This window comes from Callorhinchus milii, unplaced genomic scaffold (genome assembly GCF_018977255.1).
Source record: "Callorhinchus milii isolate IMCB2004 unplaced genomic scaffold, IMCB_Cmil_1.0 Scaffold13, whole genome shotgun sequence".
NCBI lineage: Eukaryota > Metazoa > Chordata > Chondrichthyes > Chimaeriformes > Callorhinchidae > Callorhinchus > Callorhinchus milii.
This window is the reverse complement of record NW_024704754.1, coordinates 4,937,637-5,169,487: the sequence shown is the minus strand read 5'-3', so window position 1 is coordinate 5,169,487 and position 231,851 is coordinate 4,937,637. Positions and strand designations below refer to the sequence as shown.

The 231,851-nt window shown below is 43.8% G+C and overlaps 2 protein-coding genes across 2 annotated transcripts; one reads left to right on the top strand and one right to left on the bottom strand.

Moving 5' to 3' along the window:
- Positions 1-1,535: 1,535 nt before the first annotated feature.
- On the top strand, positions 1,536-44,087 carry pdlim7 (PDZ and LIM domain 7). The gene is given in 10 exon segments (NM_001292216.1): positions 1,536-1,884; positions 16,111-16,262; positions 23,414-23,447; positions 25,440-25,741; positions 35,819-35,886; positions 36,844-37,087; positions 39,142-39,322; positions 39,754-39,874; positions 41,385-41,500; positions 43,875-44,087. Coding segments are annotated over 10 exon segments (1,401 nt in total). The 5' UTR covers positions 1,536-1,788; the 3' UTR covers positions 43,962-44,087.
- Positions 44,088-48,594: 4,507 nt separating this feature from the next.
- Positions 48,595-117,558, bottom strand: unc5a (unc-5 netrin receptor A). Its single transcript, XM_007906267.2, has 17 exons — positions 117,468-117,558; positions 78,619-78,840; positions 77,252-77,395; positions 77,014-77,117; positions 76,064-76,244; positions 75,363-75,530; positions 72,521-72,685; positions 67,686-67,874; positions 65,545-65,829; positions 64,748-64,835; positions 63,875-64,043; positions 61,335-61,568; positions 60,555-60,704; positions 59,960-60,124; positions 53,975-54,153; positions 50,897-51,063; positions 48,595-49,372 (listed from the first exon to the last, which is right to left on the bottom strand). Exons 1-16 carry the CDS (start codon positions 117,556-117,558, stop codon positions 50,898-50,900), a joined length of 2,700 nt encoding a protein of 899 aa, XP_007904458.1. The 3' UTR covers positions 48,595-49,372; position 50,897.
- Positions 117,559-231,851: the final 114,293 nt, after the last annotated feature.

Here is a 231,851-nt window from a genome sequence, read left to right as displayed (position 1 = left end):
AGCGCTTTGGGACGTCCTCCCGACGTGAAAAGCGCTATATCAAATGCAAGGATTATTATTATTATTATTTACAGTATATTCTGTGAAGTGCCTTGAGACGCCTCAACGACGTGATAAGGCGCTATATCAAATGTAAGGATTTTTATTATTATTATTATGATAAAGTATCCAGTCTCCGTGTGTTCTGTGTGTGTGTTTGTGTGTGTGTCCTGGCCAATAAATCCCTAAATAAAATCGGTCGTTCACTCCACACAGCTGTTTGTGGGATGCTGCTGTGCGCAAACTGGCTGCCATGTTTCACCCACAAAATAATAATAATAGTCCTTGGGTTTGATATAGCGCCTTATCACATTGTTGAGGCGTCTAAAAGTGCTTCACAGAACATACTATAAAGTGTGGTGACTGTGTATTTTGTGGGCAAAACGCAGCAACCAATTGTCAACAGTCAATCAATCCATTTTACAGTACAGCATATCCTGCTTTGAGATATCTCAACGACATGCTGTGTCAAACACAATGATTGTTATTATTATTATTACTGTGCATTCACGCACGTGTTGGTGAAATAGTGCTGGGCCTGACCGGGACTGTGCTGGGCTGAGCTGCTCTCAAGACTATCGTGCGCAGTTGCTGTTGTAATTGCTGTAATCGCTCAACAATAAGGAAGTTTGCTGGCTTTTACATCCCCAACCATCATCGGTCGTTTGGCAGAAAATGACCTTCAGCGGTGTCCTCTGCTGCTTTTTTTTCTTGGGATGGATGCAGTTCTGACCAGTGAGAAGGGTGGCAAAACATCAACACACCCACAGGAGTTGGTTACAACCCCATAGATCAACTGGAAGTGGGGGGAGCGGGGTTAATGCTATGTGTGAACTTTTATTTAACGCAACCCGGGGAGTGAGAATATTATGTTATGTCAAGTTTCTTTGCAACCTGGAGATTTTTTTTCGGTGGGGGTGGGGGGGAGTGCAAAAAAAACTTTTTAAAAACTTTTAAAAGCCTTTTAAAAAAAGTTTTTTTTAAAAGAAAAGTTTTAAAGGGTTTAAAAACATTTTTTAAGAAAAAGTTTTTTCTCTTAAAAAGGGCATAAGAACTTTGGAAACTTTTGCGCCCCCACCACAACTTTTACGAAGACCTTTTTTTTTGTTGTTTTTGAGCATGTTAACTTGGAAGATCCCAACCAACTAACTTAACTAACTAACTAACTAACTAACTAGTCAATCAGCTTCAGTCAGTGCTGACAAAGACCCAATGCAAAATATCCCAGTTCCTGGGAAAAAAAATACCCACATCAGTTTGCAAAGGTGCAAATGAGTAGGTGAGGGGGAGAGAAAGAGAAAAAGGGAGAGAAAGAGGGAAGGAAGGAAGGAAGAAATAAAGGTAATATATCAGGCTGCTTCAGTTGAGTTGTGGGTTCAGTTTCTTTGGCTCTGGCAGGGAAATGGCTGTGACGTGAGTGCGTTGTAGCGTTTGAATTCCCTGGTGTGAGTCATAAAAAAAGTTGCTGAAATAGTTTGGTGTAGTTTTGCACGCCTTATATAGCCTGGAAGTGCAGAGCTCTCATTGCCTCCAGAATAAACTGGCTGGAGAGAAAAACTTTCCTCCCTCTCTCCTTCTCCTTCTCCCTCTCTCTCTCTCTCTCTGTGTGTCTTATTTGCTAAAGATCTGGGAAGACAATCCCAACTCTTTTCTCTTTGCCCTCCACCCACTCCCCTCCAAAGAGCAAAGTTGGTTTCTCTTTTGTTCCTTGTTTTTAGGTGCAAACTCTCTCAAGTCAGGGGAACAGCGATGGACTTTTACAAGGTGACTTTAGAAGGATCAGCACCTTGGGGCTTTCGTCTGCAAGGAGGCAAAGATTTCAACATGCCTCTGACTATTTCCAGGGTGAGTGAGTGAGCAAACAAACAGGGGCTTTAATGAGTGTTTGTGTCTGTCTCCTGTTAGTGGGGGAGAACAGCAACTTCCAATGTTCAGTTGCTTAAAGATAAAATCTCTTTACAGCTCTTTAAAGACGATGGGTGTCATTGGGAGTGTTCCTGCAACTCTTTAGAGAAAAAAGTTATTGCAAACTTGTCCCAAACTTTTTTTTTGTTGTTGTTGCAGTTTAATGTGTGTGTGTGTGTGTGCATGTGTTTAACCCTGTAAGCTGTAATTAACACATGTTGCCCATTTCACCACTAGTAGCTCTTTTAAAGCTGGCTGCGTTTTGGAAGGGACAGAATATTATGCTTTTAAAGTGTTTTTTTTAACATAATTGCATAAAAAAAAGACTTTCGCAAGTGTGAAAGCAATCCTGTGTTTTTCAGAGGGTTCATGTGTTGGGGATGGTGGGAAGGAGAGAGGGTAAAATGATTGGGGTTAATAAAGAAAAAAAGGGGGAGCCTTTACTAGTTATTAAACCCCAAATTTGCCAAGTTCTTAAACTCCAAACAGCACCTTGGGACGTCGTCCCGACGTGAAAGCTGATATACAAATGTGATTTGTTGTTCGATATATTTTTACCCAGAGAGCTGTTACAATCTGGAATGCGCTTCCTGAAAGGGCGGTGGAAACAGATTCAATAACAGCTTTCAAAAGGAAATTGAATAGGTACTTGAAAAGGAAAAGTTTGCAGGTAGGAGTTGGGGGAGTGAGACTAGTTGGTAGCTGTTTCAAAGAGCTGGCACAGGGATGATGGGGCAAATGGTCTCCTTCTGTGCTGTAAGATTCTATGATTCGCCCACAAATAATTTTGCAGTATATTCTGTGAAGCGCTTTGAGACGTTCTCAAAGACCTGATATGCGCTTTATCAAATGCAAGTATTATTATCATTATTTATGATTCTATGACTGTTTCCCCCCCCCAAGACCAAGGAAGCCTTCTGTCTGCCACGCACACGTGGACTGTGAGCAGGTAACTAAAGGCTGATGGCAACGTTTTGTGGCAAGATGGTATCGTGAAACAGCGAGTGTGTGTGTGTGTGTGTGGAAGACATTCCAGGGTACAATCTTGCATATCAGGAATGTGAAGGGATTAGGCAAAGGCCAAACTTCTCACTAGACCAGCAAAGTGTAAGGTGATCCCAACTCGCCCCAGGGAGAGGCGTAAGCAAAGCCTTTTGTCACTGCCCCACTCCCCCACCCAGCACTGATGATGGATCAGGTCATGGCCAGTTAGTTAATTGTGTGAAACATCTGGGGTTGAGCAGCCAGTACAGAGAGCTGAAATGTCTCGTTGCAGTGTCAGAATGGGTGCTGTGGTGCTACCTCCTGCTTAAAGTTCATCTCCACAGTTCCCTGTGACGTGATCCCATATTATAATAATCATAAAAATAATTCCATTTGATACAGCGCCTCATCAAGTCGTCAAGACGTCTCAAAGCCCTTCACAGAATGCACTGCAAAGTGGATTGACAGTGTATTTTGTGGGCAAAACGCGACAACCAATTGCACACAGCAGCGTCCCACAAACAGTCATGGATTGAGTGATCTAGATATTCTGTGAAGCGCTTTGAGATGTTTATACCACGTGATAAGGTGCTATATCAAACGCAAGGTTTATTATTATATCTTGACACTTTAGAATAATCTTTGCATTTGAGATAGCGCCTTATCACGTTGTTGAGATGTATCAAAGCACTTCACAGAATATAGTGTGAAGTGAATCGACTGTGTATTTTGTGGGTGAGACGCGGCAGCCAGTTGCACACAGCAACGTCCCACAAACAGCCACAGATTGAGCGACCAAATGATTATTTTTTTTTGGAGGGACGTTTCCCCCCCCCCAGAAGCTTTGTTTTCCCTCAAAATATTCATCTCCGATTAAATGATTTGAATATGAAAAAAGACCTTGTAAATATTGTTTTTGAGGGAAGTCTGAGGAGCTCTTTAGGCAAGTTATTTTGCTGTGAAACCCATTGTCCTCAAAAGGCAAACGGCCCTGGGATTGACCAGATATGGGCAATTGTTTAGGCTTTAGTGATGTTGAGCGAACCACCTCCATTATAGGTATTGGGAAGGATTCAGACACTTGTCTAGAATGCACTCAGATGTAATACAGTACTGAATCCATATTTGTACCTGTTTGTTTTAGTTTGGTTTTTCTCTGAGCTGCATTTGTCAGCTCTCTCTCTTTCTTCTGTCTCTCTCTCTCTCCTCTCTCTACCTCTAGCTCGCTCTGTCTAGCTCTGCATCTGTCGCTCTCACTCACACTTGTACTCTCTATCTCACACTCTCACACACACACTCTCTCTATCTCATACAGTCTCTCTCGCTCTCTCTTTGCCTTTGTTTGGGAGAGCGGCTGCTCAGCTGCTAGTACAATGACCGCATTTAGGGTTTTGTTTTTAAATTAAACGCTATAAATTTTCCGTTTGAGAAAAGGTCTCTGTCAGATCTGTTTAGCTGAACCAGAGTGGGGGCTGGTGATATTGTGAGAAGTGGTGTTGAGGAATTACTGTGTGTTTAAAAGGTGACTCCTGAGCCTCTGTTTATGTAGACCACCCGTTCTCAAACTCTGTTGTTTAATGTGTGTTTAGCTTGAGTCAATTACACAAATATCTTGTGTCTTTCTCCTCCCCCACCCCCAATACATTTTCCATCTCTCCTTTTTATTCTCTCTCCTCTTTCTCTCTCTCTCTTTTGTACCTGTTGGTTTAGGTCCAGTATTTGTCACAGATGCCATTCTTTGGATGAGACATTAAAACCAGCTGTTCAGGTGGACGCTAAAAGGAGATGGAGTTTCCAGTTCCAAAATCCTACAGATAAAATTGGTCACTTGTTTCATGGCTGTTTGTGGGATGGCTCTGTGCGCAAACCATGTTTGCCTATAAAAACACACGGTCACTGCGCTTCTCAGTAAATCCTGTGAAGCGCTTTGAGGCATTCTCACGAAAATGTTTCCTCTCTTTCCAAAAAGCCTCTTGTAGATATGAGTGAGTGGTGGAATGTGAGTGGTTGGGCTTGAATATTATGGGCTGTAAAGCTGGATGTGGGGTGGGGTGGGGGGATTTGCTTGATAACCTTCAGGAGTTGGGGAGACGGTTCTGTCTTGTAACTGCTTTGTTCACTCTCTCAGGAAACTGAGTGGAATGGGCAGAGTTTACGATTTAATTATTTATTATTTTTAATTATTATTTATATAATTATTTTTAAAATGTAAATTGTACTTTATGCAAATCCCAGACACTATAAATATGTCTGCATTATTAGTTATACCCAGAGGTGCCCTCTCTCACTCTCTCCCTCCACCCCGCTCCCCCTCCCTCCCCTTCTCTCCCACTAATATTGGGCAGTTTTTATTTCTTCTTGTGTTTTTGCTTTTTGCGGACTTGCGATGAGCCGTGACGGTGGTTTCAGGGAATCGGTACAGATTTGGTGGACAGTGTCGGTGTATAAGAATAGAGTGTGTTGTCACCGGCAGACCAGTGTACAAGAGGCTGTGTGTTTCCGTCTGCTCATAGACTGAAATGTCCTGTAATAAGGATCATTTCAAACATTGAAGGCGAGCGACCGTGTGCTGATGCTCTCAAAGCCCTTTCACAGGATTTAATGTGAAGCGAAGTGATCGTGTGTTTTGTGGCTAAACGTACATACCAAGGACAGAGGTTATCAATGCGATTTGTTTGCAGAATGGTCCCAGAATGTAATGCATAATATAATAATAATCTAACAATAAACAATTCATTTGATGCAGCGCCTTTCATGTCAGGAGGACATCTCAATGCGCTTCACAGGAGATACGTAAGGAGTAGTGACTGGTGTGTTTTGTGGGCGAAACATCCCAATTAAAGTTGTGGTGTCTAGTTTAAAAACCCAGGTTTGGGCAGGTTAAATGTCTATACTGGTTAAGTCAGTTGGATCCTGGTGTAGATTAGATGGTGACTTCAGCTGTTGGATATTTTGGCGTTACTCCAATGAACACAGCAGTGCTTCTGGGCAAACTCAAATGAAATCAGACGAGGCATTTCACAACCACAGAGGAGGGTTTGCAGTTTGTGCAAAGACACTGAGCCCCCTTCATGTGATTGATGTGAGAGTTTGGTTGGTTTGAAACCCATTAGTGCAGGTGAAGCCATGATATGTCCCAACGTGAAATCAAATCACAGATCAAATCTTTAGCAGTCATGCCCACGTTAATCAATATTCTAAGTCCGTGGAATCCTTCACGGTGGTAGTGAAAGAATGAACCTTTCACCCCAGTTATTTTCTTCGTTAACTTTCTCAAAACAAAATCCTGTGAAATATCCTGCAATCAGTCGCTGCATTTTGTTATAAATCTTGTGAAGGGCTTTGAGACAAATCGGCGGTGTGATTAGGTGCTGTATCCAAACAAAATCATTGTAACAGTGCTTTGCTTGGAAGAATATAGGATTATAAGTGGGTCTCTGCAATGGGAGGCCTTATTGGAGATGCGCATCCAATACAGTACGTCTGCAGCAGGGAGGGATAAATGGTGGTGGACAGGATAGGATGGAGAGCAAAGTGAGGGGGATGATTGATGATTCAGTTGCTGATTACAAATTGCTTTGTGATTGTGTCATCGGGAGTGTTGCCAATTGTCAGTGTGGGCGGGTGATTGTTTGGGTTCCTTTGGTGTCTCTCTGGCAAGATGCAGCCTGGAGGGTTCAGTCAGTCGACAGCTGTGTGAACTGTGATGTTCTCCATTCTTCTGCTGAGCCTAGCGAAGACTCCAAAGCTCTGTGGCCCCACCCTTGGGTGAGATCCATCATCATCATCACATTTACAGATTCGATTTGCAAACCATTCCCCCCACTCCCTCCCTCCCTGCCCAATAACTCCTGTTCACCACAACCATACCGTCACCACAGGTGTTGCCAAAGGGAGCGTGTCCGATCTTGTTGAAGGGAATTTTCAGCAAATTTGCTGTGTGACTCTTTAAGGCTCGAGGCTCCACTTGTCTTAAAATGGAGCATCGAGGAGAATTGTGAGGGATTGCGAAATTCAGTCTGGCTGTTCAAATGCCCCTGTGTGAAGGGCACTGTTTTGCTTCGGCTGCCTGAGTTCACGTCTTTGTTTATTTTGATGACCATGATGATAATACTATCAATTAATAATAATTGTTGTTCGGTTATAGAGCCTCATCACGTCCAAACAACTCGCGGCGTCTTACAGTTTTATTTCTGGAAAGTGTAGTGACTGTGTGCATTGTGTAGACTTACGCTGGCAGCTAATTTGCACGCAGCAACGTGCTGTACACAGCCGTGACCGATTTTAATCTGGAAGATTGTCGGAAACGCGTGCTGTTTGATGCTTTGCTTACCATTGGGATTTATAGCTGAAATTCAAATGCCAATGTCATCAGTTTTGTTGCTGACTGGACTGGAGAGGCTCCTGGCATTATTTCCATGTATTTTATCTGTCTCGTGTTCTCCTTTTACACATTGGGCTCAGGTTCATTGTGTAGAAATCGCATTTGTTTTGCCTTTTTCTTGCTGAAAATGGACCAAACGTAGATTCCTAGAGAGAGAGCAGAGAAAATAGGCATAAGCCTACATGAAGGAAAATAATTACATAACAGAAACATTATCTCTGACAAAATTTCTCTCGTTTCACAGCTGCCCTGGGAAGAGCAGTTTACACATACAATGATGATGATTATTATGGATTTTATACAGAGTCTTTCTCACTGATTTTACCGCGTGATTTTACTGGAAGGTGTAGTGACTGTATTTTTAAGGCGAACGCAGCAGCCAATTTTGCACAAAGCAATATCCCGCAAACAGCCGTGAAGTGAACGGCCAATTTTATTTGGGGGATAAGGGGAGAGAGAGAAAGAGAAGCTCCTGTTGCATTTGAGGAGTGCCATGGGATCTTTAATAGGCATTTAGTTTAATGTTTTATCCAAAGGACAGCACCTCCGAAAATGCAGCAGCGCTCCCACTGCCCCACCCAGCCACTCCGAACACTGCACTGGAGAGTCAGCCTCGACTGTGAGCTCAAAGTCCCGACTTGGGGGGCTTGAACCCACAATCTCCTGGCTCGGAGGTGAGAATGCTACCAGACTGACCTAAGCCGAATGCCCATTTATGCTGCTAAAACGCTTGTGAATTCTCTTAATTTTTGAACGCGTTGAAATATGTTCGGGCAAGGTTTTAAGAAACAAATCTTGGCAGAACTGCCTGCAGGTTTCTGCGAGCACGTGGAGAAGAATAGAACATGAAATGATGAAGGGTCTTGAGGAAGGCTGCAGATATCATTAGTACGAGATCTCGTTAGCACCCCCCTCCCCCTCCCATTAACAGAAGTTTAACACATGTGGGCTTTAAATAAACCCTTGTATGCAGGACACCATACTTTCCCTTGAAGAATATTTACGGGCAATTTTTTTTGCAGTAGGTAGGGATTGCAAATTTCTTTCCAGAAATAAACAGGATGGAATTACAGTGCGCAGTGTAAAGTGACCCCCCACAACAACGTGTCTCTGTAAACAGCTGCGCGTTTCTCTGCCAAATAAGCCTCCACTTAGTTTTCAGAGAGAGAGAGAGAGAGAGGGAGATGCACAGCATAAAGGCATTTGCGTCATCACGGATTGCACTCGGTTGCCTGAGGCTTGTGGGTTTTGTGAACTGCACTGTTTTTCTACATTAATATGATCATTTGACTGGATTCGTATGGGAGAGCTATTCTGAGATGCACCATCTCCCCAGGATTTGTGATGAAGACAGCATTGTTTCATCCAAAGTTGAAAGGGGGAAAAAGTTTTAGTGGCTGTTTTGCGAGTGTGTGTGTGTGTGTATGAGGGGCACTATATGAATGCAATTGCACTTTCAGCCACTGCGCCCCAAAGCTTTGGCCCTATCTTCCCCAATCCCTCAAACTTGCCCCTTCTTTCCCCTCTTTTAGATCATGCCTGAAGACCTTCCTCTTCGTGCTTACGATCACCTCCTCCCCCCCCCCCCCCCCCCCCTCCCCGGGCTCACCACTATTAAGCGCTGCGATACACTGCCCTGCGACAAAAGCACTACATAAATACAAGTTATTATTGTTGGTGTGCGTGAGCCAAAACTGGAATCTGAATTTGTACGTGTCAAGTTGGCTCAGTCGGTTGCACTCTCACCTGAGGCAGAAGGTTGCGGGTTCAAGCCCCACGTCAGGGACTTTGAGCTCACAGTCTCGGCTGACATTCCAGTGTAATAATAATAATAATCCTTGTATTTGATATAGTGCTTTTCACGTCGGGAGGATGTCCCAAAGCGCTTCACAGAACACACTGTAAAGTGAATTGACTGTATATTTGTGGGCGAACGCGGCAGCCAATTGCACACAGCAATGTCCCACAAACAGCCGTGGATTGAAAATGACCAATTTATTATTGTTTTGGTTTTGGAGGGATTATTATTAGGCTCTGTGTGGAGTAAGGAAACTTGCCCAAGGTTTTGCCCTCTGCCTGGAATTGAACTCAGGTCTCTCACTTGCAAAGCGAGTGCTCTAACCACTGAGCTACAGGACTCCACATAATAACAATACTACTAATAATTACAAATAATCAGCTGCGGCCGAAGGCGACTTAAAATCGTTCGTTTAAAAAATCAAATTAAAATTCTTGCGCCAAGTTTAGGATTTGAACGAAATGGACTTAAGTCTCAACCCAAGTGGAATTTCAGCGATAGGATAGGAAAATGTGGGCTTTTCCCCTGTTTCCTCCCCCCTCTTCCCCCCTCCCCCGTGCTCTGAGATGGGTGGGGATTGGTTGGGGTGTGTGTGTGGGGGGGGGGTGTGGTAAGAGTGATTGAGAGAGAGAAAGGAGGCAAAAAGTTTTCATGTCTTTGGATTGGGGGGTGTGGGTTGGGGGGGATGGGGATGAGGCTGGGAGACAACAACCCTTGGATGACACATTATGCTGAGCTCCCTGTCTGTTCCGGTGGGAGTGGCTGTTAAAGATCCCGATGTATAGGTCATTCACTTCCCGGCTGTTTGTAGGATGTCACTTTGCGCAAATCGGCTGCTGTGTTTGCCTACAAAATTCACAGTTCGTGGGGGCGCTGCTGTGCGCAATTGACTCCCGTCTTTTGCCCACAAAATATACAGTCAATTCACTTAACAGTGTATTCTGTGAAGCCCTTTGAGACATCTCGAAGACATGAGAAGGCGCTTTATAAAAACGAAAGGATTATTATTGTTACATTCTGTAAAACGCTTTGAGGCATCCTCCTGAATGTACTACTGTTTAAGGCTGTTGCTTTCAACTGTCTGAGGATCTTTCTGATGTTTTCCCTGTGTTTAATGATGACGTCTGCAATGTAATCACACAATCCATAGCGATGTGCAAAGCACGTGCCTCTTCAAAGACGCCGCTCTTACTTGCTTTAAGAATGTAATCAGCCAGTTGCTATGGCGTCCACTTTACTACTTTCTTTTAATTTTAACTTCCAAATTTTCCAATGGCTTGTTCGTTTGAATTTTAATATTAATATCCAGAGTGGCTGATAAGCGGTTCTGTAGGGAGGTGAATAATAGAAGGGTAATTAACTATCGGGGAGATGGAGACGGATTTAACAGATAAATCAAAAAGCGTCTGATGGATTCCTGTGTAGAAGGATGTGCTTGAATCCAAAGTCTTTGTGTCCTGCAGCGGAGGTAGTGATGGATTTAGGTGGCATTAATTGATCACCAGCCAGCTCGAGGAGAGGCTGTCAGAAAAGCTAATCAGAAACCGGGTTCGTAAATAGCTGCCAACAGTTTAATTACTTTTCTGATATTGTACAAAGCTAATGAGTTCTCTTGATTGTCACCTCCTGCTCTGCCATCAGTTTTGCTGCATTTATTGTTGTGAGTGGCCTGGGAGCGTGAAATAATTAATATTAATCCTTGCATTTGATATACAACGACAACTTGCTGAAAACCTTCCACTTTGGCTGTGCTTATATACTTATATACCACCACCCCCACCCCCACCCCCCTCCCTCCCCACACCCCGACTTGCAGTGAGGCTCTGGCAATGTTAAGCGCTCTGCGACGCTACCCTGCTTGGAGGGAGCTATCATAAGTGCCGATTGTTGTTGTTATATAGCACCCTCCATGCAGGGTAGCGTCTCAGAACGCTTAATAGTGACAGAGTCTGACTATGAACCGGTGGGGGTATGGGGTGACTGAAACCACGGTCAAAAAGGAAGGTTTTCAGGCGGGACTTGAAATAAGGCAGAGAGAGGGGGTAAGGCGGAGGGATTGAGGGAGAGAGTTCCAGAGTTTCAGGGCGTAGTGGCTGAAAGAGTGATCTCCAGTGGGGGAGTGGAGGGGTATGAGGGACGAGCCGGAGGCTGATGCCAGTTGAGCGGAGGGGCCGGGTGGTGGAGTGAGGAGGTCGGAGTGGTAGAGAGGTACCAGGAAGTGAAGGGATTTGAACACGAGTGTGAAGATTCTTGAAGTCATCCATTCGGTGATGGGGAGCCAGTGGAGCCTGGGCCAGAACTGGTGAGGTGGGGATACGGAGTTTGGTCTGGGTAAGTATTCGCTCTGAGACACTACCCTGTGTGGAGGGTGCTATATAAGTGCAAGTTGTTGTAAGCGGCCGGCAGGGTTCTGAATGAGCTGGATTTTTTGAATAGTGGAATATAACGCTTTATCACGTCGTTGAGACATCTCAAAGTGCTTCACAGAATATACTATAAAGTGAATTGACTGTATTTTGTGGGCTCTTAATTGGATAGAAGCTTCCTTCACTTGAACCCACTCACTTCACATCCATTCCACAACTGAACTAAACCTGGGCTCCAGACACCAAACGGTTTAAGCTGGTTAGACTCCAGCAGTTACCCCAATGCACACTCTGGCTCCTCCCCCGCTCCCCCATCCCCCCCCAAGCCTTAGCTCCTGCCAACCTGCACCTAATACTTTCCGGAATTAGGTAAGCAGGAGGCGTCCCTCCAGGGGGAGAGAGCGCATTCCATTCCAACAATCTATCTCTGGGATTTCCATGTGTAGGTGGGATGTATGGAATTCTCAGCTTGGTTTGGATACGCTTAATCATGGTGATAAGTTTCCACATGTGTCAGACACCCAGCTGGCCCTGACAAAAAACACTCCAAACCCACCTTGACTAGAGCCAAGGCTTAGAGGAGAACCACGGGGTGTGCGTTGGGGTCACAGCTGGAGGTTAAACAGCTAAAAGGTTCCAGAGCATTGATAAACTTCCCACTGCTTTCCCATCTGGGACAACCCTATTTCTTAGGGCTTTGTGTTACAGGTTCTGCAATAAGTGAAACACAATGTATCTGCATTTATACACTCTTCACCTCTCTGACCTGCTTACTCCTCATTATCCACTGCCTCCGGGGCGCTATGTAAATGCACGTTTATGTTGTAGATGGGAGCAGGAGGTTACAAAGCTACTTAGGTATATTAAATGAGTGGGCAAAACTGCGACAGATGGAATTCAATGTGGGGAAGTGTGAGGTCATTCACGATGGATCCAAAAATAGCAAAACAGAATATTTTCTAAATGGTGAGAAACCAAGCACTGTGGAGGAGCAAAGAGATTTGAGTATCCTTGTATTACGGATCACTAAAAACACACTCACAGGTACAAAAAGTTATCAAAGAGGGTCATTTGACCTTATCTCAAGGGGACTGGAATACAAAGGAGAGGAAATGTTGCTTCAACTTGGTCAGACGCCATCTGGAGTACTGCGTTCAGTTTTGGGCACCACACCTCAGGAAGAATAAATTGGCTCTGGAGGGGGTGCAGCACAGATTCACCAGGACGATACAATACAAAATTACATTTATACATCGCCTTTCATGTTGGGAGGAAATCCCAAGGTGCTAGTTTTAAAAGGTTAATTTATGAGGACAGGTTGAATAAACTTGGTCTCTATTCCCTTGAGGTTAGTTTGTTGAGGGGTGATCTGATTGAGGTTTTTAAAACAATAAAGGGATTCGATCGAGTAGCTACAGAGAAACTATTTCCTCTGATCTTATAGAACGGCGGAACAGGCTAGAGGGGCTGAATGGCCTACTCCTGCTTCCACGTTCTGTCACATGGACATTTTTCTACCCCAAAAATTGCGTTTGACCTTTTGTGGGTTCGATTAGATTAATCCACGACAGTTTGCTTCAAATCGGAAATCTTTAAAAGGGGTTTTTAAGAGGGAAATGGTGATTCGATAGGTAGCGAGCTCTGTGCCACGTTCTGAGTTTCCTGACTATTCTTGACGTTTTGGCTTCAACTTTTTAAAAACCTTTCCTTTTACAAGGAACAACCATCCCCGTCGGTTTATAACATCCAAATCTTGTTGGTTTATATGCAAATATAAATCTGTTGGAATCTTGAGTCATCGTAACAATTGAACCACCCCCACCCTCAATTATATCCATATGTGTTTATGATATCAATCCTTGGTTGACATCCAAATGGCACACAACTAAAACCGTGACGTCTGTCTCCCCAAACTCTGCCGGTGGCCCTTGGTTCGGAGGGTGAAGGAATGGTTTTTAAACTGAGGCAACGGGTCAGATTTTGGAAGGAGATGGTTTGACCGTCCAGCGTGTTTGCAGCCCGAACCGTGTGTCTCGCGAGAGGCCATTAGGCAGAGGAGTGTTGTGCTCATTGTTTAGCCTGGTCTCTCGGTCACTGGAGTGAGATAAATTACTTGTACTGTAATCTGCTAGAAACGAGTTACAGGCTGGTGAGCTTCGTATTCAATGACTCAAACCCATTGTCACAAAAGGAATGAGTCTCCCCACGTTGGATTGAATGCTCCTCACATTACACTGTGGTAGCAACGATGCCCTTGTAGCAGGGCCAGAGAGCATCTCACTCGCCCATCTTTTATTATTAATAATAATGATCATCCTTGCGTTGGATACAGCACCTTATCACAGCGAGACGTCTCAAAGTGTTTCACAGGATATGCTGTAAAGTGGAGTGACTGTGTATTTTATGGGCAGAAAGCGGCAGTCAATTGCATGCAGCAGTGTCTCTCAAACAGTCATGGATTGAGTGACCAAATTATTGGTCAGTAACAACAGCTTACATTTACACAGCGCCCCACCTGCAAGGTAACGTCTGAGAGTGCTTGACAGTGACCGAGCACGACGTCGAGCTGGAGAGGGGGGAACGGGGGAGATGACCATAGGCACAGTTGAAGAGGGAGGTCTTTAGGCGTGATCTGATGATGGGGAAAGAGGGAGCAACGTGGAGGGATCCAGAAAGAGTGTCCCAGAGTTTCGGGGCTGAACGTACGTCCAAATTATACGGAAGGCTATTGAGGTTTGCATTGGACTACTTTTTCATCAGTTTTCTATTTATTTATTTTTTAAAAAAGTTGGCGTGTTTTTTTTAGATAGTTTCCACATGTGCGCAGTGCTCCACACGAGTCAAAATTCTGAGTCCTGGAACAAATTGCACGCAGATGATTGATGGCATAATCGCACAGTGTGTACGGACATTTCCTGAAGTGCGAGTCTGTGGAGCCCAGAGAGCAGGAATGAATTGATTCCTGACGGCAGCTCAGTGACAACTGCCTCTGAGTATCTACCTCTTGGGTTCCAGATATGCCAATGGGCCGGTGGTAGCCAAGATTTCAATTAGAGTTCAATTTCTTGACCCCCAAATCGTCAGGGACCATGGTCGGGGCTTTCTCAGGATTGCTGTGGTATCTCCAGAGTCCTGGCCTGTTGGCAGATGATATGCAGACTTATTTTTTTTCCCCAAATAAATTTGTGCTTTGCCACGTTTCAATCCCACAGATTACTGGTTTCCAGTTTTTTTAAAAAAAATTAAAGAAAAAAATCAGATGCTTGTGGTTCATAGGAACAGGAGTACTGTTCTACCATTCTATTAGATCATGGTTGATCTGTACCTCAACTTCATTCATCCCGGTTGCCCCATATCCCTTGATACCCCGACCTACCAAAAATCCACTTCAGTCTTGAAAATATGAACGGATCCAGCCATAATCCACAGCCTTTTGGGGGAGAGAGTTCCAGATTTCCACTACCCTTTGTGTGAAAAAATGCTTCCTGATTTCACTACCACAAAATGGCTTAGCTCTAATTTTAAGCTCTTTGCCTGGACACTTACAAAGTTAAAGAATGCTGTTTGGAGGTGTGAACGTAGGTAGCCTTGTGATTGCCATCTGTTTTAGTGACCAGGATCCTAGAAGTGGGAATTGTGTTTTAATCCGCTGTTTGCCCGGATCTTTGCTTCCAAAATGGTTGACAACAACAAATTGCATTTGCACAGCGCCTTTCACGTCGGGAGAACAACCCAAAGCACTGGACAGTCAAGAATTTGTACATGGACTGGGGGTTGGGATCAGGAGGGAAGGAGGGCAGGAGCGGTGACCTAGGCAGAAGGTTCGATCCCTGGCTGTGCTTCTAACCCTAGTTCTGGTCCCAGACGAGGACCGCTTTCCTCCACCTTTGTTACATTATCTGCCCTGTGGCTGTGTATGTGGTGCTGAGCGCTGTGAGTAAGCCTGTAATGGGGACACTCAGCTCTTTGGTGTCGGGGTGAGATCTGGGACTGATCCACAGTGACTTGACAGATGCAATCCAGAGAGACGTTGATGGCATTTCCTCATAAACCAGACATGAGTGCTCGCACATTCAGACTGTTACACAAGGATGTGTGTGTGGGGAACCGTCAATGCTTTCTGGTGCGAAAGACTAATTCTGTGTTGTTTCTAACTCCCCAAGAATGAGACGTGACCTGGCCCAGGTTAGAAAATAACAATAATCTTTGCATTTGATATAGCGCCTTATCACGTCTTTCCGACGTCTCAAAGCGCTTCACAGAATATACTGTAAAGTGAATTGCCTGTGTATTTTGTGGGTGAAACACAGCAACCAATTGCACACAGCAGTGTCCCACAAATAGTCGTGGATTGAGTGACCAATTTTATTATTATTATTTTTTTGAAGGAATTATTACGACCAGAAAGGTGATCCAACAATCAATTAACAACCGGATTCCTACTTGCTACTAGGTAAACAGAGGCGTATGGAGGAAGGAAACTTGTCCAATGTTTCGCCCTGCCGAGAATTGAACCCAGGTCTCTCGTTTGCAAAGCGAGTGCTCTAACCCCTGAGCTACAAGTTGCCTCATCACTGTGCACAACCTGACCAGAAGGCAGAGTTGAAAGGTCACTGGTCTCTGTTTGGTTGCAGGTTACTCCAGGAGGAAAAGCAGCTCAGGCCGGTGTCGGGATGGGGGACATGGTCCTGGCCATCGATGGGGAGGATACTGAGGGGATGACTCACTTGGAAGCTCAGAACAAGATCAAGGCTTGTGTTGGATCCTTGACCCTTTCTCTCGCCAAGTAAGTGTATAATATATCACGTCGTTGAGATGTCCCAAAACTCTTCACAGAAAGTACTGTAAAGTGAATTGACTGTATCTTTTGTGGGCAAAATGCAGCAGCCAATTGCGCATAGCAGTGTCCCACAAACAGTTATTGTTTGAGTACCAAATTATTATGTATTTTTTTATTTGAAGGGATCACCCCCAGAAAGCGACATGACAATCGACTTAACAGCCAGGTTCCTACTTACTGCTAGGTAAACAGAGGCGTGTGGACTAAGGAAACTTGCCCAAGGTTTCACCTGGCCCCGGAATCGAACCCGGGTCCTCTCGCTTGTGAGGCGAGTGCGCTAACCACTGCCCTATGGGATTCCATAAGTGTTTAAAAAGGCAAGAATAAAACAGGGGAGTGGAGGAGAGAGGGGAGGGAGTGGGGGGTGAGGAAATAGTTGACCTGTAACCTTCTCGCATACAATTGGGCTGATGTAAGATTGTCTGATGCCTAGCGCAATCCGGTGGCCTGTCTGCAAACTCAGATAAAAGGATAAAATTGATGTGAAATAGCCCACGTAGCGCGGTGTGGAGTGAATCAGTACTTGAGGTATTTATAATCATCTTGGGAACAAAGCTGTTTTTTCTCTCTCTCTCTCTACCTCCCTCATTTCACCCCCACTCCTCTCTTCCACTATCCTTCAGGACGCAGGGGAGTTGTAAAATAGTATGACTGAGTCTTGGCTTTTGCATTAAATTGTTAGTGTGGGAGGGGAGGGGGATGTGTTGGGATTACTGGCAAACCCTCATCATTCACTGCTCCGGTGAAACCTTCTCAAATGCCCTGGTTTCTCCTGAGGTTCTTGAGTTTCGTGTCTGCCTGTTAATGAAGCCAACAACAACAAGGTTACATTCGTATACTGCCTTTGTATAAGCCGTGCTCTCTACTCCTGGTAAACTGGAGGACTTTGAGCTCACCCTCTAAGCTGGCACTCCAGTGCATTGTTGGGGGTGGGGGTGCAAGAGCGGGCTGCAATATTGTCGGAGGCGCCATCCTTCAGGTGAGACGTTAAACCCCGGTCCCGGTTAGACACTTGACTTTCCTCACCGGCTGGATTAATAATAAAATAAACGACATCAACAACTTGCCCCCTCACAACACCGTAGCGTGTCCCTTTTGACAGTGGCGGAGTTCAAGCCGAGCCGGCGGGCGGGTGGGGAGGGGGTGGGGGGAAGGTTTCCGTAGGCACGGTTGAAGAGGCACAACCTGAAGATGGGTAAGGCGGGGGTAAAGGGAGGGTGGGGGGATAGAGGAAGAGTTTTCTTGCGTTTCAGGGCATAGTGGCTGAAAGTGCGGCCAACGATGGAACGGAGGGCTGGAAGGACATGCAGATAAACTAAAATAAAACAAATGACCCCCCTCTCTCCCCCCCCCCCTCCCCCCCCCCCCCCTCTACAGGCTAAATGCCATATTAACAAAGCGAATCTTAAAAAATGTTTGTGAAAATAGTGTTTCTAATTGGAAGCAGGCGCTGATGTACATGTCTGTGTACTGCTGCCCGTCATCTCTGCACTTTAACCCCTGTTCAAGGCTCCCTCTCTCGGCAGGTGTTGAGGGAGGGAGGTAAAAGAGGGAGGGAGGGGGGGAAAGGAAGAGGTGGGGGGAAGAGCAGCAGCAAGGGGGGGAAGAGAGCCAGAAAGGGGGAGGAAAGAGGGAACAGGAAGAGAGAGAGAGACTTTTTTAAGAGCAAGCACTGGTAGTGGCTTCAGACTAGGTGGAATTTGGGGCAAGTAGTGCTTCGCTGTAGTCTAACTTGTTCTGAGAGTGTGCAAGCGAGCAAACTTGTGAGTGTGTGAGGGTGCGTTAGATGCCCACTCGGAGGTTGAATGGTTCAGCGCTGTGGCTAAGTGAGATTGCTTGCTGTCCACACCCCTTGCTGAGGGACTGTAACATATTTCTGGGCTGAGGTCACTGCAGTTATTGTGCGTTAACGAAAAGACTTGCAATTGCTCGGGGTGAATTTCATTAAAAAAGAAACCACCAAACTAGTAACAGAAGAGAGACGCAGATGTAAGTCTCCAAGCAAAGACAAGGCTGTTGGTCCTTTAGGCTGTTAATAGTGTGTCAGCTCTAAGGTTGGGAATGATGGATGGTTTGTGTATAATAGAGCTCAGTTTAAAGAGGAGAGGCAAATGACATAGAAACAGCCTATCAGTCCATGGTGGTGTTTCTGCCCCACAACTGGGACTCCTATTCCTCCTATCTTACACCCACATGCCTTTTCCTTATCCCCTCATCCAGGATCCAGTTTTCTCTCAAATATGCTGATGCTTTTTTTAAAATTTGCTTAAACCATGGGTTCCGTCAGCGGTGTTTTAGGAAAAAATGTCAATTTACAGCAATGCAGATATCTGCCCAGAATTTCAGCACGTGGAATCCCGTACAAGTTTGTGTGCGTGTGCGGGCGTGTGCGCGCATGTGTGTCTGTAAGAAATATGTCTAAGCTTCCTAAGATTTCATGAAGTGGATGATTTATTGTAACTGACCTGAACAAACTCATCAGCCATGTGAAATGGATGTTGAAACCTGAAGCTTGCGCCTCCTTGTACTGCCGTTCTGTCAGAAGATTTGAGAATGCGACGCTTTGCCAAGTTTCTGCAGAAGTTGTCTATCCCGAGTTAAATGAAATATTTACAGTGTCCAAGTCAGTCCCTGAGAGACAACGACAGCAGCTCAGTGTTGCGAGCTGTGGATCATTTTCTGAATCCGACAATCCACTTTACAGTGTATCCCGTGAAGCGCTTTGAGACGTCTCAATGACATAAGGCACTATATCAAATGCTATTGTTATTATTATTATCGTCATCATCATCATCATCATCACCAATCCTGCCTCTGAAGCGTTGGCTTTCTACAAAGAGTCAAAGTGAGGGAGCGCAAATGGTTGTGGAAATGCTCTCTCCAAATAGAGTGGATTCAATAAATCACTTTGATGGCAGGTTTACCTCGTTGAAGCAAAGTGCGAATGAGTCACTTGAGCACTTTATCTAGACTGGCACTGACCGGCATAGGTGTGAGGCACAAAGTACTTCCTGTGCGTTATAGAAGCCGAGTGCTTTCTCTTAGAGACGGTGTAAAGGTTTTTTTTTTTTTTGCTGGCTCGAGCCCAGAGATGCTCCTGCCAAACCCAAGTTGCTGAGCTGCTGGAAGTCAGATTGTAAAACCTTGTAAGGTTAAAATATTACCAGGGGAAGGATTGTGTTAGCAAAGCTACAACCAACCATGGATCCATGCCACATGTGGCTGCTGTAAAAGTATCAACGTAACTGAAGGATTTCATGCTTGTTACCCTCGCTTCCAAATAAAGCAAAGTTCACACAAAGCTTCCTTTTCTTCCTTCCCCACCCTCCCATTCCCCCCACCCCTTTTTTTTCTGTTTTTATCCTGTCCTGGCTGACAATCGCTCATCTAAACAAAATTGTGTCATTCACTTCATCGCTTTTTGCGCGAATGTCGCAGTGTGCAAATTGGTTGCCGTGTTCGCCCACAAAATACACAGTCACTACACTTCTAAGTGACTCTCGCAAAGCGTTTTAATAATAAACAATCCTTGCATTTAATTTAGCGCCTTATCACGTCCATGAGACGTCTCACAGAATACACTGTGACGTGAATTGACTGTGTATTTTGTGGACATAACACGGCAGCCAATTGCGCATGACAAATTATTCTTTTTTTAAGGATTATTAAGCCCGGAAAGAAATCCGCCAATCAACTAACTGCTTACTGCTAGGGAAACCGAGGTGTGTGGAGTAAGGAAACTTGCCTAAAGTTTGGCCCCCTAAAACCTACGGTTTCATTACGGGACGTTTTGATGACTTGAAAAGGGGGTTGTGACCAAATGACCTGCTGATGTGCCGTGAATTCCTCTCGTTAAAGTGAAGAGAAGGTGGTCATTCGGCCCATCGTGTCTACTGCTCGCTGTTTTGAGAGTGAGATCCATCCAGTCCAGCCTTGTTTTGCGCTGGCTCTCTGAGTGTGTAAACAGAGAGCTCCAGGCTGGGTCTGGAGACAGGAAACGTACAGACCAGTCACGTCCTGCTGAACTCCAGCTCTGGGCGGCCTGGCTCCAGCCATGAGATCGGCAGCTCCGCGGGGAATGTTCCCAGAGGCAGGGGAGGTGGTTATGTCACAGGAAGTACAGTAACATGTGGCAGCGATTGATATCCTGCCTGGCTTAGTCCGTTGACTCCCCACTGGTTTATATTGTCCCAGAATTATTGTTCTGTGTGCCGTTTGCTAACGCATTGTTTTTTTTTTGCCATGGTGACGTTAACGCTGTGACTCTGACATGCTCTTGTCCTTCATGGCCCACTCAAGACTTTCCTCTTTGGCCGTGCTTTCACCCCCCCACACCCTCCCACTTCCCCTTTTACATCCACCTGTAGGACCTCGGTTTTTACCTCTCATCCGAAGGACGGCAACTCCGACAATCCAACCCCATTGGGGCGTCAGCTTAGACTATGTGCTTCCAAAGTCCCGAGGTGGGGGCTTCAACCCCCAACCTTCTGACTCAGAAGCGAGAGAGCTACCAACTGTGCCACACTGACATACAAATGACGAAACAGTAAAAGTGCTGAGCGTAAACGGAACACTGGCTTCGAGCCTCATCCGAGTGTTAATCCCTCTCGCTCTTTGGTTTGACCGCTGTGCACCTCAGCACTGTGTTCGTAGTTGTTTATGTGACAGGTTAAAGGCAGTGAGGTTATTTTTAGAGCGGTAAAGGACCGTGTGTTTTCCTCCCTCAACCCCTGGACTTGATTTTGCGCACCACCTGCTACGCTCCCTGACAAGTTAACGTGTGGCTCGCACAGTGACACAAGATCTGCTCCAACCTGTCACGGGTTTTCGTAATCCGAAACCACCGCAGGGCAACTCGATAGTCCAGCAAGTTCTTAGTGCTTAATTAAAAAAAGGTAGGGGGTGGGGGAGTCAGTCCGTGCGCATCCAGAGTACTCCCCCTGCGTTTCATAGATTCCTGTGGCACAGGAGGAGGCCATTCGGCCCATCGTACCTGTGCTGGGTCTTTGAAAGAGATACCAAGTAGACCCACTCCCCTGCTCTTTTCCCCCACCCATAGCCCTGCAAATTCTTCCTGTTTAAGTACCTATCCAATTCCCTTTTGAAAGTTACTATGGAATCTGCTTCCACCACCCTTTCAGGCAGTGTATTCCAGATTGTAACAACCCTCTAGGTTTAAAAAAAAAAAGAAATTCTACTCGTCTCGCCTCTGGTTCTTTTGTAAATTATCTGAAGTCTGTGTCTTCTGGTTACCGACCCACCCACCAGAGAAAACAGTTTATCCCTAGCTGGTGTCTCATCCATGGACTGTTTGTGAGATGCTGCTGTGCCTCAAAATATACAGTCAGTTCACTTTACAATATATTCTGTGAAGCACTTTGGGACGTCTCGAAGACGTGATAAGGCGCTATATCAAATGTTATTATCTACTCCTATCAAAACCTCTCATAATGTTGAATCCCTCTATTAAATCTATAGCGCCTTATCATGTCGTTGAGATGTCTCAAAGCGCTTTCACAGGATATATTGTAAAATGGAGTGTATTTTGAGGAAGACTGCAAGACGTGTGATTGCAACATAGACAGGAACTAAAAGCCTTTAAAACTTTATCCTGTTCCTCATACACAGCGCTGCTCACATCAAACCGCACACCGATATCATATCGCTGTTGTTATGGACGGCAGGAGGCGTAAACTGTCACCACTTCCTGGCAGGGATGATTTTCTCAAAATAATAACATAAAAATAAACATTTGATATAGCAACTTATCATGTTGTTGAGACATCTCAAAGCGCTTCATCGTATATATTGCAAAGCGAGAGGACCCGGGTTTGATTCCCGGGCCCCGGCAAAACCTGAGGCAGGTTTCCTCACTCCGCACGCCTCTGTTTACCTAGCATAAGTAGGAACCTGGTTGTGAGTCGATTGGTGGATCACTTTCCGTGGGTAATAGTCCCTCCAAAGAGAAAACAAAATGGTCACTCAATCCATGACTGTTTGTGGCATTCTACTGTGCTCAATTGGCTGCCCACGTTTCGCCCACAAAAAATACAGTCAATTCACTTTACAATATATTCTGTGAAGCGCTTTGAGACATCTCAACATCTTAATAATAAAAATAACACTCCTTGCATTTGATATAGTGCCTTATCAGAGAGGTGACATTTTTAAACCTTACATTTGGTAAGGAATCTGCTTGATAAGCAAACCGGAGTCTGATTTCTAGGGAAGAGTGATTGATTTGAATGAATTGGTGAATGAGTGAAATGTGAGAGGTCCTCTGACTGCCAAATTATTGGATGGATGTTGTCGACTGCCTAGAAATTAGATACAAGAGCATTCGCATCAAGTACAAATGGGTATCTTCTCTCCGGATCTCCAGGCTGGTGGAGCAACAGAAGGAGAAGCCATTTGGGTTAAAAAGGCCCGTGTTTTCGCTGCTGATACCCTGTATTTTGTCACTGAAGTCCCATCAGCTTGGGCTGAGGTTGGGATTCTGCCAGGGCAGGGAGCAGGTGGCCTGATTTGGCCATTTAATGGGACATGTTGACTCATGTTTTTGTGATTATTTGAGGCATCTGTCCTCCCGCCTCAGTCAGTCCGTCCCTCCTGCTGTACTTTCTGAGCTAACCTCACCGTGGAGGATGCTATTAATATCCAGTCAAATCCCTTCTAACCTTTGCAAAATGTGTTGGCTCAGCTGAGTGTCATCTCACCCAGGCAGCAGGTTACACTCTACATATGTCCAGCCCTATAATCTAAACTTTTTAACTGAGGCCTTGTCGACTGGAGGAGGGTTAAGGCTACCTGTGCGAGGGTGGTTGGGGGGATGGGATGGCACTGATAATTAACGAAAATTACCGACCAGCCTGTCCGTTGGACCCCCGTGTTATAAGAAAGCTCACACTCCGGCGACACTTCTTATAAGCAAGGGATTCCCTGCACTAATGTCTGTTTTGCCCCTTCCACTTGATATTTAGTGGGAGGTAGGAGATGTAGTGATGTACAACGTCGTGGAACTGCAGACAAACACACACACCACACACACGCACTGTGACCAGAACCTAACGCTTTTCTCTGTGTGTTCTCTTGCCTAGGGCTTTCCGTCTGTCAGGAGGAGGTGTGGAGAAGGTAAAGTGGACTTCGGGCTCTATATTTTAACACAAGCCAAACTGAGCGCGGGGAAAGCGGTTGCTGATTTGACTTGCAAAATATTCAAATTAAGACGCCGGGTGTTGATTTTTATTTAAATTCGGCTTTCAACACAATCGATGCTTATCCTCGCACGGTAACCGTGCGTGCAACTCGGAAGATCGAGTGAAGGTTGTCTGTTTCAGAAGATTGAATTGTGTCTGCGGGACTGTTAATTGCCAGTGAGCGTTTAACGCTGACAGGATTGCCATTTTGTGACCAGCACTAAATACTAGCGGAACATTTAGTAAATTTAATGAGCGAGTTGCAAACATATGGAACAAACTCCCTAGGGAGACAGTGGAAGCAGAAAGTGTCTATTCATCCAAGAGCAAATTAGATAGATTTCTGTTAAGAAATAATATCTCGGGATATAATATATAATTCGGGACACGACATGACAATCGATTGCCAGGATGGTGGAAGGCGAACTGGATGGACCTTGGTCTTCTTCCACTAGCAATTCTTATGTTAGTAACATCACACTCCCAAAATACTCATAGCTTTCTAGATTTTGTTTTTCATCAAAGAAATAACAGCCAATGTTATTTATTTCTACGTAATATATATATTTATTTATTGGCAAGTTTGAAGTAATATTTGAAGTTTGTATGCAATGTTGTTAAAACTCTTTCCCCGTGATAGAATCATTGAATCTTACAGCGCAGAAGGAGGCCATTCGGCCCTTCATACTTGTGCCAACTCTTTGAAGGAACTACCAACTCATCCCACTCCCCCGCTCAAAGCCCAGCAAATTTTTTCCTTTTCAAGTATCAACCCTTTCGAAAGCTACTATTGGGCTGAAATAAGCCGAGGTCTTAATCAGACTTGATGACTTCCCAGCACTGACCTGGTCACAGTAACGGGAAGACAGTTTGGTTTAAAGAATTTTGATGAGTTTTTTTATATAACGGTACAGGAAAATCACTAACTCATCTCTCGTAATTTTAATTTCCAATGATCTTTCCCCATGTGAGCTACAATCCTGTGGTTTTTTTTCTTTCTCTATTTTTCGTCTCCCCTGCAGCCTCTCTGAGAACAGGCTGGTGCTAAATTTCCACTCGTGTCAATAGTCCTCACTGACCAGAGCAGACAGTGGGATATTCGATCGGGGAGGGGGTGGGGGGGAATGGACGGAGGAGAGAGAGGGAGAGAAGAGATATCGTTCCATCTAAACCCTTGCCTCCATATGCCCCACCCAGGTGTTAGAACATTACAAGATCAGTTCAGATGAAGAAGACCCTTTGGCCCATTAGATCTCATCATCCCTCCAGAATATCAGAAATTTCTCCACATTCCAACTTTTCTCCACCCTCACTTTTTTCCAGCCCGGGTAAAGAGCCAGACAGTAGCATTTCTGGGTTGCAGACCCAGCCATTAACACACGTCAAGACTGTTTTTTNCAGCGAGTATTGGAACACCCAGAGTGGAACCAACCAACTGGAAAAATAATACTATCTCAGGGTTTGGGAACATAGGAACAGGAGTAGGTCTTTCAGGACTTGAAGCCTGTTCCGCCATTCTATTAGATCACAGCTTATCTGTACCTCAACTTACTTGGCTTTGCCTCTTATCCCTTGATACCCAGACCTAATAAATCCACCTCAGTCTTGAACATTTGGGGAGGAAGAGAGGGAAACACAGAGCAAATCATAATATGTTTGAGACCTCCACTTGCGTTCTTTCAAAGTGGGTCCCTTGTTCACCAATTGGCAATCCAGTGTTCAATGCTGCACAGAACCCTGATAGTTGTTTTATGTCATTAACAGTTAACACTGTTCGAGGTGTGTGCTGTCGGCGATTGTACAGTAACAGTAGTTGATATTTTACCATTGGTTTGTTGTGTGTTGTGATGTGTGTGTGTCTGTGCGTCTGTCTGTGCGTGTGTGTGGTGTGTCTGTGCATGTGTGTGTGTGTGTTTTTCTGTCCCAGGATTACACACCTGCCTCGTCCCTCCCGAAGTACACGTTTGACTCAAGCGTGCCTCTGAATAAGACTGCGAGACCGTTTGGTGCGGGGGCCTCCTCGAAAGGCTCAAACCCAGGGACCCCGACAAAGTCAGTGGGTTATAAACCCGTGTCTCCCTACACGCCGACGCCGGCTGCCTTGGCTAGCACCACGCCCGTGTCCCAGGCACCGCTAAAACACGCCTTGGTCACAGAACACCACGGCTCGGGCACGGAACGTCACAGCTCACCCACTGCTTCCTCCACCCGGCCACCGCATGCCAACGGGTATGTGAGCACATAGCTTTCCTCCACACCACGCTAACAACACACCACACGCCCCCATCCCCACACCCATCCCCACCCCCCCAACCCCCATCCCCATTCCCACGAGGCCAATCCACTCACCATAGAGAATAAAGCTCGTCCCTGTACAAAGACTCACCGAAACCCACTCTTCTCTCAGTACAAAAGCCAGGTTCGAGGAATTTGGGGGGAGGGATTCTTAGAGAGGGGGTGGGACAACATAGGCTCCTCAGGCTTTGCCCGGCTCCGTGCTGGTTTCTAATCACCTGCATTGGGTTCTGACCCATCCCTGCACCCCGCTAGGGCGCAGGATTCTGGCTCTGTGACTGCACGCTACAGGTGGCTACAGATCAGCTGCGGTGATGTGAATCGAGTCGTTTTTAGGGAACCAGAAAACAACATTTGCTTAACTCATCAGTTCCTCTCGTTAGTCACTTTCCAACAGATATCGTGTCTATGTGGGACCTCTTGAATGCTTGTCCATCTCTGCATTTAGACATGGCCCAATCTGCGTATGTTTTGGGGGATGGGGGGGGACTGGCACCCCATGAGATGCTTTGTGCTTCTGAATAGGTTCGGCATTCATGGACTGGACCTTCCCGCTTTCCCACCCAACCTGCAGTCTGGAAGCCAAGACTTTGAACGGAAAAAACATCTCTCACAGCGACTTATCCCAATCCATTGCCGCTGTCCTGCTGTATTCAGGCCTCCAGGAATTTACGACCACGTTTGAGGGCTATATTTTAGGCTCAGAATCCTAGGGGTCTCGGTAACGGCAATGCCACTACGATGACAGTGAAGAGAGATAGCTTGGAGGCACTCACACACTCACAGCGGTGTGTAGATCCTGTCTGCTGTGGCCTGGGTTGACCAGGTTGGCTATGAGCTGTGGTCTGCCTCACCCCGAGTATTCGTTACATCACAGGCCACTCCTCGGGTGTATATATTGTCGTTCCCTCTCTCTGCTGAGGGCGTGTTCATATCGGCAGCAATTCAGAGATCTGACCCCATCGTCGTGCTTCTTAATCTGAGGCAATCTGTTCTCCTGTCTTTGTTACTTGTCTTTTCTTTCTAACACTGTCTCGTCTCGCGATGTCTGACTGACCGTGTTCTCTGCTCCTGTGAACAATAATAATAATAATCCTTGCATTTGATATAACACCTTATCATGTCATTGAGACGCCTCAAAGCGCTTCACAGAATATACTGTAAAGTGAATTGACTGTATATTTTGTGAGCCAAACAGGGAAACCAATTGGGCACAGCAGTTTTTTCTGCCTCAGGTTTTGCCCCGACCGGGAATCGAACCCAGGTCCTCTCGCTCGCGAGACGAGCATGCTAACCGCTATGTCACAGGACTTCACTATTGGAGTTGCCTCACGTTCTAACTTTCAACTTTTCTCAACCTATCTCTCTCTTTCTCTCTTTCAGGGGGATGATCTCAGCAAGTTAGTAGCAGTTGGTTTAACTTGTTGGCTTGTATGTTTGTTGACTTGGCAGCTATGTGAGTCTGGCGGGGTCTGCGTTGTGGTTCTCTCTAGTACGAGGACAGTGCAGTGATTGGAACGGTTTCTGATTCTTTATATTGAGCAAATAAACCCAGACTCCGCAGTGTCCTTGTGTTGGCAGCTAACTCGGGTTCCTCACTTGGCCTCTGAAACCGGCCGTGATAAATTGGCGGGAGCCACATGGCCTGGTTTACACAAAGTACCTCCTAAACTCTCTGCCAGAGCCCATTTTTATTCCCCAGTAATGAGGGAGAAGAGAGAATGCCTCAAATCGTTTAATAATTCAATTATTGTTATTAATAATTATAAACTCGGCTTTGCGACCCTGCGTAAAGGATGAGATGGTAGCTTTCCCATACAAATTGTTGCTTTTTCATTCCTTTCTCTCTTGAGTACTGAATTAGGGAGTTAACAGTTTGTTGTTTCGAACAACGTTAAAAAAAAAATAACATCAAGAACCGTAAAACTTACTCCATCGTCGAAACGCCTCAAAGCAAGCGCTTCCTGGAATTTTACCTTCAAGTGTAGTGACTGTGTACATCGTAGGCATACAGCAAACTCAATGGGCGCAGTTAGTTCTGTGACTTCCGGTGCAATACAGGATGACGGGTAAAAAAGTGCAATAAGGGAAATTCAGTACCCGCAGGGTTAATGTGTGTGTGTCTACATTTTCTAATTTGGGTTAGTGGCGTAAATGTTTTCTACGCTCCTAAGGTGTGTGAAGGGTGCTGTTATAAGTGCACGTTGTTGTTGTGTGACTGATCTGAAGAATTGAATCGTGTTGGGGTGTCAGTTTTGGTTACGTCAAGCTGTTGTTGATTATTCTTCCGCTATTGATCTTCAACCCCACTCCCCTGCCCCCACCCCCACCTCTCTCCTCCTTCCCCCTTGTTGTGTTGTGCTCTTTATTTCTTGTGTTTGCGCCGTGTCCCAAACCTTGACGTGCCGGGCAAACACTCGCAGGAAAACCACAGTGGAGAACACAGCAGAGCCTCGCAAACAGCCTCCTATGTGCTACGTGGTGAGAGATGAGGAGATGCTCTATGATCTCGCTGACTATGGGTAAGCAGAGCAGACAAAACCATTGCTTTGGTTGTTTTGTTGATAGGAACATGGGAGCATAGGAACAGGAGGAGGCCATTCAGCCCCTCGAGCCTCTTCCGCCATTCTATTAGATCATGGCTGATCTGCACCTCCACTCACAATTTGTTTTTTTACTCGCTCTGCGCTGAACGCCGACGGAGGGACGGTATTGATCACACGCGTCGTGACCGTTTATCCGGGCTGGATCCTGGGTCTCTGCTTTGTGTGGTTTGAGGAATGGTGCCCCCTGTTGTTGGGCTCTGATGATGCGGAAATCGAGAGAGTTCGGGTGTCGTTGATCTTGATCTGTCGTTGCTCTCCCAGTGAAACTGCGGAGATGACTTGTAGGTGACCTTTTTGCCGCGTTCCATTATCTGTACCTATTCATGCGTGTTCATTTTAACACGGGGTGTCGTGTCTAGACACTACAGACCCTTTGCATCTAACCCTTGCGAGTTTCCGTCCGTCCTCCAGTCATTTAACACCCCCCCCCCCACATGATTCAGGCACGGTGTCCGGGGCGAGCATCGCGGGTTCGTGCCCAACGACGCCAGTAAGAAACGTCTGATGGAGGACACGCAGGACTGGCAGCCGAGGACAGGAACCACACAGTCTCGCTCCTTCCGCATCCTCGCCCAACTGACGGGCACCGAGTTCAGTAAGTCCGGGAATGCCAGGCTGGCATGTCAGGCGGACAGACAGCGATCCGCTCGCTCTGGGCAATCAACTCTCACAATACTAACCCCTTATCTCTCGGTGTCGTGCCGGCCCCTGTACCTGATCGCCTGCCCATTGGGTTCGATGTGATCTGTTTGTCAGTGATTTTTTAACGGTTTGCTATAATCTCCTGCATTAACTGTTTGAACTGAACCGTTTGAAGGAAGTGCTGAGTGGTGTATAATCGTGTGGTGTGTTTGACGTTAGCTTTGTGTTGAATCGAGGTGCAGATGATTGGTTCGGAGGAGAGGGGGGGCTTGGTTTCAACGCTTCGGGACACCCTCTTCCCACCCCCTCCCCCCGCTCCCGTCAAAGGCGCTATAGAAATGTAAATTTGTTGCCGTCAATTCTTGTGACTTGTACTGTGGATTGTGGTTGTTGTTGTCGTCGTTGTAGTCCTGTGCATTTTGTGTTTTTTGATGGGTGCTGGAGGTGAAAGGTTTGGGAGAGAGGAGGCAGTATTATTTCTAATGCAAGTTGCTGCGTGTGTGTGTGTTTGTGCATGTTTGCGTGCTGAGAGATTAAACTCCAAGCAACATGACAACATCTTGAATACAGAATGTAACTTTGGAATGGACAGTCACGTTGTAACTGAAACAAATTGTCACTGAAGTTGAGCAACTCAGCCAAAGTTATGGAGAACTGTTTGTATCTCTTGGCTTTTCAAAACTGAGTGTTTCTAAGTGAGCCCTCTGTCTGTCTGTCTGTCTGGATGTCTTGTCTATCTGGATGTCTGTCTATCTGTCTCTGTCTTTTTCAAACTTATTGATCTATTTATGTATTTAATTTCCTGTCAATTTCAGTGCGGGATCCCGATGATGAAATTGTTAAGCGAGCGAGGTAAGGGAGTGGCGTGCGTGTGGGGAGAAGAGTTGAGGGAGAGCAGTGGTGTAGCACTGACTGACTGGCTTGGATGGGGCGGGGGGAATGGAGATGTAATCTGGACTTCTGGATTCTGTGTCCCCACTAAACACGCGTGTCAGCTTCAGGTGCTAATTTTAGTTACTCTCAGTTCTCCGATTTAATCTGAATCCAGTTGATTCAATAAATCCAAATGCCCCGTCTAGTTCAGAGATTTTAGTCGGTGACTGTTTTATAACAGGAATCCCACTAGAGACAGTGCTGGAGTCGTGCTCTGCCTCTGTCAAGCGCTCTGGGACACTACCCTGTGTGAGGGGCGCTATATAAATGCAAGCTGCTGTTGTTGTAAGAGTTAATTCACTTTCCTTTAACATTAGAGAGTCTCACTGTAATCCCCTGTAAAGCACTGTTTTGGGCAGCCCCCCGTTTTGTTTTTATTTTTGAGGCTACATTGCTTTTCATGATCTGAATGGTGACGTTTCTTAGATCAATTCCAAAATATAACCCCAAACTCTGGAACTTCTTACCTCGATCCCCCCGCCTCGTTCCCGCTCCACAGGTCTTCAGATTGCATTCTGAAGGCATTCCTCTTTGACCATGCCGGTGGTCACCTCCCCCTTCTCTCCCGAGCTCAGTGTCAAACTCCGCCACTGTTAAGTGCTCCGAGACACTACCCCTCCTGATTCCAACCATCAGATCGGGTCCCAATCCATGATTGTCCAGCGCCTTGGGACATCCTCCCGACATGAAAGGCGCTGTAAATAACTTAGGTTAAGAAAAATAGTACTACAGGATGCTGGAAATCTGGTACAAACACAGAAGTCGCTGGGAACATGCAGCAGATCAGGCAGCATCCATGGAGAGAGGAAAATGAGTTAACGTTTCAGGTCAATGACCTTTTGTCAGAACTGTACAAATGTAATTTATGCAAATGTAATTTGTTGTTGATGGTGTGAGGGGCCCCGTGTAAATACAAATTGCTGTTAGCTCAGGCGTGACATATTAATGAGACGACTGTTTTCTTAAAAAAAATTAAAAATCTGTCTCTGTTTTTTCACTCTCTCTTTCTCCCGTTTTCCTTTCTCCTCTTCCGCAGAGAAAGGTTTATCACCGAGATGCAAAGCCCTCGCTACACCAGGTTACGTGACTGGCATCACGGCAGATCAGCCCAAACTCTCAATATAAAGAACTGATCTCAAATCGCTCTCTCTCTCTCTCTCTGTCTCTCTCCTTCGCTGCTGTCTCTCAAAAACACTGTCACATCTGGAAATGTTTTATTTTCTGTACTGAACGCTCTTTGACTCTGAGTTTCCCTTTACTCTCTCTGTAACTTGCGGATAAATATATATATATATATATACTATGTGTGTGCTTCTGTGCCCTGTAATAATAGGATCTAATTGAAGCCGCTTTAAATGCTTCAAATAATACAGAAATTTACGATCATTATTCCTGACTGAACTCTCTATTTTTATACCTGGTTGGTTGGATAAGTTTCCTTACTCCACACACACGCCTCTGTTTACCTAGCAGTAAGTAGGAACCCGGTTGTTAGTCGATTGGGGGATCGCTTTCCGGGGGTAAAAATAATTTGGTCACTCAATCCACGACTGTTTGTGGGACACTGCTGTGCGCAATTGGCTGCCGCATTTCGTCCACCAAAACACACAGTCAATACACTTTATAGTATATTCTGTGAAACGCTTTGAGACGTCGCAACGACGTGATGAGGCTCTATGTCAAATGCAAGGATTATTATTATTATTATCTGTGTCATTTTCTGTTAATCAGTGTGGGTTTTCTTTTTGCTAAGACTTGCTTTGAGGTAGCGCAAGGCATGTCAGCTGGAATCTTGATGGAATAAATGGGCATGGGTTTGAGTTGAGTTTGAAATTTTTTGAGCTACCGGTTGAATTTAATGCATCGTTCGCTTCTGGGTGTAACTGTGAGATGTGGACTTATGTGCAGTAACTGTTCCTGGTTGAATCTTTAGCATGAAGCCTTTCACTCGAACGGAATCATGTGTGTGTTTCATCCCATGTTGTGGGATGACATCCTTCTGCCTCTGAAATGAGACGGTTTTGTGGTTGTAGCTTCACACACCGAGCAAGCTCGATGGGTGTGGAGAACTGGGAGGTGTTTGTATTTGTAACATAGCGTTGATGTACTGTATACAATTTATATATACTGGCTGGACTTGAGAAAATATTTTAATAAAAGTACTTGAATTTAAGCACGAGAGATCTGCACCGGTTTCCTAGTTAGTAAAGCGGGGACTTTGAGATCAAGGGTGAAGTGTCATCCTTCGTTTGAGTCGTTAAACCTTGTCTGTGCCCTGTTCAGGTGGACGATAAAGATCACTGTTGGAAAAGGGAAGAGAGTTTTTCACTCTGTCTCTTTCTCTCTCCTCTCTCTCCTTCTCTCTCTCTCTGTCACTGTCCTGCTTGTCAATCCCCCAAATAAAAATGGGTCCTTCTCTTTGTGGGGACGTTGAGGTGCGCAAAATTGGCTGCTGCTACAGAACACACAGTCACTGCAGTTTGCGGTGGATCCTGTGAAGCACTTTGAGGCGTTTCGATAACACGGTGAGGCGCTACATCAAATGCAAGGATTATTTAATTCTTTTTTACCTCCAAATTGCATCACTTCTACCATTGCTTCACAGCTGGACATGTTAACAAGATTAAATTCTTAAACCCAGTTTGTAGTCGATTCAGCATTCCCCGAACCCACAAATATTTCAAAATCTCCTTCCTGACCTCCCTCGACCATAACCAGAATCTTGTACGTCGCCTCTGACATTCATTTGAAATATGGCCAACATCTGGCAACAGCTGCTGGAGGCAAAATAGTTTAGACGTTTACCTGGGCTTTTCCACATTGCACATGTGTTCCTCATTTCACAGCCACTAGAATGGGGCCTGTCTACACGGAACAGATGTTACAGTGGGATTCGTTCTGGGACTTTGCAGTCGAAATTCCCAATGATTCCAAGTTTAGTTGCATGTAGTTCCTGGAATGAGCTCCTGTGTATTTGAGCTCACATCACTGAGCTCCAACGGTTGTAACCTTTTGAAATATGTTTATTTTTGCTTGCTAACCTGAGCTCCATCCCTGATCTGTCGGTGTATGTACAACTCGGAATACTTTCCACCTTTATACCATTTCCCCTCTGGAGAGCACTAAGTGGCAGCTTTCCCACTGTCACTCCTGTTACTGGAAATAAATGTACTTTTGAGTTAAGATGATGAAAGACCCAGGAGATGTGAGTTCTCATTTGAGTTTAACTGGGGCGACTCGCAGATTATCAGGTTCCGTTTGGCATTTACTTGACTCAATCCATCAATACTAACCCAATCCACGCTCTTCTCTCCCTTCCTCTGAGTCTCCCTCCCTGAGTTCCTCCGACTCGCTCCCTCCATCACCTCTTTCAAGGCACGTCTCAAAGCATACCTCTTTGACCACGTTTTCGGTCATCTTTCCCCTGCCACCTTATAGGTGCCCAGCCAACAATGTGAAGTCCTTTGAGACGTCCTCCTGAAGTAAAAGATACTGCATAAATGTAAATTGTATTTGAATATATCCCTTCCTCCACACATGCGCAGCTTAAGTCCCTTTCAAATGCCCCTTTGAGGGAGAACTAAGGTTTGCAGATGATCAAATCAGGAATTACAATTAAAAGTGTATTAATGAGAGTATATTCTGTGAAGCCCTTTGAGACATTTCAACAACTTGATAAGGCACTATATCAAATGCAAGGATTATTATTATCCCTGTGTTACTTTTTATCCCCAGTCTCATACATAACAAATTACACAGGACTGAGCAAGTTGAAGGGTTTTCAAGCGAAGCTGTTGATTTCTCCAGTGACCAGCAGATGTTGCTGTTTTCCTAGAATTGGAATAAATGTCATAGTACACAAACCCAGTTTGGTGTATGTTGGCACTGATGTTGCTGTTGCCAGGGGAAGTAAAAATTCTCACCTTTGAGCCACGTGCTGCATGCTAAACTCTTCCCTTCATAGAAATGGTTCAATGTGAATAAGGCCCTTCAGCCCATCCGATCTCATCCGCCCATCACAGCATCAAATTAATTCCCAGTGTCCTGGCCTCAACCATCCCTCCTGACAACCCTATTCCATTCATCCACTGTTTATCTATTGGTTCGATTCCCGGGCGGGGCAAAACCTGAGGCAAGTTTCCTTACTCCACACATCTCTGTTTACCTAGCAGTAAGTCGGAACCTGGTTGTTAGTCGATTGGTGGATCGCGTTCTGGGGGTAATACTCCCTTCAAATAAATAAATAAATGCATAATGATTTGATCACTCAATCAACGACTGTTTGTGGGACGTTCCTGTGCGCAATTGGCTGCCGTGTTTTGCCCGCAAACTATACACTGGATTCACTTTACAGTATATTCTCTGAAGTGCTTTGAGACGTCTCAACCAAGTGATAAGCGCTATATCAAATGCAAGAATTATTATTAATATTATCTATGGGGGGGTTGGTAGCCTCGGTCAAAGCTCCCTCATCAAACTGAATGCCTTTCCTCGACCTCACCCCTTCCCTGAAGAGAGCTGTTTAGTTGTTAGAATCCAAATCACACAGCGCCTTTCACGTCAGCAGGGTGTCTCAGAGTGCTTGATGTTTCTGGCTGGTGCCGAATAAAATCCCTGTGAAGTGATGAGATGTTTTGACAACGTGATCGGCTGCTCTGTCAAAACACGAGACTTATTTCTTTATTATTCTTCTGTTGCTGGATGGTTTGTGGGTACTGTCTCAGGTCCATTACATTTGCTTCGTGATGGCTGCATTCTCACTGCCAGATCTCAGTGAATTGATGCAAACTGATGGTTAGAGCACTCGCTCGCAAGCGAGAGGACCTGGATTCGCCCCCGAATATACAGTCAATTCACTTTATGGTACATCCTGTGAAGCATCTCGAAGATGTGATAAGGCGTTATATCAAATACAAGAATTATTGTTATAACCTGAGCTCAGAGCAGTCAACTGCGAACTGTTCATCTGAAAGGTCCACTTGTGGGACCAGCATTTGATGAGAGACCATGAGATCAGAGATGGGTGTCCATCAGAGAGGAGATGATCTGGCTTGAAAAGACCCCAAACTGTAATCCCAGAGAAAATGTCAAACCAGCGACCGATATCAGACAACTGTGACGTGGCTTTCTTGACTGTTCCTATCGATCTGGATCCAGGAGATTACAGTGTGAATCACCTAGTCAGCATTACGCCATGTGTGACTAGCAGGAAATTCCATTAGCGCCCACCAAGGCTAAAGGTGTTGAACAGAATCATTACCCCTGGGGTTTGTGACGTCCGTGTGTGGCCACTAGGAAGTGAAGCGCTTTGAGACGTCTCAATGACGTGGTAAGGCGTTACATCAAATGCAAGGATTTATTATTATTATTAAGAGGCTTCTTCCCAGGGTTTGTCTGATCCACTTAGATTTTAACGAAATCCTCTGGGGTATTAATTGCCGTACCAATCTCTTGTGTTTTGACTCGCTTCACATCCTCTGCCCGTTCCGATCCACCGTGGGCGGGCGAGCTTTCAGCCGTCTTGACCTGCGCTGGGGGAGGGTGGGAGTGGGAATGGCCTGTAGTCATAGAGTCAGTGTCCTATGCCAGCGATGTGTTTAGCGATGAACACAGTTACACAAAGAAACCCCCTCTCCCCCTCCTGCCAGGGAAAGCCACCAGCACTGCTTAACTCATGCTTTGCCCCAGCACCAGTATCTGTCTTATTCCACACACCCCCAACCACCACCCACCCTCCTCACCCGCCATCTGTGTCCGTCCACGCATTGGTTTGAAGTAATGCCGGGATGTGCCGTGCTCAGTGTGAGTGTGTTCCCGCTTGTCTTTCCAGCCCGGAGACCGGAGCTGGAGCCGAGACGTCCCATCCAATCTCAGCTTCAAGGTTCAGTGACAATCCAGGTGACCTTATAGTATATTCCTGGCTCGGCCATTGATAACCAGTTGTGCAAACTAGCTTGGGGCATTGTTTATTCTGCTCGTTAGTCATCTCCCAAGTTAAACATCATTTACTTTTTTGTTGACTAGCCGGGTGTCTGACACATGCGGAAACCCATCACCGTTGCTTAAGAGTATCCAAACCAAACTGAGAATTCCAAGCATCCCACCTACACATGGAAATCCCAGAGATAGATTGTTGGAATAGAATTCGCACACTCTCTAATTCCAGAAAGTATTAGGTGGAGGTTGGCGAGAGCCAAGGCTTGGGAACCCCAAGTTGGTTGGGGGTAACTGCTGGAACCTAACCAACTAAAACCGCAACCATTGAGAGCACTGCCTGGCGAGCTTTCCCGCTGCTTGTCCAACTCGGACTACCCTACCCGTTTATTAAAATGAATAGCGACTCAAAAAAGGTTTATCTCGAGTCAAATGTTAAGTAAATGAATCAATTAATAAGTCCATAGAAATTTACAGCACATTCGGCTCATCTTGTCTGTGTCAGCTCTTTTAAGTCTAGTCTTTTTCTCTCCGTGACTCTCGAAAACACAAACCTCTCTGCGTGCCTGTTTAATCGATTGAAAGGGAGACAGTGGTAGTAGAAAGCGTCATTCGATTCAATCGAACGCAAATTAAGATACATTTCTTTTTAGAAAATAATATTTGGAGATACAGTACATGAGTAATTTGAGACGACACGTGACATAAGTGTAGTTTGCTCGGAAGAACCGGGTAACTTTGGATAATCCGTACAGAATTAATTGCTTTTGGTACAGAAATCCCTATGTCAAACCCATTGACTCTTGTGAAGGACGCTATATAAATGCAAGTTGTTGTTGTAAAGACCGGTGCCTATTTACTCATTGGAAAAGCTATGGTGTTGCTGGGTGCTGTGATCTGATCGATTTGGTTTTGCTCCAGGTTCGACACCCCCGAGAACGGCGCCCGTCCCAGCCCCCCCGACCTGCAGACCCCCCTGGGTGGTGGACTCCTCCTTCGCTGACAAGTACGCCCCGGACAAGACCACCACGCGGATGACCAAGTTCACCCAGGCCGCCGAGCCCACCCCACAGCAAAACCGCAGCTCCATCGTCCAGGCCGCACAGCAAGCCCCCGAAGGGGTCAACAGGACCCCGGTGTGTGCCCACTGCAACAAGGTCATCAAGTGAGTAATGCTCACCGCTCACATCACTTCTCTTCCTTTCCTTGGCTTTCCCTCAAGAACATATGGATTGCTAGGTGGGATAGAAGCTGGCTAAGTAACTGTGAGATTATTGATCATGTTCGCTTATGACTTACACAGTCACTACGCCTTACAGTGTATCCTGTGAAGCACTTTGAGACGTCCTCCCGACATGAAAGGCACCATATCATAAGAACATAAGGATTTGCTAGATGAGAAAAGACCAAGGTCCATTTGGATTGCCTTCCACCATCCTGGCAATCGTTTGACATGTCGTGTCCCAGACTATATGCTGTAGCCCGAGATATTATTTGCTATCTAATTTATGCTTGAAAGACACAACACTTTCTGCTTCCATCGGCTGTCTCCCTGTGGAGCCTGTTCCATACGTTTACTACTCTCTCGCTGTAGTCGTGTTTCCGCTGATCTGTTCCGAATCTGCGGAAACGCTACCCTTATCGATCACATCACAGAGCGGTTTAGAAACTGGGTAAAGTCATCGAGTGGAAAAGTTGAATTAAAAAGTTTGAAGGATTTAATTTAAAACCAGGGTGAAATATAGGACATCTCTGTTCACAACTAGAGAGACAGAAAAAGTATCTTCCAGTTAGAAAGGATGTGTTTTTGATGTTTTCTGGGACTCTGCGACTTTGATGCTTAATTAAGTGGGTTTCGCGGCCTGACAAACGGCGTTTTGAGGCGTTTCTGAAATCTCAGAGCGACTTCAGTCCCGTGGTGCAGAATTCTAAAGCGGCTGCGAAAGCAAAGCAGAAATCCCATCAAAGACACAACTCATAGGGAGCTATCAAAGTGCTTATTACTTGCGCTTCACACTGAAATTCGCCAACAACAAGAGAGGCGTGCGAAAGCTTTTGGTTGGAACCTTTTTATTCCCCGAGTCGTCAGTGAAATGTTCTGTAACGATTCCTTCAAAGTCATTGCGCTGGTGGCTGTGTCTGCTTAAAGTCGTCAGCGTGTTAAAATTATCAAAGCGGGCGTGGGGGGGTGGCTGGGGGGGAGAGCGAGAGAGAGGGAGAGAAGGTGTGGTGGGGGGACAGCTGTCAAAAGTATACTGCTCAACAGGATTTTGACCTGAATGGGTAGAGCGGGGAGTGATGCGAATATGAGTGTGATGAGAGCGTGCAAAGGCACGAGTGTGTGTCAGGGTGTGAGTGTGACAGAGCGTGTAAGGGCTGGGGTATCTGCAGCCTGAGAAATGACTGTGGACGATTGTGCACTCTGCTCCTGAAGCCCACTCGCAGCGCGCTGGAAGCTGGTAGTGCACTTTGATGTATTTAGTGACTCATTATATAACACTTTAAACCGTCGGCAGTCTCAGTCAGTGCATTTTAATAACGCTCCGGCATCATTTTGGAGGGCATTAGAGTCAGTACTTACCCTGGGGTAGCAATTACCAGCCCGAGCGTCGGCCTGTTTTATGTGCCCAATACACAGAAATTGTACGGTGATTTGCTACCAGCGTGCGGTGCCAATCTGTCCTTCACCAAGTGCCGATCCGTCTTTTTAAAATGTTTAAATCTGTTCTTTCTCGGCTTCATTGCTCTTTGTCCGTAATTGCAGAAGGTTAACCCACTCCCTGTTGCTGCCCCTCTTCGTCTCGGTAAACATTGATGGAGACAGCGGGAATGGGAGAGGAGTGTGTACGGCTGTGTGTGTGGCTGTGTGTGTGACTATGTGTGTGTGTGTGGCTGTGTGTGTGTGTGGCTGTGTGTGTGTGTGGCTGTGTGTGTGTGTGTCGCTGTGTGTGACTGTGTGTGTCTGTGTGTTTCTCTGGAATTTCCACGTGTAGATCAGATGCATGGAATTCTCAGTTTGGTTTGGAGATTCACAAGCATGGTGATGGGTTTCCGCACGTGTAAAGACACTAGGCTGACCCCATCCTCCCCCACCCTCTTAAAGATGATCTTCAACAAATCCTTCTGTGAATGGCCTCCTTTCTGTGCTGTAAGATTCTATGATTTCTGTAAGTTAACACAGGAGGAAACTCGCAAACTCCAATCATCTGTGTGTTCTAGGGGCCGTTACCTGGTGGCTCTGGGTCGGTCCTGGCACCCGGAGGAGTTTACCTGCCATCAGTGCAAAGCCACGCTGACCGAGGGAGGATTCTTCGAGGAAATGGGCTCCGTGTTCTGCGGAAACTGCTACGAGAGCAAGCACGCCCCCAACTGTGCCAAGTGCAAGCAAAAGATAGTGGGCGTGAGTCATACGGGGGTTTGGGCTCGGCCCGGGTCCCTGCCTCCAACACTCGGTGAAAGGAAACCCATCACCGCACTTAACTCACCCGCCGCGCTCCACCAGAAAACGCACGTGGTCACTGCGGGTCACACTGCTTGTCCCTCCACCATTGGCAGCCGCGCTTTCAGTCACTGCTCCCCGCGTCTTTGGAACTCTCTCCCTGGATTCCTCCACCTTGCGACCTCCTTCCCCATTTTCAGATCACGCCCGAAGACCTTCCTCTTCCACGACGGGTCACGGTCACCTCCTCGTACCCCCGTGGCTCGGCACCGGGCTCTTGCCTGCTGTTGAGCGCTCCGAGGCGCTACCCTGGGTGAAGGGCGCCGTGTAACTACAGGTTGTTGTTGTTAGATCAAAGGTAACTTGTGATGTTTTTCTTTCTCTCTCTGAAGGAAATAATGCACGCCCTGAAGATGACATGGCATGTTAAGTGCTTTAACTGTGCAGCGTGTAAAACCCCGATCCGCAATAAGGCCTTTTACATGGAGGAGGGTCAGCCTTACTGTGAGAAAGGTAATCGGGATTCCTGGTTTGAGAATTGCTGATGGTTTAATAATAATCCTCGCATCTGATACAGCGCCTCATCACCTCATTGAGTCGTTCTCAAAGCGCTTCGCAGAATATACTGTAAAGCGGAGTGACTGTGTATTTTGTAGACGAAATGCGGCAGCCAATTGCGCACAGTAGCGTTCTCGCAAACAGTCGTGGATTGAGTGACCAAATTATTGCTGTTTATTGATTTTGAGGAGGGATGATTATCGGAAAGCTATCCACCAATTGACTAACAGCCGAGTTCCTACTTACTGCCAGGTAAACAGCGGTGTGTGTAGTAAGGAAACTTGTCTAAGGTTTCGCTCCGCCTAGGAATCGAACCAGGGTTCTCCCGCTTGCTGAGTTGTCAGGGTTTAAATGAATGACAAGTCTGAGGCTCCCTACTTCATTCTGAGAGGGACGTCATTTCAACACCAAGTAAAATTTATCCTGGTGCTTATGTTTTACCCGTTGATTGTTCGAAATGAACGTCTAATCCATTGGCCAGGGCTCAAAATTGTTAAAGTAATCACATTTGATGATGTTATTTGGCTGAAAGGTGTAGTCTCCACATTAGTAATCCTGGCCCACATATTCCCCCCACCACTCCCGGCGATAAAAAAAATCAGTTCAACTTCACAGCTGTTTGCGGGACATCGCTGTGCACAAATTAGCTGCTCTGTTCGCCCACTAATCACACAGTCACTCCATTTCAGTTTGAATCCTGTGAAGTGCTTTGAGACATGTTAAAGGCGCTGTATCAAATGCAAGGGTTATTATTATACAACTTGAATAGGTGGCAGAATGTTTATCAAATGTTTTACTTGTAAGGTTGGGTTGCTGATGTTAATGAGTGAATAATTTGCTTGCTCTTACAAGACCGTTAAAGTGCTGATTAGAGGAATAGCAAATCCATGTAGATTCAGGGGAAGAATGTTGATGAGGGTCTCATCGCTGTATAAGCCAGAGAGGTTTTGGAAGAAGTTATTTTGATGGTAATTTGGCCCCCAAAGAACTGGCAAAATATACAGTCAATTCACATTATAGTATATTCTGTGAAGCGCTTTGAAATGTCTTGAAAACGTGATAAGGCGCTATTCCAAATCCAAGGATTATTATTAAGACGAATCCTTGCATTTGATAAACCATCGTTGATTATCATGTCGTTGAGACGTCGTAAAGCGCTTCACAGAACCTACTGTAAAGTGGATTCACAGTGTAATTTGTGGGTAAAATGGGGCAGCTAATTGACTACATTTTTCTTAAATGTAACCTTTATCTGTTATTGTCGACATCTCTTGATGCATTTGGAATTGGGAAGTAATTTTGAAGGGGTTGGGGGGGTGTGAGGGGAAAGACTATGTGAAATAACTGATAAAACTATTGTGAAAACGTTTTGGTCACTTGCCAGTAATTCAGTGATGCTCTGCACTGTGGAAGTAAATAGAAACTTTACGCTTGCCTTTCCTCTTTTTTTTCTCTCCGTGGACAGACTATGAGAAAATGTTTGGCACCAAGTGCCAAGGCTGCGACTTCAAGATAGACGCAGGTGATCGATTCCTCGAAGCTCTAGGCTACAGTTGGCATGACACCTGCTTTATCTGCGCGGTAAGTACAAACTCTCTCTCTTCCTCTCTCTCTCTCACTTTCTTCCCCTCTCTCTCTCTCTCACACTGTATCAGAGATCAGAGACAGCCCTGGCTGTTACAGGTAATAAATGCCAAGTGCACGGCTGGTTATAGCAGTTTGGAAACAATTTCAAGCTGACTTGATTGAAGAGCATCACCCCTTCGCCTAGCTCAGAAAGTGTATTAAAGATATTATCTTTAGGATTAACAGCACCAGAATGCTGGTCTTTAGCTGAATGGGTTCCAGTGTGTTTAAAACCCACAGCATACAAGAATGGAACATCATTTCCTCACAAGTCCAATTAAAATCACTTGGCAATGTTGGCACAGAACTATATGCTTGCCTACAAATACACAGTCACTACACTGTCATCTGCAGTTCCCTGTGAAGGCGTTTTGATGTTATAGTTTCCAATGTGAGGAGTATTATTTACAGACGGATTATGACTTTGAAGCAATAACTGCTATATTAATAATAATAATAATCCTTGCATTGGATATAGCGCCTTATCACATTGTTGAGAAGTCTCAAAGCGCTTCACAGAAAATACTCTAAAGTGAATTGACTGTATATTTTGTGGGTGAAACTATAGATAATATATATGTGTGTATAGGAAACTATATATATATATAAGAAACTGGATGTGTATACTCATTGAGTTTTACCCGAGTTAATGATGTTACAGTTGTGTTGGGTGAGTTTTTATTGTTTGATTTCTGATACAAACCCAGTCCATCTTTATTCCCTGCTTGTGGCATAGCCTCTGCGGTGGTTAACTCCTTGCCAAATCATGGAATAAATGATACTAGTTTCTCTTCTGAACATGTTGGGATCACTCTGTCATTAAGTGAGATGAGCGGCTCCCCATTACATTTGGAAATGTTCGTGTACCCGGTGTTGAGCGCTCCGAGACACCACCCTGCGTGAAAGGGCGCTATATAAATGCAAGTTGTTGTTGTTGTGCTGCTGCCTTATTGACCTCTCAATGCAGTATCTTCACTTCACCTCTCTCTCTCCTTTCTCTCTCTCTCTCTCTCATTGAGTTTCCTTCTTTGCTCCCTCTTCTTTCACTGCTTCACTTTCTCCCTCCCCTTCATTACTTCATGTTGCAACCTCCCCATCACCTCTGTTGTCCGGGAAGGCTTGGGAGTGAGAGAGAGAGAGAGAGAGAGAGTCAGAGAGATACATACAGCAGTGTCCACTTATAGGTGATTGCAAGTTGCCGAAATCCCATCCCCGGTGTCGAAATCAGTTTGTGGAACAATGTTTTCTCACTGTTTACTGTGTGGCTGTGAAGAACACTCAAGGGTATACAATGTCTCACTTCTAGATTAAATCCGCGCCTGGCACACTGATTGTAGATCAATAGAACATCATAAAACGTGGTAAAAGTCAGCAATGTTGACGTATCAGACCCCTGGGAGAAGTACCATTTTATTGAGGGGTGGGTGGTGACATGTGTTAGAGATGTAAAAAAAAACTCCTGCAATATTTAAAGGGACGACAAAATGCCTTTTGGGAATTTTCAGGTGGTCGAGGCAGAGTACGCGAGCTTATAGCGGGAAGTAGAAGGGTCCAAATCCCTGACTGTCCAGCGCCTTGGGACGTTCTCCTCACGTGAAAGGTGCTATCCAAATGTAATTTTGTATTGTGTAGAGGCATGAAGGGGCGAGGGAGTTAAGGCGAGGTCTTTCAAAAGCAAATTGGATTTCTTTTAAGAAATAATCTTTCGGGATGTAGTATATACTTGGGGCATGACATGAGCTTGTGACTGCCAGGATGGTGGAAGGCAAACTTCTTTCGTCCAGCAATTCTTATGTTTTATTCTTATATGCAGTGCGATTGAGTGGACAGCTTGCTTTTGAGAGTCAGTGTGGACTCGATGGGCCGAATGGCCTCCTTCTGCTCTGTAGATTTCTATCATTCCATAAATGTGGAAACTGACATGGGATCTTACAAAATTGGTTGCAATCAGAGGATTCCTGGCCTGCTCCACGTCTTACCCCCCCCCCCACCCCCACCAGTGATCGGGCCTTCAGCCTTTCTGCCCCCGCCCTTTGGAACTTCATCCCAGTCTCTTCACCTTGCCCCCTCTCTAGCCTCATTCAACACCCGTCTCAAGACCCTCGTGTTCGACCACGCCATCAGTCAACCTCCTAACCCCGCCCTCCCTACCCTTCACCCCTCCTGATCTCAACCTCCACCTCGGATGCAAACACTTGACTGCATAGTGCCTTGGGACGTCCTCCGGACGTGAAAAACTCCATACAAATGCCACTTGTTGTTGAAAACTGGTAACAGATCAGAATAAGCTAACGGGCTTGTTGTGTTTTAATCTCTTCCCGCTCCTCAGGTATGTCACATAAACCTGGAAGGCAAGACGTTTTATTCCAAGAAAGAGAAGCCATTATGCAAGACCCATGCATTTTCACCCGTCTAGTCCTTTTGTCTGCCGCGAGGGTAAACCGGAGAGCGTCCGAGCGAAGGGGAAAAACTCCCTCACCGTAAGGAAGCAGGGAATTTCACAGCAGCCCTGGAGGGATTGAAACTCTCCGTGTAAACAAGCAAAAGAAAAAAAAAAGAAAAAACGACACAAAATGGTGTGAAATGCTTCAAAGACTCGGCCATCGAAGTTTAGAAGAGGCCATTTCTTAAAGGAAAGCGCCCATCACGCTGCATATATTGGTGCCTTTTCGTCTGAACGTGTAACTGACCATGAATGAAAGCAAAATTATTCAGTTCTTTTATACTTTCTCCCTCTCGCTCTCTCTCTCTCCCTTCCCCTTTGGTTCCCTGGCCTTTCTTATCACAAACAAATAGGAAATGAGGGTGGCGATAAAAGTATCTCCGATGACTCCACAGCGTTAGCAGGATTCAAGACGAATATGAGAATTGCCACCATCTTATTCACAACGACCGCAGTTTATTTCAGCTCTGATTTCCTCCAGCATTTTCATTTCAAGTCAGTAACCCAGTATTCTTTCCTGTTGCCTCAGATGATGTAGCTGTTTGCAAGGAAATCGCAGGAGCGATATTTTTTTTATATATATAAGTGTATATATATTAAAAAAGTGGACATTGGCATTTACTTCCTTTCGTGCCCACAGAAATGTTTGTTACTTTATTGGTCCGTGATCATAAAATCCATCCACTCTAACGTGAGCTTCATGTTAAAAGCCCCTTGACTGTTGGCAGCAGCAGATCAAGGGGTGAAAATGATCACGTCGTCAGAACAAGTGTCTTGAAGCGTTTCGCAGGATTTACTGTAAAGTGTAGCGAATCCGGTTAACCCTGTGGAGTCGTCTTGAGTTATTACTATCGTCACCCTCGCCACTTTGTACAGCTCTAGCACATGTCCCCCACCCCCATCCACCCCCCGCCAGCTTTTGAGTGGGTGTGTTAAATGGTAGCGAAACGTGTTGAGCATGGAGTCCTGTAGCGTAGATGTTAAGAGCATGAGCCTAACGACTATGATTCCCAGGGCGGGGCGAAACCTTACGCAAGTTTCCTTACTCCACACGCTTCTGCTTACCCAGCAGTAAGTAAGACCCTGGTTGTTAGTTGATTGGCAGATCGCTTTCCAGGGCTAACAATCCCTCCCAAAAAAATAGGGTCACTTCATCAACAACGGTTTGTGGGACACTGCTGTGAGCAATTGGCTTCCGCGTTTCGTCCATAAAATACACAAGTCATTCCACGTCACAATATATTCTGCGAAGTGCTTTGAGATGTCTCAACGACGAGATAAGACGCTATATCAAATGCAAGGATTATTATATTATTATTAGATGTTTCCGATGAACAATTGCTTTCATGTGCAAGTGGAATGGAAGAGGAAAATGTGTGCAGTAAAGAAAGAAATTTGGCACTGCATGATCTCACTTCTGTCATTGTAAACCGTTCTTTATTTATTGCATTTCTCACCGGTATGAATTTTCGAGTCTCCTTGCTGTTACCATGGTTGCTTTATTTACTTGTTTTGTTACTTGAATTTACGCTAACAAAAAAAAGCTTTGAGTCACTTTCTATATTCTTTTTTTAAGATAACTTTTGTACGATGCCAAAACAGAGAGCATTTGATATCACAGCAAGCGGAGATTTCCGCTGTGAACTGCTCTCAGCCTGTTTTTGATGTTTTGTACACGTGTTCTGTTTCCAGAAGACACCTTCTTAAAATTAAACCATTTAAAGTTTCACCTTCTCTTGTCTTTTATTCCGAAGCCTCTTCTGTTTCGGAAAGTCTGAACTTCCAGACTCGTTCCTCCTGTTCGTTTTTTAAACGTTTGAGATTCACCTTCAACGGCAATCATTGCCTTCGACAAGTCGGGAGCACGTCTCAAAGTGCATCGCATCGGGATTTCGCTGCGAAGTTCAGTGACTTGTTTATTCTGTAGGGGAGTGTGGCGTCCATTTTGCACAATAGTGATGTCCCGAAATCAGCCTTGAAGTGAATGAGTGATTAAATTTGTGGTGGTTGTCAGCCAGGACAGCGATAGAATTTCCAACCAACACTGCTGTAATTATAATAAAATAAATACTAATGATCCTTGCATTTGATATAGTGCTTTTTCACGCCTTCCAGACATCTCAAAGAGCTTCACAGAATATATTGTCAAGAGATTCAGATCGCGTGTTTTTTTTGAGAAATGTATACATGAGTTTTCACTGTTCAATAATTTCTTTGATATTAAAAGGGCGAAACCTTAGGCAAGTTTCCTTACTCCACACTCCTCTGTTTACCGAGCAGTTAGCAGGAAACTGGCTGTTAGTAGATCGGTGGATCACTTTCTGGGGGTAATAATCCCTCCGCCCACTCAAAAACAAAATTTGGTCACTTAACCCACCACTGTTTGCAGGACACTGCTGTGCACAACTGGCTGCCATGTTTTTTCCCACAAAATATACAGTCACTACACTTTAGTGTGTGAAGCGCTTTGAAGTGCCTCAACAACGTAATAAGGCGCTGTATCAAATGCAACGATTATTATTAAATGAGGTTCTCGAGACTAATTACGCCCATTTTTAATATTGAATATTTTAGTCTGAATCTGCTTTGATGAGCGCCTTTGGTTGCAATATGCAAGGATGCATTTTTGGGTCTGGGTGACCACAGACAAACCACTTTAAGACAAACAGCACTTGTGATGTACAGTGCTGAAGCAGTTTGTGGGTGCATTAGGGAAGGAGCGAGGAGGGATGGGGGGTGAGGGGGTCAGACCCTGGCACAATGATACACACACAACCACAGCGATTGGGGGTTTATCCTGACTCGGATTCCAATCTTCCAAGCATATGGTCTGGGTAAGCTTTTACTTCTCTTACATTTGTTTGAAGCTTTGAGAAGCATTGAGTTGCAGAACAAGCATGTGTTTTGATGAGCTGCTGTTCGTATGAATCAGCTTTCACATTTTCACTCTGATTTCCCTCCCGTTAGTTAAGTCTTGAGATGGACTTTAATAATAATAATAATCCTTGCATTTGATATAGCGCTTTTCAGGTCGGGGGGACTTTGAATAAGGTGGGGGGTAGTTAGTGGGGAGGGGGGCGAGGTGGAGCTCTCGAAAGTAGGTGTGGGTGCAGTTGAACTTATCAAGTTAGCAACCGTTCACAGTACTTTCCAAAGAGATTTGTCCTCTTGTCAGTAATTATTCTGAGAAAGAATAACCAAGGCTTTCGCTGCGATATTTAATCAATATACAAAATGCAGAAAAGAGCAAATGAACAAGTTTAACAATATATATATATACTTCATTTTACTTGCATTTTAGGTTAAATTACATAAAGTTAATGTATAATATATATATACATAAGGCCAATATAATTTCAAAAGCACTTCAGAATTACTTTTCAAAATACATCTATTAAACTGCTGTATTCCAAATTAATTCAAAGTACCTTAATTAGTTAGTGTCAGATTCGAAAATGCAAGATAAGTTTCACAATAACAATTACGCCTGTTATACTTTTGATAACTTGTTGATGGCAAGTGGATTGTTTGTGTTAGCGGTGGAACATCTTAAATAACATTGTGCCCTTTAAAAAAGAATCTGTACCAGAATATGCTATGCACAGGATAGACCTATGGAATTATAAGCCAACTCTTGACGGCTAGCACAAAGTAAGCAAGAATACTGATTATGTTTGATGGGGGGGAGGGATTTTCGATAGCAACTTTAGCGCTTGGAATTAATTATCTATCGGAGGAGGAGGTGGGGTGGGGGCTGTTACACTTTGATTGTACAATCAACACACTGCCAACAACCCAAAAGGTTGTGGATGCTGCATCCTTTCAAGTTTTGAAGACTGATGTTTGTTAGGTCAGGGTGATAAGGGGCAAAGGCGGGTAAATAGATTTGAGGCACAGATCAGCCATGATCTAATAGAATAGCGGGACAGGCTCGAAGCTGAATGACCTACTCCTGTTCCTATGTATGGTTCATCTCGGTTAACCCGCTACTCATTTTATGTGCATCCAAACCTTCTCACCTCCGCTCCGTGCTCTGCCATAACACGCTTGCGCACACACGCTGAAATCAAACGGTTTTGCAATGGACCACACTCAACAGGTGCAGACATCCCACTGTTGTTTACTGTACTTTCAGCTGTTTGCAGCAATCAATCACTGAAAATATTTCTAAGCTTCCTTTTCAGTTTACAAATGGGTTTTGAAAGTTTTTCATCTGACCTGTGTTAAATTCGCCGCGACTTCACAAATCTGATACAGTAAACCCCCACATAAGTCATATCAGTTGGGACCATACACATTTAATGTGGCTTCTTGCAAAGTATGAATTACGTCAAACTTGCATAGAACGTAAACTCTTGAACGGAACTCGGACAGATGTACGATTTGGGCGATTATACAATTTTTGAACAGATCAGACTTGTGCGAGTTTTTACTGTAGTCGAACTACAGGAGTGAGTGTGTTGTTTGTCAGGTGGGTGGTCTGACGGGGCAAACGGTGAGCAAAAGGTGGCGATAAATGGAGAGAAACGCCATTCAACGGGGTGGGGCGGGGGGTGGTCAGGGGAGAAGATAACGGCGGTAAATTTTGGCGTGTATACACATCTCGACGTGGTGAGGAAATGTTCGGCTGTTTTTGCTTTTGAAAATAAAATTGGAGGACAGAAATTTGCGCTGTCTTGCTTTTCTTTTGATCGTGCGTGGCTGAGATGTCAATTCAGTCATGGGAGGGTTAAATTAAAGAGGCATCTCTAGGAGGTGATGAAGGGCACTACTGATACAATGTCAACATATCTCACAAACATCTTTGAACACAAGAGTCAGTCCTCAAAGGCAAAGTGCTGCGAATAAGGAGTTACGCTAAATAAATGCCATGTCACCTCTTCATAGCAATAGTTTTTTTTACAGCATTATACAGCACATGACAGGAAGAAGCAAGGAGATTGGAAAAGAATTGCACACCATTTGACAGAATCTCTTTAAAACACTTTGTAAGGTTAAACTACCAGAACACGCTACAAAACATGGATTCCCAACGTCTCTTTCGAGCGAAAATATGCAAGTGACGGACGTCATACATGAAGCGTTGCTGTTGGCGTGAGCTGCCGTGTGTATATTAATTCCTGTTGTAGCAAGTGGGAAGTGTTTAAACGTCTTTTTTCAACAAGTGGAGCAAAAAAAAAAGTCCAATGTTCGGATGTTAACTTGTCAAGGTCCTGCTTTGGAGACTTTTTTTTGGGTGGTGGGTGTTTGTGTTGGCTCGCTGATGTGAACGGGTCAGACCACCTTCTGCATCCAATTCCCTTCTCACTTCACCAGTCGGTCACTTACCTACCACTCTTTTGCCTCTTCAAGAATTGCATTTTGTTTATTATTTTTGCTTAAGACTGCAATTGGAAGAAAAAAGTGTGAAATACTGAGCGAAAGTAATCATAATAATAGCAAATTATAAATTATTCCTTGCAAAATGGACGAGGAATCCACTTTAAAGTATATTCTGTGAAGCGCTTTGAGAACGACTCAATGAGGTGATAAGGTTTGCAAGGTTTATTATTAATAGTAATTAAATAATAGCAATAGTAATCCTCACATTTTGGCACAGCGACGTATCACAAAGACATCTCAAAATGTTTCCCAGGATTTGCTTGCAAAGCGTAGTGACTGGGCATCACGTAACACACGCTCTGGTTGTGTTGAAAACACTCAAGGTCTCGTTCGCTTTCTGAACAATATGATTCAGCTTACTGAAAAAAATTACTATAAGAGCTCTTGCCTATTGTCTCTCCTATTTGATCTCAAATTGTATTTCATCTGGTCCATGTGCTTTGTGTGTTTTGACACAAAACGAAGGACAAATTCCACATGGAAATGCTTAACAACACATGGATTTTGTGGCCTTGAAATTGCAGCCAATTCGACTGGATCTGGATTTTGTCTACGATAATCACTTGTGAATGATTGTGTGGGAAAGCTCCAACATCATGCCAATGCCACTATTTTGCCAACAATAGGATAAAGAGAAACAATGAACCCTGTGCCTAGAAATCGATTAAAACAAACAGAGAGAGTGAGAGAGAGAGAGAGATCCAATTATCCTAACTTTCAACAGCAAGTCGCAGAGAAATAACTTGCTCCTGGTGAGTGCCTGATTGAGAGTCCCCTGGAATTTTAACAAGTTGTCCAAATCCCAAAGCCGTCCAGATCCCAGTCAGCCCCGTGAAGCGCTTTGAGACGTCCTCCTGATGTGAACGACGCTGCGTAAATGCAGGCTGTTGTTGTTCACTTGCTGTCATTCATTGGCAGTCACTACACTTCACAGTGAATCCCGTGAAGCACTCTGAGACGTTCTCCCGACCTGATTATCGCGAGATAAATGGAAATGCTTGTGCGTTGGATTGCTTCAACAAACTTGCTTCGCAAACACATTCTGTCTTTGTGAAAAGCGATCCTGACAGCGATCCGCCAATCGACTAACAACCGGGTTCCTACTTACCGCTCGGTAAACAGAGGCATGTGGGGTAAGGAAACTTGTCAAAGGTTTCGCCCTGCCCGGGAACTGAACCTGGGTCCTTTCACTTGCGAGGCGAGCGCGCTAACCACTACAGGACTTCCCTTCACATTGACTATTCAGCATTGCCGGGCTTTCAGCCTCTCTGCTCCCACACTCTGGAACTCCATCCCACAGTCCCTTCGCCTCGCTTCCTCCCTTGCCTCCTTCAAGGCCGGTCTCAAGACCCTTCTTTTCGATCGTGCCTTCAGTCGCCCTCCCACCTCTCTGCCTTCCCTCACCCCCACCCCTCCCCTCCCTCATGCTCGGGTCCTGACCCCTGACTGTCCAGTGCCTTGGGACGTGAAAGGCGCTCTATAAATGTAATTTTGTTGTTGTTGTTTTTGGTTACGTAAATATCTACCTCAGCACTCTGCCTCCGACACCATGAAGATCATTGGCTCTTGCTTGCCCATTTCGGCCATGATGGTGGCTAGATGGTTCAAGTTGCCATGGTGAAAATGCTGAGCTTCCCACAAGTCGAGAATGACCGAGGTAGGACTGGCTTTAGACGCAAAATAATTCAGATACCTGTGAAATTGTAAACAAGGAGCAAGTTAGGTCTCTTATAGCAAGGCAGGTTTCTGAAGTATAGTTTTGATCTGAAATGGAACCAATAAGCCTGCTTCATCTTCCTCTGATTTTTCTGATTGCCTAAATGTATCTTAATTATCTTCCACCATCCAATAGATTAACACCAACCACTTATAGTGTTGGAGAAAGTCTTAAGGAGCTTTACGCAGCACATAGCAGTGCCCCAAGAACAGTCGTGAAGCGAGTGACCAAATTCTTCTTCTTATTATATTTTAAGAGATTATCATCCCCGAAAAGTGAGTTGAGGTGGAGCGTGTAAGTAAATTACATCTGCCTTGATGTGATGTGGGAGGATATAGTGTGCCAGAGATATACAACAGCAGCAACAAAGTACATTTATACAGTGCCTTTCATGTCAGGAGGACGTTCCAAGGTGCTGGAAAGTCAGCGATTTGGACTCGAGCGTGGGGTTGGGATCAGGAAGGGTGGAGCACAGGGTGGGTAAGAGTAGGGTGACCGAAGGTTCGGTCGAAGACGATGGCCTTGAATGAGGCAAGGGAGGTCTTTGACTGTAATGTTGTGACTGGTTATGTCAAAGCTCAATTTCTTAAGGTTTTTTACATTTCTTGTTGTGAAAAGATGTTGTTTTGGAAGCTGTTATGTCGTGTGGGCCCAAACAATTGGTAACAGTGAGAGTGAAATGCTTCGGACGATTCCCGAGTCACGCATCAAAAAGCAACAACAATGAAAATCTAACCGCAGTCTTGTTGCATTGTATTTTTTTTTCAGATTGAACATCATATCATATCGCTGGGTTTCAAAGCAACAGAACAACCTCTAACACAGGCAATGGGTTCCCTGACAACCCCACATTATCCCCAACCTTGATCTGAGCGTCACAGACAAGTAAGTAAGATTGATGCACCTCCAGTTTTCTGGAGAAAGTCTTTGACACAGTGCCCGTTCCTCACAAGCCTCAATTAACACAACTCGCATGTTAGCCCCACGCAAGTCACACAGGGAAGCCTGATGAGAAATTAGCCTCTGGAGATGGGGGAGGGTGGGGGGTGGTGGAAAGAATCAAGAAATGATGCTGAGGGATTTAAATATGCATAAAATTATAGCCATGAGTTATTGTAACAGTAAGTCAAAATTACAACTTAACGCGGTGCGTTTGGTACTCAATGATAGGCTCAATGATGAGCTGTGCAGAACCCGTGGACAAGTCAGAGCTTTATCATTAATAATAATAATCATTGTATTTGATAAAGCACCTTATCACACCATTGAGACGTCTCAAAGCGCTTCACAGAATAAACTGTAAAGTAAATTGACTGTATATTTTGTGGGCGAAACGCGGCAGCCAATTGCGCACAGCAGTGTCCCAATCGGGGATTGAGAGACCAAATATTTTTTTTTGGATGGGATTATTACTCCCAGAAACCAATCTGCCAATCGACTAACAACCAGATTCCCATTTACTGCTGGGTAAACGGAGGCGTGTGGAGTAAGGAAAGTTGTCTAAGATTTTGCCCCGCCTGGAAGTCGAAACTGGGTCCTCTCACTTGTGAGGTGAGCGCACTAACCACTACACTACAGGACCCCACAGAGCAGGCAGGACAAGTTCAAAGTTGTGAAGGAGCTTGGAAGGGCAACAGAAAGGATTGGTTTATATAGAGGGCAATCAGGAGCTGAAATAGAGCCTACCCCAGAAGGGTGATTGACAATAGGGCCCTGGAATAAATTGAGGAACAGCTTGACGCTGTAATGGGAAAGCACGAGGGTTTGTACTGGGGGAAGTTTGAAATTGAATGAGCCAATTGGCTGACTACGTCCTAGCCTCTCTTGTGATCTGGTACAAGGCAGTGGTAATTGCTTTTTATCGCTCCTGTCAGACACAAAATATGTTAGCGTTGGCCAGGGCTATTCCCTCCGAGGGAAGTGTAATGTGAATCGTCGGTGCACGCTCTGTGGAATTTGCTGAGTTTTAAAGCAGAGCGGATGTCCAAATGGCAACACCAACAACAACAACAACAACAACCTGCCTTTGTGTCCTTCACACAGGGTAGCGCTTGATGATGGTGGCCAGTGCTGATTTGAAGGGTCTCGGTAATTGTTTCACATCGTGCGGTGTGTAACAAAAAAATACATTGGATCACTCAATCCACGACTGTTTGTGGGACACTGCTGTGCACAATTGGCTGCCACGTTTCGCCCACAAAATACAGTCAATCCACATTACAATATATCCTATGAAGGACTTTGAGACGTCTCAACAACATGAGAAGGCGGTATATCAAATGTAAGTATTATTATTATTATAAAAAAGAACTGCGATGTTGTTTGGTAAGATATTATAACTACTGTAGTAACAAGTGTGACAGACAATATCTTTGTTAATAACTGCACTCACACTGTGACGTTTGCTGTCGCATTCTCCTGTAAATACACCATCATCTTTGGAAATTCATCCCACAATCCCATCACCTCGCCCTCTCCGTTGCCTCCTTGAAAGTTCCGGCTCAAATCCCTCCTCTTCGACCAGGTCTTCGATCACCCTCTTACCGATAACCTCCCTGCCCTCCACCCCTCCTGATCCCTACCCCCAGCTCAGGTCCAAATTCCAAACTGTCCAGCACCTTGGGACGTCCTCCCGACGTGAAAGGCGCCGTGTAAATGTAACTTGCTGTTGATGTTCCTGTCACTACGCTTTACAGTGTGGAGCTCTTCGAGACGTCTCGACGACGCAACAAGGCACTGTATCGGACGCGAGGATCACATCTCGCGAATTCAAGCGCTCTGGGACGTTACCCCAACTCGAAGGGCGCTACATAAATGCAAGTTGTTGTTGCTGATCTACTCCCACGGGGGTTCAAGCGCAGCTCTGCAGAAATGGCCCATCACTCACCGCTCCAGTTTGAGTTTGTACGCCAGCATCCTCCAGTCACTGCCCCTGGAATTGGGGACGTCTAGACTGCTGCAGATTTTCTGCCTGATCAGGTAAGGGATCCTGAACGCACACTGCCCCGCTAATGACGTGACACAGTTGGTCGGCTCCATGAACTGAAAATCGCTCTGCCTGGCATCCTGAAAGGAATGAAAATAATCGTGGTTTAGCCTTTCTCTCTCTCTCTCTCTTTTCTAAAAAAAATAAAAAAATAAGCGTTTGTATCTTCAACTGCGCGGGGGGAATATACAACAACTTGAAATTCCTCAGAGTAAGATGCTTTGCATTCCACTGAATGCTCTCTCAGTCATGTATATTTATACATTAAACAAAATATACCCAGCGGAGGACTTGATTCCATGCCAAAGGGGAGTTTTGTAACGCTCAGACACAGGAGGTTATTTTTTCAGCAGTGAATCATTTAACAAATATTGGTCCCCAAAATCTAAGGTCAATATGTGTATCATTAAGAGTGAGGAGGAAAGTACTCTTCCAAATGGGAAACATTCTTCCTCTGTTTCGCTCGTTCACTTGCTGCTTTTTCTACCTCAACGGGCAGTAATCGCTGGTTTATTGCTTACTAACAGCAATCACTGAAGACATCACTCACTCAAAGGCATTCAGAGTTCTCACCAATACTCCAAACCATTCAGTTTGGTGCAATGCATGTTTTTTTTGGAGGGTGTGATATTTATCTTTATTGTGAATTGCGTATTATCTCCCACCTCCAAACTGAACTGAAAGCGAATATAACGCTCCAATAATACCTCTGCAATAATTCATACATGTTCCAATCTGAATGCAAAAGCCAAGGATGCACCGAAGACGTTATATTTTGGGGAGAAATTCCTCCTGGGATTCGCCCACAAAAATACACAGTCAATCCACTTTATAGGATATTCGCAAGCGAGAGGACCCGGGCTCGATTCCTGAGCAGGGCAAACCGTTGGGCAATTTTCCTTACTCCACACGCCTCTGTTTACCCAGCAGTAGATAGGAACCGGGTTGTTAGTCGATTGGCGGATCGCTTTTCCGGGGATAATAATCCCTTATATAAAAAAATTTGGTCACTCAATCCACGACTGTCTGTGGGACACTGCTGTGCACAATTGGCCACCAGGTTTTACCCAAAAAATATCCAATCAGTTCACTTTACAGTATATTTATTCTGTGAAGCACTTTAGACTTCTCAAAGACATGATCAGGTGCTACATCAAATGCAAGGATTATTATTATTATTATTAATTTATTAATTCAGAAAGTCCAGAATTTGGCAAATCAAATTGAATTTTGAGCCTTCCATATGGCTTTTCGTCACCAGAGACACTGATTCTCTCTAGCATTGCATTCCGCAGACTCTCCCGTCTGTAATTTATTCGTTCCTCTTAACGGCGTAAATCAATAGAGAGGAAAGGGCAAGCGCCTGACAGCATAATCCCAGCAGTGAAAAGGCAGCAGATTAAAGGGCATCTCTTGGGGATGCGTAGCGAGAGAGTGGCTGGTTAGAAACACATGTAACAATGATTACACTACAACAGACAGTAATGAGTAACACAAAATGGACTGGACTGCACGCACAGTGTGAACTGAAAGATTTTCATCAAGCGCAAGCTTTCCGTGTGAACACACCGCGCACACAGTGCCACTGTGGAAATTTTAACCGATTTATTGGCGTCAGGGCCAATTAGTTGGAGAAGTGAAAGGGTTGAAGTGAAAACACAGAACACAGAAACGGACTGAATTCTACCTCGCGGTTTTGGGGCAGGGTAAGGAGAGGGCACGTGGAAACCATACTCTGGGGAAAAGGTGTTAGTGGCGGGGAAGAAATAATATAATAAATAATAATCCTTGCATTTGATGTAGTGCCATATCACGTCAACGAGAGGTCTCAAAGCGCTTCACAGTATATATTGCAAAGTGAATTCGCTGTATATTCTGTCGGTGAAATGCGGCAGCCAATTGCGCACAGCAGCGTCCCACAAACAGTTGTGAATTGAGTGACCAAATTTTAATTTTTTTTTGGAGGGATTATTACCCCTTTTTTTGTAATTGTCCTTATTCTAAAAGAAATATTTTTGATTGTAAAGAAAACTGGAATTAATGGTGTCATATCTGGAGATAGGTTGGGTGGGATGGAGATACATAAGGAGCTACACATTTGGTCTTACCAGCACGCAGTTAATTTTACCATTGCAAATGTCAAGCTGCACACGCAGATGGAAGAGATTTAAATGCAAGATTCCGGATCGAGTTGTGAGTTGAGAATAAATTTAAATTTTAAGGGAATGTTCTTCTGGGAGGGGGTGGAAAGATTTTTTTGAAGTGCATTCCAGGATATGGGCCAATGCAACTGAGCCTCAACGCTCAAAGCTTGAGATTAAAGAAGAAGCCCTTAATAGTAACAATAATAAATTAATAATAATAATCATAAGTCTCCTGGAGATTTCTCGCACGCTTCGCTGATATGTAATGACCATCTCCAAATATGATTAATCATAACAATAATAATCCTTACATTACATTTGGTTCAGCGCCTCTCACATCAGGAAGATGTCTCAAAGCGCTTCACAGGGGTACTGCAAAGTGTAGGAACCGCGTGTATTTTGTAGGTGAATATGGCAGCCAATTTGCACACAACGACATACCCACAAACAGCTAATAAGTGAATTTCCAATTTTATTTGGGGGGATTGTCAGCCAGGACACGGGAGAAAGAGAGAATCTCTCCTCTCTTTTTTGAGGAAGCTATGAAGCTAATAAAATACACATCTCCCTACCCCACCCCCCGCACCCCAACGGGGGAGGAACATTACTGCAATGCCTAGGAAGAGTTTGCGATATAATGCCTTATCACGTCTTCGAGATGTCTCAAAGGACATCACAGAATATACTGTAAAGGGAACTGACTATATTTTGTGGGCGAAACGCAGCAGCCAATTGCGCACAGCAGTGTCCCACAAACAGTCGTGGCCTGAGTGACAAATTTATCAACCCACAGTAGGAACTGGGTTCCTACTTCCTACTCTGAGATAAGTCTCAAAATTGAACACTACATGCACAGTCACTCCACTTTACAGTACATCCTGTGATGTCGCGACGACGTGATAAGGCGCTATATCAAATGCAAGGATTATTATCTTTATCCCTGCATTCGCCCAGTTTCATAATTTCATCCACATTTCACTTTGCAAATTAAAATTATTTGGTTAAAATCATGGGCAATGAATTCTGTGACCTACACTGTATAGAGTATAGAAATAGCGGGAGAATTTGCCCATCCACCGTGGCAGCCTGGCTCAGTTAGTAGCACTCTCGCTTCAGAAAGTGGATTCAAGCCCCACATCACAGCCTCTGAACTCACACAGTCTATTGAGGCTGAGGCTCCAGTTGAGTGCCTGCAATGTGCTTTGGATGAGACATTAAACCAAGGACCCACCTATGTATTGAAGCTGAACCCATGACCTTCTGACTCATACTATTAAATAAAATGATGCTGACGATTTGCTGAGTCTCTCTATATTGAGTGCTCCACACATTATAATGTGCGCTGAAGCAAAATGTCACAAATGTATATATCTAACTGCACTGCTGAGTTTTAAAGGGCACATTACAGACAAGAAAAATAGCAAGGATATTAGAACATTGCTAATTAAAAAAACTTTGACGTTTCTGTACCCATATTGCCTGTATCAGTGCTTCATTGGGGTCAGGAGTATTAAAGATTTCCATATTTTACTCACAGACACTTTTAATGAAGTGATTTAGGGCTGGCTATATTAATTTAATAGTGATAAGTCGATTGTAAAACATTTTTTTTACTTGGGATACACATTAAAAATTATTACTGGGCTGAAATAAAAATATCAATATGCGTAATTAAGGCTGGCATTTATCGTTACTTTCAGAGTTTTATCTGATTACTTGGGTTATTGCTTTGTTGGTCAGCATTAAAAGCTTTTCTGTCCAAAGGAATCAATGGAAACAGCAGTCTCCAGACCTCGGTCGCCTTACATTTCGGTCTGGGAGGGGAAAGGAGGCCTTTGATTTAAAATCAGTGTCACAACGCTGGCAGTAATAGGGGGGAGGGAGAGGGGAGGGGGTGCGGTGAGAGGCAATTGTACAGGGTTTCTCTCCACACACACACACACACACACACCCACATAGGTAGTATCTCTCACTCGCTGCACAGCTGTTGTGAGACGCTTGCCGGGGGCAAACTGGCTTCTGCATTCGCCTACCAAATACAGTCACTTCACAGCAAAATGTATGGAGCTCCCTGAGACGTCTTGACGACAGCATAATGGCGCCCTGTCAAATGCGAAGTTTGTTAATTATTAATCATTAACAATCAGTACTGTCAATCCACTTTGCAATATGTTCCGTGGAGCGCTTTGAGATGACTCAATGACAAGATACAGCGCGATATCAAATGCAAGGATTATTATTATTATTAAGCATTATTATCCAGTAACTCCCAAAGTGAAAGGCACTGTGTAAATGTCAATTTGCCTAGCGCTATGGTCAAAAAATGTGCAAAACACATTCTCATTTCCATTTAATAGTGTTAAGCTTTCAGGGGCGGGGGGGCTGGGGGGTGGGAATATCTATCAAACAATGCAATGGTGCTCCATAGGGTGGTCCCGTGGGGGGGTGGAGGTAGGGAAGGGAAAAGAGCTCAAATCAGCTGCCGGCAAAGTCAGTTCCTGTCCCTGTTTCACGAATGAGTCTTTGTCTCTAAGGAGCTGTGAGTGAGGATGACTCAGGGTCACATCGAAGGCTTGTTAGTTTAACGTGAATGCAGTGAGCAGACTGATGTACCCGCCCAACCATCTGCTAATCTACCTGCTCCAAATGCCTGGTTTCACTGGTCTCACTACGCTTTGACCACATGGCTCTCAGTGCCCAGACTGCCCACTGGAACTGTCATTGAGCGGGCAACGCCACTAGGCACAATCCCTTCTTGCAGAGCATCCAGGATGGTCATTTGGGGGGGAAATGGTCAAGGACATCAGCAGCTGCCTCGCATGGCTTACTTATTCTTTAGCGGAGACTAAAGGATGAGTCAGGTGGAAGCTCATTCCCCTCCTCTCCACCATCAACGGCCGCACTTTCAGCCAATGCGTACGCCCCAAAGTTTTGGAACTCTCTCCCTCAAGCCATCCCTCTCACCCCCTCCTTCCCCTCTTTCAGATCATGCCTGAAGACCTTCCGCTTCTACCTCACTTACTTACAGTGCTTATGGTTATCTTCTCCCCCCCGCCCTCCAACTCAGCGTGAGGCTCCGCCACTGTTAAAGGCACGGAGACTCTGCCCTGTGTGAAGGGCGTGTGTAAATGTAAGTTGTTGCCGCAGATCTTCCTGTTTGTTTGAGATGATTCAGAGCACGCTGAGTGGAGGATCTAGCAAGGTGGTTCATTAGGGTCTAAATTCAGTCCATCTCCCCTGTCTCCCACCTCTGCTGTAGCTCAGCCACACATTCCCGCCGTCACTTTTCCACCGTCACTAAATTTGAACCGAGACTTTCTGAAATTCCTACGGGTTTGACCAACCGTCTTCACATCGGGTGTTTTTTCCCCGTCTTGTTGCATTTCCCTGCGAGAACATTCATGAGTTCTGGGAAGAGTCATGACGTCAAACTAATCAGCTCTTCCCGATCCAGGTACTTATTCCTCCTGTGAACCAACGACTGTTAATGGTGAACAGTTAGTTACTCCCCCCCAGTCTGTGAGTCAACACAGAGTCTGTGTTGCTGAGTGAAAAACTGCAGCTATAATAACTTACCAGGAAACAGAAACCAACATACGCACCTACCATGAAATCCAGGGTTTTGCTATGTTGTTTACAATGAACATAAAATATTCCATCGATTAATTTGCAGCTCACATTAGCAGAGGCCGCCTGTGTCTTGTTAACATTATTACTATTAATAATAATAACCGTTTCCTACCTTTATGATGTTAAAGTGGACTTGGAAGCTTTGCCCTTCTCCTTCCACCTGCCAGACCCAGATTTTACAGACCAGCTCGGTGGTGGCTAGACTTGAGCGTTCCAGGGTGAAGGTGCAGTGCAGGTTCCTCTGGAAACCACTCCAAATGTGATAGAATGGAATTTCCTACACATCAAAGCAGCAAGTTATTGCAGACCTGCTACCCCGGTCCCCAACCCACTATCTGTTGCCTCCGCTCGACTGGCTCCGGCCTCCTGTTGTCCCTTGTGCCCTCATCAGTGGCCGCACATTTAGCCACAATGACACTTTCCCTCTATGCCTCTGCCTCGCCCCCTTCTTCCACATCTTCAGGTCGTGCCTGAAGACCTTCCTCTTCGACTGTGCCTGCCCCCTCCCCCTGTTCGGCAACTGTTAAGCGCTCTGGGACGTTACCCTGCATGAGGGGCTCTGTTGTTGTTGCCCCAGTTCAGCTTATTATTAGTATTATTATTAGTAGTATTATTATTAGTAGTGTTATTATTATTAAATTTTATAACGTTGCAGTAAAATGCTCTAAAGGACGTCAGGTTTGGAGTCTGTGAGCAGCGTGCATTACCTGATAGCTGTCCAGCAGCTTACTTGTCCAGAGAGCTGGTTGTATGTCGTGGAGGGAAAGGCGCAGGTTGTGGTAACTGTCTTTAAAGTGCAAGATCTTTGGCTCTTCAATGAGTTGTCCCCCTAGCTGCTTCTCCAACTGCATCACTTCCTGCACAGGAAAGCACTGAGCTGGTAACCTTACACAACAACAACAACGTGCATTTATACAGCGCCCTTCACACGGCTTAACGTAAATAATAATCAATAGTAATCCTTGCATCTGATGTAGGGCCTCGTCACGTCATTGAGATGTCTCAAAGGGCTTCACAGAATATACTGTAAAGTGAATTGACTGTATATTTTGTGGGCAAAAACGTGGCAGCCAATTGCCCCATAAACAGCAGTGGATTGAGTGATGGGATTATTACCCCCGGAAAGCTTTCCGCCAATCGACTAACAACTGCGTTCCCACTTACTGCTGGGTAAACAGAGGGGTGCAGAGTAAGGAAACTTGCCTAAGATTTTGCCCTGCCTGGGAATCAAACCCGAACCCGGTTCCTCTCCTCTCACTAGCGAGGCAAGTGTTCTATCCGACATGATACAGGACTACACTTAGTCAATGATCTTCACACATGAACACGCCCTCCTCTCTGTCTCTCCCTCCTTTCAAAACCAATTTTAAAAAAATTCCCTGACTGTGTTCAAACCATCTCCCCCCTCCCTCTCCCCCTCCCTTCTCGCCCCTCCCCCTCCCTCCGCGCCCCCTCCCTCCTCTCCCCGCCCACTCCCAGATGGATACCTTCAAAGCATCCTGAGTGTCCTCCAGACAGTAGACCCGAACGTTATACTCTAGTGAAGTGCAGGTTCCCGGTGCAAACAGGACGAGTCTCAGACGTTTCTCTGCGGTCACGTTCAGTGATTCCCCCACCAGTGTGTACTTGCCTAGCGCTTCGGTAAATATGTGCGACATCTGACCGTCCAGCTGGCAATAGTAAGGGCTGGCTGGAGTCTCCTTCCCGAGATGTAACACCTCCTACTCGAGAGGAAACAGCAAGGAAGTTAAAACAGCCTGATTAGTAACAGAAATAAGCAATAGAGTGCAATAGAGTCCTGTAGCACAGTGGTTAGCGCACTCGTCTTGCAAGCAAGGGTTCGATTCCTGAGCGGAATCTCAGGCAAGTTTCCTTACTCCACACGCCTCTGTTAATCCAGCAGTCAGTAGGAACCCAGTTGTTAATCGATTGGCAGTTAGTTCACTTTTCAGGGATAATAATCTCTTCCCCCCCCCACCCCCCTCCAAAAAAAAAGGGGTTCACTCCATCCACGACTGTTTGTGGGACACACATCTGCATGCAATTGGCTGCCGCATTTCGCCCACAAAATATACAGTCAATCCATTTTACAGTATATTCTGTGAAACGCTTTGAGACGTTTCTCAAAGCGTGGAACTCTCTTCCACTTCTCTACCACATCCCGACTCCTCCGTCCCCCCCGCCACCCCACGCAGGTCATCTCCTCCAACCTTCACTGCGAGGAGATGCTGGATTTCCTTGAATCCAAGATCAAGGGAATCCGCTCGGCGGTCACTTCCCCTCCAACATCCACCCACCACCCACCCCTTCCCTCCCACACTCCGACTCCTACCCATCCTCCCCTACACACCTTCGTACCCGTTTCCCCACCCTCTGTCACCAAACTCATCCTCTCCCTGAAACCACCACCTGCTCCCTTGACCCCATCCCCACTCCACTCCTTATCTCCCAGCTCCACCTCCTTGCCCCACATATCACAGACATCGTCAACCTGTCCCTCTCCTCTGGCTCTATTCCCATTCCCTTAAAAACTGCCACCATCACTCCCACCTTAAAAAAACCCTCCCTTGATGCGTCGCAGCTATCAAGCTACCGGCCCATCTCCAACCTCCCCTTCCTATCCAAGGTCCTGGAAAGAGTTGTCGCCTCCCAGCTGCGCTCTTTCCTCTCCAACCATTCACTATTCGAACCCCTTCAGTCGGGTTTCCGTGCTGCCCATAGCACAGAAACTGCCCTGGTCAAGGTCACCAATGACATCCTGACCATCTGTGACTAGGGCTCCCTCTGCCTCCTCGTCCTCCTCGACGATACGGTCGACCATGCTATCCTCCTCCACCGCTTGTCCTCCCACCTAAACCTTCAAGGCCCTGTCCTTGAGTGGTTTAGGTCGTACCTCTCCCACCGTCTTCACTTTGTCTCCTCAAATGTTTTTTCCTCCAGCCCCCGCACTGTCTCGTGCGGTGTCCCTCAAGGCTCTGTCCTCGGTCCCCTCCTCTTCACCCTCTATATGCTCCCCCTGTGGTGACATCATCCGCAGACATGGGGTTAACTTCCACATGTATGCGGATGACACCCAACTCTACCTTTCCTCCTCTACCCTCAACTCCACGACCCCCGATGTCCTGACAGCTCCCTGTCCGACATCGAGTCCTGGACGAGAGATAACTTTCTTCAGCTCAACGTACGCAAAACTGAGGCCCTCCTGATTGGCTCACGTCAGCGCTTCCGCACCTCAGGCGCTGACAGCATCAGCATCCAAGGCTTGCTATACTGTCCCGCACCAGACACCGCGACCACATCACTCCCACCCTCGCTCACCTCCACTGGCTCCCCATCCCCCAGAGGATCGAATTCAAGATCCTCATCCTCATCTACAAGGCCATTCACGGCCTCGCTCCCTCCTACCTCTCCGACCTACTATCCCCTACCTACCTGCCCGTACCCTCCGTTCCTCTGGCTCCGGTCTGCTCCACATCCCCCGCCCCAACCGCCCTACTATCGGTGGCCGGGCCTTCAGCCTCTCAGCCCCGAGGCTCTGGAACTCCATCCCCCAGTGCCTTCGCCGCCTCCTCCCTTTCCTCCTTCAAGGCCGGTCTCAAGACCTTTCTCTTTGACCTTCAGCCTTCAGCTCCCCTCTCGACTCTCTACCCCCTCCTCGCTCCCTCCCTTCCCTCCCCTCACCCTGACCATTTCCCCCCTGCTCGGGTCCTGACCCAACTGTACAGCGCCTTGGGACGTCCTCCCGACGTGAAAGGCGCTCAATAAGTGGAATCTTGTTGTTGTTGTTGTTGTTCCCCAAAAGAGATCCATTCACATTTTCAAGATGGAGGTCGATAAATATTTGTTAGCTCAGGCTATTAAGGGATAGGGGGATATGGGGCAAGAGTGGGTAACTGGTAAAGATCAGCCGTGATCTTATAAAATGTCTCGAGGGGCTGAATAGCCTACTCCTATTTCTATGTATCTATGTCTTGACGCCGCGATAAGGCGCTATATCAAATGCAAGGGTTGTTATGATGAACGTTACCTCCCAGTTGCCTTGCGGTGACTGCTTCTTCAGTGTGACGGCCCAGTTTTCTGCGCTGGCCTCAGCGCAGTGCTGCATGCTGAGAATAGCGGGGCCGGTGAGCAAAACACCAGGGGGGCCACAGCTGACAATGGGGCTGAGCAGGGTCTGACATCCTGCTAGAGGTAACCTCAATCATCAAAATGGTAAAAATGTAATCAGCACAATATCAACCACGCTCACACGCACACATATACACACACACACACACATCGCCTGACTCAACCTCACACTAATATTGCTGCCCCGCCCGCCTCTGTTCTGTTTCACTTTTCTTTATATGCTGTAGTAGCTATTTTTATAGCACGCCTTGTGGGTGTGTGGTGTGTGTCTTGTGTATGTGCATGCGTGCGTGTGTAAATGGGTTGCTCTGTGTGCATGTGTGCAAAAGGATATGCGTGTATATGTGTAGGTGTGTATGTCAGAGGGTGGCTGTGTATTTTGTGTGTTTATGTATGTCAGTGGCTGTGTGTGCATGTGTAAAAGAGGGTGGCTATGTGTGTGTGTATGAGCAAGCCTAGGTCTGTGTGAACTCCCATGTTATATAATAGACTATCAATAAAGAACGGCAGGATTGCCACCAGCAATAATTCCCGAGTCCACACAAGTAGCTGCCAGTGCTGGTGAATGAGGAAAAACACGAAACATTCCCAGGGAATCCTGACAAACTACAGGCAATATTCTGAGCAAAAAGCTGTAAGAGCAGTAAATAAAGTGAAGGAAACACAACCGGTATTTGATAAAGACATTTCCCAAAATATGTGCGCATCGAGTCGATAAACACCCGGAATTGGTAAGAGCGATGTACGGTTTCAGGCTACAGTAACTATGTACCTCACGTTCTCTTTCTGATGCACGGTAAGATATAGCTCGTACATCTTTCCCCGAGGGATGGCTTCTGGGGGGACGAGTAAACTTACCCCTAAAAAAACAATCCAGCAGGAAAAATACAGCGTTAGTCTCTTGCCTCTAAACAGAATCATAGAATTATAAAGCACAGAAGGAGGCCATTCGGCCCATCGTGTCTGTGCCAGCTCTTTTAGAAGAGCTATCCAAATCAATCCCACTCACCCGCGCTCTCCCCATAGCCCTGCACACTTGTCCTCTCCAATTTGGCAAATTTCTCGATTTCAGGCTTGACTTTCAAGACTGCTTACGGTAGCTCGTAAAAAAAAAAAGGGCTTCAAAATTACGGCTATATTTGAGAACTTGCCAAATTCTGGACACATTAAAATGATTGGAAAATGGAGTTAATCTAGAAAAGGGGTGGAACTTCTCTCTCCCCACCACACCCCCCGATCCCACCCTCCCATGTAATATCTCCTCCCCAGTGGGACAGTGCTGTGCGCAACTGGTTGCCACAGTCACTCCACTTTACAACATATTCTGCGAAGCGCTTAGAGACCTCTCAACGATGTGATAAGGTGTTACAGTCAAATCTGGCTGGGCAAACGGCATCGGAATGCATGAGAAGTTCCTGGTGACGTCCTCCTGAGACGAGAGGAGGGATATTGCAACTGTCCGTCCCCCTGTCCATCCCCCCACCCACCCCCACCCGCTGCTCGCCAACCAATTAACGTTAACAAGTGGGTGTAAATCGCCGCCGGTTTAAAGCGTGTCGTGTAACTCACCCGTGTTGGGAATGGTGAGACGGCCACCTAGGAAGTTAAAGGTGCCAAAGGAGGTATTGGAAGTGTCCCTCATCAGAGACTTGGTGTTCATCTGCATGGAGAGTCTGCTCATGATGTCCGCTGTGGCTGAGCGAGACGTGCCGTTGCGCAGAGAGTGCTGGTGGTTGACGAGGGGCCCCAGCAGAGCGGAATTATTCACCGGGATCTTGTCAGAGATTTCCTGCCGCGAGTGGTACATGGAGGCGGCTGTGAGGTCAGGCTGGATTGTAAGCAAATGGGAATTATCTATCAGAACAAAACAGACAAGCCACCGTCAACAAAACTCTGTACTTCCAAGCATTGCTTAATCCTAGTGCTTTCCACACGGATATGACACGTTCGCTGTGTGTGCAAGTTACCACGGGCGTGAGCAAGACTCGTGAAAGGATCAATTATAATATTTATTGATCATAATTAATAATCCTTACATTTGATGCAACGCCTTTCACGTCAGCAGGACGTCACAAAACGCTTCACGGGAATTACTGTAAAGTGTAGCGATTGTATTGTGTATATAGTAGACGATCGCAGCAGCAGTGAAGTACATAATAATAAGAATCTTGCATTTGATATAACACCTTATCACGTCGTTGAGACATCTCAAAGCGCTTCACTGGATATAAGTTGATTGACTGTGTACTTCATGGGCTAAACGCGGCAGTCAATTGCACACAGCAATGTCCCACAGAGACAGTCGTGGATTGAGCGAGTGACCAAATTATTATTTTTAAGAAAATTTTTTTGGGAAGGGATTAATACCCTCGGTAAAACGATCTGCCAATCGATTAACAAGCGGGTTCCTTATTACTGCTAGGTAAACGGAGGCGTGTGGAGTAAGGAAACTAAGGTTTCGCCCTGCACAGGAATCAAACCCAGGTCCTCTCGCTTATGAGGCAAGTGCACTAACCACTACGCTACAGGACTCCACATTCAGTTAAGACTGAATGCAACTATTTCCCAAATCCTGGGAAATAGTTTCAAATAGCTCCAAAATGCTCCGAATAAATAATCAATCTCAACCCAGGTGGGTTTGCTCGTTCGCTCGCTGCCTCAAGATCCTTCGCACCAGTGGCGAGATCGAGAGAAGTGACTAAGTGGTAAGGAATGAGTAGCGTTATTTACTACACTGTTTAACGCACCTGAGAAACATAGAAAACTAGCACACGGCAGGGACCCATTGAGCCCATCACATGAGTGTTGGTGTGCACTCGACCAATGAGCCAGTCTATCCTATTCTCAATTCCCTGCTCTTTCTCCGTGGAGAATGTGCAGACTAATCCCCTTTTAAATATTCCCAATCGTCTCTGCTCCAACCACAGGCCCCTGGCAATTCATTCCCCGCTCTCAACACCACCCACTGGGACAAACTGAGAGGCGCAATCGTTTATTTTAGTTTGTTTTTAGTTCAAATTGCTTCACTCCCTGGCAACTTCCTACCTCTCCGACCTCCTCACTCCCAAATCCACCACCCGGCACCTCCGCTCGATTGGCACCGGCCTCCTGTTCGTCCCTCAGACCCTCCGCTCCTCCATTGGAGATTGGGCTTTCAGTCACTGCGCCCCGACACTCTCCCTCAATCTCTCCACCTTGCCCCCTCTCTCCCCGCTTTCAAGTCCCGCCTGAAAACTTTCCTGTTCAACCCATGCTAACAGCCACCCCACTGGCTCAGAGTCAGGCTCAGCCACTGTTAAGCGCTCTAAGACGCTATCCTGCATGGGATTGGGTGGGGGGGGGGGGGGCACTATATAAGTGCAAGATGTTGTTGTTGTTTCCACTGCTGCAGTTTCTCATTCCATTTTTCTCTATTCTCAATCCATGCCTGTTTGTGGGACACTGCTGTATGCAATTGACTGCCGCGTTTCACCCACAAAATGCACAGTCACTACACTTTACAATACATCCTGTGAAGCGCTTTGCGATCTATGTAGTTGGGTGTGATTGAGGGGAATAGAGAGGTGGAGGAGAGGGGAATAGAGGGGTGGAGGAGAGGGTAATAGAAGGGTGGAGGAGAGGGGAGTAGAAGGATGGAGGAGAGGGGAATAGAGGGGTGTAAGAGAGGGGAATAGGAGGCTCTTTGTCACTGTGTGTACTAAATGACTAACCTTGTTTAGGAGTTTTGACGTTGACCGGTTGGAATCCTGTTGTTAATATTGAAGAATCAGTGACATCCGAGTCAAAGTCCTGCTGTTTCCTCCGATAGACGAGGACAACGACGACGAGCAACAGTGTGAGACACACAGTGACCGTCGCGACCCCAGAGTACAATGCGATGTCATCAGTCGCCACCGAGGCTGAAAACCAACGCCGCATTATATTCAATCAGAGTAACAATCAATTACAAAGTTAATAATCTTTGCGTTTGACACAGCGCCTTATCACGTTACCGCTAACGTCTCAGAGTGCTTCACGGGATCTTACCGTAAAGCGCAGTGACTGTAAAGAGCTCCGAGATGCTACCCGACGTGAAGGATGCTACGTAAATGCAAGTTGCTGTGTGTGTTTGCAATACTTAAAATGGTGACGACTACACACCACCTACCAGATAAAACTGGGTCACTCCCTTCACAGCTGTTTGTGGGATGTCGCCGTGCGCAAAGTGGCCTGCAGAATGCACAGTCACTACACTTTACAGTAGGAACGGGTTTTACTGTGAGGGAGGGAGGGAAGGAGGGAGGGAGGGAGGGAGAAACGGGGTGTGGCAAAGGTTATTCCCTTCAATCATTTTATCCATCTCTGAAAATATCTCCGCTACAATATCTTTTTGAGGGAGTGTTAAAAGAGCCCCATCTTATCCAATCATTTCTCACAGCTCCACCCTTTATCAATTAGGGAGCTCATTTCTTTCTCTCTCTCTCTATCTCTCTCTCGCTTTCTCTCTGGGTGGTCCTTTTATAATAATAACGATACTTGGATTTGATGTAGCGACTGAGCATCCCATCCGAAGGACAGTGCCTCCAGCCTAACCTGCATCCCCCCACCTCACCTCACCTCCCAGCACTGCACTGGGGCTTCAGCCTAGACCGCGTGAGCCAAAAATCCCAGATGTGGGGGCTCGAACCCCTGTCTCGGAGATAATGTGTGTTACCAAACGGAGCCAGGCTGACCCCCTATGCCTCAGGGCTGTGCACAAACATGGTTTACACATTTCCTTTGCCAACGTGCTGAATATGCATCCGTTATCCCTTTAATAAACTGTAGAATTTTCAGCCCAGAGGTACTTGACTTTCATCTGCACTAGTCAATCACCAGGAGCTCGGACCACCATCACTCTCCCTCCAGATGTAATTAAACTGATTTCATTTCCACCAGCTGAGATATTCACCCACGCTGAACACTTGCCAATTGTTCTAACAAGTGTGTGAGTGCGCATGTTAATGAAATGTGTCATTTGTCAATACAATTTAGACTTGCTCATCAAATACTTTCATCTGGTGTTTTTCTTTCAAACTGCCAGGTGTAAATTGAATATTTTTGTCTAATTGCCTTATTAGCAGGGCTTTTTGAACCCTCTTTTAATAAGGACTCCAGAGCAAACACACAACTCCGCCACTTTCACATGAATATTGCTCTGCGCAGAAACTGCTTTCGGGACAAAATTCTGTACGTTTCCATCTTCAGACAAGCGTCCCTGGCGCTCTCTGTGAGCTGAGCGTTGCGAGTCAGGAATTTTAGCTTTAATTAATCATCTCGTCCTGGCTTGATTCCATTACCGAAAATAATAATTTAATTTAAAACTGGCAGCTGGCTAAGGAACTGTGAGATTATTGATCACGTTTGCCTATGAATTACACAGTCACTACACGTCACAGCGTATCCTGTGAAGCGCTTTGGGACATCCTACCGACATGAAAGGCACCATATCGTAAGAAAGGTAAGAATTGCTAGATGAAAGAAGACCAAGGTCCCATTAAGTTCATCTTCCACCATCCTGTCAATCACTTGCACATGTCATGTCCCAAACTATACACTGTATCCCAAGATATTATTTCCTAAGAGAAATCTATCTAATTTGCTCTTGAAAGAATCAACACTTTCTGCTTCTACCGTCTGTCTCCCTGGGGAGCCCGTTCCATACATTTATTAATCACTCACTGAAATAGTGTTTCTGCAGATTTGTTTCGAATTTACCCCACTTTCGGTCAATCTTTCGATCTTTTTCCTCCTAAAACACTCTGAAGGCATTAACCAGTTGTGTCAATCAGGGCAACAGTTACCTCACTAGGTGGCAGTCTCTTCCCTAAGTCACGACTCAACATAAAGGAATGATTGCTCAGGTTCACTGGTGGCTAATATATGCAACAATAATAATAACAAATTTGCATTTGATACAGCGCCTTATCACATCGTCGAGACGTCTCAAAACGCTTCACGGAATATACTATAAAGTGAATCGACTGTATATTTTATGTCCCACAGTCAGTCATGGATTGAGTGGCAACATTTTTTTTTCGAAGGCATTATTACCCCCCGAAAGCGATCCGCCAATTGACTAACAATTACACAGAATATACAGCACCCACCCATACAATCTAGACCCTTCACCCAAGCTAGTCCGTGTGGTTTTTAGACTCCACGGGAGCCTCCACCACTCCTAAACCGCCTCTCCCTTTCCTCCCCCTTCCTCCACCCATACCCCTCGATTCCCTTCTCCCTTTCCTCCTCTCCCCCCACTTTTATCTCTAATGCCTGAACTTGAAACAACCCCAATTTCTAAATCCATCGATAGGGTACCTCTCCGCCCCAGCATTGTCGGGCAGATTTCAGCCCTTCTGCCCCTGTCTGGAGCTACGCCTGTCCTACTTCCAGATCCCATCTCGTCAACTCCCCTCCTATTCTCCCTCATCCTTGGCTGACTCAGACGCCCAGCGAGCAAAGTGAAGCGTTTTGAGACGTCTTCCCGAAGTAAACCGCGCTGTCTGTATAAACCGTGTGATCCGTGGGTTTCTTGCTTTCATTTTACACAAAGCAGCTCACGATTCCGTCCATTGTTTCTTTTCTTCCTTCACGAATTTATTCCACTGAGAACACATGTCCGGTGGCCGGCACATCTCACCGGCTCTCTGAGCAGTAATCCTGAACCACGCTTACTGCCCTTTCCACTCTCTACTCTGTCCCACTGCTGAGCTGCCTTTTTCAAATGCACAGTGACCTGCATTACACACAGCTCTCTGCATGTAGCCTCAGCAATGCTTTGTAGATCGTTCCCATCACTCCCTCGGATGTGCTTCATCAGATACATCAAACAATTCGCTTGCCTTTTGAAGTAGAATGCATTCAGAGCCGAGCTTGGCTCCTATATCCAAACCAGTCCTTCAGTTCAGTTATTTTATCACACCCTTCCCTGTGTAAACACAAAAGGTATCATATCTGCCTACGAATACACAGTCACTACACTTTGCTTTGTATTCTGTGAGGCGTTTTGAGACATCCTCTGGACGTGAAAAAAAAGGATTATTATTATTGTTATCGTTATTAGAGCGCTAAAGCACATTACCTTACATTTCTCAATGTTAAATAATATTAGAGTCTTCTGCCCAGGGGCTATGTGTTATAATATTCCCTTCATTTGATTTTGCGCCTTATCACATCATTGAGACGTCTCAAAGCGCTTCACAGAATATTTGGTAAAGTGAATTGAAGCAAAGCGAATTGCCTAAGGTTTCGCCCCATCCGGGAATCGAACCCAGGTCCTCTCGCTTGCGAGGCGAGCGAGCTAACCACTATGTTACAGGACTCCACATCGGCGGTCTCGTAGTGTGATTTGTTGAAAACTCCTCCGAATAATTTGCAAACGCTGAGCTCCCTGTGAGGGCCATGTCGTCACTGAGAAAGATTCCCCATTTATCACTTTATGCCATTTGCTTTCTATTACTTAGGCAATTTATTATTCCATCTCAGCCACAAATCACTCCTGAGGCTTGTTGGCTTCTGAAAGTCAAAGCAATAACAGCCACCAGATAACCATCGCTTGCCAAGCCTGTAATCCCCTGACAGAAGGCTAATAAAGTTGTTAGGCGTGATATTCCTTTTATAAGCCAACTCGCCTTGAAATTAGTGCCTTTAGTACAAAATACCCTTGATTCGCTTTCTTTATAACTAATCTCCATCTCCTTACTAAACACTGTGACCTCCAGGTTATTTATTTCTCTCATTAATTCCAGCTCCGTTTACTATTTTCCAGGTTCGATGCTACTCTGATATTTTTTTTTCAAAAATATATATGTCCATATTCAGTTTGTCTCAACTGCATGCTATTCTTTCAATAAATCCCCTCAACCTTCTCCTCTTGACCACACATCTCCTGATACTGATCCTTGCGCTTGATACAGCGCCTTATCACCAGGTCAAAACATCACTAAGTGCTTCACAGGATTGATTGTCAAATGCAGTGACTGTGTTTATAGGTGAAAACAAAAGCCGATGTCCCACGAACAGCCATGAAGTGAGTGACCAATTTCATCTGGGGGATTATTGACCAGGTCAATGGGAGAGAGAAACTCTCTTCCCTTTTCGAATAGCCTCGTGGAATCATTAACGTCCGCCTGAACAACTAGGCAGACGAGACCTCAGTTTAATATCTCATTCGAAGGATGGCGCCTCTAACAAAGCTGCGTAACCCCCAGCACTGAGCTGGAGTGTTAGCCTAGACTGTGAGCTCCAAGTCCCCAACATGGTGGGGCTTGAACCCACAACCTTTTGTCCTGGAGAGCACTACCGACTGGGCCAAGCTGACACCTCTTGCGAAAGGAAGAAATAGTTGCGATGGAGGGTGTAAGTAAATCGCATATCTGCCTTGACGCGACGTGGGAGGACATGGTGTGCTAAAGACTGGCCTTGAAGGAAACGAGGGAGGGAGCGAGGCGAAGGGACTGTGGGATGGAGTTTTCCAAAGGGTGGGGGTCAGAGAGGCTGAAGGCTCGAATGAAGATATACATACTATGTGGGCATAGGCTGCTCGTGCAATTCTGGAGCTCTGAGCTGAGGCCGACACATTCCTTGCCTCCATTCCTCGGGGCAGGCTCTCCACACTCTCTGCTTCTCCTCTGTGCACATTCCGGCCCACAGGCAGTCCAGCCGCTCCACTCAGCCCAGCCCCCGTCCACTGAAAGCGAAGACACAGATGTCACACACTGGGGGGGGGTGTGGGGGGAGGGAGAGAGGGATTGAACCCAACTCACACCACAACCTTCTAACTCAGAGACACGACTGCTAGCAAACCCAGCCGGGATGACACTCTCGATTTTTTAGGTAGAAAAGTGACACCTGCCCAGCTTTTCTGACAGTAATACCATGAGGTTTAAGTGACTCAAAATGATTTATATTGGGGGTAGAGCAATGGAGAGAGGGAGAAGAGAGACACAGGGTTACAGGAATAAAAGAGAATAAACCAATGTAACGTACACCTTTCTCACAACTCTCTCTCTCTTCTCCTCTCCCTCCCTCCGTCCCTACCACCAAAATAAATTGTTTCGAGTTACTTTAACCTCATGGTATTACTGTCAGGTAAAAACAACTCCCACCACTGTCTGTTTGCTATATCTCAGCTGGATGTTTGTGCTTCCGTCCTCATTGACCTGAAAGCTGTATCAGAGGAGTTGTAAGTGGTTTTCATTTGACGGGAAGTAAATCTCCAGAGTTTCCTCGGCTCAGTCACTCGGACCAATAAATGTCTTGTTGGCTTTCTATGATTTTACAAGCGACTGCACAAATGGGTGTTGATAGGCAGCGACAAGGGCTTTGTGATAGCTAATTTTGCAACGTAAAGGATTTCAATTTCCATCAACAGCCAACTAAAGGTTTCCCGGACATCTCTCTCACTGTTCAGGTGCTGCTCTCTCTCTCTCTCTCTCTCTCTCACATTGTATCAGAGACAGCCCTGGCTGTTACAGGTAATAAATGCCAAGTGCACGACTGGTTATAGCAGTTTAACAATTAATTCAGGGCAAAAGAGGGCCATCGAAGATGCTTTTATCTCTAGTGTGGACTTTTCCTTGTGTTGTTGTTGTTGCTCAGTGACAGGAGAGGCTTTTTTTGTTGGCAAGTCAAAGCCCTAACGGGTAGGGTGGTCCTAATGGACCAGCAGCAGGAAAGCTTGCCAGACAGTGATATCAGTGGCAAACTCTGCTTCTTATTGAGAACCGTTGTTGTCTCGTTTGGGGTCAATTTCATCTTTGCTGCTAACAAGCACCAAGTTCTGAGCAGTATTGAGTGGATCCGAGTGTTACTTCACTCAGTTTTTTTTGGTGTGTATGTGTTTATGTTTGTGTATGTTCAGCCACTTACTCTCCAAAACTCTGGAACACTCTTCCTCTAAACCTCCGCCCTGCCCCTTCCTTCTCCATCTTCAGGTCGCGCCTGAAGACCTTCCTATTTCCCCCTCCCCTCTCCTCACCCCCCACCCCACCGGCTCAGCATCGTGCTCCACCATTGTCAAGTGCTCTGGGACGCTACCCTGCGTGAGGGGCGCTGTATAAATGCAAGTTGTTGTTGTTGTTGTTGTGTGTGTGAGCCCAGCTAAGCTTTCCTCTGATGTACATCAAGTGAACACAATGGCAAGGAGAGCTGTGCTCCTGACACCAGGCTCCACATTTCAATTTCTAGTCAGAGGAGTGATCACATTGCATTGCAGGAAACAGTGCGCCTGCAACCAACACCGCGCTGCATTTGTTTGACAGCACTCCTCGTTCAGATGTCTATCTTTCTGTTTTTTTGAAAAGAAAGATCAAGTCATTCACAGTCTTGGTTCAGAGGGGAGAGAGATAAAACGTACGTTCGCCGTTTCATTTTCATTAAACTCTCAAAGGACACTAAATATACCCGTGAAAGGAAACTCTGTGAAGTGGGAGAGCCATGCAGGCTTCTCATTAGTGAAGGTTCAAGACTTATTCGGTGCTGAAGAGAACACCATCTAGACACAGCGAATGTTTAGAAGAAGCTGCCTGAAAGGGCGGTGGAAGCGGACTCGATAATAGCTTTCAAAAGGGAATTGGACAAGTACTTAAGCAGGAAAAATGTGCAGGGCTATTGGGTAAGAGCGGGGGATTGGGACTATTCGGTAGCTCTTTCAAAGAGCCACACAGGCACGATGGGCCGAATGGCCTCCTTCTGTGCTGCAAGTTTCTACGGTTTTATGATAAGCTCGAATACTGTTAACACTGTGTGTGCTTCACTCTGAGTAGACCCTAACATTGCTACACCTCAGTGGTGTCGCGTTGAACGAGCATAAAAGAGATTTTCTTTGAGAAGAGATCGCTAACTCTTGGTGGGATGGATGTTTTGATGTCTCTTTATCAGTGAGGTGCACTGAGCCAACTCTGACGGTTGGAGAGGGTCGCTCACACACTGAAGGAGTGAACTGAAGGCGTTTGGAAATAACTAGATGTCTGCGCTTGGGGGCGGAATTAGGTACAGGTGAAGAGCGATGGAGAAAAAAATGAAAAATGGACCATGTAATCCACTGAACCAATTCAAGCAATTCTGACATCGCCTTACATAACACTGTGTCACATTGGGTCACTTTAAGCCACTCTCGTTGGGGCTCCAGAAGCCTCTCAGGGGTCTAGATGCTGTGATTTGCTAAATGGTTCCGATATTAATCGTTTCCTTTACTAATTTCTTCAAGTGGAATTGACGCTTCATGCAAGACGGGGTTTGAGGTGGAAGTCTTAGCCTGTCAACCCTCGCTTCAGAGGTTACAAAAAATTTAAGACAATAACATTGATACAGGATTCTGTTTGTGACCGAGATAGAAGCAGGGCTGTGTGCGGGGAGGGAGATACCTGGGCACAGGATGGTGCAGATCGTCGTCTGTGTGTTTTGCCCGTCGCAGACAGAGCCGCCGTTCTGAGGGCTCGGGCGGCTACACGTACGTGTGCGTTTCTGCCAGCCCCGGCCACAGGGGCTGCTGCAGGCTGACCAGCCTGTCCATGGGGACCAGGCTCCGTTCACTGAGAGAGAGAGAGAGAGAGAGAGAGAGAACATCACCAAATCCTTTGTCTACAACCAATTACTAGCATAAGAGTCGGTGACAAATTTGCCTGTGTTCATGTGTGTGTGTGTGTGTACATGTGTGTCTTATGTGTGTAGGTGTGTGCGCGTATATGTGTCTATGTGTGTCTATATGTCTGTATGTGTGGTTGATATGTGCGTGCGTGCACGTGTATGTATGTGTCTATGTGTGTCCTTGTGTGGATGGTGTGTGTCTGTGTGCGCTTGTATGAGCGAATGTGCATCTATGTGTGTCTATGTGTGTGTTATGTGTGTGTCTCTATGTCTGTGTGTCTTTGTGTATGTGCGCATGTGTGGATGGTATGTGTGTGTGTGTGTGTACGTGTGTGGACGGTATGTGTGTGTGTGTGCATGTGTGTTTGATGATAAACATGGTAATCAATAACTCATATTTTTTATATTCTTCCCCTGTCCAGCACATACGACACTGGTGCAGAAGATGACTGATCACTAAATGGACAGGCTTTGTTACCGTAGACGGTAATATTTGCCGTGGTGCTCCTGCGCCGGGCTACGATATTCTTGGCCACACACGTGTAATTGGCGGTGTCCGAAAGTTGAGCTTCTCTGATGATCAAGTTATGGTCCACAGTCACGTAGACATTAGAGTCTTCAACCAGGTCAATCAGCTCCTCGTTCTTCAACCATTCCACCTGGAAACATAACCAATGTTTGAGAGTCAATCACTAATATAATAATAATAATAGTCTGTACAATCATTACACTGCCTTTCACGTCTCAAAGCCTTTCACAGGATTTACTCTGAAGTGCGTTGACTGTGTACAGTTCTGTGATCTTTCTCACTCAAGATTCCCAATCGTGCGTTAATTGGCGCCAGTGTTTTGAGTTATTCTGTTCTGTGCTGTCCTGTGCGCTCCCTGAATTGGCCCCAGCTCTGAACTCCGTGTCGGTGCAGACAGCACAGAGGTAGGAGCTCCACTCAACCAGTGTCAGGGGTCACTTCAAACCCATGTGTCACCGGTGAAATCTATATCTGGATCCAGAGTGGTTGGTAACTCAGCACGAGTCAGCACTGAGCCTGACAAACCAGCTCACTCAGCAAGCTCACACAGATCACCTCACATATAAGTTAGCAGCAGGCTACCAGAGCATAAGAATTTGCCAGGCGAAAAAAAGACAAAGGTGTTTCCAGTTCACCTTCCACCAGCCTGGCGGTCGCTTGACATGTCAGGACCCTACTGGGGGGGGCTTTGCTTTGCGACTGGCTTCAGACAGACCTGCAAGCATTTGTCACTGAAACTGGGCCTGCCAGATTAGACTCAGGTTGTTAAATTGCGGGTGAAACTTTTGACACAACTTGTGTTCCTGCTGCCTCCAGTTGCTGGAGCTGAAATTGAGCTGTTGCTACTATGAACAAGCGCGTGAAGGACTCCACATAAATGCAAGCTGTTGTTCCCTCACCTCGGCTGAGGGAATGCCCTCCGGAGGACGGCAGTGCAGTAAAACCTCTTGATCTAACGCCACCTCTTTCCCAATGGGCTCCAGTTCAAAGTTCTTCCGAAGATCTGGAAAGCACGAGGCAGAACATTGATTGGATTTTTAAGGCATCCATTGTTTTATCACGAAACCCCATGGGTCTAAAGTGAAATATAATTATTATTATTATTATTATAAAGTGTTATTAGGTTTGAGGACTCACACGCGATCCGGATGAAAGCCTTCTGGCTCTTTGTGGTCCCTGACGTGCTCCAGGCCACACACTGGCACCAATATTCCTCCAATCCAAACATCTTCTCCACCTGTTGTCGGGAGATATCGGTTCTCACCTCCAGCACCATGAGCCCTGCAGGGAGCGAGTGACGGGCGACAAGTTATCAAATCTGCTGCAATGAATCAAGATCTTGAGATCTGAAGATCTCAAGATCTTTCAAGGTCTCAAGGACCCAGGCTCCCAAGATCACAAGATTGGTTCGGTTGATGAAGACCCTTCGGCCCATCTGATCTCACCTTTGTAGAACACCCACCCACGCCCTACCTACCGTCCATCCATTACACAATCAGATTACGCACAGTTTCAGGCTAGGGCTAGTTTATGTACTGTCCCAAAGACAATTCTCTGATATGGTAGGGCAGAGGGGAATAGAAGAGGTGAAGGCCTGTGTGGTGTATAAACATCGTCAAGGACTAGTTTGGCCAAACAGCCTGTTTCTGTGCCGTAACGTTCTGTTTAATTCTGAACTAGAGCAGTTTGGTTGTGCTCATTGTAAACAACACTGATGGCGTGTGGATGTGTGCGAGCACAAATGCAATCAATCAGATTCAGTGAGAAGTCGGTGAACATCAATTATCTTCAGAAGTTTGTGCGTTTCATGTAATGAGTCAATTCTTGATGAATTAGTCCTGTAATAATTTCATAATAACCAGATGAACCGTACACAACACTGCCAGTGACACAATAAGACCTTCAGCCATGTGTGAACAAGATGTTTAAACAACTCCATGTTCCTCACAGCAATCTTAATTTAGCTCACCACAATGCAACATTCATGTCAAATATTAATATGCAATAAAAAATGAGTCTTACATGTTCCTGTGTTCCCGAACCTTAACCTGAACTGCTTGAAACTTGGAACAGAACACAATAATAATCCTTACATTTGAAACAGCACATTTCATGTGGGGAGGACGTCTCAAAGAGCTTCACTAGATTCACTGTAAAGTGGAGTGATTGTGTATTTTGTAGGTAAACGCGGCAGCCAATTTGCACACTGACCAGAGCCACTTACAGAGAGAGACTGAGTCTTTGTAAAGCGCTCCGAGACATCATCCTCCTGTAAATGCAAGGTGTTATTGTTGTCATCTAGTGCATTAAGTATTGACTCACACACTGCATCCACAAAATACACAGTCAATTCACTTTACAGTGTAAGCGCTTTGAGACATCTCGACAGTGTGATAAAGCGCTAAATCAAATGCAAGGATTATTATTATTATTATTATTAAGTGTTGTAGTGAAATGAAAAACCCTTGTAAACCTCTCGGCCCTACATTGGAATCCAAGCCTACCTGTGGCTTTATCTACAGTCTCTTTCGTGACATGGTTCATTTGGTGAACCCATTCCCCATTGCACTTGAAGTAGATCTGTGTGGCCGGGATGGCTTTGCACACCAAGGTCACAGGCTTGTTTTTTACAATGTACACGTCCTCCGGCTCAACCAAAAAGTGAGGCAAGGATTCTGCGGAAGCCACCGGCACGATTCCAGACTGCGTCTCACCATATTCACCATCTGCAGGAAAGAAGACAAGGTTTTCCGAGTTAGGCACTGAATTGCTTGGCACTCTTTCTCTCTCTCTCTCAGTCTGGTTGCTATGTTTCGTCCACAAAATACAAAGTCAATCCTGTTTACAGGATATCCTGTGAAGCGCTTTGAGTCATCTCAACAACGTGATAAGGCGCTATTTCAAATGGAAGGATTATTATTATCATTATTGTATTCTCGTGTAGGTGACCATTGTAAAAACATCTTGCTACAAATCTGTGACACACTGATCGGATTAATTCAGCAATATAAAACATCAGCCGGCAAAAGGCAGCAATTGAACGCTTCCGAGTATGTTTCATGTATGTGTGCGTTTAACTGTTAATGAAAAATAAATGTTCTGTGGCTGATAGGAGGCATACATCACTGGCCCTGCCATTGAAACTCCTGGTGGGGGTGTATTTGACATGCAGTCGGATGGAAAATAAATGAAGGCTATTTCACAGAACATAACGTTTCATATGCTTTTTCTTTTTGCCGCATGCATGTGTGCCTGTGTGTGTGTGTGTGACTGGAATGTTTATGTTGCAAGAAAGCATTACAGTAGTATCGCTAATTGAAAATTTAATTGAAACCTCTTTTTTTTGTTGTTTCGAAAAATATTCTTGTTAACACAAAAGCAGACGAGAACTGTAACCTGTGCGTGGACCTGTGTGTAATGAGAGCAGTTTACATCAGGGTGGGAAAGGTTAGCCCAAGAAAAAATGAATTGCCTTTCATTAAACAATCAGGGTTACACAATGTTTTGGGGATTGCATTTAATTTAAGCAGATATTAATAATAATAATGATAATAATAATCCTTGCATTTGATACAGTGACTTATATTGGTGGAACATTTCAAAGCGCTGTACAAAACAACAACAAATTACATTTGTATAGCGCCTTTCACGTCGGAAGGATACGTCAAGGCGCTGAGTGTGGTGACTATGCAGTTTGTAAATGAACGCAGCAACCAATTTGCACACAGCGATGTCCCACAAACAGCAATAAAGGGAATAATTGATTTTTCAGGGGGATTGTTGACCAGCACACCGGAAAAAGAGAAAAACTCAGAGGATCTTTAACATCCACCTGAACAGGGCACGTTAAAGATTTCATGTCTCACTCGAAGGACAGCAACTCCAACGATGCAGTGCTTCCCCCAGCAATGCACTGGAGTGTCAGTCTATTTGAAACTCATTCCCTGGTTTCCGCCTTGTTTTGTCCAAAGCCGAATCAGCGAGGTTAAACTCCGAGCCTCATTAATACAATCGCATGTATTAATATTTTTGAAATAAAATTCAACAAAGCAATTTTTAACGCAAGGATAAGCTTCAAAAGCATCCGCAGTCGTAACGTCATTGTGATCCTCTTTTTAATATGTACGTAGATCAGACAGCAAACTTTGAGCTGGTGTTTTTTTGCCACTAGAGCTGGAGGTAAAGTGATGACTCAGCTTAATTTTTATAATGGTAATTTCCACTCACTTACTGAACCTCTCACCATAGATACACACACACTCACACATAAGAGAGAAGACAGAGAGCGACATACACAAACACACACACACTACACAAAGAGAGACACAACACTCTGGGACAGAGAGAGACGCATACGCACACTGGACAAAGAGGCACATACACACATACTACTACTACTAATAATAATCCTTGCATTTAATATAGCGCTTTTCACATCTTCTAGACGTCTCAAAGCGCTTCACAGAATAGACTGTAAAGTGAATTGACTGTATATTTGTGGGCGAAATGAGGCAGCCAATTGCGCACAGCAGTGTCCCACAAACAGTCGTGGATTGAATTTACCAATTTATTATTATTGTTTTTTTTTCTTGAGGGATTATTATCAGGCGTGTGGAGTAAGGAAACTTGCCCAAGGTTTCACCCTGCTGGGAATCAAACCCAGGTTTCTCGCTTGCAAAGCGAGTGCTCTAACCACTGAGTGACAGGATTCCACTACACCAGGGAGACACACACACACACACTCAACACAAGAGAGAGACACACACACACCACACTAGAGAGACACACAAACACACTAGACACAGAGACACATGCAAGCTAGACAGAGAGAGACACACACACAACGCTCTAGATAGAAAGAGACATACACAAGACAGATAGACACACAGACACGCACCCACACACACACAGCTTAGACTGTGAATTCAACATCCCCACATGGGGCTTGAACCCCCCAACCTTCTGACTTGAAGGCGAGAGTGTCCTGGATATTCCTGTGCAGCTGTTTCCGTTATGACCGCTGATTGAAGACCCATTTCTGAGATGATAAATACTTTTCTTTTGTCAGGGGGGAATTCATGCTGCTATTAAATACTAGTTCACACTGGGCTCAATGCTGCTAGTGATTAACGTTCTGGATTTATGATAGAAAAATAGCTGGTCAGAGTTCCGCAATGATCAGCTATTAGATTTATTAGGCTGTAACTCTAGCTATAATTATTACTGACAGGAATGAAACTGAATGTAAATGGTAAGTAAATTTACTGCCTAAAAACATTTTTTCTGGTACATGCTAAACTTTTCATTCGGCTGTCCTTCGAGTGAGAGATTAAACCAAGGTCCTGAGTTGGCCCTGTTCAGGTGGATGTTAAAGATCTCCTGCGAAGCTATTCCAAAAGAGAAGGGAGTTTCTCTCTTTGTCTGTTTCTTTCTCCATGTCCTGGCCGACAATCCCCCAGATAAAATCGCTCGCTCCCTTCATGGCTGTTTTCGGGACTGGTGCAAATTAGCGGCCACATTTGCTTACGAAACACACAGTCATTACACTTGGCAGCAATTATTTGTAAAGGGTTCTGAGATGTTTCGGTGTCATAAGACGCAATAAAAATGCAAGTTCCACTGATAAAAATTGATCGTTCATTTGTAAAAGAAGCAAAAAAGGAATACTAGAAAATTATTCCTCTGTTATTAGTATGTACGCAATTGATTAAATACAATTCATTCAAATGATTTCAGAAATGTATTTTGTTTACATTAATTATTGAGGCAGCTGAATGTAATTGTTTTAGGATGAAAAGCAACCCGAGAAACCGGTGGATATATTCACGTGTAGACAGCATGCGTTACAAATCCTTGTTTCATTAAAAATATTTTGCATAAAAAAAAGCATTAAATAAACGGAGCTGTGGAGAGATGTTTCTTTTTCATTGCACGTTCTTTTATCTCTTTGCAGTCAACACAGAGCCTCACATATCATTTTAAACAATGATGAGAGAGGTTAGATAAATTGATTATATTGTGGGGATGTTGCTGTATGCAAATTGACTGTCGAGTTTGTCTACAGCGTTTGGAGCGCTTTGAAACAACCTGAAAGGCTCTGTATAAATGCAGGGATATTATTATTCCACCCACAAAGTGCCCAGTCAATTCGCTTTACAGTATGTTCTGTGAAGCGCTTTGAGCCGTCTCGAAGACGTGATAAGGCACTATATCAAATGCAAGGATTATTATTATTTGTATTATAGACCGCAGTCTTCTTGGGTAGATAAAGATGAAAGTTTGTGACAAACCATTGGAAAGAAAAGAGTGATTGTAATTGTATTGTATTGTAATTGTAATTATTATTGTAATAATAATTACTATTGTAATTGCCTAGTCCAGAGAGAGGGACACATTTATTGCACAGTGGGCCGTGCAATAGTTAGCAATCCCAAATCCTTACATTTGACACAACGCCTTCCACACCGGGAGAACGTCTCAAAGCGTGTCTCAGACAAGCTCCTTGCCAGCCCCTCTGTGGATTGGCAGTGTGAATTCACACAGAAGGTTGAGGGTGATTTACTTGCGAAGCAGATCCGAATTATGCCCATAAGCGCTTCAAACACCCAGCAACCGAGATTCTAATGTGCAAGTCGTCTCATCAGCTACAGCTGGAGCAGGCAAGCCAGAGATTCACTCAGGGGCAGTATAAATGGTTGATCCTAATCTCTTTCAGGTTGCAGTTATGAATCAAAAATAAATCTACGTGTCAGGCAGGTAATTAAATATCTCCAGGCTACGGCCAAACTCTCTGTACAAACCTTATAAAGACTTTTTTGAGGGTCAGGCAGGATGTCTGTTGAATGCAGAAACCGACCACTGAGTATCCAAATAAAACTAAGAGTTCCATGCGTCTCACCTACATGTGGAAAATCCAATGAATTAGGATGCAATGTGCATCCTCTTTCTCTCTCCCTGGAGGGACACACCCTGCTTACCTAATTCTGGAGAGTATTTCTATTATCGAAAACATCTTCCACCCCGAACGAGGAGTTAGGAGTTGAAGTGGGTTGGAGACAAACCTGTATTAAGCTACCATTTTGCTTCAAGGCTGTTTGTGGGACGTTGCTGTGTGAGAAATTGGCTGTCACATTTGCCTACAGTGGCTACAGTTGACAACGATTACGTGTGAAGCGCTTCAAGACATTTTGATGTTAAAGCAAAGGTTATTATTATTTATCGTTGGACAAAAGAGTCGGATGGAATAAAATTGCCTTCAGACCACACAACTCAGTGATTTGTCACCCTTGAAAACTACAAAGGGGCACAAAATAAGAAGAGATTACTCCGGGGGAAACCTCAATCCGTTTAATCTATAACGCTTCCACTCGTGTGTGAGCGAGTCTAAGACTGCCAAGACACGAAGGGTGCAGCATAAACCCGAGTTTGGATTTTTTTGATGGGTTCATATAAACGTAAGATAAAGCCTAGGAACCTTTTGAGCTTTTTAACCTGCTGAAACAATAATATACAAACCTTTATTTCACACCCTATTCCCTTCCACACTTGGCATATTAACGTTCAGTTATTCTAAACGATACAGACACTTGAACTGACGTAATCTTGAATAGGGCGCTATTTCTTGATCGATACAAACCAAACGCAATGCACATAGCTTGGCAGCTTGGTCCTCGTGTCAAAAGGTTGTGTTAAACATGACTATTTCCTTTGTATTATTCGGTATCATTCAAGATATAGCGCAATGAGATGCTACCCTGTGTGAAGGGCGCTGTATAAATGCAAGTTGTTGTTTTGTATGCAGATGTGACAATCATCACCAGTGGTAGTCATCACATGGCCCGTTTTCAACTCCCACACAAATTGCTTAATTTAATTTACCGGGAGATATTTTCACTGTGTCAAATTACTTGCGGGGCTTGGCGGTGACATATATTACACATCAGAGAAAATATAAATCATATTTATGGGATGTTTTTTGTAATAACATCACAATCATACTTGTGCAACATCTTCTAATTCATTGAGGAATTAATGCCGATCTGTCCACCAATGGAAAGCCACTGTGGTTCCTGCGAGCGTGTATTTCAGATTGCAGATTGAAACATTAAAAGTTTTACACTTGATTGTATTTAACAGCGACACATTAAATGTTTAAGTTCTAAAGGAATATTCACATGATATTTTCGACGTGGTTTAACTCGCATTTGAATAAAATATTCATAGATCACATCAATCTGAGAAGGGGTGGGAATTGTAACTGTCTGATATCCTTGCTGATATCCTTAATGATCATTCTTACTGTTTCATACAGCACCTTTCATGTCTCGAAACGCTTCACAGGACTTCCTGTGAAGTGCAGTGACAGTTTTTTTTTGTCAAACGCAGTTTCCTGCCGATTTAAATGGATTTGGGAATGTTGAGCGTGTAGTCACCTTTGATCTGGTGACTTTTAAAAAGAGCTAAATTCGCCCAAATTATCTTTTTTGGTAATATTCACCGCTAAGTTGGCAAGGCTGTCCGATAATCAGCCAACACATTTTTATGGTAATGGCAGCAATTTAGCAGGGGAGAAGAGTTGGGGGGAAGGAACATGCAGTCAAAGAGGTAGATTTTGAGTCTGGGTTTGAACACAAATACAGAAGGTTGGATGGGGGGAAACAGAAGGTTTGAGGGAGGGGGTCCTAGATATTGGGGGTCGTGGAATCTGAACGATCACGTGTGGAGTGTGTGATGTCAGCCTGCCACACAAAGCTCATTGCCCCATCCTGATTCATTAATCACAGTACATACATTAAACAGGAAACAGTGAAAATCACGCACAGTAATCCGCAGGTTTGACACAACGAGAGTTCTGGCAAGAGGCGCAGTATTGAAGGCGAATGGTTGCTGTAGAAATTCTATTGATTATTCAATATTTTATGGATAATTCACATAAGCCTTCACAACCCTTTGACTCACACCATTCCTACGTGCATTGCTTTGATATATGGATAAGCCTTGATCTTAAAATACCTCCTCATATGTAACCTCTTCACTGATTAGATCCATTCATTATGTGAGAGCATTGGAGTTGGGCTGCTGTCATAATGATCACTGTTCACACATCTGTCAAGACAGATTCATATTCAGTGTGTGAGCCAGGATATAACTTATGGGACTCACTACTTTGCTCCTAAATCTCTTAGCGTAGTGGTTAGAGCACTTGCCTAGCAAGTGAGAGGGCCCGGGTTTGATTCCCGGGTACGGCAAAACTTCACGCAAGTTTCCTTACTCCACATGCCTCTGTTTAACTAGCAGTAACTAGGAACCCAGTTGTCAGTCGATTGGTGGATCGCTTTCTGGGGGTAATATTCCCTTAAAATTAATAATAATAATTTCTTCACTCAATCAAAGGCTCTTTGAGGGATATTTCTGCATGCAAATGGCTGCCATATTTCACCCACAATATACACAGTCACTGCAGTTTACAGTACATCTGGACGTGACACCCGGTGATGTTCCTCTGCCCCCATCATGTTTATCTAACAGCGTTACAGGTCCCCTCTCCCACCACTCAAACAGAGAAGGGAGTTTCTCTCTCTGTCTCTCTTCTCCCTGTGTCCTGGACAACAATCCCCAATAAAACCACTCATTCACTTCATGGCGCCCGTTGGCCCTTCGAAACACAGAGTCACCGCACTTCACAGTGTGCCCAGGGCACCCTCCCGACAAGAAAGGCGCTATACTAAACATAAGGATTATTTACTTGTCAGCCAGCCGCATAGCTACGAGTCTGCAGCTAACATTTGATAGTCTTACAGGAATGTAATCTCCGCCTGATTCCTTGCAAACAGAGAGCAATCCCGAAGAAACCACTTTAATCGCTGAGCCCAGGTGGAGCTTTCCCTCTCATCAGCACCTTGTCAGGGGCCAAGCCAATTCCCAATCCAGCAAACAAATTTCCCGTCAATTCTATTAGCTTTCACCTCCTTTGAAAATTTTAAATGTGGAAACTTTTATTTGCGGTTTGTTTTACTCCCACCCCCCTCCCCCCTCACCTACACCCCACCCCACCCAAACCCAGTTAGGTGGGATGTATGGAAGTTTCAGTTTGGTTTGGATACTCTTAAGCGCGGTGATGGGTTTCCGCACATGTCAGACATCCGGCTGACCAAAAAAATATGTTGAGGCAGGACTTGTTCCCTGTAAATCAAAAGCCGAAACTCTGATAGTCCACAGAAGATCAATCAGCCTCGGAGAGAGAGACTGCGGTTGACTGCTGTAGATTATCTGCAGGTCAGGAGCTTGGCTCACATTTGCCTCATTCAGTTTCTTTTGGGTTCTGCTTCTAAAATCGATTTCCAACTAACAGACTGCAAAAACGTCCCACTTTCCCTGCTCGGTCACTGCCTACAATCCACTTTGTTTTACCACCCTCTCTCACTTTCTCATCTCCTTGCAATTGTTGACTGGAACAGGTAGATATTAAAGGGAGTTTCTCTTTCCTGGTGTCCTGGCCAACAACCCCCCCAGATAATATCAGTCATTCACTTTGTGGTTATTTGCCTTGAATCTATGGACCTGTCTCCCCTTCACTGGCATCAGAATCTGGAGCAGTCTGAGTAAAAAGGTGCAGGATTCCTGGCTTTATTAATTCTCCAGAGGAACTGAGGCCTGAAACAGTGACTCGATGTCTTTGTAATTAGATGTGTAGATCCACTAAAAAATTAAATATAGCCCGAGTCAATCTAATCAATCAATCAGCTGAACTTCCAGTGCAGTGAGGAACTAGCACACACTGAGAGACAGTAGATCATTCGCATAACATGTAGTGAAAGTGCAGTTATGGATTGCTATCAATTACATGTGTAGTACTCGCTGCAAATGACAACCATATGTACACTGCTATAAATATTCCACGCTCATATTGTGGATGTTGCTTTCTATTCTGTTGCTGTTGATCGCTCAATTTTTTAAGGACACTAAGACTTGTGTGACTCTCGGTCAGTCTCAGTCCCTCAATCAATCGGCCAGGCAAACATGAACACTTTGAGTCATTCAGCTTCGAACCTCTCAAAGTTACAGTCACTGATTCTAAACGCAAGGGTTTTAATAATAATTCTTCTTATTAGTGACGTAAATCAAAGTTAAGCGGTGCAGCAAATTAACGTTGCATCTTATTTTTCGGGGTCAGCCGGGTGTCTGACACACGTGGAAACCCATCACCAGGCTTAAGAGTATCCAAACCAAGCTAAGAATTCAATGCATCCCACCTACACATGGAAATCCCAGAGATAGATTGTTGGAATGGAATGCGCTCTCTCCCTGGAGGGTTGCATCCTCCTTACCTAACTCCGGAAAGTATTAGGCGCAGGTTGGCAAGAGCTAAGGTTCGAGGGGAGCCCAGAATGTGCTTTGGGGTAACTGCTGGAGTTTAACCAGCTAAAACCACATAGCTTATCATTGGTATCTAAATAATAGCTGGAGCTATTAGACAGAGTTACACAGAGCAATATAACACCAAAAGCGCCCATTCAGTCCAACTAGTCCATGCCGATGTTTAGACACCACACTAATGGGATTCACTCCACATTAATGTCCATGTCCCAATTCAGTAACACTCTACAACACATACCTGAGCTGGGGATTTATTAAGTCTTTTTAGAGCATTGTTGACACTGACTGTTTACCTAAACAAGGTTATTCAGCAACATTTGTGCAATTTATGGTGTAAAAGAGAAAATTCTACAATCGGGTCCAATTCTACACCAACCTTGGCTTTTAACATCTAAAATGTCCTGTGGGCTGAAACTGGGTGGAATTTCTTTGTTTATTTCCAAAGACAAATCTGCTTTGTACAGCACAATGGCAGTTTTACATTTATACAACAACAAATTACATTTGTACGTCGGGAGGACATCCCAAGGCACTGAATAATAATCCTTGCATTTGATATAATACCTTATCATGTCATTGAGACATCTCAAAGGGCTTCACTGTAAAGTGATTTGACGGCATATTTTGTGGTGAAATTTGGCGGCCAATTGCGCACCGCAGTATCCCACAATATAGCACCTTTCACATCAGGAGGCTGTCCCAAGGTGCATCTTAACAGTGGCTTGGCTTGGCACCTGAGCTGAGGGTGGGAGCCTCAGTTGGGGAAAGGGAAAATATGATTGAAGATGATTTGATATTTGGTGAGCGTTGGAAACCGATCAGAAAATCTTGGGGAACCGATTAGAAAATGTGCATCTTAAAACCTGCTGTGGAGAAAAGAAGTGAAGAAATAGGTTTTCTCAGGTCAATAATGGTCTGATGTAAGAAATCTTTCTAAGTCAGAGCTGCAGGAACGAATCAGATATAACTGATAGCTCGAGAGGTTCATCACCCCAGGCCTTTTTGCGCCAGTTGCGATGATTAAATTCAGGGAGGGCAGTTTATATTTCAATTACAGGACACTTATTTATCATTCTGATGACATAAAGCTGTTATTTCACTGGCAAATTGTTTGCCTGAAAAGAGAACAAATTAAAAAGTCATTGTGGCCTGACTGCCCAGGGGAAAAATAATGATCTTATTCGCAAGCCGTACATTCTCTCACTACCACTCCCCTCTCTCCCCTAAGCTGACGGCAATGGAGACACATGAAAAATTGTGGGAAAAACAATGTAGTCTAATAGAGGCACAGTCCAAAAACTAACATTGTGTGAAAGATACTGAAAATGAAAGAATAATAGTAATAATCATGGCATTTGATATAGGACCTTATCACATTGTTGAGACATCTCAAAGTGCTTTGCAGGATATACTGTAAAGTAAATTGACTGTGTATTTTGTAGGTGAAACGTGGCAGCCAATTGCGCACAGCAGTGTTCGACAAACAGTCGTGAATTGAGTGACCACATTGTAATTCTTTAGATCATGAAATAGATATTTTGTTAACACGACTAAAAGACGGTCACCTTCTGTAATTTGTGAATAAAGGAATAAGTTTCCGCATTGTATGTTTCCTCTGTATTGATTTGAATTAAACACTGGCTGGCTGTGAGAGACAGAATACTTTCTCCTCCTTATACCCTGACAGATAGTCTATTTGGACTCCTAATTTCCCTCAGTGAGTTCTGCACTGCACCCGACTGTAATTCCCATCTAATCTGCATCCTTTCCTTTTCATTAATTGTGATGATGAGACTGATGTAACACTCACACATTACATAAATTGTCTGCTTGTTTTTGCATTTGCCACAAATGACCTGCCAATCTGCTTGTCAAGACAGGAAAGATAATGCCCTTGAATGAATGTCGCAGGTAACTGAACACCTGTCGAACTCAGTCTTCTCAGGAACAATTCACCAGTCAAGTCAGTGTACGTTGGGGGTAACTGCTGGAGTTTAACCAGCGAAAACCACATACATTGCCCATTGAGACCACTGCTTGTCCAGCTAGGATCACTCTACCGGTTAGGACAGAGGCTTGCAGAATAAACAGGAAGAAACCCTATCCCCAGTAACTGGTCTGTCCCTCCAAGTCCTTCTGATGAGCAAGGCTGGGCTGATCTGTCATCAGAAGTGCCTTGGGGTACTGTGGACACGCCTGGCTCAGGAATCGCAAGTTACACTCACAAATTGATCAATAAATTGTAAGACTCCATCAATACATACAGATGTCACGTTAGGAGTAGGAAAAGCTGGAGTGGATGGAGATTTAACGAGCATTTTGCAGTGAGGGTAATACAAGAAGATGTTGTGACAAACGGAATCATAATGGCTGAGAGAGACAAGGCAGTAATGAAATGGTAAAGTCCTAATGATAGGAAATCTACTCTCCTGCTTCAGTCTCACAGGTTCATCCATTAGAAGTGAATTCAATTATTTGTCTTCTAGGTCACTACTAGTCATCTATTGTACTCCATGTTGCACAATCTAACCCAGGTTAGACCCCAGGTTTTATTAAAGAGGCCAGTCTGAATGAGCCTGACTCCATTTATTTTTAAACTCAAAATCTGGGAATGGGTGTTCTTTGATGAAAATCACTGATTCCTTCCTCTTTATTTAAGTTTCAAATCAACACAAGTCGCATTAAGCAGTTCACCCCATTCCCTATTTACTGTGTATTTTGTGGGTAACTGCACATAGCAATGTCTCACAAACAGTCGTGGATTGAGTGACCAAATTTTTTTTTGGTGGGGGTTTGCGGGGAGGGATTAATATCCCCTGGAAAGCGATCCGCCAATCGACTAACAACTGGGTACCTATTACTGCTAGGCAAACAGGTGTGTGGAGTAAGGAAACTTGCATAAGGTTTCGCCCCGTCCAGGAATCAGACTTAGGTCCTCTCGCTTGCGAGGAGAGTGGCTAACCCTAGGCTACAGGATCCCAAATCTTGGGAAGGAAACGTTCATCTACCACTTGAACACTTGATATTCTTGAATGAATGAACAAATTTTTTAAAAACATTTTGACTTGTGTTGAGTGTATAATACAATCAAATGATAACAATATTTGCCTCTCAAACCCAGCCCAGTCTTAACACGGTTACAATCTGGGGCAGATGTTAATTTAGTGTTGGACAGCGGGAGGTTAGAGGATGCAGATTGAATTGTTGCTCACAATTCAATTATGTCTGCAGAACATTCTCTTTGCAGGTGTCTGCGGAGAACTTTAATGGCGCACTTGTCATTCGCTGTAGCACAATAACTAAGATTCACAGGTTTCCAGTTGTGCTTCAGAACTTTTGTTAGGAATTACTTTTAGAACACATTAAATGTTGGCTACAAAACCTCGCCAGCAACCTTGCTCATACCCTTGCTGTTCTCATTGCCTTTCCCTCTTACAATGACATCAGTCCACAGAACACAGGCAGAGAGGGGTTCATTCAGCCTCTAATCCAATGAGATGAAATGCCAACATCAAGACCTGGACAGCAATGGGAAAAGGTTTTGTTAATTTTTTGCTGTTATGATCGTTTAAACCCATACGTGGAGCTACGTGGAGCTACGTGGAGTCCTGTAGCTCAGTGGTTAGAGCACTCGCTTTGCAAGTGAGAGACCTGAGTTCAATTCCAGGCAGAGGGCGAAACCTTGGGCAAGTTTCCTTACTCCACACAGAGCCTAATAATAATCCCTCCAAAAAAACAAAACAATAATAAATTGGTCATTTTCAATCTACGACTGTTCGTGGGACATTGCTGTGCGCAATTGGCTGCCGCGTTCACCCACAAATATACAGTCAATTCACTTTACAGTGTGTTCTGTGAAGCGCTTTGGGACATCCTCCTGACGTGAAAAGCGCTATATCAAATGCAAGGATTATTATTATCATTATTATTATATACAGTACAAGAGTGAGAATCTTCACAATACAATACAATAAAAATGACATTTGTACAGTGCCTTTCACATTGGGAGGACGTCCCAAGGCGCTGGACAGTTAGGGATTTGGACACGAGCAGAGGAGGGGAGGATTGGGGTAAGGGAGGTTGGAGGGCAGGGAGGGTAGGAGGGTGGCCAAAGTCAGGGTCGAAGAGAAGGTTCTTGAAGGAGGCAAGGGAGGGCCTCCTTTCCCTGAGGCTTTCTTCTGAGAGCAACAGAACATGGGGTCCCTAGTGGTCCCCTCAATGATAATATCAGCAGATACAATTGAACAGGTTTGTGTCTAGGATCAGCCCTTTAACCGCGACATGTTTCCATTGTACATTGGTCCCACTCTCCTATCCTCCTGATTCCAACCTCCAGTCTTAACTGTCCAATGCCTTGTAACGTCATTCCAACGTGAAAGGCGCAGTGTAAATGTAATTTTGTTGTTGTTATTGTTGAAGCTAAGTGAGGAGCCCAATGATTTGTGGAGGTGCTGCAGTGGTTAATCTTGATTAAGTGGCTAAAACATTGACAATTTAACTACCATTGGGCGTTCGTGGAGGGAGGGAGCGAGAGGGAGGGAGGGAGCGAGAGGGAGGGAGGGAGCGAGAGGGAGGGAGGGAGCGAGAGGGAGGGAGGGAGCGAGAGGGAGGGAGGAATGGGTCTCCAGCTAGGCTCTCGGTTTGTCACCTTGAGATTAGCAAGAGGAAGAGTAAGTATGCTGCAATCGCTTTCAATAAATATGATTATTTGGAGTCCTGCAGCGTAGTGGTTAGTGAGCTCGCCTCGCAAGCGAGATCACTCGGATTCGATTCCCGGGCAGAGTGAAACCTTAGGCAAATTTCCTTACTCCACACGCCTCTGTTTGCCTAGCAGTAAGTACGTCCAAGTTTGTGAAGATTTGAATGATCTGCTGGAAAACGGTGTGAATCAAAAACACCATTTGTTTCAAGAGGAAAAATAAACCAAAGCTGATGGGCTCAGCGGCCTTGTTTTGCTCAGTCATTTCTCTGGTTCTCTGCATATAAACAAAAGATAAGAGCTTTAACACCAGCAATTTCACAGCCAAACTCATTTGGTCGAATTGATAACTTGCAATAAAGAGAATTAGTCACCACCAAGTAAAAGGCATGAATGAAGGCCTGTCAACGGCATTGTTGCTTACCAGCAACATGGCAGCTTGTCATCCACAGAAATATGTGACTATTTAGCTGGTTTATCACTGCTGCTCAGATAATAATAATCCTTGCATTTGATATAGCACATTATACAAAAAATACAAAATTGCCTTGGTATGGATTGTGCCTTTCACCTCAGGAGGACATCCTAAGGCCTTATCACATCATTAAGATGCCTCAAAGTGCTTCACGGAATATATTGTGAAGTGGATTGACTTTACAATATATTATAATGTAATATACAGGATTACTCGCACCCTCCGCCCCACCATCAGAGGTCGCGCTTTCAGTCACTACGTCCCAAAACTCTGGAACGCTCTCCCTCAATCACTCCGCCTTGCCTCCCCTTTTTAAGTCCCACCTGAAGACCTTTTTCTTTGGCCGTGCTTACGGTCATCTTCCACCCTCCCCACTCCGCCGGCTCAGAGTCAGGCTCCGCCACTGTTAAACTCTCTGAGATGCAACCCTGCGTGGAGGGCACTATCGAAGTGCAAGTTGTTGTTGTTGACTCCTTCAATTCCCAATTCATTACAAAGGAAAAGTTCCAAACAGCAAATTAGCCTTATTGAGTTAAATCCCTCCTAAAAGGATAAAAGACACGGGTTTGTTTATTCTCCCCATTCCCCCACCCACTGTGATGGGTGCTAACCCGATGAAAGGTAACCGTATAACATCCCTGATTTATATATTAATTAGAATTCCTAACCAGCTGCGTTCCAAACTAATTATCTGTCCCAGAGAGAGAGAGAGAGAGACAGAGAGAGAGAGAGAGTCCGGGATGGAGAGGGTTCTCAGACAGAACTCGTCTCCACCTGCAGCAATGAACCCGATTCTCTCATTAACGTCATCACAGAACTTTGCACAGAAGGTCACGGCAGCTAATTACCAACTTGCTCTGAAGATATTTTGCTTGATACGTGCACCAGCTGTTTATCATCAATCAGAGGTCGGGAATGTTCGACCACCTACACAAGTTACTCGCAACTTATTAAAGTCCATTGTCCCTCCGCGGATCCACGCTCACAATGCCATTTTCATCAACATCAACAACAACTTGCAGTTACACAAAGTATACGCTGAATTTACAATATATTCCATGAAGCGTTTTGAGATGTTTCTACGACATGATAAGGCGCTATGTCAAATCCAAGGATTATTATTGTTATTATTGTTATTATTATTATCTATTGCCGTTAGCTGCATCGACATTCAATAGAGCTGCTTCTTGATGGCAACATCGCCTCATCGGTCACTAAAGCCGGCTACACTTTGTAAACCAAGCAACGTGTAAAACCAAGCTAGAATCCTCAGCGATTTGATTGATAGCCAGGTTAATCCTGTTACTGAGTGAGATGGGAGAGATTTCTGTGTTCAGTGCAGCCTGTTAATTTTTATATAAAAATATATATACGTGTGCTTAATCTGTTCTGCAACTCAGTCCCAGCTGCTGCTTCCTTTTCCCCTTGAGATTAGCATTGGGAAGGGTAAGCATGCTGCAATTGCATTCAATACAAATGTGTAGACCTGCAACGTAGTGGTTAACATGCTCCCTCGCAATCGAGATCATCCGGATTCGATTTCCAGGCAGGGCAAAACCTCAGGCAAGTTTCCTTACTCCACACGCCTGTTTACCTAGCAATAAGTAGGAACCCAGTTGTTAGTCAATTGGCAGATCGCTTTCTGGGGTTAATAAACCCTTTAAAAAAAATTGTTCACTCAATCCACGACTCTTTGGTGCACAATTGGCTGCCACATTCGCCCACAAAATATACATTCAATTCACTTTACAGTATATTCTGTGAAGCACTTTGAGATATCGCAATAACATGATACAGTACTATATCAAATGCAAGGATTATTATTATTATCATTTATCCACCATATCTAATATCCAGAGTCAGTGTGAGAAATTAGATATTAATATCTTAACGATGGAATCAATGGCGTGGATAAAGAATATTGTTAGACAAAACTATTCTGGAGTGCAAGTAATGAAATGCAGAACTGAAAAATATCTGATCTGTGCAGTATGTAATTAACCATAAATCAAAGGACCCCGAACTCCTGTTAGGATAAAAATATAATTGCTTTAGCAAGTCTGGTTGATAACAATCTATCCCAATTAGAACCTCTCAGAGCAGACACACCAGAGCAGTAAGAAGCAAGCCGGAGAGATTGAACAAAGGGTAGCTACAGAACCCATTTAATGACGGAGTCCCATAGAGCAGTGGTTAGAATACCCGAGGTGAAACCTTAGGCAAGTTTCCTTACTCCGCATGCTTCAGTTTATCTAGCAGTAAGTAGGAACCTGATTGTTAGTCGATTGGTGGACTAATAATAATCCCTCAAAAAAAATTGGGTCATTCCGTTCACAACTGTTTGTGGGATACTGCTGTGCCGATTGGCTGCCCACAAAATACACAGTCACTCCACTTTACAGTAAACTCTGCGAAGCGCTTTGAGAGGTGTCAACGACGTGATAAGGCGCTATATCAAATGTTACTGTTATCAGTCACCACACGCTGCGGTGAATCCCATGTAACGCTTTGAATCATCCTGTCGAATGAATGACATTTGATCCAGGATCTTTTCACGTGGGGAAGGCTTCTCAAAGCATCTAATAGGGTATAGCGTAAAGTCTGGTGACACTGTGTTTTATAGGCGAACACGGTAATCAATTTCCGCACTGCATCGTCTCACAAACAGCCATGGAAGTGAGTGACATATTTCGTGGGAGATCGTCGACCAATCCTTCTCTTTTTTGAACAGCGCCATGCAGTCCTTAACATCCACCTGAACAGGCACAGACGAGGAGCTCGGTTTAGCGTCTCATCCAACAGACGGTGCCTCCGACAATGCAGAGCTCCCACCAGTATTTTGAGTGCCGTAGTTTAGGAAAACACTCCCTTGACGCCAAATAAAAAAGTGATCTGACCTATTTTAATGTTCTATCTGAACATCAACAGTGAACAGTGCTAACTAAACCCTTTGCCGTTCATGGGATAAGATAAGGCCTTCAGTGGTAAGCTAAAGCAACATTAGGTATTGATTTTGTAATTACAAAATGCTCTCAACAAAAAGTATGATAATTCCACTTTCTCTATCTAGGCTTTTTTTTAAACAGGCGAAATACAGTCTTGACGGCTGTTCTTCTAATGTAATGACTGATCCTGTAATTATTTTTTCTCCCCAGCCCAGAAAGTGAAAGACGAGCAAAATATCGATAGCTTTCCTCGATGTCTTACAATATTCTTCATCCACGCCTTTGATGGAAAAATAATTCCGCCTTGAAAACGCTTAATAAGTCTCGGTCCCAGAGCGTCTACCCCATTGTATAATTTCTTAGTCAAGGAAATATTGCAAATATTTTGCCACAAAATATAGTCAATCCACTTTACAGTATATTCTCTGAAGTGCTTTGAGATGATAAGGTGCTATATCAATTGCAAGGATTATTATTAAATATAATATGACATGGTTTGATGTCATAAGTCAAGTTGTTTTAGTTAATAAACGGAGAGATAGAGCGAAGGAGAAAGAAACATAAAAAGCAATTCCGATCTATGAGACACCGTTAAGATAAGAAAGCCAGACAATTTGCTGTTTCCTATATAATTTGGGCCAACTCCCGTTTACAGAGATCAGAAGACTGACTAAATGCCTGACTGACAGCAGCTAAAACAGGGGAAGCAGTAACTAGTGCTTTTATTTGTGAAATACAGTGGTCCCATCATCCCTGAGTTTTCATTTCCATTCGTCACCTGTCCCCTGTGTGTAATTAACAGGCCTGCACAGACCTCAGCGTGTCTACAAACACTTGTAAGCAATCGTGGCCACACAAACTAAAGGAAGAATAAATACAAGGCAGCTTCCCGCCTGACAGAACTCAGTTCAATACAAACATTTCTCTCGCTTGGGTCCCTTGGGGATTAGTTTTTTGTGGAAAAGTTCCTACTTTTCAGAAGGAATGTTCAATGAAGGCATTCTGAGCCCTGTCCTCCCCCAATTCCTCGAGGTGGGGGGGGGTACAACACGAGCTGTAATACCTTCACAGCGTTGCTGGGCACCTGGGCTGGGGAGGGTGTGCAAGCCGAAGGGTTTGGGGAAGGGGAAAGAAGACCGAAAGTGCAGTCAAAGAGGTACTTGTGTGGTATTGGGCCAGGAAATGCAATAGGAACATAGGAACAAGAGGAGATGGTTCAGGACCCTAGAGCCTGTTCTGCCATTCTATTTGGTCATGCTTGATCTGTACCTCAACTCCATTTACCCACCTTTACTCTATATTTCTTCTTCCACCTCCCCCACATTGCCCACCTCCGACCGTACCTTACCCCAAAAGCAATCGAAACCCTCATGCATGCATTTGTCACCTGCCGCTTGGATTACTCAAACACACTCCTCACTATTCAAAAGATCAGCTCATTCAGAACTCTGCCGCCCGCATACTGACCTCGACCAAACTACGTACCCACATCTCACCAGTTCTGGCCCAGGCTCCACTGGCTCCCCATCAATGAACGGATCGACTTCAAGATCCTCACACTCGTATTCAAATCCCTTCACTCTCTGGCACCTCCCGACCTCTCCGACCTCCTCACTCCCCAATCCTCCACCCAGCACCTCTGCTCGACTGGCACCGGCCTCCTGCTCGTCCCTCGCACCCTCCACCCCACAATCGGAGGTCGCGTTTTCAGCCACTACACCCCGAAACTCTGGAACACTCTCCCTCAATCCCTCCGCCTTGCCCCCTCTCTCCCCTTTTTCAAATCCCGCCTGAAGACCTTCCTCTTCGACCGTGTTTACGGCCACTACCCCCCACCACCCACCCGGCTCGAGTCAGGGCTCCACTACTGTTTCTGAGGCGCTACCATGCCTGGAGGGCACTAAATAGGTGTAAGGTGTTATTGTTGGTGTATCCTTTACCTACCAGTCCCTAGCTTTTATCATACGAAATACAATGCAATTTATACTTACATTTATACAGCGCCTTACGTGTCAGGAGGACGTCTTGATGTGCAGAATGATTGGAAAATGGAGGATTGGGTTCATACTCTGCATGGAATGCATGAAGCGGGAATCATGGGAACGATCACTGAGCCGAAGGCATTTAGTCAGGGAGGTTTCAATTCCCCAATCTGACTCAGGTGTTTAAAATGATAAAGGGATTTGACAAGGTAGATGAGGTAGATAGGGAGAGCGTTTGGCAAAATGATTTCTTTACTCTTTCAGAAATCTTCACAGTCGATTTTATGGCTTTAAATAACCCATTAACAGATTGCAATCGCCCCTTTACCAGATTGTAATCTCGTTAAAAGATTGCAAGTGTAACCATGTCCCATTAACAGGTTGTAAACGTGCTCTAGTTTTAACAGATTGCAAATCGAAACAGCCTCAGCCTCATCCTTGTGTGCAGATCAAACTCAGTCAACTGGTTTGCTCCATGATTGAAAAAAAGATAAACATTGAAGTACCAAACGCACAGGATTGTCTTCTTTAGGTTCTGTAAAATCGGTCACTCGCCCCGTGGCTGTTTGCAAGATCATCACTGGACCCACTAAACACACGGTCATTGAAGTGTTTAGAGACGTCCTCCTGATGTGAAAGACGCAGTATAAATATATAATCCTTGCATTTGGTATAGCGCCTTATCATGTCGTTGAGGCGTCTCAAAGGGCTTCAAGAAATATACTGTAAAGTGGATTGACTGTACATTTTGTGGGCGATACATTGCAGCCAATTCCACACAGTAGTGTGGAATAATCATCTTTGTATTTTCAAAAACCTCTAATAATAATCTTTCCATTATCTATCATGTCGTCAGGACGTCTCAAAGTGCTTCACAGGATTTTACTGTGAAAATGTAGTGACTGTGTATTTGTAGGCAAACACGGCAGTCCAATTGCACACAGCAATGTGCTACAATCAGCCAAGGAGTGAGTGAGCAATTTTACGTGGGGGGATTTTATCTGGCAGAATAGCGCCACGGGATCTTTAACGTCAGACAGAACCTCAAATTAACATCTCATACGAAGGATGAGATGTTCTGACCTGAGTCTTTGGGAATCCAGTCTTTATTCAGAAAACCCTTATTCAGATTTTCGGAAAAAAATGAAACCGGCTTTCAAAATTACTTCCAAATTTAAGAATTTTCCACAATTCTAAGCAGTCTCAAATGTTAAGAATAAAAAAGCTTTCTTTGGCTAAGATTGGGTGGAATTTTGAGCTTTCAAAAAAAACTTTCACTGAAGTATAATTTCAAGAAAATGACAACAATTTGCCATCAAAGTTTTGACACGCCCCACACTTTCCATTTCCATAGTTAGTCTCATTTAACTATCTGAAACCTCTGAGGATGTTCTATGAATAATAATTTGGTCACCCAATCCATGACTTGTTGTGGGGCACTACTGTGTGGAATTGGCTGCAATGTATCGCCCACAAAATATACAGTCAATCCACTTTACAGTATATTCCTTGAAGCGCTTTGAGACGCCTCAACGAAGTGATAAGGCGCTATACCAAATGCAAGGATTATTATTTATTATTATAACACATTTACTAGACAGAAGATTCTAATATTTTTTAACATTGAGAAATGTAAGTCAATGTGCCTTAGAGCTGTAATAACGATAACAATAATATTATTAATAATCATTATATTTGATATGGTGCCTTTCACATTATTAATTATTATTATTGTAAGGTGATTCAGATAGCCAGTCAATATTAGGTTCACTTTGAACACAAAGTTTTGAGAAAGTTAATAATAATAATCCTTGCATTTGATATAGCGCTTTTTACATCTTCTCGACGTCTCAAAGCGCTTCACAGAATAGACTGTAAAGTGAACTGACCGTATATTTGTGGGCGAAACTCAGCAGCCAATTGCGCACAGCAGTGTCCCACAAACAGTCGTGGATTGAAAGTGACCAATTTATTATTGTTTTGTTTTGGAGGGATTATTATTAGGCGTGGAAACTTGCCCAAGCTTTCGCCCTCTGCCTGGAATTGAACCCTGGTATCTTGCTTGCAAAGCGAGTGATCTAACCACTCAGCTACAGGACTCCACAATAGGGTTTGAACCCAGGTTTGGTCAAAGAAACAAAAACTAAACCAGTTCCACAATGAGAATCCTCTTTTCCATTTCCCGAATTAGTCTCACCTAACATCAGTGACCTGATTTTTTCCCATTAATAAAAGATAAACCAGCGATACCCAAAGATGATGTAAACTGGCATCAACACATTGAAAAACAACTTGATCAAACCTTGACTGCCTAGGACTCCAAATCATGAATTTGAATATACTACCAAGGCAAGATAGCCCGTAGTTAGATTCCCGGGTGGGGCAAAACTTTAGGCAAGTTTTTTTCACTCAACATGCCTCTGTTTACCTAACCCTAACCCTAATCCAGCAGTAACTAGGAACTCAGTTGCTAGTCGAGTGGCAGATCACTTTCTGGGGATAATAATCCCTTCAAAATAAATAAAAAATAATAATAATTTGGTCACTGAATCCACGACAGTCTGTGGGACACTGCTGTGTGCAATTGGCTGCCGCATTTCATCCACAAAGTACCCAGTCAATTAATTTTACGGTATATTCTGTGAAGGGCTGTGAGATGTCTCGAAGACATGGTAAGGCGCTGTATCAAATACAAATGCAAAAAAAGGCAAAGATTATAAAAAGCTTTAGAGGGGGGTAAAATAGAAAAGTTATTCAGAAGCGATTTCAGCAGTTGCGAGAGAAAAAAAAACATGATCATTATTGAAGTGATCCATTATTCATCGGCTTTTTAAGTTATTGATCTGTCCGTCTGCTGTTGCCTCAACTAAGCTCCAAGTGAAGTGAATGAATGGGTCATGGGTCGTTCCCATTGAAATCATCTCTGCTGCAACCAAAAAAAATCACTGCACCTGCCTTCTGCCAGATAAAATTGCCTCCCGAGACCGTATTGTTAAAAATAATCTGCCCCAAAGTGTTCAATTTTAATTTAAAGGGATCTTTTCCAGTGCTCTTAAAGTTATTGAAGACAAGGGTGACCTTGGAGTAAAAAAAAGGCAATTTTATTGGAGTTTAGTCGTTAACCCTAACTCTGTGATTTCACTCCTCTCTCTCTTGCCGTTCCTGCCACTTTAACATGTGGCAGGATCTAGTGTTTTGTAGGCCAATTTTTGCCTTTTCTTGGCAAAACAAAGCCAATTTCGCCCATCAAATACACAGTCACTACACCTTACAATGTATCCTGTGATGCGCTTTGAGATATCTCGACGACATAATAAGGCGCTATGTCAAATGCAAGGGGTTTGCTATATTAATATTCTAAACGTTTACTTTGCTTAAAATGTTTTCATTACTCCAGGCAAGAGAGCGATAAAATGTTTCTTAATTATGTATAACTTGGTCAATGTATTCTCCTGGTTTGCAACAATCATGAGACGTTATGTGGGAAATATTATTCTGATCACTGACAACCTCTTCTATAATTTATAGCAATATACATACTGTATATTGTATATTATTATTGGACTATTAACATAATAAATATGCTTCCCAATTACACCTGAAGGCTTTCCTCTTCAACCGTGCCTATGGTCACCTCCCCTCTCTCTCTCCAAGGCTCGGTGTCATGCTCCACCACTGATAAGTGCTCTGAGTCACTACCCCGCATGAGGGGCGCTGTGTAAATGCGAGATGGTGTTGTTATTGCTTCACGTATTGTAATTTTACACAGCGCTGACGATTTCAGCATCGCTGGTTGAAAGGATGATTCACATTAACACTTGGTGGATTTGTTTTTCGGGGGTGGGGGGGTGTTGGGAGAGGGGGGAAATTGGTTGAACACGCCAGAGAGAAGCTGGTTTATCCCAGTCAAGTGCAGGAAACGCTTTGAGATGTCCTGATGGAAAGTAATGGACGTTGTGTAAATGCAATTATAGCCACTGTATTATTTTTGGCCGCACTTATGAAACCCCCTTGTGAATTGGACGGAAAACAAAAATTTCTGCAATACTTTTAAAAAAATCTGCTGACTGTCACAATATAACTGCACCATATAGTTGGAAATCATACGTTTCAATATACCAACCAATATGTGGGAGAAAAATGTCCTGTAGTTAATTTCTACAAAGGAAGGGAGTTTCTCTCTCTTGCTGTCCTTGTCAACAATCCCCCAAATAAAATTAGTGACTCACTCCGTGGCTGTTTGTGGCACATTGCTGTGCGCAATTGTGTTGCCGCGTTTGCCTACAAATATACACAAGCACTCCATTTCACAATAAATCCTATGAAGCTCTTTGAGACGTGCTTTCGACATGATAAGGCGCTGTACAAAATGCAAGGATTATTTTTATCATTATGACTATTATTCTTTCACCGAAGTCCCGCTAGCCGCTTTATAATGGGCGCACCTGCGATTTGCAGCGTTTCGGTGTTAACTGACCCTTAGTAAATTTGCATCGCATTTTGACTACCGCTCCCACTTTAATTAACTTCTATTTATTACCCACAAAACAGGACCGTAAAGGTCACAGAATCTCTCGGCTTTTAATGAGCAAGCAAAAGAGTAAGAATCTGTCGTTGTGTTTTTTACACACTAGAAGGTTTGCAAAGTGTCCAGGTGTGGAGATGTGACACGCTTGACATGACCTAGAACTCTCTCTCTCAAACTATCCTTACCGATTGCTGAGAGCATGGGATCTATCATTGGGTGGAGTATTGGAAGGGTGAGAGTGGTTTGATGCCCTCTCCACCCACCCGTCTCCCCGAGTTCTGTTTCATTCTAACAAGCTTTGGAGTTTCTCTATGGAGTTTGCAGCATTTTCCTCTTTGGAGTTTGCAGCATTTTGCATTTTGGAGTTTTTCTCATGACCCACTTCTGTCTCCTCTTGGGGGCAGCCCTCATTCTCGTCAGCTCTGATCATCTCTCTTATGCTCTTCCACTCGGATATGCCCATTACCTGTTCAATGACTGCAGTGTCTCATGCGACCTCACAGAGCACTTTTACACACGAAGGGTGACACGTGGAGTCTTGTAGCTCCATGGTTAGAGCGCTCGCCTCGCAAGCGAGAAACCTGGGTTCGATTCCTGGCAAAGCAAAGCATTGGGTGAAAAGTTTCTTTACTCCACACGCCTCTGTTTACCTAGCTGTAAGTAGGAACCTGGTTATTAATCGATTGTCGGATTGCTTTTCCAGGGGTAATAATTACTTCAAAAAAAGAATAATAATTTGGTCACTCAATCCACGACTGTTTGTGGGACACTGTTGTGCGCAATTGGCTGCTGTGTTTTGCCCACAAAATATTCAGTCAATTCACTTTACAGTATATTCTGTGAAGCGTTTTGAGACGTCTTGAAGACGTGATAAGGCACTATATCAAATGTAAGGATTATTATTATTACTAAAGGGTAGCAGAAATCTGGAACGCTCCCTCCCCCAAAAGGCCGTGGATGCTGGATCCATTCACGTTGTCCAGACTGAGGTGGATACATTTTTGTTAGGTCAAGGGATATGGGGCAAAGGCAGGTAATTGGAGTTGAGGTACAGATCAGCCATGATCTAATAGAATGGCAGAACAGGCTCAAGGGGCTGAATGGCCTCCTCCTGTTCCTATGACCCCAAATGCGACATGCTGTGCAACAGCAGCTAACAGCTCCACTTCTGAGTAGCTGTTGGTGTGGACCCCCAGCGAGACTGACAACTTGGAACCAATTTGGTCCAAATTATGGGGCAATTTTTGTGTGCCTGACTCACATTGAGCTAGAAGCAGAGTAAAACTGCTCTCAAATGCACAGCTGTCAGAAAGCTTAGAAACAGCATCCTTTTATCAGTCTGACTGAATTCGCACCCAGGAGATATGGTGCTCTTATCACAGAAATCTATGGGACAGCAGGAGGCCAATCGACCCACTATATTACTGTTGGTGTTTGCTCCTCTTTAAGAGAGACATCCATCTGTTTCTTCCTGGACCTTCTAATGCCTTTCCTCAGCATTTGTGCTTGCTTAATTCCCCTTCAAATATCCCCTGAATTGAATCCGCTCCATTACCCACTCCTGGAAGGCTCTGTCCTTCGGATCAGATGTTAAAACAAAGTCCTGTCCCATCACATGCGATGTTCACGCAGACAGATCCACGACGCTATTTGTTTTCTCTCTCCCAGTGCCCTGGTCCACAATCCCTCACATAGAATTGGTCATTCACTTCGCGGCTGTTTGTGGGATGTCACTGTGCGCAAATTGGCGGCCACATTCATCTACAGCATATACAGTCGCTGCACTTCGAAAACGATGTGAGGCGTTTTCACACGATAAATGATAAATCAAATGCAACGTTTGTACTATTATTATTATTTTTAATCAAGTAATGTTAACATTTGACAAATTCCAATAGCGTCCTTTAATAAGTAACTGAGATGAGAGGCCTTCTGGTTAGAAATAATACTGCTAGGTAAACAGAGGTGTGTGGAGTACGGAAACTTGCCTAAGGTTTCACCACGCAAGGGAATCAAACCTGAGTCCCCTCACTTGCGAGGCGAGTGCTTTAACTACTACGCTATTATTACTACACTAGTATTATTATTACGCAACAAAATGCAATGAAACAAGAAGGCAGCAAAGACAACGCACAAAGCGAATGGGATTAGCAGAGAGCTTGAGGCCCCAGTAAATGTAAACAGTTTAATTGAGGCGGTTCCATTACATGTGCATTTACATTTCCTGCACTCAGCCTTTGATTTACTGTGGTGAGGTCGGAGTAGCATATAATCACTATGCCTGATAACATTAATTATTTAATTAGCGGTTCAGGGATAATATATGTCATTGAACTTCCTTTTGATCAATGAGGCAAGGCAGGTCTGTTACCACTTTTGAGAGCAGAACTTTTCATTTCTCCCTTGGCTGTGTCCCTCGCAGGGACAGAACTTCCATAAATCGTTAGTTAGACTGCAGTTAAGTTTTGATCACCTCGTCCATTTTAGGAAGGACATCAAGGCAACAAATTGCTGAGGAGATGGAGTCCTGTAGCTTAGTGGTTAGAGCCTCACAAACTCACTTTTCTGGGGGGAATAATCTCTTTAAAAAAATGTTTTCTAAATAATAATCCATGGCCGTTTGTGGGACACTGCTGCACGCAATTAGTTGTGGCATTTCGCGCACAAAATATACAGTCAATCACTTTGCAGTATGTTCTGTGAAGCGCTTTGAGGGTCTCAAAGACTTGAAAAGGTACTGTATCAAATGTAAGGATGATTATTATTATTATGATACTGGTGATGAGTGGTTTGGCCTACGAGTTTTTTTGGGTGTCAGTTGGGTGTCTGACACGTGGAAATCCATCACTGTGCTTAAGAGTATCCAAATCAAACTAGGATTTCCATGTCGCCCACCTACACATGGAAATCCCAGAGATAGACTGTTGGAATGGAATGCGCTCTCTCTCTCTCTCTCTCTCTCAATGGGATTGAATGAATCACTCTTTCAAAGAACCAGCACGGACATGATGGGCCAAATGGACTTCTTCTTTGCTGTAACCTTCTATGGTCCCAACAAAGATCGACACTGAGGAAATATGAAAGTGAAGTGTCTCCATTTTAAAGTTGGGCAAGAGTTTCAGCAATTTGCCTGAAGAATCAGAACGCGTTAGAATTATGATTTAGTGAAATTAATAACAAATGTTCTCACAATATAAATTGGAGGCATTTGGAGACGAATGTACTATTCTCTCAATAAGAGGCGGCAATATATCGTACAAATGTAATTTAAGCAGCGCGTTCCCATACCCCAGTTGATTGATATTAAACAGGTTCTGGCTCAGTTAATCACAGCAATCAATCACCAGACTGAGAGCTCACCCCTATTACCCCTCCCCCAATCACACAGTCACTTCACAGTACATCCTGCAAGGAAATATTTCAATGAGCGATAATCAAATGTGATTATTAAAATTTCGCCCACAAAATACACATTCAGTCCACTTTACAATATGTTCTGTGATGAGCTTTGAGACGTCTCAATGACGTGATAAGGCACTATATCAAATGCAAGGATTGTTTGCATTATCAAGACTGATAATTATTATTATTATTATTATTATTTCTGAGGCCTTTTTCCTTTTCTACTCTGCTGATGTGAACAATGACGGGTTAATGTGAACTCACATTGTAAATGAGAACGGTCAGGCATAAAAACACAATGCATCTGTACTTGAAAATATACTTAGAGAGAGTAAGCAAACCTTATTACTTTGGGTTTGAGATTACAGCAGGCAGGTAATTGGTTATTTTGTCAGTAAATTGCAGATAATACAGATGAAAAATCAGTGGAATACTAATACTGTGTTCTTGGGAAACGAAAGATAGTAAAAGGTTACATGGACTAAGCAGGACTGAGCGATGGAAGTGTGCAAATTAATCACCTTAAGAGCCAGGAATGAGCCACCTAAAGCCGTCAACGACTCTTAATATTCCTTCCATTGACAGGAATGTCATGACAATAGCAGTGAGCCCTCTGTCAAGAGATAATTGACAGTGAAGCGCAAACATAGACAGACCCACTGCAGAAACATCCAATAATCCACAGAATTGAAACACTCCCCCCCCCCCCAATTCAGCCCCTCTCCCCCCCAAAATCAAACTTCCCTCTGAAATCAGCCCATCCCCCAAGACAGCCCCACCCCCACAGTCAGCCACTCCGCCCAAATAAGCCCCTCCCCAAATTCAGCCCCACCCTCAATATCAGCTCCTCCCCCAAATCGGTGCCTCAGCCAAAATAAGCCCTGCCCCCAAAATAAGTCCCTTCCTAAAAAGAATCACATGCTGGTGGACTCCCAAGTCCGCTGATTTCCGGAAGGTTGGCTTCACTTTGTGGAGTGGTTTTATTGGCACCGGTTCTATCCAGGGCTTTTGATGTGCCTCTGACAAAATGCTATAATATCACCACAAATTTGCAAGCTCAGTACTTCCTGGGCAAGGGTTTGGGAGAATGTCACTTTGAGAACGTTACTCAAACAGGGGAGGATAGGTCGTTGCATACCGTACACGAAGGTTAAAAAACAATTAAACGATTCAAAGCCAATTTATTCGTCTAAAAACTAAAGTCGAGGATTTTTCAATTCTGCCGAGAGGAAATAATAATACTAATCCTTAGATCTGACATTTGATACAGAGTCTTTCACGTCGCATCTCAAAAGCGCTTCACAGGATTTACTGTACAGTGTAGTGACTGTGTGAAAATCCCTCTCTATTATTGCTTTCTCTGGTCAAGTAATCCCCTGGGATAACCTTGTTACAATTAAGATTACACTTTCCATAACCGCCTGGCTCCATTTTTTTTCATAAAAGCATGTAGTTAACTCTGGCTCAGTGGGGAGCACTCTTGCCTGTGAGTCAGAAGGTTGTGGGTTCAAGCCCTATCTCAGGGATTTTGAGCTCACAGTCTGGGCTGACGTTTCAACGAGTGCTGGTGGGGGGGAGGGGGCAGGAGCGCTGCATTCTCAGAGGTGCAGTTCTTTGGATGAGACGTTAAACCGAGCTCCCCATCTGTGCCTTAGTGGACGTTAAAGATAGACGTTAAAAATGCCATAGCATTATTCATAAGAATGTAAGAAATACTAGACGAAAAAAGACAAAGGTCCATCTAGTTCATCTTCCACCTTCCTGGCGGTCACATGCGCATGTCCCGAACTCCCTATGTACTATATCCATAATGTTATTTCCTAAAAGAAAACTATTTAATCTGTGTTTGAAGCAATCAACATTTCCTGCTTCAACCTTCTCCCTAGGGAGCCTGTTCCAGCGTATTCAAAAAGAGAAAGGAAGTTCTCTTCCCGGTGTCCTGGCTGGTAATCCCCAGATAAAACTGATGGCGGTTTGTGAGAAGTTACTGTTCTCAAATCGGCTGCCGGGTTCGTCCTCAAAACGCACAGTTACAGCACTTTATAGTAAATCCTGTGACGCTCTTTGAGACTTTCTCCTGATGTCAAATGCAAGCAATGTTTTATCATGATGATAATAATCCTAATTATTATAACTTACGTGCTCGTTATAAAAAAGGAATCCTACATGATATTGGTAAGCTACATTTAATATCCGTCACAGTTAATCACCCAGAACACTTTTGGACAAATTTAATTTACTGACAATTAAAGAAAAGCTGGCTTAATCATTGTATTATTTGACATTTTCTTAAACCAGGATAGAAGATGTTATTAGAAGATAATGTCCAGGCGAATAAGACTTACAATCTCTTTCCAGTATTGCAATTTTCTTGCAATAAAAAGGTATCAGATAAAATTATTGCTTGTAGCCATAAAATGTCAGCGTACGGAGGGAACATATGCTTGACATATATAATAATAATCTTTATATTTGATATAGCGCCTTACCATATCTTTGAGATGTCTCAAAGCGCTTCACACAATATACTGTGAAATTAATTAATTGTATATTTTTATGGGCGAAATGCGGCAGCCAATTGTGCACGGCAGTGTCCCACAAAAAGTCGTGGATTGAGTGACCAATTTATTATTTTTTTGAAGGAATTATTACCACCGGAAAAGCGATACGCCAATCGACTAACAACCAGGTTTCTACTTATTGTTAGATAAACAGAGGTGTGTGGAGTAAGGAAACTTGCCCAACATTTCGCCCTGCCCGGGAATCAAATCCACGTCTCTCGAACAGGACGTATGAGTTACTTGTCAGTCCTAACATGTTAAAAAGTAACATTCCGTCAATTCCCATAGGTTTCCTTCTGCCAATGCTTCATGGCTTTACAAGTGGAAAAAGCTGTGAAGGAAAATTAATTGCTTCAGATATTCCAGCTCAGATTACTTCCCACCATTTCACTTCAGCAGAAGGACATTTAATCACGTTCTTTCCGAAAGGGAAGGGGGTGGAGGGGGAAGGGGGAGGGGAGAGGGGTGTGGGAGCAGACATTTTAATCTGTTTGACATCTCAGGGTGATGTTGCTGTCAATATTCATTTAATGTTCGAACGACATTTCAATCTGCGATGTTTTCAAACTGTAGAGTCATCAAATTCTGCCGCTTACCTGATTTATTTTGTCAAAAAAAAACTAGAACAACCCCCGCCCCGCACTCCGCTGCCTTCCCACCTTTCGAACACCCGTTTAGGTCCATTATAATAATAATAATAGTAATAGTTATAATCCTAGCATTTGATAAAGCATCTGTCATGTCAGTTGTTTCGTGTCAGGAGGACAGCGCAAAGCACTTGACAGGGTTTACATTAAAGTGTAGTGACTGTTTTGTATATGTGTGGAGAGCGGGTGGAATCTCATCACAGGAGTGCAGAGAGACAGATAACTGAACCCACAAGCTATTCAGGGCTAAACCAGTGTAATATATCTGTAATACAATAATAATACGTCCTTGAAATATAAAAACACAAATTGGGGGATGTTGAGGTGAAGTCGATTTCCTAATGAACTGAATCGAAATATGTAAATTAGATATAATTACCATAATTTGTTAATCTGTTATCCCCAATTGGGAAATATTCAAACTCTCCATCAGTCTGACAAAATAGAGTTGCCAGCAACATTCGATTTGTCAGAAAAACCTGCTTCCTAATTAAAAATTTCCATTCTTAACGTCATTAATCTATTTCATATCTACAACTGCTAGGATCTTCAAAGCATTTATTTCAAATGTGTTTTTATTTTAACTGTTGGGAAACTCCGTTGAATGGTATACTTTATTTATCCATGAAAAAATTTGCAAAAAATTAGCAAACATTTATAATAGCAACTCAAAAAGTTAGTATTATTGTTGTATTGTCATATTTTTGTAATTCACGGACCGCCACAGTCACATAAATCCACTTTAAACCTGCAGATATGGGCTAGTTAAAGAGCATATTAAAATTAGATTATATTGCCGTCTGCGTTTAAAATCCCATCCTTTAGATGAGACATTAAACCAAGCTCCCTGTCTGTGCCTGTTCAGGTGGACGTTAAAGATCCCGTGGCGGTAAGACGTTGTATCAAATGCAAAGTCTTATTAAAAATATGAGTGGTTCAGAGTGGGAACAGTGAGGGTTTGTGTACATTCACCTCAAGGCACGACCTGGGACACAGGCCAGCTAGTCTGTTGGGATGAAAGTTTCTTTCTCCCTTTCTCTCTCTCTCCCTCTCTCTGTGTCTCTGACTCTCCCGGCTATAAAACCTTGGGTGAAATTACTTTCAGTGATTTGAACCCAGTTCCCATTGATCATGCATACAACGCCACAAAAAAATGCCCATCATTCAGAACAAATTGGTAATCTCCTTCAGAGAGGCTATAAAAGGCACTGGTCCAGGAAATGGAAGTATTTACAATGTTGCCTGCCTGTCTGACTTTAGTCAGGGGGTGAAAGCTGCTATATAAATGTAATTTGTTGTTGTTGTTGTTGGTAGTGGTGGTGGTGTGTTTGTGAGTCTGGGGATTAGCCAAGGTCGGACACAGAGGAGGCCAGAGATGGGTGGGGAGACCTTGGGCACACCAGCCACACTTGACGCAGACATTGGCTAACAAAACCAAAGTGGTTCTTCCCAACCTCCTTGCCTCAAAGTGCACAAAACACATTAAAAAAAGGCCATTTTTTGCCATGGCCTTTTTAAACTGCTCCATAATTAGTGTTGTCTACTTTATACTCCCGAATATCACGAGTGTAATTGAAGGCATGGAGCCCTTTATTCATGCTATAACTCTCCTCGTCCATAGAGAAACTTTACAGCTCCTCATTCATTGCCTATTACACATGGGAAAAAAAATGACTGTCTGATCATTATCTTCCAATGCACGTGTGCGGGCCAGGAAGATTAGCGTTTAGTCAGCAATCAGTCAAACAGTCACTGACACAATTACTGTTATTAAGCAATGTCTGCAGCCAGGTTTCCATGGAAACCAACAAATCCTCAATTTGTGCGTAGGAATGCTTGAATATTTTTTTCATAACTTTGCTGCCTAACGAGCTTGGGCAAAAGGTATCATCTTACACTGCGGTGTCCAATCCATGACCATATACTATTATTATAATCTTTACATTTAAGAACTTAGGAACAGGAGTAGGCCATTCAGCCCTGAAGCCTGTTCCGCCACTTTCATAGAATCATAGAATTATACAGCACAGAAGGAGGCCATTCGGCCCATCGTGTCTGTGCCGGCTCTTTGAAAAGAGCTATCCAATTCAATCCCACTCCCCCACGCTCTCCCCAAAGCCCTGAAAACTTGTCCTCCCCATAGAATCATAGAAACCTGAGGTACAGATCAGCCATTCTATAAGATCATGGCTGATCTGTACTCAACTCCAATTATCTACTGCCTTTGTCCCATATACCCTGACCTGACAAACATCTATTCACCACAGTCTTGAACATTTGAATGGATCCAGCATCCACAGCCTTTTGGGGGAGAGAGAGTTTTAGATTTCCACAACCCTTTGGGTGAAAAAATGCTTCTAGCTTTCACTCCATAATTTGACGCAGTGCCTTTCACAGTCAAGAGGATGTCCCAAAGCGCATCTCAGGATTTATTGTAAAGTGACTGTGTGTTTTGTGGGCAAACCCGGCCACAAGCCAATTTGCTCACAGCGACGTCCCGCAAATAGCAGTGAAACTCGTGACCTGTTTTATTTGTGTTCCTGAATCCCGTTACTTTTTTTTCGACAGAAAGTTTTTATCCCTTTGTTTTTTGGTTTGTTTTGGTCACACTCTATTTGGTTTAGAATAGTGGGCGCTCACTCTGTCAGCCTATCTATTTCCACCGTGACCAGTTTAATCTGGGTGGGGGCAGAGGGAGAGAGAGAGAGAAACTTCCCTTCCCTTTTCCAATAATCCATGAGATCTTTAGCCTACTCCTGAGCAAGGGACAGCTTTAATGTCTCATCCAAAGGACAATGCACAGCTCCCCCTCAGCACTGCAGTGAAGTGTCAGTCTGTGTAAACTGTGAGCTCCAGTCCCCAACATGGATACCTGAAAGGGTGGTGGAGGCAGATTCGATAACAACTTTTAAAAATGCGGTGGATGGGTATTTGAGGAGGACGGGTTTGCAGGGTTATAGGGAAAGGGCTGGGGAGTGCGATTGACATTGCATCGCACTTTTCAAGAGCCGGCACAGACTCGATGGGCCGAATGGCCTCTTTTTGCGCTGTACGATTCTATGATTCTTTGAACCCACAAACTTCTGACTCAGGAATTAATCAACTCAGTCCTCAGTTGACGTCCTTCACTGTCAGCCTGGTGTCCAATCACACTGTCCTGTAGGGTGGACAGTCTTCCAGTGTCATGATTACCTGTGACCTCCATGTCTACTGTCACATTGACTATCTCCTATTAACTCCACCACCAGGTTATATGGTTGCTTCGGGTTCATTAGCGTTGGAGGCAACGAGACTGTAGTCAATGACAAATGAAAGAAGTAACAGCCATGTGTTATTGGTGCTGGAGGATTGGTCAATGGCAAGGATGTGATATAATAACTGAGTTTTGCTGTGATGGTGGCATATCTTGGTACTGGATTAAACTATTATGAACTGTGAGTAAACAGTAATAGATAAAACAACAACAACTTAGCGCCCTCCATGCCGGACGGCGTCTCAGAGCGCTTCACAGTAACGGATCCCGGATCTAGTAACAGATCTAGCGAAACTTCAGGTTTAAATAAACCAGAATCCTCCCCAATAAGATCTGTGAGGAGATGAGGCATTGGAAACCCTAGAGGAGAGACGTCATGCAAACTTTCTGTGATTTTATCTCAAGTCATTTGTGATTAATGAGGAAAATCTTTCGTCTCCTCCCACCACACACAGGCCACGACAGGCCAACAGCTTGTAAGCCAAGCAGTCAAACCTTTGCTCCTTGCAAAACACAGTATTTAATCTCTCTTTCCGAGCTCTAAGCACTGTCATATTAGGGATTACCCAATGAGGCTTTTGGTGGTAGCTCACTAACTGTGCCACTGAAAGCCACCAGCCTGATTTCCTTTCGTTCAGAACAATTACAGAGTTCATTGTGACAGTAAAATAACACGAGAGTGTCTTTCACTTATCATTGTTTCCCTGTAAACTGGCCACTTCATCCCCAGTTTATACAGTCTTTAATTGCTTTTGAAATGTGTTTAGTGCTCTGTGCTAAGTTAATATACTCACCGGTTTTATTTTGATACTGTGAGACACCGCTGTGCGTGACTAGCTGCCACAAAATACACAGTGGCTACACTTTACAATATACAGTACATCCTGTGAAGCGCTTTGAGACGTCTCAATGACGTGATAAGGCGCTATATCAAATAATAATATTGATTATTAATAATTACATCATTATGGAATATAGTACATAAGCAGGAGGGACATATGTGCATGCAATCACTAGGAAGGTGGAGGGCAAACTAGATGGACCTTGGTCTTTTCTCGTCGAGCATTTCTTATGTTCTTATGTTCTTATAACTATTATAACCCTGCAAGCCAAAGCCCTGACTGATTGGGTGGCCCAACCAGTGTTCACAATTTTCAGCTGATTAAACTCCAGCAAAGTGTGCTTTAACTCTCTGGATGAGGTAAGCAGGGTGCATCACCCTGGGGGGGGAGGGTGGTGGGGGAAGGGAGAGTTGTGTGCTCCATACCAGACCGACCAAAATTCCCCTATGGCTGTGGAATTCTCCGCAGTTTGGTTTGGAGGCTCTTAATCACGGTGATGGGTTTCCGCGTGCGTCAGACACCTTGTTGGCCAGACTCAAAATGCCTTGGTGGCAATTTTATAATAGCAAATTATTGAGTAAACCTTTTGTATTTTACAAGGGTTTTCCAATTACTGTTACAATTGGGCTGCTCACAGCCGTCTCCAGGGGTGTTTGGAAATTGGTTTGACATCTTCTTAAAAAAAAGATAAAAGATCTCTGCACACAAAGTGTTCAGTAAAGATCTTTCTTATTACTTGGAGTAGCAACAATGAATGCAATTAACTTTGCACCTGGCACCACATTCTCTTCAACTTTATGAAACACACGACCACAGTATTTAAAACGAGAACGTCAGTCAATTCTGCATTCGATGCAGCCCCTTTCACGTCAGGAGGACGCCTAACTGCGCATCGCAGGATTACGCTGTAAGCTGTAGTGACTGCATGTTTTCTAGGCGAAAGCATGAGAAACGCTTTAAGGAATTCCCGCAAGATTTCATTTCAACATTTTCCGGTGACTGGCACTTTGGGGCCCACATGGGGTCATTTGCAAATCACACTGGATTCTAGAAGCGAGGAATGTGCTTCAGAAATAATAATAATAATAATCCTTGCATTTGCTATAGTGCCTTATCACGCCAGAAGGATTTACGGCAGAATGAAGCGACTGTGTATTTGTCGGCAAATGCGGCAGCACAATTACACACAGTAATGTCCCACAAACAGCTGTGAGACGAGTGATCAGGTTTATTAGGGGGATTGTCGGTCAGGACTCTGGGATAGAGAAAACTCTCTTCCCTTTTCAAATAGCGCCTTGGGATCTTTAACATCCACCTGAACAGTTAGATGGGGCCTCGGTTTAACATCTCATCCGAACGACGGCACCTCCGACAGTGCCACACATCCCCAGCACTGCATTGCAGTGTCATCTTAAGATTATGTGAGCTCAAATTCTGATGTGAGATTTGAACCCACAACGTTCTGGCTCAGAGGCGAGAGTGCTACTACTGAGCCAAAAGGAACCCAATGGAAAGCTCATTCAATGAGTATGTGCTCAATATGCGGCTGGAAGCACATTTCACTGCAAACAAACTTGGGGTTGTGCCAGATGTCAGCGAGGCCAAGCGAGGTGATGTGATCGGCAATGATATTGTAAGGCAGAAATTGACCAAAGCAATAAACAAACAGGTTCTGTGACTCACTTTCCACTCACAAGTTACACGTTTCTCTCCCCAACCTGACACCACTGTGTCAGCTGAATTATTTAGTGTGACTGAGATCACAGGTGCTTCGAGAATTTAACAGAAGTCACGACAGAAATGTACCTTAAGACATTTTAATCTAAATTTCCCTGCTTTATAATGCGAATAACTTGGAATTTATAAAGCGCATCTCGCATTATATTGAGAAAAACATAGGCAATCATCTTGCATTTCTTTACGAAATATGATTGATTGGAACTGAAGTGAATGATGTTATACTTGGAAACATAGCAGCTAATCAGTGCCAATGAGGTTCTACGAACAGCAATGAAATGAGCGCTGGACTGATTTCGATTTGGGTGTGGAGAAAAGGGGAGTGGGGGGGAATATAGAATCCAGAATAAATCAAGAGAAAGACTCCACGGTTCTTTGAAAGACCAATGGTCCCTTTACGTCCGAATTGCTTTCTCGACCACAAAATACACAGTCAATCCACTTTACAGTATATTCTGTGAAACGCTTTGAGACTTCTCAAATGCAAGGACTATTATTATTATGAATTTCCTGTTACAGTTCGGAACGTAACCACAGAATCTGCACAATTAAAGTAGCAATAAAGAGAGTTTTTTTTAGTTAATGCTGGTTAAAAAGAAATAGGTTTAACAGACAAAAATCAGCAGAGTGCTGTGATGAGTCTTGAGATGAGATCTCTACCTTTGGAGTATTAGTCATTCTTAGTAACTGGACACACATCATTCATTTAACATTAAGATGGGATCTGATTGCAGTGCTCTTTTGAGGATGAGCAAGATGCAGGTGAATTTCAGCTTACCGCAAAAAAATAAGTCACACACACACACCGAAAAATAAAAGCACTGGCAGACAAAGACAGGCAAGGAGCAGAGAAAGTGAGAAGAGAATTTACGATTGAACGCAAAATAGAAATAAAGGAAACGACAGGAAAATAAAAGGAGAAATGAATGTCTAATTTGCTGACACACGCAGAGTGCATCATCCACTGATAAAATCAGGTTACTTCAGTCAGTGTAGTAACCTGACGCACTCACACCTTATAGTCTGGTCATTTGCAAACCACTCACTTGGTTGCCCTCCTGTATGATGCTCACTGAAAGCTTTGCTGTTTTTAATGCCGCAGTTTTTGGAGCTGGAGGGGTTGGGTGAGGTGGGGGGGGCGGTTGCAAGTTACAAAGAATAAAGAAACGAGTGGGGGGCGGGGGGGGTGAGAGGGCGTGTTTTGTTCCAAGGCAAAGTGACACGTCTTGTACATTGAAATGACATTTCCAGAGAGAGAGAGAAAGAGAGAGAGAGAAAGCTGAGAGCTTGCTTTGCTCTGGCAGTTTATTCTGACAGCTAAATCCTTGCTCTCTAACAAACACACGCCCCAAGTCATTGAAGTGGGGGGTGGGGGGGCTGCTGTAATAAAACACCATGAAGATAAATAAATGATTTTCAGGCGGGGAGAAGGGAGAGGGTTTAAAGGGGGAAGGTTGCAGGCAAATCTTCTTTTCATTCTAGTCGGAAAATGGCACTGGGCGATATCGAATGCTGCTGTACAACACAGAGGGCTGAGGGGAGTGAAGATTCTTAAGCATATTGTAAATACATGGGTTTCCGCATGTGTCAGACTCCCGGCTGACAAAAAATAAACAGTGAGTTTTGCCATGTTATAACACAGTTTGGCTCAGCATTGATGGTTTGGGGTTACGTTTCTCTAGACAGTTTTGCAGGGTAGATAGTCACTGAGACAGCCCCTGGACAGGGCGAGGATGGAGGGTAGATGTCTGTCTGTCTATCTGTATGTCTCCATACCAGCTAACAGAACAAGGTCTGGTTGACTGGCTGCCCATCAGCTAACAGTGAGAGAGAGACAGACAAAGAGACAAGACGGACAGACAGACAGACAGAGAGTAAATTCACTCAGCTGCTAACCCTCATCCCTTGTCACTAACCTCTGCTGAATTCAATTGTAAAAAGAGCCTGCAGGACAGAGTGAGTGAGTGAGTGAGCACACAGTATGTGTGTAAAATGTTTCCACATAACCTAATGTCAAAAGTTGACATCTGTCTCTCTCTCTCTCTGTCTCACTCTTTGTCTCTCTCAGGAACCTGGTATAGGTTTCGTCCACAAGTCTACAGTCAATTCACTTGACAGTAGATTCTGTAAAGCACTTTGAGACGTCTCGAAGACGTGGAAAGCGCTATACTAAATGCATTATAAACAATGCCCAGTAAACAGCTTTTAAAAAAGTTGCAGCAAAGCCTGAATATTCAAACATTTCACATAAGATCTGAGGTTTTTTACTCAGTGATTTTATCTTGATTTAATTTTTTTTAAAATTTTTTTAAATTTTCATTTCATTTTTTAGAAAAACTAACAAGGTGACACCCGTTTGGGGCGAGGGGACGGTTTGATTTAAGGCAATCTCTTAAAGTGAAACGCTAAAAAAAAACTCTCTCTGCCTCCGTTTCTCTCTGAATCTCAGGTGACACCAAAATGTGGCCAAAGCAGAGTGAGTGAAGCAGATTTTAACGCTAAAGCATTAATAAAAAACCTCACAAACAAACAAAAAAACACCACTTTAAGCCTCCGCTGCCCGTCTGTAGGGCGTGTGAGAGCGGCTGAAATTACAGCAAACACTTAAAGGAGAAGTTTGCTTCAAACCGTTTCACCCGCTCAAAATACACAGTCAATCCACTTTGCCGTGTATTCTGTGAAACGCGTTGAGGCGTCTCGGAGACGTGATAAGGCTCTGTATCAAATGCAAGGATTATTATCATTAAATCCAGCTTCTCACAGGTACCACACACCTTTTTTTTCTCCGCTCTCAGCATCAGTGGGGTTAAGAGGGAGAGACGGGTGTGTGGACAGCTTCTTGTACCTGTAACCTTACAGCCTCTCTCTCTCTCTCCATCCTCTCCTCAGCTCAGCTCTGTGCTTACCTTGACAGCAGACTTGCGGAGACAGCAGGCTGATCCACAGCAGAAAGTTTAGCATCCCAGTGGTGATGAGGGAAAGCCGAGAGGATAGCATTCCGTGCGAGAGAGACAGACCGACTCACGGCTATGCTCAAGCAAGGCTCGGCTGTCTTGAGACAAGTGTCTCCTCTGCTCTGGTCCTCTCTCTATCTCTCTCTCTACGCTCTGGGAAAGCGATGCGATGTGATGTGAGTTGTGGGGAGATCAGATTGTCCTGCCCATCTCAGCAGGAACCCAGGCTGCACAAGTCATCCCCTCTGCCTCTTTCCGAGCCTCTCAGAGAAGCACAGATATGAATGCATAGCCTCCTTTCCCCCGCCCACCCCTCTCCTCTCCCTGTGTCTTGCAGCAAGGAGAGGATGATAAGCCCAGTTATAAGCAGCCTTGAGTCAGTCGCTGATGTTTCTTTCGATGCTCCCAGCAGGAGAGAGCATGCTGTCAAAGATGCTCCTCACATACACACACACACCACACAGGGGCTGTTTCTATTCATCACCAGGCTTTAACTGAGGAGGGGGTGGAGTGGGGGACGGGGGAAGGTGCCGGCAAAAACACGACACAGATCTGCAGGATTGCCTTGTGCGCTCTCTCTCTCTCTCTCTCTCTCTCCGTCTCTCTGGCATTGACAGCAATGTGCAGACAGTACAGTTACAGTACAGCACCTCACCCTCCTCTCTGCTGTCACTGTGATCATCATCCTAATAATCAGCCTTACATTTGATATAGAGCCTTATCACCCGGTTGAGACGTCTCAAAGCGCTTCACAGGAAGTACTGTAAAGGGCATTGACTGTGTTATTTTATGGGCGAAACGCAGCAGCCAATCTCGCACAGCAGTGTCCCACAAACAGTCGTGGATTATTTGAGAGATTATTATTATCCCCGGTAAGCAATCTGCCATTCAACTAACAAGCAGGTTCCTTACTTACTGCTGGGTAAACAGGGGAGTGTGGAGTAAGGTAATGTGCCTAAGGTTTTGCCCCGCCTCGAAATCGAACCAAGATCTTCTTGCTTGCGAGGCAAAGTGCTAACCACTACTCTACAGGACTTTGAATAAATTATAGAGTTATATAATGTTATACAGTTTGTCCCCCTGCCCTGCTTTAACTAACTAACTAACTAACTAACTAACTAACTAACTAACTAACTAACTAACTAACTGTTGAAATTACAATTAGCATCTTGCAAGTTATCCTTAGTATTATTATTGCATTATTACAGTTTGAAAAATTCTGCGTTCAATTGGAGATCAATATATTTCCTGATTTTCTTTAATTCCTTATTTACTTATGCTGTAATCACTTGGGAACGTGATATCAATAATCCTGCGTGTACAATCTATAATGTAGCATATTATTAATATTCATAAATTTACCAAGTGAATATGTTTAGCTTATTACTATCAGGATGTAAGCACGGGAAGGGCTTTGAGACGTCTCAAACGCAAGGATAATGATTATTATTATGAGCAGTTTGCCAATAAGATTATTTACCTTTCTTTTTCTTTCCACCCCTCGCACCACCCGCCCTCCCACCGCGCCCCCCCCCCCCCCCCACCTCATGCTGTTATGGAACACACAACGACAGACGGGGGGTGGGGTGGGGTTGGGGGAGGGGGGACGGGCACGGGAGGGCAATTAAGATCACTATCAATGATTCTTCTTCTCCGGGAAGTTCAAAAGGAATGGGTGATGCGATGTGGACGGAGTGAGAGGATTTGATTTGTGCTGAAATTTGCCTAATTCCCGCACTGCAGAGGGCGATTTGCTTCACTGGGTAGAACACACGTGTAAGGCACTGTACCAAAGGATTATTATTATTACTATTATTGTTATTATTATTATAATCCTCACATGGTTAGAGATTCCCCCTTTGCTCCATTACTGGAGTCGTTGTAACCCGTGACCATGATATTAACAGAGGGAACAAATCGTGAGTTGGGTCCTTAAAAATAGTAATAATAATAATAATAAATAATAATAATAATAATACTTGCATTTTATACAGCGCCTTATCACGTCGTTGACAAAGAGCTTCATAGAATATATTGTAAATAATATAATAATAAACCTTGCATTTGCTATGGCACCTTCTCACGTGTCTTCGAGACGTCTCAAAGCGCTCCACAGAATACTGTAAAGAGCAGTGACTGTATATTTTGTGGAGAAACCCGGCTGTCAATTGCACACAGCAGCGTCCCACAAACAGTGGTGGATTGAGTGACTTAAGTAAATTTTTTTAAGGTAACATTACCCCCGGAAAGCGATCCACCAATCGGCTAACAACTGAGTTCCTACTTACTATCTGTTTAGCCCACAAGATATATAGTCAATTCACTTCACCCTCTACCATCCTACTCGCTCCCTCCTCTCAGCGGGCTCCTGCTGCTTCACGTCCCCCACCTCGCTCGCCCCACTATTGGCGGGTGGGCCTTCTGCCACTCTGCCCACCCTCCGGAACTCCATCTTGCAGCCGCTCCGCCTCGCCCCCTCCCTCGCCTCCTTCAAGACCCATCTCAAGACCCTCCTTTTCGACCGTGCATTCGATCTCCCTACTGCCCTCCACCCTCCCCGAACCCAACCCCCAGTTTGGGTCCGAAACTCTGTCTGTCCAGCGCCTTGGGACATCCTCCCGACATGAAAGGCGCTATATAAACGCAATTTTGTTGTTTTTATTGTTTACAGTATATTCTGTGAAGTGCTTTGAGACGTCTCGAAGACGTAATAAGGCACTATATCAAATACAAGGATTATTATTGTTATTACTGCTAGGTAAACAGAGGCGTGTGGAGTAAGGAAACTTGCCCACGGTTTCGCCCTACCCGGGAATTGAACCCGGGTCCTCTTGCTTGCGAGGCGAGCGCGCTAACCACTACGCTACGAGACTCCCCGTTTGCCAACTCTTTACACATATTCTTTACAGAAAATGCGGCTGTAATAAATGCACACGGTGTTAGGGAGCAAAAGGAAATTGATCCCAATTGAATATACATCTTAGTCAATTTATTTTGCCAATTACAGCTATTTAAAAGGCTTTAAATTTTTCATTGCAAGGGACGTCACTGTTATAATTTTCCAAGACACAAATAGTCTTTATCACATATAGATCTTCATACTGTGAAAGTTAGCCCAATTATTCGGGAGTTATGGTGAGTAAACCCAGATGGAGTTTTTCTCTCAGTCCCTATCTCTCTCTGCAAACGTTATTCCCCATCCCCCAATCTACCACGAAAGAGTGCTTGTTGACACAGTCACAAGAACTGAGGCATTCAGTCATTTAAATGCTTTTCAAATGCTTCTAATTTGATTACATTTTGTGCGTGTCTGCAGATAATTAAACAGGTAATTCCTTGTGAATGCGGTGCGTTTAATATAAGTCGGTGCTGATGTGCATAGCAAAGAGGCAGTAAATTATTCATATGAAATGACACAATAAAACAGAAAGTGTCCCGGGGCAAACACCTGATAAATTGCGATCCTCAATTAATGGGCTAAAAATTAGGATTAGAATCACAGTATGTGTGAAAATGGAACCCACCGGCATTTGAGAACGTACTGAATACAATTAGAGAGACTGTTTCTGGATCATATTACACAAACGATTAAGCCATAAGCAATCCACAAACTGACATGTACGTGTTGTGGGAAATAAACAAAAGCTCACTGACTGATTCGCTTGCAAGGAGTGGTTTCAGTTTTATCTTGGCTGCCAGTTATCTTCCTTTCCATTAGTTTAGTTTGTCCAAAATCTTTCATTTCTTTCAGACCAATTAGCCTCGCCGCTGCGTTTGCAAAACTAATGGAATCTTTTAAGAACTCCAGAAAGCCGTCTACAGATAAAACTCTTCCTCAATCCCTCCGCCTTGCCTACTCCTTCCCCATTTTCAGGTTGTGTCTGAAGACCTTCCTCTTCAACCGTGCCTACAGTGCCGACAAGCGAGACACCTGGGTTCAGTTCCAGGCAGAGGGCGAAACCTTGGGCAAGTTTCCTTACTCCACACAGAGCCTAATAATAATCTCTCCAAAACAAAACAATAATAAATTGGTCATTTTCAATCCATGACTGTTTGTGGGACACTGCTGTGCGCAATTGGCTGCCGCGTTTCGCCCACAAATACACAGTCAATTCACTTTACAGTCTATTCTGTGAAGCGCTTTGAGAGGTTGAGAAGATGTGAAAAGCGCAATATCAAATGCAAGGATTATTATTATATATTATTATATTTTTATATATTATTATATTATTATTATATTATTATTACAGTCACCTCCCCTCTCCCCCCAGCTCGGAATCGGGCTCTGCCACTGTCGAGCGCTCTGGGACTCTACCTTGCGTGAGGGACGCTATACAAATGCAAGTTGTTGTTGTCTTCAAAGTTAAGACTGAATTCAACAATCTGCCAAAGGCTGGGGTGCCGTGATATATTACGTTAGAATAAATCTAGCCCCAGGTGGAATCTATATATACAGTACAGTACTTTCACCCCCAAAACACTCACAGTCACACACCCCGCTTTACAGTGGATCCTGTGAAGCGCTTTGGGACACCTGCTGACGTGAAATCCAAATGGATTATTATTGTTATTACTTTAAGCACTGCTGTCAGCCCAATGTGGGGAGCTTGAACCTCACAAACCTTCTGACCCAGAGGAGAGAGTGCGACCAACTGAGCTGGGCTGTGACCTTGCCTCCTTCAAGGCACCTCTCAAGAGCCCCCTCTTCGATTCCCGGGTAGGGCCACCTCCCCCCCCGCTCAGAGTCGGGCTCAGCCACTGTTAAGCGTTCTGAGACGCTACCCGGCATGGAGAGCGCTATATAAGTGCAAGTTGTTGTTGTTGTACCATCCCTGCCCTCCACCCCTCCTGATCCCAACCTCCTGCTCAGGTCCAAATCCCTGACTTGGAACGTCCTCCCAATGTGAAGGACGCTATACAAATATATTTTGTTGTTGTTGTGATGCCATCACTTCCCACTGTATCACATCCCCCCACCCACGTCACAAATCTTTACGCATCTCACCCACAAAGCCGTGTGTATTCACATTAAAAGGGTTTCACCTTACTTATGGCAGCCTTCTTCTGTTGTGGAATTCTCGTTCAGCACAAGTAGGTCAACAGAGTAGACCATGAAAAGCGCGCTACAGAGAGAGATGGGGGGGCGGTGGGCTGTTGTGGAGGGAGAGCTGACAAAGTGACAAGGCAGCCTAGGAGGATTGTTAATGAGAATTGTTAGTGAGGGACCAGACCATCAGGGAAGATGATGAAAAGCAAAGTACAGTAAGCCCTCCCCTCACCAACAAGCGTGGAGAGACAGACACGCTGTGAGTGGCAGCAGGAGCATGGACAATTAACTTGTTCAGTAACAGTGGGGATAGATGTGACAAACCGACCACAGAGGCTAAATCCCTTCATGCCCTATCACTCCCCTACCTCTCCGACCTGGTTTTCTTCCCAATCCACTACCCGATGCCTCCTTTCGACTGGCTCCAGCCTCCCCCATGTCCCTCATGCCCTCCATTCCATTATCAGTGGCAATGGTTTTAGTTGTGTGGCAGACCCTCAGGTTGACTAAAACAAACACTGCTGTCTATTACTTTTGATTACATATAAGTGATGGGGAGATAGCAAATTTCTCAACACCCACCACCACTACCACCACCCACCAGTTTCCCAGCTGTCAATCACCCCTCAGATAAAATTGGGGCTGTTTGTAGACATTTTTGGTGTGCAAATTGGGCTGCCTCGTTCCTCTACAAGATACACAGTATTACACTTTAGATTAATTTTGATGAAGTGTTTGGAGGCAACGCCAACAACAACAAATTGTGTTTATATAGCGCCTTTCCCTGAGGGAGGATGTCCCAGGGCACTGGGCAACAAGGGGTTTGCATCCAAGTTTGAAAGTTATAACTTACTTACTCTGCATCAGAAGCAAACATTATTAAGCATAAGGATTATTATGATGCAAAATGACTTGTACAGAACAAACTAACTTGCGACTCGAGTGTATAACTCGTGCTCCTGTGGTGCTCGTAAGCCATTAAACATGATACCAGTCCATCATCTAATTCCCGACAGATTGCCCCCTGCTGAGCATTCTATACATTATGAATAAGAGCCTCTCATTACAACGCGATTATATTTTTGCCCCATTTCCAACAGAACATTATAATGAGGAATTACTGCACTGTGGTAATTAACCCCTTGGCATTCGGTCACCACAATGGTATGATTGCCGAGGTGGGGGAAGACAGTGAATTTGACCATCACTTCCCCCTCCCACCCTTACCCCATGATAAAACAGAATCCTGTAAAGGTCTGGAAAGAAAAGATTGTTTCTGGGTTGCCAGAGAAACAAAACAAGTTTAAATCCTATTTTCTGCAGCGTGTTCTCTACTTTTATGTGATAAAATATATTGCCAGGATTTTTCTCTCCCTACCCCTCTCTCTCTCTCTCTCTCTGTCTCAGTGCAATTGTATTTTCTGCTTGGCAGTAATGAGAAAAATGCATTATTGCAAGCTTTACAATTTCCCTACTGACGTCAGGAAGCAAGCAATGTTGGGGGGGGGGGGGGTGGGGAGGGCGTGAGTGAGTGAGAGAGCAACACTGTTAGTGAGACGTGCAGTGTGCAGCAAGACTTGCCTACATTTGCAGTATTATTACTGCTTCCGGGAGCACATCCTGCGTGATGGGCGCTATATAAATGTGAATTGTTGTTGTTGTTGTTCCTGGCACTTACGGGCAGACAAGCCTTCTCACAAGATCACACGAGTAATTTGGATGAATGTGATCTTCTCCTTCCATAACACCTGCCTTACCATCCTCGCATAGCGTAATGAGATTTTCCTAAATGAGTCTCAGTGTCCTGGCCTCAAGCAACCCTTCCTGGCCTGTTTTCATGGCATAACATTCTGTGTAACTCCCTGATACCAGGGATGAGGGACTCCAGTTATGTGGAGAGACTAGAGAAGCTGGGATTGTTCTCCTCAGAGCAGAGAAGGTTAAGTAGAGATTTAATAAAGGTGTTGAAAATTATGAAGGCTTTTGTAGTGTAAATAAGGAGAAGCTGTTTCCACTGGTGTGTGTCTCAGTAACCAGAGGACACAGACTCAAGATAATTAGCAAAAGAACAAGAGGGGAGACAAGGAGAATTTTTTTTATGCAGCGAGTTGTTATGATCTGGAATGCACTGCCTGAAAGGGTGGTGGAAGTAGATTTGATACTAGCTTTCAAAGGGAATTGGATAGGTACTTACAAAGGAAAAATTTGCAAGGCTTTAGGGTGAGGGCGAGGGAGTGGGACTACTTGGTAGCTCTTCAATTACTGCACATGCACGATGGGCCAGATGGCCTCCTGCTGTGCTGTAGGATTCTGTGATTCTATTCTATGAAAGACTTGGATCAGAAAAGGACATCAAAGGCCCAGTTGTGTGCACAGACCATAGATAGTGATCAGCCGAGTGTGAAAACCACAGTCTAACATTCGGTGATCTTTCAGATCTTTTCCAGTGTCCTGTTCCCAAATAGCTTATTTCAGGAAGAAAGGTGACAGCTCGTCAAAGCGCTAGCACATGCGGACAACCAATTTATGACAATGGCACAAATCATCAGGGTTCAGTAATGCAACTGGAAGTGGTGAAGCTCGTTAATTTCACTTGGCCAGTTCGTCCATCCAGGGTCCTCCTGTCTCGTTACCAAACCGAAGACGTGCACTTGTCTCCTCTTCATTTCCTGCCAGCGAGTGGCAGGGACGCTGGGCGCAATCACACTCTGTGCCGTTGTCAACGAGACAGCTGTTTTTTTTAAGGGATTATTACCTTCGAAAAAACGATGTGCCAATCGACTAACAACCGGGCTTCTTCTTACTGCTGGGTTAACAGAGGCATGTGGAGTAAGGAAACTTGCCTAAGGTTTTGCCCTGTCCGGGAATCGAACCCTCTCGCTTGCAAGACGAGTGCGCTAACCACTACCCTACAGAACTCCACAGTTAACATTCTCCTGATATTACTTCAGTAATAATTCTGCAAAAGACATTAATATCTTTGTCCTGTGCATTGCAGCACCTAACACAGACGTGACAAAACTTTCCGCAATTAAAAGTAAACGGAGGTGGTGGCAAATACACACAATAATTGATGACGGAGCATAAACCTCTCCTACACACTATTGTGATGATGTTTACAACCTGCTTAGTTTTTTTCCGAATATGGCAATTTGATTACCATCTTGTAACTCATCCCCAGGTATCCATTATTCCATATTCTTCAGTAAGATAATTACCACCTTGAACATTAATGCTCTAACAGAACTCAGAACTAGTCTTCTTCAATTATTCTTCAATTAGCAAATGCTCTGAAAGGTAATTGGCCTCAATTTCCCAGTAGACACATTGCCTCCACATACGCTCCAGTATCCAAATGTATGGTTACTAAGGACATTAAATCACATTTCTTTACCTGTCTTTACCCCAACCCACGACTGTTTGTGGGACACTGCTGTGCGCAATTGGCTGCTGTTTTTTGCCCACAAAATGTACAGTTAATTCATTCTTCAGTATATTCTGTGAAGCGATTTGAGACGTCTCAATGATGTGATAAGGCACCATATCAAATGCAAGGATTATGATTATTATTATATGCTGGGCTGATTCGGTAAGGGGGCTGTTTGGGGGGGATAATTATATGATCAGGCGCAAGATAAGTTGACACTTATGTAGTGTTGGGAGGATGTCCAAAAGCACTTTGGGAGTGTTACAAATTAAACTTTAAGCTGGCTCCATCTTCAGGAGTGAAGAGGGGGGAATGAATCAGATCAATTTAAATGGAGTATTTCACAGACATTTACACTCCTCAAACATGACCTAAAGAGTTTCTTGACCGATTGCTTTTGGGAACAATAATTCTGTTCGTATTGGTTGAAATACATTTCTCGCAATGGAGATGTGATTTTATTGAAACGTTTACAAGATCACTTTCTCTTATGGGATCTTTTCGCGGCCTTTCAGTGAATTCTACTTCCACATTCTCCTCTGAGTGATCATTCTTGTTTTATTGGTGGATCGCTTCCCGGGGGTAATAATCCCTTCAAAAAAAAAATAATGATAATTTGGTGACTCAGACCAACTGTGCTCGAATGGCTGCTGCGTTTCGCCCACAAAATATGCAATCAATTCACTTTACATTATATTCTGTGAAGCGCTTTGAGTATTCAAACACATCTACTCGGTCTGGATCTTCTTGTCCATGAGTCAATCATTAGCCAAACACAGTTAGATGTGGAGTTTGACAGAGATGAAAATTGGCTATTTGTAAAGATCCCAGTTTTTATTTGAGACAGTCAATCGAGTGGTTTCGCTGTAACCCTGATCTATGTGATACTTTAACCAGAACAATTGAATGACACTTCTATAATAAGCAAAGTAACTTAAAAAAAAATGCACTGTCATCTTCAGGGAGAATGGAGGAGTCATCAAGGCGGCTGCCAGACTCGCATCAGAGCAGCCAAGACTGAAGTCCTGTAGCATAGTGGTTAGCACACTCACTCGCAAATGAGAGGACCCGGGTTCGATTCCCAGGCAGGGCGAAAGCTTAGACAAGTTTCCTTACTCTGCACGCCTCTGTTTACCAAGCAGTGAGCAGGAACCTGGTTATTTTCTGCAATTGGCTGCCGCGTTTCGCCCCCAAATCTACATTCAATTCACTTTACAGTATATTCTGTGAAGCGCTTTGAGACGTCTCGAAGACGTGATAAAGCACTATATCAAATGCGAGGATTATTCTTACTATTATTATTATTATTCAATTGGTGGATCGCTTTCCGGGGCTAATAATAATCCCTCCCACCAAAAAAAATTGGTCATTCAATTGCCAACTGTTTGTGGAGCACTGCTGTGTGCAATTGGCTGCCATGTTTCGCCCACAAAATACACAGTCGATCCACGTTACAATATATCCTGTGAAGCACTTTGAGACGTCTCAATGACATGATGAGGTCTTAAATCAAATGGAAGGTTTATTATTATTGTTATTATTATCAGTGCACAGAGCTTCTCGGCAGACATGTGGATGTTTTACTGTACTTTTTGTTTGGCAGAGATATTTCTGCTTGTGTAGCTGTCACTCAGCACTCTCTGGGGAAATCCTCCTACATAGCATTATCAGGGGGTTGGAACCATACAGTCATCAGTGGAAGGGGAAATTTTAACACTGATTGCTAACACGATCACTGACATCGCTTTTCAACAGATGTCAGTTTAAGAAGGCAGTGGGGAAATCTCCCAATCGACAAGGAAACGTGTAGCATTTATTCAAATAATATTACAGCACAGCGGGCGATTTTCATCATAGATAGAGGACATCCAAAGCCAACAAACGGATAGCACTTTCATGTGTGAGGTAGACGTGCCAATGCCTCAACCACCCTTCCCACAGTTCCAGTTGTCAATTACCCTCTGGGCAAAGGCAAAAACTTCATGGTGTCGGTCTTGATATCGTCCCTTTTGCAACTCTAAACTGTGTGCTTTTATTCTCCTGTCTTCGGGGTGAACCCTCAAGTTTGCTTAGTTTGCTTAATTCACATACCTCTGTTTACCCAGCAGTAAGTAGGAATCAATTGTTCGTCGATTAGCGGATTGCTTTCCGGGGATAATAATCCCTTCAAAAAATAAGAATAATAATTTGGTCACTCAATCCACCAATGCCATATTTTGCCCACAAAATATACAGTCAATTCACTTTACAGTATATTTGGTGAAGTGCTTTGAGATGTCTCAATGACGTGATGAGGTGCTATATCAAATGCAAGGATTATTATTATAATTAATAGGATGCAGTGTTGTCCATCACACAGCCGGACCTCCAGGTGGTTGTGTTTTTTTACCTGAGTCATCGCCAGGACTTGGAAGGCCAGACCAGTCACTGGGGGCAGGGAATCATCCCACTCAGCTCCTGTTAACCCTGCAAGCCAAAGCCCTAACAGGTCCTCACTGGACAAGCAGGGGGAAAATTTGTCAGACAGCAATATTTTAGCTGGTTAGACTCCAGCAGTTACCCCAACGCACACTCTGGAGTCCCCAAGCCTTGGCTCTTGCCAACCTGCACCTGATACTTTCCGGAATTAGGTAAGGAGGAGGCGTCCCTCCAGGGAGAGAGAGCGCATTCCATTCCAACAATCTATCTCTGGGATTTCTACGTATAGGTGGGATGCATGGAATTGTCAGTTTGGTTTGGATACTTTTAAGCAACAGTGATGGGTTTCCGCACTTGTCAAACAACGGGCTGAGCAAAAATGTTTTTACCCAATTGGAGTTGAGGTGAACAAACGCACCATGAAACGAAAATAATGGGCAGGCAGTGATGACGGTACAAAACAGCTTAATGTCCAGCAAACACCTTCAGCCGCTACAAAAAAAATAATAGGGGCCTTTTAGTTTTGGCACCAAAGTAATGCAATAGCAATAAGAGTTTTCATGGGTATTGTGTGGTTCAAATTAAATACTTGCTAAAAGATTGATGATAAACACCTGCGGTCTAATCTATCAGAACCTCTGTTTATCTTCCACATAACAAGGCTGGTGAGCACACATTCATTACTGTTCAGTTGCTACACATTCAAATCCTAATAAATGTAAGACTATTTACTGTTTCTAAGAACCTCTTATATGTATATGCAGATATATATATAAATGAGCGATTCGCAAATAGCTGCACTGAAGCTATCTCAGCCATCGATCTGCAACAAACCTAAATGAATTGAACAGAACAGAATGATTTTCTTCGCTCTAAACTCGATCTGCATGAATTATATTTTGCACGTTGTTGACAATACACTGAGCAGCTGTTGGGCTTCTTTACTGCAGAGCGTGTACTGTTCGAGTCCTGCAGCATATTGGTTAGCGCACTCACCCCGCAAGCGAGATGACCTGGGGGTCGATTCCCAGGCATGGCGAAACCTTAGACAAGTTTCCTTACTCCACACACCTCTGCTTACCTATCAGTAAGTAGGAACCCGGTTATTAGTCGATTGGCGGATCACTTTCTGGGGATAATAATCCCTCCCAAAAAACTCAATCCACATCTGTTTGTGAGACACTGCTGTGCGCAGTTGGCTGCTTCGTTTTGCCCACAAAAATACAGTCAATTAACTTTGCGGTATATTCTGTGAAGTGCTTTGAAACGTCTCGACGATGTGATAAGGCGCTATATCAAATGCAAGGATTATGAGGGTGATGCTGAGTATTATTATTATTCTCTTCCTCTCAGTTACATTAGGTGGGTTTTTTTTCTCACTCCGCTCCTCCGTGCATTTATAAACTACTGCAATGCAATTTTAACTTGCAAGCGTCACTACGTCATTGTGTTTCTGTTTGTGTGTGTGCGTGTGAAAAAAAATTAAATTAAATGATACCGTTTGAATTACACGGCTGCAAATCCCGGAAAAATCCGATTATAAAGCGAGGTCAATAAAAAAAACTTAGGGACAAGCGGAAAATAGCACCCTGGGAATGTACATAACTCACGCAATTTTCCAGAGCACTCAATGTTCTGAATAATTGGAGAACGAGAAGCAGAAATAAAATGCTTTGGTTGCATCTGCAAGTTACTAAAGAGAACATAGAGAGAGGATCCCAAGGGAAAGGATTCTGAGTCTGTGACTGGGTTAAGCAGGAAGTAGCAAAGGTTTTTTTTGATAGATATTAAATGATTTCTTCTGACCAGTGCTCACAGGAGAACCGAGGTAGAGATAAGCAAAGTATTAGCCGAGCGGCTACGATAACTGATAATGGAAACTAAGTCTGCTTGTTCATACAGATGTTACGGCAAGGCGAGGAGGGGATTGCAGGAAGTTTAAGGCAGGTTTCTGTCGTTAGTTCAAGGTGAGAGGCAATAACTGGAGCCCGGAAATGAAGCATTGCAGTTTCCGTTGTCAAAGCCTGCGACACGCACACACACAGCCATTACGCTTCACAGTGAATCCTGCGCAGCACTTTGCGACGTCTGTCCGATGTCAAAGTGGGAGACGCAGGGATCAGGTTTTGAGATACCGATACCTTTCACGCCAGCGTTAGTTAAGGAACACGCTACATATTACCTTCATGCTTGTTTTAGACTCTCCCCAACTCCCACATGCAACACTTCAAAATGATTTTGACTCCATAGTCAGAGGTTCCTGAGATTCAGCGAAGCATCCAACTTCATCTTATGTTCCCAAGGCAACCACGCCTTACACACTGAACGGAAGGTAATCAAGACAATAATGAAAGGCCCATTCACACAGCCGCCTCTGCTCTTTGACCATAGACTGACTCCGAACTCACCACTCCTGATAACTCATCACTGATCTTGGCTTCTTTTCACTTGGAATGATGCGTTATCAGGAATTTACTGTAGTATAGCGTGGCTGATACAAGGGGTGTTATTCCACTTCTCACTACACCTCGCCCCTCACTCTTCACTCGCCTCTAATCTTTGTCAGCGGAATTTGCGAACATATTAAAGCCCAGAATGTGGTCGTGATTCTCGACTTGAGCCCATTGTCGTAATTCAGGTAAAGGTGAGCTGTTTGCACCAGTCGCTATTTCTGTGTAATCAGGGTGGAGTCCTGTGGGGTATTGGTTAGAGCACTCGCCTCGCAAACAACAACAACTTGCATTTATATAGCGAGGGGGGGAGAGAGAGGTTGATGAATTTGACAGGACCGAAGCAGAAAACAAAATGTATTACCTTCACAAAATGTGTGTCAAGTCTTTACAACTCCAATCCCCAGTTTAGAGAAAAAATCTGTGTCAATAAGTTCATTAATAAGACCGTTTGTAGGCCAAACGTCATTTTTTAAATTCGAACGAGAAGCAACCTAGACATCCCACGTCCTGGCTCTGTATTCCTGACATTGTCGGGCAAGTTTCCTAACTCCACACGCCTCTGTTAGTTGATTGGCGGGTTGCTTTTCTGGCGGTAATAGTCCCTCAAAAAAAAATGTGGTCACTCAATCCCCGACTGTTTGTGGGACGCTGTTGTGCACAGTTGGCTGCTGTGTTTCGCCCTCAAAATATGTGGTCAATTCACTTTACAGTATAATCTGTGAAGCGCTTTGAGACGTCTTGAAGACGTGAAAGGCGCTACATCAAATGCAAGGATTATTATTATTACTATTATTATTGTATTGTTTGCCTCTTTCTGTAGTTACTTTTCCTACAATCTTTGATTTTTTTTTGAAAAAAGAAATAAGAAAAAAATCGTGGCAACTATTTTTCAGACCGAAACGTTAATTAACACATCCACAGATGGCAGCTTCCAAACTCCCAGCTGCACCTTGGTGATTGATGTATTATTTTTTCCGGTACGCTCGTTCGCTCGCTCGCTCACTCACTCGGTGAGTGAAGGGCAGCTTTATCACTCGCTTCAAAATGGCTCATTCAAAGGGGAGAGTTTGGGAATAGTTTGCCTCGACGTAAGAAACACACAGTGACTACACTTTACGGTAAACGCTTTGAGATGTCCTCCTGATGTGAGGCGCCGTGTCAAATGTAATTGTCGCTGCGTGTGCAAATTGGTTCCCACGTTCGCTCACAAAACACGCACAGACACACTTTACAGTATACTCTGTGAAGCGCTTTGAGACGTCTCGACGATTTGATAAGGCGCTGTATCAAATGCAAGGATCATTATTGTTATTTATTATTATTTATTATTGAAGATAATAATCATTATTATTGTTATTTATGATGAAAGATAATCATCATTATTTTTATTGTTATTATGAACAGCTCCGACAGTGAGGAAAATAAGAGTACAAAGCAAGTTATTCATCGCTAAAATTAGGCTTTTTAGACACACCACAGGGTTTGTTCTTACAGCTAACCCTGTGACGAAACCAAGAGAGAAAAAGAATCATCGAACACTCACTTATAATAATAATAATCCTTCCATTTGATATAGCGCCTTATCACAACTTCGAGATGTCTCAAATCTCTTCACAGAATATAATGTAAAGTGAATTCACTGCATATTTTGGGGGCGAAACCCGGCTCTTCACAATTGTTTGCAGGACATCTTTGTGCACAAATTGGTTGTCACGTTCACCTACAAAATATAATAATAATAATTACAAATGATTACAAAATATACAGTCACCAATATTTTAAAGGGGGCTCTGTGAAGCACTTTGACCATTCCAGTGTGATAAGACGCTGTAATCAAATGCAAGGTTTATTATTATTATTGTTGTTATTATTATGATGTTACAAAAGCATTTTAACATGTTTTGCCTAAGTCACAACGGCCTCAACCTCCCTCCCCCCCCCTCACTAGCACTGAGATGTATTGGAACGAGCGCGACACAGCCGGGGGAATGAGCGTGATTGCTGCTGTTACTGTGAACAGGAAACAGATGGGTGTCTGTATTGGACCAGCAATCAATGTCAGTGTCTCAGCTGATTTACGGAACGACGGCCCACTGCAGGAGGAATATTGCCAATCATTTCATTACTGTGCCACCGGTGTCAGTTCCTCCCGCATGCAAATCACACTGAGAAGCAGCAGGGAGCCTGGGCTCAGCCCTGCCTGTGACTAGCCAGCATTAGCCCAGCTCTTCAGGAACACACGCATTGTTTGTATTAACATCGCTCAGAGCAAATGAGTCTCGGAGTCAGCGACTGGTACCTTTGCAATTTGAAGACTGGTGATCAGACTGTACAGTGCTCAGGCAAATTGGTGTTATCATTACAGCGCTCAGGGAGAATCGGCTTTCAGACACTACGCCCCGAAGCTTTGGAGCTCTCTCCCCCAATCCCTCCGCCTTGCCCCCTTCTTCCCCTCTTTTAGATCACGCCTGAAGACCTTCTTCTTCGACCGTGCTTACGGTCACCTCTTCCCTCCCACCCCCAGCTCGGCATCAGGCTCCACCACTGTTAAGCGCTCCAATAACAACAACAACAAGATTACATTTGTATAGCGCCTTTCACGTCAGGAGAATGTCCCAAGGCGCTGGACAGTGTACAGCATATCAGACCCGAGCTGGGCTCAGGGGGGAGAAGGGAGGGGAGGGGAAGGGGGATGATCGATGGCATAGTCGAAAAGGAGGGTCTTGAGGCGGCACTTGAAGGAGGCTAAGGAGGGGGTGAGGCGGAGTGATTGGGGGATGGAGTTCCAGAGGTTGGGGGCAGAGTGGCTGAATGCTCTCCCGCCAATGGTGGGGCGGGTGGCTCGGGGGACGTGGAGCAGGCCAGAGCCGGCTGAGCGGAGGGAACAGACGGGTTGGTAGGGGCTTAGGAGGTTGCAGAGGTTGGGTGGGGAGAGGCCATGGACGGCTTTGTATGTGAGGACCATGATCTTGAACTGAAGGATAGGGAGCCAATGGAGTCGGGCAAGAGTGGGGGAGATGGGGTCACGGAGTTTGGTGCGGGAGAGGACACGGGCTGCAGAGTTCTGGATTATCTGCAGCCTGTGGAGGGAGGAGTTGGGAAGGCCGACAAACAGAGCATTTGCACAGTGGAGCCTGGAAGTGATGATGGCACGAACAAGAGTTTCAGGGGCCTGAGGTGTGAGGTAGAGGCGGAGTCGGGCGATGTTACGGAGGTGAGGGAAGGCAGAACGGGTCATCGCTTGAATGTGGGGGAGAAAAGACAGTTAAGGGTTGAACAAGACACCCAGGTTCCTGACTGGCTGGTGAGTTGTAGTGTGCAACTATGGAGATTGATGCTGCCAGAGCCTGAGGTGCAGAGGCGCGGGCGTGAGCCAATTAGGAGGGCTTCAGTCTTGTTCACATTCAACTGTAGGAAATTTACCCTCATCCAGGACTTGATGTCCGACATTGCATCGCGTGAAGGTCTCTGTATAGATGCAAGTTGTTGTTGTTGTTATTTACAGAGCATCTCTCTCAGCCGCCTGCATGACCATCAACAGGAAAGGAATTATAACATTGCCCGCTTACAAGCTTAGTAACAGGGAGACCCTAACAGAGAGCAGAAAATGTGCGGGATGAAAGGATCGGATCAGGGTGAATGTTATTACAATAGCATTTTTAATTTGGGGTGGGGTCTGGGCAGGGGAGGGGAGGGAAATTTTCCCAACCGATGGGACAGGTGACAGCGCAACAAGCCGTGATGTTCCATCGTAAATTGGTTGCTGTGTTGGTCCACAAAACATACAGTCACTCCACTTTACAATATATCCTGTGAAGCACTTTGGCCGTTGTTCGGTCATGAAAGGTACTGTACCAAATGCAAGAATTATTAGGATTTTGTGTTAGGGGTAAGAGCAGGGGAGCAAAGATATGGGCTATGTGGTAGGAGCGGGGGAGTGGGACTAATTCAATAGCTCAGAGTCAGCACAGGCACGATGGGCCGAATGGCCTCCTTCTGTGCTGTCAGATTCTATGATTCTCATTATTATTATTATTATTATTATCATTATTATTATTACACATTAACACTTCTGTTGACTTTGGGGGAACTCATGAAATCAACAGAGTGTTGATATGAGTGGACAGTGTGTCAACTCCCTCCCAAAACTCTTCCCATCATATCAAAATATTAATTGGAACAATTATTCTCCGTAGGCTCCATAGGCTGCAGATCATCCAGAATTCTGCAGCCGTGTCTTCTCCCACACCAGGTTCCATGACCCTATCACCCCATCCTCGCCCGACTCCACTGGCTTCCTATCACACAGAGGATACAGTTCAAGACTGTGATCCTCATCTTCAAAGCTCTCATGGCCTCGCTCCCCCCTACCTCTATGACAACCTAACCCCCTATCAACATGCCCGCTTCTCCGCTCAGAGGGCTCCAGCCTGCTTCACATCCCCCGCCTCGCCTGCCTCACCATTGGCGGGTGGGCCTTCAGCCACTTTGCCCCCACCCTCTGGAACCATCCAGCAGTACCTCCATCTTGCCCCCTTCCTTGTTTCCTTCAAGACCCATTTCGAGACCCTCCTCTTCGACCCTGCTTTTGCTCACCCTCCTTCCCCCACTACTCTTCACCCTCTCCAATCCCAACCCCCAGCTCGGGTCCGAAACAATGATTGTCCAGCGCCTTGGGACGTCCTCGCAACGTGAAAGGCAATATACAAATGTAATATTGTTGTTGTTAAAATCAGCCCGAGCCCATACACAGCGCAACACACAATGAAACCGTTGGGGTGAAAATCAGAGCATTTGGACTCCTGGCTGTGATTTGGAAGGAAGAACACCGTGAAGGGAGCACTTAGGGCTGAGGGAGACTTTGCAATGGAAATGTTCGCAGAGAGCTTCGCTCATCTCTCTCGCGCTGTGCCACAGCTTGTAAATTATGCATTAACAGAGGTGAAAATACAGCCTAATGCAAATGTGTCACATCTTGCAGCACAGAACTCTTTACAAATGCATTCTCTCTCTGTTACAGGTTTCGTAAATCTGCCTCACAATAGCCTTTATTCCACCCCCAAAGAGGCAATTTTCAGAGATACTCATTGAGAGCAAATCTTTTCATTAGAAAAAAAGAACAGCCTGTGTCATTTTCTCAGCGATGATCAGTTTGTGCTCCTTAGATTAGAATAATGGCTTCCATTCAGTGGTTTTTATAGAGTGATTTGGTTAACTGGGATATTGTGGGTTATATTCAGGGGAGGTCACAGGATGGCAAACCAGTTCTATTGTGCAATGCTAAGGAAATAGAGTGATCTAGTGTCAGTCTCAACACTCAACCAGCTCTCTCTGTCACCCAACATCAAGCTTACATTTAGACCGAGCCTTTCAATGCGCAAGGACAACAACAACATTACATTTGTAGAGCGCTTTTCACGTCAGGATGATGTCCCAAGGCACTGGACAGTCAGAGATCTGCACCCGAGCTGGTGGTTGGGATCAGGAGGGGTGGAGGGCAGGGAGGGTAGGAGTAGGACATCTCAAAGCGCTTCACAGGGATGAATGGGGAGCCTGATCTGGGGAAGAGGGAAGTTAAGAAAGATGGTGGGTAGGGGGGGTTGGGTGAGAGAAGAGTGACTGAAAGCACAGTCAGAAGGAAAGCTCATAAAGTGGGCTTCCAAGATGGAAGGCGGGGAGGGAGCAGGCGAGGCAGAGGATGGAGTTCAAAGAGCCAAGTCAGAATGGTTGGCTCAGTCATTTGGGGGTACATTCTATTATCTAGACCAGCTCTACACTCTCTCTCTCTCTCTATTCCATAGCGGGAGCAGAAATTCCACCCAGGTCTACATTTACTCTGTTAACTTAGCACCGTTAACCGTACGACAAACTGGGATGCCATTAGACACAATTCCCAGGAAAGAATTGTCCATCTTAGAATATTAAACCCGACATTATTCACAAACACACGGAGGCAGATCGAAGGCCTCAATCTAAACTGTCTCGGTTACCCGGTTGCTGGGTTTGTGTAGTAATAGTAACTAATAACCAAAAGAAAGATGACTGTCTTGACTAATTGCTACCAGATGTTTTCCCTGTTTACTTTTTTTCTGTCTGGAAGTTCACATATCTCGCACAAACTGCTATTTCTGTGACTGAGCGCACTAAATTGTTTGCATCTTATTGATGCGACACTTCTGTGTGACTTGCTGCCAAACTCGGCATTTTGTTTTGTCACAGCCTCCAATACTGTTAGATCACTAGCAACCGCCAACATCTGTCGGCAAGAGAGAGAGACAGAGAGAAAGAGAGAAGAGAGAGAGAGAGAGAGAGAAGAAGACAATGGAAAAGAGAAAGAAATATACCATCACTTATTTTATCTCTTTCTTGGTTTGGATTCACACCTGAAACCACAATGTGCAATCCTCAGATTCAATCATCTATTACCTGCGTAACACTCAACAACAGCACTTGCTTTTATATAGCGCCCCTCACACAGGGTATCGTTGACATGGCGGAGCACCACACCAAGCCAAGGGGGAGGGAGGAGATGATCGTAGGCACGGTCGAAGAGGAAGGTCTTCAGACGTGACCTGATGACTGGGAAGGAGAAGGCAAGATGATATAATACATATATAGGAGAGATACGCATGTTCCAGAGATTCGGAGAACTCAACAACAACAACAAATTAAATTTGTAATAGCGCCTTTCAGGTCAGGAGGACGTCCCAAAGGCGCTGAACATCAGTCAACATCAGTCATTGATAAAAGCTCCACTTTTTTTTGATAGCAATTGAGGAACTTTGAATCCAGAGGATTATTCGAGGAGTGAAGGAGACAGAACCGCCTGTCAGGAAGACTGCAGTCTATTATCAGAGAAATCTGTGCCCTGCCTTATAGTGTAGATGATGCAGTGAGGCACATTGAGACACACTGCCTGCTGTGTGACTGGTACAAGTCAGACACGCATGGATGCGTTCACTCTGGGTAGGTCAAGCAATGCAACTGTGTGCGGAGACCGGCTCCCACCTTAACGCTTGATAAAATAAGTCATCACTGCTGCTATTCAATCCCCTGTCAGCGTCCACCCTGCAGGCAGTGTGCCCTAACTGTGGGGAAGTGACCCGTCAGGTAAATGCACCCAGACTGGGTTTTTCACTCTGTGTGTTAGTACAGGCTGGGGGAGGCACAGGCTGATTCTTCTCGGTGAAATCCTGTGTTAACCCTCCTGTTATTATAACAAAATCCTTGATTTGATTCAGCATCTTTCACGTCAGCGGTGGGGAGGGTGGGCGGTGCGGGTTGTCTCAAAGCGCTTCAGAAGATTCACTGTAACAAGCAGGTACTGTGTATTTTGTACACAAACAGATGTGAAGTGAAGCCACTGCAAACATTTAAACATTTAAGTTGCTAAAGTGGCAGGGTTTATCATCTCGATTCCCAGGAGAAGATACAATACATCTGTCAGGCAGTTGGCACACCAGGACAACTTACACCAAGGATCTCAATGATCTCAATATCCTCAATGATCTCAACAATCCGAATGATCACAATCGAACCCGGGTCCACCTGCGTGGGAGGCGCTAACCACTGCGCCACAGGCCTCTTGTCACATCGCAGAGTGAGATATCAACTCAGCGTAAATTAATGACAAATTCAAGACAGTTTTGCATTTCGAGTTCACATCCAGAAACACCCAAACCTCTGGCATCAATTCTATCTGTTCTTTTCTTGAACCCAATCAAATCTCCATATGATTAGGTGCAGGAGTATCAACCACAATGAAGCTGGACGCAGATAAGAACAGGCTTATAATAAGGTTGGAGAGTCAGTTACACGAGCGACTGACTGAGAGTAACATTACATTATTATTTAAATTGATTATAAATTGTTGAAAATTCGAAAGCCATTATGGCTGGCAGGAACGAACAGTGGAGAGAATGTGCTTTTAAGCATTTAGGAGCTCTGAAATATATATGGTTCTAATCTGTGGCTGGCCCTGATTCTGATTCAATCTCACTAGTTTAACACTTCACGAACAGTTCATGAAAAATGCAAGAGGAGAGAAATTGAATGATTTAATGAAACAAGTTCAATTTTCAAATCACTCAGTAGATAAATCAAAGATTTTTTTCTGCACCAAGTCAAACACAGAAAGAACATACCTTATGAAGGGATATTATTAAACTTTTTTTTAAAAAAGCATATTGTTAGTAATACATCAATAATAATCCTTGCATTTGATATAGCGCCTTATCAAGCTGTTGTGATGTCTCAAAGCGCTTCACATGATATACTGTAAAGTGAATTGACTATATTTTTTGGGCGAAACACAGCAGCCAATTGCACATAGCAATGCCCCGCAAATAGTCGTGGATTGAATGAACTTTTTTTTTATATGACAGGATTATTATTACCCCCAGAAAGTAATCCGTCAGTCGACTAACAACCGGCTTTCTATTTCCTGTGAGACAAACAGAGACGAGTGGAATAAGAAAACTTACCTAAGGTTTTGCCTGCCCAGAATCGAACCTGGGTCCTCTCGCTTGCGAGGCAAGTGCTCTTAATCACTACACTGCAGGACACATCACCTGCTCTAAAACCTGTCTCTTTTCCCACTGCTTGTTGCTTCCCTGAATGCATCCTCAGCCCAGAATCCCCCAGCGATGAGCAGAAAAGTAGTCATTCACCTTGTGTTTAGTGCAGAAAAACGTCTCTCACTACCAAAGTGGAGCAATATATAGAGTGATTAGTTTTGTTGTTGTGTGAAATATACTTCTCACAAAATGCTGAATAGTTCTCAAATTAGGAGCTGGCTTTACTTAAGAAGTTACTTAGTTTTCGAGCGTGTGCTTGCAAAGTGGTCTTCAATCTTTGAGACTTGGGTTAAAATCTCTCAGAAGTGGTTGGGATGAAAGATTTCTCTTCCCTTGTAACAAGCTTCACAATTAAATAAGGTCAGGCTTGTGTGCTCAGTGCCAAACTGCTTTGCTCTGAGAGGTTGCAGTGATCCTTTGGTGTGGATGATTGAAGCTGTTCACATTGGTCCAGTGGGGGAGGTGGGTGCCTTTCCTCTTTCCCTGTTATCATCATCATATTAGTGATAATCCTATCACCTTATCGCATTGAAACGTCTTAAAGACTTTCCATACAGTGCAGCGACAGTGCATTTTGTAGGTGAACGCAGCAGCCAATTTGCGCACTGCAACAACACCCCACAAAAAAGCCGTGAAGTGAGAAGTGAGCAACCGATTTTATCCAGAGTTTTGTCGGCCTTCTCTTGTTGCATGTTGGTGTCAATGGGATCTTTAACGTCCACCAGAACAGGCCCAGACCAGATCTCAGATTCTTTATTAAAATGTACCAGAAATATCACAAGTTCAACCTGGGCATTTGTCTGCAGTCTACGCTGATGAGATGTGCGATGGCATAGACAGTGAGCTACAGAATACTATAGTCTAGAGCAGGGGTGGCCAACCTGTGGCCTGCGGGCCGGATGTGGCCCTTTTGGTCATCAAGAAGTGGCCTCTCTGAACATTCGTACTAGTCTAGGTGAGTCTGTGTTAATTAATGTTTTGCTTCCAGTAGCTGCTGAGCAATGATGGTTCGGCCATGAATCAAGAAATATTCAATCAAGAAAAATGTATTTTTAGCCAATTAAAAAGGTTGGCCAGGACTGGTCTTGAGTATTAAAGGACTGTGACGTGGCGAAAATCTGTGAACACACATTTAGCCGTGTTTATTTATTTAGTCCACAGGCGTGTATCAATTTAGTAAGTATGAAAGGCTGGCGCTGAGGTGGGATTGTATCAGAAATTGTTTAGAAACTAATATTGAATAATAATAATCATTGTATTTGATAATACAATGGGTGTGTGGGGGAGATGGAGAAGAGCGTGATGAATTTAACAGAACCAAAGCAGAAAAAAAATGTATTACATTCACAAAATGCGTGTAAAGTCTTTGCAACTCCAATTCCCAATTTAGAGCAAAAATCTGTGTCAATAAGTTAATTAATAACACCTTTTGTAGGCCAAATGTCTTTTTGAAATTCGAATGAGAAGCAACCTGACATCCCACATCCTGGCTGTGTATTCATGATATTGTTGGGCAAGTTTCCTGACTCCACACGTCTCTGTTAGTCGATTGACGTGTTGCTTTTCCAGCAGTAATAACCCCTCAAAAAAAATTGTGGTCACTCGATCCACGACTGTTTGTGGGACACGACCATGCACAATTGGCTGCCACGTCTCGCCCACAAAATACACAGTCAATCTGCTTTACAGTATATTCTGTGAAGCGCTTTGAGACATCTTGAAGACGTGATAAGGCACTGTAGCAAATGCAAGAATTATTATTATTAATTAAATAATAATAATCCTTGCAGCCAATTCCACATAGCAGTGTCCTACAAACGGCCGTGAATTGACTGAACAATTTTTTTTTGAACCAATTTATTATCCCGGGCAAAGCAATCCACCAATCGGCTAACAACCGGGGTTCCTACTTACTGCTAAGTAAACAGAGGCGTGTGGAGTAAGGAAACTTGGCCAATGTTTCACCCTGCTGGGAATCAAACCCAGGTCTCTCACTTGCAACGAGAGTGCTCTAACCACTGAGCTACAGGACAATTATTATTGTCATCCAGCTCCTGAAATCCCAACGAGGCACGACAAGGAGATGGAAGATTAGTGGAGAAGCAGTGAGAGCCTTTAACAGCCTTGACTGTGAAATTGTTGGGTCTGAACTGCCAGATGTAAAGTGAAGGTCATCTTATGTTTATTTAGAGCTTTGTAAATCTGGTGAGACGGAACTCTGCGATTCTTCGCTACGCTTTGAGAATTTCTCTGTCAGTAAAGTATAGCACCGAGGATAAAGGCCATTAAGTGGTTCGTTGAGCAGGGTTTTCTTAAAGAGTCAAAGAAAACAGCAACAAAACAACAACACTACATTTGTGTAGTGCCTTTCACGTCTTTAAAGGGACCTTTAAAGAACCTTTAAGAAAGAGGGCGTAGAGCAGCTGGTGAGGAATGGAAAGGAGCGTCACCAAAGAAGGTGGTCAAAAAAATCATAGAAATGTCCAGCACAGGAGGAAGCCATTCAGCCCATCGAATCTGCACCAGTTCTCGGAGTGAGCTGCACTTTCAGTCCTACAGCCTCCGTCTGTCACCGCACCCCCCTCCCCACCCTCCAAACCTCTATCCATCATACCCTGTGCAGTCTTTGCGAAACAGAGCTCAATAGGTAGTACACAGTCGTACTTGTGTCATTGGATGTTTGGGACAACAACAGCAACAACTTGCATTTATATTGCACCCCACACACATGGTAGCATCCCAGGGCACTTGACCGTAGCAGAGCACAACTACGAGCCCGGGCAGAGAATGTGTCCATCGCTATATCAAATGCAAGGATTATTATTATTATTATTATTATTATCGACACGGTCGAATAGGAAGGTCTTCAGGCGTGACCTGAAGATGGGGAAGGAAGGGGCAAGGGGCAAGGCAGAGGGACCTGCTCTCAGGGACTAATGAGAGGACTACAACATGCAAAAGTGAAATGTTAGAGAATTTTTTTTACATAACCTCATTGCATATATATATATATATACATATATATAAATGGAGAGAGAGAGAGAGAGAGAGACATCCCTAAAGAATAACACTGCTGTTGCTGGCTTATTATAGATATTATTTGACCTCGTTTTGCTACATGAAATACCTTTGTTCATCGACGGGAATGTTGGCAGCTCTCAACTTGGGACTGATTTGATATGACTGAGGCAATAAGGATACAGACACCTACAGCGCATGAGATGCAGTGCTTGCTGTGTGCTCGTTCCCAATGTAGCAGTCAATGCCCAGACAGCCAGAAGAGAGAAGTCAAGGGCTTCTTGTGTCTATACCAGCTCTAACACAAGTGGATACACAGCTCAATGCAAAATGCTGTTGATAGTTCGCCAGGCAGTCATGATTCAACCAGGAGAGTGTGTGTTAACAGCAGAGAAAGGAACCTAACAGATAATAATAATAATAATTATCCTTGCATTTGATATAGCGCCTTATCACGTCTTCGAAACGTCTCAAAGCGCTTCACAGAATTTACTGTAAAGTTAATTGACTGTATATTTTGTGGGCGAAACGCGGCAGCCAATTGCGCACTGCAGCGTCCGAACAAACAAACAAAGATTTCACTTTCAGAGAGGCAGGACCGGACTGCCAGAGCGTGTGCCTTCTGGTCTCTCTGAGACACGTCCACAGGTCCCCAGCCAGACAAACACAAGGCCGTGTGGTTAATCTTAGCCATTCTTCTCAAGGAGCACGTTGTTTTAATAAATAATTTTGACTTAACGATGCATTTATCAAATCGTTCTAATGCACATTGAGCTGCAGCCGGAGAAGTTTGTAAAATGTTTACTTTGTCGATTAAAAAAAATTCTCTCTCGCTCTCTCTCTCTCTCTCTTATTTTTCTGCAATCATTGGTGTGATGGATTGAGTGACAAACTTTATTGCTTATGACACCTAGGTCTCTGTTGAAGCTAGTCAGACTACGAGAGTATAATGAGGCAGAAAGAGCCATTATTTTTTCCCCCTACAGTGAGACATTGCACCTGAAGGAAAGGTGAATATAACTGAGGAAAGTAATTGCACAGTGGCATACAGATCACAATGACAGCAGCCAACAAGAATAAAAGCAACTTTACATTGTGTTAAACCGTGTAAAGCATCTCCACCTGTTCCCAAACCTGGTTTGGTAGGAAGTATCGGGGAGAAGATTATAAATCTTGCCTTTTACGGTAACAATCAAAACGCATCATCAGAGAAATTGGCACACTGTCACAAAGTGAATGAATAGTAATAATAATAAACCTTGCAATTGATATACAAAAGTCAGGAAGTTATAATGAACCTTTATAAAACACTGGTTAGGCCTCAGCTAGAATATTGTGTTCAGTTCTGGGCACTACACTTTAGGAAGGCTGTCAAGGCATTGGAGAGGGTACAAACAAGGTTTACCAGGATGGTACCAGGAATGAGGGACTTCAGTTATCAGGAGACGCGAGAGAACCTAAGTTTATTCTCCTTGGAGCAGAGAAAGTTAAGAGGAGACTTAATAGAAGTTTTCAAAATTCGGAGGGGATTCGATAGGGTGAACAAGGAGACACTATTTCCACTGGTGGGTGGGTCGGTAACCCAAGGGCACTGATTTAAAATAGATGTTAAAAGAAACAGAGGGGAGGGGAGGAAAATGTTTTGTTCGGATCTGGAATGTGTACCTGAAAGGGTGGTGGAAGCCGATTCGATAACAACTTTTAGAAGTAGATAATTATTTGGGGAGGACACGTTTGCAAGGCTACGGGGAGAGAGCGAGGGATTGGGATTGAATTGGATAGCTCTTTTAAAAGAGCCTGCACAGACACAATGGGTTGAATGGCCTCTTTCTGTGCTGTATATTTCTATGATTCTATGATTCTATATATACCTTATCAGATCTTTGAGAAATATCAAAATGCTTCACAGGATATAACAACAACAACAAATTACATGTGTACAGCGCCTTTCACGTCAGGAGGACATCCCAAGACGCTGGACAGTCAGGGATCCACACCCGAGCTGGTGGTTGGGATCAGGAGGATGGAGGGCAGGGAGGGTAGAAGTAGGAGAGTGGCTGAAGGCACGATCGAAGAGGCGGGTTATGAGACTTGAAGGAGGCAAGGGAGGAGGCGAGGCAGAGGGACTGTGGGATGGAGATCCAGAGGGTGAGAGGAGAGAGGCTGAAGGCCCGCCTGCCAATGGTGGGGCGGGCAAGATAGGGACGTGAAGCAGGCCGGTGCCCGCTGAGCAGAGGGAGTGGACGAGTCGGTCCAGGGTTTAGGAGGTCACAGAGGTAGGGAGGAGCAAGATCGTGAAGGGCTTTGAAGGTGAGGACCAGGATTTTGAACTGAATGCTCTGAGTACTATATACTGTAAAGTGAATTGACTGTATATTTTGTGGGTGAAATGCGGTAGCGAATTGCGCTCAGCAGTGCCCCACAAACAGTTGTGGATTGAGTGACCAAATTATTATTATTATTATTTTTGAAGGGATTATTACCCCCGGAATAGCAATCCGCTAATCAACTAACAACTGGGTTCCTACTTACTGCTAGGTAAACAGAGGTGTGTGGAGTAAGGAAACTTACCTTACGTTTCGCCCTGCCAGGAATCGAACCCAGGTCCTCTCACTTTAGAGGGGAACGCTCTAACCAATATGCTACAGGTCTCTGAGTGAATGAATATCTCTATTTATATGATCTTCTATTCAGGTCCCATTACATGGAAATCGAGTGAAAGAGGTCATTACTGATGCTGGATGCAATTACCTCTCAAAATACTTGGACGCAATAAATCAGCCTGATGATGTATAGAATTTACGCCATCTAGCTCAAGTGAGATAATAACAATCATAATTCTTGCATTTGACACAACGACTTTCATGTCGCGAGCACATCTCAAAGCCTTTCACTAGATACCCTTTAAAATGTTGAGACTGTATTTTCCAAGTGAATTTTCAAACCAATTTACACACAGCAATATCCCACAAACAGCCTTGGAGCGAAGGAGCAACTTTATGCGGGATATTTTTGGCCGGGATACCAGGAAGGGAAACTCCCTTCTCTTTTCAGATGGTGCCACGAGATCTTTAACGTCCACCTGAACAAGAACCGGAGGGACCTTTGCTTAATGTCTCATCCGAAAATCATCACCTCCAACAACGCAGCTTTCCCCCCAGCACTGCACTGGAACGTCAACCTGGAGTCGTGGTGATGCAACGATTAACACGGGTAAATGGAATCCTTTACTATTTGTGGTTTCAGGCAGGTATTCCGGGAGGATGAGATCAAACTCTCTTAAGATCGTGAGTAAAATTGGAAAACTAATATCACAAAGCATTCATTCACACCGGTTTGTAAAGATCAAATTGATGCCAGTGTTGGGGAAAAAAAATTCGTCCATCGTCTTTGGCGACTTTATCTTTTAATGAAATTTCCCCATCATTGTCATTCAATAAAAACAAGAAATTACATTTACACCACGTCTTTCACATCGGGAGGACGTCCCAAGGCGCTGGACAGTCAGAGATTTGGACCTGAGCTGGGAGTTGGGATCAGGGAGGGGTGGAGGGCAGGGAGGGTAGGCGTAGGAGGGAGATCGAAGGAGCGGTCGAAGAGGAGGGTCTTGACATGTGCCTTGAAGGAGGAAAGGGAGGGGAGCAAGCCGAAGGGACTGTGAAATGGAGTTCCTAAGGGTGGGGGCAGAGAGGTTGAAGGCCCGACTGCCGATGATGGGGTGGGCCAGGCGGGGCAGAGCCCGCTGAGTGGAGGGAGCGGACAGATCGATATGGTACAGGTCGTTACATTCATTGCCTGAACGGAAGTTTTACCCGTATGAATATAACAGAGAACGATAATGAAAGGAGAGGGCAGTCTTTTACTGTAAGCTCTGTGATTGCAACAGCACTTATTAATCCATAGTCAGCGATGCATACATATTTCATCTTGTTTTAAAAAGGAATTAAACGGCAACCTAATTTGCTTTAAATATTCAACGTGTGATCGATAAACCTGCAGATGGAAGCCAGCCCTTGCAGTTACAAAGCCGAGTGAGAGCAGTTGAACTACCCACTGGGTAAACCCAACCTTTCAGTGCAATGATTTAGCAGAGAACAATTTCAAATACCAGACTAATGGCCGATATTTAATAAATAATACACTGCCAAATTCATCTGAATTTTCACCCATTGAATGTCACAATTCCACGACTAAATGAAACAAGTATATGACTCTTATTAATATTGAAAATCTTGTTTTTTTTCTCACCCACTCTTCCTAAGAATTTTTTTTCTCTCCCCCACCCTTCTGCGGGGGTAACGTCTTTCAAATAACTTCTGTGCAGTCCTGGAATCTATTGGTTAGAGCACTCGCTCTGTAAGCGAAAGGACCTACTGTTTACTTCGCAGCAAATAGGAATGCGGTTGTTAGTCGATTGGCAAGTTGCTTTCCGGAGGGTAATGATCCCTCCCCTTGTCAGCACTGCAACAGTTAACCACAGTTTTCTGTAGAAAATAAGTTTAGGATAGTTTGAAGAGATCTTACCAGCAATTGCTGTGAGATGTAAGAGCTGAAGGAAGCTGAGAGCAAGCTGAGGGGAGCAGAACAGTCCGAGAATGTAGGAGCTGTTGGGAGAATATAGGAGAACGTAGGAGCCGAAAGAAAGAGCTGAGGGTAGCAGAATGGTCAAGAGGGAAGTCAGAAGGGAGCAGAACACTTAGGGAATCCTGACTTGACCCTTACAATTTGTATAGCTGGATCATCCCAAACCATTTGTAACAAAACCTTGATTCTGATACTCTATGTTTCGAGTGCATCTGTTGTTCAGCATCAAACGTGAAAGCCCTTCGGAAGGAAGCGGACAGGTTGACACACCCCCCAAATAATAATAATTTGATCACTCAATCCACAACTGTTTGTGGGACATTACTGTATACAATTGGCTGCTGCATTTCACCCACCGAATATACAGTCAAATCACTCTACAGTATATTCTGTGAAGTGCTTTCAGATGTCTCAAAGACGTGATAAGGCGCTATATCAAATGTAAAGATTATTATTATTATATTGAAATTTTATATACAACCACGAGATCATGAGATCAGTTCGGATGAAAAAGGCCCATCAATACATCTAAGCTCATCCTTCCTTCCCTGTTCTATTCGCTAATTACCTTCTGGGTAAAGAAAAAGTTCCTGGTGTCTGTCCTGAAACAGTGCCTTTACTAACTCCAAACCTGTGGCCTCTTATTCCTCTGTCTCGTTGCATCCTAAAGTATTGTTCTGGGTTTACTTTTTGTGTTAATTATCTGAGCGCAGCATTTGCTGTAGTAGAAAATACACGGATACTTTCACGGGGTAAAAAAAAATCTTGGGTTTTAATGTTTTAAATGCTTCGCATATTTATTCAATGGGGTATAACAAGTCAGCAATTATGCAATTTAATTTTTCATGTCAGAGCTATCATTTACATAAGAGGATTAAAAAAAAATGCAATCATGTTGCTGTTAGCAACCGAGCAGAAACATATTGCAATTACGGTAGATTACATTTTATCTGCGCTTAAGAAATTCGGATACATTCCTGACGTTTATTTTTGCACAAAGCAGCACAATACCATTTGCAACATATTTAAGAATTCATTTGATAAATGATCCATAATACGAAAATGAATAGCAGATGTGATAAGTTATTACCGGGATAATGGGTGTAATAACTTTCCATTAAAAATAAAACCTTGAGATGTACTTTCTTTTTTTATATTGCGATTGTTTTTTTTTGAAAAGAAATACATTTTGCTTCTCCCCCAAAATCTTCTTTTGTTTTCAGATCAACCATCAGGTTGGAAAGATAACTGCAGCTTACTCAGTAGAGAAAGAGTACGTAAACAGGAATTTGTTCATCCAAGTAGAGGCCAAGGAATGCTAGACTTGGAACTATCTTATAAAGAAACCTTAGGCAAGTTTCCTTACTCCACACGCCTCTATTTACCCAGCAGTAAGTAGTAACCTGGTTGTTAGTCGATTGGCAGACCAATTTCCGGGGATAATAATCTTTCCAGACAGAAAATGGTCCCTCGATCCACAACTGTTTGTGGGACACTGCTGTGTAAAATTGGCTGCCGCGTTTCGCCCACAATATACACAGTCAATCCACTTGACAGTATATTCTTTGAGACATCTCAACAATGTGATAAGGCACTACATCAAATGCAAAGTATTATTATTGTTATTATGCTCGGAAGAAAAAAAATCCAAGAATAAATTGACCTATTTTAAATCACAATCGTTTCTTACATATCAGAATAGCAATAAACCGCATCAGCCATTGAGGGAATAAGTGGCCTCTTTATTGATTCCGAGAGGTGAATTTCATATTTCTTGGTTCCTTTCTTGGTTGCGCTTTATTGAACGCCAGCATCAAGCCCAGTGAATCAACTTGTAACAGTAAACAGGCTGCGTTATGTAACGCTGACATTTAAATTGCTTCTATGCCCTTATTATTTGTTTCCATCTGGGTGTTCGCTTCCTCTGCAAATATAACTCAGGGAAAACCTAAGTAATAAGAAAGCCAAAGTTAGGAGCAAGCCTGAGAGAAGACAAGTTGATTTGTGCGTGCACTAATATGCTGCAGAAATATATTTCATGTTTCGTTATTGATTGATTGATCATTAATTATTTGAATAAGAAGCTCAAATCTCCGTTCCTACGACATCTCTGCTAAACAGCATCAGTGAGGTGCACAGCCACTCAGTCGTATTTACGTGTTCTGTTCCAATACTCCACATGGGGTTGAAAGGGCCAATATTTTGACCGCGTTAGTTTGCGGGTTTAGCCGTGCTATCGGAAGCTGAAATTTCACTGATTCTTAGCTTCTTAAATAACAAGAATAATAATGTAGTCACTCAATCCACGACTGGTTGTGGGACGCTGCTGTTTGTGGCTGCCACGTTTCACCCACAAATATACAGTCAATTCACTTTACAATATATCCTGTGAAGCGCTTTGAGACGTCTCAAAGAGGTGATATCAAATGCAAGGATTATTATTACTATTATTCTTGCAAGGCCATTTTCAGGTAATAAAACTGAAAATAGCTCACGGAGCATTATAATAATAAGTCAGGGAGGAACTTGTATTTCTTGTATTTCTGCGTGCAAGTTGGCAAGAGCCAAGTCTTGGGGGAACCATATACTTGGTGCTGGGGGCAACTGCTAAAGTTTAACCAGCTAAAACGGGACAGTTTGACATTGCGAACACAAACTAGAAAGCTTTTTAGAGCGCTCACACAAATCTCTGAGATAAGGCTGGTTTCTCTTTATCAGCCATGGTGTGACGTAGAGCTGGGAGTATAAATCAGGCCTCACACTCTGCGTCCCTGTACCATAAACGCTGCATTAATTGTCTCACAGAACGATTCACAGAAGCCTATTGTATTAAAGTGCAGAGCATTCTCCAACTCACTCAGGTAAGAGATGTGAAACAAATGGCTCTCAGCGGAAGTAAAAGTCTACTTAAATGTTACCATCTGTGCACAAGGTATTATAATGATTTTAGCATTATCTCCATTCGTATTCCAACAAATGAAAGTGACTCCAGATAAAACTTTACTCGGAACGGCACAAAGCGGCAATAATTTCTCTTCTGAGAAAGACTTGAGTGATTTTATTGCCCCACTCGGCATACCTGACCTGTCAATCCCTTTACACACTCGTGGAAAACATCAACTCAAACTCGTCGGTAGAAATCACACAATCAAACAGATTTTGCCCATCAATAATGCTGAAGCTGCTGGTGATTTTCAGGCAGGTTTCCGCAACAAGCTTTTCCGTATTATTTCTTTCAAGTGAACAACAACAACGACAAATTACATTTGTATATCGCCCTTCATGTCGGAAAGACATCCCAGGGCGTCTGTGCCAGAATATCACGTTTGCGAACCATTTCGCCTGAACGCTGTGAGACACAGAGCATCGTAAGCAATGGGAAAAGTCATTAAACCTGCCCTCGGAAACTTGGAGATGTTGCATTAATGACCAACCGATCAGGTGGACGTGAAAGATTTGCTGATGTTAAACACTTCACGGCTGTTAGCGGGGACATTGTTCGGCGCATATTGGTTGCTGTGTCTGTCCACAAAACACACGCAGAGACAACTTGCATTTATATAGCTCCCTTCACGTGGAGTAGCGTCCTGGAGCGCACAGTTGCTGCACTTTTCAGAATATCGTGTAAACCTCATTTTAGTGATGTCTCGACAATGTGATAAGGAGTTGTACCAAATACAAGGATTATTATATCATCATTAATATTATTATTATTATACAAACCTTTGTAAATTTCGCAGCATGTTTGACCACTCTTGTAGGGAGCACAATTCACTGGGACTAACTGACATAATAAAGGCTTTTGCCCATTTGAGTTATAGAGGGAATTGTATTTTATAATCTAATCTGTGTGCAACCGAGATCCAATTAGCATACTGAATTAATACGCTCTTGAAATGTCAAAAAGACAGGATTTATGTTATTTTAGTCATGGAAGAAACTGCTAGTTTGTAACAGCCTAATTTACATATGTAAATAAAATTGGCTCAATCACTTCATGTGTTCTGACTTCTGATAAAATGAATTTTAACTCCAAGTTTGATATCTGATGATGATGTAGTCCCTTCCTAATTAAGAGTTTTTGTTTCTAAATGGAAAGATGTATAATTCGCACATGTTGATGACTCTCTACTTAACTGCAATCCTTGTTATACAAAAGATGTTATTAATTTCAGGTCCCGTGAATTACACCGATGTAAAGCTAGTGCAAAGAGAGATGTGAAGTCTTTCTCTTCATTGCTGTTTGTGGGGACGTCAAATGTGTACAAATCAGCTGCTGCATTTGCCTACAAAACACACGATCACTACACTTTACAGTAAATCCTGCGAAGCACTTTGAGATGTCCTCCCAATGTGAAAGGCGCTGTATCAAATACAAGAATTATTATAAATCCTCCACACACGCACACACACACAATATAATATAACGCACAGACACAAACATACACGTGGATTTGCCTGTGTACCACTCACTGCCATTTCTTATCAATTTTATTTTGCAGACTGCTACAAGCCATTTCCATTATCTACCTCCGTTTCATTTGGCACTTGTTGGTGAGTTGAATAGATCTCTGTTAAGCTCAGAGATATGCTTTCAAAGTTACTCAGTAACTGCAAGAGGGTTTTTGCAGTCAGTTTCGATACCTCTTTCTCCCTCTCATTCTCATACTTTTACTCTAAAACAATCAAACATCGATATTGTATTAGTTGATTGGCAGATTGCTTTCCGGGGTCAATAATCCCTTCAAAAATAAAATTTAATAAATAATCATTTGATCACTCAATCCACGACTGTTTGTGGGACGCTGCTGTACACAATTGGCTGCCACTTTTCTCCCACAAAGTATACAGTCAATTCACGTTACAGTATATTCTGTGAAGCGCTTTGAAACATCGCAAAGACATGATAAGGCGCTATATGAAATACAAGAATTATTATTATTATTATTATTACTACATCTGACTGTGACTAAATTTTGACCAAATAACACACAGCGTTTGAATTCGCTTAAAATATAAACAAAAAACACGGAAATTGCAATTATTATTGACCTATACTGTTTCAAGTTTGGTGACTAATCAAGGAGATCAGAAACTGACACTGATGTTCACAGATAGAGCTTTATAACGTGATCAAAAACACAATAATGTGGGATTTAGCCCGCAGCAGATTGCCTGCTGTGTGTTACTATGTGAATAGTATACGCTGTGTGGAGGACTTTATTAAACTTTTTGGAGAGGTGAGTGTGTTCTAGAGTTTGGGATTTTCTGTCATCTCTCTGCAGTGCCAAAAGATGAAGGTTATTGAATTCCTCGTGAGGCAATTCCAGGGGCTTTATTTAAAAAAGAATTTGGAGCGATATGAAGATAGATATAAATATACACACATGCACACACACACTCGCAGACACACACATTTGCAGAGACGCACACTCAGTCACACCACAAAGTTGCACATAGTCACACACACATATGCAGAGAGACACACGCACACACACACACACACACACACTCACTCAAAACACATCTATGATTCCAGACCTTCAACAGCTAAGAACTTCAGATGTTACGGGTCAGTGCTGGGCGGAACTGATGTTGGAGCTGATGTCCTTCAAATGAGACGAAGATCTCCCGTCTTGAACATGATCTTGGGAGCCCGTAGAGAGATCAGCAAGAGGGGGGGTGGAGGAGGCGGGGGGATGGGGGGACTTGGGGGCGGAGGGCGGAGCAGGGGTAACAGGGCAAGACTGGTCAGCAGAAATTTCTCCAAAACATAAAATGGTGTGTGAGGAGGATAGGAAATGTCACGCTTGAATTCTTTTTTATGCACTTAAAGGCAAAATGAGAAATAACGCATAGGATAGCTTCACACTCGCTGTGTGTTCAGGTTTCGAATCCTGCCAAGAGCAGAGATAATTGGGTCCAGGATGTCAGGGAATCACTGTGTCTGTCTGCTTTATTGCAAATGAGGGTGTAAAGCCCTCAGACACACATGAGCAGGGCTATTAGATTTAGGATCCATCAGCTGTGTGAATTTTAAAATCCCTTTTCTTTCAGGTTTATTGATTGCGGGATATTGATTGATAATGTACAACAGGTTCTGAACCCTGGATTATATATATACCAGCTGTGCCCATTGCAGCTTCGCTCGCAAACAAAGGATCCAATGTGGAATGTAGATTGATGCACAGACAGGCATTTCATCTTTATCTATATTCATCTGGGAGGACTTCTGTGGGAGGATTTCTTTTGGGAGCGCTCAGTGGGAGGACTCAGCGCTTTCAAAATGTAATTTTGTTGTTGTTGTGGCTTAGCTTCGTCAGTGTTCTTTATTTTGTTCCCGCCGCTTGTGCTCTGTGACACAGGATGCCACATGGCCGCGGTCAGCCTGCGTGGCCACCAGGTGTAACTGCAGTACATGGGAACATACGTAGGTGCTCTGTGATGCACAATGCCACAGCACTATTTTGACTCGGCGGTAACTGTAGCAAAAAACACAAAAAACTGAAAATAACTCAGGAACGATAGGAGATACCCAAAACCAAATATGCCCACGTTACTCCCAGATGCAAGACCTTTCTGATGAGGTATAAATCATCTCTCTACGTCAATCGGTTATTGAGATCCTTCTTAAAGCGCAGACAGACATTATTGTTTTATTAGTATAGATAAATATATATATAAGAAGATTAATAAAACACCAGGATTCTTGATTTCACTGAGTCCACGATTTTAAACGGGGAATTTTTTATCACAATCCCTTAACCCCGAGATCAAGGTTGTGAGGTGACAGCACTGGGTTGAGTCTGAATAGCGAGAGACAGAGAAAGAGAGAGAGCGCGAGAGAGATAGAGACAGACCGAGAGAGACAGAGAGAGAGGTGGGTGGGTGGGTCGGGCGAGAGAGTGGGGGAGAGAGAGGGATAGAGAGAGAGTTGATGCTACGTGAACTCCATCACTTTCAGGTTGCTGTGAATTTGCATTGCCCATTTCGCTGCATTGAGATTGTTGTTTTCAAAGAAAAAGGTTCCATTTATAATAATAATAATCCTTGCATTTGATACAGCGCCTTATCATGTCTTTGAGACGTCTCAAAGTGCTTCACAGAATATATTGTAAAGCGAATTGACTGTGCATTTTGTGCTTGAAACGCGGCAGCCAGTTGCGCACAGCAGTGTCCCACAAACAGTCGTGGATTGAGTGGCCGCATTTTTTTTGAGGGATAATTACCCCGGAAAGTGATCCGCTAATCGATCAACAACTGGGTAAACAGAGCCGTGTGGAGTAAGGAAGCTTGACTAAGTTTTCTCCCCGCCCAGGAATCGAACCCATGTCCATTCCTGCTTGCGAGGCGAGCGTGCTAACTAATACACTACAGGGAACCCCTTTAACCATTTCAGGGGACGTCTGATGCACATGGAAACCCATCCAAGCCAGACTGATGGTTGCATGCGATCTAGCGATGGAAATTCAGCATGTGTTTTGATGGAACACCCACTCTCTCTCTAACGATAAACACCGGAGTAAACACAAATGGCTTTATGTGCTGGAGTCCAATCAGGGTAGAAAGGCACCTCAGTCGGGAGGTAAGATTTGCTGTCGCATTTTTGCAGCTGCTGCATAATTGTGCCTGTCGTTCTGACTTCTTCATTATTTATTCTGTAAACACGCTGGCCCTTCTCTCTTACTGGCTTTTCTACTCAACGTTCGCTGCTTACAGTTTCCAGCAATCACGGCCATTGCAATCCTCGAGACACCAAGCTGAGCGTTCTTGTGAGAGCTCCTGAGACTGAGCTCTCCCCCTTCTTGTAAGGACTTGTTGACTCGTGCCGTTCCAGTGATCATAATCCTTGTGTTTGATATAGAACCTTATCACATCGTGGAGACGCCTCAAAGCGCTTCACAGGACATACTGTAAAGTGTTTTTNGTTCGTGGGTCACTCCTTCATGCAATTGGCTGCCGCGTATCGCCCACAAAATACGCAGTCAATCCACTTTACAATATATCCTGTGAAGCACTTTGAGACAATGTGATAAGATGACGACGTGATAAGACACTATATCAAATGCAAGGATTGCTATTATTATCCTATTCCATCCAATTTTATCCATATTTTCCAGGGATCAAACAATGCCTATAATCTCCCAGCTCTCTCATCCAGCCATCGGACACACTGATGGATTCCAAACCTATTTCAAATGTTAACCTGATTGCTCACAGGCTCAAAGCATTGAGCACAGCGATGCAAAATCATTTTATCCACTTTATATTAATCTCTCGCACACCTCCATTACCGGCTTAATTGGTGATTTTCTCCTTGGGTGGTAATGCTTTAATCCCTCCGTCTAATTCACAGGAAAAAAAAACACTGAACCGTGATAATCGGCCAAAGACGGTTTGTTGCCAAAAAAAAACACATTGTTTTTCGCTGAAAACTAACAGCCTGGTGTCAGCCTGGCTCGGTCAATAACGCTCTCTCTCACCTCCGAGTCAGAAGGTTGTGGGTTCAAATCCCGCTTTAAACCCTTGAGCTCATAGTCCAGGCTGATGCTCTAATCCTGCACCGGGGGCGCGAGGGTTAGCTGCATGTGGGATATGCCGTCCTTCAGATAAGACGCTAAACTGTTAAAGCTCCGAGTGAAGGTTACAAATCGCACGTGGCATGAGGAGGAAGCTTCCCGTAACCATGGCATGAGATCACTGACAAATTTGGATCCGATTCCCCCCTGCCCCCGCCAGTATTCCATCGCCTGCATCCCATATTCCGTGAAGCGCTTTGAGACGTCTCGAAAACCTGATAAAGCTCTATGTTACATGAGAGGATTATTGCTATTATTATTATCCCGCATTCTCCGCAGTCCCTGGATCTGCCAATGTGAGGGGCAGCTGACAAGATTCCCGGACGTCAATCTCCAACCATCAGACTCGTGGATAAGATCAGGCAAACACTGGCATTAGCAGAGCCAGGCTCAGTCACTGAGTGAGGGATATAAAGTGCTCTCAGCTCCAGGGCTTTGCACTGACAGAGAAAGTCATCAAAATTATTCAATTCCAGAGAGTAGAGATGACACCAGCAGTGCTCCTCCTGACACAGACGCAGATACCCCTGGCAATTGGGAAATAAGTGAATCGTATTAAATAGCCAACGGCAGTCACCAGTTTCGGAGCCATTACAGGGAGGAAGCTCGCAGCCCTGGTTACCATGGGGAGCCAAAGGAAACGCCATTGCCAACTGGTTCATCAGCTGTAAGGTCAGAGGAGAGTCGATATGACATTCACTGGCATTACAATTCAACTCCTGAGATAATAATAATAATCATCATCCTTGCATTGCATATAGGGTCTTATCATGTCTTCGAGACATTTCAAAGCACTTCACAGAGTATACTGTAAAGTGCATTGACTATATATTTTTGTGGGCGAAACGCAGCAGCCAATTACGCACAGCAGTGTCCCACAAACGGTCATGGATTGTGTGATCAAATTATTACTTTGTTTCTTTTCGAGCGATTATTATCCCCGAAAAATGCTCCGCTAACCGACTAACAACTGGATTCCTACTTACTGTCAGGTAAACAGGAACATGGAGTAAGGAAACTTGCCTGATGTTTCGCCCCGCCTGTAATCAAACCCAGGTCCTCTCGCTTGTGAGGTGAGTAGTCTAACTACTAGGCTACAGCACTCCACCTTAAGATATCCTCTAAATGCATGCAAAAAAAATCCCAATTAAATTCATAATGCAAATAGCTCTAAATCGGGCAATTTGGTATGAATTTATGAATATTGTAACAGCAACAAATTTGGGTCATTCCATGTTTTTGGGATTCGAGTTTCGACCTCGTTCCCTGCAGAGTAAATACAGTGGGATGGATGCAGAAGGTGTTCAATAATCTTCACTGTCTTTGATACATCCTGTTTAACCCATTGTAGCATCCCTCTGTGGAAAAGTGCTGGAGACGCCTTAGTGCATATCTGGGATCTCTGTGGTGATGGGAGGCCCTGTTGCTAATTAAAGCTCAGATCAGTTCAGTTAGAAGCAAGGGTGACAGGTGTCTGATTTATCCAGGGGCTCGTGAAGAGAGCGTCCGATCTGAGGTCAAACCTCGCCTCCATTCCATTTGCTTCAACCATGCTTTGGGCCACCTTTCCCCCACTTACCCTCCCCCAACACACCTTCCCCCAAATTAAAAAAAAATCAGTCCCTCACTTCAAACATGGTTGTTTGCCTAGAAAATACACACTCGCTGCACTTTACAGAAACCTCCGTGAAGCGATTTAACATGATGAGACGCAAGGAATACTCTTATAGCTGCATGGAAGAGACAACTTGCATTAGTTGCAATTTATGCAGTGAAATAAATGGCAGTCTGAGTGCTTTAGGTGTGACAAGATGACCCGTGCAGTCTATGAATCTCACTGAAAAGATGGGATCGTTCTAGGCAAATACCACAGTAAGAACATTCCTCCTTCGGAGCATCAAACATGGAGACGTCACGTATGTCAGTGTTCGGACATTTGGACGCTGATCTTCCAAAGAAGGGAGAAAAAAGGAGTAAATAATGAAGAAAGAGTCAGAAAACTATCAATTTGCTGAAGAAAGCAATATTGTGGTGGTGAGTCGACAGGTTGATTTGTGTTCGTTTACTGCTGGATTTACACTCCTGTGACCGTCTCTCTTTCTCTCTCTCACTCCCTTTTTCACTCTCTATCTCACTCTCTTTCTCTATCAGGTCCTCTTTCTCTTGCGCACTCGCCTTCCCTCTCATTCTCTCTCTTGTGTTTTCTCTAGCTCTCTCTCTCGGGCTCGCTCTCTCTCTTACTCTCATCCTCTCTCTCGCTCTCTCTCGCGTTCTAACTGACAATCATGATGACAACTTTTAGCAGTGAAAGTGAACGTGAAGCAGTTGTAGACGGCTGAAGCAACACTAAGTACAGGAAGAAAAATATCAGGGAATAAAATAACAATTTAAAATAATAGAGATTTTAGTCAGTTAGTGGCAGTTGGGATGGACCAGGATTTGGTGTGTGTGTATGCGTGTGTGTGTGTGTGTGTGTGTAGTGGTGACCAGTCGCTCCTGTTAACCTGCCACTACGCCAATCAATCACCCCTTTCACTGCAAAATGATGGTGCTGCCATGTTCGGTAGCACAATTACCATTTTATTACCCACTTTAGCATTTAATTTTCATGCTATGATTATCACTGCTTCCCGTCGGCATAAATCACGGAAACAGAGGAGCAAACAACGCGAGCGACGGCAGCGAATCAGCTCCCAAAATGTCTGGAGGCTGAGGTCGGATTGTGTAACAATAATAATAATAATAATCCTTGCATTTGATATAGTGTCTTATCATGTTGTTGAGACGTCTCAAAGCGCTTCACACTGTAAAGTGAATTGACAGTGTATTTTGTGGGCGAAACACGGCAGCCAATTGCGCACAGCAGTGTCCCACAAACAGTCGTGGATAGAGCGACCCAGTTGTTTTAAGGGATCATTACTCCTGGAAAGCGATCCGCCAATTGACTAACAGTAAGGTTGCTACTTACTGCTAGGTAAACAGAGTCGTGTGGAGTAAGGAAACTTGCCTAAGGTTTCGCCCCAACGCGGAAATTACTACGCTACTGAACTCTACTGGAATCCTAAGTCGTGTCTAAATCTAACTCTCTAAACTTAGAATATCTAGAGAAGATGTTCAAAGCGACATGCTGAGTTTCAGAATCACAACACCACTGTAAGAGAATAAGACTATTTGCTTGTAGCGGATGTGTTTGAGTTTAACGTCGCTGCCTACAATCTCATTCCTCTTCAATAAAAGCATTTGTGTTTCCAAAGAGCGTACTGTCTGCTAGGATGCAGGAAAAGCTGATAAAAGCCGAACACCTGGAAAGAAAGCTAGGAAGAGAATTTAAAATCAATACCGTGCATTCGTTATTGACTTGTTAAGACACGCGCTCGAGTAAAATGAAACTGGATTGAACCAGGAAATCAAACCCAAAAGGGCATCATCAAAAACAACATGTACCAGATCTGTCTCATTTCATTCAACAACTAAATCTTCGCGAAACGGCAATGGACTGTGGACCAGAAAATTATGTTGTTCGATTTACAAGAGGGCTGCTCTAATGCGTGAATTTTTGGTCAATAATTTTGACCAGGTAATTTTTCAAGCCCACACCTGGAGTCCTGTAGTGTATTGGTTAGAGCACTCGCCTCTCAAGCAAGAGGCCCCAAGTACAATTCCTGGGCGAGATGAAACCTTAGGAAAGTTTTCTTACTTCACATGACTCTGTTTACCCAGGTTGTGAGTCGATTGGCGGATTGATTTTACGGGGGTAATAATCCCTTCAGTAAAATCAATAAATGATTTCTTCACCCAATCCACGACTGTTTGGGGGAAAGGCAATTGGCTGTCGTGTTTCGCCTACAAAATATGCAATCAATTCACTTTACAGAATATTCTGCAAAGCGCTTTGATACAGAATATGATATCTGAACGACATGATGAGGTACTATATCAAATGCAAGGATTATTATTATTATTTTTCTTATTATTGTACTGTCTGTCTCATTGAGGCTGATTGGGGTACCGATTGTTGGTAAATTTCTGACGATTGTCGTTATTATTCCATCTTACATTCCATCTTCACTTGCTCTGAGCCGCTAGCCCAAGTGAAGCATACTATATATAGGGCACTGTACTAGGGCAAGTTGTTGTTGTTACATAGGAACACAAGAGGGAAATGAATGAAGAATAAGATCTTGTTGTTCTATGTCACTAAATCCTACACCATGTCAAACCCAACTTAAAGTTAGCCACACGTTTCTCTGGGTCTCTGAGGGAGAGACTCACACGTCACTTCACTCCAGTACTGCGAGCTCACTGTTTGAACATTAAACACATACTCTCTACCCGAATCACTGGTTAAACGCCCGCCAGAACCCCCCAACACACAGGTTCCCCTAATCCTTGGTTCTTTTGGAAATCGAAACAACACAACACCTTCACTGAGTCTTGAAGGAATTTACTGACGGCAACTTATAATAATAAATACAATAAACATAATGCTTGCATTGATATAGTGCCTTATCGCGACGTTGAGACATCTCAGTAACTAATTGGGGATAGCAAAACACTTTTTAAATTCACATCAAAATATTGGGCGGTCTAAAATGAGTTACAAAACACACAGTCATTTTACATTACATATCGTGCGAAGTGCTGCGAGACGTCCTCCTGATGTGACCGGCTCTGTACCGATTGTAAAGGAAGCCTGAATTATTTATATGTTTATATATCATTTATATTTATATCTTTGAAGTTTACAGTGGTTTTTGAAGGAAGTTGCTTTTATCCTGCAGGACTTGCAATTTACATTGATTTTTCTTTCTTTCTCTGACCCTCTGTGTTTTTTTGTTTTGTGCAAGAGCCAAAAGCGTAAGAGTAGGAAGGTGCTTACTCCACGATATGATAATTAAAAAAAACTGTGCAGACGTCTGCAATGGAGAGCAACAACAAGCCATGATCTTGACTGAATTTTAATAACTAATAACTGTAAACTCCTGATAACTCGTCCCTCCTGATAATTCGTCGCTGAGCCCTTTTCACTCGACGCAACGATTTAAAGGCACTGTACGAATGTAACTTTGTATTATATTGTATTGTTTTCAGGATTTCACTTTATGTATACATATACGTAAGGCACATGTACATGAATCATAGAATCTTACAGCACAGAAGGAGGTCATTTGGCCCATTGTACCTGTGCCAGCTCTTTGAATGAGCTACCAACTCCCCCCACTTGTACCCCATAGCCCTGCAAATTTTTCCTTTTTAAGCACTATCTTAATTCCCAATATAAATACATAAATAAATGCAGCCGGGATATTGACCACATGATGATTTAAGTAGTAATGACAAGTTTCGCCCACAAAATATACAGTCACTACACTTTACAGTATATTCTGTGAAGCACCTTGAGACGTCTTGAAGATGTGATAAGGCGCTATATCAACTGCAAGAATTATTATTATAAGGCAGAGTCGAGTTATCAGGAGTTTTCTTGTAATAAATAATCCTTATATTTGATATTTCACGTCAGCAGAACATCTCAAAGTGTTTCACAGGGTAAGCTGTAAAGTGTAGTGACTGTGTATTTTGTGGGTGGCTAAATCTGTAAGGAGAGCAAAGGAGCGCGGCATTTGACAGGTTAACAAGTCCTGACGCAGTCGAACCGATAAACGCTTGTATTTCCTTGTAGATATGAAAGTGCATTTCACTGTCAGCTTCTCAATATTTTCTGAGCCATGATCTTGACTGAACTCTTATCTTGGGGTCTGGAGATTTTACTGCACACAAACAGCTCAAAGGAAATCCCTGGCGCATTGAATAAGGAAACAATTTCCATTTCACAAACTATTTAGAGACAATCTTCTTCTCGCCCGTTAGGTTACAAAGTACAAAGAAGCCCAGTTCGCAAAGGGAGGTTAATAATATTCCAAGGCAGTTCAAAATCATCATAGAATGCTTGCATAGTTATCTCCCGGGGCAGGAGGAAGGAGGGGAGTGGAGGGGTTAAGGGGAGAGGAATGAAATTCACCTGCAAGGAAGTCTATCGCCTCCCCCAACCCACAGCCGCCTGTTGGAAATTCTTGCTGCAAAGCATCAATCAATCAATCTGATTGCAGCAGAATGTAAGGGAATGGGAATGTGCAGGGAATTGACGGGGAATTGTACTCGATAATAAAACATTGCGCCAAATAAATAGCAACATCTCTCGCAATCTTAGATTGGTGTTAGGTTAGATTTGTTTAACGGTTAGCGAAATGGCACAGTGCATTATAATACCCAAACTGCAGCGAGCTGTGCCACACCAGCACCGTGCCTATAATCTGGGAATCTGTCGGAGACTCTGTCCTTCGGATGAGACGTTAAGCCAAGGTGGCGGCCGTGCCTGTTCGGGTGGGTGTTAAAGATCCCGGTGGGCTATTCAAAAAAGAGAAGGGAGTTTCTCTCTCCCGGTGACCTGGCCGACAATTCCCCCAGATAAAACCAGTCATTCCATCACCCCTTGGCTGTTTGCGAGACGTTGCTGTGCGCAAATTTGCTACCTATTATTGTTGCTACACAGTCCCCGCACTTTACAGTAAAATTCCGTGAAGCGCTTGGAGACGTCTCGGGGAGTTGAGGATGTGATGAGGCACTGTATGAAATACCAGGATTATATTGAGGATTTGCTTTGAGTTCCTGCCAATATTAATTGCAGTAACGGGAGCGAATTTAACATAGAATTAGTGAATGCGTTCACTTGCTTTGCCCAGGGTATCACCAGAGCCCTGACAGTGTGGAACCGTTACCATAGTCTCCAGTGTTACTTGCTGCTAACGCGCAGTTGAGGTAGCAGCTCATGGGTAATAACAGCGACAGCCGTGAATGCCATTTTCTTACACCAAACGGCTGTGCAGCTAATTACAACTCAATATAAATTCCAATATAAAATAAATAAAAGACCGGGGTACTTAAATCAGCAGAGTAATAAGACAAGTTTTTTTTTACCCAGTATTTGAGATCCGAGCGTGAGCTTAATTGCTTCTGAATGCAGAATGACATATTAATTCAATGTTTGTGTGTCGCCGGTGGCAAAAAAATTGCTGAGTCCCTTAGTTAAAAAAGAAACATCATTGTTGAAATAATCAGGGAAGGGATGCAAATAAAATAAATGCATTTACTTGTTGTTTCTCCGGCTTATCAGCAGACAGGGGTTTCGATACTGCACTAATACTGCACCAATTCTGACAGTTCAGTACTCCAAAGCATGGTATAACATTGTGATAATAATACCAGCAATAATAATAATCAATGCATTTGGTTGCTTCGGATGAGATGTTAAACTGATGTCCCGTCTGCCTGTTCAGTGGATGTTAGCGATCCCACGGCGCTATTTGAAAAGAGAAGTGAGTTTCTCTCTCTTTCCCGGTGTCCTGATCAACAATCACCCAAGTAATAATATTAATAATAATAATCCTTTCATTTGATATAGAGTCTTATCATGTCTTCGAGACGTCTCAAAGAGCTTCACAGAATACACTGTAAAGCGAATTGACTCAAATCGGTCACCCACTCCACTGCTGTTTGCGAGGAAGTCGCTGTGCGCAACTGGCTGCTGCGATCGCCCACAAAATACACAGTCACTCCACTTTAGTTCCAGCGCCTTGGGACATCCTCCCAACGTGAAAGGCGCTTTACAAATGTAATTTGGTTGTTGTTGTACGGTATATCCTGTGAAGCTCTTTGAGATTTCTCGATGACGAGATTCAGGCACGATATCAAATGCAAGCATTATTATTATTATTATTATTACTATTATTATTATGATTATTATTATTATTATTATTATTATTATTATCTAGCAATGTGAAACTCAGTCCACATGCAAAGTATGCCCTGCCTTGGACTCAGTCCAGGAGCGGTTGAGACAGGCTGGTGTAACTGCGATGTGCGAGCACTCAATCTCACAACAAGCAGCCTGCAAATACCTGTAGCATCACTGGGACCACAGATTGATGAGACTGTCATATTTATGGAAATAAAGCGAGATAAATAGTCTACAGGAATACCCTTCAATCTACAAAGTCTTTTGAGCCCTCACAATATGAAACTTGTGTTTTACCAAAAAGCACAATTACTGTAAAAGGTTCCATTGCTAAGCAGCTGTTTTTTTTTGCTCAAGCTCAGAGCTGCATTGCCCAGATATGTCTGTAATGATAAGAGGTCGTGGAAGTAATGAATAAATGCACGTTGGCCATTATGCCAAAATTAGGCTTTTTGCTTGGTTTCATTTTCTGCGGGAGAAAATTGCATTTTGATTATCATATTTCTATGTCATTTTTGGTAGATAGCTCCCTTCATTATCATTCTCCACAATTCATATTTCAATTGCGACAATGTTCCACTGATGTGCTGCAATAAAACTAATTCACTGCTGAGCTCTGCTGAAGTCTAAGGTCCCCTTATACTTAAGAGATCTCTGGGTGACATTGTGGCAATGCCAAGTTCTCCTAACGGTGACACTTAAACTTGGCGATTCACTACAAATCGCCTCCTCCAAGTTGCAGAGGGTATTTTTGTACGAGCAATTAAGCAAAAAGAAAAATTAGAAGTGAAAGAAAAAAAAGAGATTAAGACGCCGAGCAGAGAGAGGGGTGTGCTAGACAATAATTAACTAGACCCCCACATCTCGCTCACAAAAATACACTCAATTCACTTTACGGTACATTCTGTGAAGCGCTTTGAGACGTCTCGAAGACTTGATAAGGCTCTGTATCAAATGCAAGTATTATTATTATTATTAATATTTCTGATAATAAACAGTAGGACTCCCCCACAGTTCCCCCACTCTTCCCCACCCACTCTTCCCTCCCCCCTTCCCCCACATCACCATCCTCCCCCCCCCCCCCCCCCCCCGGACATAACAAATGTTTGTTTATCACGTGATGGGGGCGTGGGGGCGTGGAGCCCAACATTTACTTACCAAATAATTGACCCCTTTCATATTTTAAAAAATGGCCGACTCCTGGGTCACTCAGCGCATGCAGGAGGTGACTTCAGTGGCAACGTGCTGACCCAGAAGTTAACCTTTTTTTTAAACCTTCTGCGTGCTTGAGCAGTGAAAGCGGTCTGGTATTTTATGTTATACTACTGTTATAACAGGAATCAGGGTTCTAATGGAGAATGAACAGACAGAGAATGCTCACCTCTGATTCAGAACTCATTGGGCTGAAATCCCGCATCAGGACTTTGAGCTCAAATTGTAGGTTGACCCAGCAGTGCAGTGCTGGGGGATGGGGAGGGATGCATTCTCAGGGGTGCCGTCCTTCAGATGAGACATTAAGACCAAACTCCTGTCTGCCTCTTCAATGATTCCATTGCACTAATGGAAAAGAGAAAGGAGTTTCTTCTGGTGTTCGTGGTGGCTGACAAATCGTCAAAACGGTCATTCACGTCATGGCTGATGGTGGGACGTTGCTGTAATCAAATTAGTCGACAGAAATCAATTGACAGAAAAAAATGGAAACTGTTTTGAGATGTTCTGATGAGATAAGGCATTTTATTAAATTCAAGGAATATTATTATTAAAATTGGCAAGTGAAAATGATATGTATATATATATCGGGACGTTAGAAGGGACTTCTTACAAGTGGCATTTTTTTATTGAGAAATATTATTTACCACGTCTTGTTACATTAGCACCACTTGATCAAAGATTACTGATGGTTTAATGAAATGTAGAAAGCAGTAAATTGAAGTTTAGTTTTTTGCCGACTGGTTGAAATTGCTGCATTAAATATTGATTCAAAGAGCAATTCAACGAGTCTCTAATGTACGGAAATGTGCTCACTTCTCCTCTCGTCAGACTGGCAGCCTGACCCGAAATTAGCTGTATAATTTGCAAATAAAGATTTCAGGCTCCGGGAATACATTGCTGCAAAAACATGTGCTTATACACCTGCAATTCCTCATTAGACAAGTTCCCAAACTCAGGACGTGGAGAGCGAGGCAGTGTAATGAGCAGTTGATTGATGCCTGGAATAAAGTTTCAATCCACTGAATTCCCAATCTCGGCTGCGCTTCTAAAATAATCCTTGCTTTTTTTGTAGCACCTTATCACGTCTTCGAGACGTTTCAAAGGGCTTCACAGAATATGCTATAAAGTGAATGGACTGTACAATTGGAGTAATTAGTAATTGAATTTACTTGACTGGATAATTAGTAAGTAAGGTAATTGGAGTTGAGGTACAGAGCAGCCATGATCTTATAGAATGGCAGAATAGGCAGAATTCCTGTTCCTATATTCCTATATTTTGTGGGCGAAACGCGGCAGCCAATTGTGCACAGCAGTGTCACACAAGCAGTTGTGGATTAAGTAACTAAATTATTATTTTTTTGAAGGGATTATTACTCCTGGAAAGTGATCTGCCTATCGAGTAAAAAACAGGTTCCTACTCACGCTAGGTAAACAGAGCTTCTGCTAGCCAGTGGCCAACGTACGTTAATGCTCCTCTGGAAAGGGGGAAAAGGATTGTATCATTGAATTCTTCAGATGAAGGGATGGAGCTAGGGTAAGGCTAGGCTTGGTTTCAACTTGACTTAAGGGTGAGAAGGTTGTGGATTCAATAATAATAATGATCCTTGTATTTGATATAGCGCCTTATCAAATCGTTGAGAGGTCTCAAAGTGCTTCACAGAATATACTGTAAAATGGATTGACGGTGTATTTTGTGGGCAAAAGCCCCACATCAGGACTTTGAACTCACTTCACAGTCTCGGCTGATGCTCCAGAGTAATGCTGGGGGAATGCTGTATCGTCAGATGAGGTGTTAAACTAAGGTCTTGTTGAACTGTTGAAATAGACATTAAACATCCCGTGGCCATTCAAATAGAGAAGCGAGTTTCTCTCTCCTGTTCACTGGCCAACAATCACCCAGAGAAAATTGATCATACACTTCAGATCTGAGTGATGGGACCTTGGTTTCTAAATCTGTGGGATAATCCAACTGCTTCCCATATTGCCTACAAATACACAGTCACTCCACTTTACAGTAAATCCAGTGAAGCACTTTGAGACATCCTGCTGATGTGATAAGGTGTTATACCAAATGCAAGGATTATTATTATTAGTATATTCCAATGTGCGCGTAAAGAACTGCAAATCATTCTTTGCTAAGTTTTGATCAACCTTTGATCAAGTTCTCTTTGAACATGTGAAAAATAAGCTTCCTGTATCCAAGACTTAATTAGATCTTAGGTGGTAATAATAATTCCCAAGTCATACCTCCAGCTGTGATCAGCAAGCATTGGAAACAGACAAAAACCTGCCTACAGTCTAAATCGCACAGACCCCCTTTGTTAGCAAACCTCTGTGCTTATCAACACGCTCTTCTAGCTGTTACGTGCTTCAATCACAATCTATTAAACAGTTCACACGGACTCGCTCCCCCTCCCTTTCGTTTCTACGCCACCTTCGATCTGATTCACCAACAATAACAAATTACATTCGTATAGTGCCTTTCATGTCGGGAGGACGATTCATTTATCTCTCAGTATTATAACAATAATAATCCTTACATTTGATACAGTCAGTGCCTTACCATGTGGTCGAGACATCTCAAAGCGCTTCACAGGATTTTACTATAAAGTATAATGAACGTGTATTTGCACGTGAACACGGGAGCCAATTTACACACTGCAATGTCCCACAAACAACCACAGAGTGAGTGACTAATTTTATTTGGGGAATTGTATGCCAGGACACCGGGAGAGAGAAATTCTCTTCTTGCTTTATATCGTGCCATGGGATCTTTAACGTCCACCTGAACAGACGCAGATGGGATCTCGGTATGACATTAAATCTGAAGGACGGCCACCTCTGACACTGCAGCACTCCCCCACAGCACTGCACTGGAACGTCAGCTTAGGCTGTGAATTCGAAGTCCCGACGTGGGGCTTGAGATCACTCAGAGGTGAGAATCCTACCAACTGAGCCAGACTGACACCTGATTTTTTTTTCTATTTATACAACATTTCAGATTGCCCAGAACTTAGCAAATTGTTGGCTTGAGTCTTAATGTAAATCCGGAAATCTTAGAAGAAACGTAAAAGAAAATATGGCTTCAAAATTAAGGTTGTGGTTAAGAATTTGTCAAGTTCTGAACTTCTGGACTTAGATTTTTGTTAGATCAGGGTATCAAAGAATATGGGGCAAAGGCAGGTAATTGGAGTTGAGGTACAGATTAGCCATGAACTAATAGAATGGCAGAACAGGCTCGAGGGGCTGAATGGCATATTCCTGTCCCTATAACTCCTGAAAGGCTACATGAACAGAGTATCTCTAGTCCTCTGGGACGCTACCCCATGTGAAGGGCCCTAATATAAATGCGAGTTGTTGTTGTTGTTGATGTTGTACATCTAGACCCCGGTGAAGTTTCCCCATTGTGTAGCTAACCAGGGACATTGATCTCCAACACAAATCCTGACTTTCACAGCAATCGCTAGCCTGGCGATGGGATCTGCTGTCTCGTACCTGCGATCGAGTGTCCAAAGTGATCATTTTTAGCACGTTTGTTTCGGTGCATGTGCCGCAAGCTCAAACGCGCGCAGAAAAGCAAATATTAGTCGAGTGTTGACGGCTCTGGAAATTACATGTTAATGAGGTTATTGTAACACGATGAGCGCTTGCATTTTTCATAACGATGTTAAAAATTGATAAATCAAAAACCAATTGCTGGCGGGCATCATTTGTGGATAGAGAATTACACCATCTCGCTTTTCCTGCTATTTATAGTTCTTCTGCGCTTTGCTTATCATAGAATCAGAATTATACAGCACAGAAGGAGGCCATTCGGCCCATTGTGTCTGTGCCGACTCTTTGAAAAGAGCTTCCAAATCAATCCCACTCTCTCCCCATAGCCCTGCAAATTTGTTCTCCACAAATAATTATCTTATCCTGAATTGTTTCAGTAGGTGTGAAAATGAGGAGTTCAAATTTTTATTTCATAAAGTATTTGAAAACCGAGTAACACCAGGCGGCTGATTCGAGCAGAAATGCTAGAAAACAATTCAAGAGGGGGTTTGGGAAATTATCACCCCAGAAAGCGATCGCCAATCGACTAACAATCGGGTTCCTACTTACCGCTAGATAAACAGAGTCGTGTGGAGTAAGGAAACTTGCCTAAGGTTTCGCGTTGCCCGGGAATCGAACCCGGGTCCTCTCGCTTGAGATGCTGTATAATTCTATGATGCTATTTGGTGCACGCTGCCTGTAAAAGCAATTCGACACTGTTGAGAGCAGCAAAAAAAAAGTGCTCAGCCAAGAATAACATGGAGACCTTTGTGCCTGTGTAAAGGTTTGAGACCTCAAAGGGCTTTGTGTCAGTTTGAAGGTGTTATAATGAGGCAAGGCAAATTGGCATAAAAGGCTCCGTTATTTATTCGCTGCCCACCAGCTAAGGCAGAACAGGGCGCACCTGCACTACCACTAATTAAGACACTGCTTGATGGCGTGTTGGACGTCCTCCTGAGATGTTTCCTCGGAGGAGGTCAAAAGAAATGTAGATAGTTAGAGACATCGCACGGTCAGATCTAGAACAAGGGGGCACAATCGTAAAATTAGAACTAGGCCATTTAGGAAGCATTATTTCACACAAAAGGAAGTGGAAATCTGGAACTCTCTCGCTCTCTATCAAAAGGCTGTGGATCCTGGATCAATTCAAATCTTCAAGCCTGAGGTGGATGATGTTTGTTAGGTCAGGGTATCAGGGGATATGGAGCATAGGTGGGACACCGGGAGAGAGAAAATTGATTGGAGTTGAGGTACAGATCAGCCATGTTCTGATGAATAGAATGGTGGAACAGGCTCGAGGGGGCTGAATGGCCTCCTCCTGTTCCTATGTTCCTAAGGTGTTGAACTTGGAGCTATTTCCCAGCATATTGCCAGCTACTTCCAATGCCCCCCCACCCCCACCCCCCCTTCCATCTCCCTACTTTCAAAATCTTACCTCCTTGACTGCGCTTTCAGCCTCTACAGGGTGTTTACAAAATCCTGTTACCCCCTGTTTTCTCTCTTACAATAAACTATTACATTCTGTTACAGATGAGTCGAGTGTAACAATTTCTGATACAGTCATTTTCTCATCAAGGAACGTGTTGTGGTCAGTACCTGGGTCCATGAATGTCCGAGGACCGGAAAGACAAAGAAAAACATAATTTTAAGGAATGGTTCCATAAAGTGGCTCCTCCCAAAAAATGTTAATCATTGGTAGTGAATACAATGAAGTACTTCTGAATACAAATATCATCATTCTTCCATATGTTTTGGTTGTTGGTTTGTGCACACTGGGGAGGGGAAAAAATATGGGGGCAACGTGATTTTGTGGACATCTTTCCCCCCACTGACCCCCACCTCCCTCCTCAGCACTTGGCTCAGGTGGGATAACCTAGTGAGCAGTGTAAAATACATTGAGACATTCTCCCAATGTGAAAGCATTGGCGCGCATTCGGTGACACAATATTTTTTTGTAAAAACAAAAATAAGAGTTAGAGCTCTGCTGAACCACTCCTCAGGTGCGACAATCTAAGCACCTTTAAGTGATGTAATGAACAGAGAAATCAGTAGAGTGTGGCTGTGGGCATGCAGCATTTACCAAAGCTTTTTCAAGAGACTTTACATTAGAACGGCAAGTGGTCTGGTCCAGTCTGGCTGTACTGTGTAATGGCCTCAATTAACTGGGCTGAAAAGACACTTATTTTTCGATCCATTAGGACTCTGCAAAGCAGTGTGCATTAATTAGCAGAGAGAACATGTCACTTCAGGTCTCAGTAAGAACAGTTAAAGGCTTCAGTTCTCAGGACTATATATTTTTTCACTGTGTTTTAAGGCAACCAAGACATTTGCACAATAACGTCCCACTCCCAACGTGTCCTGTTATCGTACTCTCCTTCTGATAATGTTCTTTGCGCAAATTAAGCTTCGAGCTATTGTCCAGTCCAGTCAAATCGTCTGCTTCTAATCTTTTTTCTGCTACAAAGAGAGAAATTGACTTACTTTCTGTGCCTCCAATGAACATTCACAAGAGGTTTGGATGAAGAAGAAAGACGGAGGGGATGAAGGAGAGTGTTCCAGAGTTTCAGGGCGTAGTGGCTGAAAGTGCGGCCACAGATAGTGGGACAGAGGGCACGAGGGACAAGCAGGAGGGCAGAGCCAGTCGAGTGGAGGCAGCGGATAGTGGGTTGGGGAGTGAGCAGGTCAGAGAGGTAGGCAGATGCTAGGGTGTGAGAGGATTTGAAGATGAGCGTAAGGATCTTGAAATCAATCCATTCAGTGACAGGGAGCCAGTGGAGCCTGGCTAGAACTAATGTTACTGGGGTACAGAGTGTGGATAAATATGCGTTCATTAGCAAGATGTCCCTGGCTAGGCTGGGCTGACTGGCTGGCTTGAGGACACTATTCCTCCAACATTAGAACAAATTGCTAACAAGTATCTCACAGCAATTTCCACTACTTCAAATGCAGCGCTTGACCATTCCAAATCTAAATGAGAGGGTCTTGGCTCAACTTTCAAGCCTCGTCTCAGACTGTGAATTCCGCTTTCTCTGCTATTCCCTCATTAATTCTACGTCTCAGCTCCCACTTCCTAAACTTCGTCCTCCGACATTTCACGGCAGAGACGTAAGATGTTTTCTTAAGTGCACTATTCATAATAATAATAATAATAATCCTTGCATTTGATATAGCGCTTTTCACGTCGGGAGGACGTCCCAAAGCGCTTCACAGAACACACTGCAAAGTGAATTGACTGTATATTTGTGGGCAAACGCGGCAGCCAATTGCGCACAGCAATGTCCCAAAAACAGTCGTAGATTGAAAATGACCAATTTATTATTGTTTTTGGTTTTGGAGGGATTATTATTAGGCTCTGTGTGGAGTAAGGAAACTTGCCGAAGGTTTCGCCCTCTGCCTGGAATTGAACTCAAGTCTCTCGGTTGCAAAGCGAGTGCTCTAACCACTGAGCTACAGGACTCCACATCTCCTGAAACCGCTTGCATGCTCTAACGGCACCCTCATATACAGTAGCATCTTTCTGGGAAATATCTATACACGCGTACACACACAAACACACACACATCTTCGTTATTCATTGAGCCTGGCAAGGTTTGCTCAACCTGCATACATCACGCTAGCTTTTTTATAAAGAGAGCCATAAATTGGAAAATGTATCTCACTAATGCTAAGATCTATTCAGACATTATTTTCCCACCAATGTTACTAATAATGACAATAACTCTTGCATTTGGTACGAAGTCTAGAATGTTGAGACGAACTCAAAGTACCTGGTCGTAGCTTGGTCATAGCCGGACATCCATCTCGCTTCACCTGAACAGATAGAGTGAAGCAGCGAGGGAGCAAAGGAAAATAATAATAATAATCCTTGCATTTGATGTAGCGCCTCGCCATGTCGTTGAGACGTCTCAAAGTGCTTCACGCTTCACAGAATTATTGCAAAGTGTAATGACTGTTATTTTGTGGGCGAAAAGCGGCAGCCAATTTACCCACAGCGACGTCCCGCAAACAGCCAGGAATGTTGCTGTGAACAGAATGGCCCAGTTTTATTTTGGGTGAAATCCAGTTACGAGTAAAATTACAGACGGGGAAATAATTGCTTAAGAGACATTTCACCGATCAGTGTTGTTTATGACATTGAAGATAGAAAGGGGGGAGGGGTGCGAGCGAGTGAGTGGTGGTGGTGCTGGTGTGGAGTGGGGGAAAACACTCAAAGCTGATTCTCTCTCGTTCTGGAAGTATTACACTTTCCATCAAACTGATGAGGCAGAAATGTAATCATAGTCTTCGGAATCGAAGATGATAACAGTGCGAAGAGCTCCTTCATTTCTCTAATTTTATTTGACGAAGTGGAGGCAGCTGGCTGATTTTACTAGGGAGTTGCACGTTTATAAGGTCAAGTAGAACAGCGGTGAGGAATTAGACAATTCAGGGATCGGAAGAGGAAAATTTTTAACAATGAGAAAAAAAAACACAACAAGACAAGGCAGCTGTGGCTGCTACCATCATCTCATGTGTGCTTTTCTACGCTAATCTTCAATCAAAACACAATTAGTTTTTATGCACGGAGAATAGGAAAATTGGGTCAACACTGGAGAGGTCAAGGCTGCAATTTATCCTGTGTTAACGGTATTGATTTGAGCAAGAACGATGAAGGGTAATGGCTGGGGAACCATTGGCGTTCCTACCTTTGCAATACAGTTGCAAAACATGATTTATTGTCGTTCTCATCAAGGCAAAAATAAGGAGCTTTTTTTTCCCCATTTATTGTGACAAAAGGAAATCTTATTTTCGTACATATCTGTTGCATTTATAATTCTTGCGAGGAAACTGTGAGCTGTCAATGCAGATTTCTCGCACACACACACAGAAAAGTCAGGGTAGTTAATTGTGAGTTAATTCGTATTACAATGAGACCATAATAATAATAAACAATAATAATAATAAATACATAGCTGAGGTGCCTTCCCCTCCTTCCAATCTAATTCCCATAATGTGACCAAATGCCTTAAAATTCCATCAAATAAGACTTTCATTTGCATTTTTTGTGCATGAGTGTGTGTGTATGTGTATGTGCATGTGTTGTTGGAGCAGGGGGGAAGGAGCTAGGTCAGACAGTCACTACACTTTACAGTAAATCCTGGGAAATGCATTGAAGCATGCTCCTGGCATGAAAGGCACTATATCAAATGCAATCATTGTTATTATAATAATATTATTATTGCATTGGATAAGAATAATACCACCAAATTACATTTACACAGCGCCTTTCACGTCCGGAGGACGTCCCAAGGCGCTGGACAGTCAAGGGTTTGCACCAAAGCTGGGGGTTGGGATCAGGAGGGTTGGAGAGTAGGAAGGTAGGAGGATGACTGAAGGCAAGGTCGAAGAGTAAGGTCTTGAGACGGGCCTTGAAGGAGGCAATGGAGGGGATGAGGTGAAAGGAATATGGGTGATGGGGAGCCAGTGGAGCTGGGCGAGGATGGGGGTGAGGGGTTTAGGGAGTCTGGTGAGGGAGAGGACAGGAGCTGCAGAGTTCTGAATCATCTGCAGTTCGTGGAGGGAAGAGTTGGGAAGAAACGTGACGAGAAGTTGAATTTCCCAGCTGTTGATTTTGTCCTTCCCACTCAGGTCCGTTACCAGCACAATCACCACTGGGATTTGTATCTTTATCGCCTTCTAGGCTTTGATTTTTAATTTAATTTAGTATTGGAAAGAGGAGGCTTTTTTCCCTCTCTCTTGTGAAGTAAAATTAAAATTAATTCAATTGTCACACTTTCAGGCACAGAGCGATAACATTCTTAAAATTTCAATTTTCAGCCCCTTCACCCTGAGACATTAGCGGATTCAGCGTAAGGAGTGGACGAGAAGGTTGGTGCCTGTCGTGGGTTTATTCCTCGTGGTTGCTCCATTGCAGTGCTGGGGGTTGGTGTTGCATGGTCACAGGTGCCATCCTTCCGATGAGATTTTAAACCAAGTCCTGTCTGCCTCTTCAGGTGGACTTTAAGGATCCCATGACATTATTTGAAAAGAGAAGGAAGTTTCTCTCTCCCTGTTTCCTGGCCGACAAGACCCCAAATAAAATTGGTCGCTCAAACGACTGTTTGTGAGGCATTGCTGTATACAAAATTGGCTACACCAGCACATTTGCCCACTTTACAATATACCCTGTGAAGAGCTTTGGGATGTCTTCCTGACATGAAAGGCTCTGTACACAATGTAAAATATTATATATACATATATCGCAGTCTGTAAAATATTGCATAACAACTTTTGATAGATTCATTCATGGATAAAATGTTTAACTGATCCTAGTCAGGTTCTGAGAAGGCATTACATTACTTGTAACGTCCGACTAGACACAGCTCTGTCTTAGTTAACGTCTGTAAAGCATATAATTGGTTACCCTCTTGTAACTAATGGCTTGTCTGGTGTATAAATCTAAAGAGTAGTAATAACAAGCATTCATGTCACTGGCTAACTTGCTGAGAAGAAATAGTTTATTGATCTGGAGACTGTCCTCATATAACACATTTCTTGTAGAGTTGTGTGTTTTTTTGCTCTTTATACAAAGTTCAATTTCCTGTCTGTTCTATATTTTCCTAGCAATTCAAGAATTCAATACAGTAATATTGGGATCAGCATAGCACTGTGGGAAGATGTATTGGTTTTGCACTGTGTCTGTGTGTGTGTGTGGTCAATGTTTACAAGGGAAGGGACCTGATGGATTCTCTTTGGATTTATGCGATCACTTTCTGTGTGAGAAATAACAATAATAATCCTTGCATTTGATATAGCGCCTTATCACGTCATTGAGACGTCTCAAAGTGCTTCACAGAATATACTGTAAAGTGAATACACTGTGTATTTGTGGGCAAGCCGCGGCAGCCAATTGCACACAACAGCGTCCCACAAACCGTCGTGGAATGAGTGACCAAATTATAATTTTTTAAAAAAACATTTAAGACTGATTATTGCCCCCGGAAAGCGATCCGCTCATCGACTAACAACCGGGTTCCTATTTACTGCAGGAGAATAGAGGCGTGTGGAATAAGGAAACTTGCCTGAGGTTTCACCCCGCCTGGGAATCAAACCCGGGTCCTCATTGGACTGAATAGGCAAAGCACTTTTCAGCTCCTAGTGACTTTCAGCTGGCGTCCTGAGTCAGAAACAGCAAACTAATCGGCCCCCTGGTCGGTCTTAAACAAACACTTGGCTCTCTTGAGCAATTCAGCCGAGTGTGCTCGGTAATAGAGATTGTGCTTGTCGGCCCATATTTTGTGTCTGATTGTCAAAGTGCCAGATTCAATCAGGGAATCAATAAGGGAAAAAGGGGTTTGCGGTGGTGGTGGTTGTTTGGGGGGAGGGGGCGGGGGAATCTGTCAACTCTGTAAATCTGTTTACAGAAAACAGATTGTGGTTTACAATGCTGATTAGAGGGTTATCAAAGTTATTGCCAATGTGACACGTGACTTGCCCTCACTGCCAGATTATTCCTTTATGACCGTACAGCTCTGTCTTGGACACCAGATTACGATTAACAGCACTTTGTGCCACTGAGAAGGCAGTAATTGAGGGGTTTTCTTTTAACTCTAATGTTCGTTTCAAACAAACGGCAATGAAAATCCAGCGGCTTTTGCGTGCATACGTGAGTGGGGATGAGTAGTGGAGTGGGGAGAATGCGGTCAGAAAGTTAGGGAGGTGCCAGGGCTTGAAGGGATTTGTAGACGAGTGTGAGGGTCAATTACACTGGGAACCTCCGAGAGCGGGTGCAGTTTATCTTTGAGATTGTGGAAGATCAGAAGATCGTCTGACGAAGAGAGAGAAGGATAATCCTCCTGGCTAATCCATTCGGAGCTCCGTTACACATCACCAAATACCAAGTACCACCTGTGTGTCTGTCTTTATCGTGTACCAGCAATTAACCACTGAAACAAGGCTGCCAGGAAGGGAGCTTTGAAAGCAAAACAATGGAGGTTCTGTTCTCGTGGAGTTCATCAAATTCAATATAGACTGAAAAACAAAACAAATTCTCAAACTTTTGTGAGCAACTTGTCTGTTTACATCAAAAACCAGCAAAACATGAAGGTGTCACACGTCGTTAGTGTAAATCTGATTTGCAGGCACGATTTGACTTTTGAAATCTGCTGATCTCTAGCTTCTTAAAGCCCCTGGACCAGAATCATACAAGAGAAAAACAACCAGCTGAAAATCTCAATCTTTGGCTTCAATTCACCCCAGCGATGGCAGTCTCCACCATTAAGGGTCAACACATCACTCCCCCTCTCCCTCAGCTTGTTCAAGGTCTGTCTCGAGTCCTCCCTCTTTGATCACATTTTCAGTTAACCTTTCCCTTCCACCCCAGCACCCCGACTCTCAGCTCCCTCCCCCCAGCTCAAGTGACCAGCCAGGATTGTTAAAGTGCCTTGGGACATCCTCCCAACATGAAGGATGCTTTCCCCCCCACCCCCCCTTCTCTTTCTCACTCTCTCTCCGCCTCCCCCCACCCCCGGCCAGTTTGTCCTCTCATCGTTCTGTCACAAATAAAAAGGTCTTGTCTTTTAAAAATTGCACTTTGGTAAAAACAACTCCGATCATGTTGTGCCGTCTCCATAGACAGTGCATTAAGACAAAGCATTTTATTAATGTGCCAATTAAAATGCAGATTCCCATTTAGCCGCATCGAAACATGCTAAAATTTAATTAGCGGAATATTTAAGTGCTTCATCTCATTTCAATGGCCCGATGCAGACTATACGCAGCAAGTTGAGTCCTGCTGCTCAGATTATTTGACTTGTTTAGTCATTTAGCATCTTGCCAGCAGACCACATTATTGCTAATGTCTCATTAGAGCCACTACATTAAAAACTGATGCACATTAGCTAAGCTAAGTTGACTCATAAAAATGCGCAATGGCGCTCTGGTTTTCTTGTGGTTCTGGTTATAAAATGATCAATAATGGCAAGCCATGGCTCAGACAAGGTCAACCACATAAGACAACTCTTCTCAGAGGCTTCTTTACACCAAATTGAGAAAGGAAGCAGTTATTTCAATACTGCTCTCTCTGTGCTCAAAGACGAGCATTAAGAGTATGTACGTGATCGCTCACTGTTCAACGCTATCCTGCATATATACAGTAAACCCCTGCTAACATAGCTCCGAGGGTAAAGGACGTAGTGCCGAGTTATCAGGAGCGTCAAATTAGGCATATGGATAAATACATCAATAAATGCGGTTGAGATATTGATAGCATGATGATTTATGTGGTTAGTGACAAGTTAAGCTGGGGTCGAGTTATCAGGAATTTATTATAAATGCAATTTGCTGTTCTCATTAGCTGTTCTCTCATCTCTGCAGACAACACAACACAATTCAAAGTTACGTTTATATCGCGAGGACATCCCAAAGCTCTTCAATAGATGATGCAGTAAGTCGGTTCTAAGGAGGGTATCTTTAATATAAGCACATACACACACACACACACACACACACACACAAACACACAGACACAAACACACAGACACAAACACACAAGACATTTCACAAAACCTCACAATTACTATAAGGCCGTGACACTAGCCACTAGTCTGTAAAAGCTACCAAACCTTCAGCTCCTTGTGCTCACCAATCATAAGGAAAATATAACTTCCCCAAATCAGTAAATTTCTCGAGAAAGCTCAGTGCCCACTTGTCATTGTTGAGTTCTTGAGACACCCTACAAAGTCCATTTGCCGAGTGATGTGATTTGATGCTGGTAAGTGCACTGTTTTGATTTATGATATTCCCCTTTGATTTAGATGTACGCACTGTTATTTGCTAAAAGTCACACTATTATTTGCTGAGTTGTAATTTAAAAGTCAGCTTGAATACCATTATGTTCTACATTATTTTCCTCTCCCCTTAAAAATAACCTGTTTCCATTTGGCCGATTAGCGCCGTAATATTATTTCTGGGCCTGACTCTGAGATATATCTCCTCTCCGCTGGAAAGGTGCTCCAAGGAGAGTCTAACTTTGCCAGTTTTAATTAAAACAAATGAAGCTTAGAAACTGACATTGTCATTTAATGACTTGTGGCACAGGGAGCTGAATTTCCCTCCCGTTAATGTGTGTGCGTGATCAGAACAGTGATTTCAGAGTCGCACAAGTGGGCAACACATTCAATCCGAGCTCAGTGTCCCTCCTAAAACGCCTTCGAAATCCAAATAAAAAATTACAATGGAACAAAATGTCCGTTTGAGTCTTTTACGACCAAAAAGAACCAATGTAACTTGCATTCACACGGAGCCCTTTACGAGGTATAGCGTCTCAGGCTGGACCTAAAGTCGAGCTAGGGAGGTGGAGGAGGAAGGTGACTTAAGCTCAGTCGAAGAGAATGGTCTTCAAGCGAGATCTGAAGCCGGGGAAGGAGGGGACGAGTTTGAAGGAGAGAGTTCCAGAGCGAAGTGGCTGAAACCATAAAGGAGAAATATGCACAGACGTACACAGCTCAGAAGGTCATCAACCGTCGTGCAAGCCACCCGGGTCAATGAGGGTAACCCGATGCAATTGAAATATGAGACTTGGAGACGGAGAAGAGTATCAGGCGGTGGTGGTGGTGGATGGAGTCTTGATTCAAAGGGAATTATTGGGAGTGGGACTTGCCTTGTTATTGGATCTGTACTGTGTGACTGATTAACCATCACATTGGATTGAGTGACCAATAATAATAATAATTTGGTCACTCAATCCACAGCTGCTTGTGGGACACTGCTGTGCGCAATTGGCCGCTGAGATTCGCCCACAAAAGATACAGTCAATTCACTCTACGTTAAAGCGCTTCGAGACTTCTCAATGATGTGATAAGGCGCTATATCAAAGGCAAGGATTATTATTATTATTACCATTGGGAATCTGCTGCCAGAATTGTGAAGAATTAATCTTCTCTTAAAAAAAAGTTTACCTCACGGTGGGCAAGTCAGATATCCATCCCTAGGGTGTTATTTCATACTTCCCTACATGGCCCACGGGATTAAATCTCACTTTGCCTACCATTAAATCCCAACTTTTTGTTTGACAATGCTATTTTGTCTAACTGGCGAATTGCTGTTAGTTGGCTTTCCAGAAATAGCCCAGCAAAGTCCATAAACACTTGCACCATCACAAGCAGTGCGCAATGAGCTATTTTTACTGTTTAAGAGTTGAAGCTTTATTGTTTTAAGTGTGCCGGATTTACACTCGCAAGTGGTTTCAGTGTTTACAGAGCCTCTCAGGGATAAGGAATGAAGGATGGATGCTATCATCTCACTCTGCCTCTGGGACTTGAGGCTTTGCTGATATATTGATGTCGGTGACTTTCTGAATAATGGGAGCTCTTCAATTAAAACACAAAGTAATTTTAGGGGAAGTGGTAACAGGTGGCACGTCCTTACCCTGACATGTGACTTGTGTTTCCATTGCTTGCTTTGTACTATTCAACACTAAACACAGATTTCAAAACTCTTCTAAAAAACCCACATGAAAAGCAGCCGTTGTATTTTCAGATCTTTTTACAAAGGGTTTTAATCAGAATCCAGTCTCTATCGATTTCAGCCTCTACGCCCGAAACTCTGGAACACTCTCCCTCAATCCCTCTGCCTTGTCTCCTCCTGAGGTTGCGCCTGAAGACCTTCCTCTTCGACCCGTGCTTATGGTCAATTCTCCCCAACCCATCTCAGCATCGTGCTCCGCCACTGTCAAACGCTCTGAGACGCCACCCTGCATGGGGGGCACTATATAAAGGCAAGTTGTTAATAGAAGTTTACTCAACTTTTCATGCTATTTGTCTTCATGAAAATTAGATGTCAAATTGACACTAAGCTTGCTAAACCAACCAGCTTTGCCAAAAATATATCTGACCCAACTGAGTGAACCCAGAACAAATCTTTAGGATCGACCGAGACAACAAGAGGACATGGGTTTAGAGTTGCAAAGGGCAATTTCAGGATGGACACCAGGAAGTTTTTTTTACCCAGAGTGGAAGCAACGACTGGAACAGGGTTACCAGGAAGGGTGGTTGTGAGGCCAGGACACTGGGACTCATTCAAAAAACAGCTGGATGCTGTGATGGGAGGATGGTAAGGTGAGTGATCTGGAAGGATGAGATCAGTTGGGCCGAAAAGTCTTCTTCATCCAAACCAAACTTGTGATCATGTGCGTTGTCATGGATATCACTTCACAGCTGTGTGCTTGTGGGATGTGACCAAATTGGCTGTCAAGTTTGCCTACAAATACACACTTATTCCATATTTCATAGTAAAACGTGAAGCATTCCAGGACGCTACCCTGCGTGAAGGGCGCTGTATAAGTGCAAGTTGTTGTTCTTGTAAAATCTTGTGATGCACTTTGAGATGTGGCGACATTAATGGCACTGTGTCAAATGCAAGGATTATTATTATGTCATTGTCTAACAGACTGTTTGTTTAATCCGCTAAACTCTGACTTGTCACCTCAACAAGTGAAATCATTTATTTAAGCAGCAATGGGTAAGTGAATGTTTCCTGGGGGGTTTGTCAATATAATCACAGGGTGATAATTACAGAATTAATATACATCACACCATTAATAAACAACACAGTTCAAGCCTGCCCTCAGCCAAAACAACGATAAGTACTTCAATGTGACTATCAGCTGGCAATAACGTCTCTGTTAATGTCTGGGTCGTTTAAGGTGCTATGATGCAGCAGATTAACAAGCACTTTCTCCCAATACTCACCCATATCGGTGAAAACATCTCACCTGCCTCCAGATTTACTCAATTTCAGAAGGTCCATCGCCTCCACTCTACTGGCTCTGCCTGTGTCCCTTGTCCCCTCTGTCCCATCATCGGTGGCAGTGCTTTCAGCCACTATGCCCCGAAGCTCTGGAAAACTCCACCTCAATCCCTCCACCTTGCCCCCTTCTTCTCCTTTATCAGAGAGTGCCTGAAGACCTTCCCCTTCGACCGTGCTTACAATCACCTCCCCCCCTCCTCCCCTCCCCCCCCCACCCACCCCACTCGGCATCAGGCTCCATCACTGTTAAGCGCTCCAAGACACTACCCCACCACAGGGCCAGTTCCTGCTTCTCAAATGTACTTTCATGCATTTCTGTGATCTCCCACAGCGTTGACAAGTCAAATAAAGAATAATAATAGTGGCTCTATCTCATTAGCTTTTTAAAAAGGGTCCCATTGAATCTCAGCACAGTTCACGGCAATTAAGAAATCAGGTCGTGCCAAAAGCACTTACAGTGCTATTAGGAGCAGGAAATATCAATGGGAGGCAGTGAGCAAGCGAGCGAGAAAAGTGTGTGTGTGTGGTGGTGGGGGGTGGGGGAGTGCGGGAGAGAGAGAGAGAGTGAGAACACTCTATCTCAATCCCTCCGCCTTGCCCCCTCTCACTGTTTACGAGAGTCTGAATTCTGAAGGGTCCAGAGGGAGTATTGCGCAGAAAGCTCACAAAGGCACAGGGTTTTTCACTCATGAATTGATCCGTGTCCTTTTATACCAGTGAGTGTACACGATAAACTCTCTGCACATGATAAATCGTTCCTTCTCCACCACGGGAGATGGAGAAAGTTCTCCAAACGTGGGTGATGTGTTGTGTGCAAATGGACTCTCTTTACTCTCCTGAGGTCTAAGTCATGGTTAAGGCTTTCATTCCCTGAACACCTCTGGTTTTATTCAACTTAATGGCTTCTCATCTCTACCATCCTGGCAGAAGTGGCCACGTCCATCATTCTGAATATTTTTATATTTAATAATAATACTGACATTTGGAACAGGGTCTTTTACATAAGGAAGATGTCTCAAACAACAACAAACTCCATGTGTGTAAGGCCTTTCATGTCGGGAGGGCAGAGAGGGTGGGGGAAGGTGCTGTCAAAGTGGAGGATCTTGAGACGGGCCTTGAAGGAGGCAAGGGAGGGAGGAAGGCGAAGGGCGGAAGTGAACAAAACCCTTCACAGGATGTACTGCAAATCAATCTTGCAGTCAGGTTAATGAATGGCACAGGTTTTAGCTGAAATATACATTTATAATACATATATGTAAATTGCCAAGGCAGGAGTTAAAGTAGCATTCCGCAGTCCATTATCCGGATAAGATTTCAGCACTAATCAGGTCATTGACATCTTAAAGTCAATATTCTCTGCGGCTAAAAGATAATCTCGCAGGCCGTAATCTCTCCATTGTTCGTCATCCTGCTGAAAGACCGAGCTGTTAAACTTTAACTAGCGTTACGTCTGCCCCTCTCAGTGAGACTTAAGATTGTGGAGTCTTGTAGCGCAGTGGTTTGAAAACAGCTATGCTTCAGGACTCCACAATATTGTAAAATTCACAGTCAATTCCCTTTAAGATATAACCTGTGAAGCGCTTTGAGACGTCTCAATGACGTGATAAGGCGCTGTATGAAATGAAGGGATTATTATTATAAGGATAAAGGTTGGAAGTTGACAGGATTTGAAAGCCTCAGCCACAGATTTAAAGATGTTTAAAATTAAATATCATGAATTTATACATTTTCCATTTCCATGGGTTTTATTTTCTCTCTCTCTCTCTCTCTCTTGTCTGTTTGGTGCATGGAAGGAAGCTCGCATTCCCGAAGGAGTGCTTAACAGCTGAAATTGACTCGCTTTTTTTAAGACTCAAGTGGAGTGTGCAGCGAGTTCAAATCTGTCTCTTTCACCCCCCTGTAAATCAGAGGCAGTCATTTGGCTAAAAGTATTTCTCTGCTCCTGTATTCCCATCATATCAAATATATGTTTTATATATAATATATATTAAATATAAAGCGATAACTTTTATATAATACTTTATAACATTTTATATAAGTATAATATTAATATATATATCAAATCGACTGTTTGTGGGACACAGCTGTGTGCAATTAGCTGCCGCGTTTCGCTTAGAGAATATACAGCCAATTCACTTTACAGTATACTCTGACGTGCTATGAGATGTCTCGAAGATATGATAAAGGGGCTGTATCAAATGCAAGGATTATTATTATTATTATTATCCTCTGCAAAGCAAAGTAGTAAAAAATGCGATGCTAAAATGGCAATTAGTCTTTTCAATGAAATATGAAAAGATTGAAATGACTTTATCAATTGAGAGCAGGAAAACCAAATGGCCAAATAAAGGCAAGCTGATTACACAGTGCTCCCTCTCTCTTATTCCACAGCACAGCGGGAAGCTAAGTGCAAATGAGCACTGAAATTAAAGTAAATGGCTTCAAATCTTTGTGGCTTATTTAGGCTGTAGGGCTGATATATGGACGGCGTTCTGGAGTGAATTTAGCAGAATATAAATGCTGCCAAATTGCATAGTCCAACCTCGTATTAGAGTGCAAATGCAGCCTTTGAGAGGCAGTTTCCTGCTGACTCGAGTTGGCTCTGACTGACTGCAGAATTGAGCCCAATACCCAATTTAGATCTGCACCCAAGTATTACCTTCCATTAGCTGCCATGCAACCAAAATGTTGTACTTTTACTGTTTGAGCAGAACTGTTCCAATTATAACACAAGCGGTTAATGGATGAGCAAACTGGATTCATTATGTGATATTAAATTCCACTTAGCTATTTATTAGCACCTTGCGATAGTGGGTCACTGTACTGAGGCGAGCGGTGGGAATTTTTGTTTGGTCGCTCACTCCGCGGCTGTTTGTAGAACATCGCTAAGCACAAATTGGCTGTCACTTTCGCCCACAAAACACACACAGTCACTACACTTGACAGTATATACCATGAAGCCCTGGGAGACATTCTCAGCGATGTGATAAGTAACTGAAAGGAATACATCCCTCCAGGGAGAGAGAGCGCATCCCATTCCAACGATCTATCTCTGGGATTTCCATGTGTTGGTGGGATGCTTGGAATTCTCAGTTTGGTTTGGATACTCTTAAGCAACGGTGATGGGTTTCTGCACGTGTCAGACTGCCGGCTGGCCCCCCCCCCCTCAAAAAAAAGAGGAATAAGTTTCGAGAAATAAAGCGAATGTGTTCATTGGTATCAAATTTACAGGCTGATTTCCTCAAAGTTATCGCTCATAAACGTGCTCCCTCAGCCAAGCAATAACACGATCGCCTGATTTCTATCCATCTTAATGATTACACCGTTTCCCACAAAGCCTATATTTTTTTCCCCTGCTTTGATTTGAGGCAGACTGAGCTGAAACTCACTGCGCAAATGGAGTATTAATAATTGTAATATCAGAGAACAGGTTTGCCAGTCATAAACCTGCTGAACCTGCAGCACTCGAAACATTCGAACAATTATTTTTATTGCCTGTAATTGTGTCCGAGCACGGCTTGTGTTATTTCACAATGTGGGTGTGACAGGCTGCCGTGCTCGTCAGTTTAGCACTAAATTCTAAATTCATTTCAGCCCTCAACAGACGTCTTAGAAGCGTAAAGTTTTCGGTGTTAATTTAACTCCTTTGCAGTTACCTGTTCATTAGGTGAATTGGAACCGGTTATTGAGCTTTAACACATAACGACCACTTATTGCTTTGCTCAGTGGACTCTGGCCTGCTCCATGGACCCCTGCCCAGCCTGCACCACCATCGCCGGTCAGGTCTTCAGCCTCTCTGCCCCCACCCTTTGGAACTCCATCCCACAGTCCCTTCGCCTCGCTCCCTCCCTTGCCTCCTTCAAGGCCGTCTCAAGCCCTTCCTCTTCTACCGCATCTTCGGCCACCCGCCTACTCCTACCCTCCCTGCCCCTCCACCTCACCCAGCTCAGGTCCAAAACCCTGACTGTCTAGAATACATTTCGGACTCAGATCTCTCGGGACGTCCTCCCAATGTCCAGGGCGTTGCATAAATGTAATTTGTTGTTGTTATTTCTGAAGCTTTGTATTATTCGCTTCTCGTTTCTAAAACAATGTATTATTTATGAATTGTTTCTGAATCTGTGCGTTATTTGAGTCCAGGTAGACGTTAAAGATCCCCCTGGCACTGTTTGAAAACAGGATCGCCATGTTTAAATGTTACCGAGAGTTTAGAAATTCAAACGTGTTCTTTCTTATTGGTATTGACTGGAATGTGTTAGAAAGTCCACCTTAATTACGATCTTTCTTCCAGTCTCCAACATTTGCATCTTATAATGAGGTGCATAGGTTAGTTACCGTCCGTGTCACAGTATGTGAAATGTAACATGAAAAACTAAGCTACAGTTAGAAGCTTTATAGGTTATTATTATTAGCTCACAGGTTAGACTCGAGATAAATGGGTATTGGAAATACTGTATTAATTTTATTATTTAATGCGCAAATGTCACATATTGATTAAATATTATCACCCGTGACTATATTGGCAATTTGTAACAAATACACACATTTGTATATATTTGGAAAGAACGGGGGAGTGGGACTAGTTGGACAGCTCTTTCAAAGAGCTGACACAGGAACAATGGGCCAAAAGACCTCCTTCTGTGCTTTAGGATTCTATGATTTTTTTTCCAAAGATATTTCATTAAGCTTTCAACTTCATTTGGAGGGTCTATCTTTGAACAAATCCACATTCTATTGTATACAATAACAGACCGTTAAAACCAAGACTATTCAGCAGAGGAGCGGTGTGTAGATGTGTTTGTACACCGACACTTCAGCTGAATTATTGGAGTCATTTGTTTCAGTCCAGTACCACTTGGAAAGGCGAAGAGAGATAGCGTCGCACAGACAATCACAGGGAGGGTTGGTGAAACCTTAAGTAGGTAGAGATCACCATCGATACCTCTGAGCGATACGAAAAAGGGCAGCGAGGTTCATTTGTGAGCACAGGAGCGACAGTGTCAGTGGCAGTTTGTGGATCTGAATTTTATCAGTGTCCATCCATGACACATAACTAGGCATAGAGCCACTATCTGCGGTTGCAATTTGGGAGGTATTCCACCTTAGATCCTATGAAATAAAGCATCGATACACACAATGTCAACCTTGATAAATTGTCTTTCCCCTCGCTTTCCATTGCATTGTAGATTTGATTTAGGAGTGGGCCATTTGAAGGAGGTTGGAAATAATGCCAGGAATTATGCTCTTTCTTTGTATTCGGGGTTTTCTTTTTCTCATTTGGTCATAGTGAAACGGGAGTAATATTGGAATCTGTGTCTGCTCCGAGACTGCAATCTAATTGCTATTTGTGGTGACAAGGCCTTTTTTCTTATTTCAGTGCAGCTTTAACAAATTCTATTCCATTACCTGCAACAGAAGTACATCACATCTGTCTGACAATTTAAGTGTAATTGAAAACAACAAGTCGTTTTGTAAGCCTCACATCCATCTTGTGTACACATCAAAATATGAAACTAGTAAGAAGCTGCATACTCGTTTGTTATAGGTGTCCGGTTAACATGATTGGCTTCCACACAGCAAGAGCAATAGATGCTCAGGATGTTAATGGAAAGAGGAAACAAGGGTGAATCATGCAAAGTTTAAAGCATAGGAGTAGGTAATTTGCCCATTGTATCTGTGCTGGTGCTCGCTCACCTACCTCTCTGTTCTAATCCCATTCCCCTGCTTTTTTCCGCCGCTGGGTCTGTGCTGATGCTCACTCACCTACTAAAGCTCCCTACTCTAATCCCATTTCCCTGCTCGCTCCCCATCGTGTCTGTGCTGGTGCTCGTTCACCCACTTGAGCTCTCTACTCTAATCCCATTCCCTGCTCTCTCCCCATCATGTCTGTGCTGGTGCTCGCTCACCCACTGCAGCTCTCTACTCTAATCCCATTCCCTGCTCTCTCCCCACAGTGTCTGTGCAGAGATACATTCATGTGATCATCTGCAATCACGTGAATCTTTTCCCATATGAACAGATAAAGTTCTCGTTATTTTAACATCAGGTGAGTCCATCACGGACAAAAACCTTACACCCGCTGTTCAACAATTTGTTAGAACAAGGAGTCAGTGGGAGATTTCATTTCGTTGACAACAATGGAAGTAGCGGGGAAAATAATGTAATAGATTTGAGAGACTGTAAGGTGTCTTTGCCCAAAAGCCTGTCTCAATCATTGCCACTGCAGAAATTAAATGGGAAATTGATTTTGATCAAAGTGACCCGGGTAAATCTACGTGGATCATTGTGAGGGGGTGCATTTGTTGTTGCAGAGTATATTGCTGTGTTGCTCTGAGTGAAACCCAATGAAAAGCCAATCACAAACTAAACCGAATTTGGCTAATTCGGTTAGACCGAGATATAGAAACAGCTTTGTTCACTTGGTGAACACTCCCAACAGAGAGTTTGGTTATAAAAGGCTCTTTGGCCCATTTGATCTCATCCTTCCTTCCAATATACCCACCTTATTGTTCTCCCATCACAGCATTGAGCTGGATATCTAAATGCAGTCAACAACAACAACAACAAAATTACACTTGTACTGAATATAATCAAGTTACTTCTAAATACAATTATCATTTTTCCACATGTTTCAGGCGTTGGTCATGCACTGTGTAAAAACACACACACACAGGGATAACAGGACTTTGTGTACACAGACAAAAGATTGAGAGCACCCACACAACCTGGTGCAGAGACTGAAACCTGGCGAGAGAGCCCGTCAGTTGAATTGATGTACAGGCAGATGGAATGCTTTTACAATGGAGACAAACAGACAGCACCCCTGCTCTCAAGACAAAAGCATCGATCACAGAAACCCTCCCCTCCTCCCCAAGCACGGTCACTCTGAATGTCTCGGAGCGATATGTCACAGGTGACAGACAGCTCTGTGTTTGTGACAGACCATGTGATTTAGGAATCCTTCCTCGGGTGTTTCCAAAACAACGGTTCTTTTCTAGTCAGAGATGTAGTGGGGCTGGGAGTCGACTTTAACATGGAAGGAATCAGACCAGGGAAGTGCACATTCTTCAATTAGGGCATTGTAACTAAAGCGTCCACTGTGAATGATTCGGTCTGTACGGTCTGTAGGGAATGAACGTTTTTCTTTCTGTCTATAACAGGACTTTAAGTGGCAACTCCTTTAAATCTGGCCTGTTCCTGACAACAACGGAGACCCCCGGTGTGGCTCAGTCAGGACACCAGCCCTTCATCCCGTCCACAACTGTCACGTTGTTTCTTAACGTAGGCCAAACACTGGATCATCAATATATCCAGAGGGCTCAGATGCTTAAGGGTCCACCGTTCAATCAGTGAGAGAGAGAGAGAGAGAGCTAGGGAGAGGAGAACAAGAGAGAGGGGGCAAACTGAAGGCTGACCTATCAGGGAATGTGGAAGTATCTAAATTAAGGAAGACGGCTAGCCTTCAAGTAACAGTTTGGAAGGCACATGTTAAGGGAGAACAAACCATTAGCCGTTGTGGGTGCTTTGCTTTGCAGCTCATTGAATTACTATGTGAGGACTAATGCCTAACTTTACTGCTGAAGGCATATTGGATGCAAGATATATTGATCTGTAAACTGCGATCACTTATTTATATGTAAACGTTATCGACGCTGACACGGGTGCTTTAGCATTATTTATGCAGAGGATAATAACCTCTAACCTTACACAACAATGGATTGGTGGGGTAAAATAACATGTTATAAAGTAAAAAAATCAATGCACTGAATGAGCATAGCATTCTCAATTTCCTATTGAATTGTATGCTTTAATGGTACAAACAGCACAGAGTCACTAAGTGCAGAAAGGCTTTAACATTGCAAGATGCCTTGTAATGGTTCTTTCTGTTAAACGCGATGCTGTAGAACCCGTCTTTGTCAAGAGTTCTATTTTCTGGAGCTTAAAAACCACATTGAATGCCTTTGAGGATTGAAAAGGCATTTTTTTTCCCTTTTTAAAAAAAGAAGTTAAGTCCATTGTGACGGCTATTAAATTAGCCGTCAGCAGATTTTACCAGCCGAGAGACCCGTTGATCAGGCCAGACGGTGTGTAGGATGAGAAGCTTTCATCAGCTTCAGTATATAAAGTATAACTACTCTATAAAGATGACTTGCTGGGAGCAAAGAAGAGATTGAAAATCAAGGTCAGGGGAAGAATTGGCAGGGATCCAGGCTACACCTGGTAATTCACATCAGTTACTGCCAAAGGTAATGGGCAAAATGGGTAGTGGTCCTTGTCTAAATTAGCATAAGGAATGTACTGAGGAACACCATACATTTCGCCTCATTGATAGAACCGAGCACTGTTATTCGGTTTAAATCATTCCCCCAACCCCAAAACCCCCAAATCAAACAGGTGGACTTTAAGAGCAAATCATCCTTCAGATGAGACGTTAAACTGAGGTCCGGTCTGTCTGTTCAGGTCGACGTGACACTATTCGAAAAGAGAAGGGAGTTTCTCTCTCCCGATGTCTTGGTCGACAATCACCCCCAAATAAAATAAAATCAGCCACTCACACCACGGCCATTTGTGGGACACTGCTGTGCGCAAAGTGGCTGCGAAGTTCACCCTCAAAATATACAGTCACTCCACTTTATTTATATCCTGAAAAGCGCTTTGAGACGTCTTGACAATGTGATAAGGCACTATACTAAATTCAAGACATTATTATTATTATTATTATAATAAATCATTGTGCGTATAAACTGCAGGATTTGAAGCCCCCCCCACCACCCCCTTTGAACCCACAACGTTATGAATCAGAGGCGAGACCATTACCGACTGAGCCGGGCTGACACCAGCATTGATTCGGGCCTTTTTTTAATTAAAATGAAGAGCTTTTTGTAAAGAGAATAATGGAAAATAAAGTAAAAAAAAAAGTGGGATTGGTTTAAAAAAAAGCTGCATTTCATCAGGGTTAAGTTCATTTTGATAAACAGAAAAGCAGACAATCATTTTCAGGAACATTGTTGGACGATTTTTTAAACGTACGCCATTATGCCTTTCAATTGAATGTTATCAATTTTTTGCATTTGTCCCTGAAAAGGACAGGCTGCAAGGGAAACAAGCTGAGCCATTGTGCGGTTTCAAAATAACGCCTTTGGATATTAAATAATAAAATTGCTTTGGAATCAAAAAGAGACAGTGAACGCAATTATGTAATTTTAGTCTGAAAGCTCTAAAATGTTTCACTCGTTTAAAAAGACTCCACGTGCCTGCTTTAAATACTAATGCCTGCCTTCATAGCTACAGAACTGAAAAGACTTGATAAGACAAGCAAATGCAGACAGAAAGAATAATAATCCTTACATTTGATATCACATCAATGGATTCACTGTAAAGAGCAGCGACTGTATGTTTTGTGGGTGACCAATCCACAAGCACCAATATGTCCCACAAACAGCCTTGACGTGAAAGATCAATTAACCTTTGAACGTCCACCTGAACTGGCACAGACGGGCAGCTCGGTTTAGTGTCTCAACCGAATGACGACACGTCTGACAATGCGACACTCCCCACCACCACCACCAACAACAACAAATTACATTTATAGAGCGCCTTTCACGTCGGGAGGACGTCCCAAAGCGTGTCGGGGCCTGAGCATGGGGAAGGGGTGGTGTAGGGGTGAGGGAAGGCAGAGAGGTGGGAGGGAGACCAAAGGCACGGTCGAAGAGAAGGGTCTTGTGACCGGCCTTGAAGGAGGCGAGGGAGGAAGTGAGGCAAAGGGACAGTGGGATGGAGTTCCAGAATGTGGGGCCAGAAAGGCTGAAAGCCCGGACACTGATGGTAGAGCGGGAGACATGGAGCAGGCCGGAACCTGATGATCACCACTGCACTGTGAGCTCAAAGTCCCTGATGTAGGTGACATGAACCCACAACTGTACAAAATTACAGTACGAAATTACATTTACGCAGGCCTTTCACTTCCCGAGGGCATATCAAGGCACTGGATAGTCAGGGATTTGGACCCGAGCAGGAAGGTTTGGGAGCAAGGAGGGTGGAGGGGAGTAGGGTAGCCGAAAGTGCGATCAAAGAGGAGGCTCTTGAGACGTACCTTGAAGGAGGCAGGGGAGGGAGCGAGGCGAAGGGAGTGTGGGATGGAGTTCCAAAGTGTGGGTTCAGAGAGATATTATTTTCTTACAGAAATCTATCTGATTTGTTCTTGAACAAATTTGTGAGACGTTCAGAGAAAAGTGAGACAAATACATTGGTGGATCCTTCCAATAGGCAAAGTCATCATGTTAAAGTCTGGCTTACAAACCATTGGAAGGATCCTGGGTTAACAAGAGAGCAGAAAATAACAAAGAAAGATTCAGGGAAGAAACTAGTTTGTCCTTGAAGACTGGTGCTTGCCTCTGGCTAATTCAAACTTGTCTGAGATAAACAAAGTAATTAAATACTTTATCTTTTCCAATATCTCGCCAGGAACATCAGAACGACGATCAATAACATGGCACAATGAGCCTCTCTTTCTCTCCGCACATGTGTGAAATCCTTTCCTCAGTTACCTTCAGTGTGTCGACATTGAGGTTTATCCCATGCAGATCATTGAACCTATTCACATTAATGTCTGCTTAATGATTTCATCAGGTGACCAAAGACAAATTAAACAGAGCAGGTCAGAGACCAAGGGGACAAAGGTTTTTGAACATCCTTAATAATGGCTTATCTCATCACAGGAACAGGATGAGACCATTCAGCCCCTCAAGCCTGTTCACCATTCTATCAGATCATGGCTGATCTGTACTTCAACTCCAATTACCCGCCTTTGCTCCATATCCCTTGATACCCTGACCTCACAAACATCTAACCACCTCAGTCTTGAAAACTTGATTATTTATGGTCTTCGTTGAATTACCTATCTGGGCTTTGTTCAATTATTCCTCAGCCATAGGCTTTTTGGGGGATTGCTTGTTCCAGTGCAGTGTTGGGGAGGAGGTGAAAAGATTGCTCCATGATCAGAGGAGAAATTAAACTGAGCAGCGCTTAGAAAACAACAACCACAACAACTTGCACTTACATAGTGCCCCTCATGCAGGGTAGCGTCCCAGATCACTTGGCAAAGACACGGTCAGCCGCCAAACAAGAGAGGAGAGGGCAAGAGAGGTAAACGTTGACACCAAGGAGTGGGTTGTCAAAACCAGTTGGAGCTGCCGTGCTTGATGCGCAAGGAGAGGATCAAAGGCAGAGTCAGATTCTGACAGAATTGAAGCCGTGTCTGTCCTCTTTAATTGGGCCTGACAAATCTTTCCGTGCACAACTGAGTTGGCAAGTTTCAATGCCCTGGCCTTTCACCACGGACGCCTGAGAGAAGCGGTGAGAACAGGACTTGACATTCACGACCTGATTCAGTCACACCTTTGAAAACAAAGGTTTCTTTCATGGTTACAGAGTTACAGAGGGAGAGCCAAAGATCTCTCTCCCCCCCACCACCTCTCTCTCTCTCTCTCTTCCCTCTCTCTCTCTCTCTCTCTCGTTCCACATGAATTAGCCATTTGCCATCAGTTTGAGTTGAGCACAGCTCACGCCACAGTATTTTGATCTCACGCAAGTCTTCACAAGTGATTAGTGTGTCTGCTGTACATTTACTGGTGCAGAATATACACAAGTGATTTCACTGCTCTGAGTGCCCAGGAATGGGCATTGCTGATCCCCTCTCAGCTTAAATCCCGCCCCCCACCTCCCCACTTTGAACGTTAGCATCACCAGGTAACTGTAAACCCCCCTCCCCCCTCTGCCTCACCCCTGTCGTTTCAGAGGAGCATTCCCCTCACGCTGCGCCAAGTTCATTAATCACTCTTTACAGTAACGCTATCCAATTGTTAGGAGTAGCCTGCCGCAGATTTACATTGGCGAGGTAATGACACGGCTTTAATAACCCTGCCAACATAATAGATAGCACCAGAGTGAGCAGCGTTTTGTCAACTGTAGAATATCTATTAGAATAAAAGCCAACAGAGCCAAGGACCCGGAGCATCTGTCAGAGGAGTAAAGAACCGTAGATTGTCCACAAAGAGAAGTCAGCGACATCAGGCTTGGGAGCCTGGGTTATCTGAATAAGGTCTGCCCAGGAGGCTTTGTCAATGTTGTACCTGATCCAAGGGGTGTGCGTGCTTTCAGACAACAATCTGCTGCTATGAATGTTCTTCGGTAGAAAAGACTCTTGACACAGCCAATGCAGCAAATGACAATGATGGCAGCATTTTGTGCCCGTTGTATGTGAGAGGACAATTGAGTTTCAATTATTTACCCTCCTCCTCCCCATGTGGAGTACATTAGTGTAGTGGTTACAGCCCTCGCCTCGCAAGCAAGATGACCTGGGTTCGATTCCCGGGCAGGGTGAAACCTTAGTCAAGTGTCTTTACTTCACACACTTCTGTTTTCCTAACAGTAAGCAGGAATCCGGTTGTTAGTCGATTGGCGGATTGCTTTCTGGGCGTAATAATCCCTCCAAAAAACTAATAATAATAATAATAATTTGGTCACTCAATCCGTGACTGTTTGTGGGATACTGCTGTGCACAATTAGCTGCTGCCTTTCGCTCTAAAATATACAGTCAATTCGCTTTACAGTATATTCTGTGAAGCACTTTGAGACATCTCAACAACGTGATAAGTTGCTGTATCAAATGCAAGGATTATTATTATTACTCTATGGGAAAATACAAGAACCAAACACATTGTGAGCCTGTTAGAGACGAGACAAAAGCTGCAAGAGAGGAACTGTGTCAAGGTCAAATTTCCTCCCATATGGATAGTTAAGATTGTAGTTTATGCGATGGCTCTTTCTGTCATAAAAAGTAGAAAAGCAGAAAGCAGCACAAAGAGAACACGCAAACATCTGCATTTGAATGAAAATGACTTTGCGGGGCAAGAAAAGCAGAATCAAATTGACAGAAATTCAACACCGCATTATCTCATGACAAAGACTCTGTCACCAATTTGAAGTTATGCAGGGGTATAATTTGTGGGTGTTCATTATATTGTTCCTCAAATTAGTGTTGGTGTTATTGAACACCAATATCAAGTATAGTAATGCCGGGTGCAAATGGGCTGCCACGTTTGCCAACAAATACAGTCACTACACTTCACAATAAAATCCTGTGAAGCACTTTGAGACATCTCCGCAATGCGATAAAGCGCTGTATCAAAGTATTATTATTATTATTAATTATTATTAACACTGCGATTTATTTTCTTTCGCTTGGTGTGTAGAGGGTTTGCGGAGTTGGAGGTTGCGTCTTTTTTTTTAAATTAGTAGCTCGATTTTGACACATAAAATCCTTGACACAAAATGTCTGTCACGGAGAATATTCCGCAGCGAGCCAGTATCAAAGGGTAGCGAGAGAGCTGGAATCACAGAACACAGTTCTGTTCAACAAAAGGAGTTTAAGTGCCTGTGTTTCTTGTGTTTTTGATTTACATAATCCCTGAGATCAATGTGATCTTCAGACACACACCTTCCCCTGGGAATCACAGCATGTCTGTCTCAATAAAAGGCAGCATGTCCTTATTGATCCAACCCACAGAATGTTTCACTGAAAGGGAAAGAAATCAATGCTTTGATGTGTTTCCACAGGAGATCGCGTCGAGGACGACAACAACAACAGCAACTCGAATTTATACAGCGCCCTTCACGTGTATGGGGTCGTGCCTCGGGGATGCAAAAGTCAGAAATAACACGGGCAGAAGAAACAATAGAACAACAGAACCGCTGGTTCTATTTCGAGACAACGAGATAAGCACCGTTTTTCAGCTGCGCGCTCTCACCTCTCGTCTGTTGATGTATAACAAGTAAAATCGGTCACTCACTTCATGGCTGCTTGTGAGACAGTGCTATGCGCAAACTGAGTACCGTGCTTCACCCATGAAACGCACAGTCTAAACCACTTCACAGTATATCCTGTGAAGGCTTTGAGACGTCTCAGCGACATGATAAGGTGCTATATCAAATGCAAGGATTATCATTATTATTATGATAACAATATATATGTATACACCTTGCATTTTGATGTAGCGCCTTATCACGTCTTCGAGACGTCTCAAAGCATTTCACAGGATATACTGTGAGGTGAATTGACTGTGTATCTTTTGGGTGAAATGCAGCAGCCATTTGCGCACAGCAGCGTCCCCACAAACTGTCGTGGATTGAGTGACCAATAACAAGGAGTCGACATGTAGTGTCAAATCACTGTGCTGATTTCTGCTCTGCTAACACCCGGAGGCATCGCGAGCACTCGATTCAATTTCATTTATTAAGATCACAAGAACATACAAAACCCCTTAAGACCCATTAAAGCTCACTCCTCCCATTACACATCTTCGCAATGAAGTTCCCACCATCGCTGCTCTGCTGTCAGTGAGGTGGGAACAGCTCATAGTTCCTCAATGGTAAGCCAGCAGGAACTCCAACAATATCTACCGCCATCATCACTCCTGGTCAATCACTGCCCGTGTCCCTCCGCACACAAACCCTGGAACTCAGCAGAGTAGAAACAAGCGTGTCTCGTACGTGGCTATATTACCCCAGTCCGCACCCACCCCGGTACCCACCAGCACTATTCCTGAGCAGAGTTAAATCAACATCGCCTTGTTTTATTGTTTCACAAATCCATTATCCTGTGCGTGTAAAAAAAATAATGTCTAGTCTACTTGAGGCTTTTAATTGAAACCTATTTCTGTGCTTACAGTCCAAGCCAAATAACCTGTGTCAGCCACTCCGTCGATACGGTGGCTTGTGTAGCATTCACTTCATTCCTGATCAATTCCATCTCTCAAAGGAGCTTTGGAATGTATTCTTTCACGTGAAAGGTACTGTATAAATGCAAGGTTTGACTAGTTATCGAATAATAATTAATTATTAAATGTTAATATTAATTGACATTATTTATTTATTCTTTTTTATTATTGTTGATTATGATAAAAACCTTAGCCAAGTTTCCGCATGCCTCTGTTTTACCTAGCAGTAAGTAGGAACCCAGTTGTTGGTCGATGGGCAGATTGCTTTCCGGGGTAATAATCCCTCCCCAAAAAACAAATGAAATAACAATAATTTGGTCGCTCAATCCATAACTGTTTGTGGGACACTGTAATTCACTTTACAGTATGCTTTGTGAAGCGTTTTCAAACATCTCAAAGACGTGATAAGGTGCTAGATCAAAATGTATCAAATTAGATTTATTATTATTATTATTATTATTATTCTGCGCTATCAATTTCTATCATTCTGTGGTTCAAAAGCTTTACAGATGCGACCTGGGAGAGTGTTTGACTGGATTTGTTGACAAACATTTCCTATTGATTGGAAACATTCAGTGAACGAGAAGTAATCATACCCAGAGGAAGGGGGTTTTTCTCCTTTTCCCTCCGGACAATTCAAACCTCAACAACGCTGACGGCAGTGGGGAAGGTTGTGTCAGCAGTGAGCCGCCTGTTCTCAAACGTAATTAGGAAATTATACCATTCATCCAAATTAAGCACGAAATGAATAAAATAAAAATCTAGGTTGGACATGACGGGCGACTGGCAGGCAGGAAAATATCAATTAAAGACCGACGACACCAAGGTTACAGAATACACAAAGGGAAATGTGAACAGGAACCTGGCAGTGTTCCGACTCAATAAAGGAACCATTCAGGTATTATTTAAGGAATAATGTCAGATTCACTAAGGCACCGACACATTCGGAGTTTACATTGAACTATACAGACAGTACAGCACTGAAAGAGGCCATTCAGCCCAACCAGTCCTTGCCGATCCATTCCACATGAGCCTCAACCCATTCCATTCCCCTCTCCCTAACCTCTGCCCCCGCATCCCTTGCCTGTGCCCCCCTATTCCATTCTCCCTCATGAACGCAATGTAGCGTATTTAGTAGAGCACTTGTCTCGCAAACGAGACGATCCAGGTTTGATTCCCGGGTGGGATGAGACATTAGGCAATTTCCTTGCTCCACACGCCCCTGTTTACCTAGCAGCAAGTAGGAACCTGGTTGTGAGTCGATTGGTGGATCACTTTCCGTGGATCATAATGCCTCCCTACCAAAAAATAACAATAATAATTACGGTCGCTTGAATCTTTTCAAAGCGTAGAAATGGGCGACACAACAGGAGGTCATTTGGATCATCATTCCATGTCAGTGCTTTGCTCCTCCAAGGAGGCTCCCATCCTCATCCCAATTCCCCACTCTTTCCCTCTAATCCCATTCCTCTAACTGTGTTTATCCAATTTTCTTAGATTCCAATATCGAATAAAAGTCCACGCTTATTATTATGAGCGTTGGAGGAAAATTACATTAAAGTTTAAAGGTGTTCAAAATTGTGAGGGGTTTTGATAGAGTAGATATGGCGAAACTGTTTCCTCTGGCTGGTGGGTCGGTAACCAGAGGACCCAGATTTAAGATAATTGGCAAAAGAACCAGAAGGGAGACGAGGAGAATTTTTTTTCATCCAGAGAGTTGTTATGGTCTGGAATGAACTGCCTGAATGGGTGGTGGAAGCAGATTCGATAATAGCTTTCAAAAGGGACTTGGATAGGTATATAAAAAGGAAAACAATTGCAGAGTTATGGGGTAAGAGTGGGGGAGTGGGACTAATTGGGTAGCTCTTTCAAAGAGCCAGCACAGGCGAGATGGGCCGAATGGCCTCCTTCTGTGCTGTAAAATTCTATGATTCTCTGATTTAATTATCTTAATTGACATCGACAAATGTTCACCTGCAGCTCAAACGAGTGTTTATGAAATCTGTGGCACTGAAGCTCATTTCTCTCTAGGTGATGATGCCAAGTACGTTAAACAGAAATAATTTGCATATGCTAAGTATCTTATCCTTCGACTGCCCCATAACTCACCAACCCTAAGTGCCTTCTTGTCTTCTGAATCTTGAAGGTTGTTTTTACGCTATTAATGATTGCATTAATTAGATCTTTTAATTAGACTATTTACTTGCGGATAATCAGATAGCAGCGCCGATTTTCTCCAAATCCAAACGCTATTGGCTCCAGCCTGCTCCTTGTCCCCACCACCATCGATGGTCGAGCCATCAGTCTCTCTGCCCTCACCCTTTGGAATTCCATCCCACAGTCCCTTCGCCTCGCTCCCTCCCTTGCCTCGTTCAAGACACATCTCAAGACCCTCCTCTTCGACCATGCCTTTGGCCACCTTACTACCGCTACCCTCCCTGCCCTCCACCCCTCCTAATCCCAACCCAAATCCTTGACTGTCCAGCACCTTAGGACGTCCTCCCAACCTGAAAGGCGCTGTACACATGTCATTTTTGTTGTTGTTGTTACTGTTCCTCTGTTATATCTGGCAACTGATGGGTTATTGCACTGCAGAAGAATCTGAGGTATGTGAGAAGGTAACCAGAAAAACAATTGTACACATTCCACATTTCCACATTCAGCTAAATGCAGAAATGACATTCTCTGCACAAAACCTATTCATCAGCTTGAAGCTTAAGGGTCTGAAATGTACCCTAACTGATGGAAATATGCAAACCAGGCAACAGTCATCTACCAAGAGAAGAGAACTGTTCATAGCGCTGAAGAGATGATGATGGAGAAACAATGTTGGTATGTTACTCTTCTCACATGATTGATCCTGTGTGAATGCAGAGAGGGCCCTTTTGTTACAAGAGGAGAGGAAAAGATCATTCAATTATACATAGAAATTGCACAGTGGTGGACCATTTAGCCATTGATATGCACTGTTTACTGCATATTATTTATACAATATGGGTAGGGCGAAACCTTAGGTAAGTTTCCTTACTCCACACGTCTCTGGTTACATAACATGTAGGAGCAGGAGTAGGCCATTCGGCCCTTCGAGCCTGCCCCGCCTAGCAGTAAGTAAGAACCCAGTTGTTAGTCGATAGGCAGATCACTTTCCGGGGGTAATAATCCCTTCCAAAAAAATAAATAATAATAATTTGGTCACTCAAACCATGACTGTTGTGGGACATTGTTGTGCGCAATTGGCTGCCACGTTTCGCCCATAAAATAGACAGTCAATTCTCTTTACAGTAAATCCTGTGAAGCTCTTTGAGACATCTCAATTACGTGATAAGGCGCTATATCAAATATAAGGATTATTATAATATATTTGAACACATTGTAAATAAACACACACACTACACACGCACTCACATACATATATATATATATATAACATTTATTTCACGTGCTGTGTGCATTTGGGCTGCCGGGTTCGTTAACTCCTCAGTGAAGCGTTTTGAGACACTGTACCAAAAGTGAGGACATATTATTTAGGTGTGCGATAAAAAGAAACGCTCAACTATTTGCAAACGAAATGGTACCTGGTTTGCATTGTGAGTGCGTCGTGGAATCAAACCCACCTGCTGTGATTATATACTGTGACACTTTGCCAACTGGGACGCCAGCCAGCACATCGCTCAGATTATCGATTAGATATGCATTAGCTTCCAAACGTTAGGAGTGCCAGGTTTTATCCTGGCGTTCCATTGCATGTGATAACACGTATAATAACAGCTTGTGAAAACACAGAGAATAACAGGTAGCTACAGTACTCACCATACACTGTACTGAAATTCTCTCCTTGTTCTTGGGAGGAAGCGATTCTAAATGGCTGGTGTCTTCACACCAGTGTGATAAGCAGATTGTCTGGGAAGCCCATCTGCTTTGCTAACTGCACCCGGCGCAACTACGTATGTGTGGTTCGGCTCCCCGCGACCGAGGGAATCAGAACGCTTCGCACACTGAAGGGAGTGTGTGCCAATGGGCAGCCTCCCCTGCTTAAACAGGCAGATCTTCATCCCGCAAGGTCCCAGCGGGAGATTAGCACAAGCCTGGAGACACCTTCTGGTCCACGGCTCTCACATGGAATCAGAGGCCCCTCACATGTAACCGGCACCGTGTGTCAGACCCAGAGTCGCACGCATACACACAAAAGACAAAATACTGCAGATGCTCAAAATCTGAAATAAAAACAGAAGTCGCTGGGAACAAACACTCAGCGGGTCAGGCAGCATCTATGGAGAGAAGAAAGTGAGTTGACATTTCAGGTCGATGATGTTTCGTCAGAACGAAAGGTCATCGACCTGAAATGTCAACTCACTTTCTCCATAGATGCTGCCTGACCTGCTGAGTATTCCTAGAGACATACACAGACTTCCCTGACATTGAGTAATGCATGTGGACCTTCCTCCCGCCTTCCAACCAGGCAGCAGCTCGGCAATGACCATTGGCTTCTCCCCCCCCCTCTCTCTCTCTCTCTCTAGCTCTCTCCCCCTCCCTCTCTCGCCTTCCCCCCCAACCCCCACTCTCTCTCTCTCGCCATCCCTCTCTTTCTCTCCCTCCCTCCCTCCCTTTCTCCTTCCCTCCTTCTCTATCACTCTCTTTTTTGGGGAGGAATTATTACCCCCAGAAAGCGATCCACCAATCGACTAACAAGCAGGTTCCTACTTATTGCTAGATTAACAGAGGAATGTGGAGTAAAGAAACTTGCCTGAGGTTTTGCCCCACCCGGGAATCAAACCTGGGTCCTCTGGCTTGCGAGGCGAGCTCACTAACCACTACATTACAGGACTCCAGGGAGTATTTACAGAGTAACAGGGAGACTCTCAAAAGAAAATACGTCCTCTGACAAATGTAAGACAAGTTGCAATTCTTAACTGCAAATCTGCCTCCCTCAAAATCCAAGTAAAACTCACGATAACAATCATAAATAACCAGAATTAATAGTCTGAAAAACAACGATGAGCAAAAATATATAATCTGGTGTGCCACGCTGGGTTTTTCTCCTTTCGTGAAATACTGCACTAAAACCAACAGGAAAATAAATCTTCAGCATCTCCTCAGTTCTGAAATGATGTCTTGCAGAGGGGCTTCAATTACATATTGGCAGCGACTGACTCCAGATGTCTTCTGTAGCTAGCGGAGCGCAGCTTAGCGGAGTGTGGAGATATTTGCAACAGGTTTATGTACAAAATGGCCACAGAATCAAGAAAAACTATACCGCCTGACTGGCTTCGACTAAAAGTGGAAATGGTGAGACATGTTCCACGGAATCGATTTAACAACTATAACTTGCATTTATATAGCGCCCCTCATGCCTAACATCTCAGAGCACTTAATAATCAGCTCTGGGGCAGCTAAACATCAAACAGTGTTTGTGATTGTTATGAATGCCCACCTCCAGATTCTCTCTCTCACACACATACACACACACAGAAACATACATCCAGACACACACACACACACACACCGCACACACATATGCACGCACACAGACTCTTCGACTTCAGTCATTGAGTAATCAAACACTTCACTCGATTGCTCGCTCCCTTTTTCCTGCATGCTGGGCTATGATGACAGATGGTCCATTCAAATATGTACAAAACATAAACATTTTTCCAGGCAAAGTAGGTTCCATGCGGGCACCCTCCACAAGACATCATCTCCCAGGCGGGTTCCAGTCCTACAACACCAAACCATCACCTCAAGGTGATTGTACACGTCACTCATTCCCTTCGCTGAGAATAACCCAATTAAAACTGAACGAGACTTGACAATCTAAGACAATCAAGCACTGATTGGAATCAGGCCCCTGGCGACGACCTCTCAGGATTAGTATTTATTAATCTTCCAGTTGAGAAAATGCGACTGTCTCTGGCTTTGCTCCTGATTATTTCCATCACAGGAGGGACCAGAAAGTGCTGCTGTAAGGACTGTTTGTGGAATCCCATTGCATAGTTGTTAGCACGCTCGATTTGCAATCGAGAGGATTTGGGTTTGATTCCCAGGCAGAATGAACACTCAGGCAAGTTTCCTTACACCACAAGCCTCTGTTTACCTAGCAGTAAGTAGGAACCTGGTTGTTAATTAATTGGCGGATGGTATTCTGGGGGTAATAATCCCTCCAAAAAATGTTTTTAAATTTGGTCACTCAATCCACAACAGTGGGACACCGCTGAGCGCAATTGGCTGCCATGTTTCGCTCACAAACAACAACGATAACAAGACTACATTTGTATAGTGCCTTTCACGTCAGGAGGACGTCCCAAGGCGCTGGACAGGGTACAGCATTTCAGACCTGAGCTGGGCTCAGGGGGGGAGAGGGGAGGGGAGGGGAAGCGGGGTGGTCGATGGCATGGTCGAAGAGGAGGGTCTTGAGGCGGGACTTGAAGGAGGCGAAGGAGGGGGCGAGGCAGAGTGACTGGGGGATGGAATTCCAGAGGTTGGGGGCAGAGTGGCTGAAGGCTCTCCCACCAATGGTGGAAAATAAAATAAACAAAATAACAACAACAACTTGCATTTATAAAGTGCCCTTCACACAGGTTAGTGTTCCGGAGCACTTGGAAATACAGAGTCAATGCAGTATATTCTGGGAAGCGCTCTGAGATGCCTCAATGGCATGATAAGATAAGGCGCTATCTTATATCAAATGAAAGGATTATTACTATTATAAAATCCACGGCATCCACATCACAAATTCCTACCCAGTACGTGCTCAGCAGAACACCAAATCCTGAAACACTGCTGTTAAATGGGTCACTGGCCTCTGAATGAGGGGACGAGGTTAAGATGGGCTGATGAATTCTCAGACAATGGCAAGAGAGAGCAAAGAAGAATGTTAATTTACGAGGTGAGGCTGGAAGGGCAGAGGCAAGGCTTGCTATTGTTTGCGCTGTCAGTAGGAATTGCACCTCCCGTGTTCCATACGAAACAGAACCAATGACCTGATCTGACCTGCCCCACGCTGTGAATAATGATTTGAACCGCAGGCGAGACCCAAAGACATTTCTCTGCAAAGCATCTGAAAGCCAGCAATCAAGTGTCGTGTCCGGATTAGACACAGTCTGACACTGGATGGATGGAGTACTGCTGATCAATCCATCAGAGAGGTCTGACACTTGCACCCTCATTTATTTCCAACGCACACAGATAGTTACAGGTCAGAAAGCACCGAGTTAATGCATTAATCCTATCTGCACTAGACAAGACAAAGTAAACATTTTTTAACTTCTGACTGGTCTAACACTGCACCTGTCCTCCCCAACTAGACCTATTGATTGTTTCCTCTCTCTCCTTACAGTGCCACGTTAAAGGAGCATGCTGGTTCGATAATGTAAATTGCAATCTCTAAAGGCTTCACTAGTTACTGTCCATGGGTGAACACATCAATTTTGCATTGTTGAATTTGCAATGTAGATGGGTTCAGAGGCAGCTAGAAAACAGCTGAGAAAAACGAACAGTGAAGCTTCAAAGCAAAGCGATGCTTTCATGTTTCACACTGGATACTTCCAGCCCACTTTCATATTCTCTCTCTCTTTCTCTCTCCCACCGCCACCCCTTTTTTTTGGACTTAAAATAAATCTCGACAGGAACGTCTGCAATAAGTTCTACAGGACTCGCCTCGCAAGTTCGATTCCTTGCTGGGGCGAAACCTTAGGTAAGTTTCCTTACTCCACACACCTCTGTTTACCCAGCAGTAAGTTGTTAGTCGAAAGGCGGATCATTTTTTTCCAGGGGTAACAATCACTTCCAATTTTTTTTACTCAATCCACGACTGTGTGTGGGACACTGCTGAGCGCAATTGGCTGCCACGGTTTGCTCACAAAACACATAATCTTCACAATACAAACACTTTGAGTCATCTCGAAAACATAATTAGTTGCTTTATCAAGTGCAAGTATTATTATTATTGTTCAAAGGACAACAACACACAAGGAAAACCATCAATGAAATCTTCAATCGAGGAACCAACCCTGTGACATGATCGGACACTGTACCAATAGGTCTTCAGTAAACCATTGCAACAAGTATCCTTGCATTTAATTGGAAATTGTCAGAAATGGTAAAACTGTACAGACAGGATACTTGTACATAAGAATGATCAATTAGTGTTTCCCCCCTCACCCACACCTATGCGCAGTTGGCTGCTGCGTTTCGCCCACAAGATGTACACAGTCAATCCACTTTATAATATATTCTGTGAAGTGCTTTGAGACATGATAAGATGCTGTATCAAATGCAAGGATTATTATTATTATAAAATCCATGACATCCACACCACAAAATATGACCTAGTCGAATCCTGAATAATTTTATTGAGTTCTCCATCTGATGGATCCTCGGTTTTTGTCATTTCCCCAGTTAGCTTCTCGTTGGCTACTCCCAATTTTAAAAGGTTCATTTATCGGCAGACAACAGCCCAGTCTGACCTGGCAGCTACATTCCACAGCTCACAATCAATAGTCCTGGATCATTATGCGCCTTCTCTATTCTGGAGCCTAGCAACCAACGCACACCATAATTTGAGATCTCTACATGGGTGGATTCAATAACATCTAGTCATGTTCATCTCTTCCTGCCTCTTAATATATTGTATTCCAACCAATACCTCTTCCAGGTCACATCAACTTCCCTCGGACTCATCAACCATGTACACATTTCTCTCTCATCCGATCTGTCTCTGTGTGTTTCTCTTCTTGTGCTAATTATAGGACTGCTCTTCTTTGTAGCTCATTCTTTGCTTCCAATAATAATAATCCTTACATATGACACAGCGCCTTTCACGTTTAGAAAAGTGGGAGAGGGAGCAACTGTAAGCATGGTCGAAGAGGAAGTTCTTCAGACGTGACCTGAAGATGGGGATGGAGGGGCAAGGGGGAGGGATTCAAGGAGCGTATTCCAGAGTTTCGGGGCGTAGTGTCTGAAAGAGCGACCGCCAATGGTGGAATGGAGGGACATGCAGGAGGCTGGAGCCAGTCAAAAGGAAGCGAGCGGGTAGTGGATTGGGGAGTAAGCAGGTCGGAGAAGTAGAAAAGTGCCAGGCAGGGCATGAGGGTATTTGAAGATGAGTGTGAGGATCTTGAAATCGTTCCATTGGGTGATACGGAACCTCTGGAGCCTGGCTAGAACTGGTGTTTAATGGGTTTTCCAAATAATTGAGTGAAAGCGAGAGTTGAAATTGAGAGGTTGCAGGTGGCTTTGAGAACTGGGGCCCCTAGTGTAATCTCTGCTTTCCCAGCTTTCATTTACAGAGCAAACCCGCTGCCAAGAGCGCGGCGAGCGATCACAAACACGGCAGCAGATATTGTCAGCAGCGAGGACGAGAAACAAAAGAGAATTAACAAACAAACGGGCTCTGCTCCAAAACTCTCTCCTGCAGTGAAACACAGTGAGGACTGGAGAAAGGAAAATATCATTTAAAGAAATTATAAGACCAGGAGGGTGCTTTCTCTTATATACCCAACAATAATGTAATTGCAAAGTAAAATAAATAAAAATAACGAGAGTGATTTTAATGTTGTAAGGCAAAACGGTCTCGCAGGCTAAGACCAGGTGGAATTTAAGGCTCCTAGCTCTTTTCTGGAGTCAAAATAAATAAATAAATAATAATAATTTGGTCACTCAATCCATGACCGTTTGTGGGACACTGCTGTGCGCCATTGGCTGCCAGTTTCGCCCACAAAATATACAGTCAATTCACTATATTCAGTATATTCAGTGAAGCGCTTTGAGATGTCTCAATGATATGATAAAACGCTACATCAATTGCAAGGATTATTATTATTTATAGGATTATTTCTTTTATGAGATTGGTTCAGTCGTGCTGTAGGCATTGGGATCACAAGCTGGAGATGGGAAATTCTCCAAGGGAGACCCCTTTTCTGCAGTGAGAAACATCCATCATGACAGAATAGGGTCAAAAGATGGGATTGATTGGAGATGCCTGGAGGGACCAGCGTTTTTAGGGAATAGAATTTAAGTGTGTGACAACAAGTCCAGTCACATTTTCTTGCTCTCTCTCTCTCTCAAAATGGCTGTGGATGCTGGATCCATTCAAATTTTGAAGACTGATATGGATAGATATTTGTTAAGTAAGGATATCAAGGGATATGGGGCAAGGGCGGGAATTGGAGTTGAGGTACAGATCAGCCACGATCTTATAGAATGGTGGAACAGGCTAGAGGGCCTGAATGGCCTACTTCTGTTCCTATATTCCTATGGTAAGTCGTGCTAATGGTTCCAACTGGAGCCACAGTGGGAAGACTGGATACCATCCCATCTTTCCATTGCCTTGAGAAAAACAGGATCGTTAATTGGACCTCACTGGTTTCTCTGTTCTCTCGTCAGTTTTTCATTACCGTCGTCACTGCACTCCAGTTTAATAACCTTTGTTACACATGCCTCAATGATGTCTTTCCCTGAGTTTACGACTTTCTATAAATGTTTGAATAAAACTGGATTTGATATAAAAACCCAGCGATGGCGTGCATATTTTAATGCCACTGTGTAAGTGACACGGCTATAACTAACAGATGGAGTGTGAAATTACCTGCTGCTGCTTTTTCGTGGAGTTTAAACCTTCGATTAAAAATGAACACACATGTCTTCCCATTACAATGCCATATACACGTAGCTCGTTCACATCAGAGTTATCTAAACTCCAGAGTTACGTAAACTGCAAGATACATTGAACCTGGGCCGGAGGAATCATCAGGAATTAAGTGTGGAACAGGCTCCCTAAGGAGAAGTTGCAAGCAGAGAGTGGTGATTCTTTCAAGAACAAATTAGATACAGTATACAGTTTATATTATATATAGTATATATATCACATCACCAGAGGACAAATTTAAAAAAAAATAATAAATTGATCACTTCAATCCACGACTATTTGTGGGACACTGCTGTGTGCGATTGGCTGCTGCGTTTCGCCCCCAAAACAATGCAGTCAATTCACTTTACAGTATATTCTGTGAAGAGCTTTGAGACGTGAAAAGCGCTATATCAAATGCAAGGATTATTATTATTATTATTGTAGTTTGGGACATGATGCGTCATGCGACTGCCAGAATAACAGAAGGAGAACAGGATGGACCTTGATCCTTCTTCCATCTAGCAATTCTTAAGTTCTTATGTAACAGGACGTGTTATTACCTGAAATTCGTCTTCAGGCATCAATAGTATGAAAAGTGAAGCTATTGATGAAATTATGGTTCCATGTACGGTTGTTAAATGCTGTGAAATGCTACCTACGCTAGATATTTGTTGTTATTATAAGGTGAACAGAGCAGTAGAGAAGGGAAAAAAATCTATCATGTTTCACTTCCAAGACACAAAATCCCTAGACTTAGCCTGTGAGACTATTGTCGTCTTAAAATTTAAGACAGAGCAGATTAAGATGGGAAAATTCTTGCATCTAGTCTTAATTTGGAATCAGTGTTTTTTCGTTAAAACCTGCAGAAAAGTGTCTCCCAAATTAAGACTGGATTGAAAAATTCGCCGCAGTTTTCCATGATCTTAAATTTTAAGGCAACTCAGTAGAGACGAGGTAGGGAAGAGGGGTTAAAGGCAAGAGCGTGCATTTCACAGAGCGTGGCTGTTAACAGTTAAAAATGTTTCGCCATTTTCCTAACAGAGAGAAAGAAAACACTCAAATTCCCCGCTGTAGAAGTTGTCGGAAATAATCTCACATTCCCTCTAGTGCGTATCAGATCCTCACATGTTCCTCAGTTCCTGGGAGGTTAATTGTGGCTGAACAGTAAGTGCATTTGAAATGCGAAAATGACATTGACTTGCACTGAAACAGTAGTAAATTATTCAGTTTTATTTGGCAGTGACTAATGTAACCTACAGGTGGACAGGTAGACTGGCATGTTTGATATCTGCATATTTGTTCCTCGTGGTGCTGTAGATTGCAATTCTAATGACTCGAGGGGGATGAGCCGAACAATGATAATGAGCACATTCATTTCAACATATCTTGCCAGTAATGGTGCTCCTCTGCCATGCCCTCTGCAACAAGCACCTTCTGAAATTAATCCTTGCAAGCAATACTCACAGAGTTCATTCAAAGTCACCTTGACTTTATCCCGCCTTTACGTTGCTGCCAGCATAGGTTGGAAGCCTATGTGGAGCCCTGTAGCGGAGTGGTTAGAGTGCTCATCTCGTTAGCAAGCGAGAGGACCCGGGTTTGATTCCCAGTCGGGGCGAAACACCTCTGTTTACTCTAGCAGTAAGTAGGAACCTGGTTGTTAGTCGATTGGCGGATGGCTTCCCGGCAATAATAATTCTTTCAAAAATAATAATAATCATCATAATTTGGTCACTCAATCCACAACCATTTGTGGGACACTACTGTGCACAATTGGCTGCTGATTTTCACCCACAAAACACACAGTCAATTCACTTTACAGTACATTCTATGAAGCGCTTTGAGATGTCTCCATGACGTCCAGTGCCTTGGGACGTCCTCCCGACGTGAAAAGCGCTCTATAAATGGAATCTTGTTGTTGTTGTTGTTGACATGATAAGGCGCTATATCAAATGAATGTATTATTATGATTATTATTATAAGCTACAGGGTGAGAGGATGCTAAGCCTCAACGGAGGAAATGAGAAGAGGTTTGCAAAGTGAAAGTAGCCGTTAAGCTTTGATACAAAAACATGTTAACATCTCATCCGAAGGACAGCGCCTCTGACAATGCAACACAACCCCAGCACTGCATTGGAGTGTCAGCTTAGACTATGCAATTCCAAGTGCCAGCATGGGGCTTGAGCCTACAACTTTCTGTCTCAGAGGCGAGTGTGCTGTCACTGCGCCAGGCCGACTAACACAGAGATCCACACAAGAAATGCAAACACACACACACAAACACACACATAGAATAACCTGGAATTGTTCACACACTACCTTTGGTTTAGTGTCTGTAGGAACCCTGTGTAAGGCATCCAACCACTGCTCTTGAAGCAAGATTTTTAATAAAATCATTAGTTATATATTATTGCCCTATTCACTGATTCCACATGTAAGCCTGCAGGCCACAGAAAGCTCTCTCCCCACAGCTATAAATACTTTAAATGACTTTGCAATACGCACGGGGACTATATTGTTTCACAAATATATAGATTCTATTCCCCTTGCTCATCACTTAAAGAAACTATTAATTATTCACGTGAATTAAAGTAAATCCTTCCAGTGCTCTGGGACTGCGTGTTACCAGAAGTGGGTCTCATAAAAGTTATTCTAAGTGTGAGAGGCCCCGGGTGAAGACTGGAAACCACTCAGCTCTGGTTAGCAGCCGCGGTTCACTGTCGAGAGAGTTTGTCCTTCCTGCCCTCCTCTTCCCGCTTCACTCTGCGGTTCCTGACATTGGCATCAACCCTGTGCTGTCAACATGGAAACCCCACATATAGTTTGTTGGAATGAAATGGGCACTCTCTCTCCCTGGAGCAACGTCTCCTGCTTTACCTAATTCCAGAAAGTTAGGCGCAGGTTTGCAAGAGCGAAGTTTGGGGACCCCAGAGCGTGTGTTGGGGTAACTGCTCGAGTCTAACCAGCTTAACCACATACCTTGCCATTGATATTGCTGTCCGGCAAGCTTTCCCGTTGCTTGCCCATGCTTCCCGTTAGAAATTTGGCTTGCAGGGTTAACAGGAGCTGAGTGGGATGGCTCCCTGTGACTGGTCTGCCCTTCCAGGTCCTGCCGAACAGCCAGTCTGGGCTGTGCTGTCATCAGCGGTGCCCTGGAATACTACAGACCCACTTGGCTCAGGAACCGGACTAGAGACCGTCATAGAGGGTTGGCTCGATTTCAACATTCTGTTGCAAGGCATGTCACCTTGGAGCCAGTTCAGCTCCAAGGAGACCCCGCTTATACTTGAATTAAATATAAAATAGCTAGTGTTAAACACCATTTAAAACTAAAATATTCATATACCAGGTATGACATTCTCAAACATTCACCCTGTTAATCTAAGTGCTCCGTGACTTTACCCTGCGGGAGGGACACTATATAAATGCAAGTTATTGTTGTTGTAATACGAATATTCACAATGGTGGATGAGACAGCTGTGTAGTACAAACCTCCAGTACAGTTTAATGCTACACAGAGAACCCTGGCCGCCCAACAGTTAATTGTTAAAAAGGGTTTTCAAAAAAAAAGGCATCAAACAACATTGAATATCAAAGATACAACCATATTTTTGATCAGCCAGGAGGGCATCTGATACATGTCTAGTGTATTAAGATCATCTTAAATTCATCTTTAAAAAGTATCTTGTGTTATTTGCATTCCTTCGTAAGGGGGGAAAAAAATACAATCTTAGAGAGAGATCTGAAGGAGGGAGACAGAGAGAGAGGGGGAGAGGGAAAAAAAGTGAAGGTATGGGATTAGATTTGATGTCACAATTTCCTCTTATCTTTCTCAGGTCATGCAACTTCACAGCTCAAGCGATAGGGAATTTATAAGACTTTCAATGAATAAGAGTCTAGTGTGGGATATTGACAGGTTATTTTAGCAGCTGCAGAAAGCTTACAATTCAGTATTATACTGCTAGGTTACTAATGTGCACTTGTGTGTTCCTAGCTCTCCAGTTCATACATCTATAATGATAACAAAAAATCAATGCAATCTAGGACTAGATTACCCACAGTCAGAGCACACTCAGTCACCTTGCTTTTATACTTGCAAATGAATGTCTGGACAAATCGTGGAGACAAATGTGTTCTCTCCTTGCATTTGATATAGCGTCTCACCACATCGTTGAGACGTCTCAAAGCGCTTCACAGGATAGACTGTAAAGTGGATTGACTTTATAACATGTGAGCCAAATGTGTCACACACCCACCAAAGCACTATTGTGAAAAGCCGTTCAATAAAAATCATGGAAAGCTACAATAAAGTGTCCCTCCTCCTTTGTTCGTGATTCAATGGATATATATTATTTTTTTTATTTCCTTGAACGACATTGAGCTGCCAATTATAATGAAATTCCTCCCTTTTCTTCGCTCGGTCCTTTATCGTTTTTGCATTCATTCCATTTACTTCTTGTCATGGAAAGACCAAGCCGAGAAACAGAGATTGCCTTCAGAGAGAAAAGCATTGGTCGCACTCACGCATACAAAAAAAAACCTTTCTGTAGCCGTTAGAAAACAGAGATGCCAATAAAACTGCTTCCCTCTGTCTGAATTATTCTCTAAAAATGCCCCCATGTAGTTTCTATGAATAATTTAGTTTCATTTAGCTTTGCAACATTTAATAATTCTGTACTTAGCGACTTGGGTTTGTACATACAACGCAGGAGTTTGCCAGGCAGAAAATAGAATATTCCACAGGAGTTCTGCTGTTGGCAGAGCTTTAGCGTTCAACAGTGAGGCGTTGAAAGGAGTCAAGTTTAATAATAATAATAATCCTTGCACGTGATATAGCACCCCATCATGTCTTCAAGACTTCTCAAAGCGCTTCACAGAATATATTGTAAAGTGAATTGACTGTGTATTTTGTGGACGAAACGCGACAGCCAACTGTTCACAGCAGAGTCCCACAAACAGTCGTGGATTGAGTGAACAATTTATTATTATTATTTTTTTAAGTATGGAAATACATTAACAAAAGGCAGCACGATGTTCATTCACCCAAAACTGAAGGGACGTCTACTCAGGCTTCTCTCAGCTGAGCCTCGTAAATCCTATAGAATTCCATGTGATCTCAGAAGTATAACCACAATGTTTTAGTGGAAGTTTAGACTTTGATTCTACATTATCTTGTGTTGCCGCCCTCCTCACTCTGCTGGTTACGTTCGCCAAAGAGCGTTACAGAAAGAGTGTCTAATGAGGATGTACTGAGGGATTGGGAACCACAGTGAGTCCCAACTCCGTCTCCTCACTTGTGGAGTTAGTGACAATCCTCACCTCTGCTAACTGCTAACAACAACAACTTGTATTTACACAGCGACCCTCATGCAGGGTAGCAGCCCAGAGCCCTCGACAGTGGCGGAGCACGACACCGAGCTGAGGGGGAGGTGACAGTAAGCGCGGTCGAAGAGGCACATTTTCAGGCGTGACCTCCCGCAGGGTAACGTCACGGAGCACTTAGATTAACAGGGTGAATGTTTGAGAATGCCATACCTGGTATATGAATATTTTAGTTTTAAATGGGGTTTAACACTAGCTATTTTATATTTAATTCAAGTATAAGCGGGAAGAAGGAGGCAAAGCGGGGGAACTTACCCACGCTTTTCCTTAGTTTGTCCGGAAGGTCTGGTTGGACTGGGCAGACCTGCACCGAAGGGTTTCATTTGATGCAGTGCCTCATCACATCATTGAGACGCATCAAAACACTTTACAGGATTTACTGTGAAGTGCAGTATAGTGATTGCATATTTGTAGGCGAACGCAGCTGCCAATTTGCACACAACGACGCTTCACAAACAGCCATGAAATCTGGTCGCAGTGCACAAAAATGATATACTGCATTAAAAACACACACAAAACCTGACTGAATCAAACATTCTATTATTTACTGGGTAGATGCACTGTCTAGGCTTGAGTATCGATTTTATAGACTAAAACAATGTGAAGGGAAAATAAACAACATTTCCACATACACAAACACATTGATTTTTCTATCTATATCATTTATTTTGTTCGGAGGCAATGCAGGAGAGAAATATACGGGTTACAAAGTTATGTTTTTTTTAAAACAATTTACTCTTTGTGACCTCTTTCGTTGGAAGCTTGAAACAAAAGAAAACAAAAAAAGTCTAGATGTGAACAGCTATTTTTATTGACAGCTTCAAGGAACATGCAGATAAAGCCTTGAAGCACATGGATTTTCAGTTGATCTGTCAACAATAGAGATGCCAGCAAAGTTTTTTTTCCGTTTCAGGAAGGATGACAGGCGAGAGTAGATTGATAACAGTCCTGGGTGCAATAAGGCGCGGGTGTAAAATATAATCAGTGACATGGGGTCATGTTAACAGCAAGGCATTCAGTCGCAAAGTGCCTTTGTTCCTTTTACTTTAATTAATCTGTTTTTTCCCCCCTTAGACAAAGAGGAAAAAATAGAGGGAGAGAAAACACGGTGATGGTGCCTGATAAAAGGCAACTAATGAGTGTTGATTAATTAAGAGAGTCCAGTGGGTGCCTGGATAAAGTGGAAATATTTGCACCGAATTAATAAGGCTTGCATTTGATGCAGCGCCTTATCACACCACTGAGACGCATCAAAGCTCTTCACCAGATTTACTGTGAAGTACAATAGAGTGATTGCATATTTGTAGGTGAACGCAACAGCCAATTTGCGCACAGTGACATCCCACAAACAGCCATGAAGTGAGTGATTATTTTTATCTGACTGATTGTGGTCAGGACATCAGCAGAGAGAAACTCCCTTCCTTTTTTCCAAATAGCGCCAAGGGATCTTTAACGTCCACCAAGACAAGAAGACGGAACCTTGGTTTTACATTTCATAAAAAGCACTGTGAAAATAATAATAACAACAATAATAATAATAATCCTTGCATTTGATATAGCGCCGTATCACGTCTATGAGACGTCTCAAAATGCTTCATAGTACTGTAATATATTGTTTTTTATATTATATGTTTAATAATGAGTGTTGATATCTCCAGGGAGGACAGTAAAAAACAATTGGTTGAACAGGGGCATATAGGTAACAGGAGCAATGCTGTTGTCATAGGGGATACAACAGTGAGAGGTATAGACAGGCGTTTCTGCAACAGAAGACGGGAGTCAAGGATGGCATGTTGCCTGCCTGGTGCAACGGTCTTGGACATCACGGAACGGGTGGGTAAAATTCTTCAGGAGGAAGGGAACATCCAGAAGTGGTGATCCAGGTTGGGATCCATGATATTGGTAAAGAAAACGGCTGAGATGCTACAGGGTGAATATCAAAAGTTGGGGAACAAGTTAAAGAATAGAACATCCAAGGTGGTGATCTCTGGATTACTCCCTGTGCCTCGGGCAAATAAGTACCATAATGGCAGTATCAAGCATATGAATGCTTGGCTGGAGAAATGGTCCAGAAAAGAGGGCTTCGGGTTTCTGGATCATTGGGACCAGTTCTAGGGCAAGTGGGACCTGTACCATATGGATGGGTTAAACCTAAACAGGGCTGGGCGAATGTCCTTGCAGACAGGATAACTAATGCTGTTGGGGAGGGTTTAAATTAGTTTTGAGCGGGGTGGGGTGGAATGCAAAAAACAAAGAACAAAAAACAAAGGTAGAAAATGGAGAAATAAAACGGGGTGGAAGTGCAGAACAGGTCGAGTCCGCTTGGAGTGCATGTGCCTAAATGCACGGAGTTTAGCAAACAAGATTGGTGAGCTGCAGCTCAAGTGGTCGTAAGGGGATACGATGTAGTAGCAGTAACAGAGACTTGGCTCAAACAAGGACAGGAATAGGAGCTGAATATTCCTGGCTATAATGTATTCAGGAGAGATAGGGAAGGAAAAAAAGGAGGGGATGCGTCAATTTTAATCAAGGATACGGCTATAGCCGTGGAAAGGGTGGAGGTGCTGGAGGGCCCCAAAACGGAATCTATCTGGTTAGAGTTAAGGAACAAAAAAGGAGCTGTTACGCTGGTCGGGGTATACTATAGACCACCAAATAGTGGGAAGGAAATAGATGAGTAGATCTGCAAGCAGATCTCAGACAGATGCAAGGCCAATAGAGTCGTGATAATGGGGGACTTTAATTATCCCAACATAGACTGGCAAAACAACAGCGCAAAGGGCAAGGAGGGGGAAAGATTCCTAAAATGCATACAGGACAACTTTCTTGATTAGTACGTTTCCAGTCCAACGAGGAAGGATGCAGTGCTGGATCTAGTTCTGGGAATGAAGTAGGGCAAGTGGAGCAGGTTTCAGTGGGAGAGCATCTGGGCAATAGTGATGGACAAGGAACCATCAAAGGTGAAGATACTCAACTGGAAGAGGGCTAATTTCAGTGAGTTAAGAAGGGACCTAGCCAAGGTGGACTGGAAAGAAAGATTGGCAGGTAAAACAACTAAAGAGCAGTGGGAAGTCTTCAAGGATGAGATAGCTCGGGGACAGAACAAATACATTCCCACAAAAGGGAAAAGTAGGGCATCCAAACCTCCCTGGATGACAAAGGTAATTGTGTCTAGAATGAAGCAGAAAAACGAGGCGTATCAAAGTGTCAAACCCAAGATACAGAAGACAACCAAATAGAGTATAGGAAGTACAGAAGAGAACTGGAAAAGGAAATCAGAGGGGCAAAAAGATTATACGAAAAAAGGTTAGCGCGTAACATTAAAGGGAATTCTAAAAGTTTTTACAAACATATCAAGAAAAAAAGGTTAGTCAAAGGTAGGGTGGGGCCAATTAAGGACCAAGGCGGAAATCTTATTGTGGAGGCAGATGGCGTGGCTGATGTACTGAATGAGTACTTTGCATTTGTCTTCACAAAAGAAGTGGATGCACCAAATGCCGCAGTATCGGAGGAGAGGGTAGAGGAAATGGAGAGGATAAGTATAAACAGGGAGGAAGTACAGAAAAGGTTGACAGGGCTGAAGGTAGATAAGTCGCCCTGTCCAGACGGGATGCAGCCAAGGTTACTATGGGAGGCACGGGTACAAATAGCGGAGGGTTTGGCTACAATTTTTCAATCTTCGTTGGACACAGGGGTGGTGCCAGAGCACTGGAGAGTGGCCAATGTTACTCCCCTGTACAAAAAGGGACAGGAGGACAAACCTGGGAACTCCAGGCCAGTCAGCCTAACATCAGTAGTGGGGAAACTCCTGGAGACTATAATCCGGGACAGAATAAATCTTCACTTAGAAGAATACGGGTTAATTAGGGACAGCCGCACGGATTGTTAAAGGCAGATCTTGTCTTAACAAATCTAATAGAATTTTTAGATGAGTTAACGGAGAGGGTGGATAAAGGTAGTGCAGTTGATGTAGTTTATATGGACTTTCAAAAGGCATTTGACAAAGTGCCACATAAAAGATTTGTAAGAAAAATAGAAGCCCATGGCATAAAAGGGACAGTGGCAGCGGATCCAGAACTGGCTGGGAGACAGAAAGCAGAGAATTGTGGTGAACGGCTGCTTTTCTGACTGGAGGAAAGTGTACAGTGGTGTCCCCCAGGGATCGGTATTGGGACCACTGCTCTTCGGCTCTATATACATAAATGATCTGGACTTGGGTATAGCAAGTACCATTTCCAAGTTTACGGACGACTCAAAGTTAGGTAGGGTAATAAACAGTGAGAAGGATAGTAGCCAACTGCAGGAAGCCATAGACAGAATGGTAAAATGGGCGACACATGGCAGATGAGTTTCAATGTGGAGAAATGCGAGGTAATGGAAGAAAGAATGAGGGGACGCAATATAGGCCGGTAATACAATCTTAAGTGGGGTAAAAGAACAGAGAGACCTGGGGGTGCAGGTAAATGAATCCTTGAAGGTGGCAGGACAGGTAGGTAAAGCTGTAAAAAGGGCATATGGGATATTAGGCTTTATAAATAGGGGCATAGAGTACAAAAGTCAGGAGGTTATGATTAACTGATATAAAACACTGATTAGGCCTCAGTTAGAATACTGCGCCCAGTTCTGGGCACCACACTATAGGAAGGATGTTAAGGCATTGGAAAGGGTGCAGAGGAGATTTACGAGGATGGTACCAGGAATGAGGGACCTTGATTATGAGGAAAGGCTGGAGAGGCCGGGATTATTCTCATTGGAGCAGAGAAGGTTACGAGGAGACCTAATAGAGGTCTTCAAAATCATGAGTGGATTTAAGGGAAAAACTGTTTCCACTGGTGGGTGTGTCGGTGACTCAAGATCACAGATTTAAAATAGTTTCTAAAAGAAGCAGAGGGGAGGTGAGAAGAAATTTTTTCACACAGTAAGTTGTTCGAATCTGGAACGCATTGCCTGAGAGGGTGGTTGAGGCCGATTCGATAACAACTTTTAAAAACGCGGTGGACGGGTATTTGAGGAGGACGGGTTTGCAGGGTTATGGGGAAAGGGCTGGGGAGTGGGATTGACATTGCATTGCTCTTTTCAAAGAGCCGGCACAGACTCGATGGGCCGAATGGCCTCTTTGTGTGCTGTACGATTCTATGATTCTATGATATTTTTTAATGTATTGTAAAGTGGATTGACTGTGTATTTTGTGGGAGAAACGTGGCAGCTAATTGCGCACATCAGTGTCCCAAATCAATCGTGAATTTAGTGACCAAATTATTATTAGTATTTTTGAAGGGATTATTACCCCCAGAAAGCGATCCACCAATCAACTAACAACCGAGTTCCTACTTATTGCAAGATAAACAGAGACGTGTGGAGTAAGCAAAGTTGCCCTGCCCGGAAATCGAACCTGGGACCTTTGCTTGTGAGGCAAGCTCGTTAACTACTACACTACAGGACTCCACGATGTAATTGATGCCTTCACATCATCTACCATATCTGCGTTCACACAGCGTCAGCCCATGAGGTCTGGTGACTGCAGATTGAAGCAATCGCAGTGCTAATGCCACAGACAACCTGAATAGTGACGCACACATGGCCTGTTAATCTGAATAAGATATTCGCCAAGCTAGCTAGGTGCAAGATTGCTTCCAGCTGGGTGAAGCCAAGTGAGGTTTGGTCTCAAAAAACATCACACCAAGCAGACTTGTCTAGGTGAAAACTAACAGGGGGTAGTATTCAGCTTGATAGAGTCTGCCCTTAATCCTCCTGCACACAGTATTCCTTTGCATTAAATATCACTAATTAACCTTACGGAAAGCTCAACAGCTCCAGCCTTGTAGGCCAGACCTCATCTTTCTAATCTTTCTTTCTGTGCCCTGACTTTAAGTCACACGTTTGTTTTTCTGTGGGAAGCGGTTTTCTTTCAATCTCAAAGCACTTCACAGAATATACTGTAAAATGTAGTGACTGTGCATTTTGTGAGTGAAAGTACGAGATTTCCATGTTCTACTCCAAGAATCTTGCATTAAACCGGAACAAATTGGGAACCGTTTACTTTTGCATTAGACAAGGCAAGCAAAGGAAATTAGAAACAACTTGGCTTCCAATCCATTTCCACAGAAGAGCTTTTGGGGGAAAAAAGAGCTTTATAGTCAGCATTAAACTAATTCACATGACATGTTAGGAGGAGGTTTAACAAGAGCAATAAGCTAATTAAGCCAGTTGAGTTACATTAATCTTCTTTGTACTTTCGTGTCAACAGAATTAAATACCTAATCATGATTTAATTTGCTCTAAAAGTCTTATTGGAAGCCCACAAGTGATGAAAAACAAAAGTAATAGAAATTCATTCTCTTTGTGTTGCAGATTACAGAGTTTTATCTGAAACTCGTGTCAGAAGCGGGTGCCATATCTTGGTAGAAGCGCCTCTGAAATATTCATAACTGACTTTATCCCAGGATGGTTCACTATTAATTATTGTTTTCAGAGACAAACTGACAGCACACATTTCATATTCGGAATTGGAGTTAAGGTAAAGATCAGCCATGACCAAATAGAATGGCAGAACAGGCTTGAGGGGCTGAATGGCCACCTCCTGATCTTATATAATGCAGAGAATCCAACGATGTTCCTGCTGCCAGTTCATTAGAAACATTAGAATACACGGCACAGAGATAGGCCATTTGGCCCAACTGGTCTATGCCGGTGTTTATGCTCTACATGAGTCTCCTGCCCTTTCTCAACTTAGCCTTCAAGCATAACTTTCTATTCCTTTCTCCCTCATGTACCTCTCTAGCTTTCCCTTAAATACATCTTTGCTATTTGCCTCAACAACTCCTTGTGGTGATATGTTCCACATATCCACTACTCTCTGTGTGAAGAAATCTCTTCTAACTTCCTTATTTGATCTATTTTTGACTATTTTGTATTGATGGCCCCTGGTTTTGGTCTCCCCCACAATTGGAAACATCTTCCCCATGTCTACCTTATCAAAACCTTTCATTATTTTAAGGACCTCTATCAGGTCACCCCTTTGTCAAGAGAAAAGAGTCCAAGCATGTTCAGCCTTTCCTGATAGGTAGCCTTTCCTCTGTTCTGGGATCATCCGTGTGAATCTCCTTTGCACCCTCTCCAGTGCCTCTACATCGAAGCAAAGTTTCTGGAAGATCGAATCTCAATTCCTGGAACATCGTTAGTCGTGACTAATGAACAATGTGGTGGGTGGTTAGAGTTGAAGGAACCACTTTACAAAGGATTTGGGGGGAGAAATTTCACTCGAGTCTAAACTCGCCCACTTTCTCAACATTTCGCAATGTGCGGAATTTGATAAACTCTTAAATTCAGTAATTAATTGTGAAGCTGTTTTTGTGCAGCGCTTCAAAGATCCTTAAGAAACAACAACAACAACTGGGTTGGGCGGAAGGGGGAGAAGAGGGGGAAGGAAAGGAGATTTCAAAATTAAGGCTTTATTTAGCAATGTGTCAAATTCTGCACGGCCTGAAATGTTGAGCACAGGTTTAGACACGGGCAGAATTTCTCCCCAATGGTCTCAATGCTATTAACCCAATACACACTCTGGGGTCCCCCAAGCCTTGGCTCTTGCCAACCTGCACGTAATACTTTCCAGAATTAGGTGAGCAGGATGCCTCCAGGTAGAGAGTGTGCATTCTATTCCAACAATCTATCTCTGGGATTTCCATGTGTAGGTGGGATGCATGGCATTCCCAGCTTGGTTTGGATATTCTTAAGCATAGTGATGGGTTTTCGCAAGAGTCAGACATCCGACTGACACCTTAGAAACTCATCGTCAGCAACTTTTGGTACATATAGAAATTCAGTATTCATATCTGCCCGCTCACTGATTATACAGATCAGATCTACATGGTGGGTAAGGAGATAGAATCTGGGTCTCACTGGAGAAATAAAAAATGTCTTTCTCGTATCATCGCCTGCACAGCTTGGTACATATTGGAAACATTTTCGACATTGTGAGCTGGATTTAATGGGGTTTTAATTGCCACGATTATTCCCAAGCTTCTCCTGTTGGTCAATGTATCTCAAGATCTTTAATTAGTGGGAACAAAGATTGGCAATTACTGTTTTTTGCAAATCGGCAATAATAATCTGACATGAAGCATAACATATGAGCACCTGCTCTTAGATTGAACCAAGACTTGCTCTCGCTCAAGCTAATGCAGTAAATAAAAAAAAGTAAATGAAATTTCATTCCGGCGTCTGAACTTTTACTTATCAGGGACGGAATATAAATAGCCCCAGCCAAAACCGTAATGGCAAATGATTTATTAAACTTTTAAACCAGCTTATGTACTGCATTACGCTGTGAAGTCAAAGCTTTTTTTTTGGCACATTATTACATTTAAAAATTATATCAGCTTTCCCTCGCTTCGCAACAAAGTTCAAACGTCCCTTCTCTCTCGAGCTCCCTGATCAGATGATGATTAAACATCTGACTGAGATGGGAAAAAGACTGTAGGCATCATCTGGTCAAAAAGGCACAACAATTAAATATGGATGTGAAGACATACATGGAGTCACAACAACAACTCGCATTCATACAGTGCCCCTCGTGCAGGGTAGCGTCACAGAGCGCTTGACAGTGGCGGAGCATGATGCCAAGGCGAGGGGAGGGAGATGTGACCGTAGGCACGGTCGAATAGGAAGGTCTTCAGGCGCAAGGAGGGGACAAGGCAGAGGGATACTGGAAGTGTTCTAGAGTTTCGGGGCGTAATGGCTGAAAGCGCGGTCACCAATGGTGGAATGAAGGGCACGAGGCACATGCAGAAGGCCGGAGCCAGTAGACCAAGAGCAGCGGATTGTGGGTTTAGGGGTGAGCAGGCCGGAGAGCTAGGGAGGGTGCCAGGGCATGAAGGGATTTGAAAACGAATGTGAGGCTCTTGAAATTGATCCGTTCGGCAGTAGGGATCCAGTGGAGCCGGGCTAGAACTGGGGTGATGGGGTATGGAGTTTAGTACGGATGAGTGTGCGGGCAGTGGAGTTTTGATCAGCTGGATCCTGTGCATGGGGCAGTTGGGGAGACTGGCAAAGAGGGTATTTGTGAACTACCATCGGGAGGTGACGAACGCAAGGATTAAAATGATGGCCGATGATATTAATGGTGGTTCTTTCTCCCCCCCCTCCCACCACGCGACCAATGATTTCTCATCAATAATCTTCAGAACAATTAGCAGCTGTTTTGAACTTTAACAATGCGAAGGAAAGAGAGGGGGAAAAGAGAGCCAATTAGCTATGATTTATAACCACCCAAGATTCGTTCCTAAAACCTCACACCATTTGTGCAAAACAAACTCCCCTGACATTTCTGGCATAGAACCAGTTCCTAACATCCGGTTAAGGTACTCCAATATCTGTGTCTCCTTCTCTCTCTCTCCTCCACCCCACACCTCCGGTGAGAGTCAGTGCCAACAGCGATAACAATGAGCTTTAAACAAGCTCCAAACCTCTCTCAGTGATTCCACTGCAAGAAAACCTTGTGTTTTGTGCCAATGCTGAGTTTTAGACTTTTGCTTCAGTGCTTGCTGATAAACGAGGGCCTTTTTGCTATAAAAACAAACTGATCACCGCCCTTCTCTAGCGCACTGCAGCCAGTGAGCTCACATCACCAAGCAACAACAACATGCAACAACTTGCATTTATATAGCCCCAGTCATGCTGGGTAGCGTCTTGGAGCGCTTAATCAGACAACGACAGTCGTTCCCCGCTGCACTCTGTAAAACCAAACTCCACCACCCACCATGTGTGCGCAGCAATAACTCTCCACACCCCTTTTTCCTCTTTTGCACTGGGACTGAATGGCTCAGGAAGAATCTGTGTCCTCATTAGCAGCAACCTTTGACTTCAATGGCTGCCTGATGTCATCAATAACTTGCAGGTGCCTTGTCTGACCTTCAGCCAGTAAAGTGATTACTGCAACTCTCTTGACCCCATGTGCATGACTATATGTAGATGTTTCATCTCACATCCGCACCACAACTAGCACCGCCTTCCATCACCTCCAGAACATCGCCAGACTACGGCATTGCCTCACCCCTCACGCTGCTGAAACCCTGGTCCACGCCTTTGTCACCTCAAGGCTGGACTATGGGAACTCTCTCCTCGCCGGCCTTCCCGCCACCTCCCTCCACAAGCTGCAGGTCATTCAGAACTCTGCGGCTCGTGTACTGTCCCGCACCAGGCTTCGCGACCACATCACTCCCAATCTCGCTCGCCTCCACTGGCTCCCCATCCCCCAGAGGATTGATTTCAAGATCCTCATCCTCACCTACAAGGCCATTCACGGCCTTGCTCCCTCCTACCTCTCTGACCTACTATCCCCCTACCTACCTGCCTATACCCTCCGTTCCTCTGGCTCCGGTCTGCTCCACGTCCCCCGCCCCAACCGCCCTACCATCGGTGGTCGGGCCTTCAGCCTCTCAGCCCCCAGGCTCTGGAACTCCATCCCCCAGTGCCTTCGCCGCTTCCTCCTTCTCCTCCTTCAAGGCCGGTCTCAAAACCTTTCTCTTTGACCGAGCCTTCAGCTCCCCTCTCGACTCTCTACCCCTTCTCGCTCCCTCCCTCCCCTCACCCTGACCATTTCCCCCTCCTCGCTCCCTCCCTTCCCTCCCCTCACCCTGACCATTTCCCCCTCCTCGCTCCCTCCCTTCCCTCCCTCACCCTGACCATTTCCCCCCTCCTCGCTCCCTCCCTTCCCTCCCCTCACCCTGACCATTTCCCCCCTGCTCGGGTCATGACCCAACTGTGCAGCGCCTTGGGACGTCCTCCTGACGTGAAAGGCGCTTTATAAATGGAATCTTGTTGTTGTTGTTGTTGTTGTTTCCCTTTGTGAGCAACTTCGTGACCATGTCACCTCTCGTTTGACTTTGGGTTCTGTTGTTAATGTAAACAGGATTGTTTTCTTCCTCCTCCCCACCCAGTTGAGATTAATTTCTGCTGAGCGAGAGAGAGTGTGTGTGTGTGCGCGTCTGTGTGTGTGTTCAGTATAATGCAGCAATGTCACCTGGATGTTACAGTTGGGTTGAGAGTTAAATGGTAATTGGATCAAAATGTTAGCTTGTTGCTAACTAGATTTATACTGTGCATTTTGCACTCTTAATAAACTAGATTTATACCGTGCGTTTTCTGGGGGATGGTTGGCCAGGACAAAAGGAGAGAGAGGCTTGCTTCTCTTTTTGAATAGTTTCGATAATAATAAATAATAACTCTTACATTTGACGTTGCAATTGGCTGCCGCGTTTCGCCCACAAAATACACAGTCAATCCGTTTTACAACATAACCGTATTCTGTGAAGCGCTTTGAGATGTCTCAACGACGTGATGAGGTGCTATATCAAATACAAGGATTATTATTAGTAGTAGTACATAACACTTTATCACGTCGTCGAGATGTCTCGAAGCGCTTCACAGGATCTCTTTAACATCCACGCTGAACAGGCAGACAAGACGGGGGATTTAACGTCTCATAAAAAGGCCCTCTGCATCCAGCCATTTGTCAAACATCAAATGCAAAAAGAATATGTTTCCCATTCTGTCTGAGTGCCGGCCGACGAGGGGAAGAAGAAACTTGCTGATCAATGAGTCCCTTCACAAGGCAGGTGCTAGGTGGTGGCGTTCACATTAATATCACATTCTCTCCTCTTTTACAAACAAGGCTACTAACGCAGTTACAGACTCTCAGCTCAGAGCCAGCACACCTCATTTGGAACAACATCAGTGTCAAAAGAAATTTACAAGAAAAAGCGTTTTCATATTCACAATCCACTCCTCTGATTTGTAATGGCAGATTTCCAGCACGGCTAATCTGTATCTTTTTTTACACAGTGATTCATTCTAGTAGATAGAGTTGCAAACTCAAATTGACAAGCAACTGGCTGTGTGGTTGTATGATTACGAATGCGGGGCTAGGGTGTGACTTTATGTGACAGGTTTGTAGCATTATATCCAGTACAGTATGACTATATAGTCTAGTCAAGAGGTTTTCGATGGCTCTAGAAATCAAATTGTGTGAAGAATGGGGGTATTAAATTCCGACAATAAAAGTACAAGCAGCGGGAAAGCTTGCTACATAGCGGTATCAATGGCGAGCTGCACGGTTTTAGCTGGTTAGACTCCAGCAGTTACCCCCAACGCACAAGCCTGGATTCTTGCCAGCCTGCACCTAATACTTTCTGGAATTAGGTAAGCAGAATGCATCCTTCCAGGGAGAGAGTGCGCATTCCACTCCAACAATCTTTCTCTGGGATTTCCGTGTGTAGTTGGGATGCATGGAGACTCTTGAGAATTGGGATGGGTTTGGAGACTCTTAAGAATCGGGATGGGTTTCTGCGTGTGTCAGACACCCGGCTGACCAAAACAAAACAGGGAAAATATTAATCAAAAAGGAGCAGTTTCTTTCTCCAGGTGTCCTAGTTGACAATCCCCCAGATCAAATTAACTGTTCGTTTTGTGGCTGTTTGCTGTGTCCAAATTGACAGCCATGTTCGCCTCCACAACCTACAGTCACTTCACTTTACAGTAAATCCAGTTAAGTGCCTTGAGGCATCCTCTTGAAATGCAGCTGTAACAAACGCAAGGCTAATCTTTTTGTATTAATATTTCCATTGAAATCTCACCAGCACAGCACTGAATGATTATACAATACTCCAAGTGTCAGCTGTTCTGTTAAGAAGTAAGAATGAGCTCGCTAATTAATCTATTAGTCCACTGGCTCCTAATTTGTTCTAACACGTAGGCAAGTGTCTAACAGCACCCAATTTCGCCCTTCCCATCTGGCAAGCAGTTTCATTTTTAGAATCGCTAGGTGTTAGCGTAATATTGAATATAAATAACTTGACAGTGAAATAAAGGGAAGCGCCACTCGCTTTCATCTATGGGCATAAATTGCTATGTTCACATTAGAATACCAGAATGCATATTGCTCTTGTCAGGGAAAAAAAACAAGTGTGTGACACTGATTAATAGGGGCAAACTTGCCAAATTACCTTGACAGTCTTCAGCGAGGTTATGAGAAGAGAAGATGATTAAATAACTGTTGTGTACTCAGTGTCTGCTGGGAAGCCAGTCGAGACAAGCCACAGATCACCATTCGTCTCATCCCCGTTATCCTTTCAAAATAAATTAGTGCTCTTTAGTAACAAACTGCCGAGCAAAAAACCCCAACAGATTGGTCTCATCCATAAACGATTCTCCTATTAGTTGCTGACAATTCACAAGAGTTCTGACGCCCGTCAGAACAAAGCAGGTATTTTCGGTTCTTGTGGGAAATAAACTACCCGCTTGTGTTCCTCAATGGAAAACTGCGGCAGGTTTTTTTTATATATAGAACACTGAATCTTTAAGTTTGATTCAAGACTAAGGCACACCTGTCATGTCAGTGAGACCTTTTATACAGTATTACACAGACAATATGCCATCACAACACTACCTTCTAACTGACGAGGCAGGTTTAGAGTTCTGTTCTAACAAGGATAGTTTACAATAATAATCCTTGCATTTGATATAGCGCCTGATCACGTCGTTGAGTCGTCTCGGAGCTCTTCACACAATACATTGTAAAGTGGATTGACTGCATTTTGTATTTTTTTTAAGAATTACACAGAATGACAAGGCACGGAAAGTGTGATGGGGAAAATTTCAGGACAGACACCAGGAAGTGTTTCTTTACTCAGAGGGTAACCAACGACTGGAATTTAGTGATTGAGTCCAGGGTGCTGGGATTCATTGTAAAAAAATGATTACTCAATCTTGTGAAGCAAGAGCTTGGAGTCATCTCAACGACGTGCTAAAGCGCTATATCAACGGCGAGGATTATTATTTTGTCACTAACATTGTTTGAGTTCAATAAAGAATCCTTCAGTTTTGACACAGCAAACTGCTACTGTGACAGAACAGAAGCTGAGCTGAAGAGAAATATTTCATTTCGTCTCAGCGTGAAATCTTGGTGATTTTGTACGGGACGCAGAGCTGTACGATTCAAAGTCTGTGTGTGTGCAGCTTTGAAGGAAGTGTATTCTCTCCTGGTTCAATTCTCTATTTGACTCTAAAACGAGGCTCGGAAAAAATAGCAGAAAAGTTCTTTTTAACTCTGGAAGATTATAGCGAACAAGCAAAGAGGCGTTACAAACCTGTAGTCGAGTACTGTAGTGTAGTGGTTAGCACACTCGCCTCGCCAGCAAGAGGACCTGGGTTCGATGCCCAAGCAGAGTGAAACTTTAGGCAAGTTTCCTTACTCCACATGACTCGGCTGTTAGTGTATTAATAACTTTACCTGGTCTATATTCTGTTCGGTAAATTTCAACCACTGAACAAGAAAGTAGCTTCCGTCTTCTATGTTTCTTTTAACCCTTTGCAGTTTCAAACAATGATACTTCCACATACTGATTCACCTGCTCTTAATATTCTCATATTAATTTTTGAAGATTTACACTTTTTGTTTTCTATCAAATAACAGATAATAACTAGCATGGTGTTATCTTAGCTCAGTTGGTCACACTTTTACCTCCGAGTCAAAAGATAATAATAATAATAATAATAATATTCCTTGCATTTGATTTGATATCACGTCGTTGAGACGTCTCAATATACTGTGAAACGGATTGACTGTGTATTCCATGGGCAAAATGCGGCAGCGATGTCCCACAAACAGCCGTGTAATATAAAAATAAATTAAAATAAATTTTGAAAGTCTAGAGCTGCGACATGTGCACTGGGTGGCAGGTGGCAGGACAGAGCTTTGCCAAGACCTGATGTGTGTTGTGCGACAATTCTGCCTCAGTACATGATAGAGACAAAGAGAAAAACATAAGTAGTGCTTTAACTGCACATTTCATCCTTCACATACAAGAGACATCCTTCTCCCTGGATTGTCTGAGCTGTCAGCTCTCTGCCAAATCATAGCCAGAGCAATCTCGGAAGAATTGTTTTAACGACTTGTGTCACACAAGTAAGGGTATGAGCTGTTTCATGCCTCATTGTTCTGTGTCAACCCGTCTCTCTCTCTCTCGCTCTCTCTCGCATCTTGAGGGAAGAAAAGGATTCAGCTGGAATTATCGATCGCTTCCCTGCGATTTTCCAGTCAATCTCAAGCGATCGCAGAAACGGAATCAATACCCAAATGCATTTCAAGGGCATTTGCCTAAACGTTCAGAACAATTATTCTAAACGTGGACAGATCACTGGGCACTGGGCGGCATTTGGGCACCGAACGTTGACAAGGCAAAGGGATGTTTTGGTAATAATATAATAATAATAATAATCCTTGCATTTGATGCAGCATCTCAAAGCTCTTCGTAGAATAAAGGGGAAAGTGTAGTGACTCTGTATTTTCTGTAAAAGTGATGGTAAGAAGTTGGGCGGTTTTGGACACCGACATGAACTGAACTTGGTTTAATGGTGAGGCGATTGAGAAAGAGAACGGTTAGATTTGATCAGGGACAAGAAGAACCAGACTTAAAATGAAACGCCCTTGAAGCATCCCGATCAGGAGATGTGCTCTTCCCCTTCCTCCCTCCATCCCCCCCCACAGCCTGTTCAGCCCCCACCTCCCACCACCCACCCCCACAAGCGGCACAGATCAGAAACCCAGCTCCGCAAGTTTGCCCCTAATGGGGCAGATGTGCTTAAGGTGAGGCAGAAAAGATTTGTATGGAATTCTTTTCAAATTCAATCCCATGGGTAGAAATTCCGTGGAGCTGAACTCCAGCAATCTCAGCTACGAATGGAGTTTCTCCTCACCAGAGGCGGTGCACGCAAAGTTTTACCACCTTCCACCTGTCGCATCGAAAGCTGCCAGGATTTATCATTCATATCGAAAGCGGAACAATCTATAATAAATCCTTGCATTTGATATAGCTCCTTATCATGTGGTTGAGACGTCTCAAAGTGCTTCGCAGAATATGTCCTTTAGTGGATTGACTGTGTATTTTGTGGATGAAATGAGGCAGGCGATTGCGCACAGCAGCCTCCCACAAACAGTCGTGGATTGAGTGACCACATTTATAGCTTGAAAGCACTCTAATTTGGTTTCACATTGGGATTTTCGAATACACGTCTTCGCTTTGAGTGTGTGTTGTGTGTGTGTGTTTGTGAGGGAATTGGTGTGTGTGGTATGAGTTTACGGTGTGTGTGTGTGTGTGTGTCGTGTGCGTGCGTGTGTACAAGTGCCTTCTTACCTACACGCACGCAATCAAAGGAAAATATAGGTATGCCTTGAAAGTCACAAGCGGTTAAATCACATCACTTAAAAATGGTAGCTTAAGTTTTTTAACGTTAATAATATTGAGCATTAGTGGACCTCACGGGGCTTCTCTGATTTCAGTCTACAATGTACAATGCCTTTGCGGCTAATCCCTTTGACTCTACATGGCGTGATTAATATGTGGGCAAGGATTAGTTGGTGGCACAAGATGAAGTTGACTGCCGGAGGTAATTCTGAAGTGCATCAATCAAGTGTCAACACGCACCTTCAAACATCATTATCGCTAATATATAATGTCTCCGAGCGTGCGCTTGTTAATTTACGTGCAAAATGCATTGCGTGACATGCCGTGTGATTATCCAATCCACTAACGCAGCCTAATCAGGCGAGGATGTTCGTGAAGCTGACCATAAATTGAGCTAATCAAGTTACGGCCTTTTATAAGCTAATTCCTGCAATTTTTTTACGATTGTTGTTTCAGCGGGAACGCCGCGAGCTGCGAACCTTCGATACAAAAACGCCACAAGGCACAACCTGCCCCGCTCGCGCAAAACGTGACAGAGATCCGAAAGTTATATTAAAAAAAAGGAGGCAAGATAAATGGCTTGCATTCATTCGCCAATCAAATTAAACACATCTATAAGTTTTAATTTGAACGATAATAAAATTCAAGATGTATTTTATAACCTGTGCACTACGGTATCCTGTTCTCCATTATAAGCAGTTGTCAAGGTAACCTTGAATAAAATGTGCAGATTTTAGCCATGCTAACCCTCTTGTGGCATCATTTAGTGATGATTGACACCAACATAAATATGCCATGAAGGAACTCGGGGACTCTGGAAGTTGTTGCGGCCAGATATTGTGTTAGTTTTAAATTTATTATTACCTGTCATAAAAGAAGCTCCTGAAAATAAGAATTTATATTCACTATATTACAAAGGACGGCGTTTGAATTAATTAATCAGATGCCACTTTTTAGATGACACAAGAGAGTGACCGAAGACTGGATGTGTAATGAAATTCATTGAAATTAGCCTCATAATATATACATTACTCAATGTTGAACTACTTTAGATTTAATAATTAAATTTTTTTGTGTACCATGTATTTTTTCTCCTGGGTTTCTCTCCCTCCAAGTTATTGTGTTCCCCATCCTGCAGGTGCCTCTCTCCCTCAGCTCCACACCATCAGCGGCCGAACCTTTAGCCACTCTGCCCCCACCCTGCGGAACTCCCTCCCTGAATCCCGCCACCTCGCTCCATCTCTGTCTGCCTTTAAAAGCTTGGGAACCTAATAACAATAATCCTTGAGTCTGATATAGTTGAAACGTCTCGAAAAGTGTATTGTAAAGTGGATTGACTGTATTTTGTGGGCAAAACACTGCAGCCAATTGTGCACAGAGGTTATAAATAAATAGATAAATAGATAAATAGATAAATAGATAAATAGATAAATAGATAAATAGATAAATAGAGTTTATTTCTTCATAACCTACTTCTTCGACTATGACTATGGTCACCTTCATCATTCACACTCAATCCCTCCCTCCCTCCTCGGTATCCCACAAAGTCTCTGTTAAAGTGATTTCAGAATCATCCTGCAGCAAACATGCTCTTCAAAGGCCAAAAAATAGTAATTTCGTCACTCAATCCATGACTGTTTGTGGGACGGCGCTGTGCGCAATTGGCTGCCCTGTTTCGCCCACAAAATATGCAGTCAATTCACTTGACAGTATATTCTGTGAAGCGCTTTGAGAACTCTCAACGACTCGATAAGGCGCTATATCAAATGGAAAGATCGTTAATATCAAGTTGTTCTTGTTCTACTTGGGCAGAGGGTAAGACTGTCCATCTCTGCAGGATTGCGTACAGACATCTCGACTCTTGCTTCTGTGACACCAAATAGGATCCACCTCCAGCACAGCGATGTGTGGCTTTACACTGGGGTCAGTCACTGTAGCATTTAATAACCTTCTGCTATGATTTTTTGAGTGAGTACATGTATATTTCCTTCTCTTTTCTCACCTCAACCCCCATCCACCGCCCACAAAGCCCTCCCTCTACCCCCTCTCAAAAAAAAACTTTCTTTCTTACAGTGATTTGTAAGAAGATCCCATGACACAATTCAAACAGAGAAGGGAGTTTCTCTCTCTCTCTCTTTTCGAATGTCCTGGCCAATAATCCCCCCAAATAAAGTTGGTCACTCACTCCATGGCTGTTCGTGGGATATTGCTGTGTTTAATTTGGCTACTCTGTTTCACCCACAAAATACACAGTCCACCCTTTACAGTTTATCCTGCAAAGCGCTTTGAGACGTCTTGATAACATGATAAGGCACCATATCAAATGCGAGAATTATTATTATTATTAATCTTATTATTATTATGATTATTATAAACGCTACAATCCGTTTCACAATCTTTTAAATTTGATCTATCTAAAAAAGAATCAGGGGCACATGCTTCATATCAGGCAAAAGTTCAATTCAATTCACTCATAAACGAAACTAGTGCACGTACTCGATTTGATGAGACGCGCAGCTGCCTTGTTCAAATGCACCTGCCTCGGTCACAGTAGTTTATCTTTAATGACTGAATCAGAATATTGTTCTGCTTTGTCCCTCTCAAAAAGCCATAGGCGATGAAGCGATGCGGAATCTATCATTACCTGAAATCTGCACACCTCATCCTGACGGCTCATTCCGTTCTCACCACATCTGCACAGGCTTTGAGAATTCAAAGACGAGCACACTGATCATGTCATACTCCACTCTACGCACCAGTAACACCCCACGCAGTAAAGAACTGCACTAAAGTGGAGTCTCACAGCGTAGTGGGTGGCACGGTCAGCTCGCAAGCGAGAGGACTCGGGTTTGATTCCCGGGCGAATTTCCTTACTCCACACGCCTCTGTTTACCCAGCAGGAAGTAGGAACCCGATTGTCAGTCGATTGGCGGATCGCTTTCCAGGGTTAATAATCCCTCAAAAAACTCAATGCATGATATTATAGCATTATTAGAGCATTCTGTTCTAATAACTGAGAGTCATTCATATCAGCTTGTCCTTGTGAAAGCAAGTGATGTGCTGATGACTCAAGCACATGGCAATGTGTGTATAGGTCTCCGATTAAATCTGGATTGTGTTATAACGACCTGGTAAAAATGAAAAAGCTTGAAAAGTTCCACTCTAACTGGCTTCACTAAGAAAGCCAGGCATAAAATCAATGCTGCGGGAAAAAAAATACCTTTCAGACACTCCAAGCAAACAAGGCAAATTTTTAAATAAATCATTCGCCTCGCCTTTACAGCCGTTCATTAAACAGAACAAATCTGACATCAGGTGAGGAAAAGAGCTCTCTGCTCTGGCTCCGAACCCCAGCACCTCAATGATTGCCAAACACCTTCGCACTTTCAACAAAGTGTTAGCCAAAAAACAGGAGGTAAGATAGCTAATGAGAGGAATGTGGAAACAACAGGATATTCATCTCGGAAACGACAAACAAGGGAAATCAGTTGGTGACGTGCTCTCAGATAATCTCAGTCAGGTTGCTCATTAATTCACTGGTTAATTAGAGTATAGATTCGAACCTTATTAATAATTATAAGAATAATCCTGCATTATAAAGTCATTGAGACGTTTCAAAGCGCTTCACGGAATCTACTGTGAAGTGAATTGATCGTATATTTTGTGGGCGAAACGCGGCAGCCAATTGTGCACAGTGGTGTCCCACAAAACAGGTGTGGACTGAGTGATTAAATTGTTATTATTATTATCAAGTCCTGTAGTGTAGTGGTTTGCACACTCGCCTCACAAGCGAGAGGGTTGGGTTCAATTCTCAGATGGGGCGAAACCTGAGTCAAGTTTCCTTACTCCACACGTCTCTGTTTATCTAGCAGTAAGTAGGAACCCGGTT

Coding starts and splice junctions, on each gene's coding strand:
- unc5a (XM_007906267.2), bottom strand. CDS start 117,558: ATGCTATCCTCTCGGCTTTCCCTCATCACCACTGGGATGCTAAACTTT. Junction 77,396..78,618: donor GACTGTAGATAAAGCCACAG/GTAGGCTTGGAT, acceptor CGCTCCCTGCAG/GGCTCATGGTGCTGGAGGTG. Junction 51,064..53,974: donor TACAAACTCAAACTGGAGCG/GTGAGTGATGGG, acceptor ACAATTTCACAG/GTATCTGAATTATTTTGCGT.